The following is a 279,231-nucleotide window of genomic DNA, read 5'->3' on the forward strand; positions in this document are numbered from 1 at the left end:
GAGGTTGGTTATCTGCTGAATTTGCGGGGAAGGATTTACTCAGTCATCTGAACAAATGGCACACCAGCAAGTTCACACCAGGGAGCGGCTGTTCACCTGTTCAGTCTGTGGGAAAGGATTCACTTGGTCATCTCACCTACTGACACACCAGCGAGTTCACACTGGGAAGAAGCCATTCACCTGCTCAGAATGTGGGAAGAGATTCACTTGGTCATCCGACCTACAGAGACACCATCGAGTTCACACTGGGGAGAAGCCGTTCGCTTGCTCAGTCTGTGGGAAGAGATTCACTGAGTCATCCAACCTAATGGTACATCAGCGAGTTCACACTGGAGAGAAGCCATTCACCTGCTCAGTCTGCGGGAAGGGATTCACTCAGTCATCCAACCTACGGAGTCATCAGCGAGTTCACACTGGGGAGAAGTCGTTCACCTGCTCAGTCTGTGGGAAGGGATTCACTGAGTCATCCGCCCTGCAGAGTCATCAGCGAGTTCACACTGGGGAGAAGCCGTTCACCTGCTCAGAATGTGGGAAAAGATTCACTCAGTCTTCCCAACTACTAGCACACCAGTCAGTTCACACTGGGGAGTGGCCATTCACCTGTTCAGTCTGTGAGAAGAGATTCACTTACTCTTCCACCCTACAGAGACACCAGCGAGTCCACACTGGAGAGAAGCCGTTCACCTGCTTGGAATGTGGGAAGAGATTCACTGAGTCATCTCACCTACAGAGTCATCAGCGAGTTCACACTGGGGAGAAGCTATTCAGCTGCTCAGTCTGTGAGAAGAGATTTACTTGGTCATCCGACCTACAGATTCATCAGCGAGTTCACACTGGGGAGAAGCCATTCACCTGCTCAGAATGTGGGAACAGATTCGCTCGATCATCCACCCTACAGAGACATCAGCGAGTTCACACTGGGGAAAAGCCATTCACCTGCTCAGTCTGTGGGAAGAGATTCACTCAGTCATCCACCCTACTGAGACATCAGCGAGTTCACACTGGGGAATGGCCATTGTTATAAATCCCTAGATTTCGTTTGCTGTGGACTGTCATTTTGAGAGAGATTAAGAATGGAAATCAGTCTGACTTGCATCTTGTTTACATTGCTCGCAGCTTGATTAGTTTTAACCACGGACACAGACACTCAGAGTCAGACGGAGATGAAGGAGGAAAAATGGAAGTATCGGAACAAGGGACCAGTGGCCAAGGGTCACTGTTTCGAACTTTCCTCTGCCCACAAGGGTGGGTTAATTATCGATTCAGCATACATTGAATGTGTGGTTGTCACCTCGTTTGATCCATAGGAGTGGATCGGATTTGGGGTGTCCTGTGAAGACCACTTATGTGTTAACCCTTGCCTGGGTGTGGTGTGGAAATTCACTTGAAGACAATACCCCTTGTGAAAAGTCACTTTTGGTGATAATTTGTATGTGGATTTGGAACGATGACAGATAAAATCTACAGTGACTGTTCTCTCGTTTTACCACCATGGATGTTGTGGAAGTCAACATTATTGCCTTCTCTCTACATTTACCCTGGATTACAAATATCTCTCTCTTCTCAACTATTCTGTGGTTGAACTGAACTTTCATAGTTTACCATCTCAAGACTCCAAGCCTTGTTTCCCCTGAGCTCAATAGTTTGGGAGTTATATTTACCCACATATATACACATAACACTGTTAACTTTTGTTTATCTTGCTTAAGTTACTATATTGTTAGCAGGTACTAATAAAGATAGTGGATGTAACATCAAAAACAGACTCTAGGTGTAGTCTATTGCTGCTGACTCATTTCTAAAGTGTTACGGGGACAAAATTGGGACCTGCATCCGATATAGGAAAAGATTTGGAGGCATATTGATTAATTATCGATTTCATTGGAGAAATCCCTTTTGATTTATTTGTGTGTGGAAAATCAGCAGCAATGGATGTTGATAGATTTCTGGAAGCGCCAACCTCTGAGGCACTAAAGGACACCAGAAGGATTGAGTTGTTGAGTATTGTTAAATGGTTAAAACTTGCTAAGGTGAAATCGACAATGAGGAGGTCACAGATGCAGAGGATAATAGCTGAACATTATGTATCTGAGGGTGTGTTTAAAGTGGAGGAGTTGGAGGTGTTTCCTGAAAGTAAACCTAGTGAGCTTGGCCTCCCGTACAAGTTAGAAAAATTGAAGATGGAGGCTGTGGAAAGGCAGAGGCAGGTTGAGGCTAGAGAGGCAGGAAAACAGAGAGAAGAGGCAGAAAAACAGGGAGGAAGCAGAAAGACAGTGGCTGTTCGAGCTGGAAAAGATAGAGAGATTGCAGCAAAGGGTTATAACGTTAGACTCTGGTGATAAGTTTGAGAGCAGTCAGGAAGTTAAATTGGTACCTCCATTTGATGATGCAGAGGTTGATAAATACTTTCAGCATTTTGATAAGGTTGCTCAGAGTTTAAAGTGCCCAAAAGAGGGTTGGCCACAAAGTGTAATTAAGGGGAAGGCTCAGCAAGCCTATTCTGCTTTGACAGTTGTTGAAGCAGTTGATTATGACATAGTGAAACAGGCTGTGCCCAAGGCTTACGAGTTGGTACCAGAAGCATACAGGCAAAAGTTTAGAAATTTGAGGAAAGCTGTGAACCAGACTTATATGGAATTTGCTTATGAGAAGTTTGTGTGTTTTGACCACTGGTGCACATATAAAAATGTAAATGATGATTTTAACAGCTTGAAAGAGTTGGTTTTAATTGAAGAATTCAAAATGTGCATCCCTGATGACATAAAGATGTACTTAGATGAAAAGGATGCTGCTGCTTTGCAGGAGTCTGCTAGATTAGCAGATGAGTTTGCTTTAACCCACAAGGTTATGTTTACCCCGAGTAAGAGTTTCCAGAAGAGTAGCAGGGATAACCAGGGTAAACCAGAAATTAAAACTGGGACTAGTGACAAGAGTAAGGATGAAGGGAAGCAGTTGAAGGAGAAATATTCTGGTCTCTCTTGTTACTATTGTAAGAAAGCTGGTCATATGATGGCTAATTGTTGTGTCCTGAAGAAGAAAAAGGAAAAGGAGGCAGTCCCAAATACCTCTGATCTGTATGTTGAAGCACCTATAAACCCACAGGGTTCTGAACATTCTGTTGCGGCTCAGTTAAGGACTGAGAGGTCTGACCGAGTTAAGGGATTCGATCATTTTATGTCAAATGGGTTTGTATTAGTAATGGAAGGGTCAACCCCGGTATCAGTGAAAATTCTTCGAGATACTGGGGCTTCTCAGTCACTTATATTAGACAGCGTTCTAAAGTTTGGTGATGAGACTGAGATAGGTGAGGTAAATCTTATTAAAGGCATTGGGGGCAGCATTGTATCTGTGCCATTGTACAAGGTAACTTTACAGTCAGGGTTTGTTTCAGGACCTGTTAGGATCGGATTATGCTCCAGTTTACCTGTGGAAGATGTTACTTTGCTGTTAGGGAATGACCTGGCAGATGGTAAAGTTGTTCCTGCAGTGCAGTTGACAACTAAACCAACCACTGACGACCCACAGATGGATTTTAACATTTATCCTTCCTGTGCAGTAACTCGAAGTACAGCTAAAAATTCTCCCGATGCAGACGGTTCTGTGCAGCACGATTCTGATACCCAAGATAGCCAAAGTTGGGATTCAGGTTATGATGACTTGTCAGGGACTTTTTTGCCTTCATTGTTCCAACAGGATTCAGGTAGTAAGTCTGATGAGAAAGATTTATCCCTGTCTAGGAAGGAGTTTATAGCAGAACAGAACCGAGACCCTGAGATTGAAGCTTCATAAGAAACATCTCTCTCAGATGATGAGATTAAGAAAATGTCAGTAGGGTATTATCTCAAGGATGGAGTGTTAATGGGGAAGTGGGGGCCACCTGCTATACCTGCGAGTGAGGAATGGGCAGTTGTTCACCAAGTTGTAGTTCCTAAATTTCATAGGACAGAAATTTTAACGATTTGGCTCATTGTCTCCAATCACAGTTGTTGCGGTCTGCATCGCCGCGACGTGTGAGTTACTTTTTAGAGGAGATGCACGTCACCCTACAGCGTGGGTACGGCGTATGGCGTACACTTGACGCACAAGTATAAATGAGGCTTAAGAGAGTCGGTACAGGAATCACTGGGCTTTAGTCCATTTGAACTTGTATTTGGTCATAGAGTGAGGGGATCTTTGACCTTGTTAAAGGAACAGTGGATTGATGGGGATGTACGTGTTAACTTGTTAGACTATGTTTTGAAGTTCAAAAATAAACTACACCAAGCCTGTCGTCTAGCGAGACAAAACATAAAGATTTCTCAAAACAAAATGAAGTGTTGGTTTGATAAGCAGACCAAAACAAAAGAAAATACTAGGTGGGGGATAATGTGCTTGCCTTATCTCCAATGTTGACGAATCCACTTCAGGTGAAATTCAATGGACTGTATGAAATAGTCTCTCAAATTAATGATGTGAATTATGTTATTAAAACACATGACTGACGTAAACTAACACAGGTGGTACACATCAATGTGATAAAGCCTTATTCTGACAAGCAGGCACCATCGGTGAGTGTTGTCAAACATATCAATCTGACAACCCTGAGAATGAAACAATTGACTCGTCTGAGACTTTTCACAAGCCAAACATGGTCCCAGTTAGGCTAATGAACTCGGTTGTTCTCAAAAACATTGACAACAAGTTGGCTCATCTGCAGCCAAAGCAACAACAACAGCTGAAGTTTAAAGATTCATTTCCCGATGTTCCCAGGCAAACCAGCGTCGCAGTACATGACGTAGATATTGGTCAAGCCAAACCGATTAAACAACACCCATATCGCATGAACGTAGAGAAATGGAAATTGGCTGAGCAAGAAATTGAATATATGCTGAAAATGGTATTATTAGGTCTTCAACATCAGATTGGAACTCATCCTGTGTTATTGTGCCCAAACCTGATGGTAGTGTTAGATTTTGCACTGATTATAGGAAGGTAAATGCAGTAACAAAAACAGATGCCTATCCTATCCCTAGGGTGGATGATTGCATCAATAAGGTTGGAAAAGGTAATTTCTTACAAAGATTGATCTGTTGAAAGGGTGTGGTGTGTTCCATTGACGGACTGAGGTAGAGAAATTTCTGCATTTGTGACACCTTCTGGGTTGTATGAATACAATGTTTCGCCATTTGGAATGAAATATGCTCCAGGAACATTCCAGAGAATGATTGATTCTGTAATTCAAGGGTTAGGACACACAGATGCCTATATTGATGACTTAGTCACAGGGAGTGACACTTGGGAAGAGCATATGTCTGTAGTGGAAGAGCTGTTTGACAGGCTTTCCAGGGCCAACCTTACAGCTGACTGAGCTAAGAGTGAACTTGGCCATGCCACTGTGATCTGTCTTGGCTGTGTTGTAGGTCAAGGCAAGTTGGCTCCTGTGCAGGCAAAATCCAGGCAATTTCTGAAGTTCCTATTGCGACTGTGTGACGAAGGCCGGTCACTGATTACAGATGTTTCATGGCACACTCGGTAAAACACTCAAAGCGTCATCCACACACGTTATTTCCCTCTGTTATTGTGGTGAGTGCACACATCACAATAAATCAACAGTCACAATTTTACACTCATCCCCAGCAGTAACAGGCATGGAAAAAAGAAACACACTATGTCACAGTTTTATTATCTCAGGTCAATTTATTCATATTCATCTTTCCAGTAAGTGTTTTGCCGAAGTGTCATGGTAATCTGACGTCTCTCTCCTCCACAGTCACTGGGTCTGAAACAGAGCTGCTGCATGGAGCTGTCTTATATAGAGGCAGCAGCAACCTGCACAGGTGTGCCGATGGTGGAGGATACCATCTTTACCTGGGACAAGGGTTATGTTACCTAATTACTCATGGGGTTTATTTAAGTTATTTAACCGGGAAATGGTGAATCCTATGATGAAGTATATGTGTTTATTGTGAGAACTGGTGGTAGAGTTTCAGATTGCGTGAAATGGAAGATAATTGAGTTAATTAGCTTTTGGTTTGTCTAGGGGGATCAGCTTAGCGCTTTGGGTTCTTTTTTTGTTTAATTTGAGGGTGGCTGTTAACCAGACAGGTGACAACTGCAAGCTGTGTATATATATATATATATATATTGCATTTTTTAAAAAATTTCTTGTTTTGATGTGGACATCCAAGTTTTGATTTTCCACTATTTTTGTAAATAAAAGCACCTGAAACCATTTTTGCAACTCAAGCCATCTTGTTATTTTTCTTCGACGGTTGACCCACAGTTTTTGTGACAGACTGGTAAGAAGGCTCTTGGAAGGTTTCTGGGAATGGTTGGATATTATCGTAAGTTCTGGAAGAACTTTGCTGATATCGCTCTTCCTCTGACTAATCTCCTGAAGAAGGGTGAAAAGTTTGTTTGGACTGAGCCTTGTCAGGAAGCATTTGATCAATTGAAAGTTATTATTTAGGATTAGGCCAATCAATGTAGTGTCGTCAGCAAATTTAATTAACAGATTGGAGCTGTGGGTGGCGACACAAGTCATGGGTGCACAGAGAGTAAAGGAGGGGGCCAAGGATTCAACCCTGTGGGGCATGTGTGCTGAGGGCAAGAGAGACAGAGGTGAGGGAGCCCACTCTTACCACCTGCCGGTGATCTGACAGGAAGTCCAGGATCCAGCTACACAAGGCAGGGAGAAGGCCGAGGTCTCTGAGCTTCTTGTCGATACTTCACGCCTTCGTATGGCTAAAGCTCTGCCCATGACTGCAAGGAACTGCAGAGAACTTTGGTCTCATCTGGGAACATCATAGAAACAAGCCTCCCCTCTATGGACTCTTCCTACACTTCCCCTGCATTGGAAAAGCAGGCCATGTACTCAAAGATGCCCACAACTTTGGACATTATTGCCGCAAACCCAATCCCCCATCGCGGAAGAGATACAAAAGCCTTAAAACGCATACCACCAGGCTCATGGACGGCTTCCTGTTTGCAATTGTAAGCCAAATTAATGGTCTCCGGTCCAATAAAATAGACTCGACCTCACAATGTAACTCGACGTGACCCTGCACCATATGTCTATCTGCACTGCACTTTCTCTGCAGCCACAATGCTTTGTTACAGTTATTGTTTTGTCGTATATCAGCTCAATGTACTGTTGTAATGTATCGATCTGTGTGGATGGTAGGTCAGGCAAGATTTTCACTGTAGCTCAATACGTGATAAGAATAAACAAATTCCCCATTTTAGTTTTGTGGAAATATTAGATAGACTGAGCTTCTGCTTTGGAAGCACAGAGGGAAACTTAACACAACTGAGGAACACAAATAAATAGAAAAGGCTTCAATCTCACATTACCATCTGCAGTAACTGGGATCAGGTGACCGGTGGTGGGTCTCCCAGACCAATTATCAGAATCAGGTTTAATAGCACTGGCAGATGTCATGTAATTTGTTGTCTCTGCGGCAGCAATAGAACCTAATTCGTAACAATAGATTTTAAAAATTGATTTAAAATAAGAATATACATATTAAATAGTTAAATTATATAAGTAGTACAAAACAAAAAATTTAAAAATGTAATACTGTAAACTATTTTAATTGTGTGGAACTATTTGACTCAATGGGTTGTTGCTTTGGAAATTCTGGAGTGAAGCTGAACTAAACTGTACTAAAGTATAACTAAACTTATGAAAAGCTCAGATAAATACAAAAGGCTAAGTTCTCACATAAATGGGTCATATAGCCAGAAACATTGGCTGCTCTTCAGCAGGTAAAAACAGTGGAATGAGGCCTAATCCCAGGCCTCAGCCCAGTGGTTATGGTTTGAGGCCTAGGACGAGGTGAGATTGGCACGTGCATTTGGCACGGACTAGAAGGGCCAAGATGGCCTGTTTCTGTGCTGTAATTGTTATGTGGTTATATGGAAACATGCTGAAAATATTGCAGAATAAATCATTGTCCACCCACAACGAGAGGACGTGATAGATCCGGATCTCACTGCCTTTTCTGAACGGGCGAAAGATGAAGCTACACGGACACGTAGAGCAGTGACTGGCAGATGCTGCAGATTTGTGGAAAAACGTGAACAGGAAACAGGATCAGGTGACGGGTGGAGGGTCTCCCATCTGATCCGGTGACTCTGCTCTTCGCCCCTCACACACTGCCCGACCCATCCGCCGCATTTCCCACATTATTCCATATTTACACCAGATACATTTTTACTTCTTCCCTCCATATCTTCCCTGTCCCTTTCCCTCCACCCCAAGGTCACAGAGTCACAGGCTCGATTCCCATCCTGGTCCAACACACAATTCAGACCCAAACCGGAAATGTGCAGGTTTCATTTAAATCTGTCCATGTTTATAAACACTAATTTCTATTCACATTCCTCCAGCCTCACTGGACAGGAACACTGAAACATCAAGTGAGAAACAGAAGGAGGTGGCCATTCAGCCCCTCTAACCATCAACAAGATGATTGCTGCTCTCCCATCTCAGCCACATGTTTCTGCCCAATCCTCATTTCCTCGATCCCACCGGTCTCCACACATCTGCTGGCCTCTGTTTTATGTAAGAACGATCACTGAGTCTTCACCGGCCTCTGTGGTGGGGATTTACAGACATTCACCACCCTCGGAGTGGAAATGTTTCCCCTCATCTCAGTCCCGGACAGTCCACCCCCTTTTTCAGAGACTGGGATCCCTGGTTCAACCGGTACTGATATTGTGCATTTCAATGTGTTCACCTCTCAGTCCTCGATTCTCTAAATGAAAGGGTTATCACATTTGATCTTTCTTCATATGATGACCCCACCATTCCAGGGATCAGTCTGGTGAATCTTCATTGCACTCTCCATAACAAATACTCTCTAACCTCTTTGTTAATCCTCTATGGAATTAATTTCCATCTTCTGCAGCCCCGTGTTGCCCCAACCACTCACCTCCCACCCCGTCACTATTTCCACCTTCCCACCTCCCCCTCACCTGGATCCACCTCTCACTCCCCAGCTCTTGCCCCATCCCCACCCCTCACCTCTTTTCTCTGACTATTTCCCGTCCACTCTCAGTCCAGAGGGAGGGTCTCGGCCCGAAATGTTGACGGTCCATTTCCCTCCACAGATGCTGCCCGACCCACTGAGTTCCTCCGGCAGTTTGTTCTTTGGTCTGTGTGACCCGTGTTAGTGTGGGGAGCGGGATTTTACACCATATTCCCGGTACAGTCTCAACAAAACACAAATAATTGTCACTTTGCCCGGACCATTGGCCCCGCTTGCAGGGCAACAGTCTGCCGGTGTTTGCCCCCCAATGTGGTGAATCGCCACCACCGTGGGCTCAGACATTTCCACAGATGAGCCCCTCCTGTCCCCACCGGGACAAACATCCTGTCCGCCCCCTCTCTCACCGTCTTCATCCTCTCCCTCCCCGGGGAACCGGCATCAAACCGACGGGCCGAGCGGTCTCCTCCTACCTCTCAGCGACACATCAGACTCCGGCCGCAGGAGACGCTTCACAAACGCCCCAACTTCCCTCGGAGGGAAATGGAAATAAATCAGAAAGCGGACATTTACTTTGACGGTTGTCCCGCCGTGACGGAAAGTTCGGGAGACGGAGTCAGCGGGGGGTAACGCCCTCTCGGCTGGTCCGCCTCCGCTATTGGTTGGAAGCAGTGATTGACCTCGCTTCGCACCAATGAGAATAGAGCAACGCATGACTCCTCTGTTGACAGTGGTGGGGGAGGGGCTGGTCACGTGATCAATAGCCCAGCCGTTAAACCGACCAAGCTCGAGCTCACCAGCGCGCGGGGCACAAAAGGCCCCGGATGATCGGTTGAGGTGAGAAGGGGTCTCCGGGTTGGGGGTCTCACCGGGCGGCGTTTTCAACACCGACTTCGGGTAGTTGCTGTGACTCCGGACTCCGTGACCCGCAATCCCGGGACAGTCCTGCTCTCTTCCCTCTCTCTCAGCCCCACCATCCGTACACGGGCCCCGGGGAGCTTCCGGCTGATGAGGGAATGGGAACCGATGGGTCTCTCAGACAGAGCTGAGCTCCAGCTGTCTAAATGCAAGGATCGGGAACTCGGAGAAAGGGAACAAAATCTTTTACATCAGCTGTTGTGAAAATCACCTTTGTTCTGCCTCCAGTCACAAACAAGAGAAAATCTGCAGATGCTGGAAATCCGAGCAACACACACAAATTGCTGGAGGAACTCAGCATTAGTACTCTTTTCCATAGATGCTGCCTGGCCTGCTGAGTTCCTCCAGCATTTTGTGTCTGTTGCTGGTTCCACCCCCTCTTGTTCTGGACTTTCTACCCATGAGGTCATGTTTTTTAAAATTTTTTTTAGTTTTCTACAAACAGTGTGGAAGAAAAAAGTCAATAGTGTAAATAGAGGGATCATTGCAATACAGACAAAAATAACAATAATACATGTCTTAATAAATGAGTAAGTCACCCATATTAAAAATGAAAAATTAGAAAGGAAAGCACCCAACCCACCCACGATCCAACTCCAAGCCGACTATTATAATATAAGTATTTAAAAGGACATTTGAGATAAACTTTTATCACCCCAGATCTATATATTGTGGTAAAAAGTGAAATCACTAATAAAAAAAGCAGCCTGCTACCTAATCAAAGAATCAAAGAAAGCTGGAAATGCAGGATCTGACTATCAAGGGAAGAAAAAAATACACTTGTCAATATTCAAGAAAAGGTCCCCACACCTTTTGGATCTCTATATCTGAATTAAAAAGTGAATAGTAACCGTATACGCTTATAACAATTACAGCATGGAATCAGGCCATCTCGGCCCTTCTACTCTGTGCTGAACTCTTACTCTCACCTCGTCCCACCGACCTGAACTCAGCCCATAACCCTCCATTCCTTTCCTGTCCATATAGCTGTCCAATTTTACTTTAAATGAAAACATTGAACCTGCCTCAACCACTTCTGCTGGAAGCTCGTTCCACACAGCTACCACTCTCTGAGTAAAGAAGTTCCCCCTCATGTTACCCCTAAACGTTTGCCCTTTAACTCTCAACTCGTGTCCTCTTATTTGAATCTCCCTCACTCTCAATGGAAAAAGCCTATCCACATTAAATCTATCTATCCCCCTCATAATTTCAAATACCTCTATCAAGTCCCCCCTCAACCTTCTATGCTCCAAAGAATGAAGACCTAACTTGTTCAACCTTTCTCTGTAACTTAGGAGATGAAACCCAGGCAACATTTTAGTAAATCTCCGCTGTACTCTCCCAGTTTTATTGACATCTTTCCTGTAATTCGGTGACCAGAACTGTATACAATACTCCAAATTTGGCTTTAGCAATGCCTTATAGAATTTCAACATTACATCCCAACTCCTATACTCAATGCTCTGATTTGTAAATGCCAGCATACCAAAAGCTTCCTTCACCACCCTATCCACATGGGATTCCACTTTCAGGGAACTATGCACCATTACTCCTAGATCCCTCTGTTCTACTGCATTCTTCAGTGCCCTACCATTTACCATGTATGTCCTATTTTGATTAGTCCTACCAAAATGTAGCACCTCACATTTACCAGCATTAAACTTCATCCGCCATCTTTCAGCCCACTCTTCTAACTGGTCTAAATCTCTCTGCAAGCTTTGAGAACCTGCTTCATTATCCACAACTCCACCTATCTTAATATCATCTGCATACTTACTAATCCAATTTACCACCCCATCATCCAGATCATTAATATATATGACAAACAACATTGGACCCAGTACAGATCCCTGAGGCACATCACTAGTCACCATCCTCCTATCTGAGACACAGTTATCCACCACAACTTGCTGGCATCTCCCATCAAGTCACTGCTGAATCCATTTTACTACTTTGATATTAATGCCTAACGATTGAATCTTCTTAACTAACCTTCCGTGTGCAACGTTGTCAAAGGCCTTACTGAAGTCCATATAGACAACATCCACCGCTTTACTCTCATCAACTTTCCTAGTAACCTCATCAAAAAGTTCAATAAGATTTGTCAAACATGACCTTCCATGCACAAATCCATGTTACCTGTTCCTAATCAGACACTGTCTATCCAGATAATTATATATACCATCTCTGAGAATACTTTCCATCAATTTCCCCACCACTGACGTCAAACTCACAGGTCAATAATTGCTAGGTTTACTCTTAGAACCCTTTTTAAACAATGGAACAACATGAGCAATACGCCAATCCTCCGGCACCATCCCCGTTTCCAATGACATTTGAAATATTTCTGTCAGAGCCTCTGTTATTTCCACACTAACTTCCCTCAAGGTCCTAGGAAATATCCTGTCCGGACCCAGAGACTTACCCACTTTTATATTCCTTAAAAGCGTCAGTACTTCCTCTTCTTTAATCATTATACTTTCCATAACTACCTTTCTTGTTTCCTTTACCTTACACAATTCAATAACTTTCTCCCTGGTGAACACCGAAGAAAAGAAATTGTTCAAAATCTCCCCCATCTCTTTTGGCTCCACACATACCCATCCACTCTGATTCTCTAAGGGATCAATTTTATCCCTCACTATCCTTTTGCTATTAATATCTTTTCAAGATCTAAAGAAGACATAATATCCCTGAGCCATTGAACATGGGTACGGGGAACTTCATCTCTCCACTTAAGGAGTACTGCACGTCTAGCTAAAAGAGAGACAAAAGACAATGTTCGTCATTTAGCCGGGATCAAATGCTTGTCAGAGTCTCGTGAAATACCAAAAAAGGATCAGGTTCCAAATGACAGGGACATGTTTTGACCCACTCTCTCTGGGTACATAATGATATCAAAGACCTTTGGCTTGGGCAACAAGTAGCTTTCACATCACAAATGTGCCAGACTCCAATGAGACAGACTACTGCCCTTCCCTTCATATTCATTGGCATTGCCATCACTGAGTTCACCACCGTCAGTCACCTGGGGGAGGGTTCAGGGGAAATATTTATGTACAATACAGAAACTGGTGTCACCTGTGTGTATTGTGGTGATGCAAAAGTTGCTGGAGAATTTACAAGTGGGAAGAAGTGGAATGATATTTGGAAATCTTGACTTTTTGAAGCATAATTTAGCAAGCAAATGACATATTGATGATGTGCAAAAGCTCTGGTGAGAAAATCCTTCATTACCCGTTACAGGCCTGCTACAGAGGTTGTGTGAGAGTGCAGATGAACTCGATCAAACCCAGAGCACATCAAAGTTCTTATCGAGAGTGATTTGCTAGCTGTTAAAATGAATATCTCTCTATATAAAATTCACTGTGCACATGTTGTCACTGGGTAAAAAAATGGACAGTACAAGATTTATGTGTATACAGGTCATTACAAATTAGAGGGTACATTGGTGGGAAGGTGGGGAGACCTCCAGTGTCCCTGATGCCCTCACCTACGAGATGTGCATCCAGCTGCAGCTTGTAACCCTGCACTTTAAGGAGTTGCAGCTTGAAATGGATGAATTCTGGATCATCCAGCAGTTGGAGGGGGTGATGGATATGAAATGAAGAGAGGTGAGTTACACCCAAGGTGCAGGACACAGGAAACTGGGTCAGAGTGAGGAAGGAGAATGAGTTTAACTAGACATCGCAGAGTACTCTTGTGGCCATCCCACACAACAGCAGGTGGACCACTTTAGAAACTGTTGGGGGGCATTACCTGGCAGAGGAAAGTCAAGGGGGTGATAGGGGTTTAGTTACTTAAAAAGAGTGGGAATAAACGGGACCTTTTCAGAATGGCAGGCAGTGACTAGTGGGGAACCACAAGGCTCAGTGCTGGGACCCCAGTTGTTTACAATATATATGAATGACTTAGACGAGGGAATTAAATGCAGCATCTCCAAGTTTGTGGATGACACAAAGCTGGGCGACAGTGTTAGCTGTGAGGAGGATGCTAAGAGGATGCAGGGTGACTTGGATAGGTTAGGTGAGTGGGCAAATTCATGGCAGGTGTAATTTAATGTGGATAAATGTGAGGTTATCCACTTTGGTGGCAAAAACAGGAAAACAGATTATTATCTGAATGGTGGCCGATTAGGAAAAGGGGAGGTGCAACGAGACCTGGGTGTCATTATACACCAGTCATTGAAAGTGGGCATGCAGGTACAGCAGGCGGTGAAAAAGGCGAATGGTATGCTGGCATTCATAGCAAGAGAATTCGAGTACAGGAGCAGGGAGGTACTACTGCAGTTGTACAAGGCCTTGGTGAGACCACACCTGGAGTATTGTGTGCAGTTTTGGTCCCCTAATCTGAGGAAAGACATCCTTGCCATAGAGGGAGTACAAAGAAGGTTCACCAGATTGATTCCTGGGATGGCAGGACTTTCATATGATGAAAGACTAGATCAACTAGGCTTATACTCGTTGGAATTTAGAAGATTGAGGGGGCATCTTATTGAAAGGTATAACATCCTGAAGGGATTGGACAGGCTAGATGCTGGAAGATCGTTCCCGATGTTGGGGAAGTCCAGAACGAGGGGTCACAGTTTGAGGATAAAAGGGAAGCCTTTTAGGACTGAGATGAGAGAAAACTTCTTCACACAGAGAGTGGTGAATCTGTGGAATTCTCTGCCACAGGAAACAGTTGAGGCCAGTTCATTGGCTATATTTAAGAGGGAGTTAGATATGGCCCTTGTGGCTAAAGGGATCAGGGGGTATGGAGGGAAGCCTGGGGCGGGGTTCTGAGTTGGATGATCAGCCATGATCATACTGAATGGCGGTGCAGGCTCGAAGGGCCAAATGGCCTACTCCTGCACTTATTTTCCATGTTTCTAGTTAGGGCAAAAGAACAAGAGGGGACTAATATCCCAGTGGTAAGGCTTGGTAGTGCTAGTGTGGGGAGAGGGGTGTTGTGGTTAAAATAATTTGAAGGGGGAATGGGAGCCAGAATGACAGAACAAGTAGTGGAGAGGGTGAATTGAATTGACTTCATTACATACAGTACACCCTTAATATGCATGAGGAGGAGTAATCTTTACATTACGTCTCCCTCTAAATGTGCAATGTGTAATTTATAGTAATTTATAATAAATAGTTTGTACATAGAACAGGCAATGTAATGTGGAAATGCAATTGTATCAGCATGAATTAATCAGTCTGATGGTCTGGTGGAAGATGATGTCCCGGAGCCTGTTGGTCCTTTTGCTGTGTTACCATTTCCTGGATGGTAGCAGCAGGAACAGTTTGTGGTTGTGGTGAATTGGGTCTCCAATATCCTTTGGGCCCTTTTTACACACCTGTCTCTGTAAATGTCCTGAATAGTGGGAAGTTCACATCTACAGATGAGCTGGGCTGTCCACACCACACTCTGCAGGGTCCTGCGATTAAGGGAAGTACAGTTCCCATACCAGGCAGTGATGCAGCCAGTCAGGATGCTCTCAATTGTGTTCCAGTAGAAAGTTCTTAGGATTTGGGGCCCCATCCCAAACTTCTTCAACCATCTGAGGTGAAGGAAGTGCTGGTGTGCTCTTTTCATAACACAGCCGGTATGTAGAGACCATGTGAGATCCTTGGTGATGTTTATGCCGAGGAACTTAAAAGCTGTTCACCCTCTCAACCCCAGATCCACTGATGTCAATAGGGCTTAGCCTGTCTCCATTCCTCCTGTTGTCCACAATCTGCTCCTTTGTTTTTGTGACAATGAGGGAGAGTTTGTTTTCTTGACACCAGTCAGATGTTGTTCAGACCTCCGGTAGAGTCAGCAATCAAATGGTTGAGCATGGAGCGATGAATATGCTGAGCTGTGTATATCACAATGCAAGAGGCATCGTAGGAAATCCAGATGAGCTCAGGACAGAAAATTATGATATTGTAGTCATTATTGGGACTTGGTTGCACCCAATAGTCTGAAGGATTTAGAGGAACAAATTTCTACAGAGATCAAGGACAATGCCAAGAAACAAAGGTTGATTCAGTAAGTGATTTTAATTTTCCATATATTGACTGGGACTCCCATACTGTAAAAGGACCAGATGGGGTAGAGTTTGTCAAATGTGCTCTTATTCAGTATGCAGAATTCCTGATGTAGGAGTGTCCAATAATCTGTTAGTAAATGATCCAGGGCTGGTGACATAAATTAGTGATCATAATGCCATGAGATTCAAAGTAAAAATGGAAAAAAAGCGGTCTGGACCACGGGTTGAGATTCTAAATTGGAGAAGGGTCAATTCTGAAGGTCTCAGAAAGGATCTGACAAGTGTGGTTTGGGACAGGCTGTTTTCTGGCAAAGGAGTACTTGGTAAGTGGGAGGCCTTCAGAAGTGAAGTTTGAAGGTGTAGAGTTTGTATGTGCCTGCCAAAATAAAAGTTGAAGGGTAACTGGTGCAGGGAAACTTGGTTTTCAAGCGATATTGAGGCCCGGGATATTTTGTTCCTCTGTTGTGGTACAACCAAGGCTCAGGACTACAGTATCATAATTCCATGCCCTGAGCTCATTTGACATTTTTTTTTGTCGTCTTCTGTTGGTTTCTAAAAGCTTCCCAATAGTTTTTGTTCTGTTTTTGCCCTTTCTTTGGCTTTTATGTTGGCTGTGGCTTCTCATTTCAGCCACGGTTGTGTCCTTCTGCCTTTCCAATGCTTCCACTTCTTTGGGATGTATCGATCACTCAGCTCCCGAACTCCTCCCATTGCTGCTCCGTTGTCACTCCTACCTTTTCCCTTCCAAACATGTTTATCCAGCTTCTCTGTCATAGAAACATGGAGAGGTTCAGTACACAAACAGGCTATTTGGCCCATCTGGTCAATGCTGAAATAGCATTTAAGCTGTCTAATGCAACTACCTGCACCGGGACCATTGCCCTTGTTACGTAACTGGCAACAATGAATATCAATCGAGACAGGTTATATAAAAACAACCAAACATTTATTAAACAGAGATAAGCAATATAAAAACAAACAAAAACCTTAACTGAAAGTTAACCGCTATGCAGCCGTTCAACAAATCATCACTCAGCACTGGTTCTTAAAGCGTTAAATGCGAAAATAGTTCTTAAAACGGTAAAGTCAAATACGGTTCTTAAAATGGTAAATTCTAAAGTCCGACAGATTTATACATTCAATTGGGAGAGACTTCTCTGGAGAAGGATTTCTTCATTGACACGACTTTCCAGTTTGTTCTGACCAAAGGATTCACGATGCAGGAAATAAACGGCTTAAGACAACTGACCGTCAATTCTAGAGAGCACCTTGCATGAACTACCTTGCTCTTTTGGTATGAGTTATCTTTGATGCAGGTCGCTACTCCTTCAACGAAGACTCAATAAGGTCGATCCTTTATTAAACTGCCGAACATTCCCAACTTCTCTTAATCCTTCGTATCCTGTATTTCGATGAAGTTTTCACTCTCCAGTACTGCTGGAAAAAGGTACATCAGTGCATCTAGCAAAAATTGCCAATCCAGCTCTGTTGTACCTTGCAACAGAAAGTAACACTCCTTTTTAAAAATGAAACTGTGTCATAAAAACAAATATGCAACAGAGACGGAGACACAGACGCACGTTCTAGCTGGAAAACTAAAAACTAAAATCTAACTGCGTCAACTGAGGTCTTCCCTTATATACCCGTGGTGCACGTGTCCCCATGTGACCTCACATCAGCGGGAAAATTACATCAGGTGACCTCCAGAAGACCATTACATCATTCTCACAAAAAAAGAATCACAGATCTCCTTGAGGTATGTAACACCTTCCTCCAAAATAAACATATTGGTCTCTCAAAGAACAAAATTTTAACAATTAACAATTTATACAAAGGTATAAAACTTACAACATACACAATATATACAGTCTTATCTTTCAGCACTTTACAAACTAATATACAGTAGGAGTGTTACAAATTTTAAAATACCACTCCATAAAAACAATTTTTCATTGTACATTTAACATCTAGATAAACGATCAGTGATCACAATGTCTTTACCCTTAATATGAGTGATCAGAATATTGTACTCCTGTAACATTGAACTGTGTTACTAAATTGAAGTTTAATTTCCTTAACCCTTTTCCTTAACGGTCACAGTGGCCTGACCAAATTCACTGTTAGCTAAGTTAATAGTTAAGTTAGCTTTTGAAAGTCTGTCAAATAATTTCCCCACCGCAGTAATATGTGCTTTCCACGTATTATTTCCTGTAACTAAATCATCAATATAGGCATCTGTATCTTTTAATCCCTGAATCATGCTATTAATCATCCTCTGAAATGTACCTGGTGCATTCTTCATCCCAAATGGAAGAACATTATATTCATATAACCCAGATGGGGTTACCAATACTGAAATCTCTCTACCTCTATCTGTCAATGGAACACACCAATAAGCTCTTAACAAATCAATCTTTGTAAGGAATTTGGCTTGTCCAACTTTATCCACACAATCATCTACCCTAGGGATTGGATATGCATCAGTTTTTGTCACAGCATTCACCTTCCTGTAATCTGTACAAAACCTAATACTATTATCTAGCTTAGGCACCATAATGCACAGTGAACTCCAATTCAAATTAGAGTGTCTAATAATATCATTCTCTAACATATACTTAATTTCTTATTTGGCAAGTTCACATTTTTCCCTGTTCATTCGATACGGATGTTGTTTTATGGGTTTTGCATCTCAACATCTACATCAACTGTAGCTACAGTGGCTGTTCTAGGAACATCTGGAAATAAATCTCTGTATTTAAAAATTAACTGTTTCATCTGCTGTCTCTGCTCTGGCTGTAAATAAGCTAATTTTCCATAAATATTTTCTAGAATTTTTGAATTTGGTAACGTGGCTGAAATAATGTTGAGTTTAAAATGAGTTTCAGATGAATCATCCCTTAAGGTTTTATCAAGATCAGACTCATTATTGATCACAATAGTCATAGCAGCAGTCTCTCTCTTAATATGGTTTTATCATATTTATATGACACAGCTGTGTTGTCTTTCTCCGATCTGGGGTTTTTATCACGTAATCTACATCATTTACCTTAGACTTAATCTCATAAGGACCATGAAATTTAGCTTGTAATGGGTTCGTTTGCACTGGGAAAAGAACCAACACCTTATCTCCAGGCTTAAATGACCTCATCCTAGCTTCCTTATCATACCAAGTCTTCATCTTCTCTTGAGCTAATTTAAAATTTCCTTTGCCAAGCTACAAGCTTTATATAATCTTTCTTTAAATTAAAAAAAAACATAATCTAGCAAACTAGTGTGTACCTCTTTATTAATCCACTGTTCTTTCAACAAGGCCAAAGGTCCTCAAACTCTATGCCCAACCACAAGCTCAAAAGGACTAAAACCTAATGATTCCTGTACTGCCTCTCATACTGCAAAAAGTAGTAAATGTATACCTTCATTCCAGTCTTTTTCATTTTCCACACAATATGTCCTAATCATAGTTTTTAATGTAGAATGAAATCTCTCCAAGGCTCCTTGTGATTTTGGATGATAGGCTGATGAGATAATCTGTTTTGCTCCCAGTTTATAAACTATTTGCTGAAACAATCCAGACATACAATGACTACCTTGATCCGGTTGTATTTCCTTAGGCAACCCAAAATAAGTAAAAAAAACTATAAGGCCCTTTGTCACAGTTTTGGCTGTTATATTCCTAAGAGGTACTGCCTCTGGAAACCTAGACGCTGTGCACATAATAGTTAACAAATATTGATGTCCAGGTTTAGTTTTTGGCAAAGGACCTACACAGTCTACAATGATTTTTGAGAACGGCTCACCAAGTACTGGAATTGGTTGCAGTGGGGCCACTGGAGTAACCTGATTAGGTTTACCCACAATTTGACATGTATGGGACGTTCTGCAAAATGTCGCTACACCTTGTCTTAAACTAGGCCAATAAAAATGTTTAGAAACTTTGTTCATAGTTTTCTTTACACCTAGATGACCACCCAAAGGAATACTATGAGCCATAGTTAAAACCTCATTTCGATAAACTTTAGGAACTACTACCCGATGATTAACCTCCCATTCCTCACTAGCAGGAATTGTAGGTGCTCTCCACTTTCTCATTAATAGTCCCTTTTCAAAATAATATCCCACTGGTACTTTTTCAATTTCACTATCTGAAAGAGCTTGTTCTTCTGCTATCATCTCCTTCCGAGATAAAGACAAATCTTCCTGGTCAGACTTACCACCAAAATCCTGATCAAATAACGTAGGTAAGAAAGTTTCTGATACATCCTCAAAATTCGAATCTTGAGTTGAACTGTCATGGGTAACAACCTCATCCTGTACATCAGTCTTTTTAGCCATAGCTCTTGTTACAACACAGGAAGAATCTGTGTTAGATTCCCTCTGTGGTTCCTCAGAATTTGAATTTATTTTCAAATGCACTTCAGGAAAAACTTGTCCACATGCTAAATCATTCCATAACAAAAGAGAAACATCATTCACAGTTAAACTGGATTGTAGCCCTACTTTAACAATCCCTGTAACTAATCCTGACCTTAAATTTACTCTATGCAAATGTCCTGGCATGAGGGCACTCCCAACTCCTCTTATATAATTTACCTCACAATGTCAGACTTTAGTCAGACTTCAGACTTCAGATTTTAGCACACTGTCTAATATTAGTGATTGAGAAGCTCCAGTATCTCTAAGTATTCTTATTGGTACTGAATTAGATCCTTCTTTCAAGGATACAAATCCTTCTGTTATAAAAGTTTCATATCCCCTCTTAACTTGGTCAGACTCTGACACATCTTCATTAATGTTTTCTAAACCCTGTGAATTTAAAGGTGTTTCAATATGCTGCACACAAGCATCTGGGTCGGCTTCTTTCTCTTTCTTTTTCAATCAAAAGCAATTAGCTATTACATGTCCAGGTTTCTTACAATAATTACAAATAATACCAAAAATGTCTTTCCTTCACATGTCTCCCTTCATCCTTACTTTTCTCACTCACTTCAGGTTTAATTTCTGGTTTACATTGACTCTCTGTGCTATTTTTCCTTTTAAAAATTTTACCTGCAGAAAATTTATTCTTATGAATTAAAGCATATTCATCAGCTAATTTAGCAATCTCCTGCAATGTAGCAGTGTCCCTTTCATTTAAGTATGTTCTCACTTCAACAGGAATGCTTCTTTTAAATTCCTCCAGTAAAATCAACTCTTTTAATGTATTAAACTCCCCATTCACATTTTTAGAGGAAACCCATCTCTCAAAACACATAGATTTCTCATAGGCAAATTCTACATAAGTTTTTTCCACAGATTTCTTCAAATTTCTGTATCTTTCTCTATACGCTTCCGGAACCAACTCATATGCCTTTAATATATGCTGTTTGACAGTATCATAATCCAGTGCTTGCTCAGCATTTAAAGCTGTATAAGCTTGTTGTGCCTTGCCTTTAATTACACTTTGTAACATCACGCGGCCAGTGCTCTTTCGGCCACTTTAAACTCAGTGCAACACTTTCCAAATGCTGGAAATATTTGTCCACTTCAGCTTCATTAAATGGAGGAGCCAAAATAACCTCACGACTAGCAATAAACTGTTTCTTAGAACCAGAAGACTGATTTCCCATCCTTAATTTCTCCATCTCAAACTCAAATTTCCTCCGGTTTTCAGCTTCCCTTTCTTCAAATGCCCTTTTTTTAATTAGCCTCTCTTTTGGCCATTTCCACTTTAAATCTTTCAAACGTCAACTGTTCAAGGTGCAACTGCATTTCCAGATTAGTCATTGGAAACCTATCTAACACCTCATCATCAAAAGTTTTCAAATTAATATAATGCTCAGCGATTTTCTTTGTATTAAAGCCTTTGTGGTATTCTTTGTAATTCCTTTAATATCCAACCTCCTCGCAATCTCCAATACCTCAGGTTTTTTTGCATTCACTAAAGACACCGAGTCAGGCATGTCCATAAACTCGTTAATATTCATTGTTGCCGAATACCACTCACACACCAATCCAACTCAAAAAAATCGGGTATTTTCCTTTTCCAAATCAGAATGGCAATTATCAGCACTTAACCTCAAAATCGGAACATCTCCTGGCTGAGCCCCCACAAATTATGTTATGTAACCAGCAACAATGAATATCAATCGAGACAGGTTATAGGAAAACAACCAAACATTTATTAAACACGGATAAACAATATAAAAACAAACAAAAACCTTAACCGGAAGTTATGCAGCCGTTCAACAAATCGTCACTTGGCACTGGTTCTTAAAGCGTTAAATGTGAAAACAGTACATAAAGTGGTAAAGTCAAATACGGTTCTTAAAATGGTAAATTCGAAAGTCCAACAGATTTATACATTCAATTGGGAAAGACTTCTCTGGAGAAGGACTTCTTCATTGACACGACTTTCCTGTTTGTTCTGACCAAAGGATTCATGATGCAGGAAATAAACGGCTTAAAACAACAGACCATAAATTCTAGAGAGCACCTTGCATGAACTACCTTGCTCTTTTGGTATGAGTTATCTTCGATGCAGGTCGCTACTCCTTCAACAAAGACTCAATAAGGTCGATCATTTATTAAGCTGCCAAACATTCCTGATTTCTCTTAGTCCTTCGGGTCCTGTACTTCGAAAAAGTCTTCACTCTCCAATACTGCTGGAAAAAGGTACATCAACACATCTAGCAAAAATTTCCAGTCCAGCACTATTGTACCTTCAAACAGAACGTAACATGCCGTTTTAAAAATGAAACTGCGTCATAAAAACAAATACGCAATAGAAACGGAGACACAGACGCACGTTCTAGCTGGAAAACTAAAAACTAAAAACTAACTGCGTCATCTGAGGTCTTCCCTTATATACCCATGGTGAAAATGTCCTCACGTGACCTCACATCGGCGGGAAAATTACATCAGGTGACCTCCAAAAGAGCATTACATCGTTCTCACAAAAAAAATCACATCTCCTTGAGGTATGTAACACCCTCCATACCCCTACCATCCAGGCTCCCATCCGAACTTCTTTTAAATGGTGAAACCGAGCTCACATTCACCACTTGTGCTGGCATCTCATTCCACACTCTCACAACCATTTCAATAAAGAGATTTTCCAAATGTTCCCATTAAATTTTCACCTTCCCCACTTACCCATGACCTCTGGTCATCATCCCACCCAACCTCAGTGGAAAAAGCTGCTTGCAATTACCCTATCTATACCGTCATAATTTTGTACACTTTTAACAAATCCTCAAGGCAATGTATAATTTCCTTGTTTATGTTTAGAGCCTTTTTTAGGTGTATAAAATGATGAGGGGCATTGATCGTGTGGATCGCCAGAGGTTTTTTCCTAGGGCTGAAATGGCTAACACGAGGGGGTATAGTTTAAAGGTGCTTTGAAATAGATACCGAGGGGATGACAGGGGTAAGTTTTTTACACAGAGAGTGCTGGGTGCGTGGAATGCACTGCCAGCTATTTGTGTGAGAGTGTTTCAGTTCCTACCAGTCATCCATGCAGCTCAGTGGGAACAGGGAATAATACGAATAGACAGAGTCAAACTGAGCCAGGTCACAGATTGGAGATGGCAGAAATTCCCATTGTTATCGAGACAGGAACAGTATCAGAGAATATGTTGGTCATTCTAGATACCAGCACTGTGCCCAGTTAGAAGATGATTTCTCTCTCGAACTTGGATTGAACCTCACTGTAATAGTGTGATGCCAGATCACACCTTGACAACTCAAGTGATCTCATCTGAAATACTGTCTTACACCCATTGATGGATTTTGTAAATATTTTTACAGGTTAAAAATGACAAGGAATTTGTCTATGGGAATCTCGAACACAGCAAGCCAGTTTTGCTGTCTCTAGCCGGATATTTAAGAAGTGGAGCAAGGGATTCACTTGATCATCCTTTGTGCTCGGACTGTGACGAGGGATTCACTCGATCATCTGACAGACTGGCACGCCCGTCATTTTACACAAGGACCTACACGTTCACCTGCTCAGTCAGTGGGAATGGATTCAGTCGGTCATCTCAACTGAAGGTACATCAGCAAGTTCACACTGGGACAAGGCCATTCACCTGTTCTGTGTGTGAGAAGGGATTCAGTCGGTCATCCCACCTGTGGACACACCAGTCGGTTCACCCTGGGCAGAGGCTGGTCAGCTGCTGAATTTGTGGGGAAGAATACACTCGGTCATCTGACCTAATGGCTCACCAGCAAGTTCACACTAGGGAGAGGTTGTACACCTGCTCGGACTGTGGGAAGGGATTTACTAAATCATCTCACCTACTGAGGCACCAGTCAGTACACACTGGGGAGAGGCCATTCACCTGCTCCGACTGTGGGAAGGGATTCACTTTGTCATCCCAACTGAAGGTACATCAGCGAGTTCACACTGGGGAGAGGCCGTTCACCTGCTCCGACTGTGGGAAGGGATTCACTTTGTCATCCCAATTGAAGGTACATCAGCGAGTTCACACTGGGGAGAGGCCGTTCACCTGCCCAGACTGTGGGAAGAGATTCACTCGGTCATCTCATCTACAGAGACACCAGCGAATTCACACTGGGGAGAGGCCATTCACCTGCACAGTGTGTGGGAAGCGATTCACTCGGCCATCCCACCTACAAGCACACTGGTCTGTTCACACTGGGGAGAGGCCGTTCACCTGCTCAATGTGTGGGAATAGATTCACTTGCTCATCCCACCTGAAGGTACATCAGCGAGTTCACACCGGGGAGAGGCTGTTTATCTGCTCAGACTGCGGGAAGGGATTCACTTGCTCATACCAACTGAAGGTGCATCAGCTAGTTCATACTGGAGAGAGGCCATTCACCTGCTCAGACTGTGGGAAGGGATTCACTTGCTCATCCCAACTGAAGGTACATCAGCGAGTTCACACTGGGGAGAGGCCATTCACTTGCTCAGTGTGTGGGAAGGGATTCACTCGATCATCCCACCTGCAAGTACACTCGTCTGTTCACACTGGAGAGAGACCGTTCACCTGCTCAAACTGTGGGAAAGGATTCACTCAGTCATCTGAACTGAAGGTACATCAGCGAGTTCACACTGGAGAGCGGCCGTTCACCTGCACAGACTGTGGGAAGGGATTCACTTCGTCATCTCAACTGAAGGTACATCAGCGAGTTCACACTGGAGAGAGGCCGTTCACCTGCTCAGACTGTGGGAAAGAATTCATTTGCTCATCCAAACTGAAGGTACATCAGCGAGTTCACACTGGGGAGCGGCCATTCACCTGCTCAGTGTGTGGGAAGGGATTCACTTGCTCATCCCAACTGATGGTACATCAGCGAGTTCACACTGGGGAGAGGCCGTTCACCTGCTCAAACTGCGGGAAGGGATTCACTCAGTCATCTGAACTGAAGGTACACCAGCGAGTTCACACCGGGGAACGGCCGTTCACCTGCTCGAACTGCGGGAAGGGATTCAGTCAGTCATCTGAACTGAAGGTACACCAGCGAGTTCATACTGGAGAGCGGCCATTCACCTGCTCAGAGTGTGGGAAGGGATTCACTTGCTCATCCCAACTGAAGGCACATAGGCGAGTTCACACTGGGGAGAGGCCGTTCACCTGCTCAGACTGTGGGAAGGGATTTACTTCCTCATCCCAACTGAAGGTACATCAGCGAGTTCACACTGGGGAGAGGCCGTTCACCTGCTCAGACTGTGGGAAGGGATTCACTCAGTCATCCGCCCTAATGGCACACCAGCGAGTTCACAGTGGGGAGCGGCCGTACACCTGCTCTGTCTGTGGGAAGGGATTCACTCAGTCATGCACCCTACAGAGACACGAGCGAGTTCACAGTGGGGAGCGGCCGTTCACCTGCTCAGATTGTGGGAAAGGATTTACTCAGGCATCCGAACTACAGGCACACCGGTCAGTTCATACTGGGGAGTGGCCGTTCACCTGCTCAGTCTGTGGGAAGGGATTCACTTGGTCAACTGAACTACAGGCACACCAGTCAGTTCATACTGGGGAGAGGCCGTTCACCTGCTCAGTCTGTGGGAAGGGATTCACTAAGTCATATCAACTGAAGGTACATCAGCACGTTCACACTGGAGAGAGGCCGTTCACCTGCTCAGACTGTGGAAAAGGATTCACTTCGTCATCTCAACTACTGATGCACCAGCGAGTTCACACTGGAGAGAGGCCGTTCACCTGCCGAGACTGTGGGAAGGGATTCACTCGGTCATCTCATCTACAGAGACACCAGCGTGTTCACACAGGGGAGAGGCCATTCAGCTGCTCAGTGTGTGGGAAGGGATTCACTCGGTCATCGAATCTACAGAAACACCAGCGAGTTCACACCGAGTAGAGGTCGATCAGCTGCTCAGACTTTGGGAGGAGATTCTCTGAGCACTCTGCACCGAATGTGCATCATTGGGTTGACAGTGGGGAGAGGCCGTTCGACAGCTGTGAATGTGGGAAGCGATTCACTCAGTATTCTAACCTGATGTAACTCTCACTTTGACTGGCAGCTTAATATAGGGGGTGATAGCCCCCCCCCCAGCCCGGCCAGTCTTAAGAAATCTTGTTTGGGTGGATGCTGCTTGATGTGTTCCCTGTTACAAATCAGTACCCTGAGAAAACAAACGGTACATAATCTGTGATTAAACGTTTGGGCTTTATAGTTTCTTACTTTGACTATAGAATGAGTAAAAAAAATAATGAAGAAGAAAGGCCCAATCTCTCCATTCATGTCTTCTCATCGCTCCCCGGCAAAAGACTGCAAAAATCTCTCTTCCAGACTCCCAAGAAAGAACAACATTTCTCTCATTGGATAGCCCTGCGTTCCAAAACCCTGTTGTCTCTAGTCGTAACCTAAACATTGCTGCTACAGAGAAGCCGTTACCTCAGCAGTGATGCATTGCAGAGAGGCCATTCCATTAGCAGTGAAACCTCACAGCATGTTACACTTGTGACATAGTACTGGAATGTTTCAATAAGCTGCTTGCTGGATATTTGTCCATCACCGTTGCTGAATGCAATTTTGAGAGTGACTGTTGGTGCTGAACTCTGCAATTATTGCTGCTGCTCACCACACCCAGTCTGCACCCTGGTCACTGAGCATGGGAGGAGTTTCTTCTGCTGCATATTCACCTTTATTGGGACTGGAGTTTTATATGGACTGGAGTGGAGAGCGGCCAGTGAAGGAGTGGAGCTTTGAGGCTTTGGCTCGAGAGGTTCTGGCAGTTGGATTGTGCAATCATGTCAATCAAAATTTGAACAGCTCAGAATGCAGCTGATTGGGCAATCAAGGTCAGGGGACCAAGCAATTTGATTGGGCAATTGTAAATTGAGAAGCTCAACAAACAAGTAAAAAGAGGGGTAGCTGAAGCGGAGCGGCCAGTGAGTGAGTGGGCCAGTGAAGGAGTGGAGCTTTGAGGCTTTGGCTCGAGAGGTTTCGGCGAGAAGAGGCAGAGGACGAGCTTGCTCCCAGTAAGGTAAGGCTGGGTATGTTTCTTTAATTATTTTGATTAACTTAGGAGTTGGTAATGGAGGCAGTAGATAGGACAGTCCAGTGCTCTGATTGTAGGATGTGGGAAGTGAGGGACAGCACAATTGTCTCTGATGACTAAACCTCAGGGATCTGTACTAGGTCCAATGTTGTTTGTCATATATATTAATGATCTGGATGATGGGGTGGTAAATTGGATGAGTAAGTATTAGATGATACTGAGATAGGTGGAGTTGTGGATAATGAAGAATATTTTCAAAGCTTGCAGACAGGATTTAGACCACTTAGAAGAGTGGGCTGAAAGATGGCAGAAGGAGTTTAATGCTGATAAATGTGAGGTGCTGCATTTTGGTAGGAGTGATCAAAATAGGGCATACATGGTAAATGGTAGGGCATTGAAGAATGCAGTAGAACAGAGGGATCTAGGAGTAATGGTGCATAGTTCCCTGAAGGTGGAGTCTCGTTTGGATAGGGTGGTGAAGAAAGCTTTTGGTATGCTGGCCTTTATAAATCAGAGCATTGAGTATAGGAGTTGGGATGTAATGTTGAAATTGTACAAGGCATTGGTAAGGCCAAATTTGGAGTATTGTATACAGTTCTGATCACTGAATTATAGGAAAGATGTCAATAAAATTGAGAGAGTACAGAGGAGATTTACTAAAATGTTGCCTGGATTTCATCTCCTAAGTTACAGCAAAAGGTTGAACAAATTAGGTCTTTATTCTTTGGAGCGTAAGAATATTGGGAGTTAGGAAAAAAGTTAAAAAGCAGGATCTCAAGGGTGGTAATCTCAGGATTGCTGCCTGTGCCACGAGACAGAGAGGGTAGGAACAGGAAGTCATGGCAGTTGAATGCGTGGCTGAAGAGTTGGTGCAGGGGGCAGGGGTTCAGATTTCTGGAGCATTGGGATCTCTTCTGGGGAAGGTCTGACCTGTACAACAAGGACGGGCTGCACCTGAACTGGAAAGGAACCAATATCCTGGTGGGCAGGTTTGCTGGAGCTGTTGGGGAGGGTTTAAACTAGTTTGTCAGGGGGGTGGGAATCAGAATGTGAGTGCAGAGATGAGGGTAGAAGGACAAGGGCATGATGCTATGTGTTCTGAGTTGCTGAGGAAGGGCAGGCAGGGGACAAAACATACATGTAGCCAGTTCGAGGGGTTGAAGTGTGTCTATTTCAATGCCAGGAGTATTAGGAATAAAGGGGATGAACTTAGAAAATGGATCAGTACGTGGAACTACGATGTTGTGGCCGTTACTGAAACTTGGCTGGAGGAAGGGCAGGATTGGCTGATGCAGGTACCGGGGTTTAGGTGTTTTAAAAGGAATAGGATGGGAGGTAGAAAAGGGGGGGAGTAGCATTACTGATCAGGGATAGTATCACAGCTGTAGGAAGGGAGGTCGCTGCAGAGGGGGTGTCCACTGAGTCGGTGTGGGTGGAAGTCACAAATAGGAAGGGATCAATCACTGTGCCGGGAGTGGTCTATAGGCCCCCAAATAGCCCTCGGGACATCGAGGAGCAGATAAGCAGGCAGATTTTAGAATGGTGCAGGAAATACAGGGTTGTAGTTATGGGTGATTTCAACTTCCCTCATATTGACTGGCACCTCCTGACTGCAAGGGGGATAGATGGGGCTGAATTTGTCAGGTGTGTTCAAGAAGGATTCCTGACACAGTATGTGGACCGTTCGACGAGAGGAGAGGCCATACTGGATCTAGTTCTGGGTAATGAACCTGGTCAGGTGGCAGACATCTTGGTGGGGGAGCATTTTGGTGAGAGTGACCACAACTCCCTTAGCTTCAGCATAGCTATGGAAAAGGATAAAAACAGACAAAATGGGAAAGTGCTTAACTGGAGAAGGGCTAACTATGAATGGATGAGGCAGGAACTAGCGAGAGTAAATTGGAAACAGGTGTTGAAAGGTGAAAGCACAGAAGTAATGTGGAGGAAGTTTAGGGACCACTTGTGCTGGGTTCAGGATAGGTTTGTCCCACTGAGGCAAGGAAAAAATGGTCGGAAAAGGGAACCGTGGCTGACGAAACACGCGAGGCAACTCGTCAAGTGGAAGAAGGAAGCAGATGTTAGATATAAGAAGCAGTCAGAGCCCTGTTGGCCGCTTTTCGATTGCTCCTACCTTGTTTACTTAATTGTCTCCTACCAGTCTTTTTTTTTTTGAAACCTTATTATAAAACTTCAATACTGCTTTACTGTGGCTGGGAAAAGAACCAAAGCGTTTGCAAAAGAAAGAGAAACAGAAGATGAATCCGCAGTCACTTTGGATTCAATCAGTGACTTCCTTAAACGGCAAAAGTAGGAATTCTGTGAAGAGTTTCAACGGCTTAACAGCAAATTGGATACAATTCAGCGAACTTTATTTGAGCATGAGAACCAAATTCAGGAGAATACTGCGAAGCTAATGATACTTGAAGAGGACACTGAAGATACAATTAAACTCTGCAAAGAGTTATCTTTATCCAATGATAAAATGCTGAGAAGGATCATCAGTCTCGAAAATAAAAATAGGAGAAATAACTTGCGAATCCTGGGTCTTGAAGAATCAATTGAATGCGCTGACCCTACGAAGTTTTTTGCAAACTTTCTGAAGCAGATTTTCCCTGCTTTATTCACATCTGAGCTGAAGCTCGATCGAGCTTCTCGCTCTCTGACTTTGAAGCCATTGTCCTTGGTGGCGAAACCCAGATCGATCAGACTAGTCTTTCATGAATTTCGTATGAAGGACCTTTTAATTCACCATACCCGGAGACAAGGAATGATCGATTTCCAAAATTGCAAGGTTAGATTTGTGGAAGACTATTCACCTGAAGTTTTGGCTGATCGCATGAAATATAAAGAAGTTATGTCGGAATTTTATAATAAAGGGTATAAACCATCTCTTCAGTTCCCCGCACGTCTGAGTATTGTTTTGAAGAACGGATTGCGAAAAAGAATAAATTCAGTTGAAGATGCAAAAGAGTTTCTGAAGGATGAATTCTAAAACTGTTATACTTCTTATTTGATCAAGTTTTTTTCTTCTGTTAATATGAATTTGAAATAAGGTTACGTTTTGGCTGTTCATATATTGTCTTTTGTCATATATTTTTTGATACTACTTTATTTTATCCCTTTTTGAGGCTTTCTTTTAATACAGCTTTCTTTGAATTTGTTTAAATTGATCCTTTCACATTTTCAAATACTAAGTTGTTTTACTTTTTATGTTGTGTGTTGGTAGGGACATAATGACATCGCAGGACTGGAGTTCTTTCTGTCAACAGGATTTTTTGGGGCCGGTACTTAGTTCTTAGCTCACTGACTGTCTATTGGTCAGCTTTCTCGCTTTGGGTAGGGGAGGGGGTAGGGCCTATTTCTCTCTGGGAGCTGTGTTGGGTTGAATATATGATTGTTTGTTTCAATACCTTACTTTACGGTTTGCTTTCTAGTTTTAATAACTTATGGCCAGATCTTTTAATTACATGTTGATTGGTATTTAAAATGGTTCGAAATATTCACCTGTTTAGTTTGAATGTGAAAGGGTGAATCACCCCACCAAAAGGAACAAAGTGTTTGCTTATATTAAGAAAATGAAAGCACCCATTATTTTTTTTTACAAGAAACACACATACACAGCTGTGATACCTTACGTTTTTTTTACTGAGTGGAAGGGTAAGGAATTCTACTCTTCGTTTAACGCAAAATCCCGTGGAGTTTCGATTTTTTGTAGATACTACAGTTCCCTTTATTCAGCATAAAGTTGTTTCGGACCCTAATGGTCGTTTTGTTATTGTATCAGGGAGTTTAGACAGTAAGTTGATTGTTTTTGCTCATGTTTATGCCCCCAATGTAGATGATCCAGGATTTTTTGAGCGTCTATTTTCATATTTGCTAGATTTGTGTACTTACGCCCTTGTGATGGGAGGAGATTTTAACTGCTGGTTAGATCCAGTATTTGATCACTCATTTGTTAAACCAGCCACACTTAATAAATCAGCTTTGTTTATCCAATCTTTTCTAACTAAATGTGGTATAGTTGATGCTTGGCGATTTCTTCATCTGACGGACAGGGAGTATTCTTTTTTCTCTCATGTCTATCATTCTTATACCGGGATTGACTTTATTTTTATTGATAGTCAAATGATTCCATTAGTTCGATCAATTGAATATAAAGAGATTGCTATCTCTGACCACTCTCCTGTAATTCTATCTTTAAATCTTCCTGGTCCTATCCCCATGAGTAGATTTTGGCGATTTAATTCAACTCTGTTATCCGATGAGGATTTTTTAAAAAAATTATGGAGAATCAAATTACTCTTTATTTTTGAAGAAAATACGTTGGAAGAGGCGTCTAGCCTGATTATATGGGATACTTTTAAAGCGTACATCCGGTGTCAAATTATTTCTTATACTGCAAACATCATTAGAAAAGCTAACAAAGAAAGAAATGAATTAGCCAATCAGTTAAAGCAACTGGACCATAAATATGCTTCTGTACCTGATCCTGAAACATATAAGAGACGTATTGAAACTAAAACTAAATATGATCTTCTTTTAACATATCCAATTGAAAGCCAACTTTTAAAAGATAGAAGTCAACTTCATATTCACGGAGATAAAACTGGTAAGCTACTGGCTAATCAATTGAAGCCATTTTCAGCCAAGCGGCAAATTAAAGAAATACATAAAATTAATGGGGACGTGACAACTGACCACCTTGAAATTAATGAACTTTTAGAGAATTTTATTCTAAATTGTATAGATCTGACTCTGTTAATGATAATATTGCAATGAATAATTTTTTAGATCAATTAAATATTCCTAATCTTTCATTAGATGATCGTAGGCAATTGGATCAACCTATTTCCCAGGATGAAATTGCTCAGGCTATTTGAGAATTGCATTCTGGGAAATCCCCAGGACCCGGTGGATTCTCTGGAGAATTTTATTAGGCTTTTTCCTCCTTGCTTATACCACATTTATGTTCTACCCTTACAGGAAGGAAGACAACCAGAGTCTTTTTACGGAGCTTCCATTTTGCTCATTCTCAAAAAGAATATGAATCCTACTAAATGCTCTTCGTATAGACCTATCTCTTTACTCAATTTTGATACTAAAATTTTATCTAAAGTGTTGGCTTGAAGATATATCTTGCACATGCACCAGTCGTGCATGCAGCCTGGTACAGCCAATCCGATCTATTCCTTTTACTTTTTAATTTCCGTTATTTTTTGTATTTTTTTTCTCACGGTAACACGTCGAAGCTGCACGCTGTCTAACATGCTGGTAGAGAGAGTTTTCTTTGGGTTTTCTTTAGCACTGGAAATGGTTACATCCCAACATGCGAGACAGAAGCAAGGTCGCACTGTATATTTCACGGACCAGCAAACACCGGCCGGCTTAGCGAACAGAGCGATGGACACCCCAGCTGAAATCCGGAGGAAAACACACAGAGGGGGATCACAAAGTCGAGGAAAGAGGACCGGGTCGAGACAACAGAGACTTTTGGAGAAGAGGAGTTCGGTGGGTAATTCCATTCCGGCTGACCGGAAGTGCACTGAGAGCGGTAAGCGTGAAGGAGTTCGGTGCTTACTGATCTGGCTAACAACGGATAGTGCAATCCGGGGTATATTATGATTGAGGAATGTGTTTGCAGACTGGATATTGAACTTTTTACTGTTGGACTTCGGCCACATTCCACCGTGATACAACACTTGGCAGCACGGGAGGTCGTACCTGCCTGTGGCCATCGAACATGCAGCTCCTCCCGTGGAGGGTCAGACACCCTGAGCCGATAGACTGGTCCTGGAATTATTTTCCATCTGGCATAGTTTGCATTTTGGTGTTTGATTGTTGGGGTTTTTTGTATTGCTATATTTACGCTCTATTCTTGGTTGGTGCGGCTGTAACGAAACCAAATTTCCCTCGGGATTAATAAAGTATATCTATCTATCTATATCTATATTGATAGGATGCAAAACTGGGCTGAGAAGAGGCAAATGGAGTTCAACCCAGATAAGTGTGAGCTGGTTCATTGTATTAGGTCAAAGATGATGGCAGAATATAGCATTAATGGTAAGACTTGGCAGTGCGGAGGATCAGAGTCAAGTCAAGGCACTGTATATTGTCATTTCCACCATAACTGCTGGTACCATACACAGTAAAAACGAGACAATGTTTTTCAGGACCATGGTGCTACATGAACAATACAAAAATTACACTGAACTACGTAAAAAAACACAAAATTACACGAGACTCCAGACCTACTGAGGACTGCATAAGGTGCACAAAACAGTGCAGGCATTACAATAAATAATAAACAAGACAGTAGGTTGGTGTCAGTCCAGGCTCTGAGTATTGAGGAGTCTGAATACTTGGGGGGGAAAAAACTGTTACATAGACTGGTCGTGAGGGCCTGAAAACTTCGGTGCCTTTTGCCAGGTGGCAGGAGGGAGAAGAGTTTGTATGAGGGGTGCATGGGGTCCTTCACAATGCTGTTTGCTTTACGGATGCAGTGTGTGGTGTAAGTGTCTCCAATGGTGGGAAGAGAGACCCCGATGATCTTCTCAGCTGACCTCAGTATCCACTGCAGGGTCTTGCGATCCGAGATGGTTTCCGAACCAGACAGTGATGTAGCTGCTCAGGATGCTCTCGATACGTCCTCTGTAGAATGTGGTGAGGACGGAGGGTGGGAGATGGACCTTCCTCAGCCTTCACAGAAAGTAAGGACACTGCTGGGCTTTCTTTGCTATGGAGCTGGTGTTAGGGACCAGGTGAGATTCTCCGCCAGGAGAATCTTGGGGTCCGAGTCCATAGGACACTCAAAGCTGCTGCGTAGGTTGACTCTGTGGTTAAGAAGGCATACGGTGCATTGGCCTTAATCAACCGTGGGATTGAATTTAAAAGGCGAAGGGTAATGTAGGACTCTGGTCAGACTGCACTTGAAGTACTATGCTCAATTCTGGTCGCTTCGTTACAGGAAGGATGTGGAAACCATAGAAAGGGTGCAGAGGGGATATACAAGGATGTTGCCGGGTCTGGGGAGCATGTCTTATGAGAATAGGTTGAGTGAACTCGGCTTTTTCTTCTTGGACCGACGGAGGATGAGAGGTGACCTGATAAGGTGTATAAGATGATGAGAGGCATTGATCGTGTGGATAGTCAGAGGCTTTTTCCCAGGGCTGAAATGGTGGCCACAAGAGGACACAGGATTAAGGTGCTGGAGATTAGGTACAGAGGAGATGTCAGGGGTAAGTTTTTTTACACAGAGAGTGGTGAGTGTGTGGAATGGGACAATAGGGTCTTCGAAGAGACTCCTGGACAGGTACATGGAGCTTAGTAAAACAGAGGGCTATGGGTAACCCTGGGTAATTTCTGAGGTAAGAACATGTTCGGCACAGCATTGTGGGCCGAAGGGCCTCTATACTGCTGCAGTTTTTCTATGTTTCTACTTTCTATTCACATTCCTCCGGGCTCACTGGACAGGAACACTGAAACACCAAGTGAGAATCAGCAGGAGGTGGCCATTCAGCCCCTCGAACCATCACCAAGATGGCGGCTGCTCTCCCATCTCAGCCACATGTTTCTGCCCGATCCTCATTTCCTCGATCCCTTCAGTCTCCACACATCTGCTGGCCTCTTTTTTTTATGTGAGGACGATACTGAGTCTTCACCGGCCTCTGTGGTGGGGATTTACAGACATTCACCACCCTCAGAATGGAGACATTTCCCCTCATCTCAGTCCCGTACAGTCCACCCCCATTTTCAGAGACTGGGATCCCTGGTTCAACCGGTAATGATGTTGTGCATTTCAATGTCTTCATCTCTCAGTCCTCGATTCTCTAAATGAAAGGGTTATCACATTTGATCTTTCTTCATATGATGACCCCACCACTCCAGGGATCAGTCTGGTGAATCTTCATTGCACTCTCCATAACAAATACTCTCTAACCTCTTTGTTAATCCTCTATGGAATTAATTTCCATCTTCTGCAGCCCCGTGTTGCCCCAACCACTCACCTCCCACCCCCGTCACTATTTCCACCTTCCCACCTCCCCCTCACCTGGATCCACCTCTCACTCCCCAGCTCTTGCCCCATCCCCACCCCTCACCTCTTTTCTCGGACTATTTCCCGTCCACTCTCAGTCCAGAGGGAGGGTCTCGGCCCGAAATGTTGACGGTCCATTTCCCTCCACAGATGCTGCCCGACCCACTGAGTTCCTCCGGCAGTTTGTTCTTTGGTCTGTGTGACCCGTGTTAGTGTGGGGAGCGGGATTTTACACCATATTCCCGGTACAGTCTCAACAAAACACAAATAATTGTCACTTTGCCCGGACCATCGGCCCCGCTTGCAGGGCAACAGTCTGCCGGTGTTTGCCCCCCAATGTGGTGAATCGCCACCACCGTGGGCTCAGACATTTCCACAGATGAGCCCCTCCTGTCCCCACCGGGACAAACATCCTGTCCGCCCCCTCTCTCACCGTCTTCATCCTCTCCCTCCCCGGGGAACCGGCATCAAACCGACGGGCCGAGCGGTCTCCTCCTACCTCTCAGCGACACATCAGACTCCGGCCGCAGGAGACGCTTCACAAACGCCCCAACTTCCCTCGGAGGGAAATGGAAATAAATCAGAAAGCGGACATTCACTTTGACGGTTGTCCCGCCGTGACGGAAAGTTCGGGAGACGGTGTCGGCGGGGGTAACGCCCTCTCGGCTGGTCCGCCTCCGCTATTGGCTGGAAGCAGTGATTGACACTGCTGCACACCAATGGGAATAGCGCAGCGCGTGACTCTGTTGACAGCGGTGGGGGAGGAGCTGCTCACGTGATTAGTAGCCCGGCCGTTAAACCGACCAAGCTCGAGCTCACCAGCGCGCGGGGCACAAAAGGCCCCGGATGATCGGTTGAGGTGAGAAGGGATCTCCGGGTTGGGGGTCTCACCGGGCGGCGTTTTCAACACCGACTTCGGGTAGTTGCTGTGACTCCGGACTCCGTGACCCGCAATCCCGGGACAGTCCTGCTCTCTTCCCTCTCTCTCAGCCCCACCATCCGTACACGGGCCCCGGGGAGCTTCCGGCTGATGAGGGAATGGGAACCGATGGGTCTCTCAGACAGAGCTGAGCTCCAGCTGTCTAAATGCAAGGATCGGGAACTCGGAGAAAGGGAACAAAATCTTTTACATCAGCTGTTGTGAAAATCACCTTTGTTCTGCCTCCAGTCACAAACAAGAGAAAATCTGCAGATGCTGGAAATCCGAGCAACACACACAAATTGCTGGAGGAACTCAGCATTAGTACTCTTTTCCATAGATGCTGCCTGGCCTGCTGAGTTCCTCCAGCATTTTCTGTCTGTTGCTTGTTCCACCCCCTCTTGTTCTGGACTTTCTACCCGTGAGAACATGTTTTGTCCCACTCTCTCTGGGTACATAATGATATCAAACACCTTTGCCCTGGGCAACAAGTAGCTTTCACATCACAAATGTGCCAGACTCCAATGAGACAGACTACTGCCCTTCCCTTCATATTCATTGGCATTGCCATCACTGAGTTCACCACCGTCAGTCACCTGGGGGAGGGTTCAGGGGAAATATTTATGTACAATACAGAAACTGGTGTTACCTGTGTGTATTGTGGTGATGCAAAAGTTGCTGGAGAATTTGCAAGTGGGAAGGAGTGTTATTTAGAAATCTGACATTTTAAGTGTCATTTAGCAAGCAAACCACATATGGACGGTGTGCAAAAGCTCTGGCGAGAAAATCCTTCATTACCTGTTACAGGCCTGCAACATAGGTTGTGTGAGAGTGCAGATGAACTCGATCAAACCCAGAAGAGATCAAAGTTCTTACAGACAATGATTTGATAGCTGTTAAAATGAATACCTCTCTATATAAAATTCACTGTGCACGTGTGGGTAAAAAATGCATAATACAAGCTTTATGTGCACACTGGTCATTACAAATTTGAGGGGAGATTGGTGGGAAGGTATGGACACCTCTAGTGTCCCTGATGCCCTCATGTACAAGATGTACAAGATTGAGGAGGGATCTGATTGAAACGTATATAATCCTAAAGGGATTGGACAGGCTAGATGCAGGAAGATTGTTCCCTGTGTTGGGGAAGTCCACAACGAGGGGTCACAGTTTGAGGATAAAGGGGAAGCCTTTTAGGACTGAGATTAGGAAAAACTTCTTCACACAGAGAGTGGTGAATCTGTGGAATTCTCTGCCACAGGAAACTGTTGAGGCCAGTTCATTGGCTATATTTAAGAGGGAGTTAGATATGGCCCTTGTGGCTACGGGGATCACGGGGTATGGAGGGAAGGCTGGTGCAGGGTTCTGAGTTGGATGATCAGCCATGATCATACTGAATGGCGGTGCAGGCTCGAAGCGCCGAATGGCTACTCCTGCACCTATTTTGTATGTTTCTATGTGCATCCAGCTACAGCTTGTAACCCTGCACTTTAAGGAGTTGAAACTTGAAATGGATGAATTCTGGATCATCCAGGAGTTGGAGGGGGTGATAGATATGACATGAAGAGAGGTGAGTTACACCCAAGGTACAGGACACAGGAAACTGGGTGAGAGTCAGGAAGGGGAATGAGGTTAAATAGCCATCGCAGAGTACTCTTGTGTCCATCCCACACAACAACAGGTGGAACCACTTTAGAAACTGTTGAGATTACCTGGCAGAGAAAAGTCAAAGGGGTGATAGGGGATTTGTTAGTTAGGGGAACAAAACAAGAGAGGTCTAACATCCTAGTGGTAAGGCTTGCTCGTGCTAGTGTTGGGGGGAGGGGTGATGTGGTTAAAATAAGTTGTAGGGGAAATGGGAGCCAGAATGACAGAACATATAGTGGAGAGGGTGAATTGAATGGAATTGACTTTATTACATACATCTTTCATATACATGAGGAGTAGAAATCTTTACATCTCCATCTAAATGTGCAAAGTGTAATTCATAGTAATTTATAACAGATAGTTTATACATAGGACAGTCAATATAACATAGTTTACAATTGTATCAGCATGAATTAATCAGTCTGATGGCCTGGTGGAAGATGATGTCCCAGAGCCTGTTGGTCCTTTTGCTGTGGTACCGTTTCCTGGATGGTAACAGCAGGAACAGTTTGTGGTTGTGGTGAATTAGGTCCCCAATATCCTTTGGCCCCTTTTCACACACCTGTCTCTGTAAATGTCCTGAATAGTGGGAAGTTCCCATCTACAGATGCGCTGGGCTGTCCGCACCACTCTCTGCAGGTTCCTGTGATTAAGGGAAGTACAGTTCCCATACCAGGCAGTGATGCAGCTGGTCAGGATGCTCTCAATTGTGTGTCCCTGTAGAAGGACCTTTGGATTTTGGGCCCCATCCCCAACTTCTTCAACCATCTGAGGTGAAAGAGGTGCTGTTGTGCTCTTTTCACAACACAGCCGGTATGTACAGACCATGTACATGAAAGATGGCAAATGGAGTTTAATGCTGGTAAGTGTGAGGTGCTACATTTTGGTAGGACCAATCAAAATAGGACATACATGGTAAATGGTAGGGCATTGAAGAATGCAGTAGAACAGAGGGATCTGGGAATAATGGTGCATCATTCCCTGAAGGTGGAATCTCATGTGGATAGGGTGGTGAAGAAAGCTTTTGGTGTGCTGGCCTTTATAAATCAGAACATTGAGTATAGGAGTTGGGATGTAATGTTAAAATTGTACAAGGCATTGGTAAGGCCAGATTTGGAGTATTGTGTACAGTTCTGGTCACCGAGTTACAGGAAAGATGTCAACAAAATAGAGAGAGTACAGAGGAGATGTACTAGAATGTTACCTGGGTTTCAGCACCTCAGTTACAGAGAAAGGTTGAACAAGTCGTGTCTTTATTTTTTGGAGCGTAGAAGGTTGAGGGGGGACTTGACAGAGGCATTTAAAATTATGAGGGGGATAGATAGAGTTGACGTGTATAGCTTTTTCCATTGAGAGTAGGTGAGATTCAAACAAGACATGAGTTGAGAGTTAGGGGGCAGAAGTTTAGGGGTAACATGAGAGGAACTTCTTTACTCAGAGAGTGGTAGCTGTGTGGAATGAGCTTCCAGCAGAAGTGGTTGAGGGAGGCTCGATATTGTCATTTAAAGTAAAATTGGATAGCTATATGGACAGGAAAGGAATGGAGGGTTATGGGCTGAGTGCAGGTTGGTGGGACTAGGTGAGAGTAAGCATTCAGCACGGATTAGAAGGGCCAAGATGGCCTGTTTCCATGCTGTAATTGTTATATGGTTACATGTGAGATCCTTGGTGATGTTTATACTGAGGTACTTAAAGCTGTTCACCTTCTTAACCCCCAGATCCATTGATGTCAATAGGGGTTAGCCTGTCTCCATTCCTCCTGCCGTCCACAATCAGCTCTTTTGTTTTTGTGACAAAGAGGGAGAGTTTGTTTTCTTGACACCAGTCAGATGTTGTTCAGACCTCAGACAGAGTCAGCAATCAAATGGTTGAGCATGGGGCGATGAATGTGCTGAGCTGTGTATATCACAATGCAAGAAGTATCGTAGGAAAGCCAGATGAGCTCAGGACAGGGAATTATGAAGTTGTATCCATTGTTGGGACTTGGTTGCATCCAACAGTCTGAGGGATTTAGAAGAATAGATTTGTAGAGAGATTGCACCATGCCAGGATACAAATGTTGTTCCAGTAAGTGATTTTAACTTTCCATATATTGACTGGGACTCCCATACTGTAAAAGGACTAGATGGGGTAGAGTTTGTCAAATGTGCCCTTAATCAGTAATTAGAATTTCTGACGTAGAAGTGTGCAATAAGCTGTTAGGAAATGATCCAGGGCTGGTGACAGAAATTAGTGATCATAATGCCGTGAGATTCAAAGTAAATATGGAAAAAGAGAGGTCTGGACCACGGGTTGAGATTCTAAATTGGAGAAAGGTCAATTTTGATGGTATGAGAAAGGCTCTGACAAGTGTGGTTTGGGACAGGCTGCTTTCTGGCAAAAGAGTACTTGGTAAGTGGGAGGCCTTCAGAAGTGAAATTTTGAGGGTGTAGAGTTTGTATGTGCCTGCCAAAATAAAAGTTGTAAAGTTACAGGTGCAGGGAACCTTGCTTTTCAAGAAATATTGAGGCCCGGGATATTTTGTTCCTCTAAATGCCTCAGACTGTTGGGTACTACCAAGACCCATTAATGACTGCAATATCATGATTCCACGCCCTGAGCTCATTTGACTTTATTTTAGTTGTCTGCTGTTGGTTTCTGAAAGTTTCCCAATAGTTTTTGGGTAAGTTATTGGAATGTATGTGCAGGAACTGGATATATACTGTAAGTATTTGGATAGGTGTGGACTGATAACGGATAGACAGCATGGTTTTGTGCACGGTAGGTCATGTCTAACCAATGTTATAGAGTCTCTGGAGGAAGTTATCAGGAAAGTGGATGAAGGCAAGGCAGTGGATGTTGTCTACATGGACTTTAGCAAGGCACTTGACAAAGTCTCATATGGGAGGTTGGTCAAGAAGGTTAAGTCACTCAGCATTCAAGATGAGATAGTAAATTGGATGAGACACTGGCTTTGGGAGAAGCCAGAGTGTGGTAGTACATGGTTGCCTCTCTGACTGGAGGCCTGTGACTAGTGGTGTGTCATAGGGATCAGTGCTGGATCTGTTGTTGTTTGTCATTTATATCAGTAATCTGGATGACAGTGTGGTTAACTGGATCAGCAAATTTGTGAATGACACCTTGATTGCTGGTGTAGTGGCAGTGAGGAAGACTATCATGACTTGCAGTGCGATCTGGACCAGCTGGGAAAATGGTTTGAGAAGCGGAAAATTGAATCTAATGCAGACAAGAGTGAGTTGTTGCACTTTGGTATGACCTACCAGGGCAGGTTTTTCACAGTGACTGGTCGGGCACGGAGGAGTGTTGTAGAAGAAAGGGACCTGGGAGTAGAAGTCCTTACTTCACTGAAAGTGGTGTCACAGTAAGATAGAGACGGAAAGCAGGATTTCAGTCCATTGGCCTTCGTGAACTAAAGTAATGACAACAATAGATGGATGTTATGTTGAGTTGCATAAGACATTGGTGAGGCCTAATTTGAAGTATTGTGTGCAGTGTTGGTCACCTACTTACAGGAAAGATGTAAAAGATGTTGAAAGAGTTGTGAGAAAATTCACAAGGATGTTGCCAGGTCTGGAGGACTTGAGTTATAAGGAAAGATTGAACAGGTCAGGAATTTATTCCTTGGAATGTGGAAGACTGAGGGGAGATTTGTTTGTGATTGAGGGGCATAGACAGGGTAAAAGCAAGCTGACTTTCTCCACTGGGATTGGGTGGGACTACAACCAGAGGCCATGGGTTAAGGGTGAAAGGTGAAACGTTAAGGGGAACATGAGGGGAAACTTCTTCACACAGACGGTCATCCAGGTGTGGAATGAGCAGCCAGCACAAGTGCATCCTTTAAACAGCTGTGCGGACCAACCATTCATCTCGTCAAGAAACACAATTTGCGTGAGACTGTTTCAGTTACTGTGGGGCCAGGCACCCATGCTGCTCAGCAGGAACAGGGAATAATACCAATGGAGAGAGTCAAACTGAGCCAAGTCACAGATTGCAGACGGCAGAAATGCCCCATTCTGATAGAGACAGGAAGAGCATTAGGGAATTGATGATCATTCCAGATACCAGCACTGTGACCAGTCAGAAGATGATTTCTCTGTCGAACTTGGGTTGAACCTCACTGTAACAGTGTGATACCAGATCAAATCTTGGCAACTCAAGTAATCTCATCTGAAATGTCCTACACCCACTGATGGATTTTGATGATCTTTTCACAGGTTAAAAATAAGAAGGAATTTGTCTCAAGGAATCGCAAACACAACACGCCAGTTTTGCTGTCTCTGTCTAGATATTTAAGAAGTGGAGCAAGGGATTCATTCGACCATCCTTCCTGCTCAGACTGTGGGGAGGGATTCACTCGGTCATCTCAATTGAAGGTACATCAGCAAGTTCACACTGGGCAAGGTCACTCATCTATTCAGTGTGTGAGAAAGGATTCTGTCGGTCTTCCCACCTGTGGACACACCAGTCAGTTCACACCGGGCAGAGGCCAGTCATCTGCTGAATTTGTGGGGAAGGATTTACTCGGTCATCTGAACAAATGGCACACCAGCAAGTTCACACCAGGGAGCGGCCGTTCACCTGTTCAGTCTGTGGGAAAGGATTCACTTTGTCATCTCACCTACTGACACACCAGCAAGTTCACACTGGGAAGAAGCCATTCACCTGCTCAGAGTGTGGGAAGAGATTCACTCAGTCATCTGACCTACAGAGGCACCATCGAGTTCACACTGGGGAGAGGCCGTTCGCTTGCTCAGACTGTGGGAAGAGATTCACTGAGTCATCCAACCTACTGGTACATCAGCGAGTTCACACTGGAGAGAAGCCATTTACCTGCTCAGTCTGCGGGAAGGGATTCACTCAGTCATCCAACCTGCAGAGTCATCAGCGAGTTCACACTGGGGAGAAGCCGTTCACCTGCTCAGTCTGTGGGAAGGGATTCACACTGTCATCCACCCTGCAGAGTCATCAGCGAGTTCACACTGGGGAGAAGTCGTTCACCTGCTCAGACTGCGGGAAGGGATTCACTCGGTCATCCCACCTACAGAGTCATCAGCAAGTTCACACAGGGGAGAAGCCGTTCACTTGCTCAGTCTGTGGGAAGAGATTCACTCAGTCATCCCAACTACTGGCACACCAGTCAGTTCACACTGGGGAGTGGCCATTCACCTGCTCAGTCTGTGAGAAGAGATTCACTCACTCTTCCATCCTACAGAGACACCAGCGAGTCCACACTGGAGAGAAGCCGTTCACCTGCTCGGAATGTGGGAAGAGATTCACTGAGTCATCTCACCTACAGAGTCATCAGCGAGTTCACACTGGGGAGAAGCCGTTCACCTGCTCAGTCTGTGAGAAGAGATTCACTTGGTCTTCCGACCTACAGAGTCATCAGCGAGTTCACACTGGGGAGAAGCCATTCACCTGCTCAGAATGTGGGAAGAGATTCGCTCGATCATCCACCCTACAGAGACACCAGCGAGTTCACACTGGGGAGAAGCCGTTCACCTGCTCAGAATGTGGGAAAGGATTCACTCAGTCATCCAACCTACAGAGTCATCAGCGAGTTCACACTGGGGAGAAGCCGTTCACCTGCTCAGTCTGTGGGAAGAGATTCACTCAGTCATCCAAGCTACTAGCACACCAGTCAGTTCACAATGGGGAGTGGCCATTGTTATGAATCCCTAGGGTTTGTTTGCTGTGGACTGTCATTCTGAGAGAGAAAGAGAGAGATTAAGAAGGTGAATCAGTCTGACTTGCATCTTGTTTACATCGCTCACAGCTTGTTTAGTTTTAATCAAGGACACAGACACTCAGAGTCAGACGGAGATGAAGGAGGAAAAATGGAAGGATTGAAACAAGGGAATTAGTGGCCAAGGGTCACTGTTTAGAACTTTCCTATGCCCACAAGTGTGGGTTAATTATCAATTCAGTGTATATCGAATGTGTGGTTGTCACCTCGTTTGATCTATAGGAGTGGATCGGATTTGGGGTATCCTGTGAAGACCACTTATGTGTTAACCCTTGCCTGGGTGTGGTGTGGTAATTCACTTGAAGACGATACCCCTTGTGACAAGTCACTTTCGGTGATAATTTGTATGTGGACTTGGAACAACGACGGATAAAACCTACAGCGACTGTTCTCTCGTTTTACCACGGTGGAAACTGTGGAATTCAACGTTATTGCCTTCTCTCGACATTTACTCTGGATTACAAATATCTCTCTCTCCTCAACTATTCTGTGGTTGTACTGAACTTTCATACTTTACCATCTCAAGACTCCAAGCCTTGTTTCCCCTGAGCTCAATAGTTTGGGAGTTATATTTACCCACATGAATACACATAACACTGTTAACTTTTGTTTATCTTGCTTAAGTTACTATATTGTTAGTAGGTACTAATAAAGATAATGGATTTAACATCAAAAACAGACTCTAGGTGTAGTCTATTGCTGCTGACTCATTTCTAAAGCGTTACGGTTCATAACAAAATTGGGGCCTGCATCCGGGATAGGAACAGATTTGGAGGCATATTGATTAATTATCGATTTCATTGGGGAAATCCCTTTTGATTTATTTGTGTGTGGAAATTCAGCAGCAATGGATGTTGATAGATGTCTGGAAGCGCCAACCTCTGAGGCACTAAAGGACATCAGAAGGATTGAGTTGTTGAGTATTGCAAAAAGGTTAAAACTTGCTAAGGTGAAATTGACAATGAGAAGGGCACAGATGCAGAAGATCATAACTGAGCATTACGTATCTAAGGGTGTGTTTAACGTGGAGGAGTTGGAGGTGTTTCCTGAAAGTAAACCTAGTGAGCTTGAGCTCCAGTACAAGTTAGACAAAATAAAGATGGAGGCTGTGGAAAGGCAGAGGCAGGTTGAGGCTAGAGAGGCAGGAAAACGGAGAGAAGAGGTGGAAAAACAGAGAAGAGGCAGAAAAACAGGGAGGAAGCAGAAAGACAGTGGCTGTTCGAGCTGGAAAAGATAGAGAGATTGCAGCAAAAGGGTCTCGCGTTAGACTCTGGTGGTAAGTTTGAGGCCAGTCGTGAAGATAAATTGGTACCCCCATTTGACGAGGCAGAGGTTGATAAATACTTACAGCATTTTGAGAAGGTTGCTCAGAGTTTAAAATGGTAAAAAGAGAATTAGCTCATTATCTTACAAAGTGTAATTAAGGGAAAGGCTCAGCAAGCCTATTCTGCTTTCACAGTTGTTGAAGCAGCTGATTATGACATAGTGAAACAGGCTGTACTCAAAGCTTACGAGTTGGTCCCAGAAGCATACAGGCAAAAGTTTAGAAATTTGAGGAAACCTGTGAACCAGACCTATATGGAATTTGCTTAAGAGAAGTTTGTGTGTTTTGACCGCTGGTGCATATATAAAAATGTAAATGATAATTTTAACAGCTGGAAAAAGGTGGTTTTAATTGAAGAACTCAAAATGTTCGTCCCTGGTGACATAGAGATGTAATTAGATGAAAAGGACACTGCCACTTTGCAGGAGTCTGCTAGATTAGCAGATGAGTTTGCTTTAACCCACAAGGTTATGTTTACCCTGACTCAGGAGAGTTTCCAAAAGAGTAGCAGGGATAACCAGAAATTAAAGCTGGGACTAGTGACAAGAGTAAGGATGAAGGGAAGCAGTTGAAGGAGAAATATTCTGGTCTCTCTTGTTACTATTGTAAGAAAGCTGGTCATATGGTGGCTAATTGTTCTGTCCTGAAGAAGAAAAAAGAAAAGGAGGCAGTCCCACATGCCTGTGATCAGTATGTTGAAGCACCTATAAACCCACAGGGTTCTGAACATTCTGTTGCGGCTCAGTTAAGGACTGAGAGGTCTAACCAAGTTAAGAAGGGATTCAAGCAACACACATCAAAGTTGCTGGTGAATGCAGCAGGCCGGGCAGCATCTCTAGGAAGAGGTACTGTCGACGTTTCAGGCCGAGACCCTTCATCAGGACTAACTGAAAGAAGAGCTATTAAGAGATTTGAAAGTTGGAGGGGGAGGGGGAGATCCAAAATGATAGGAGAAGACAGGGGGGGGAGGGATGGAGCCAAGAGCTGGACAGGTGATTGGCAAAGGGGATATGAGAGGATCATGGGACAGGAGGTCCGGGGAGAAAGACAAGGGGGGGGTGTGAACCAGAGGATGGGCAAGGGGTATATAGTCAGAGGGACAGAGGGAGAAAAAGGATAGAGAGAGAAAGAATGTGTGTATATAAATAAATAACGGATGGGGTACGAGGAGGAGGTGGGGCATTAGCGGAAGTCGATGTTCATGCCATCAGGTTGGAGGCTACCCAGACGGAATATAAGGTGTTGTTCCTCCAACTTGAGTGTGGCTTCATCTTTACAGTAGAGGAGGCCATGGATAGACATGTCAGAATGGGAATGGGATGTGAAATTAAAATGTGTGGCCACTGGGAGATCCTGCTTTCTCTGGCGGACAGAGCGTAGGTGTTCAGCAAAGCGGTCTCCCAGTCTGCGTCGGGTCTCGCCAATATATAGAAGGCCACATCGGGAGCACTGGACGCAGTATATCACCCCAGCCGACTCACAGGTGAAGTGTCGCCTCACCTGGAAGGACTGTTTGGGGCCATGAATGGTGGTGAGGGAGGAAGTGTAAGGGCATGTGTAGCACTTGTTCTGCTTACACGGATAAGTGCCAGGAGGGAGATCAGTAGGGAGGGATGGGGGAGGACGACTGGACAAAGGAGTCGCTTAGGGAGTGATCCTTGCGGAAAGCGGGGGGGGCGGGTGTGGGGAAGATGTGCTTAGTGGTGGGATCCGGTTGGAGGTGGCGGAAGTTATGGAGAATATCCAATATCCGGGCCCCGGGGAGCTTCCGGCTGATGAGGGAATGGGAACCGATGGGACTCTCAGACAGAGCTGAGCTCCAGCTGTCTAAATGCAAGGATCGGGAACTCGGAGAAAGGGAACAAAATCTTTTACATCAGCTGTTGTGAAAATCACCTTTGTTCTGCCTCCAGTCACAAACAAGAGAAAATCTGCAGATGCTGGAAATCCGAGCAACACACACAAATTGCTGGAGGAACTCAGCATTAGTACTCTTTTCCATAGATGCTGCCTGGCCTGCTGAGTTCCTCCAGCATTTTGTGTCTGTTGCTTGTTCTACCTCCTCTTGTTCTGGACTTTTCTACCTGTGAGAACATGTTTTGTCCTATTCTCTCTGGGTACATAATGATATCAAACACCTTTGTCCTGGGCAACAAGTAGCTTTCACATCACAAATGTGCCAGACTCCAATGAGACAGACTACTGCCCTTCCCTTCATATCCATTGGCATTGCCATCACTGAGTTCACCACCGTCAGTCACCTGGGGGAGGGTTCAGGGGAAATATTTATGTACAATACAGAAACTGGTGTTACCTGTGTGTATTGTGGTGATGGAAAAGTTGCTGGAGAATTTGCAAGTGGGAGGAAGTGGAGTGATAATTGGAATTCTGACTTTTTAAAGTGTCATTTAGCAAGCAAATCAGGTATGGACAATGTGCAAAAGTTCTGGTGAAAAAATCCTTCATTAACTGTTTCAGGCCTGCTACATAGGTTGTGAGAGAGTGCAGATGAACTCGATCAAACCCAGAGGAGCTGAAAGTTCTTACTGACAGTGATATGCCAGCTGTTAAAATAAATACCTCTCTATATAAAATTCACTGTGCACATGTTGTCACTGGGTAAAAAAATGTACAGTACAAGATTTATGTGCACACTGGTCATGACAAATTAGAGGGGATATTGGTGGGAAGGTGGCGAGACCTCCAGTGTCCCTGATGCCCTCACATACAAGATGTGCATCCAGCTGCAGCTTGTAACCCTGCACTTTACAGAGTGGGAACTTGAAATGGATGAATTTTGGATCAGCTGGGAGTCGGAGGGGGTGATAGATATGACATGAAGAGAGGTGAGTTACACCCAAGGTGCAGGACACAGCAAACTGGGTGAGAGTCAGGAAGGGGAATGAGGTTAAATAGCCATTGCAGAGTACTCTTTTGTCCATCCCACACAACAACAGGTGGAACCACTTTAGAAACATTTTGGGGGAATTACCTGGCAGAGGAAAGTCAAACGGGTGATAGGGGATTCGTTAGTTAGAGGAACAGAACAAGAGGGGACCAATATCCTAGTGATAAGGCTCGCTAGTGCTAGAGTTGGGGGAGTGGGGTGATGTGGTTAAAATAAGTTGTAGGGGGAATGGGAGCCAGAATGACAGAACAGATAGTGGAGAGGCTGAATTGAATTGAATTGACTTAATGACATACATCCTTCATATACATGAGGAGTAGAAATCTTTACGTTACGTCTCCATCTAAATGTGCAATGTGTAATTTATAGTAAATTATAATAAATAGTTTGTACATAGGACAGTCAATATAACATAGTTATGCAATTGTATCAGCATGAATTAATCAGTCTGATGGCCAGGTAGAAGATGATGTCCTGTTGGTCCTTTTGCTGTGGTACCATTTCCTGGATGGTAGCAGCAGGAACAGTTTGGGGTTGTGGTGAATTGCATCCCTAATATCCTTTGGGCCCTTTTTACACACCTGTCTCTGTAAATGTCCTGAATAGTGGGAAGTTCACATCTACAGATGTGCTGGGCTGTCTGCACCACTCTCTGCAGGTTCCTGCGATTAAGGGAAGTACAGTTCCCATACCAGGCAGTGATGCAGCCGGTCAGGATGCTCCCAATTGTGTCCCTGTAGAAAGTTCTTAGGATTTGGCACCCCATCCCAAACTTCTTCAACCATCTGAGGTGAAAGAGGTGCTGTTGTGCTTTTTTCATGACACAGCTGGTATGTACAGACCATGTGAGATCCTCGGTGATGTTTATGCCAAGAAACTTAAAGCTGTTCACCCTCTCAACCCCAGATCCATTGATGTCAATAGGGGTTAGCCTGTCTCCATTCCTCCTGTCGTCCACAATCAGCTCCTTTGTTTTTGTGACAATGAGGGAGAGTTTGTTTTCTTGACACCAGTCAGATGTTGTTTAGACCTCAGATAGAGTCAACAATCAAATGGTTGAGCATGGTGCAATGAATGTGCTGAGCTGTGTATATCACAATGCAAGAAGCATCGTAGGATAGTCAGATGAGCTCAGGACAGGGAATTATGATATAGTAGCCATTATTGGGACTTGGTTGCACCCAACAGTCTGAGGGATTTAGAGGAACAAATTTGTAGAGAGATTGCAGACCATACCAAGAAACAAAGGTTGATTCAGTGAATGATTTTAACTTTCCATAGATTGATTAGGACTCCCATACTGTAAAAGGACTAGATGGGGTAGAATTTGTCAAATATGTCCTTAATCAGTTCGTAGAACTCCCAACATAGAAGTGTGCAATAAGCTGTTAGGAAATGATCCAGGGCTGGTGACAGAAATTAGTGATCATAATGCCATGAGATTCAAAGTAAATATGGAAAAAGAGTGGTCTGGACCGCGGGTTGAGATTCTAAATTGGAGAAAGGTCAATCTTGATGGTATCAGACAGGATCTGGCAAGTGTGGTTTGGGACAGGCGTTTTCTGACAAAGGAGTACTTGGTAAGTGGGAGGCCTTCAGACGTGAAATTTTGAGGGTGTCTAGTTTGTATGTGCCTGCCAAAATAAAAGTTGAAAGGTAACTGGTGCAGGGAACCTCAGTTTTCAAGAGATATTGAGGCCCCAGATATTTTGTTCCTCCAAATGCCTCAGACTGTTGGGTGCTACCAAGACTCATTAATGACTACAATATCATAATTCCACCCCCGAGCTCATCCAACTTTTTTTTTGTTGTCTTCTGTTGGTTTCTGAAAGCTTCCCAATAGTTTTTGCTCTTCTGTTTGCCCTCTCTTTGGCTTTTATGTTGGCTTTGGCTTCTCATTTCATCCACAGTTGTGTCCTCCTGCCTTTCCAATGCTTCCACTTCTTTGGGATGTATCTATCACTCAGCTCCCGAATTGCTCCCAGAAACTCCAGCCATTGCTGCTCCATTGTCACTCCTACCTTTTCCTTCCAAACAAGTTTGGCCAGCTTCTCTGTCACAGAAACATGGGAATGTTCAGTACAGAAACAGGCTATTTGGCCCATCTAATCAATACTGAAAAAACATCTAAGCTGTCTGATGCAACTACCTGCACCAGGACCATCGCCCTCCATACCCCTACCATCCAGTCTGCTATCAGACTTCAGTTAATTGTGAAATTGAGCTCATATTCACCACTTGTGCTGACACCTCATTCCACACTCTCACAACCATTTCAGGAAAGAGCTTTTCCAAATGTTCCTGTTAAATTTTCACCTTCCCCACTTACCCATGACATCTGGTTGTCATCCCACCCAACCTGAGTGGAAAAACATGCTTGCATTTACCCTATCTGTACCCTCATAATTTTCTATACTTCCAACAAATTCTCAAAGCAATGTATAATTTCCTTAGTTATGTTTCAAGCCCTTTTTAGGTGTATAAAATGATGAGGGGCATTGATCATGTGGGTAGCCAGAGGTTTATTCCCAGGGCTGAAATGGCTAACAAGAGGGGGCTTAGTTTTAAGATGCTTGCAAATAGATCCCAAGGGGATATCAGGGGTAAGTTTTTTAACACAGAGTGGTGGGTGCGTGGAATGCACTGCCGGCTATTTGTGTGAGAGTGTATCAGCTATTGTGGAGCCAGGAACCCATGCAGCTCATTGGGAACAGGGAATAATAACAATGGAGAGTGTCAAACTGAGCCAGGTCACAGATTGGAGATGGCAGAAATTATAGAGACAGGAACAGTATCAAAGAATATGTTGGTCATTCCAGATACTAGCATTGTGTCCAGTTAGAAGATGATTTCTCTCTCCAATTTGGGTTGAACCTCACTGTAATAGTGTGATGCCAGATCACACCTTGACAACTCAAGGGATCTCATCTGAAATACTGTCCTACACCCATTGATGGATTTCATAAATATTTTTACAGGTTAAAAATGACAAGGAATTTGTCTACGGGAATCTCGAACACAACACGCCAGTTTTGCTGTCTCTGTCTAGATACTTAAAAAGGGGAGCAAGGGATTCACTCGATCATCTGACCGGCTGGCATGCCCATCATTTTACACATGGGGGGGAGCCCATTCACCTGCTCAAACAGTGGGAATGGATTCAGTGGGTCATTTCAACTGAAGATATATCAGCAAGTTCACACTGGACAAGGCCATTCATTTGTTCTGTGCGTGAGAAGGCATTCAGTTGGTCATCCCACCTGTGGACAGACCAGTCAGTTCACCCTGGGCAGAAACTTGGTCATCTGCTGAATTTGTGGGGAAGGATTCACTCGGTCATCTGACCTAATGGCTCTCCAGCGAGTTCACACTGGGGAGCGGCCATTCACCTGCTCAGACTGTGGGAAGGGATTCACTGAATCATATAAACTACGGATACACCGGTCAGTTCACAGTGGCGAGAGGGCGTTCACGTGCTCAGACTGCGGGAAGGGATTCACTTGCTTATCCCAACTGAAGGTGCATCAGCGAGTTCACACTGGGGAGAGGCCGTTCACCTGCTCAGACTGTGGGAAGGGATTTACTTCGTCCTCTGTTCTACAGAGACACCAACGTATTCACACTGGGGAGAGGCCATTCACCTGCTCAGTGTGTGGGAAGGGATTCACTTGATCATCCCACCTACAAGCACACTGGTCTGTTCACACTGGGGAGAGGCCGTTCACCTGCTCAGACTGTGGGAAGGGATTCACTTGCTCATCCCACCTGAAGGTACATCAGCGAGTCCACACTGGTGAGAGGCCATTCATCTGCTCGGATTGTGGGAAGGGATTCACTCAGTCATCTGAACTGTTGGTACACCAGCAAGTTCACACTGGAGAGAGGCCGTTCACTTGCTCAGTGTGCGGGAAGGGATTCACTTGGTCATCGAACCTACTGACACATCAGTCAGTTCACACCGGGGAGAGGCCGTTCACCTGCTCGGACTGTGGGAAGGGATTCACTTGCTCATCCCAATTGAAGGTACATCAGCGAGTTCACACTGGGGAGAGGCCGTTCATCTGCTCAAACTGTGGGAAGGGATTCATTCAGTCATCTGAACTGAAGGTACATCAGCGAGTTCATACTGGAGAGAGGCCGTTCACCTGCTCAGACTGTGGGAAGGGATTCACTTGCTCATCTGCACTGAAGGTACATCAGCGATTTCACACTGGGGAGAGGCCGTTCACCTGCTCGGACTGTGGGAAGGGATTCACTCAGTCATCCGCTCTAATGGCACACCAGCGAGTTCACATTGGGGAGTGGCCATTCACCTGCTCAGTCTGTGGGAAGGGATTCACTCAGTTATCTCAACTGAAGGTGCATCAGGGAGTTCACACTGGAGAGAGGCCATTCACCTGTTCAGATTGTGGAAAGGGATTTACTACGTCATCTCAACTACTGAGTCACCAGCAAGTTCACACTGGAGAGAGGCTGTTCACCTGCTCAGACTGTGAGAAGGGATTCACTCGGTTGTCTCATCTTCAGAGACACCAGCGAGTTCACACTGGGTAGAGGCCGATCTGCTGCTCAGACTTTGGGAAGAGATTCTCTCAGCCATCGCCACCAAATGTCCATCATTGAGTTCACACTGGGGAGAGGCCGTTCACCTGCTGTGAATGTGTGAAGCAATTCGCTCAGTCATCTAACCATATGTAACTCTCGCTTCAACTAGCAGCTTAATATAGGGGGTGATAGCCCCCAGCCCGGCCAAACTTAAGAAATCTCGTTTGGGTGGATGCTGCAGGATGTGACCCCCATTACAAATCAGTACCCCAAAATAACAAACGGTACATAATATGCGATTAAACGATTGGACTTCGTAGTTCTTACTTTGACTATAGGGCTAGTAAAGAAAAAATAAAGGAAAAGGGCCCACTCTCTCCATTCATGTCTTCTCATCGCTCCCCAGCAAAAGACCTGCAAAAATCTCTCTTCCAGACTCACAAGAAAGAACAACATTTCTCTCATTGGATAGCCCTGCACTTCAAAACTCTGTTGTCTCTAGTCGTAACGTAAACATTGCTGCTACAGAGAAACAGTAACCTCAGCAGTGAAACATTACAGAGAGGCCATTACATTAACACTGAAACCTCACAGCATGTTACAGTTGTGACACACTACTGGGTTCACAATAGACAATAGGTGCAGGAGTAGGCCATTTGGCCCTTCGAGCCAGCACTGCCATTCACTGTAATCATGGCTGATCATCCACAATCAGTACCCCGTTCCTGCCTTACCCCCATAACCTTTGATTCTGCTATCTTTAAGAGCTCTATCCATCTCTTTCTTGAAAGCATCCAGAGACTTGGCCTCCACAGCCTTCTGGTGCAGAGCATTCCATACATCCACCACTCTCTGGGTGAAAAAATGTTTCCTCAACTCCGTTCTAAATGGCCTACCCCTTATTATTAAACTGTGGCCTCTGGTTCTGGACTCACCCATCAGCGGGAACATGCTTCCTGCCTCCTGCGTGTCCAATCCCTTAATAATCATATATGTTTCAACAAGATCCCCTCTCAGCCTTCTAAATTCCAGTGTATACAAGCTCAGTCGCTCCAATCTTTCGACACATGACAGTCCCACCATCTTGGGAATTAACCTTGTGAACCTATGCTGCACTCCCTCAATAGCAAGAATGTCCTTCCTCAAATTTGGAGACCAAAACTGCACACAGTACTCCAGGTGTGGTCTCACCAGGGCCCTGTACAACTGCAGAAGGACCTCTTTGCTCCTATACTCAATTCCCCTTGTTATGAAGGCCAGCATGCCATTAGCTTGCTTCACTGCCTGCTGTACTTGCATGCTTACTTTCAGTGACTGATGTACAAGAACACTTGGATCTCGTTGTACTTCCCCTTTTCCTAAATTGATTCCATTTAGATAATAATCTGCCTTCCTGTTCTTACCACCAGCGTGGATAACCTCACATTTATCCACATTAAACTGCATCTGCCATGCATCCGCCCACTCACCCAGCCTGTCAAAGTCACCCTGCATTCTCATAACATCCTCCTCACATTTCACACTGCCACCCAGCTTTGTGTCATCGGCAAATTTGCTAATGTTACTTTTAATCCTTTCATCTGAATCATTAATATATATTGTAAACAGCTGCGGTCCCAGCTCTGAACCCTGTGGTACCTCACTGGTCACCGCCTGCCATTCCGAAAGGGACCCGTTAATCACTACTCTTTGTTTTTTGTCAGCCAGCCAATTTTCAATCCATGTCAGTACTCTGCCCCCAATACCATGTGCCTTAATTTTGTCCACTAATCTCCTATGTGGGACTTTATCAAAGGCTTTCTGAAAGTCGAGGTGCACTACATCCACTGGCTCTCCCTCATCCATTTTCATACTTACATCCTCAAAAAATTCTAGAAGATAAGTCAAGCACGATTTCTGCACTGGGGAGAAAGTTTCAACGAGCTGCATGCTGGTTATTTGTCCATCACCGTTGCTGAATGCAATTTCGAGAGTGACTGTCGGTGCTGAACTCTGCAATTATTGCTGTTGCTCACCAGACCCAGTTCTGCACACTGGTCACTGAGCATGGGAGGAGGTTCTTCTGCTGCATATTCACCTTTATTGGGACTGGAGTTTAACGTGGACTGGAGTGGAGAGCGGCCAGTGAAGGAGTGGAGCTTTGAGGCTTTGGCTCGAGAGATTTCAGCGAGCAGAGGCAGAGGATGAGCTTGCTCCCAGTAAGGTAAGGCTGGGAAAGTTTATTTAATTAATTAACTTAGGAGTTAGTAATGGAGGCCGTAGATAGGGCAGTCCAGTGCTCCGATTGTAGGATGTGGGAAGTCAGAGACAGCACAATTGTCTCCGATATCTACACCTGCAAGAGGTGCATCCAGCTGCAGCTCCTGTGAAATCGGTTCATTCGGGGGGCAGAGGCAGTAATAGATCAGAGTTTCAGGGAGACAGTCACCCCTAAAAGTCAGGAGACAGGTAAATGGGTGACTGTCAGGAGAGGGAAGGGGAATAGACAGAAAGAGCAGAGCACCCCTGTGGCCGTTCCCATCAACAATAAGTATACTGTTTTGGACACTGTTGGTGGGGACGACCTACACCTACCAGGAACAAATTGTAGTGGTCACGTCTCTGGCACCGAGACTGGACCCTCAGCTCAGAAAGGAAGGAGTGAAAAGAGGAGAGCAGTAGTGATAGGGGATTCGATAGTTAAGGGGACAGTTAAGAGGTTCTGTGGGAAAGATATAGAATCCCAGTCTGTTCCCTCCCTGGTGCCAGGGTCCGCGATATCTCGGATGGAGTTCTCGGTATTCTCAGAAGAGAGGGTGAGCAGCCAGATGTCCTGGTCCACGTGGGGACCAATGACATAGATGGGAGTACGGATGAGGTCCTGAAGAAGGAATAAAGGGAGTTAGGGGAAAAAAGTGAAAAAGCAGGACCTCAAGGGTGCTAATTTCAGGATTGCTGCTTGTGCCGCGAGACAGAGAGGGTAGGAACAGGAAGTCATGGCAGTTGAATGTGTGGCTGAAGAGTTGGTGCAGGGGGCAGGGGTTCAGATTTCTGGATCATTGGGATCTCCTCTGGGGAAGGTCTGACCTGTACAACAAGGACGGGCTGCACCTGAACTGGAAAGGGACCAATATCCTGGTGGGCAGGTTTGTTGGAGCTGTTGGGGAGGGTTTAAACTAGTTTGGCAGGGTGGTGGGAATCAGAATGTGAGTGCAGTGATTAGGGTAGAAGAACAAGGGCACGATGCTGTGTGTTCTGAATTACTGAGGAAGGACAGGCAGGGGACAAAACATAAATGTAGCCAGTTTGAGGGGTTGAAGTGTGTCTATTTCAATGCTAGGAGTATTAGGAATAAAGGGGATGAACTTAGAGAATGGATCAGTACGTGGAACTATGACGTTGTGGCTGTTACTGAAACTTGGCTGGAGGAAGGGCAGGATTGGCTGATGCAGGTACTGGGGTTTAAGTGTTTTAAAAGGAATAGGATGGGAGGTAGAAAGGGGGGGAGTAGCATTACTGGTCAGGGATAGTATCATGGCAATAGAAAGGGAGGACGCTGCAGAGGGAGTGTCCACTGAGTGGGTGTGGGTGGAAGTCAGAAAGAGGAAGGGATCAATCACTGTGCCGGGAGTAGTCTATAGGCCCCCAAATAGCCCTCGGGACACCGAAGAGCAGATAAGCAGGCAGATTTTTGAATGGTGCAGGAAATACAGGGTTGTAGTTATGGGTGATTTCAACTTCCCTCATATTGACTGGCACCTCTTGACTGCAAGGGGGATAGATGGGGCTGAATTTGTCAGATGTGTTCAAGAAGGATTCCTGACACAGTATGTGACCGGCCGATGAGAGGAGAGGCCATACTGGATCTAGTTCTGGGTAATGAACCTGGTCAGGTGGCAGACCTCTTGGTGGGGGAGCATTTTGGTGAGAGTGGCCACAACTCCCTTAGCTTCAGCATAGCTATGGAAAAGGATAAAAACAGACAAAATGGGAAAGTGCTTAACTGGGGAAGGGCTAACTATGAAGGGATGAGGCAGGAACTAGTGAGAGTAAAGTGGAAACAGGTGTTGAAAGGTGAAAGCACAAGAGTAATGTGGAGGAAGTTTAGGGACCACTTGTGCAGGGTTCAGGATAGGTTTGGCCCACTGAGGCAAGGAAAAAATGGTAGGAAAAGGGAACCGTGGCTGTCGAAACACGTGAGGCAACTCGTCAAGCGGAAGAAGGAAGCATATGTTAGGTATAAGAAGCAGTCAGAGCCCTGTTGGTTGCTTTTCGATTGCTCCTACCCTGTTTACTTAATTGTCTCTACCAGTCATTTTTTTTTTGAAATCTTATTATAATACTTCAATACTGCTTTACTATGGCTGGGAAAAGAACCAAAGCATTTGCAAAAGAAAGAGAAACAGAAGATGAATCCCCAGTCACTTTGGATTCAATCAGTGACTTCCTTAAACGGCAAAAGTAGGAATTCTCTGAGGAGTTTCAACTGCTTAACGGCAAATTGGATACAATTCAGCGAACTTTATTTGAGCATGAGAACCAAATTCAGGAGAATACTATGAAGCTAATAACACTTGAAGAGGACGTTGAAGATACAATTAAACTCTGCAAGGAGTTATCTTTATCTAGTGATAAAATGCTGAAAAGGATCATCAGTCTCGAAAGCAAAAACAGGAGAAATAACTTGCGAATCCTGGGTCTTGAAGAATCAATTGAAGGCGCTGACCCTACGAAGTTTTTTGCAAACTTTCTGAAGCAGCTTTTCCCTGCTTTATTCACTTCGGAGCCGAAGCTTGATCGAGCTTCTCGCTCTCTGACTTTGAAGCCATTGTCCTTGGCAGCGAAACCCAGATTGGTCGGACTAGCCTTTCATGAATTTCGTATTAAGGACCTTTTAATTCGCCATACCCGGAGACAAGGAATGATCAATTTCCAAAATTACAAGGTTAGATTTGTGGAAGACTATTCACCTGAAGTTTTGGCTGATCGTATGAAATATAAAGAAGTTATGTTGGAATTTTATAATAAAGGATATAAACCATCCCTTCAGTTCCCCACACGTCTGAGTATCGTTTTGAAGAACGGATTGTGAAAAAGAATAAACTCAGTTGAAGATGCGAAAGAGTTTCTGAAGGATGAAGTCTAAAACTGTTATATTTCTTATTTGATCAAGTTTTTTCTTCTGTTAATATGAATTTGAAATAAGGTTACGTTTTGGCTGTTCATATATTGTCTTTTGTTATGTATTTTTTTGATACTACTTTATTTTATCCCTTTTTAAGGCTTTATTTTAATACAGCTTTCTTTGAATTTGTTTAAAGTCATCCTTTCATATTTTCGAATACTGAGTTATTTTGCTTTTTATGTTGTGTCTTGGTAGGGGCATAATGACCTTGCAGGACTGGAGGTTTTTTCTCTGTCAACAGGATTTTTTGGGGCCGGTACTTAGTTCTTAGCTCGCTGACTGTCTATTGGTCAGCTTTCTCGCTTTGGGTAGGGGAGGGGGGTAGGGCCTATTTCTCCCTGGGAGCTCTGTTGGGTTGAATGTATGATTGTTTGTTTGAATACCTTACTTTACGGTTTGTTTTCTAGTTTTAATAACTTATGGCTAGATTTTTTAATTACACATTGATTGGTATTTAAAATGGTTCAAAATATTAACCTATTTAGTTTGAGTGTGAAAGAGCTGTATCACCCCTTCAAAAGGAATAAAGTGTTTGCTTATATTGAAAAATTAAAAGCACCTATTTTTTTTTTACAAGAAACGCACATACGCAGCTGTGATAGCTTACATTTTTTTACTCGGTGGGAGGATATGCAATTCCACTCTTCGCTTAATGCAAAATCACGTGGATTTTCAATTTTTGTAGATAATACAGTTTCCTTTATTCAGCATAAAGTTGTTTCGGACCCTAATGGTCGATTTGTTATTGTATCAGGGAGTTTAGACAGTAAATTGATTGTTTTTGCTCATGTTTATGCCCCAGTGTAGATGATCCAGGATTTTTTGAACGTCTATTTTCCTTTTTGCCAAATTTGTGTACTTACGCCCTTGTGATGGGAGGAGATTTTAACTGCTGGTTAGATCCAGTATTAGATCGCTCATTTATTAAACCAGCCACACTTAATAAATCAGCTTTGTTTATCCAATCTTTTCTAACTAAATGTGGTATAGTTGACGCTTGGCGATTTCTTTATCTGACGGACAGGGAGTATTCTTTTTTCTCTCATGTCTATCATTCTTATACCAGGATTGACTTTTTTTTATTGATAGTCAAATGATTCCATTAGATCGATCGATTGAATATAAAGAGATTGCTATCTCTGACCACTCTCCTGTAATTCTATCTTAAAGTATTCCTGGTCCTATTCCCATGAGTAAATTTTGGCGCTTTAATTTAACTCTGTTATCCGATAAGGATTTTTAAAAAAAATTTATGGAGAATCAAATTACTCTTTATTTTTGAAGAAAATACGTTGGAAGAGCTGCCTAGCCTTATTATATGGGATACTTTTAAAGCATACATCCGGGGTCAAATTATTTCTTATACTGCAAACATCATTAAAAAAGCTAACAAAGAAAGAAATGAATTAGCCAATCCGCTAAAGCAACTGGACCATAAATGAACTTCAGTACCTGATCCTGAAACATGTAAGAGAGGTATTGAAACTAAAACTAAATATGATCTTCTTTTAACATACCCAATTGAAAGCCAACTTTTAAAAAATGCAAGTCAACTTTATATTCACGGAGATAAAACTGGTAAGCTACTGGCTAATCAATTGAAGCCATTTTCAGCCAAGCGACAAATTAAAGAAATACGTAAAATTAACGGGGACATGAGAACTGACCACCTTGAAATTAATGACACTTTTAGGTAATTTTATTCTAAATTGTATAGTTCTGACTCTGTTAATGATAATATTGCAATGAATAATTTTTTTAGATCAATTAAATATTCCTAATCTTTCATTAGATGATCGTAGGCAATTGGATCAACCTATTTCCCAGGATGAAATTGCTCAGGCTATTTGAGAATTGCATTCTGGGAAATCCCCAGGACCCGCTGGATTCTCTGGAGAGTTTTAATAGGCTTTTTCCTCCTTGATTATACCACAATTATGTTCTACCCTTACTGATTCCTTTAAGGTAGGAAGACTACAGCAGTCTTTTTACTAAGTTTTCATTTTGCTAATTCTCAAAAAGAATAAGAATCCTACTGTATGTTCTTTGTATAGACCTATCTCTTTATTCAATTTTGATACTAAAATTTTATCTGAAGTGTTGGCTTGCAGACTTGAAAATATTATATCTTCTGTAGTTTTGGATGATCAGACAGGATTTATTAAAAATTGATATTCCCATTTTAATATATGGCATTTGTTAAATGTTATATACTCTCCATCTAAGGAAATACCAGAATGTGTGATATCTTTGGATGTGGAGAAGGCTCTTGACAGAGTTGAATGGAACTTTCTATCTGCATCCTTAGAAAAATTTATTTTGGACCTAATTTTATTCATTGGATTAAACTACTTTATTTATCTCCCTCCACTCGGGTTCTTACAAATTTTCAGAATTCTAAACCCTTTAAACTCCAGCGTGGAACTAGACAAGGTTTCCCTTTGAGCCCTCTGCTTTTTGATTTGGTATTAGAACCCTTAGCAATTGCTTGTCGAGAGTCAAAATAGATCACTGGCATTTTAAGGAGAGGTACTATTCATAAAGTGTCGCTCTATTGCTGATGACTTATTCCTTTTTATATCTAATGTTACAACCTCCTTACCATTTGTGTTCTGTTTACTGACTAATTTTAGTCAAATTAAATCTACTGAAGAGTGAACTGTTTCCTTTAAACAATTTAATACCAATTGATATCAACCTTCCTTTTAAAATTTTTAGAAAACAAAACAATTTACATATTTAGGAGTAACAATTAATAAGAATTATAAAGATTTATTTAAGGAAGAATTCTTAGGTTTATTGAATTACGTTAAAAATACTAATTGGTCACCTCTCTCTTTATCACTGATTGGCCGAATCAATTCTATTAAAATGAATATCTTATCTAAATTTAAATACCTTTTTCAATCTGTGCCTGTTTTTATTCCTAAATCTTTTTTTGACTCTTTGGATTCAATTTTTTTTCTTCCTATATATGGAAGAATAAAAAAACTCGTATAAATAAAGCTCACCTTCTAAGAACCAAACAGAACGGAGGATTTGCCCTACCCAATTTTAGCTTATATTATTGGGCAGTAAATATACGTAATATTGCGTTTTGGAAGTCAACTCTGTTATAAAATTTTCCATTATTTCTTTACTTGGATCCTTGCTTCCTTTACCTTTAAATAAATTAATTGACAATGTGGTGGTTAAACATCCATTGAGGATGTGGTTACAGTTTAGAAAACATTTTGGTTTATTGATATTCTCCCTCTCAAGTCCCATATTTTCTGATTTTTTTTTAAAACCATCTTTAATTTAGACTAGATTGGATAATGAGAACACTCAGTCCTCGTTTACTGTCATTAGAAATGCATACATGCATTAAGAAATGATACAGAGTGATATCACAGAAAAAAACAGGACAAACCAAAGACTAGCACTGACAGAACCACATAATTATGACATATAGTTACAGCAGTGCAAAACAAAACCATAATTTGATAAAGAACAAACCATGGGCACGGTTAAAAAAAACCATCTCAAAGTCCCGAGTCGATCGACTCCCGAGTCCCCGATAGCAAGCGGCAAAGGGAGAAATTCCCTGCCATAAACCTCCAGGCACCGACAACTGCTGATGCATTGGAAGCACCCGACCACAGACGACACTGAGTCCATCCGTCCAAAAACTTTGAGCCTCCGACCAGCCCCTCCGATACAGCCTCCCGACTGCCATCCTCTGCCAAGCGCCTTCGACCTCGCCCGGCCGCCAAAACAAGCAAAGCCGAGGATTCGGGGCCTTCTCCGGAGATACCGGACCACACAGTAACAGCGGCAGCGAAGGGGGCATTTAGAAACCATAGAAAAACTATAGCACAGAAACAGGCCTTTTGGCCCTTCTTGGCTGTGCCGAACCATTTTCTACCTAGTCCCACTGACCTGCACACGGACCATATCCTTCCATACACCTCCCATCCATGTATCTGTCCAATTTATTTTTAAATGTTAAAAAAGAACCCGCATTTACCACCTCGTCTGGCAGCTCATTCCATACTCCCACCACTCTGTGTGTGAAGAAGCCCCCACTAATGTTCCCTTTAAACTTTCCCCCCTCACCCTTAACCCATGTCCTCTGGTTTTTTTCTCCCCTTGCCTCAGTGGACAAAGCCTGCTTGCATTCACTCTATCTATACCCATCATAATTTTATATACCTCTATCAAATCTCCCCTCATTCTTCTACGCTCCAGGGAATAAAGTCCTAACCTATTCAACCTTTCTCTGTAACTGAGTTTCTGAAGTCCCAGCAACATCCTTGTAAACCTTCTCTGCACTCTTTCAGCCTTATTAATATCCTTCCTGTAATTTGGTGACCAAAACTGTACACAATACTCCAAATTCGGCCTCACCAGTTCCTTATACAACCTCACCATAACATTCCAACTCTTGTACTCAATACTTTGATTAATAAAGGCCAATGTACCAAAAGCTCTCTTTATGACCTTATCTACCTGTGACGCGACTTTAGGGAATTTTGTATCTGTATTCCCAGATCCCTCCGTTCTACTGCACTCCTCAGTGCCTTACCCTGTATGTTCTACCTTGGTTTGTCCTTCCAAAGTGCAATACCTCACACTTGTCTGTATTAAACTCCATCTGCCATTTCTCAACCCATTTTTCCAGCTGATCCAAGTCCCTTTGCAAGCTTTGAAAACCTTCCTCACTGTCCACTACACCTCTAATCTTTGTATCATCAGCAAATTTGCTGATCCAATTTACCACATTATCATCCAGATCATTGATATAGATGACAAATAACAATGGACCCAGCACTGATCCCTGTGGCACACCACTAGTCACAGGTCTCCGCTCTGAGAAGCAATTCTCTACTACCACTCTTTGGCTTCTTCCATTGAGCCAATGTCTAATCCAATTTACCACCTCTCCATGTATACCGAGTGACTGAATTTTCCTAACTAACCTCCCATGCGGGACCTTGTCAAAGGCCTTACTGAAGTCCATGTAGACAATATCCACTGCCTTCCCTTCATCCACTTTCCTGGTAACCTCCTAGAAAAACTCCAATAGATTGGTCAAGCATGACCTACCACGCACAAAGCCATGTTGACTCTCCCTAATAAGTCCCTGTCTATCCAAATACTAGTAGATTCTGTCTCTTAGTACTCCCTCCAATAACTTACCTACTACCGACGTCAAACTTTCCGGCCTATAATTTCCCGGATTACTTTTCGATCTGGGTATTTCAGAAGTTTCTCCAGATGTTCCTCCGTACTCTCACGTCTATCTCCATCAAATCAGAATTGTGCACGGTCCCCTACTTGACAAATAACAGACAGCACCACCGAAATGGCCGCGTGTGCCATCTTCTCCTCCTCCTCCTCCTTTAGACTCATCTTCTAAAGAATGGGATAGATTCGGTATTAAACGATTTCAGGATTTGTTTAATGGAGGGAATCTCTCTTCTTTTGTGCAACTTCCAACGAAATTTAACTTTTCCAACACTCAGTTTTTTCGATACTTACAGATTGGAGATTTTTTAAGATCGCAATTACTTACATTTCTTCAAGTCCAGATAAGAATATATTAGATAGAATTTTTAATTTGAAATCCTTTGATAACAGTTCAATATCTTACAGTCTGCTGTCGGGACTGAAAATGGCCTCTTTAGATAAAATTAAGGGAGACTGCGAAAAGGATCTACAGGTTTTCATATCTGATGAGAGCTGGAAGATTATTTTAAAATTGATTAATTCTTCATCATTATGTGCTCATCATTCTTTATTACAATTCAAAGTGGTACCTAGAGTTCATGAGTCTAAAGATAAGCTTTCCCGTTTCTACGCAGATGTTTCCCCCTTACTGTGATAGATGTGGTAATGGAGTGGCCACACTAATTCGTATATTTTGGTCATGTCTGAGCCTTGAAAACTTCTGGAAAGATGTATTTCAAACGCTTTCTGCACTTTTGAATGTCAGCTTTAAGCCCAATCCTTTGACTGCCATGGTTGATTTTGTTGAGGACAGTGCTACAAAACTGAAGCCATCTAATTTGCGGGTATTGGCCTTTATGTCTCTTATGGCCAGGAGGACGATCTTGCTCAAGTGGAAGGAGGCCGCCCCGCCCACTCATGTTCAATGGCGAGCTGACGTCATGTTGTGCCTTAATCTAGAGAAGATTCGTTGTTTGGTTTCTGATTCGAAACATGATTTTTTTTTTAATGTTATGGGGACCCTTCCTGAATAATTTTCACAATCTTTGAACAGTTATTAATGCATGGATCTGTGCCATTATTATTATTATATCATATTGTAAGGTATTTTTCAATTTTCTTCTGTTTTATTTTAACCAACCAGCTCATTTTGGTAGTGGGGGTAGATTTTATAAATAAGATACAATTTTTTTTTTCTATTTCATTTTATAATTCAATCTTTTTTTATACATGATTGTTTTGGAATATGGGACACTGTGATCCTATTACTGTAATTTAAATGTAATGTAATTCAGATTATTTACTTGTATCCTTATGATTTTTGTATTTGCATTCGTGAATTTATATAATACCAATAAAAATATTGAAAAAGGAAGAAGATATAAGAAGCAGGAAGCAGGAGGGGCTCATGAGAAATATAGGGTAGCCAGGAAGGAGCTTAAGAAAGGACTTAGGAGAGCCAGAAGAGGGCATGAGAAGGCCTTGACATGTAGGATTAAGGAGAACCCCAAGGTGTTCCATGCGTATGTGAAGAACAGAAGGATGACAAGAATGAAGGTGGGGCCACTAAAGGATGAAGAGGTCAACTCATGCCTGGAGGCGGAGGAGGTTGGGGAGGTCCTAAATAAATACTTTGCTTCAGTATTCACAAGTGAAAAGGATCTTGATCAGGGTGAGGTCGAAATAGAACAGGCCTATGTGCTGGACAATGTGGAGATTAAGGAAGAAGAAGTGTTGGATCGTCTTAAAAACATCAAGATTGATAAATCCCCAGGGCCGGACGTGATATACCCAGGTTGCTGTGGTAAGTGAGAGCAGAGATTGCTGGAGCAGTACCTATGATTTTTGAATCCTCTTTGGCTGCAGGGGAGGTGCCGGAGAATTGGTAAATGGCAAATGTAGTTCCCTTGTTTCAAAAAGGTAATAGGGAGAAACCTGGGAACTATAGACCAGTGAGTCTTATGTCGGTGGTCTTCAAACTATTGGAAAGGATTCTTAAAGATAGGATCTATGAGCATTTGGAGAGGTACAGTCTACTCAAGGATAGTCAACATGGTTTTATGAAGGGAAGATCGTGCCTCACGAGTCTAATTGAGTTTTTTGAAGAGGTAACAAAAGAAATTGATGAGGGTAGGGCGGTAGATGTGGTCTACATGGATTTTAGCAAGGCATTTGACAAGGTCCCTCACGGGAGACTCATACAGAAAGTCATGAGTCTTGGGATCAGTTGAACCTTGGCTGTTTGGATAATAAAATGGCTTAAAGGAAGAAAGCAGAGGGTAGTAGCAGAAGGGAAATATTCTGCCTGGAGGTGACCAGTGGAGTGCCGCAGGGATCTGTCCTGGGACCCCTGCTATTTGTGATTTTTATAAATGACCTGGATGAAGAGGTAGAAGGATGGGTAAGTAAGTTTGTGGATTACACGAAGATTGGAGGAGTTGTGGATGGAGCTGTAGATTGTCGAAGGCTACAAGAGGATACAGACAGGATGCAGAGTTGGGGAGAAAAGTGGCAGATGGAGTTCAATCCGGATAACTGTGAGGCAATGTATTTTGGAAGGACAAACCAGAAGGTTGAGTACAGGGTTAATGGTCGGTTGCTTAAGAGTGTGGATGAGTAGAGGGACCTCGGGGGTCAAATCCATACATCCCTCAGGGTTGTTATACAGGTTGATAGGACAGTTAAGAAGGCCTATGGGATGCTAGGCTTCATTAATATGGGGTTGAGTTCAAGAGTAGAGAGGTCATGTTGCAACTCTACAAATCTCTGGTGCGACCACGCTTAGAGTATTGTGTTCAATTCTGGTCACCTCATTATAGGAAGTATGTGGAAGCTATGGAGAGGGTGCAGAGGAGATTTACCAGGACGTTGCCTGGATTGGAAAACAAGTCTTATGAGGCAAGGTTAGCAGAGCTGGGACTTTTCTCTTTGGAGCATAGAAGAATGACAGGGGACTTGATAGAGGTCTACAAGATTATGAGAGGCATAGATAAGGTGGATAGCCAATACCTGTTTCCCGGGGCACGAATAGCAAACACCAGAGGTCATATGTACAAAGTTAAGGGAGGGAAGTTTAGGGGAGACATCAGGCGTAAGTTTTTTACACAGAGGGTTGTGGGTGCCTGCAATGACTTGCCAGGTATGGTGGTGGAGGCTAAAACATTAGCGATATTTAAGAGCCTCTTGGACAGGCACATGGATGAAAGAAAAATAGAGAGTTATGGGGTAATGTGGGTTTAGTACTTTTTTAAGGGATATATGGGTCAGCACAACATCGAGGGCCGAAGGGCCTGTACTGTGCTGTGGTGTACTAATGTCTTACGTCACCCACGTGCTGGTGAGCTCGAGCTTGGTCGATTGAACAGCTACTAATCACTTATCTCACCAACCGCTATCAACAGAGGATTCAGGCGTTGCGCTATTCCCATTGGTGCGCAGCGATGTCAGTCAATTGTTACAACCAATAGCGGAGGCGGACCTGCTGAACCCGACCCCCGCTGCCGGTAGATCTCCCCGTCAAAGCGGAACAAATCCCAAAGTAAATGTCCGCTTTCTGATTTATTTCCTTTTCCCTCCGAGGGAAGTTGGGGGCGTTTGTGAAGCGTCTCCTGCGGCCGGAGTCTGATGTGTCGCTGAGAGGTAGGAGGAGACCGCTCGACCCGTCGGTTTGATGCCGGTTCCCCGGGGAGGGAGAGGATGAAGACGGTGAGAGAGGGGGCGGACAGGATGTTTGTCCCAGTGGGGACAGGAGGGGCTCATCTGTGGAAATGTCTGAGCCCACGGTGGTGGCGAGCAGAGGGATTCACCACATTGGGAGGCAAACACCGGCAGACTGTTGCCCTGCAAGTGGGGCCAATGGTCCGAGCAAAGTGGGGATGGGAGTGGTGCTGGGGCCCGGGTCTTATTCAATGACGTGACGTGCCAGAAGGGCCGAGTGGCCTGCTGCTGTTCCTGGTGTCTGTGTGTGTTAGATACAAGGAATCAATTATAAAACATGAAATTGCGACACATCTGGATAGCAGTAACAGGATTGGTCCGAGTCAGCATGGATTTACGAAGGGGAAATCATGCTTGACTAATCTTCTGGAATTTTTTGAGGATGTAACTATGAAAATGCAGAAGGGAGAGCCACTGGATGTAGTGTACCTGGACTTTCAGAAAGCCTTTGATAAAGTCCCACATAGGAGATTAGTGGGCAAAATTAGGGCACATGGTATTGGAGCCAGAGTACTGACATGGATTGAGAATTGGCTGGCTGACAGAAAACAAAGAGTGGCGATTAACGGGTCCCTTTCGGAATGGCAGGCGGTGACCAGTGGGGTACCGTAGGGTTCAGTGCTGAGACCGCAGCTATTTACAATATATATTAATGATTTAGATGAGGGAATTAAAAGTAACATTAGCAAATTTGCCGATGACACAAAGCTGGGTGGCAGTGTGAAATGTGAGGAGGATGTTATGAGAATGCAGGGTGACTTGGACAGGCTGGGTGAGTGGGCAAATGCATAGCAGATGCAGTTTAATGTGGATAAATGTGAGGTTATCCACTTTGGTGGTAAAAACGGGAAGGCAGATTATTATCTAAATGGAGTCAAGTTAGGAAAAGGGGAAGCACAACGAGATCTAGGTGTTCTTGTACATCAGTCACTGAAAGCAAGCATGCAGGTACAGCAGGCAGTGAAGAAAGCTAATGGCATGCTGGCCTTCATAACAAGGGGACTTGAGTATAAGAGCAAAGAGGTCCTTCTGCAGCTGTACAGGGCCCTGGTGAGACCACACCTGGTGTACTGTGTGCAGTTTTGGTCTCCAAATTTGAGGAAGGACATTCTTGCTGTTGAGGGAGTGCAGCGTAGGTTCACAAGGTTAATTCCCGGGATGGCGGGACTGTCGTATGTGGAAAGATTGGAGCGACTGGGCTTGTATACTCTGGAATTTAGAAGGCTGAGAGGGGATCTTATTGAAACATATAAGATTATTAAGTGATTGGACACGCTGGAGGCAGGAAGCATGTTCCCGCTGATGGGTGAGTCCAGAACCAGAGGACACAGTTTAAGAATTAGGGGTAGGCCATTTAGAACGGAGTTGAGGAAAAACTTTTTCACCCAGAGAGTGGTGGATATGTGGAATACTCTGCCCCAGAAGGCTGTGGAGACCGTCTCTGGATGCTTTCAAGAAAGAGATCGACAGAGCTCTTAAAGATAGCGGAATCAAAGGTTATGGGGATAAGGCAGGAACTGGATACTGATTGTGGATGATCAGCCATGATCACAGTGAATGGCGGTGCTGGCTCGAATGGCGGTGAATGGCCTACTGCACCTATTGTCTATTGTGTATTGAATATCCTGAAAATGACTCCAACTGTATATTAGAGCCCGAGAGTTTCGGGGGTTTGGAAAAATTAAATGAGGGTGTCTGTGCGTTTTTGTTTCCCGGGGTTTGTTTCCATGTTGATGTCGTGAAGAGGGAGTTCAGAGCCGACACAGCGGGGCCCGATACAGGTCAGAAAGGGTAAGTTACAGGTGACACTCCGCTCCGGGACAACCAGCACCGGAGCATTTAGAGTAACGTCGCAGTAATTCGGAGCGGGTCGGGGAGAATATTAAATAAAACCAACATGGGAACTTTCTGATCCGAACCCCTGACAGAGTGTGAAGGAACCACCACGAAGAGTAGCTGCGGAATTTAAAACAAGCGAGCCGAGCCGAGCCGGGCCCGTGTGGGTGGAAGCGGAGCAGGAGACCGATGCCTGTGAACGGGGGAAGTAAATCTGCAATGAGCTTTGGAAACTGTCCATGGACAAAGTCGGAGACAGCGGGGCTGAGCGGTACCGGACATTGTGAACAGATGTGACGGGATCGCAGGAATCACTATGGCTGAGAAAGTTGCCGAGGCTTTCTCGGCTTTGTACATCAGTCAGAAACCCGGTGGACAGAGATTTACACTGATTTTCCAAAGCGTTCCCGGCCTCCTTCCCGAACCCTGCCCGCCGTGCAGTCAGCGCCCCGGACCGTAACGTTTCTCCCGGCATCAGCACCTTTGAGGCGCCGGCGATCCCCGCCTTCCGCGCTTTAACCCTCCGGGAATGAGCTGCTCTCCATTTCCAGCATCTCCCTGCCCCGAGACCCACGGAGTGGACAGACAGTAATTCACTCGCTCTCTCGGTTGTTTCCCAGTGAATTTAGTGGCGATGGTGATCCTGTCCCGGGGAAAGTGCGGCCTCTCCACCCGCACCACTCGCTACCTGGTGGCCACGGCAGGGGCGGATGTACTGACCATCGTGTTTGCGGTGATATTGTGGCGTGTCGGTTAATATTATTTCCTCGGGACTTTCCTGGACATCACGCCCGTGTGCAGTGTGATCGCTGCCCTGGGAGAGGCAGCCACAGACTGTTCTGTCTGGTTCACCGTCAGCTTTACGTTTGACCTGTTTGTCGCCATTTGTTGCCAGAAGTGGAAAATAAAGTATTGCACGGGGAAAACTGCGGCTGTGGTTCTGACAACAACCGGCGTTCTGTTCTGTTTTAATAATGTGTCCTACTTCTTTATATATCGTCCTCTGAAAGTAGTCGACATTATACCCCGGGACTGTACTGAAATACCGGGCTACTATATGGATCCCGAGTGGGTGGGATATGACCGGCTTTCTACCGTCCTAACGCCGTTACTCCCATTCGTGTTAATACTCCTGTTTAACGCTCTGACAGTCAGACACATTTTAGTGACTAGTCGCGTCCGTAAGGGGCTGAGGGGTCAGAGCAAGGCGGAGAACCGCAGTGACCCGGAGATGGAGAGCAGGAGAAGGTCTGTGATCTTACTTCTCACCATCTCCGGAAGCTTCATCATCCTGTGGTCGGTGAGTGTTGCCGAATTCCTTTATAACACCATCGCCGGGTTGGATCGGAATGACTACAACGATTCTGAATACACTTTTCAACACTCCGGAGACATGCCGATGATGTTAAGCTGTTGTACAAACACATTTATTTGTGGGGTAACTCAGTCCAAGTTCAGAGAGCAGTCCATTAGCACAGCGAAATATCCGCTCACGTCAATTATTCAACAAATTAACAAACAACATATCTAATCTCTTCTCGGAGGGATTCGCAATGTTTCCGATCTTGACTCTGCAGAACCAATGATCATCGGAGAAGGTGGCAGCGGGGAGAGTAAATCTGGTTTCGAGCCCGAGAGAGAGACGCAGCACAGGAACAGACTCTCCGACACTCGCACCCCGCGACCTCCACTGCTACCAATTATTAAACTCATCCTACCTTTAATGTTTAGTTTTCCACCATATTTCCGCGCTCGCCAACGCCAGACCCTTTTCGGTCATGATAAAGTGGACAGGCTCTGGGGACATTCAAGACTAAACAGGCAAAAATGCAACTCATTAGTTACTTTGGTCTCTTGCATAAGAATGAAATGGAAAAAAAAGTCAACAGACTGCACGAACTTACAGTAAAGCTCGCACTTGTCCGTCGCATTAGACAAAGATGTTGCGGGGGTATGTTTAACACCAGAGAACTCATGCATAATTGCCAAAATTTTCACGGAAACCTCCGATGCCTAGTCTGCTTCAAAGAAAATGATGTCATCTCACTTCCTGATTTTTAATAAATTTCCATCCGATCAAATTGCGTGTTGACTCTCCTCTGCATTCACTCAGGTAGAATCGCATATTTATTATTATTTTTATTTTCTATCTCAGCTCAATCTGATAAAAATTGCGGTATGGACATGTACACGGAGAAGCCCACTGATTTCTCAATCGCTTGGAACTTTCGGCCGATTCTGATGGTGCTGCGTATTGTGGCTGTCTGGAGATTTACATAGATATTGTCGTGCGGGTCGAATTGTTTAATGCTGTTGTGTGGTGACTTTAGAATGATGCCAGTCGTGTATATTACAAATGAGACAATGTTCATGTATCATAGTCTTTCATTTTCCTATTTCAAGTCAGCATACTTCTGGTGTTTCTTACTTACTGATTTTCATGCGGTGTGTGTGTTCGGAATGACCATCCCTATTACCCTGTAATATTAGATCCGACGGGTACCAGGTATTGCCCCATCTCTAGTAATAGATTGGTCATAAGAGACTCCAAAACTCGATTAGGGTTGTATTTACTGTATAATATTGTATAGAATGTTTTGCATGTTAAAGCAAGATTTTGGTGAAAGATGTTTGCCTGTACTTGTGTAAGGTTGAATTAATCTGTTGCAAGGTACTGCAGGATATTTTCTGGTTTCACATGGCATATTCGACTTTTATCATCTTGAATTTGTTAGTTTTTTTTATTGTGCATTTTTGATGTCTTTGTCTTAAGCACCTAGTCCTGTATTGCTACAAGGAAACATTCTGTTTCTGGGAAGACGTCTACAAATTTGAGCCAGTCTTTGAACGCTTTCTCGTTGACACCTCGTCTGCTCAGATCGCAGAGATTTCATCCATGGACAGTTATGCTTATCTGTTGGCTAACTCTTTCTTCTATAGCAGTGTTTGCCAACCTTTTTAGCCCAACGCCCTCATGAAGCACCTTCATACTTACCAACGCCCTCCTAAAGCACCTTCTTACTTTCCAACGTCCTACTTAAGCACAATATACTTTCCATCGCCCCCATAGTGTAAAAACATGGCTACCATATGCTAACATGAGAAAGATATTCTGCTTTAACTTCATATTTATCATTAAACGTAGATTTTACAGCACCTGCCCGCTGCCCAGTAGCTGCGGGATGGTAACGATGAATGACACAATAGACTTGCAATTTCATTTTCATAAATTCCACGAAACCAGCATGGCAACCTGTTATATATGGTGCTCCATCCGGTGCACAAGAAATCATGTTCCTAATCAGAATCATTTTGTTATCAATTTCACTTTGAGTTCGTCGTGGACTGATTCTCCGTTGATATCTATTTTCAACTTTATACAATCGAGAATCTCTCGATCGATTTTTCCATTGTTGATGAACGGTGCATGTGCCATTATCAATGCCTCGTCGCACAGTTGGCTCCCAAATTCTGTTTTCCTTTAGCTCTGTGCATAGTGATACTCAATGTCCTCACTCGTTTCATCAATATGAGGTGCTGCAGAATTAATACTCAGAGGAGTCAATTTTAAAATACAGGTATCTGTTTTGAGAACAGTGGTGAGTACCTGATACGGCAGGCCTTATTAATCTTTCACTAATTGTATGAGATCTTGCAGACTTCTGCTATTACTTTGGAAATGTTATGAGAAGCAATGAGACGACGATCAAAGTCATTTGTTGCTTTCTTTCCAAATGACTCGAGTGTGCAACGCTTTTCAAATGCTTCTTTCATCTTCCAGAACTGAGTAAAACCATAAGTAGCTTTTTAAGTGTGTCACTTATGGAAGTATTGCTGCAATCTTGATGGTTTCGTTGTTTACAAGTAAGACACATGGGGCATATCTGATCTGACACAAAGAGAATAAAACAATATTCCAGGTTTGTTACATTCTAAAGACGCACTTTTTGTGGTGTCTAATTCTTAGCAGGATTAGAATTCAAGGCTTCACCGCCTTCAAACCATAAGATCATAAGATACAGGAGCAGAAGTAGGCCATTCGGCCAATCGAGTCTACTCCGCCATTCAATCATGGGCTGATCCAATTATTCCAGTCATCCCCACTCCCCTACTTTCACACCATACCCATTGATGCCCTGGCTAATCAAGAAACTATCTATCTCTGCCTTGAACACAACCAATGACTTAGACTCCACAGCCGCTCGTGGCAATAAATTCCACAGATTTACCACCCTCTGACTAAAGTATTGTCTCTAATCTGTGTGTCCTTTTGAGCTCCTCAATTTCCTCAAAACTTCCTGTCCCTCCAACTGACTTGGTATCATCCACACCTTTGCAACAAAGCCATCAATTCTGTCATCCAAGTCACCGTCATATAACAGACAAGAATCGGTCCCAACACAGATCCCTGTGGAACACCACTGGTCACCAGCAACCAATCAGAAAAGGTTCCCTTTATTACTATTCTTTACCTCCTGCCAATCAGCCACTGCTTCATCCATGCAAGAATCTTTCCTGTGATATCATGGGCTCATAACCTGATAAGCAGCCTCATGTGTGGCACCTTGTCAAGGACCTTCTGAAACCTCACGTGTCCAGCATCAACCGATTCTCCTTTGTCCATCTTGCTTGTTACTTCTTCAATGAATTCAAAGACTTTCAACATACTTGTCAGGCAAGATTTTCCCTTGAGGAAACCATGCTGAAAATGACCGAAAATACCCTGAAAATACATCCTCAACATCCAACTCCAATATCTTCCCAAAGAGTGAAGTGAGACTAACTGGCCTATAATTTCTGTTTATCTAGCTCCCTCCCTTCTTGAAGAGTGGAGTGATAATTCCAAATTTTCAGTTGTATGGAACCACGCCAGATTCAATTGATTATTGAAACATCATTACTAATCCCTCCACAATGTCTTCAGTCACCTCTTTGAGAACTCTGGGATGTACACTATGTGGTCCAGGTGGCGTATTTACCTTCAAACTTTTCTGTTTCCCAAGAACCTGCTCTCAAGTAATGTACTATAAATATTTCTGACCACTGACATCTGGACTTCCACCATCCTGCTGGTGTCTTCCATAGTGAAGACTGATATAAAACACCTACTCAGTTCATCCGCCAGCTCCTTGCCTCTATTACCACCCCTCCAGCAATGTTTTCCATTGGTCCGATATGTACCCTCACCTCTCCTTTACACTTCATGCATCTAAAGAAACATTTAGTATCCTCTTTATTGGCGAGCTTACCTTTGTATTCCATATTGTTCCTTCTTATTTTTTTTTTAAGTTGCCTTCTGTTGTTTTTTAAAAGCTTCCCATTCCTCTGACTTCCCACCATTTTTTGCTCTGTTATATGCCTCCACTTTGGTGTCCATGTTGGCTTTGCCTTCCTATTAGCCACAGTTGTATCATCTTGCCTTTGGAATACTTCTTCCTCTTTAGTACTTATATATCCTGTGCCTTCTGGATTACTCACCGAAATTCCAGCCATTCTGTCGTCATCCATTCCAGTGTTCTTTCCTTATCAATTTAGGCCAATTCTTCTCTCATGCCTCTGTAATTCTCTTTATTCTACAATTATACTGACACATTTCACATTAGTTTCTCCTTCTCGCATTTCAGGGCGAATTCCATTATATTAAGATCACTTCCCCTCTGGGTTCTTTTGCCTTAAGTGCTCTAAATAATTCCTATTCATTGCACAACACCCAGTCAAGAATAGCTGATCCCCAGCTGGGCTCAACCAGGAGCTGCTGTAATAAGCCATCTTGTGGGTATTCTAGGAAATCCTCCTCTTGGGATCCAGCACCTACCTGATTTTCCCAATATATCTGCATGACTATCTCCCATGAATACTGTAATATTGCTGTTTTGGCATGCATTTTCCTTCTCCTATTGTAATTTGTAGAAGATATACATACTACTGTTTGGGGGTCTCTATAAAACTCCAATCTCTGTCTTTTCACTCTTACTACTCCTTTGTTCTACCCACAATGACTCAACACCTTCTGACTCTTTCTAATGAGTTGGAGACCTCATCCTAGAAACAGAGGAGTTCCTTGCAGAAATACAGGACAAGGTTGTTAACAAAATGATTTTAAAAAATCGAAAATAAATGAAATACAAACAAACAAGGCAGAAAATGCCAAGAGAAACCAGAGACAATCCAATATATTCCAGGCTCCTGCAGCAGTTTAACTCCATCTGATTAATTACAATCAAGTGGCAAATATCATTCACCAAAATCTTGCTTCAAAATAAAAACTCATGAATTCCCTCCATCACTTCATAAAGGCACCATAAATTCGAGCCTGATCCAGTTTTAGAGTTAAAATCTTACAAACTATATGAAAATCAATACATTATTTCAGATAGGACAATCTAAAATAACCATCTGGGTATAATATTACAGGATAAACAAGCAGGAACAACTCCCTCAATAGATAAAACCATTCCCACCACACACGTGCCTCGACCAGTGCAGCACCTCACCACAGGTATTGTTTGTGTCATCAGTCAGACAACCAGATTACTTTCTCTGTCAATCAGCTTCCAAATGTTGCTACTCTGTCATTCATTGCCACGCCCCACTGCTGATTCCCTTCTCCTCATCCAACATTCTTACCCTGACAACTCCCAATGTCATTCTTCCTCAGCCCAGAGATTTGAGGGGCGAAGAACATCTCAGGCAGAACTACAGTCAGCTCAACTTCTTCAGTCTGCAGAAAAGTCAAGGGAAACATCTTCACCCACAGAGTGGTGTTACAGCATTAGCAACAATGCTGATGCTGAGGATGTTCTACGAGTCTGTGGTGGCCAGTGCTATCATGTTTGCTGTTGTGTGCTGGGGCAGCAGGCTGAGGGTAGCAGACACCAGCAGAATCAACAAACTCATTCGTAAGGCCAGTGATGTTGTGGGGATGGAACCAGACTCTCTGACGGTGGTGTCTGAAAAGAGGATGCTGTCCAAGTTGCATGCCATCTTGGACAATGTCTCCCATCCACTGCATAATTTACTGGTTGGGCATAGGAGTACATTCAGCCAGAGACTCATTCCACTGAGATGCAACACTGAGCATCATAGGAAGTCATTCCTGCCTGTGGCTATCAAACTTTAGAACTCCTCCCTTGGAGGGTGAGACACCCTGAGCCAATAGGCTGGTCCTGGACTTATTTCCATCTGGCATAACTTGCATATTATTATTTATTTATGGTTTTATATTGCTATATTTATACTCTATTCTTGGTGCAACTGTAATGAAACCCAATTTCCCTCCAGAACAATGAAGTATGTCTATCTATCTATCTGTCAATGAATTTAGAAATGAGTCAATGTTTTTTTAAACGAACATAAACATTTATTAAACTTTGCTTACGATAGTGAAAAGTAAAGAAACAACTAACTTAACTGGAAGTAAACTGCTATAAGCAACTCTGGAACAGTTCTTAAAGTGGTAAATTCTAACACAGTTCTTAAAGTGGTAAATTCTAAAGTTCAAGTGATTTACAGAGTCAATAAGGAGAGACTTCTCTGGAGATGGATTTCTTCACAGACATGACATTTCTGCTGATTCTGTCCAAAGGATTCATGACGAAGGAAATAAAATAGCTTAAAGGAACTGACCTTTTCCAGGCAAGTAACACTGCTCAAACTTCCCTGCTCTTTTGCAAGAGTTATCTCAGATGCAGGTCACTATTTCTTGACCGAAGAGTCCAATAAGGGCGATCCTTCATAACCCCGCTGAACGACTCCAACTTTATTGTGATCCTTCAGGTTCCCGTCCTTTTGATGAAGGTCTTCACTCTCCGATACTGAACTGCAAAAGTAAAACTAACAAAAACCTGGCAGATATTGGCAAAACTGCCAGCACAAAGGTTTTACCTTAAGATAGAAAGTAAAACTCCGGTTTAAAACGAAACTGCATCACAAGACAAATACGCAGCAAAACGGACTATCTGACGAACTAAAAATAACTCAACTGAAGACTAACTGCATCACACCAGGGTTCCCTGTTATATACCTGTTGCGAACATGTAATCACGTGTCCTCACATTGGAGGGAAAGTTACATCACCCCACCACCACAAGACCATTACCTCATGCTCACAAGATACTGCATTACATCATGGTCATAAGACGGTCATAAGACAGTCACAAGATACCCACAAGGTATATAAGACCTCCCACCAAAAAGGAGAAAATTTTGGTCTGTTATGAACAAAATTTTTAAAAACTAACAATTTATAAAAGAAATACAAATGTATAAAATTTACAACATACACAGTATCATACAGCACCTTACAAACTAATATACAGTAGAAGTGTTACAAATGCTAAAATATAACTCCATAAAAAATTACATTGCACATTTAATATCTAGATAGACTGTCAGCAATCACATTATCTTTGCCTTTAATATAGGTTATCAAAATATTATACTCCTGTAACATTAAACTTTGTTACTGAATTGGAGTTTGCTTCATTTCCTTAACCATTATCCTTAACCAAACCCGGACCTACAAGGTGATCAAGATAGGTCACTATGGCATGGCCAAATTCACTTTTAACTAAGTTAATAGTTAATTTAGCTTTTGAAAGTCTTTCAAATAGTTTCTCCACCGCAGTAACATGTGCTTTCCAAGTATCATTTCCTGTAACAAAATCATCAATATAGGCATCTGCCCATGAATCACAGAATTAATCGTCCGCTGCAAATTACCTGGTGCATCCTTCATCCCAAATGGAAGAACATTATATTCGTATAACCCAGATGGGGTTACAAATGCAGAAATCTCTCGACCTCTAACCATCAATGGAACATGCCAATACCCTTTTAACAAATCAATTTTTGTAAGGAACTTTGCTTTTCCCACTTCATCCACACAATCATCTACTCCAGGGATTGGATATGCATCAGTTTTTGTCACAGTATTCACCTTCCTGTAATCAGTACAAAACCAAATACTACTGTCTGGCTTAGGAACCATCACATAAGGTTAACTCGAATTCGAATTAGAAGGTCTAATAATATTATTCTCTAACATATACTTAATTTCTTGTTCACAAGTTCACATTTTGCCCTGTTCATCCTATATGGATGTTGCTTTATGGGATTTGCATCTCCAACATCTCCATCAACTGTAGCTACAGTGGTTCTTTTAGGAACGTCTGGAAATAAATCCCTATACTGTATTTAACAATTCACTGTTTCATTTGTTGTCTCTGCTCTGGCTATAAATGAGCTAATTTCTCATCAATATTTTCCAGAATTGTTGAGTTTGATGATCTGGCAGAAATAATGCTGGGTTTAAAATGAGTTTCAGATGAATCATCCATTAAGTCCCTAGTGGGATCAGCCTCTATTATTAACCATAACAGTCATAGTAGCAGACTGTTTCTCATAATATGGTTTTATCATATTTATATGACATAGCTGTGTGGGACTTCTTTGATCTGGCGTTTTTTATCATATAATCCACATAATTAACTTTGGATATAACCTCATAAGGACCATGGAATTTAGCTTGTAAAGGGTTCGTTTGCACCGGGAAAAGAACCAACACCTTATCTCCAGGCTTAAATGACCTCATTCTAGCATCCTTATCATACCACGTTTTCATTTTCTCCTGAGCCAACTTTAACTTTCCGTTGGCTAAGCTACACGCTTTAAGTAATCTTTCCTTGAACTTTAAAACATAATCCAGCAAATTCGTATGTACCTCTTTATTAATCCACTGCTCTTTCAACAAGTCCAAAGGTCCTCTAAATCTATGCCCAAACACAAGTTCAAAAGACTAAAACCTAGGGATTCCTGCACTGAATCCCAGACTGCAAAAAGTAATAAATGTACGCCCTCATCCCAGTCCTTTTCATTTTCCACACAATACATCCTAACCATGGTTTTGAGGGTAGAATGAAACCTCTCCAAGGCTCCTTGTGATTCACGATGGTATGCAGATGAGGTAATCTGTTTTGCTCCCAGTTTATAATCTCTCTGCTGAAACAATCCAGACATAAAATTACCACCTTGATCAGATTGTATTTCCTTAGGAAATCCAAAATAAGTAAAGAACTTTATAAGAGCCTTTATTACCGTTTTAGCTGTTATATTCCTGAGTGGAATGGCCTCTGCAAACCTAGATGCTGTGCACATGATAGCCAGCAAATATTGATGTCCAATCTTAGTTTTTGGCAATGGGCCTACACGATCTATAATAATTTTGGAAAATGGTTCACCAAATGCTGGAATCGGTTGCAGTGGGGCCACTGGAGTAACTTGATTAGCTTTACCCACAATTTGGCAAGTTTGACACGTTCTGCAAAATGTCGCCACATCTTTTCTTAAAGTAGGCCAGTAAAAATATTTAAAAACCTTATTTGCAGTTTTCTTTACACGTTGATGGCCACCCAAAGGCATACTATGAACCATAGTTAAAATCTCATTCCAGTAAACTTTAGGAACTACTACCTGGTGATTAACTTCCCATTCTTCACTTGCAGGACTTGTAGGTGATCTGCACTTCCTCATTAATACTCCCTTCTCAAAATAATACCCTACTGACACCTTTTCAATTTCACTATCTGGAAGAGCTTGTTCTTTTAATTTGATAATCTCAGGGTTTCTACTCTGCTCTGTTATCATCTTTTTCTGAGATAGAGATAAATCTTCATGGTCAGACTTACTACCAGAATCTTGATCAAACAATGAAGGTAAGAAAGTTTCTGACACATCCTCAAAATTTGAATCCCCAGTTGAACAGTCATGGGTAACAGACCCATCCTGCACATCAATCTTTTTAGCCTTAGCTTGGGTTACAACACAGGAAGAATCCGTTTTAGAAGAATCCATCTGTGGTTCCTCAGGTATGGGCTTTGTTGTCAAATGCACTTCTGGAAAGACTTGTCTGTTTGCTAAGTCATTCCCTAATAATAGAGAAACGCAATTCATCCTTAAACTGGGTTGTAGTCGTAACTTCACAAGTCCCGTAACTAACCCTGACCTTAAGTTTGCTCTATGCAAATGTACTGGCATAAGGGCACTCCCAACACCTCTTATAGAGTTTACCTCACCAATGTCAGACTCATCACTAAATTTGAGAACACTGTCTAATATAAGTGATTGAGAAGCTACAGTATCCCTAAGGATTTTTATTGGCACTGGATTGGGTCCCTCTTTCAAGGATACAAATCCTTCGGTTATAAAATAATCATATCCCCTCTTAACTTGGTCGAAGTCTGACAAAGCTTCATGTGTATTTATCGAACTCTGTGGATTTACAAGTGTTTCAATACGTTGCACACAAGCACCCGGGACTGCCGCCTTCTCCTTTAATCAGAAACAGTTAGCTATGATGTGTCCAGGTTTCTTACAATAATTACAAATAGGACCAAAATGTCTTTCCTTCATATGTTTCCCTTCATCCTTACCTTTCTCACTAACTTCTGACTTAATTTCTGGTTTACCTTGACTCCCTGTGCTATCTTTCCTTTTAAAAGTCCTACCCTGAGGAAATCTACTCTTATGGATTAAAGCATACTCATCAGCTAATTTAGCAGACTCCTGCAACGTAGCAGTGTCCCTCTCATTTAAGTATGTCCTTACCTCAATAGGGATGCACCTTTTAAATTCCTCCAATAAAATCAACTCTTTTAATTTACTCTACTCCCCATTCACATTTTTAGAGGAAACCCATCTCTCAAAACACACAGAATTACCGTAGGTAAAATCCACGTAATTTTTGTCCACAGCTTTCTTCAAATTTCTGAATCTTTCTCTATAAGCTTCTGGAACCAGTTCATGCGCTTTCAATATATGCCGCTTCACAGTATCATAATCAAGTGTTTGCTCAGCAGTTATTGCTGTATAAACTTTCTGTGCCTTACCTCTAATTATACTTTGTTACATCACTGGCCATTGATCTTTTGGTCACCTTGAAGTGAGAGCAACAATTTCAAAATGTTACAAATATTTGTCCACTTCTGTTTCATTAAGTGGAGGAGCCAAAATAACTTCTCGACTAGCAAGAAACTATTTCATAGAACCGGAATTCTGATTCTCAGACTTTAATTTCTCCATCGCTAGCTCAAACTGTCTCTGTTTATCTGCTTCTCTAGTTTTAAATTCCCTTAGTTTATATTCTTCTTCTAATTAACTTCATTCCAAGTCCACTTTAACTTGTTCGAACTTTATCTGTTCGTTATGGAACTGCACCTCAAGATTACTGAATGGAAACATTTCTAACGCATCCCCAGCAAAATTACCGGATGCTATATAGTGTGTCACGCTTTTTCTTTGAATTATGGGTTTGTTGTAACTTTTGCAATTCCTTTAAGGTCCAACCCTCTAGCAATCTCGGATACATCACCCTTTTTCGCCATCGCTAATAAGTCCAGGTCTGGTGATTCCATAAACTCATCAATATTCATTGCTGCTGAATACCACCCACAAACCAATCAAACAAAACAATTGGAAATTGCCTTATTCAAATCAGATTACTAATTAAACAAGCACTCAACCTCAAAATCGGAACAATCCCAAGAGCCCCCGATTGGTTACAGCATTAGCAACAATGAATATAGAAATGAGTCAGTGTTTTTTTTAAACAAACATAAACATTTATGAAACTTTGCTCCACAATAGTGAAAAGTAAACAAACAACTAACTTAACCGGAGTTAACTGCTATACACAACTCTGCAACAATTCTTAAAGTGGTAAATTCTAACACAGTTCTTAAAGTAGTAAATTCAAAAGTTCAAGTGATTTACACAGTCAATAAGGAGAGACTTCTCTGGAGACGGATTTCTTCACAGACATGACGTTTCTGCTGATTCTGTCCAAAGGATTCACGATGAAGGAAATAAAACGGCGTAAAGGAACTGACCTTTTCCAGGCAAGTAACACTGCTGAAACTTCCCTGCTCTTTTGCAGGAGTTATCTCAGATGCAGGTCACTATTTCTTGACCGAAGACTCAATAAGGTCGATCCTTCATTACCCCGCTGAACGACTCCAACCTTATTGTGATCCTTCAGGTTCCTGTCCTTTTGATGAAGGTCTTCACTCTTTGATACTGAACTGCAAAGGTAAAACTAACAAAAACCTGGCAGATATTGGCAAAACTGCCAGCACAGAGGTTTTATCTTAAAATAGAAAGTAAAACTCCGGTTTAAAATGAAACTGCATCATGAGACAAATACGCAGCATAACGGAGTATCTGACAAACTAAAAATAACTCAGCTGAAGACAAACTGCGTCACACCAGGGTTCCCCGTAATATACCTGTTGTGAACATGTCATCACGTGACCTCACATTGGCGGGAAAATTACATCACCCCACCATCACAAGACCATTACCTCATGCTCATAAGATTCTGCATTACATCATGGTCATAAGACAGTCACAAGATACCCACAAGATATGTAACAGTGGTGACTGGAACCCATCCCACAGGGAGAGCGAGAGGTGAACAATAGGGGAGGGTTTAAAAGGACTGTCTTGGAACAGATGCTCCGGCAGGGTCCAGCCGGCCTGAGTTAACTCTCTACTGTACACTAGGTGTGTTATAAATTCACCAAGTACCAGAGACTGTGTTTAAAATAGAACTGATTTATTTCTCTCAGATCCAGAATATTAAACTCCAGTCCCATTAAAGGTGAATATGCAGCAGAGGAAACTACTCCCATGCCCAGTGACCAGGGTGCAGACTGGGTGTGGTGAGCAGCAGCAATAATTGCAGAGTTCAGCACCGACAGTCACTCTCAAAATTGCATTCAGCAACGGTGATGGACAAATATCCAGCATGCAGCTTATTGAAACTTTCTCCGCAGTGTGAATCCAGTCGTGTGTCACAGGTGTCAGACACTAAGATTTCACTGCTCATGTAATGGCCTCTCTGCAATGTTTCACTGCTGAGGTAATGGCTTCTCTGCAGCAGTAATGTTTAGGTTACGACTGGAGATAACAGGGTTTCAGAGTGCGGGGCTATCCAATGACAGAAATGTTCTTTCTTGTGAGTCTGGAAGAGAGATTTTTGTGGTTTTTTGCTGGGGAGAGATGAGAAGATGAGAATGGAGAGAGTGGGCCCTTTTTCTCTTTTTTTGTTTACTTCACTAACCATATAGTCAAAGTAGGAATTATAAAGCTCAATTATTTAATCGCATATTGTGTACTGTTCGTTATTTCGGGGTACTGATTTGTAACAGGAGACACATCACACAGCATCCACGCAAACGAGATTTCTTAACGTTGGCCGGGCTGGGGGGCTGTCACAACCTATATTAAGCTGCTAGCTAAGCGAGAGTTACATAAGGTTAGATGATTGAGTGAATCACTTCCCACATTCACAGTAGGTGAACAGCCTCTCCCCTAGTGTGAACCCGGTAGTGGGTCATAAGGATAGATAACTGAGTGAATCACTTCCCACATTCGCAGCAGGGGAATGGCCTCTCCCCAATGTGAACTCAATGATGCACATCTGGTTGATTTGGCAGACAGAATCTCTTCCCAAAGTCCGACCAGGTGATCGGCCTCTACCCAGTGTGAACTTGCTGGTGCCTCTGTCGTTGAGATGACCGAGTGAATCCCTTCCCACAGTCTGAGCAAGTGAACGGCCTCTCCCCAGTGTGAACTCGCTGGTGTGCTATTAGGGTGGATGACCGAGTGAATCCCTTCCCACAGTCTAAGCAGGTGAATGGCCTCTCTCCGGTGTGAACTCGCAGGTGTCTCTGTAGGGTGGATGATCGAGTGAATCTCTTCCCACAGGCTGAGCAGGTGAACGGCCTCTCCCCAGTGTGAACCGACTGGTGTTTCAGTAGGTCGGATGACCGAGTGAATCCCTTCCCGCAGTCTGAGCAGGTGAATGGCCTCTCCCCAGTGTGAACTGACTGGTGTTTCAGTAGGTGATATGACTGAGTGAATCTCTTCCCACAGTCTGAGCAGGTGAACGGCCTCTCTCCAGTGTGAAATCGCTGATGTATCTTCAGTTGGGATGAGCAAGTGAATCCCTTCCCACAGTCTGAGCAGGTGAACGGCCTCTCTCCAGTGTGAACTCGCTGGTGTGCCATTAGGGTGGATGACCGAGTGAATCCCTTCCCACAGTCTGAGCAGGTGAATGGCCTCTCACTGGTGTGAACTGACTGGTGTCTCAGTAGGTCCGATGACCGAGTGAATCCCATCCCACAGTCTGAGCAGGTGAATGCCTTCTCCCCAGTGTGAACTCGCTGGTGAGACATTAGGGCAGATGACTGAGTGAATCCTTCCCCACAAATTCAGCAAATGACCAGCCTCTGCCCAGTGTGAACTGACTGATGTGTTCACAGTTGGGAAGACCGACTGAATCCCTTCTCACACACAGAACAGATGAATGGCCTTGTCCCAGTGTGAACTTGCTGATGTACCTTCAGTTGAGATGACAGAGTGAATCCATTCCCACTGTCTGAGCAGATGAATGCCTTTCCTCTATGTAAAATAATGGGCGTGCTTGTTGGTCAGATAGTGAATCCCTCCCCACCATCTGAGCAGGAAGGATGATCGAGTGAATCCCTTGCTCCACTTCTTAAACATCTGGACAGAGACAGCAAAACTGGCATGTTGTGTTTGAGATTCCTGTAGATAAATTCCTTATTGTTTTTACCCTGAAAAAAGATTTACAAATTCCAACAATGGGTGCAGGACAACATTTCAGATGAGATCACTTGAGTTGTCAAGGTGTGATCTGGCATCACACTGTCACAGTGAAGTTCAACCCAACTTGGAGAGAGAAATCATCTTCTAACTGGGCACAGTGATGGTATCTGGAATGACCATCAAATTCTCTGATGTTCTTTCTGTGTCTATGAGAATGGATACAGAGGAGATATCAGGGGTAAGCTTTTTTTTATGCAGAGAGTGGTGACTGCGTGGAAGGGGCTGCCGGTAACAGTGATGGAGGCGGATACAATAGGGTCTTTTAAGAGACCCCTGGACAGGTATATGGAGCTCAGAAAATTAAAGAGCTATGGCTAACCCTAGGTAATTTCTCAGGTAAGGACATGTTCGGCACAGCTTTGTGGGCCAAAGAGCCTGTATTGTGGATTAGGTTTTTTTTCTATGTTTCTGCTGTCACCAATCTGCGACTTGGCTCAGTTTGACTCTCTCCATTGGTATTATTCCCGGTTCCCACTGAGTTGCATGGGTGCCTGGCCCCACCGTAACTGAAATACTCTCACACAAATAGCCTTTGTTGACATGCAGCTGGGATTTCCTTTTATGTACTGTTAATTTAAAGCATCACAGTTTTGAAGCCATGTAAAAATTTCCTGCCCAGATGAATCATTGGTATGCACAGCTGTTAAAAGGACTTAGAGTGAATATCAATATTATTTCATGTTCTTGTCACAGAGTCATGCAAAAGTACAACACAGAAACAGGCCCTATGGGCCATCTGGTTTGTACTGAACTATTTAAACTGTCTAATCCCATATCCCTACCATCCAGATACCTATACAAACCTCTTCAATGTTGAAATTGAGCTCGCATGCACCACTTGTGCTGGCTGCTCATTCGACACACAGATGACCATCTGTGTGAAGAAGTTTCCCCTCATGTTCGCCTTAACATCTCACCTTTCAACCTTAACCCATGGCCTCCGGTTGTAGTCCCACTCAATCTCAGTGGAAGAAGCCAGCTTGCATTTACCCTATCTATAACCCTAAAAACTGTGGTATACCTCCATCAAATCTCCCCTCGATCTTCTACATTCCAAGGAATAAAGCCCTGACGTGTTCAATCTCTCCTTATAACCCAAGTCCTCCAGACCTGGCAACATCCTTCTGAATTTTCTCTGAACTCTTTCAACCTCTCTTACATCTTTCCTGTAAGTAGGTGACCAAAACTGCACACAACACTCAAAATTAGGCCTCACCAATGTATTGTAAAATGTCAACATAACATCCATCTCTTGTACTCAGTACTTTGGTTCATGAAGGCCAATATGCCAAGATCTTTCCTTCCGTCCCTATCGAACTGTGACACCACTTTCAGTGATTTATAGACCCGTATTCCCAGATCCCTTTCTTCTACAGCACCCCTCAGTGTCCGAGCATTCACTGTGCAAGACCTTGATCCTACCAAAGTGCAACACCTCGCACTTGTCTCCATTAAATTCCATTTTCCATTTCTTCGGCTGGTCCAGATCACACTGCAAGATATTATATTCTTCCTCACTGTCCACTACACCCCCAGTCTTAATGTCATACAGAAATTTGCTGCTCCAGTTAACCATGTTATCATCCAGATTACTGATATAAATGACAAACAACAGATGCAGCACTGATCCCTGTGCAACACCACCACTAGTCACAGGACTCCAGTCAGAGAGGCAACCATCTGCTACCACAGTCTGGCTTCTCCCAAAGACAGTGTCTCATCCGATTTACTATCTCATCTTGAATGCTGAGTGACTGAACATTCTTGACCAACCTCCCATATGAGACTTTGTCAAGTGCCTTGCTAAAGTCCATGTAGACAACATCCACTGCCTTGCCTTCATCCACTTTCCTGACAACTTCCTCAAGAAGAAGATTGGTTAGACATGAACTACCATGCACAAAGCCATGCTGCCTATCCTTAATCAGTCCACAACTATCTAAATACTGATATATCCGGTTCCTGCACATACGTTCCAGTAACTTTCCCATTACTGATGTCAAGCTCACCAACATATAAAATTCTAGTTTCTTTTTAAGAGTCTTTCTTACACGCGGAGCAACATTGGCTGTCCTCCAATCCTCCAGTCCCTCACGTGTCACTGAGGATGATTTAAATATCTGTGCTTGGGCCCCAACAGTTTCTGCACTTGTCTTCTGCAGGGTCCCAGGGAACAACTTGTCAGGCCCTGGGGATTTATCCATGCTAATTTGCCTTAAGACAGAAAACACCTCCACCTCTGTAATCCGTACAGGGTCCATGAAGTTGATGCTGCTTTGCCTCACTGCTATAGACTGTGTGTCCATCTCCTGTGTAAATACAGATGCAAAAAAATATTTAAAATCTCCCCCATATATTTTGTCTCCTCGTATGGATTACCATTCTGATCTTCCAGAGGAACAATTTTGTCCCTTGCAATCTTTTTGGTCTTAACATACCTGCAGAATCTCTGAGGATTCTCCTTCACCTTGTCTGCTGGGGCTACTTCACCTGAATTTCCTGTACCTCATCAGTACCCCATTTACTCCTATCTGCCTGTACCTGGTATGCACCTCCTTGTTTTTTGATCTGGGAGAGGAAAGCCAAAGGGGTAATAGAGGATTCATGAGTTTGGGGAACAAAACAAGAATGTATCTGATACCAATGGTAAGGCTTGCTAGTGCTTCACAGTGTGTGGGGTCTGTGAAACAAAAGTTGCAGGATGAATGGGAGCCTGAATAACAGAACAGATAGTGGAGGGGTTGTGGAGACAGTTGTTGTTCAGACTTCAGACAAAGTCAGGAATGAAAAAGTTGAGCATGGTGCAGTGAATATGCTGAGTCCCATATATTTCAATGCAAGGAGCAGCGTAGGAAAAGCGGGTGTGTTCAGCGCATGGATCAACACCTGGAATTATGTCACTAGGATCTGGCAACTGCAGATTGGGACAGGCTGCTTTAAGACAAAGGTGTGCTTGGTAAATGGGAGGCCTTCAAAGTGAAATTTTGAGAATACAGAGTGGGTATGTGCTTGTCAGAATAAAAGGTAAAGATAAAAACTGCAGGGAACTTTGGTTTGCAAGACATATTGAGATCCTGATGAAGCACAAAATGATGTTGCATAACAAGGATAGGCAGGTAGGTTCTTATGGAGTATAAGAAATTCAAGAGAACACATAAGAAATAAATCAGGATGGCTAAGAGAAGGCAAGAGGTTGCCCTCACAGAAAAGAGGAAAGGTAATCCTCAGGGATTCTAGAGATAGATTAAGAGCAAAAGGATTGCAAGGGACAAAGTTGGTCCTCTGGAAAACCGGAATGGGAATCCACGTGTGGAACCAAAGCAGATGGGAGAGATCTTAAGTATTTTTTTTCATCTCTATTTACTCAGGAGATGGACACAGGGTCTACGGGAGTGAGGAAAAGCAGCATAAAAATTGTGGATCCTGTACAGATTAAAGAAGAGGAGATATTTGCTATCCTGAGGCAGATTAGGGTGGAAAATCTCCAGGTCATGACAAGGTGCTCCCTCAGACCCTGTAGGAGGCAAGTGCTGAAATTGTCCTTAGTGACGGAGGAGTGTAGGATAGCCAAAGTTATTTTGCTGTTCAACATAGAACATAGAAATCTACAGCATATTCCAGGCCATTCAGCCCACAATGTTGTGCCAACCATGTAACTTACTCTAGAAACTGCCTGGAATTTCCCTAGCACATAGACCTCTATGTTTCTAAGCTCCATGTACCTACCTAAGAGGCTGTTAATAGACCCTATTGTATCTGCCTCGACCACCGCTGCTGGCAGTGCATTCCACACACCCACCACTCTCTGTGTAAAAAAACTTACCCCTGACATCCCCTCGGTATCTATTTCCAAGCACTTTAAAACTCTGCCCCTCGTGTTCGCCATTTCAGCCCTGGGAAAGAAACCTCTGGCTCAATGCCCCTCATCATCTTATACACCTAGAAAAGGTTCCTAATATAAACAAAGAAAGTATACGTTGCTTTGAGGATTTGTTTGTATACAAAATTATGAGTGTATAGATAGTGTAAACGCTAGCAGCTTTTTCCACTGAGGTTGGGTGGGATGACAACCAGAGGTCATGGGTAAGTGGGGAAGGTGAAAATTTAACTGGAACATTTGGAAAAGCTCTTTACTGAAATGGTCGTGAGAGTGTGGAATGAGATACCAGCACAAGTGGTGAATATGAGCTCAGTTTCACCATTTAAAAGAAGTTTGGATGGGAGCCTGGATGGTAGGGGTATGGAGGGCGATGGTCCCAGTGCAGATAGTTGCATTAGACAGGTTAAATGCTTTTTGGCTTTGACTGGAAGGGACAATTAGTCTGTTTCCATAATGAACTTCTCCATGTTTCTATGACAGAGAAGATGGCCAAACTTGTTTGGAAGGGAAAATGTATGAGTGACAACGGAGCAGCAATGGCTGGAGCTTCTGGGAGCAATTCGGGAGCCGAGTGATAGATACATCCCAAAGAAGTGGAAGCATTGGAAAGGCAGAAGGACACAACTGTGGCTGAAATGAGAAGCCAAGGCCAACATAAAAGCCAAAGAGAGGGCAAACAAAAGAGCAAACACTATTGGGAAGCTATTAGAAACCAACAGAAGACAACTAAAAAACAGTCCAATGAGCTCAGTGCGTGGAATTATGATACTGTCGTCATTAACGGGTCTTGGTAGCACCAAACAGTCTGAGGCATTTGGAGGAACAAAATAACCGTGGCCTCAATATCTCTGGAAAAGCAAGGTTCCCTGCACCAGTTACCTTTCAACTTTTATTTTGACAGGCACATACAAACTCTACACCCTCAAAATTTAACTTCTGAAGGCCTCCCACTTACAAGTACTCCTTTGCCAGAAAACATCTGTCCCAAACCACACTTGTCAGCTCATTTCTGATACGTTCAAAATTGACCTTTCTCCAACTTAGAATCTCAACCCGTGGTCCAGATCCATCTTTTCACATACTTACTTTGAATCTCATAGCATTATGATCACTAATTCCTGTCACCAGCCCTGGATCATTTCCTAACAGCTCGTTGCACACTTTTGCGTCAGGAGTTCTACCTACTGATCAGGGGCACATTGACAAACTCTACCCCATCTCGTCCTTTTACAGTATGGGAGTCCCTGTCAATATATGGAAAGTTAAAATCACTTACTGAATCAACCTTTCTTTCTTGGCATGGTCTGCGATCTCTCTACAAATTTATTCCTCTAAATCTCTCAGACTGTTGGGCACAACCAAGTCCCAATAATGGCTACAATATCATAATGAGGGATTGAAATTTGGTGAAAGAGGGAGAGAAATCGTGCATTCTAAAAGGTTTACTAAAATGTTGCCTGGGTTTCATCTCCTAAGTTACAGAGAAAGGTTGAAAAAGTTGGGTCTTTACTCTTTGGAGCGTAGAAGGTTGAGGGGGTCTTGATAGAGGTGTTTAAAATTATGAGGGGGATAGATAGAGTTGACGTGGATAGGCTTTTTCCACTGAGAATGGGGGAGATTCAAACAAGAGTTGAGAGTTGAAGAGCAAAAATTCAGGGGTAACACGAGGGGGAACTTCTTTACTCAGAGAGTGGTAGCTATTTCCAAGCACCTTAAAACTATGATCCTCGTGTTAGCCATTTCAACTCTGGGAGAAAAAAAACCTCTGGCTATCCACACAATAATCAGTGCCCCTCTTCATCTTATGCACCTAAAAAAGGCATAAACAAGGAAATTATATACTGCTTTGAGGATTTGTTGGAAGTAGGCAACATTATGAGGGTACAGATAGGGTAAATGCAAACAGGCTTTTTCCACTGAGGTTGGGTGGGATGACAACCAGAAGTCATGGGTAAGTGACTTCCCCATTTAACAAAAATTTAACAGGAACATGTGGAAATCCTTTTCACTGAATTAATTCTGAGAGTGTGGAATGAGATGTCAGCACAAGTGCTGCATGTGAGGTTGATTTCACCATTAAGAGAAGTTTGACAGGTACCTGGGTGGTGAGGGTATAGAGGGCTATGGTACTGGTGCAGGGCATTGCATTGGATGGCTTAAATGTTTCTAGTATTGTCTAGATGGGGCAACTGGCCTGTTTCCACACTGAACTTCTCCATGTTTCTATGACTTGACTGGAAGGGGAAACTGGTTGGAGTGACAATGGAGCAGCAGTGGCTGGAGTTTCTGGGAGCAATTCGGGAGCTGAGTGCACGGTAGATACATCCCAGTGAAGCACTCTAAAGGCAGGAGGACACAACCGTGGCTGAAATGAAAAGCCAAAGCCAACATAAAAGCCAAAGAGATGGCAAATAATAGAGCAAAAAATATTTGGAAACTTTGAAAAACCAACAGAAGATGACTGAAAACATCTCATGGCATTATGATCACTGGATACAAAGTGTTCCCATACACTAATTTCTGTCACTAATTCTGGATCATTTCCTTAATCGCTTATTCTACGTTTCTATGCTGGAAATTCTACGTACTGATTAAAGGCACATTTGACAAGCTCTACTCCATCTTGCCCTTTTATGGTGTGGGGTCCTAGTCAATATATGGAAATTTAAAACCACTTACAATCTCAACCCTTGTTTCTTGGCACAGTCTGCGATCTCTCTACAAATTTGTTCCTCTAAATCTCTCACTGTTGGGGGCAACCAACTCCCAGTAATATCATAATTCCCTGTCCTGGGCTCATCTGGCTTTCCTCCAATGCTTCTTGCATTGTGATATAGACAGCTTAGGAGAGTAAATTGCACCATGCTCAACCTTTTGATTACTGACTTTCTTTGAGATCTGAACAACATCTGTCTGGTGTCAAGAAAACAACCTCTCCCTCATGGTCACAAAAACAAAGGAGCTGGTTGTGGACGACAGGAGGAATGGAGACAGGCTAACCCTTATTGACATCAATGGATCTGGGGTTGAGAGGGTGAACAACTTTGAATTCCTCGACATAAACATCACCAAGGATCTCACCTGGTCTGTTCATACCGGCTGTGTGGTGAGAAAGGCACAACAGTGCCTCCTTCACCTCAGACTGTTGAAGAAGTTTGGTATGGTTCTACAAATCCCAAGAACTTTCTACAGGGGCACACTTGAGCTCATCCTGAGAGTCTGCATCACTGCCTGAGATGGGAACAATACTTCCCTCAGTCACAGGACTCTGCAGAGAGTGGTGCAGACAGCCCAGCCCATCTGTATATGTGAACTTCCCCCCTATCCAGGATATTAACATTATTGTGTAAAAAGGACCCGTAGGATCACTGGGGAGCTGAGTCACCCCAACCACAGACCGTTGCAGCTGCTACCATCTGGGAAACAGTACTGCAGCATAAAAGCCAGGACCAACAAGTAGAGAGTGGTGCGGACAGCCCAGCGCATTTGTAGATGTGAACTTCCCACTATTCACAGGACATTTACAGAGACAGGTGTGTAAAAAGGGCCCAAAGGATATTGGGGACCCAATTCACCACAACCCCAAACTGTTCCTGCTGCTCCCATCCAGGAAACAGTACCACAGCGAAAGGACCAACAGGCTCCGGGACATCATCTTCCACCAGGCCATCAGACTGATTAATTCATGCTGATACAATTGCATTTCTATGTTATATTGAATGTCCTGTTGTACATATTAATTATTATAAGTTACTATAAATTGCACACTCAGACAAAGACGTAATGCAAAGATTTCTACTCATGTATATGAAGGATGAAAGTAATAAAGTCAATTCAACCGCTCCACTATCTGTTCTATCATTCTGGCTCCAATCCTCCCTGTAACTTTAGTTTAACCACCCACCCCACAGGTACGCACCAGCAAGCCTTACCAGTAGGATATTTATCTCCTTCTAGTTCTGTTCCCCAACTAACAAATCCCTTATCATCCATCTGAATTTCCTCAGTCAGGTAACACCCACCAAGAGTTTCTAAAGTGGTCTACCTGCTGTTGTGGGGGATGGCAACAAGAGTCTCCCGCGATGGCTGTTTACCCTCATTCCCCTTCCTGACTCTCATCCTGTGTCCTGCACTGTGGGTGTAACTCACTTCACTTCATGTCATATCAATCACCCACCCCAAATCCTGGATGATCCGGAATTCATCCTTTTCAAGTTCCAACTCCTTAAAGTGCAGGGTTACAAGCTGCAACTGGATGCAGATCTTGTAGGTGAGGGCATCAGGGACACTGGAGGTCTCCCCTCTAATTTCTAATGACCAGTGTGCGGAAAAATCTTGTGCTGTGCAATTTTTTGCCCGGTGACAACAACATGTGGGCACTAAATTTTACATTTTGAGCTATTCATTTTAAAGCTAGCAAATCACTGTCAATAAAAACTTTGATGTCCCCTGGGTTTGATCAAGTTCATCTGCACTCTCACACAACCTGTATAGTAGGCCTGTAGTGGGTAATGAAGGATTTTCTCACCAGAGCTTTTGCACACTGTCCATATGTGATTCTCTTGCTAAATAATGCTTGAAAAAGTCAGATTTCCAAATATCACTCCACTTCTTCCCACTTGCAAATTCTCCAGCAACTTTTGCATCGCCACAATGCACACAGGTAACACCAGTTTCCATATTGGACATAAATATTTCCCCTGAACCCTCCCCCAGGTGACTGACGGTGGTGAACTCAGTGATGGCTATGCCAATGAATATGAAGGGAAGGGCAGTAGTCTGTCTCATTGGAGTCTGGCACATTTGTGATGTGAAAGCTACTTGTTGCCCAGGGCAAAGGTGTTTGATATCATTATGTACCCAGAGAGAGTGGGACAAAACATATTCTCACAGGTAGAAAGTCCAGAACAAGAGGGGGTGGAACAAGCAACAGACACAAAATGCTGGGGGAACTCAGCAGGCCAGGCAGCATCTATGGAAAAGAGTACTAATGCTGAGTTCCTCCAGCAATTTGTGTGTGTTGCTCGGATTTCCAGCATCTGCAGATTTTCTCTTGTTTGTGACTGGAGGCAGAACAAAGGTGATTTTCACAACAGCTGATGGAAAAGATTTTGTTCCCTTTCTCCGAGTTCCCGATCCTTGCATTTAGACAGCTGGAGCTCAGCTCTGTCTGAGAGACCCATCGGTTCCCATTCCCTCATCAGCCGGAAGCTCCCCGGGGCCCGTGTACGGATGGTGGGGCTGAGAGAGAGGGAAGAGAGCAGGACTGTCCCGGGATTGCGGGTCACGGAGTCCGGAGTCACAGCAACTACCCGAAGTCGGTGTTGAAAACGCCGCCCGGTGAGACCCCCAACCCGGAGATCCCTTCTCACCTCAACCGATCATCCGGGGCCTTTTGTGCCCCGCGCGCTGGTGAGCTCGAGCTTGGTCGGTTTAACGGCTGGGCTCCTAATCACGTGACCAGCCCCTCCCCCACCGCTGTGAACAGAGGAGTCACGCGCTGCGGTATTCCCAATGGTGGGAAGCGATATCAATCACTGCTTCCAACCAATAGCGGAGGCGGACCAGCCGAGAGGGCGTTACCCCCGCTGACACCGTCTCCCGAACTTTCCGTCACGGCGGGACAACCGTCAAAGTAAATGTCCGCTTTCTGATTTATTTCCATTTCCCTCCGAGGGAAGTTGGGGCGTTTGTGAAGCGTCTCCTGCGGCCGGAGTCTGATGTGTCGCTGAGAGGTAGGAGGAGACCGCTCGGCCCGTCGGTTTGATGCCGGTTCCCCGGGGAGGGAGAGGATGAAGACGGTGAGAGAGGGGGCGGACAGGATGTTTGTCCCGGTGGGGACAGGAGGGGCTCATCTGTGGAAATGTCTGAGCCCACGGTGGTGGCGATTCACCACATTGGGGGGCAAACACCGGCAGACTGTTGCCCTGCAAGCGGGGCCAATGGTCCGGGCAAAGTGACAATTATTTGTGTTTTGTTGAGACTGTACCGGGAATATGGTGTAAAATCCCGCTCCCCACACTAACACCCAGACCCTGGACTGACACCAACCTACTGTCTTGTTTATTATTTATTGTAATGCCTGCACTGTTTTGTGCACCTTATGCAGTCCTCAGTAGGTCTGGAGTCTCGTGTAATTTTGTGTTGTTTTTACGTAGTTCAGTGTAATTTTTGTATTGTTCATGTAGCACCATGGTCCTGAAAAACATTGTCTCGTTTTTACTGTGTACGGTACCAGCAGTTATGGTGGAAATGACAATATACAGTGCCTTGACTTGACTCTGATCCTCCGCACTGCCAAGTCTTACCATTAATGCTATATTCTGCCATCATCTTTGACCTAATACAATGAACCAGCTCACACTTATCTGGGTTGAACACCATTTGCCTCTTCTCAGCCCAGTTTTGCATCCTATCAATATAGATATAGATAGATAGATATACTTTATTAATCCCGAGGGAAATTTGGTTTCGTTACAGCTGCACCAACCAAGAATTGAGCGTAAATATAGCAATACAAAAAACCACAACAATCAAACACCAAAATGCAAACTGTGCCAGATGGAAAATAAGTCCAGGACCAGTTATATTGGCTCAGGGTGTCTGACCCTCCACGGGAGGAGCTGCATGTTCGATGGCCACGGGCAGGAACGACCTCCCGTGCTGCCAAGTGTTGTATCATGGTGGAATGTGGCCGAAGTCCAACAGTAAAAAGTTCGATATCCAGTCTGCAAACACATTCCTCAATCATAATATACCCCGGATTGCACTATCCGTTGTTAGCCAGATCAGTAAGCACCCAACTCCTTTACGCTTACTGCTCTCAGTGCACTTCCGGTCAGCCGGAACGGTATTACCCACCGAACTCCTCTTCTCCAAAAGTCTCTGTTGTCTCGACCCGGTCCTCTTTCCTCGGCTTTGTGATCCCCCTCTGTGTGTTTTCCTCCGGATTTCAGCAGGGGTGGCCGCCGCTCTGTTCGCTAAGCCAGCCGGTGTTTGCTGGTCCATGAAATATACAATGCGACCTTGCTTCTGTCCCGCGTATCGGTATGTAACCATTTCCAGTGCTAAAGAAAACCCAAAGAAAACTCTCTCTACCAGCATGTTAGACAGCGTGCAGCTTCGACGTGTTACCGTGAGAAAAAAAATACAAAAGATAACATAAATTAAAAAGTAAGAAGAAGAAAGTAAGAATAGATCAGATTGGCTGTACCAGGCTGCATGCACGACCGGTGCATGCACAAGATATATCTTCAAGTCTGTGAGCCAACACTATAGATAAAATTTTAGTATCAAAATTGAGTAAAGTGATAGGTCTATATGAAGAACATTTAGTAGGATTCATATTCTTTTTGAGAATGAGCGAAATGGAAGCTCCGTAAAAAGACTGCGGTAGTCTTCCTTCCTCTAATGGTAGAACATAAATGTGGTAGAAGCAAGGAGGAAAAAGCCTAATAAAATTCTCCAGAGAATCCACCGGGGCCTGGGGATTTCCCAGAATGCAATTCTCAAATAGCCTGAGCAATTTCATCCTGGGAAATAGGTTGATCCAATTGCCTACGATCATCTAACGAAAGATTAGGAATATTTAATTGATCTAAAAATTATTCATTGCAATATTATCATTAACAGAGTCAGAACTATACAATTTAGAATAAAATTCTCTAAAAGTGTCATTAATTACAAGGTGGTCAGTTGTCATGTCCCCATTAATTTTATGTATTTCTTTAATTTGCTGCTTGGCTGAAAATGGCTTCAATTGATTAGCCAGTAGCTTACCAGTTTTATCTCCATGAATGTAAAGTTGTCTTGTATCTTTTAAAAGTTGGCTTTCAATTGGATATGTTATAAGAAGATCATATTTAGTTTTAGTTTCAATACGTCTCTTATATGTTTCAGGATCAGGTACTGAAGCATATTTATGGTCCAGTTGCTTTAACTTATTGGCTAATTCATTTCTTTCTTTGTTAGCTTTTCTAATGATGTTTGCAGTATAAGAGATAATTGATCCCGGATGTATGCTTTAAAAGTATCCCATATAATAAGGCTAGACGCTTCTTCCAATGTATTTTCTTCAAAAATAAAGGGTAGTTTGATTCTCCATAATTTTTTTAAAAATCCTCATCGGATAACAGAGTTAAATTAAATCACCAAAATCTGCACATGGGGATAGTATCAGGAAGATTTAAAGATAGAATTACAGGAGAGTGGTCAGAGATAGCAATCTCTTTATATTCAATTGATCGAATTAATGGAATCATTTGACTATCAATAAAAACAAAGTCAATCCCAGTATAAGAATGATAGACATGAGAGAAAAAAGAATACTCCCTGTCCGTCAGATGCAGAAACCGCCAAGCATCAACTATACCACACTTAGTTAGAAAAGATTGGATAAACAAAGCTGATATACTAAGTGTGGCTGGTTTAATAGATGAGCGATCTAATACTGGATCTAACCAGCTGTTACAATCTCATCCCATCACAAGGGCGTAAGTACACAAATCTGGCAAAAATGAAAATAGACGTTCAGAAATCCTGGATCATCTACGCTGGGGCATAAACATGAGCAAAAACAATCAACTTACTGTCTGAACTCCCTGATACAATAACAAATCGACCATTAGGGTCCGAAACAACTTTATGCTGAATAAAGGAAACTGTATTATCTACAAAAATCGAAACTCCACGTGATTTTCCCTTAAACGAGGAGTGGAATTGCATACCCTTCCACCCAGTAAAAAAAAACGTAAGGCATCACAGCTGTGTATGTGTGTTTCTTGTAAAAAAAAAAATAATGGGTGCTTTTATTTTTTTTAATATAAGCAAACACTTTGTTCCTTTTGGTGGGGTGATTCAGCTCTTTCACATTCAAACTAAACAGGTTAATATTTTGAACCATTTTAAATACCAATCAACAAGTAATTAAAAGATCTGGCCATAAGTTATTAAAACTAGAAAGCAAACGGTAAAGTAAGGTATTCAAACGAACAATCATATATTCAACCCAACACAGCTCCCAGAGAGAAATAGGCCCTACCGCCTCCCCTACCCAAAGCGAGAAAGCTGACCAATAGACAGTCAGTGAGCTGAGAACTAAGTACCGGCCCCCAAAAATCCCGTTGACAGAAAAAAAACTCCAGTCCTGCAAGGTCATTATGTCCCTACCAAGACACAACATAAAAAGTAAAATAACTCGGTATTCAAAAATATGAAAGGATCACTTCAAACAAATTCAAAGAAAGCTATATTAAAATAAAGCCTCAAAACAGGATAAAATAAAGTAGTATCAAAAAAATATATAACAAAAGACAATATATGAACAGCCAAAACATGAGTTTAATAAAACCTTATTTCAAATTCATATTAACAGAAGAAAAAATTTGATCAAATAAGAAATATAAGTGTTAGACTTCATCCTTTAGAAACTCTTTTGCATCTTCAACTGAACTTATTCTTTTTCGCAATCCGTTCTTCAAAACAATACTCAGACGTGCGGGGAACTGAAAGGATGGTTTATATCCTTTATTATAAGATTCCAACATAACTTGTTTATATTTCATGCAATCAGCCAAAACTTCAGGCGAATAGTCTTCACAAATCTAACCTTGTAATTTTGGAAATCGATCATTCCTTCTCTCTGGGTATGGCAAATTAAAAGGTCCTTAATTTGAAATTCATGAAAGGCTAGTCCGACCGAGCTGGGTTTCGCCGCCAAGGACAATGGCTTCTAAGTCAGCTCGGAAGTGAATAAAGCAGGGAAAAGCTGATTCAGAAAGTTTGCAAAAAATAGGGTCAGCACCTTCAATTGGTTCTTCAAGACCCAGGATTCGCATGTTACTTCCCCTGTTTCTATTTTCGAGACTGATGATCCTTTTCAGCATTTTATCATTGGATAAAGATCACTCTATGGAGAGTTTAATTGTATCTTCAATGTCCTCTTCAAGTGTCATTAGCTTCGCAGTATTCTCCTGAATTCGGTTCTCATACTCAAATAAAGTTCGCTGAATTGTATCCAATTTGTCGTTGAGCCGTTCAAACTCGTCAGAGAATTCCGATTTTTGCTGTTTAAGCAAGTCACTGATTGAATCCAAAGTGACTGGGGATTCATCTTCTGTTTCTCTTTCTTTTGCAAATGCTTTGGTTCTTTTCCCAGCCATAGTAAAGCAGTATTGAAGTATTATAATAAGGTTTCAAAAAAAAAAGGAGACAATTAAGTAAACAGGGTAGGAGCAATCAAAAAGCGACCAACAGGGCTCTGACTGCTTCTTATATCTAACATATGCTTCCTTCTTCCTCTTGATGAGTTGCCTCAGGTGTTTCGTCAGCCACGGTTCACTTTTCCTACCATTTTTTCCTTGGCTCAGTGATACAAACCCATCCTGAACCCTGCACAAGTAGTCCCTAAACTTCCTCCACATTACTTCTGTGCTTTCACCTTTGAACACCTGTTTCCAATTTACTCTCGCTAGTTCCTGCCTCATCCATTCATAGTTAGCCCTTCCTCAGTTAAGCACTTTCCCATTTTGTCTGTTTTTATCCTTTTCATAGCTATGCTGAAGCTAAGGGAGTTGTGGTCACTCTCACCAAAATGCTTCCCCATCAAGAGGTCTGCCACCTGACCAGGTTCATTACCCAGAACTAGATCCAGTATGGCCTCTCCTCTCATCGGCCGGTCACATACTGTGTCAGGAATCCTTCCTGAACACACTTGACAAATTCAGCCCCCTCTATCCCCCTTGCAGTCAGGAGGTGCCAGTCAATATGAGGGAAGTTGAAATCACCCATAACTACAACCCTGTATTTCCTGCACCATTCAAAAATCTGCCTGCTTATCTGCTCCTCGGTGTCCCGAGGGCTATTTGGGGGCCTCTAGATTACTCCCAGCACAGTGATTGATCCCTTCCTATTTCTGACTTCCACCCACACCGACTCAGTGGACACCCCCTCTGCAGCGACCTCCCTTTCTACAGCCATGATACTATCCCTGATCAGTAATGCTACTCCCCCCCTTTTCCTACCTCCCATCCTAATCCTTGTAAAACACCTAAACCCCGGTACCTGCATCAGCCAATCCTGCCCTTCCTCCAGCCAAGTTTCAGTAATGGCCACAACATCGTAGTTCCACGTACTGATCCATTCTCTAAGTTCATCCCCTTTATTCCTAATACTCCTGGCATTGAAATAGACACACTTCAACCCCTCGAACTGGCTACATGTATGTTTTGTCCCCTGCCTGTTCTTCCTCAGCAACTCAGAACACACAGCATCGTGCCCTTGTCCTTCTACCCTAATCTCTGCACTCACATTCTGATTCCCACCCCCCTGACAAACTAGTTTAAACCCTCCCCAACAGCTCCAACAAACCTGCCCACCAGGATATTGGTCCCTTTCCAGTTCAGGTGCAGCCCGTCCTTGTTGTACAGGTCAAACCTTCCCCAGAAGAGATCCCAATGCTCCAGAAATCTGAACCCCTGCCCCTGCACCAACTCTTCAGCCACACTTTCAACTGCCATGACTTCCAGTTCCTACCCTCTCTGTCTTGTGGCACAGGCAGCAATCCTGAGATTACCATCCCTGAGATCCTGCTTTTTCACTTTTTTCCTAACTCCCAATATTCCTACGCTCCAAAGAATAAAGACCTAATTTGTTCAACCTTTTGCTGTAACTTAGGAGATGAAACCCAGGCAACATTTTAGTAAATCTCCTCCGTACTCTCTCAATTTTATTGACATATTTCCTATAATTTGGTTACCAGAACTGTATACAATACTCCAAATTTGGCCTTACCAATGCCTTGTACAATTTCAACATTACATCCCAACTCCTATACTCAATGCTCTGATTTATAAAGGCCAGCATACCAAAAGCTTTCTTCACCACCCTATCCAAACGAGACTCCACCTTCAGGGAACTATGCACCATTACTCCTAGATCCCTCTGTTCTACTGCATTCTTCAGTGCCCTACCATTTACCATGTATGCCCTATTTTGGTTACTCCTACCAAAATGCAGCACCTCACATTTATCAGCATTAAGCTCCTTCTGCCATCTTTCAGCCCACTCTTCTAAGTGGTCTAAATCTCTCTGCAAGCTTTGAAAACCTCCTTCATGATCCACAACTCCACCTATCTTAGTATCATCTGCATACTTACTAATCCAATTTACCACCCCATCATCCAGATAATTAATATATATGACAAACAACATTGGACCCAGTACAGATCCCTGAGGTTTAGTCATCAGGGACAATTGTGCTGTCCCTGACTTCCCACATTCTACAATCGGAGCACTGGATTGCCCTATCTACTGCCTCCATTACCAACTCCTAAGTTAATCAAAATAATTAAAGAAACATACCCAGCCTTACCTTACTGGGAGCAAGCTCGTCCTCTGCCTTTGCTCGCCGAAACTTCTCGAGCCAAAGCCTCAAAGCTCCACTCCTTCACTGGCCCACTCACTCACTGGCTTGAGCTGCCCCTCTTTTCACTTGTTTGTTGAGCTTCTCAATTTTCAATTGCCCAATCAGCTGCTTTCTGCTGGGTCTGAGCTGTTCAAATCTTGATTGACTTGATTGCACAACCCAACTGCCAAAATCTCTTGAGCCAAAGCCTCAAAGCTCCACTCCTTTACTGGCCGCTCTCCACTCCAGTCCACGTTAAACTCCAGTCCCATTAAAGGTGAATGTGCAGCAGAAGAAACTCCTCCCATGCCCAGTGACCAGGGTGCAGAACTGGGTGTGGTGAGCAGCAGTAATAATTGCAGAGTTCAGCACTGACAGTCACTCTCGAAATTGCATTCAGCAACGGTGACGGACAAATATCGAGCATGCAGCTTATTGAAACTTTCTCCCCAGTGTGAACCCGGCAGTGTGTCACAAATAACATGCTGTAAGGTTTCACAGCTAATGTAACGGCCTCTGTGCAATGTTTCACTGCTGAGGTAATGTTCTCTCTGTAACAGCAATGTTTAGGTTACGACTAGAGACAACAGGGTTTTTGAATGCAGGGCTATCTAATGACAGAAATGTTCTTTTTTGTTCGTCAGGAAGAGGAATTTTTGCGGTGTTTTACCGGGGAGAGATGAGAAGACATGAATGGAGAGAGTGGGCCCTTTTTCTTCTTTATTTTTTCTTTACTAGCCCTATAGTCAAAGAAAGAACTATAAAGCCTAATCGTTTAATCGCATATTATGTACCATTTATTATTTCGGGGTACTGATATGTAACAGGGGACACATCAAGCAGCTTCCACCCAAACAAGATTTCTTAAGTTTGGCCGGGCTGGGGGGCTATCACCCCCTATATTAAGCTGCTAGCCAAAGTGAGAATTACATAAGGTTAGAATACTGAGTGAATCGCTTCCCACATTCACAGCAGGTGAACGACCTCTCCCTGGTGTGAACTCAATGATGCACATTCGGCAGAGATGGCTGAGAGAATCTCTTACCGAAGTTTGAGCATGTGATCGGCCTCTACCCAGTGTGAACTCAATGATGCACATTCAGTGGAGATGGTTGAGAGAATCTCTTACCGAAGTCTGAGCAGGTGATCAGTCTCTACCCAGTGTGAGCTCGCTGGTGTTTCTGTAGGTTCGATGACCGAGTGAATCCCTTCCCACACACTGAGCAGGTGAACAGCCTCTCCCCAGTGTGAACCCGCTGATGTACCTTCACTTGGGATGACCAAGTGAATCCCTTCCCACAGTCTGAGCAGGAGAAGGGCCACTCTCCAGTGTGAACTCGCTGATGAACCTTCAGGTGGGATGAGCAAGTGAATGCCTTCCCGCAGTCAGAGCAGGTGAACGGCCTGTCCCCAGTGTGAATAGAGCAGTGTGATTGCAGGTGAGATGATCGAATGAATCCCTTCCCACACACTGAGCAGGTGAACGGCCTCTCCCCAGTGTGAACTCGCTGGTGTCTGAGTAGGACACATGACGAAGTGAATCCCTTCCCACAGTCTGAGCAGGTGAATGGCCTCTCTCCAGTGTGAACTCGCTGATGTACCTTCAGTTGAGATGAGCAACGGAATCTCTTCCCGCAGTCTGAGCAGGTGAACGGCCTCTCCCCAGTGTGAACTCGCTGATGTCTCTGTAGGACAAGTGACGAAGTGAATCCCTTCCCACAGTCTGAGCAGGTGAACGGCCTCTCCCCAGTGTGAACTCGCTGATGTACCTTCAGTTGAGATGACACAGTGAATCCCTCCCCACAGTCTGAGCAGGTGAACGGCCTCTCCCCAGTGTGAACTCGCTGATGTACCTTCAGTTGGGATGACGAAGTGAATCCCTTCCCACAGTCTGAGCAGGTGAACGGCCTCTCCCCAGTGTGAACTCGCTGATGAACCTTCAGGTGGGATGAGCAAGTGAATGCCTTCCCGCAGTCGGAGCAGATGAACGGCCTCTCCCCAGTGTGAAAAGACCAGTGTGCTTGTAGATCGAATGATCGAAAGAATCCCTTCCCACACACTGAGCAGGTGAACGGCCTCTCCCCAATGTGAACTCGCTGGTGTCTGTGTAGAACACATGACGAAGTGAATCCCTTCCCACAGACTGAGCAGGTGAACGGCCTCTCCCCAGTGTGAACTCGCTGATGCACCTTCAGTAGGGATGAGCAAGTGAATCCCTTCCCACAGACTGAGCAGGTGAACGGCCTCTCCCCAGTGTGAACTCGCTGATGAACCTTCAGGTGGGATGAGCAAGTGAATCTCTTCCCACAGTCCAAGCAGGTGAACAGCCGCTCCCCAGTGTGAACTGACTGGTGTCTCAGTAGGTCAGATGAGTTAATGAATCCCTTCCCACAGTCTGAGCAGGTGAACGGCCGCTCCCCGGTGTGATCTCGCTGGTGAGCCATTAGGTCAGATGACCGAGTGAATCCTTCCCCACAAATTCAGCAGATGACCAAATTTCTGCCCAGGGTGAACTGACTGGTGTGTCTACAGGTGGGATGACCAACTGAATTGCCTTCTCACCCACAGAACAAATGAATGACCTTGTCCAGTGTGAACTTGCTGATATATCTTCAGTTGAAATGACTGAGTGAATCCCTCCCCACAGTCTGAGCAGGAAGGATGATCGAGTGAATCCCTTGCTCCACTTCTCAAATATCTGGACAGATACAGCAAAACTGGTGTGTTGTGTTCGAGATTCCCGTAGACAGATTCCTTGTCATTTTTAACCTGTAAAAAGATTTACAAAATGAATCAACGGGTGTCGGACAATATTTCAGATCAGATCACTTGAGTTGTCAAAGTGTATTCTCGCATCACACTATTACAGTGAGGTTCAACCCAAGTTGGAGAGAGAAATCATCTTCTAACTGGGCACAGTGCTGGTATCTGGAATGACCATCAAATTCTCAGATGCTCTTCCTGTCTCTATAAGAATGGGGCATTTCTGCCATCTCCAATCTGTGACCTGGCTCAGTTTGACTCTCTCCATTGGTATTATTCCCTGTTCCTGCTGAGCAGCATGGGTGCCTGGCCCCACAGTAGCTGAAACAGTCTCACGCAAATAGTCTTTCTTGACGTGTAGCGAGGATTTTCTTTTATGTATTATTAACTTGAAGTGCCACAGTTTTAACGCCATATAAAAAAATTCCTGCTGAGATGAATGGTTGGTCTGCACAGCTGTTAAAAGGACTTAAAGTGAATTTTTGTATTATTTCAGGTTCTTGTCACAGTCACAGAAAATTACAACACAGAAACAGGCCCTTTGGGCCATCTGGTTTGTGCTGAACTATTTAAACCACCCACTCCCATACCCCTACCATCCAGGTACCTATAGAAACCTCTTAAATGTTGAAATTGAGCTCGCATGCACCACTTGTTCTGGCTGCTCATTCCACACCCAGATGACCATCTGTGTGAAGAAGTTACCCCTCATGTTCCCCTTAACGTTTCACTTTTCACCCTTAACCCATGGCCTCTGGTTGTAGTCCCACACCATCTCAGTGGAGAAAGCCAGCTTGCATTTACCCCATCTATGCCCGTCTATCACAATTAAATCTTTGCTCAATCTTCCACATTCCAAGGAATAAAGTCCTGATCTGTTCAATCATTCCTTATAACCCAAGTCCTCCAGACCTGGCAACATCCTTGTGAATTTTTGCAGAACTCTTTCAACCTCTTTTACATCTTTCCTGTAGGTAGGTGACCACAACTGCAAACAAGACTCCAAATTAGGCCTCACCAATATCTTCTACAAGTCAACATAACATCCATAAGACCGAAAGAAGCTGCAGAAGATCGTGAACACGGCGCAGCACATCACACAAACCAATCTTCCGTCCGTGGACTTACATTACACCGCACGCTGTCGGAGCAGTGCTGCCAGGATAATCAAGGACACAACCCACCCAGCAAACACACTTTTCGTCCCTCTTCCCTCCGGGAGAAGGTTCAGGAACTTGAAGACTGGTACGGCCAGATTTGGGAACAGCTTCTTTCCAACTGTGATAAGACTGCTGAACGGATCCTGACCCGGATCAGGGCCGTACCCTCCAAATATCCGGACCTGCCTCTCGGTTTTTTTCCACTACCTTACTTCCCATTTTTCTATTTTCTATTTATGATTTATAATTTAAATTTTTAATATTGACTAATTTTAACTACTTTTAATATTTTAATATTTAATATTTGTAATCCAGGGAGTGTGAAGTGCAGAATCAAATATCGCTGTGATGATTGTACGTTCTCGTACAAATTGTTTGGCAACAATAAAGTATGAAGTATAAAATATCTATCATTTTCAGTACTTTGGTTCATGAAGGCCAAAGGGCTGAAATCTTGCTTTCCGTCCCTATCTAACTGTGACACCACTTTCAGTGAATTAAGGACTTGTACTTCCAGGTCCCTTTCTTCTACAACACTCCACTGTGCCCGACCAGTCACGGTGAAGGACCTCCCTTGGTAGATCATACCAAAGTACAACACCTCACACTTGTCTGCATTAAATTACATTTTCCATTTCTCAAACCATTTTCCCAGTTGGTCCAGATCACACTGCAAACCTTGATACGCTTCCTCGCTGTTCACTACACGACCAATCTTGGCGTCAGCCACAAATTTGCTGATCCAGTTAACCACACTATCATCCAGATTATTGATATAGATGGCAAACAATAACAGATACAGCACTAATCCCTGTGGCACACCACTAGTCACAGGCCTCCGGTCAGAGAGGCAACCGTCTGCTACCACACACTGGCTTCTCCCAAATACAGTGACTCACCCAAATTACTGTCTCATCTTGAATTCTGAGTGACTAAACCTTCTTGACCAATCTCCCATATGAGACTTTGTCAAGTGCTTTGCAAAAGTCCACGTAGACAACATCCACTTTCCTGATAATTTCCTCGAGAGGCTCTGTAAGATTGTTAGACATGACCTACCATGCACAAAGCCATGCTGCCTATCCTTAATCAGTCCACATCTATCCGAGTACTTACAGTATATATCTAGTTCCTGCACACACGTTCCAATACCTTTCCCACAACTGATGTCAAGCTCACCAATGTACAATCTCTTAGTTTACTTTAGAGCCTTTCTTGAACAGCGGAACAACATTGTCTGTCCTCCAATCCTCCAGTACTTCACCTGTCACTAAGGGTTACTTAACTATCTGTGCTTGGGCCCCGACAATTTCTGCACTTGTCTGCCGCAGAGTCCCAGGGAACAACTTGTCAGGCCCTGGGGATTGATCCACGCTAATTTGCCTTAAGACAGCAAACACCTCCACCTCTGTAATCTGTACAGGGTCCATGAAGTTGATGGTGCTTTGCCTCACTTCTATAGACTCTGTGTCCATCTCCTGTGTAAATACAGATGCAGAAAAAAATCTCCCACATCTATTTTGTCTCCTCATACGGATTACTGTTCTGATCTTGCAGAGGATTAATTTTTTTCCCTTGCAATCTTTTCATTCTTAACATACTTGCAGAATCCCTGAGCATTCTCCTTCACCTTGTCTGCTGAGGCAACCTTATGCTTTCTTTTATTTCTTTCATAAGTGTTCACTTGAATTTCCTGTATCTCACAAGTACCCCATTTGCTCCTACCTGCCTGTACCTGGAATGCACCTCCTTTTTATTGATCTCGGAGATGAAAGCCAAAGGGGTGATGGAGCTGCATGGTGTGGGGTGGTGGTGGGGGCGGGTTAAACTAAAGTTGCAGGGGGAATGGGAGCCTGAACAACAGAACAGAGAGTGGAGAGTTTGTGGAGATAGTTGTTGTTCAGACCTCAGACAAAGTCAGGAATTAAAAACATTGAGCATGGTGCAGTGAATATGCTGAGCCCTGTATATTTCAATACAAGGAGCAGCATAGGAAAGGCGGATGTGTTCAGGGTACAGAACAACACTGGAATTATGACACTAGGATCTGGCAGCTGTGGACTGGGATGGGCTGCTTTATGGCAAAGGTGCTTGGTGAATTGAGGCCTTCAAACCAAACATTTTGAAAGTACAAAGTGGGTATGTGCTTGTCAGAATAAAAGGTAAAGATAGAAACTGCAGGGAACCTTGGTTTTCAAGAGATATTGAGACCCTGGTGAAGCACAAAATGGAGTTGCACAACAGGGATAGGCAGGCAGGTTCTTATGGAGTATAAGAAATGCAAGAGAACATGTAAGAAATAAATCAGGATGGCTAACGGAAAGCATGAGATTCCCCTCACAGAAGAGATAAAGGACAATCCTCAGGGATTCTGGAGATAGCTTAAGAACAAAAGGACTGCAAGGCACAAAGTTGAATGGCAATCCATGTGTGGAACCAAAGCAGATGGGGGAGATCTTAAATATTTTTTTCATCTCTATTTACTCAGGAGATGGACAGAGTGTCAATGAGAGTGTGGAAAAGTGACACTAAAACCGTGGACCCTGTACAGATTGAAGAAGAGGAGATGTTTGCTATCCTGAGGCAGACTAGGGTGGATAAATCTCCAGGGCATGACAAGGTGCTCCCTCGGACCCTACGGGAGGCAAGTGCAGAAATTGTCCGGGCCCTTGCGGAGATAATTATATCATCTTTAGTGACGGGGGAGTTATGAGAGGATTGTAGGATAGCCAAAGTTATTTCGCTTTTCAACATAGAACATAGAAATCTACAGCATATTCCAGGCCATTCAGCCCACAATGTTGTGCCAACCATGTAACTTACTCTAGAAACTGCCTGGAATTTCCCTAGCACATGGACCTCTATTTTACTGAGCTCCATGTACCTATCTAGGAGGCTGTTAAAAGACCCTATTGTATCTGCCTTTACCGCCACTGCTGGCAGTGCATTCCACACACCCACCACTCTCTGTGTAAAAAAACTTACCCCTGACATCCCCTCGGTACCTAGTTCCAAGCAGATTAAAGCTACGCCCCTCTTGTTAGCCATTTCAGCCCTGGGAAAAGCCTCTGGCTATCCACACAAACAATGCCCCTCATCATTTTACACAAATAATATAGGCTCTAAACATAAACAAGGAAATTATACATTGCTTTGAGGATTTGTTGGAAGTGTACACTGATGTTGGGTGGGACGACAACCAGAGGTCATGGGTAAGTGACTTCCCCATTTATACAACACAATACAATTCAGCACAATACAGGCCCTTCGGCCCACAATGCTGTGCCGAACAGTACTTACTTTAGAAATTTCCTAGAGTTCCCCGTAGCCCTCTATTTTTCTAGGCGCCATGTACCTATCCAGGAGCCTCTTAAAAGACCCTATTGTATCCGGCTTCATCACAGTCGCTGGCAGCCCATTCCACGCACTCACCACTCTGTGTAAAAAAAAAACTCACCCCTTGAGGTGATATCACGTGTCAGGACGTGACTGGACAGAGTTCTGAGCATAAGCAGAAATGAAGAATGATCGAGAAGCAGGGCAGTGTAAAACGTGGTTTTGTTGCTGTTAAATAAAAGTTCAATTTTGCCAGAATATGGTTTGTTATCAGTAACCCACGGTACGTATAAAGAAGACAACACCCCTGACATCTCCTTCGTACCTACTTCCAAGCACCTTAAAACTGTGCCCTCTCTGCAGATTTTCTCTTGGTTGTGATTGGAGGCAGATCAAAGGTGATTTTCACAACAGCTGATGGAAAAGATTTTGTTCCCTTTCTCCGAGTTCCCAATCCTTGCATTTAGACAGCTGGAGCTCAGCTCTGTCTGAGAGATCCATCGGTTCCCATTCCCTCATCAGCCGGAAGCTCCCCGGGGCCCGTGTACGGATGGTGGGGCTGAGAGAGAGGGAAGAGAGCAGGACTGTCCCGGGATTGCGGCTCACGGTGTCCGGAGTCACAGTAATAGTCCCAAAGTCGGTTTTGAACATCCCCAACCCCCCCTTCCCCCTTCCCCCTTCCCCCTTCTCCCCGCTCCCCTGCCCCCTCTCTCCCTTCTCTCTTACCCCCGGAGACTCGCTCTTACTCCCGCCGCTCTTCTAAGGCCCTGTGTACTACGCGCATGCGTGATATTCGGAAACTTCACAAAGTTGACGCCTGCGCATTTGATCGGTGCTTAGGCAACGGCGAAATTTGTAACGCAAGGATTTATGGGTAATCACGGTGCCATTAAAAGTTTCTGGAAGCACCAGTTCCATGTCCGTAGCTCAGTTTTTTTTGTGTGCATAGAAAATTCAGCAGCTGTTTTAACGCAGAAAGCGGTTCCCATAAACAATATACTCAATATCAACGTGTATCTAATGCCAAAGTACAATCCTCTTACAAGTGTAGATATAAAACACAAGAGATTCTGCAGTTGCTGGAAATACAGTACAGAGACACAGACATACAAAATGCTGGAGGAACTCTGCAGTTCAGACAGCAACTAAGCAGAGGAGTACACAGTCTAGACATGCTAAAGGGGCTCAGCATAAATGTTGTTTATTTATTCCTCTCCACATTTGCAGCCTGATCTGTTGATTTCCTCCAGTATTTTGCAGAAATTAACCACTTTTTTTCAGTCAATCAGTTTCCAAATGTTTCTGATCTTTCATTTGTAGACACATCCTGCTGGTCAGATTCCTCCTTCTCCTCATAAACTCTAGACCACATCTCTGTCTGGAGTCCTTTGACATTAGTGAAAATGACCGAAAACGTTGAAAAGAGCAGCGAAGAAGGAGTTTAGCTAAATTATTTCACAGCACTGAAGAACTTCAAATACACATCGTTTTATTCAGCCTGGAGAAAATCATGCAGGAAATTCATGCAGATGTGTAGGATGATGAGAGACATTGGTCGTGTGAATAGCCACAGGCTTGTTCCTAGCGCTTTAGATTTAGATTATGAAGACACGCAGTCCTCTTTTATTGCCATTTAGTAATGCATGCATTAAGAAATGATACAATATTTCCTCCGGTCTGACATCACAAAACACAAGACTGAAAAATCTAACAAAATCACATAATTGTAACATATAGTTACAACAGTGCAACAATACCATAACTTGATGAAGAAAAGTCCATGAGCACAGTAAAAAGTTTAAAGTCTCTCAATTGTCCCACATCTCACGCAGACGGGAGAAGGAAGAAAAACTCTCACTGCCATGCCCGACCACTGTCCCACTCCGAGTCGTCCGAAAACTTCGAACCTCCGATTAGTTCTCCGACACCGAGTACCGAGTATCATCTCTATCCGAGCGATTCGACCTCAATCTCGGTCGCCAACAGCAGGCAAAGCCAGGGATTTTGAGGCCTTCCCTCCGGAAGATTCACGATCGCGCAGTAACGACAGCAGCGAACCGGCGTTTCAGAAATGTCTCCAGGTGTTCCTCTGTACTTTCACGTCCCTCTCCATCAAATCAGAATTGTCCACGGCCTCTTTTTCACGGATACGATATCATTTTTCTCCGAAGGGCTGCGCACGCGCGGAACGCTGCACTCTCTCCTTCCGCCGAACCGGCTGAACACGAGGGGGCAACGTTTTAACTTGTTTGAAACTAGGTACAGAGCAGATGTCAGAGCTAAGTGGTGTGTGTGTTGAATGCACTGCCAGCGACAGTGGTAGAGGCGGATACAATAGGGTCTTTTCAGAGACTCTTAGATATTATATAGATGTTAGATAGTACATGGAGCCTAGAAAAATAGAGGGCGATGCGGGAGGGTAATTCATGGCAGTTTCTGGAGTAGGTTACATGGTCGGCACAACACCGCGGGCCGAAGGGCCTGTAACGTGCTGTAGATTTCTATGATTCTGTGAAATTCAAGGGAAATCTCTTCTCCCACGGTGTGGTGACCAGCTGCAACCTGTCATCACAGGGAGAATGAGAGGGGAGCGGAAGGATTGTCCGAACTCGAACTCCCAATGGGATCGCACCCCTTCTCATTCACTACCATCATCCGCACTCCCGTAGACTCCATCCCTTCCCACCCACTCTCGCCATTTGCACTCTCAATGAGATCTCTTTCCGTTCATTTCCAACGGGACTGCGACGCTGGAAACTGGACGGGTTACTGAAATCCCCATTTGCAAGAACCCAGGACACCATCAGCGACACGAAACAGCTTACCAGCAAAGTCACCGTGACCACACTCACGGTGAGATAGAGAGAGGGGATCGGGGAAAGGTTGGAGAAGGAGATGTTGGGAGGAACTCGGCCGGTAGAGTAGAGAGAGGGATAGACCGAGAGGCAGAGCGGGGGGTAGCGAGAGATCGAGAGATACAGTAGATGTGGCGAGATGGAAGGTGAGAGAGAAGGGTGAGAAGGGTGGGAGAGAATGCTGAGACAGCGGTAGAGGAAGAGGGATGGGGAGACGGAGGGAGAATGGGGTTAAAAGGGAGGAAGAAATAGAGGTGAGAGTGGAGTGTCCTATCCACTGTGTGGGCGTTATTAGTCTGTCATGTGACATCACGGGATCTGTCGATGTCGCCGACTTCTCCATCTATCGATTCGCGTTTGACCTACTAACTCTGTGCGTGTGAACATGTTTTTTTTTCTGCGTGATTACGAGTCAAGCAGACCAGGTTGGCTGCACTGGACACGATTACAGTTCTTACGTCAAACAGTGGTGACGGGGATGGGATCTGTGACACTCGCTCTCTTGGAATCTGTGTTCACATTTGAACAATGACCATCATTGGACAAGTTCAGGAATATTATGATTCACAGACCATGGGAAGGTTTACATTGAAATGTTTGGCTCGTTATTCGCGGCAAACATCACCGAGCCCAATCAAAAGGTTACTATCTTGCTCAGTTTATGCGGTCCGGAAACATACAACATCGTCCGAAGTTTGAATGATCCCGATTTGCTCTCTTTGAAATCTTAAGAGCATCTTCTGAGATTTGATCTCATTACAATCCTAAACCATTGGATATTGTGCAGCGCGTTAGATTCAGCTCTCGTTTTCAGTTAGAAAACGAACCAACAGCAACGTTTGATGCTGAATTAAGAAAACTGACTGAACTTTGTGTTTACGTTGCTGTTCGAGAAGTTATGATACGAGATCGCTCAGTCGTCGGCGTGATGTTCGCATTCAGCGTCGCTTACCGGCAGAATCAGAGTTCTCACTTCAGTCAGCTTTTGATATCGCAAATGGCATGCAAGCGGCAGATAAAAATGCAGTTTTGTCGCAAGAGTGCCAAGTACAAAGAGCGGTGACGTCTCCATCATCTACAACTGCCACAGATTGTACTGACGCTAACAAAGTGTCCCCAGCTAAGAATCAAAAGAATTATACTCCGGGTTTTCCGATGTTACCGTTGCGCTGAACTTCACCAGACGCCTCCTAACTGTTGACACCGAGACTCATTGCGTTTTACTTGCCAAAAGAAAGGACACTTGACCAGAGTTTGCCGATCTCGGTCTCCATCCAAACCAAAACGTCCCACAGCATCTGATCTCTTCTTATTGATCATGATGTGTTTGACCAAGCTACGTTCTGGTCAATGGTGACTAACGTCCACTTTCCTCGAGTGTTGACAGTAGGACACTCATCAAATCTGATGCCAAAAAGAGGTGTTGAAATTCACTGTTGATGTAGGTCACCATTCCATAAATACACAACCCGAATATTATTTGCCGAACATTCTCAAGAAGGTAAAATGGATTCTCGGACACTAGCGTATTTTGTATAGATAAAGGAGACCATGAAGACTAGGAAAGCAAGCTGAAATGGCAAATTTTCTACTCCATAAAAAAGGTATGGAAGCTCGAGCCAGGAATTCAGTTTGGTGGCCAAAAATTGATGAAGGCATCGAGCACGTTGTTCGTCCATGCGACCCCTGCCGGCAGTCTCGACCTGTAAACGCTCCCGTCCCATGGCATTGCCCAACCAGCCCCTGGAGACGTTTACACATTGACTACGCGGGTTCATTGGACGGTCACAAATCATTGGTCGTCACCGATGCGCATTTTAAATAGATTGAGGCCAAAGCGGTTAAAACTTCGACCCGCGAGACAATGATAAACACTTTACGCACACTATTTTGTACGCATGGTATCACCGATACTGTGATAATTGTCCCGCGTTTACAAGTAAGGGATTCCAACTATTTTTACAAGGCAGTGTTCGACCGCAACATTCGCCCCTTTGTCACCCATCTTCAAACGGTACGGCTGAATGAGCTGTTCGGATTGTCAAACAGGGACACAAAAGTTGAATGGGGACATACTCCACAGAATCTACCGGCTTTTGTTTTCCGGTGCCGGATAATCTCACAACCCACCACACAGAGATTTATGGACCGCAGGTTATATTCCCGATTAGATTTATTCCGACAGATCCGGAAGACCGAGTAAGAGAGACAAAAGACAATGGGCGTGCGGTCCGATTGAAACACGGTACATCGGAACTCTGAGGTGGGAGATCCGGTTTGTGTTCGCCGGAACCCTGGATGAAAAGAGAAGTTGTGGTCAAAAAGGACGGACAATTAACTTCAGCACTCGAGGATGATGCTGTATGCCGCCGACACCTGGACCAGATCAGGAGACGGCCAAGTGAATCCCTCGTTCCACAACCAGCGAGTGAACAAGCCAGGTTAGCCCCGCAAGCTATCGAAGCGAATCCCCAGTTGAAAGCACTGGATCCGGTCCATCACTCCAGCCTGGGGTTTCTGGATTGCGCCGATCAGAACGGACCAGTGAACTGGAGGAATATTATCAAGATGGTTTCGCCTAAAAGCATAGAGGGTGGAGAGATGTCCAATCCACAGAACGACTGTTTATTGGTGTGTCATGTGACTCACGGGATTGCTCGATTGATCAGTTAACGTTGGGTCCACTAATTCTGTCCGTGTGATCGTGTTCATTGTGTCCGGCTGACTACGAGTACAGGAGGCCTATTCGGCTGCAGATGACACGATAAACGTCCTTTAATTGTAACAGTGGCATAGGTACAGCTCAGACATTGTTTGTAATTTTGCTGATAACACAACTGTTGCAGGCAGAATCTCAGAGGGTGACGAGGAGCGGGACAGGAGTGAGACGGATCGGCAGGTTGAGTGACGTCACAACAACAGCCCAGCATCAGCGTCATCGGAACCAGTGAACTGATCGTGGATTCAGGAAGCAGGAGTGGGGAGAGGCGGAGAGGCTTCCGCTGTGAGATGCTGCTGGTGAAGCTCGGTGACCACTTAGCGGCGGCAAACAAAACAAAGAAAACAACTAAATACGTTATTAATAACTTTTTTTCTGGTTAACGAGCGCTGCCAACAAAAGCCTCTAACTTTCCATTCGGAGCTGAGCTATTGGACCGCCTGTATGAACTGGCATTTTTGCGGTGCGATCTGAAAGCTCGAAAGCGCTGGACAGTGCTGCCTTGAAAGCCGAATCCAGCCGTCGGGGTCCGTGTCGGAGATCCGAGAACGAGCCAATTGCCGACGCGGACTTAGAGGCGATTCGATATGGCGGAACAGAGGCGAGCGGAGATGAGGCAGAGCCCGGACCCGTGCCCGACAGCGAGGACAGAACCGAGATGTGATCGATTTTAAACTGGGGCCGAATTGGAAAATTTGGAACGAGCGGAATAGAGGCGGTGAGGCCAGGCCCGAGAGAGTAACGAAGCAGCAGGGCCCGGGTCCGAAAGCGAGGAACGACGCGATGTTTGCATGTTTTCAACGACGGGCCAGATCGAACGATGGACGGGACGCTTCGGCTCGGTGCTCCGCGACGTTTTCTCGGCACTACGTTCAACAGAGGCAGGGACATGTTCTCGAATCGGTTGTTGCAATACCTGGCTTCCTGTCCGTGGAGGGACTCAATTTTCTGAACTTCAGTTCTGAATGTTATTTGGTGAAGTTTATCGTTTGCAGATTTGGTCTTTTTGTATTTTTCTCTCTGCACATCGGGTGTTTGACGATTTTCTTTCTTAACCGGTTCTATTGGTTTTCTTTGTTTTGTGGTTATTTGTAAGGAGACGAATCTAATTGTTGAAAAAGTATGATAAATGCACTTTGAATTTTGAACTGTGAACAGGTAGTCTTCCTCGACGGGTCAGCAGAGGAAAGGCCGAGGAGCTTCTATTTCCCGTGTGTCCACAGCTCTGTAGGTGATGAGTTGGAGATGAAGAATTGATGCAATTACGAAAACGTTTGAGAAGATTAGTGATGTACCCCGGACAGTGTGCGGGCTGTTGTTTCCCGTCAGGTGTGGAGGCGCTAATGCAGAAGATCGGAAAAAGCCACAACGCGTTGTAAAGTCAGTCAGCTCCAGCAAAGGCATCAGGCTCCCATCATATTCAGAAAGCAATGTCTGAAGAAGACGGCATCCATCATTACGGACCCTCAGGATCCGGAACACTTTGCATTGCTGGCATCAGTAAGGAGGTAACTGGTCACAAGACACACCCTGTACGTTTCACTAACACATGATCGCACAGTGCATACAGCAATATGGCATCGTAGGCACTCGGTTGTGCCCATGTTTTAGTCGATTCCAAGATCAATCTGACCCTTTCCGACTACATCGCCCTCATCTTTCCCATTCATCCACCCGCCTATCTGAGAGTCTGTGGAATGTCCATAACGGAAATGACGCCACGCCGCTGATTACAGAGCGTCACACGTACACACCCCTCAGTGTGTAAAAGAAATGCTTCCGCCATCACCACAATACTTCCATGTATTCGCCATTTCCGCCTGGGAAACATACAGTATCTCTTGCTGTACAATCGACCGCTGCCTCTTATCATTGTGTACACCTTCCCAACATCACAGCTCATTTTCTGTCCTCCTAAAGTAAAACCCTAGCTCGGTCAACCGCTCTTCATAATCCTGGTGTCATCGCAGTGAAACTCCTCTGCTCCATCTCTAACGATTCGACATCCTTCCTATAATGTGACCACCGGAACGGAACAGAAGACAGGAAGTGCGGATTCAGCAGGGTTTTCTAAGGCTACAAAATTATTTCACGGCTCTTACCCTCATTCCCCCGTCTAATGAAGACCACCGCAGCCTCTGCCTTTTGCGGCCAAACCAATTCTGAATCCACACGGGCAATTTTCCCTGGAACTGGTGCCTCCCACCTTCCTGAATGAGCTTATCGTTCGGCGAACATACCATACTAAAATCCATATCCACAACCTCCAATCCTCGGTTTTAAACAATATGTCTCGCCCATTCCTCACGGTATTCAATCATCTTCGTGAGACATGTTCTGCTCTTCTGAAAGTCCTGTCGACTATCCCTAATCAGACTGTGCTTCGGCAAATCAATAGAATACAATGGAACTGTATTGTCATGGCTGAAGACAACAAAATGGCGGCGCTGCTCCAGACCGCGCTGAACAGATATTTGCAATGCGTGCGGTCCGGATTCATTCAAACAAGAAAAAAAACTGTATTTACAGAAACAAATGATTTCAGTGGCACTCAAAGGCCATTGGCAAGGCAGGGTGTTGCATTATTCAGCACAACAACGGCCCTCGGAGGAAGATATTTCCGTCTAATGGCATGGCGAAGAGGTTTCCCTATCTCCTACCAGGTGGCAGGAAATTAACCAGACAGTGTCAGGGATCGGATGGGTTTTTACTGTTGCCGTGAGCATCCGGAGTTAGATTGTCTCCCAGTCCGGTAGTTGAGACCCGGTGATGATCGGAGCCGTCCTAATCAACCCTTTGAGTGGTTTGCAATCTGTCTCGCTGCATCTGGAGCACAGCACTGCCATTCCGTGTGTCAGTCTGCTCTCTACCGCACTTAAAATGTTGACCAGCTATTTCTGAGACAGATCAGCTCTCCCTAATCACCTCATATAGTATAGTCACTGTTGTGCTTTCGTTGCTGACGAGGTTTTGCTGATGGGCCGAGAGAACTCCTCGGTGATATTCATCCCCAAAAACTTGAACCTCTGAACGCTCCCCATTACTTCACCATGCAGGGATAGGGGGCTTTCGACACTTCTTGTATTTTTGAAGTCGATTACCATTTCTATTGTCTTCTTAATGCTGGTCGAAGTTTGAGGTTCATCCTCTCTATATGCAGATTCATCAGTGTTTGTGATGAGGCCAGTCACTGCTGTGACCTCTGCCACTATGCTGACTGAGTTTGTAGCAGGAGCGGGAGTGCAGTCATGGGCGAAAAGAGAGAGTAGAGACGTGTCTCTGTACACGCCACTGCGGGGCGCCTGTGCTGGAGTTTTGGGGGTTTGATGCGCACTTGCTTAGTTTCCCCGTTTGGGTACGATGACTGAGGAAGTCTAAGTTCCAATTACAGGCTGATGTGCCGAGACTTGTGGAGCTCCTGAACGTCATCTCCAGAAATTTTCGGCAAATTTGCCCGTCTCTGAAGTAAGAGTAATTGGTCTATCATTCCCAGGGTTAATCCAGGTACCTTTCTTGAACACAATAATGATATTTGTCAGAACCTCCCACCGTCTGATGCTTCGCACCTATTCCTGTGGCCACTGAGGACGCACATGTCATCACCAAAGCCGAGGAAATCTCTTCCCACGCATCCATTAGTATCATGTGCGATATTCCTTTCGGTCTCAGGGTCTTATCTATCCTCATGCTCTTCAAATTCTCCAATGCATCTTCCTTCGAAACCTTGACATATTCCAGCATATCAGGCTGTTCACGCTGCCCCCACATTCATCAAGTTCCCTCTGGGATTCCTACTCTGTGGTCTACGGAGTCCTGGCTGAATAGTGCTGGTCCGCAGCATCTGATCTGTCAGGAAGCTCTGCACTGGTGAATACTGAAGCAAAGCGTTCATTACCGACCTCCACTACCGCCCCCGACTCCAGGTGCATGTTTCGTTCCTCTTGTATCCTTCATCGCTTCTACCCTCTCATCCTCCTGTTCTCCTCCTCGCCAATGCACACTCCTAACACTTATGTCCACAGTTTGGCTCCTTCTTGGCGACCTCGTAACTCTCCAGAACCCTCTCTGATGATCTCTGCTTCTTAAGCCTTAAGCATGCTTCTTTCTTCCTCGGGAATGGATGCTCCACATCTCGTCACAGCCGTGACCCCTTCGAGTTAGCGTCCTTTCCCCACCTCAGCGGGACAAACCTGCCCAGAACGCCAAGCAAGGGCACCCGGAACAAGCTGCACATTTCTGTTGGGCATTTCCCTGAACACATCCGTTCCTGGTTTACATCCCCAGGTTCCTGCCTCATAGCGTCATGATGGGTACTCCCGCAAATTAAACACGTCCCAATACTTTCTGCTCATATCCTTGTCCATGGCTCTGTAAAAGTTCAGGGAGTTGTCGTCAGTATCACCAAAATACTCGCTAAGCCTCGCATATCTTAGTTGAGCTTATTCTCTTCAAGCATCGGCTTTCTAAATTATTTCTAAACTTTTCTAAATTAAACAATACTACGTCACTGTTTGCATTCTTTTAGCGCTGCCTCTCTTGTTTATTTATTTATTGTTTATTTCGGTGCTTTTGGACGTATTGCACTGTACACACATTTCACGACATTTACTGGAGACAGTAAACGTGATGCTGGTTGCGATTCTGATGATGGAAATGAGGAGCCAGTGGTGATCCATAATATGCGCCGCCATTTACTGAGACCTTATTCGGAGCCGGAAAAGCCGATGCACATTCGGTATCGGGAATATTGGTCACAGATGTGATTATAGAGATTTTTAACCTTCAATGTCAAAAAGCAGGGACTACTTAAATACATTTCGTGTTGCCCTTGTCAATCATGCCCGCACAACGGGCTGCTGAGTTCACTGTGAGTGAAGAGGAATGGACAAATTTGGAGTAAGGTGATGGAATCCGTGTGGTCTACAATGACATTGGGCAAATAACGCAGACTGTGCAGGCCCGCTGTAATGTTCATATAATGTGGGGTTGGTTTCAGGATAAATTGTGAGATCGCTCAGAGCTAACATTTGCTTTGAGAGCTATGGAGCGAGATATCATACAATTAATATCAAATAAAATGAATGTGAAGGCAACAATAGAAGTAGATACGAGAAAATCTGCAGATGCTGGAAATTCAAGCAACATACATAAAATGCTGGTGGAACGCAGCGTTTTGTGTGTGTTAATATAAGCAGGTGATAGGTCATGACTGGCATTTCAATCCGGAGTGCGTGGAACAGCTTTAAAAACTTTCTGATTGTCTACTTTACTAGACGGTGTTATGGACTGAGCTTTAAGTATTCCCCGCGGTGCCGAGAGAAACGGCGCCTTGTTTGTTAACTGACTGTAACTAACTCGAGTTATTGTGCAGCCTCTGTGTTTTTTTCACCGGGGTATAGATTAATGTATAAAAGGGCAGCGAGGTCAGAACGCAGGCGAGTGGCTCTCAGTGCGAGCAGTGCGGTACATTTTGTACAACACCCGAAAATGGCTCTACCAACAATCCGGCATGTGAGGATTGTATTTTACCCTATTCTCGCAGCTTTCGGTGTTCCGGGTAAGTCGACACATCCTCTGTCTGAAATGTTAGGGTCGGACTTCTGTTAACAGTCATTTCACTGGGTGTTGTTTCCCGGCGAAACCGACCCAGCGCGGACACACGGCAGACTACCGCTGCTGAACGGTTCGTCTCCGCTCCACACGCTGATGCAGGGTCAAGTTCACTGTCACCCCGACCCCCCATCCCGCCCCCAGAGTTCATCGTAGACGATGCTGCTGAAATTCAGGGAGATCAATCCTCTCCGCTGTTCACCACTGTCAGCGTAAATCTGATACCGGCATTGTTGCAGATTGAAATGTATTTTGTGACCTAACTTTTGGTGAAGGAGCAGTAGAACAGGACGATTTGTGGGAGCGTTGCGGATTGTACCAACTGCCACCGTAGCTGAATTTTCTCTCTCTCTCTCTCTCTCATCTCTCTCTCTCTCCCTCTCGCACAATCTCTCTTGTTCTGTCTCTCTGTGTCTCTCTTTCTCTCTTCCTCTCTCTCGCTCTCTCCCTCTCTCTCTCTCTCTCTCTCTCTCTCTCGCTCGCTCACTCACTCTCTCCCTCTCCTTCCCTCCCCGCTTTGTGGATTTCCGATCAAACCTTTCATTAGATGTCTTACCCGAACCAGTTGGGAATTATAGTAAATATAGCTAGCACAAGAATGGGGTGCCCACCTGGAGATTTGAATTAATTTCTCCCTATCGCACCTTTAAGATGATAACGAATGTGATCAAAAATGGCGGATATATCCAAGTGGAAGAACTTATTTATTGATAGACGTTTCTGAAATTATTCGAGTTTAAGCTAGATTGCGTACAAGCGACACTAAACGAGTCAGTGAAGTCCAATTCTGTTCACCGGGCCCTGCGCTCATTCATTGACTAAACGGAGGGAACGAGTGCATCGGTTTCACCCTGGGGCTGATGACCGACAGCGGGCACGGCCCCACTTACTCCGGGCCAGGACCGGCTCAATAATAACGAGAGTTCCGTTGAGTGGAATCTGTCGACTGCACATCAGCCGATCCTCCTACAGCCACCGTGTTCAGCTCTATCACGGCTCTCATTCACTACGGCTGGTGTCTGAATGGGGCTTCGAGGGTAAGAGCCATTGAAATGACGATCCCACGGGTAGGGAGTGTAGGGCGCAAGGGAGGTATGGGAGAAGATGGTGATCTCCCCCATTTTTCTGGGTTGAGATGGCGAATGAGCAGCAGTGCTGCCCCCTCTCGGTTACATCGCCAAGGTGACATCGAGAGCACGTCACCAGCAACTTAACCGGGAGCAGTGCTGCCCCCTCTCGGTTACATCGCCAAGGTGACATCGAGAGCACGTCACCAGCAACTTAACCAGGAGCAGTGCTGCCCCCTCTCGGTTACATCGCCAAGGTGACATCGAGAGCACGTCACCAGCAACTTAACCAGGAGCACTGCTGCCCCCTCTCGGTTACATCGCCAAGGTGACATCGAGAGCACGTCACCAGCAACTTAACCGGGAGCAAATGCGCAGTTCGAATGCAAACTGTTTTAGTTCACTGAATGAGGAGTTTTTATTCTCTCTTGGAACATATTTACCCGGTAATTTTGCCGATCACAGTCGGAATAGTATTTTCACTTTCGATTCCGAGAACGTTTCTCCTCGCCCTGTTTGTAACTCACAATTTGTGACTCTTTCCCTAGCGAACCTATTGACAATGGTGGTCCTCTTCCGAGGGAATTGTGGCCTTTCCAAATGTATATCGCTCTACATGGCTTTCATGGCAATGGCAGATTTCCTGGTGATGATCGTCTCTGTAATTGTGTATCATATCGTCACGTACCAGTTTCCATTCTCCTTCCTGTCCTACACATCCGCCTGTAAGGTCGTCCTGTACTTCAATTCGACCTGCCTGCAAACCTCGGTCTGGTACACTGTCCTGTTCACAGCCGATCGGTTTGTAGCGATCTGTTGTCAGAAGCTTAAAACGAAATATTGCACGGCGAGGACAGCTGTTGCTGGCATTATAACCGTGCCGCTCCTGATGTATTTACAGAACGTCCCATATCTATTTGAGTATAAACCTGTGCGTGTAATTAACGGTATTCAATGGGGCTGTCAGCCGAGCTCATGGTTCATTACGTCTCTTGTGGGCGTCGCATTCTCCTTTCTGCAGACTATTTTAACGGTTATATTACCTTTTGCTCTGATAACCCTGTTTAACTGTCTGACGGTAAGGCGCATTTTATTAGCCAGTAAAGTGCGCCGCGGACTGCGCGGTCAAGGCAGTCAAACACAGAAGGATCCGGAGATGGAAGGCCGCCGGAAATCCATCATTTTACTCTTTAGTGTGTCCGGCAGTTTCATTCTGTTGTGGCTGTCGGTCACTGTGATCTTTCAGATCACCCGACTCACAGGAACCGCGCATTACGACGGCGATTACACCGACTCTGCCTATGTCGCCACTGAAGCCGGCTACATGATCATGTATCTGAGTTCCTGCACGAACGCCTGTATTTATACAGCGACCCAGGCTAAGTTTAGAGAGGAAATGCGGCTGGTGTTAAAATACCCTTGGACTTTGTTTTTAATACTAGTTAAAAAACACAGGTAAAGCAAAGCACATGTTCCTAAAGTTCGAAAGTTCATTACCCACTAATTCTGCGCATCGGAAATCTGTCATTGGGTCGCGATGTACATCTGCGTTTTATGTGTTTAACTATAATGTGTCTCGCTATTAAATTGACTTGGAATCAAATATAAATCCATTTCTTTGCAGAAGCGTCCTTGATAGCCGTGACGGCATCAACAATCCTGGTATCCGATCGCTCAGTTGATTTCATTCACTCGTTGCGTTTGACAGCTGCGTTGACACTCAGGGCTCATTTGGCCGCTGGGTAACTCGGGTAAAGGTGGAGTCATCGGAATGACTTTTACACTGGCAGTGCAGATTCGCTGCGGTCAGCGCTGTGACAGAGCTACCTTCTTGTAGATTGCAGTGCGGAATCAATATTGCATAGATGCTGCCCCAGCTCGACTATGGCGACCTATGCCAATCCCCAGAGCCATAATGCAGCCCGTATCCCTCTCCACCTTTGTTAACCAAGGGTTCTCCAGACACGTTTCCATTATTTTATTATCACCTGCATTCAGCACGTCTGCTGCAGACATAACCACGCCGCACTGGGCGAGAAAAACAATGTCTTCAGATCTGTGTATGGACGTGCCACTGCTGACATAGGAGAAGACAAAGTTGTTGGCTATCTGTACAATATACACCTCCTCATAATTGTATAAACTTTTACAAGGACCATTCATTTTATTTTTTATTTCAGACAATCAAACTTTTCCTTATAGTTTATCCCCTTCCCCACAGTCCAGGAAACAATCTGGTGAATTTTGATCTACCATAGCTCAGTTCTTACAACATCCTTCCCATGGCGTGGCAATCAGAATTGCACCCATTGCTCTCAGTCTGTTATCACCAGTGCTCCGTATAGCTGTAAGACCGAGTCGGAATTCTTCCACTCAAAGCCTCGGTGAACAATGCAAGATTAACACAATCCACTTCTGCTGTACTGTCCTCCTCCATTCAGAAAGGTATGGCCTGGCATTGCAAGGTTACAACTAAAAACGACCCTCCAAAGGTCTATATTGTCTCCCAGATTTTTATTTCACAACGTGGATCAAGTCATATTTTGTTTCACATACTCTTTTACAAACAACAAAGGATACATCAGCAAATCTACAGCTCGCCGCTTATTGCCGGCGTCCGGGAGGAGAGACAAGCTGGCACATGACCATTCACATCCATTTACCAAGCTAATCCTGTGACTAGTTTGCCAATTCATCTCCGCATCCCTGTATCTGCCATGGGTGCTTTGTTAGGAACATTACTGAAGGACATCCAAACTCTATCTACCTTCCTGCTTCATTAAATCGTATCCTGCTGTTTTGATATTACCATACATTTGTTTTATTTTACAGTTGGTGGTTAGACCAAAATCTGCACTTGTTTGTACTACTTTGTTTAGGAGGATGCGTAGGTCTTCTGCAGCACTTGCTATTAGGGTGATATCGTCTGCATATCTTATATTGTTGATGTTAACACCTCCAATTTTTATCCCATCTAGGTCTTCTATTTCTCTGAGAATCATTTCACTATAGATATTAAATAATTCCAGTGAGGCAACGCATCCTTGTCTAACTCCTCTTTGAATTTTAGTCCAACTGCTTATTTTATCATACTTTTTTTAACTGTCGCTGTTTGATTCCAATATAAATTTTGAAGCAGTTGTTGGCCCCTTCCGTCAGTGTTTAGTTCAGCTAGAGTTGAAAGAATTTTTCATGTTTCACTTTGTCGAATGCTTTAGTGAAATCAATAAAACATAAAAAGACATCACTTTGATATTCAATGGCCTTTTCTGAAAGCATTCATAGTATGAAAATTACGTTCCTAGTTCGTCTATCGTCAATAAACATATATTGCAGTTTAGAAGTTGCTAGACTTAACTTGTTTTTAATTCGACTCAGAACAAGTCTCAACAAAATCTTTATTATGTGATTCACCAGACTGATTGTTGTATAATTTTCGCAGTCAATAGTTTCAGGAATTTTTGGCAGAGTTATAAATACTGACTTCAAGAGATCGTCAGAGCATACACCAGACTCATTTATGACATTAAACAGTTCAAAAAGAATATCTATGCCCAGATCCTCCAGGACTTGTATCATGTCCACTGAAATTTCATCAGGTCCAGTGGCTTTACCATGTTTTATGCTTTTCATTGCTTTAGTTATTTCTTCTTTGGTAATAGGTGGGCCAGGATTAGGGTGTTTAATATCTGGGAGTTCCCCTCTATTATCTTCAAAAAGCTGATCTATATACTGAATCCACCTCTCACATGCTTTATTTGGGTCTGTTAGCATGCATCTGTCTGCTGATCTTATGCATCCTGTAGAGGAGGTTTTGTTAATTAGATTAGATTATGAGGACACGCAGTCCTCTTTTTTGTCATTTAGTAATGCATGCATGAAGAAATGATACAATATCCCTCCGGCGTGATATCACAGAAACATAGGACAGACCAAGACTTAAAAATTAACAAAAAACACATAATTATAATATATAGTTACAACAGTGCAACAATACCATAACTTGATGAAGAACAGGCCATGAGCACAGTAAAAAAATTCAAAGTCTCTCGAAAGTCCCACATCTCACGCAGACGGGAGAAGGAAGAAAACTCTCCCTGCCATGCCCGACCACAATCCAACTTTCAGTCGTCCAAAAACTTCGAGCTCCGATCAGCCATCCGACGCCGAGTACCGAGCGCCATATCTGCCGAATGCTTCGACCTCAGCCTCGGTCACCAGCGGCAGGCAAAGCCGGGGATTTTGGGGCCTTCCCTCCAGAGATTCTTGATACCACAGTAGCAGCGGCAGCGAACCGGGTATTTCAGAAATTTCCAGATGTTCCTCTGTGCCTTCTCACGTCTGTCTCCATCAAATCAGAATTGTGCACGGTACCCGATTTAACAAATATGATATCATTTCACTGGAGAGCTGTGTGCGCCGCATCACGTCGCCATCTTCTCCTTCTGCCTGAAACTAATTCCTCCCGAAATTAATTACAGTAATTTCCTTAATTTTCTTGTGCATTTCTTTGCTGTTGTTAATATGGCTTTCTACTTCATTGCATTTTTGAATCAGCCATTCATCCTTTGCAATATTGCACAATTGTCTGGTCTATCTGTCTAGCTCTCTGTGTTCCACTTCCTTATTCTTCACTAACCTCCTTTGTTCCATCAGATCCAGAATTTCTTGAGGTATCCTCCCCTTGTTGGTGTGTTGGATTTCTTGTACTGGGATTATCTCCTCTGCTGATTGCTGTATAGCATATTTAATTCCATCCCAAACTGTTTTGAATTGTTGCTTAGCTATGCTACCATTTTTAAGTTCTTCCAACATATACTTCTTTCTCTTTTTTCCAAGTTTGAGTTTCTTTAATTTTGTTTTAATGGTAGTTACTACTGGATGGTGATCTGAACTACAGTCTACTCCTGGGTAGGTTTTAGAATATGTGATATTATTTCTAAAGCCTTCATAAAACCTGTCGACATCTTCTTCATCTGCATCATTTGTTGGCACATTGGCTTGGATTATGCTAATATTAAAAGGGTTACCGCTAAATTTAACTAAAAGCAGCCCAATATCCCATAACACATTCTGATACTTGTTTGTTTAAAATAATTCCAACTCCATACATACGCTGTTGACCTCCAGAGTACATGATCAGAGAACTATTCTCAGTGAATTTGCCACTATTGGTCCACCTAATTTCTGACACGCCTAAGATATCAACTTCCAACCTTTACATTTCAGTTAAAGTGTTGTCCAACTTCCTTTCTGGTAAAGTATACGGATGTTCCATGTTGCTACCCTTAGCCTTTCCCTATTGCTTACAGTCTCTGGATGACGGTCTGGTGACACCTGCAGCACGTGACTACCCCGGCCGAGCGAGGTGTTGTTCTGTTCATTAACTTCAACCCCATTCACGCTGTTGTCCGGTTTCCTTCTTTTGTTTCTTTTCATGACTGAAGAGGCAGAAATTTCAACAGTGGGTTGCCGTTGCCTTCTCTTGCCGCAGTGCTCATCTAACTAGAGCATTTGACCTCTACTGGTGTTCCCGATTGGGAATCATACACTAGGCGTCGCCCTACCTTTGCTGTTGTTGTACAAAGACAATCCTCCACCACAGCTTGAAATCAATCGCCCTGCTGCCGAAGACTTCAGTGATTTTAGGTGACACCACCAGCGTCGGTCTGGTTATTTTTCTGGCGCTAAACACTCGCCATAGACAGAGCTCCTTCAGCGAGACAGGCTGCACCCGGACCTGAGCCCGACGTGAAGGCGGAGTTGTCTTGGGCGGCAGAAGCTATATAATCGCTATTGCAATTTCCTGATATTTAGTCAGGACCCAACCACCCCATACACTCCCATTGCTTAACAGGATAAAACTCAGAAGAAATACTGGCATGGATAGAGGAATGTCTGGCAGCCAAGAGGCAGTGAGTGAGAATAAAAAGAGCCTTTTCTGGCTGGCTAACAGTGACTCATGGTCTTCAGGGGTCAGTATTCGGTCCGCTATTTTTCACATTATTTGTCGATGATTTGGATAAAGGAATTGATGGCTTTGTGGGAAGGTTTGCGGATGATACAAGGATAGGTGGAGGTGTTTGTAGTGCTGAGGAAGCAATGCTGTTGCAGCAGGACACAGACAAATTTGGAGAATGGGCAACAAAGTGGCAGATGGAATACAATATTGTGAAATGTACGATAATGCATTTTGGCAAAAACAACATTAGTGAACTATTATCTGATTGGGCAAACGGTTCAAACAACAGAAGGAAATACAAGTAACACACATCAAAGTTGCTGGTGAACGCAGCAGGCCGGTCAGCATCTCTAGGAAAAGGAACAGTCAACGTTTCGGGCCGAGACCCTTCGTCAGGACGAACTGAAGGAAGAGCTAGTAAGAGATCTGAAAGTGGGAAGGGGAGGGGGAGATCCAAAATGATAGGAGAAGACAGGAGGGGGAGGAATGGAGCCAAGAGCTGGACAGTTGATTGACAAAAGGGATATGAGAGGATCATGGGACAGGAGGCTCAGGGAGAAAGAAAAGGGGGAGGGGGGAAAACCCAGAGGATGGGCAAGGAGTATATTGAGAGGGACGGAGGAAGAAAAAGGAGAGAGAGAAAAAGAATGTGTGTATATACATAAATATCAGATGGGGTACGAGAGGGAGGTGGGGCATTAGCGGAAGTTTGAGAAGTCAATGTTCATGCCATCAGGTTGGAGGCCACCCAGATGGAATAAGGTGTTGTTCCTCCAACCTGAGTGTGGCTTCATCTTTACAGTAGAGGAGGCCGTGGATAGACATATCAGAATGGGAATGAGATGTGGAATTAAAATGTGTGGCCACTGGGAGATCCTGCTTTCTCTGGCAGACAGAGCGTAGGTGTTCAGCGAAACAATCTCCCAGTCTGCGTCGGGTCTCGCCAATATATAGAAGGCCGCATCGGGAGCACCGGACACATTATATCACCCCAGCCGACTCACAGGTGAAGTGTCGCCTCACCTGGAAGGACTGTCTGGGGCCCTGAATGGTGGTGAGGGAGGAAGTGTAAAGGCACGTGTAGCACTTGTTCTGCTTACAAGGATAAGTGCCAGGAGGGAGATCAGTGGGGAGGGATGGGATCGACGAATGGACAAGGGAGTTGCGTAGGGAGCGATCCCTGCGGAAAGCAGAGGGGGGAGAGAACGATGTGCTTATTGGTGGGATCCCGTTGGAGGTGGCGGAAGTTACGGAGAATAATATGTTGGACCCAGAGGGTGGTGGGGTGGTAGGTGAGGACCAGGGGAACCCTATTCCTAGTGGGGTGGTGGGAGGATGGAGTGAGAGCAGATGTGCGTGAAATGGGGGAGATGCGTTTGAGAGCCAAGTTGGTGGTGGAGGAAGGGAAGCCCCTTTCTTAAAAAAGGAGGACATCTCCCTTGTCCTGGAATGAAAAGCCTCATCCTGAGAGCAGATGCGGCGGAGATGGAGGCATTGCGAGAAGGGGATGGCATTTTTGCAAGAGACAGGGTGAGAAGAGGAACAGTCCAAATAGCTGTGAGAGGCAGTAAGCTTATAGTAAACTTCTGAGTCCTCGGAAATATGGAATATGAGTCCTCGGGCAAGACTCCCAGAAGGTTAATTTACAGGTTGGGTTTGTGGTAAAGGAGGCAAATGCAACGCTGGCATTTATTTAAAGTGAAGTAGCATATATAAGCAAGGAGATAATGCTGGTACTTTCTAAACTCTACTTAAGAGTATTTGGGACCCATATCTCAGAAAAGGTGTGTTGTCATTGGGGAGAGTCCAGAGGATGTTCAAGATGATTCCGGGAATGAAGGGGTTAAGATATGAGGAGTGTTTGCCAGCCTTGGTCCTGTACTCCTGCACTGACCTATGTTTAATAAACGCGGGTGGGGAGGGGGTGTTAAATCTCACTGAAACCCACCGAATGTGGAAAGGTCTCGATGGGGTGGATGAGGAGAGGACTTTTCATATGGTGGGGGTAGCCATAACAGAGGGCACAGCCTCAAAACTGAGCAGCGACCTTTTAGAATAGTTAAGGAGGATTTTATTTAGTCAGAGAGCAGTGAATCCATGGAATTCACTGACACAGACGGCGATGGGGGCCAAGTCTGTTGGTACATTTCAGGCAGAAGCTAATAGTTTGCCGATCAGTCAGGGCATTACAGGACATGTCGAGGAGGCAGGTGTATGGGGCTGAGTGAGAACCGGGATCAGCCATGATAGAACGGCGGAGCAGACTTGATGGGGCTGAATGGCCTAATTCTACTCCTATGTCTTATGGTCTTTTACTGCTAGTGTCTTACACAGTGAAGATTGACACAAAATACTTACTACATTCCACCACTATTTCTTTGCTCTTTTACTAACTCGCAGCATCATCTTCCAGCGGTACAATATCAACTCTTGCCTCTCTTTTGCTCTTTATATACCTGAACAAATTTTGATACTTGATATTATTGGCTCACTTACCTTAATGTTTCATCTTGTCTCTCCTGTGTTTTTTTTTTCAGTTGTCTCCTGTTGGTTATGTACGTTTGTAAAAGCTTTCCAATCCTCTCATTCCCACTGTTTTCTTGCTATATTATATGACCCTGCTTTTGCTTTTATCAAAAACAGGAGAAACTCTGTGGATGCTGGAAATCCAACTAACACATAGACAAAATGCTGGAGGAACCTAGGAGGCCAGGCAGCGTATATGGGAAATAGTGAACAGTCGATGTTTTGGGCCGAGACCCTTCATCAGAACTGGGGGAAAAAAGATGACACGTCAGAGTCTGGGGGTGAATTGGGTGGAAGAAGTGGTAGGTGATAGGTGAAACTGGGAGAGGGGGAGTAGTGAAGGAAAAAACTTCTTCAGACATAATTTCCTTAACAATTCTCGAAAGATCATTGCTAATGCATCCACATCTCTTCAGTCACCATTTCAGATCTCTGGGGTGTACACCATCTGGTCCAGGTGATCTATTTACCTCCAGACCATCTCTGTTTCCCAAGACCCTTCTCCCGATTAATGTAACTTTACACATTCTGACCAGTGACATCTGCGAATTCCATATTCCTGCCAGTGTCTTTGAAAGATAAGAGTGATGTACAATACTTATTCAGTTCATCTGCCATCACCTTGCACCCCCACCCCATTACTACCTCTCCAGCATCATTTTCCAGTGGTTTGATATCCACTTCCGCCTCTCTTTTACACTATATGTAACTGAAGAAAAAAATTGGTATCCTCTTTAATATTACTGGCAAGCTCACCTATGTATTCCATCTTTTCCTTCTCAATTATTTTAGTTACATTCTGTTGGGTTTTAAAAGCTTCCCAGTCCTCTAACTTCCTAGTAATTTTTGCTCTGTGCCCTCTCTTATCAGCCATGGGTTTACCACCTTACTATTAGAATACTGCTTACTCTTTCTGATGTATATATCCTGTGCCTTCTGAATTGCTTCCAGAAATTACAGCCATTGCAAATGTTTTCATCGCTACCTGTGTTCTTTTCAAATCAATATTGACCAATTTTTCTCTCATGCCTCTCTAATTCTCTTTACTCCACATCTGACTTTAGCTTCTCCTTCTCCAATGTCAGGGTGAATCTGATCACATTAAGATGACTTGCCCCTGAGAGTTATTTGAACTAAAGTAACCATATTAATTCCGGTTCATTACAACACCCAATCCAGAATAGCTGAACCCAAAGTGGGATCAACCATGAGCTGCTCTAAAAAAGCATCTTGTAGGCATTCTAGGAATTCCTCCTCTTGACACCAACACCATCCTAATTTTCCTAATCACCTGCATGATAATCCTCCATGACTATTGTAACATTGCCCTTTTGGCAGGCATTTTCTATCTCCCATTGTCATTTGCGGACCACATACTACTGTTTGGGGTCTCTATACAATTCCCATCAGGGATTTTTTTTAAACATTTGCTGTTCCTTAATTCTACCCACAGATTCTACGCCTTACAACACTTGCCACGTCTAATGATTTTATTTAATATTTTACCATAAGCCACACAACCCCACTACCAGCTTGTTCTTTCAAGAAACATATAAGTATCTGGGAAACAAGAGGACCTGCCGATGCTCGAAATCTAGAGAAATACACACAACGTGCTGGAGGAGCTCAGCATGACGGGCAGCATCTATGGATGGGAATCAACATTTCGGGCCAAGACCCTTCATCGGGACTCTTGATACCCACGTATCTGGAATATCAACAAGCAAAGACAATAGAAAGTAGTGTGAAATAGGGAAAACCTTTGACAAAATTTAGTTCAAGGCAAAAAAAAACCCTGCCAAACAGAGCTCAATTGTTAACAAATACAACAACGGCAATAATCAATTTCATCAATACCGACATTGACTTTTTTTAAATAAAAAATATCACGGTCCCATTTCAATCAGTAAAATTTACAAAGATAAATAAGAACTTTAGAAAACTTTCGAAAAGACTATTTATACTCAAACCCACTTAGATTAACACTACCTTGGACAGAAGGAGGAAGAGAAATAACACACACGAAAGAGAAATCACACAACAGTCAGCTAAAACTTCTAAGTATATATTTTCATCAAAACTGAACAGGGTTCAGCACTCCATGTGTGTATAAGCAATCGTGATAAGATATACAGACCAGAAAACTTAAATGAGTGGCCAACTCAGAAAAATGAATCGTCACTATGAAAATTTTACTGATTGAAATGGGACCAAGATATTTTTATTAAAAAAGTCAATGTCAGTATTAACCAGTGGAATGAGAATGATCTTCCATGGGAGACATCTCAACGATCTGAGTAGACTAGATGTTGACAAAGAAGCATCGAGCACCTGACTGAGAGTTGGAGAGCTCGTCCCAGAAACAGAGGGGTTTCTTGCAGAAATACAGGACAAGGTGGGTAACAAAAGGAAATAAAAAAATGAAAATATATGAAATACAAACCAACAAGGCAGTAAGTGCAGAAAATGCCAAGAGAAACCAGACACAATCCAACACATTCCAGGATCCTGCAGCAGTTTAACTCAATCTGATTGCTTACACAGGTACAATCAAGTGGCAAATATCATTCACCAAAATCTTGCTTTGAAATACAAACTCATGAATGACCACCATCACTTCATTAAGGCACCATAAATTCAAGCCTGTTCCAGTTAGGGACAGAATCTCACAATTTATATGATAATCAATACATTATTACAGATAGGATAATCTAAAATAACCATCCAGATATAATATTACAGGATAAACAACAGGAACAACTCCCTCAGTAGACAAACCATTCTCAACACACACTTTTCTCGACCAGTGGAGCACCTCACCACAGGTATTGTTTGTGTCAGACAAAAGATTTTATCTGTCAATCAGCTTCCAAAGTTTCCACTCTGTCATTCGTTGCCACACCCCGCTGCTGATTCCCTTCTCATCATACGTTTTTAATCCGACCATCGTCCAGAGCCCCTAACACCGCCCTGTGCAAACCCGCCCCTGGTTTCTGACCCTACTCTGTTGAACATCCAACTAATGGTTTCCCATTCTGCTTTCAGTCTTCAGAGGACAGTGGTGTTTTCTAACAACCCTTTAGAAGCAGGGAAAATGACCCATAATGTGGAAATGAGCCCTGAATAAGGAGGTTAACTCCCAATGTCATTCTTCCTCAGCCCAGAGATTAGAGGGGCGATGAACATGTCAGACAGAACTGCAGTCAGCTCGACTTCTTCAGTCTGCAGAGAATTCAAGGGAAACCTCTTCACCCACAGAGTGGTGACTGTTTGGAACCCATCACCACAGGGACAGCGAGAGGAGAACAACAGGGGAGGATTTAAAAGGACTGTTGTGGAACTGAATGACTGGCAGGGTCCAGCAGGCCTGAGTTGACTCTCTACTGTACACTAGGTGTGTTATAAATTCACTAAGTACCACAGACAGAGTTTAAAATAGAACTGATTTATTTGTCTCAGATCCAGAATATTAAACTCCAGTCCCATTAGAGGTGAATGTGCCACAGAAAAAACTCCTCCCATGCCCAGTGACCAGGGTGCAGATCTGGGTGTGGTGAGCAGCAGCAATAATTGCAGAGTTCAGCACCAACAGTTACTCTCAAAATTGCATTCAGCAACGATGATGGACAAATATCCAGCATTCAGCTTATTGAAAGTTTCTCACAGTGTGAACCCGGCAGTGTGTCACAAGGTTAGATGACTGAGTGAATCCCTTCCCACATTCACAGCAGGTGAATGGCTTCTCCCCAGTGTGAACTCTCTGGTGACTCTGTAGGTGGGATGACTGAGTGAATGTTTTCCCACAGACTGAGCAGGTGAACGGCTTATCCCCAGTGTGAACTCGCTGATGTCTCTGTAGGTTGGATGACTGAGTGAACGTTTTCCCACAGTCTGAGCAGGTGAACGGCTTCTCCCCAGTGTGAACTCGCTGATGACTCTGTAGGTCGGATGACTGAGTGAATGTCTTCCCACAGTCCGAGCAGGTGAACGGCCTCTCTCCAGTGTGAACTCGCTGGTGACTCCGTAGGTGATATAATAAAGTGAACATTTTCCCACAGACTGAGCAAGTGAACGGCTTCTTCCCAGTGTGAAATCGCTGGTGTCTGTGAAGGTCAGATGATCCATGGAATCCCTTCCCACAGTCTGAACAGGTGAATGGTCTCTCCCCTGTGTGAACTCGTTGGTGTGCCAGCAGATCGGATGACCGAGTGAATCCCTTCCCACAGTCTGAGCAGGTGAATGGTCTCTCCTCTGTGTGAACTCGCTGGTGTGCCAGTAGTCCGGATGACTGAGTGAATCCTTTCCCACATTCTGAGCAGGTAAATGGCTTCTCCCCAGTGTGAACTCGTTGGTGACTCTGTAGGTTGGATGACTGAGTGAATCCCTTCCCACAGACTGAGCAGGTGAACGGCTTCTCCCCAGTGTGAACTCGCTGGTGTCTCCGTAGGTGGGATGACTGAGTGAATTCCTTCCCGCATTCTGAGCAGGTGAACAGCTTCTCCCCACTGTGAACTCGCTGGTGTCTCTGTAGGGTGGAAGAGTGAGGGAATCTCTTCCCACAAGCTGAGCAGGTGAAATCCCTCTCTGCAGTGTGAACTGACTGATGTAACAGTAGGTGAGATGATTTAGTGAATCCCTTCCTACACACTGAGCATGTGAACGGCCTCTCCCCAGTGTGAACTGATTGGTGTGTCAATAGGGAGGATGACAGAGTGAATCCCTTCCCACAGACTGAGCAGATGAATGGCTTCTCCCCTGTGTGAACTGACTGATGTCTCTGTAGGTGGGATGACTGAGTGAATGTCTTCCCACAGTCTAAGCAGGTGAATGGCCTCTCCCCAGTGTGAACTCGTTGGTGACTCTGTAGGTTGGATGACTGAGTGAATGTCTTTCCACAGATTGAGCAAGTGAATGGCTTCTCCCCAGTGTGAACTGACTGGTGTCTCTGTAGGTGAGATGATCTAGTGAATCCCTTCCCACAGTCTGAGCAGGTGAACGGCCTCTCCCCAGTGTGAACTCGCTGGTGAGCCATTAGGTCAGATGACCATGTGAATCCTTCCCCACAAACTCAGCAGATGACCAGCCTTTGCCCTGTGAGAACTAACTGGTGTGTCCACAGGTGGGAAGTCTGAGTGAATCCCTTCTCACACACAGAACAGGTGAATGGCCTTGCCCAGTGTGAACTTGCTGATGTACCTTCAGTTGAGATGACCGAGTGAATCCATTCCCACTGTCTGAGCAGGTGAACGGCCTTTCCCCTGTGTAAAATGACGGGCGTGCCAGTCGGCAAGATGATCAAGTGAATCCCTCCCCACAGTCTGAGCAGGAAGGATGGTTGACTGAATCCTTTGCTCCACTTCTTAAATATCTGGATAGAGACAGTGAAACTGGTGTGTTGTGCTCGAGATTCCCAGAGACCAATTCCTTCTCATTTTTAACCTGTAAAAAGATTTACAAAATCCATCAATGGGTGTAGGACAACATTTCAGATGAGATCAGTTCAGTTGCCAAGGTGTGATCTGGCATCATACTGTTACATTGAAATTCAACCCAAGTTGGAGAGAGAAATTATGTTGTAACTGGGCACAGTGCTGGTATCTGGAAATACCATCAAATTCTCTGATGCTCTTCCTGTCTTGATAAGAATGGGATATTTCTGCCATCTCCAATCTGTGACCTGGCTCAGGTTGACTCTCTCCATTGGTATTATTCCCTGTTCCCACTGAGCTGCATGGGTCCTGGCTCCACAGTAACTGAAACACTCCCAAGCAAATAGCCTTAGTTAACGTGCAGCTGGGATTTTCTTGTATGTACTGTTAGTTCAAAGTGCCACAGTTTTAACGCCATGTAAATATCTCCTACTCAGATGTATGGTTGGTCTGCACAGCTGTTAAAAGGAAGTAGAGTGAATATTAGTATTATTTCAGGTTCTTGTCACAGTCTTAGGCTATGTCCACACTACGCCAGATAATTTTGAAAATGCCAGTTTCGAGTAAAAACGATAGGCATCCACACCAAGCATATTTCAAAATATCTCTGTCCACATTAGAACGGATATTTGGGCGAATCTCCTCCCACTGGGTATGCGCAGGACACACAGAAAACAAGCGAAGAGGAAACAGTATACTTGGTGTGTGTTTGTCCAGTTACAGAGTAGAAAACTTTAAAAGGAATTGCTCTTGGCTCTTGCGCAGGAGGACTTAAAACTGAAATCAAGTACTGGAGCGTATGGAGGCAATGGACGGGGAGTTCATGGACAGCATGACCCGGCTGACGACAAACATCGAAAAACTGACTAACTCTGTTGCATTAATAAAGCACCTTGTTAAATGTATAAAACATGTCTGCATCAGTGTTATCTTGTATTTCAATACAACGTTACATTAAGCTGTTACACATCTATTTGTCAGAGAAGTACTTGCATAAATAGGTAAACCACCTTCATACAAGCAAGGACAGAGAACAGGGCAAAGTGAGTATACTTATTTATTCAGTAAGCTATGGGTCAAGGTATTTGGTGAGTACATTTCTAACTCTTCTGGCTTCAGTCTCGTTGCCGTCTGTTCTGAAATTGTTAGGTTGGTGGGGGATTGTGTTCAAGAAAACAACAAAATGCGGTGCTGCGGCGATCTGTTCCGGCACGTCATGACAGCATATTTAAATAGTCAATAAAGCTCACTTTACAATTTAACTCTCACGCTGTTCACACCGACTGCGCTTTATAACAGCCGTCCGGCAGTGCTTGCGCAGCACCAAGCAGCAGCAGAAAAAGTATTGTTGTTGTGGTGTTGTCATGACAGCGTTTTTAAATCTCTCCATTTACCCCGTACACACTACGACGGATATTAGGCGTTTTCAGATTTATTCACTGTGGAGACAGTTTCTGAAAATCTCCTTTTTCGGGGGATGAAAATGCCACTTTAGTGCGGACGGAGGGTCAAAACAAAGAGCAAAAGGTTTGTTTTCAAAATTATCCGGTGTAGTGTGGACGTAGAAAAGTACAACGCAGAAACAGGCCCTTTGGGCCATCTGGTTTGTGCTGAACTATTTAAACTGCCCAGTTCCATACCCCTACCATCCAGGTACCTATACAAACCTCTTAAATGTTGAAATTCAGCTCGCATGCACCACTTGTGCTGGCTGCTCATCCCACACACGGATGACCGTCTGTGTGAAGAAGTTTCCCCTCATGTTCCCCTCAACGTTTCACCTTTCACCTTTAACCCATGGCCTCTGGTTGTAGTCCCACCCAATCCCAGTGGAGAAAGCCAGCTTGCATTTACCGTATCTATAAACCCTCATAATAGTGGTATACCTCCATCAAACCTTCCCTCAATCTTCTACATTCCAAGGAATAAAGTCCTGACCTGTTCATTCTTTCCTTATAACCCAAGTCCTCCAGACCTGGCAACATCTTTGTGAATTTTCTCTAAACTCTTTCAACCTCTTTTACATCTTTCCTGCACGTTGGTGAGCAAAACTGCACACAATACTCCAAGTTAGGCCTCACCATTGTTTTGTACAATGTCAATATAACATCCGTCTCCTGTACTCAGTACTTTGTTTTACGAAGGCCAATTTGCCAAAACCTTTCTTTTTGTCCCCCTCGAGCTGTGACACCACTTCCAGTGAAATATAGACCTGAATTCCCAGATCCTTTTCTTCTACAGCAATCCTCAGTGCTACCTAGGTCCTATCAAAATGGAACACCTCACACTCATCTGCGTTAAATTCCATTTTCCGTTTCTCAAACCATTTTCCCAGCTGGTCCAGATCGCTCTGCAAGCCATGATAGTCTTCCTCGCTGTCCACTACACCACCAATCTTGGTGTCAGCCACAAATATGCTGATCCAGCTAACCATGTTAACATCCAGATATCTGACATAGATGACAAACAACAGATCCAGTACTGATCCCTATGACACACCACTAGTCACAGGCCTCCGGTCAGAGAGGCAACCATCTGCTACCACAGTCTGGCTTCTCCCAAAGACAGTGACTCATCCAATTTACTATCTCATCTTGAATGCTGAGTGACTGAACCTTCTTGACCAACCTCCCATATGAGACTTTGTCAAGTGCCTTGTTAAAGTCCATGTAGACAACATCCACTGCCTTGCCTTCATCCACTTTCCTGATAGCTTCCTCGAGAGACTCTATAAGATTGGTGAGACATGACCTACCGTGCACAAAGCCATGCTGCCTATCCTTAATCAGTCCACATCTATCCAAGTACTTACAGTATATATCTGGTTCCTGCACACACGTTCCAATAACTTTCCCACTACTGATGTCAAGCTCACCAATGTACAATCTCTTAGTTTAATTTAGAGCCTTCCTTGAACAGCGGAACAACATTGGCTGTCCTCCAATCCTCCAGTACCTCACCTATCACTAAGGATTATTTAACTATCTGTCCTTGAGCCCCGACAATTTCTGCACTTGTCTGCCGCAGGGTCCCAGGGAACAACTTGTCATGCCCTGGGGATTTATCCATGCTAATTTGCCTTCAGACAGCAAACACCTCCACCTCTGCAATCTGTACAGGGTCCATGAAGTTGATGGTGCTTTGCCTCACTTCTATAGACTCTGTGTCCATCTCCTGTGTAAATACGGTTGCAGAAAAAAATCTCCAACATCTATTTTGTCTCCTCATATGGATTACCATTCTGACCTTCCAGAGAATTAATTTTTCCCCTTGCCATCTTTTCGCACTTAACATATCTGCAGAATCCATGAGGATTCTCCTTCACCTTGTCTGCTGGGGCAACCTCATGCCTTCTTTTATTTCTTTCATAAGTGTTCACCTGAATTTCCTGTACTTCATAAGTACCCCATTTGTTCCTATCTGCCTGTACCTGGTATGCACCTTCTTTTTATTGATCTGGGAGATGAAGTACAAAGGGGTGATGGAGCTGCATAGTGGGAGGTGGGAGTAGAGGGAGTTAAACTAAAGTTTCAGGGGGAAATGGAAGCATGAATAACAGAACAGGTAGTGGAAGGGTTGTGGAGACAGTTGTTGTTCAGACCTCAGACAAAGTCAGGAATGAAAAAGTTGAGCATGGTGCAGTGAATATGCTGAGGCCTGTATATTTCAATGCAAGGAGCATCGTAGGAAAAGCGGATGTGTTCAGGACATGGATCAACACCCGGAATTATGACACTAGGATCTGGCAACTGTGGCCTGGGACAGGCTGCTTTGTGGCAAAGGTGTGCTTGGTAAATTGAGGCCTTCAAAGCAAAATTTTGTAAGCACAAAGTGGGTATGTGTTTGTCAGAATAAAAGGTAAAGATAGAAACTGTATCTCTTGGTTTTCAAGAGATATTGAGAACCTGGTGAAGCACAAAATAGAGTTGCAGAACAGGGATAGGCAGGTAGGTTCTTATGGAGTATAAGAAATGCAAGAGAACACATAAGAAATAAATCAGGACGGCTGAAAGAAAGCATGAGATTGCCCTCACAGAAAAGATGAAGGATAATCCTCAGGGATTCTGGAGAGAGATTAAAAGCAAAAGGATTGCAAGGCACAAAATTGGTCCTCTGGAAGACAGGAATGGCAATCCATGTGTGGAACCAAAGCAGATGGGGGAGATCTTAAATATTTTTTACATCTCATTTACTCAGGAGATGGACACAGTGTCAATGAGAGTGTGGAAAAGCGGCATTAAAATCATGGGCCCTGTACGGATTAAAGAAGAGGAGATGTTTGCTATCCTGAGGCAGATTAGGGTGGATAAATCTCCAGGGCATGACAAAGTGCTCCCTCGGACCCTACGGGAGGCAAGTGCAGAAATTGTCAGGGCCCTAGCAGAGATAATTAAATCATCCTTAGTGCTGGGGGAGTTATCCGAGGATTGTTGGATAGTCAAAGTTATTTCACTGTTCAACATAGAACATGGAAATCTACAGCATATTCCAGGCCATTCAGCCCACAATGTTGTGCCAACCATGAAACTTACTCTAGAAACTGCCTAGAATTTCCCTAGCACATGGACCTCTATGTTTCTAAGCTCCATGTACCTATCTAAGAGGCTTTTAAAAGACCCTGTTGTATCTGCCTCGACCACCGCTGCTGGAAGTGCATTCCACGCACCCACCACTCTGTGTAAAAAACTTACCCCTGCCATCCCCTCAGTACCTATTTCCAAGCAGCTTAAAACTATGCCCCTCAAGCTGGCCATTTCAGCCCTGGGAAAAGCCTCTGGCTATCCACACGATCAATTCCCCTCATCATCCTATACACCTAAAAAAGGCTCTAAGCATAAACAAGGAAATTATACATTACTTTGAGGATTTGTTGGAAGTATACAGAACTATGAGGGTATAGATAGGGTAAATGAAAGCAGCTTTTTCCACTGATGTTGGGTGGGACGACAATATTTACCTCAGAAATTCCCTAGAGTTCCCCATAGCCCTCTATTTTTCTACGCGCCATGTACCTATCCAGAAGCCTCTTAAAAGACCCTATTGTATCCGGCTTCATCACAGTCACCGGCAGCCCATTCCACGCACTCACCACTCTGCATAAAAAAACTAACCCCTTGTGGTGATGTCACGTGTCAGGACGTGACTGGACAGAGTTCCCAACATGAGCAGAAATGAAGAATGATCTAGAAGCATGGCAGTGTAAGACATGGTTTTGTTGCTGTTAAATACAAGTTCAATTCTGCAGAATATGGTTTGTTATTAGTAACCCACGGTACGTATAAAGAACACAACACCCCTGACATCTCCTTCGTACCTGCTTCCGAGCACCTTAAAACTGTGCCCTCTCTGCAGATTTTCTCTTGTTTGTGATTGGAGGCAGAACAAAGGTGATTTTCACAACAGCTGATGTAAAAGATTTTGTTCCCTTTCTCCGAGTTCCCAATCCTTGCATTTAGACAGCTGGAGCTCAGCTCTGTCTGAGAGATCCATCGGTTCCCATTCCCTCATCAGCCGGAAGCTCTCCGGGGCCCGTGTACGGATGGTGGGGCTGAGAGAGAGGGAAGAGAGCAGGACTGTCCTGGGATTGTGGGTCACGGTGTCCGGAATTAACAGCAACTGTCCCGAAGTCGGTGTTGAAACCCCCTACTAAACCCTGGAAACTCACTCTGACCTGCAGGCAACCTACTTAGGCCCACTGTACTGCGCGCATGCGTGATATTCGGCAACGTCACAACCCTGACACCTGCGCATTTGATCGGTGCTTCGGCGACGGCGAACTTTCTAATGCAGGGATTTATGGGTAATGCCGGCGCCATTACAAGTTTCTGGAAGCACCGGTTCCATGTCCATACTTAAGTATTTTTTTGTGTATATAGAAAATTCAGCAGCTGTTTTAACACAGAAAGCGGTTCGCATAAACAATATACTCAATATCAACGTGTATCAAATGCCAAAGTACAATCCTCTTACAAATGTAGATATAAAACACAAGAGATTCTGCAGTTGCTGGAAATACAGAGACATACACACACAAAATGCTGGAGGAACTCTGCAGTTCAGGCAGCGACTAAGCAGAGGAGTACACAGTGTAGGCATGCTGAAAGGGTTTGGCCTGAATGTTACCTATTTATTCCTCTACACATTTGTTGCCTGATCCGCTGATTTCTTCAGTATTTTGCAGAAATTAACCAACTTTTTTTTCAATCAATCGGTTTGCAAATGTTTCTGATCTTTCATTTGTAGACACATCCTGCTGGTCTTATTCCGCCTCCTCCTCAGAAACTCTAGACCCCATCTCTCTCCGGAGCCTCAAAGCCCTGACTCGGGCCGGCACCTCATTGGTTTCTGAATCTGCTCCATCGAAGATTCATTTGCTAGTCTGCTGTCAGACTTTAGAGGCGCATTGCAACAACCCAGCTGTCTGAGGCACAGCCCTTTGAAATTAGTGAAAGTGACCAAAAACATTGAAAAGAGCAGCGAAGAAGGAGTTTAGCTAAATTATTTCACAGCACTGAAGAACTTCAAATACACAGGGAGCTCATCGTCTTATTCAGCCTGGAGAAAATCATGCAGGGAATTCATGCAGGTGTATAAGATGATGAGAGATATTGGTCGTGTGGATAGCCAGAGGCTTTTTCCCAGGGCTGAAATGCCTAACACGAGGGGCATAGTTTTAAGGTGCTTGGAAGCAGGCGCACAGGAGATGTCAAAGAGTGGTGGGTGTGTGGAATGCACAGCCAGAGACATTGGTAGACGTGGATACAATAGGGTCTTTTAAGACACTTAGACAATCGACAATAGGTGCAGGAGTAGGCCATTCATCCCTTTGAGTCAGAACCACCTTTCACTGTGATCATGGCTGATCATCCACAATCAGTATCCAGTTCCTGCCTTATCCCCATAACCTTTGATTCCGCTATCTTTAAGAGCTCTATCCATCTCTTACTTGAGAGCATCCAGAGACTTGGCCTCCACAGCCTTCTGAGGCAGAGCATTCCACAGAACCACAACCCTCTGGGTGAAAAAGTTTTTCCTCAACTCCGTTCTAAATTGTCTATCCCTTATTCTTAAACTGTGGCCTCTGGTTCTGGACTCCCCCAACATCGGGAACATGTTTCCTGCCTCTAGCATGTCCAATCCCTTAATAACCTTATACGTTTCAATCAGATCCCCTCTCATCCTTCAAAATTCCAGTGTATATAACCCCAGTCACTCCAATCTTTCAACATATGACAGTCCCACCATCCCAGGAATTAACCTTGTGAAACTATGCTACACTCCCTCAACAGCTAGAATGTCCTTCCTCAAATTTGGAGAGCAAAACTGTACACAATATTCCAGGTGTGGTCTCACCAGGGCCCTGTACAATTGCAGAAGGACCTCTTTGCTCTTATACTCAATTCCCCTTGTTATGAAGGCCAGCATGCCATTAGCTTTCTTCACTGCCTGCTGTACCTGCACGCTTGCTTTCAGTGACTGATGAACAAGAGCACCGAGATCTCGTTGTACTTCCCCTTTTCCTAACTTAACACCATTTAGATAGTAATCTGCCTTCCTGTTCTTGCCACCAAAGTGGATAACCTCACATTTATTCACATTAAACTGCACCTGCCATGCATCTGCCCACTCACCCAACCTGTCCAAGTCACCCTGCATTCTCATAACGTCCTGCTCACATTTCACACTGCCACCCAGCTTTGTGTCATCTGCAAATTTGCTAATGTTACTTTTAATCCCTTCATCTAAATCATTAATGTATATTGTAAATAGCTGCGGTCCCAGCACCGAGCCTTGCGGTACCCCACTGGTCACTGCCTGAAAAGGACACATTAATCCCTACTCTTTATTTCCTGTCTGCCAACCAATTTTCTATCCATGTCAGTACCCTACCCCGAATACCATTTGCTCTAATTTTGCACACTAACCTCCTATGTGGGACCTTATCAAAGGCTTTCTGAAAGTCCAGGTACTCCACATCCACTGGCTTTCCCATGTCCATTTTCATAGTTACGTTCTCAAAAAATTCCAGAAGATTAGTCAAGCATCATTTTCCCATCGTAAATCCATGCTGACTGGGACCTATCCTGCCACTGCTATCCAAATGTGCCACTATTACATCTTTTACAATTGATTCCAGCATCTTCCCCACCACTGATGTCAGACTAACTGGTCAAAAATTGCCTATTTTCTCTCTCCCTCCTTTCTTCAAAAGTGGGATAACATTAGCTACCCTCCAATCCACAGGAACTGATCCTGAATCTATAGAACATTGGAAAATGATTACCAATAGACAGGTACATGGAGCTTAGGAAAATAGAGGGCAATGCGGTCGGGAAATTCCAGGCAGTTTCTGGAGTAGGTTACATGATCGGCACAACATTGTGAGCCGAGGGGCCTGTAATCTGCTCTAGATTTCTGATTCTATGAAGTTCAAGGGAAATCTCTTCTCCTGCAGAGTAGTGACGAGTTGCAACCTGTCATCATGGGGAGAGTGAGAGGTGAAGTGAACAACAGGGCTAGATTTTACAATACTGATATGGAACAGAAACATGGGCAAGGACCAGACGGACTGAGTGGCCTCTCTAGTGTACAGAGTGAGTGTGGCAGAGACAGTAAGTATCTGTGACATGAGATTTGAAACAGAACTGATTTATCTTTTACAGATCCACAATATTAAACACCAGTCTAGTTTAAGGCTAACATCAGAAGAACGTTGGATTTGATGAGGTACACCATGCAAGGCTTATTGAGAAAGTAAGGAGGCCTGGGATCCAAGGGGAGATTGCTTTGTGGATCAAGAGCTGGCTTGCCCACAGAAGGCAAAGAGTGGTTGTAGACAGGTCATATTCTGCATGGAGGTCGGTGACCAGTTGTGTGCCTCAGGGATCTGTTCTGGGACCCCTACTCTTTGTGATTTTTATAAATGACCTGGATGAGGAAGTGGACAGATGGGTTAGTAAATTTGCTGATGACACAAAGGTTTGAGGTGTTGCAGATAGTGTGGAGGGCTGTCAGAGGTTACAGCGGACATTGATAGGATGCAAAACAGGGCTGAGAAGTAGAAGATGGAATTCAACCCAGATCAGTGTGAGGTGGCTCACTTTGGTAGGTCAAATATGATGGCAGAATATAGTATTAATGGTAAGACTCTTGGCAGTGTGGAGGATCAGAGGCATCTTGTGGTCAGAGTCCATAAGTCAGTCAAAGCTGCTACGCAGGTTGACTCTGTGGTTAAGAAGGCGTACGGTGCATTGGCCTAAATCAACCCTGGGATTGAGTTTAGGAGCCAAGAGGTAGTGTTACAGCTAAATAGGACCCTGGTCAACCCCACTTGGAGTACTGTGCTCAGTTCTGTTTGCATCACTACAGGAAGGACGTGGAAACCATAGAAAGAGTGCAGAAGAGATTTACAAGGATGTTGCCTGGATTGGGGAGCATGCCTTATGAGAATAGGTTGAGTGAACATGGCCTTTTCTCCTTGGGGCGATGGAGGATGAGTGGTGACCTGATAGAGGTGTATAAGACGATGAGAGGCATTGATCTTGTGGATAGTCAGAGGCTTTTTCCCAGGGCTGAAATGGTTGCCACAAGAGGATACAGGTTTAAGGTGCTGGGGAGTAGGTGCAGAGGAGATGTCAGGGGTAAGTTCCTTGTTTGCACAGAGTGGTGAGTGCGTGGAATGGGCTGCCGGCGACGGTAGTGGAGGCGGATATGATAGGGTCTTTTAAGAGACTCCTGGATAGATACAGCGAGGTGAGAAAAATAGAGGGCTATGGGTAACCCTAGGTAATTTCTGAGGTAAGGATATATTCGGCACAGCTTTGTGGCTGAAGGGCCTATGTTCTGCTGTAGTTTTTCTATGTTTCTAATTTCTATTCACATTCCTCTGGCCTCACTGGACAGGACCACTGAAACATCAAGTGAGAAACAGCAGGAGGTCGCCATTCAGCCCCTCTAACCATCAACAAGATGACGGCTGCTCTCCCATCTCAGCCACATGTTTCTGTCCGATCCTCATTTCCTCGATCCCTTCGGTCTCCACACATCTGCTGGTCTCTGTTTTATGTGAGGATGATCACTGAGTCTTCACCGGCCTCTGTGATGGGGATTTACAGACTTTCACCCCCCTTGGAGTGGAGACATTTCCCCTCATCTCAGTCCCGGACAGTCCACCCCCTTTTTCAGAGACTGGGATCCCTGGTTCAACTGGTAATGATGTTGTGCATTTCAATGTGTTCACCTCTCAGTCCTCAATTCTCCAAATGAAAGGGTTATTGCATTTGATCTTTCTTCATATGATGACCCCACCACTCCAGGGATCAGTCTGGTGAATCTTCATTGCACTCTCTATAACAAATACTCTCTAACCTCTTTGTTAATCCTCTATGGAATTAATTTCCATCTTCTGCAGCCCCGTGTTGCCCCAAACACTCACCTCCCACCCCTGTCACTATTTCCACCTTCCCACCTCCCCCTCACCTGGATCCACCTCTCACTCCCCAGCTCTTGCCCCATCCCCACCCCACACCTCTTTTCTCGGACTATTTCCCGTCCACTCTCAGTCCAGAGGGAGGGTCTCGGCCCGAAATGTTGACGGTCCATTTCCCTCCACAGATGCTGCCCGACCCACTGAGTTCCTCCGGCAGTTTGTTCTTTGGTCTGTGTGACCCGTGTTAGTGTGGGGAGCGGGATTTTACACCATATTCCCGGTACAGTCTCAACAAAACACAAATAATTGTCACTTTGCCCGGACCATCGGCCCCGCTTGCAGGGCAACAGTCTGCCGGTGTTTGCCCCCCAATGTGGTGAATCGCCACCACCGTGGGCTCAGACATTTCCACAGATGAGCCCCTCCTGTCCCCACCGGGACAAACATCCTGTCCGCCCCCTCTCTCCCCGTCTTCATCCTCTCCCTCCCCGGGGAACCGGCATCAAACCGACGGGCCGAGCGGTCTCCTCCTACCTCTCAGCGACACATCAGACTCCGGCCGCAGGAGACGCTTCACAAACGCCCCAACTTCCCTCGGAGGGAAATGGAAATAAATCAGAAAGCGGACATTTACTTTGACGGTTGTCCCGCCGTGACGGAAAGTTCGGGAGACGGTGTCGGCGGGGGTAACGCCCTCTCGGCTGGTCCGCCTCCGCTATTGGCTGGATGCAGTGATTGACATCACTTCCGACCAATGGGAATAGCGCAGCGCCTGACTCCTCTGTTGACAGCGGTGGGGGAGGAGCTGCTCACGTGATCAGTAGCCCAGCCGTTAAACCGACCAAGCTCGAGCTCACCAGCGCGCGGGGCACAAAAGGCCCCGGATGATCGGTTGAGGTGAGAAGGGATCTCCGGGTTGGGGGTCTCACCGGGCGGCGTTTTCAACACCGACTTCGGGTAGTTGCTGTGACTCCGGACTCCGTGACCCGCAATCCCGGGACAGTCCTGCTCTCTTCCCTCTCTCTCAGCCCCACCATCCGTACACGGGCCCCGGGGAGCTTCCGGCTGATGAGGGAATGGGAACCGATGGGTCTCTCAGACAGAGCTGAGCTCCAGCTGTCTAAATGCAAGGATCGGGAACTCGGAGAAAGGGAACAAAATCTTTTACATCAGCTGTTGTGAAAATCACCTTTGTTCTGCCTCCAGTCACAAACAAGAGAAAATCTGCAGATGCTGGAAATCCGAGCAACACACACAAATTGCTGGAGGAACTCAGCATTAGTACTCTTTTCCATAGATGCTGCCTGGCCTGCTGAGTTCCCCCAGCATTTTGTGTCTGTTGCTGGTTCCACCCCCTCTTGTTCTGGACTTTCTACCCGTGAGAACATGTTTTGTCCCACTCTCTCTGGGTACATAATGATATCAAACACCTTTGCCCTGGGCAACAAGTAGCTTTCACATCACAAATGTGCCAGACTCCAATGAGACAGACTACTGCCCTTCCCTTCATATTCATTGGCATTGCCATCACTGAGTTCACCACCGTCAGTCACCTGGGGGAGGGTTCAGGGGAAATATTTATGTACAATACAGAAACTGGTGTTACCTGTGTGTATTGTGGTGATGTAAAAGTTACTGGAGAATTTGCAAGTGGGAAGAAGTGGAGTGATATTTGAAAATCTGACTTTTTTAAGTGTCATTTAGCAAGCAAATGACATATGGACGGTGTGCAAAAGCTCTGGCAAGAAAATCCATCATTACCTGTTACAGGCCTGCAACTTAGGTTGTGTGAGAGTGTAGATGAACTTAAACAAACCCAGAGGAGATCAAAGTTCTTATAGACAGTGATTTGATAGCTGTTAAAATGAATACCTCTCTATATAAAATTCACTGTGCACATGTGGAAAAATTGCATAATACAAGCTTTATGTGTACACTGGTCATTACAAATTAGAGGGGAGATTGGTGGGAAGGTGGGAAGACCTCCAGTGTCCCTGATGCCATGACGTACAAGATGTGCATCCAGCTGCAGCTTGTAACCCTGCACTTTAAGGAGTTGGAACTTGAAATGGATGAATTCTGGATCATCCAGGAGTCGGAGGGGGTGATAGATATGACATGAAGAGAGGTGAGTTACACCCAAGGTGCAGGACACAGGAAACTGGGTGAGAGTCAGGAAGGGGAATGAGGTTAAATAGCCATCGCAGAGTACTCTTGTGTCCATCCCACACAACAACAGGTGGAACCACTTTAGAAACTGTTGAGATTACCTGGCAGAGAAAAGTCAAAGGGGTGATAGGGGATTTGTTAGTCAGGGGAACAGAACAAGAGGGGTCTAACATCCTAGTGGTAAGGCTTGCTCGTGCTAGTGTTGGGGGGAGGGGTGGTGTGGTTAAAATAAGTTGTAGGGGGAATGGGAGCCAGAATGACAGAACATATAGTGGAGAGGGTGAATTGAATGGAATTGACTTTATTACATACATCCTTCAAATACATGAGGAGTAGAAATCTTTACATCTCCATCTAAATGTGCAAAGTGTAATTCATAGTAATTTATAACAGATAGTTTATACATAGGACAGTCAATATAACATAGTTTACAATTGTATCAGCATGAATTAATCAGTCTGATGGCCTGGTGGAAGATGATGTCCCGGAGCCTATTGGTCTTTTTGCTGTGGTCCTGTTTCATGGATGGGAGCAGCAGGAACAGTTTGTGGTTGTGGTGAATTGGGTCCCCAATATCCTTTGGAACCTTTTTACACACCTATCTCTGTAAATATCCTGAATAGTGGGAAGTTCACATCCACAGATGCGCTGGGCTGTCCGCACCACTCTCTGCAGGTTCCTGCGATTAAGGGAAGTACAGTTCCCATACCAGGCAGTGATGCAGCTGGTCAGGATGCTCTCAATTGTGTGTCCCTGTAGAAGGACCTTCGGATTTGGGGCCCCATCCCCAACTTCTTCAACCATCTGAGGTGAAAGAGGTGCTGTTGTGCTCTTTTCACAACACAGCCGGTATGTACAGACCATGTACATGAAAGATGGCAAATGGCGTTTAATGCTGGTAAGTGTGAGGTGCTACATTTTGGTAGGACTAATCAAAATAGGACATACATGGTAAATGGTAGGGCATTGAAGAATGCAGTAGAACAGAGGGATCTGGGAGTAATGGTGCATCATTCCCTGAAGGTGGAATCTCATGTGGATAGGGTGGTGAAGAAAGCTTTTGGTGTGCTGGCCTTTATAAATCAGAGTATTGAGTATAGGAGTTGGGATGTAATGTTAAAATTGTACAAGGCATTGGTAAGGCCAGATTTGGAGTATTGTGTACAGTTCTGGTCACCGAATAATCGGAAAGATGTAAACAAAATAGAGAGAGGACAGAGATTTACTAGAATGTTACCTGGGTTTCAGCACCTCAGTTACAGAGAAAGGTTGAACAAGTTGGGTCTTTATTTTTTGGAGCATAGAAGGTTGAGGGGGGACTTGACAGAGGCATTTAAAATTATGAGGGGGATAGATAGGGTTGACGTGTATAGCTTTTTCCATTGAGAGCAGGTGAGATTCAAACAAGACATGAGTTGAGAGTTAGGGGGCAGAAGTTTAGGGGTAACATGAGGGGAACTTCTTTACTCAGAGAGTGGTAGCTGTGTAGAATGAGCTTCCAGTAGAAGTGGTAGAGGCAGGCTCGATATTCTCATTTAAAGTAAAATTGGATAGCTATATGGACAGGAAAGGAATGGAGGGTTATGTGCTGAGTGCAGGTTGGTGGGACTAGGTGAGAGTAAGTATTCAGCATGGACTAGAAGGGCCAAGATGACTGTAATTGTTATATGGTTACATGTGAGATCCTTGGTGATGTTTATGCTGAGGAACTTAAAGCTGTTCACCTTCTTAACCCTAGATCCATTGATGTCAATAGGGGTTAGCCTGTCTCCATTCCTCCTGTAGTCCACAGTCAGCTTCTTTGTTTTTGTGACAATGAGGGAGAGTTTGTTTTCTTGACACCAGTCAGATGTTGTTCAGACCTCAGACAGAGTCAGCAATCAAATGGTTGAGCATGGTGCGATGAATGTGCTGGGCTGTGTATATCACAATGCAAGAAGCATCGTAGGAAAGCCAGATGAGCTCAGGACAGGGAATTATGATATTGTAGCCATTATTGGGACTTGTTTGCACCCAACAGTCTGAGGGATTTAGAGGAATAAATTTGTAGAGAGATTGCACCATGCCAAGATGCAAAGGTTGTTTCAGTAAATGATTTTAACTTTCCATATATTGACTGGGACTCCCATACAGCAAAAGGACTAGATGGGGTCGAGTTTGTCAAATGTGCCCTTAATCAGTAAGTAGAATTCCTGACATAGAAGTGCGCAATAAGCTGTTAGGAAATGATCCAGGGCTGGTGACAGAAATTAGTGATCATAATGCCATGAGATTCAAAGTAAATATGGAAAAAGAGAGGTCTGGACTACGGGTTGAGATTCTAAATTGGAGAAAGGTCAATTTTGATGGTCTGAGAAAGGATCTGACAAGTGTGGTTTGGGACAGGCTGCTTTCTGGCAAAGGAGTACTTGGTAAGTGGGAGGCCTTCAGAAGTGAAATTTTGAGGATGTAGAGTTTGTATGTGCCTGCCAAAATAAAAGTTGAAAAGTTACAGGTGCAGGGAACCTTGCTTTTCATTAGATATTGAGGCCCGGGATATTTTGATCCTCTAAATGCCTCAGACTGTTGGGTGCTACTAAGACGCATTAATGACTACAATATCATGACTCCATGCCTTGAGCTCATCTGACTTTTTTTTAGTTGTCTGCTGTTGGTTTCTGAAAGTTTCCCAATAGTTTTTGGGTAAGTTATTGGAATGTATGTGCAGGAACCGGATATATACTGTAAGTACTTGGATAGATGTGGACTGATTAAGGATAGGCAGCATGGCTTTGTGCACGGTAGGTCATGTCTAACCAATCTGAAAGAGTCTCTCGAGGAAGTTATCAGGAAAGTGGATGAAGGCAAGGCAGTGGATGTTGTCTACATGGACTTTAGCAAGGCACTGGACAAAGTCTCATATGGGAGGTTGGTCAAGAAGGTTCAGTCACTCAGCATTCAAGATGAGATAGTAAAGTGGATGAGTCACTGTCTTTGGGAGAAGCCAGTGTGTGGTAGCAGATGGTTGCCTCTCTGACTGGAGGCCTGTGGCTAGTGGTTCCCACAGGGATTGGTGAGGGATCTATTGTTGGTTGTCATCTATATCAGTAATCTGAATGTTAACGTGGTTAACTGGATCAACAGATTTGTGGATCACACCAAGATTGGTGGTGTAGTGAACAGTGAGGAAGACTATCATGGCTGCAGTGTGATCTGGACCAGCTGGGAAAATGGTTTGAGAAATGGAAAATGGAATTTAATGGAGACAAGTGTGAGGTGTTGCATTTTGGTTGGACCTAGGTCTTACACAGTGAATGTTAGGGCACTGAGGAGTGCTGTAGAAGAAAGGCATCTGAGAATACAGGTCTGTATTTCACTGAAAGTGGTGTCACAGTTAGATAGGGATGGAAAGAAAAATTTTGGCACATTGGCCTTTTTGAACCAAAGTACTGACAACAATAGATGGATGTTCTGTTGACTTTGTATAAGACATTGGTGAGGCCTAAATTGGAGAATTGTGTGCAGTTTTGGTCACCAACCTATAGGAAGACGTAAAAGAGGTTGAAAGAGTTCAGAGAAGATTCACAAGGATTTTGCCAGGTCTGGAGGACTTGGGTTATAAGGAAAGATTGAGCAGGTCAGGACTTTATTCCTTAGAATGTAGAAGACTGAGGGGAGATCTGATTGTGGTAGAGGGGTATAGATAGGGTAAATGCAAGCTGGCTTTCTCTACTGAGATTGGGCGGTACTACAACCAGAGGCCATGGGTTAAGGGTGAAAGGTGAAACGTTAAGGGGAACATGAGGGGAAACTTCTTCACACAGACGGTCATCCGGGTGTGGAATGAGCAGCCAGCACAAGTGGTGCATGCGAGCTCAATTTCAACATTTAAGAGGTTTGCATAGGTACCTGGATGGTAGGGGTATGGGAGTGGGCAGTTTAAATAGTTCAGCACAAACTAGATGGCCGAAAGGGCCTGTTTCTCTGTTGTAATTTTCTATGACTGTGACAAGAACCTGAAATAATATAAAAATTCACTGTAAGTCCTTTTAACAGCTGTGCAGACCAACCATTCATCTCAGCAGGAATTTTTTATATGGTGTTAAAACTGTGGCACTTTAAGTTAATAATACATAAAAGGAAATCCCAGATGCATGTCAAGAAAGACAATTTGCAAGAGGGTGTTTCAGTTACTGTGGGGCCAGGCACCCATGCCGCTCAGCGGGAACAGGGAATAATACCAATGGAGAGAGTCAAACTGAGCCAAGGAACAAATTGGAGATGGCAGAAATGCCCCATTCTTATAGAGACAGGAAGAGCATCAGGGAATTGATGGCCATTCCAGATACCAGCACTGTGCCCAGTTAGAAGATGATTTCTCTCTCCAACTTGGGTTGAACCTCACTGTAACAGTGTGATACCTGATCAAACCTTGACAACTCAAGTAATCTCACCTGAAATGTTGTCCTACACACATTGATGGATTTTGTAAATCTTTTTACAGGTTAAAAACAGGAAGGAATTTGCCTCCAGCAATCTCAAACACGGCACGCCAGATTTGCTGTCCCTGTCAAGATATTTAAGAAATGGAGCAAGGGATTGACCATCCTTCCTTTGTTCAGACTGTGGGGAGGGATTCTCTCGGTCTTCCAACCGACTGACATGCCCGTAACTTTCCAAGGGAAAGGCCGTTCACCTGCTCAGACAGTGGGAGTGGATTCACTCGGTTATCTCAATTGAAGGTATATCAGCAAGTTCACACTGGGCAAGGCCATTCACCTGTTCTATGTGTGAGAAAGGATTCAGTCGGTCTTCCCACCTGTGGACACACCAGTCAGTTCACACCGGGTTGAGGCTGGTCATCTGCTGAATTTCTGGGAAAGGATTCACTCAGTCATCTAACCTAATGGCTCACCAGTGAGTTCACACCGGGGAGAAGCCATTCACCTGCTCAGAATGTGGGAAGAGATTCACTGATTCATCCACCCTACAGAGACATCAGCGAGTTCACACTGGGGAGAAGCCATTCACCTGCTCAGAATGTGGGAAGAGATTCACTCAGTCATCCGACCTACAGAGACATCAGCGAGTTCACACTGGGGAGAAGCCGTTCACCTGCTCAGAATGTGGGAAGAGATTCACTGATTCGTCCACCCTACAGAAACACCAGCGAGTTCACTCCGGGGAGAAGCCGTTCACCTGCTCAGAATGTGGGAAGAGATTCACTGATTCATCCCACCTACAGAGTCACCAGCGAGTTCACACTGGGGAGAAGCCGTTCACCTGCTCAGTCTGTGGGAAGGGATTCACTCAGTCATTCACCCTACAGAGACATCAGCAAGTTCACACTGGGGAGAAGCCGTTCCCCTGCTTAGAATGTGGAAAGAGATTCCCTAGGTCATCCAGACTACTGGCACACCAGTCAGTTCACACGGGGGAGAGGCCGTTCACCTGCTCAGAATGTGGGAAGAGATTCACTTGGTCATCCTGCCTACAGAGTCATCAACGAGTTCACACGGGGGAGAAGCCATTCACTTGCTCAGAATGTGGGAAGAGATTCACTGATTCGTCCACCCTACAGAGACATCAGCGAGTTCACACTGGGGAGAAGCCGTTCACCTGCTCAGAATGTGGGAAGAGATTCACTCAGTCATCCGACCTACAGAGACATCAGCGAGTTCACACTGGGGAGAAGCCATTCAGCTGCTCAGAATGTGGGAAGAGATTCACTCAGTCATCCAACCTACAGAGTCATCAGCGAGTTCACATTGGAGAGAAGCTGTTCACCTGCTCCGAATGTGGGAAGAGATTCACTTACTCATCCAACCTACAGAGTCATCAGCGAATTCACACTAGGGAGAAGCCGTTCACCTGCTCGGAATGTGGTAAGAGGTTCACTAGGTCATCCGGACTGCTGGCACACCAGTCAGCTCACACGCGGGAGAGACCATTCTCCTGCTCAGTCTGTGGGAGGAGATTCACTAATTCATCCACCCTACAGAAACATCAGCGAGTTCACACTGGGGAGAGGCCATTCACCTGCTCAGAATGTGGGAAGAGATTCACTCAGTCATCCGACCTACAGAGACATCAGCGAGTTCACACTGGGGAGAAGCCGTTCACCTGCTCAGTCTGTGGGAAGAGATTCACCAATTCATCCACCCTACAGAAACACCAGCGAGTTCACACTGGGGAGAAGCCATTCACCTGAACAGAATGTGGCAAGAGATTAACCTGGTCATCCCACCTACTGGTACACCAGTCAGTTCGCACAGGGGAGAGGCCATTCACCTGCTCAGAATGTGTGAAGAGATTCACTCACTCATCCAACCTACAGAGTCATCAGCGAGTTCACATTGGAGAGAAGCTGTTCACCTGCTCAGAATGTGGGAAAGGTTTCATTCGGTCATCCAAACTATTGGCACACCAGTCAGTTCACATGGGGAGAGGCTGGTCATCTACTCAGAATGTGGTAAGGGATTCACTGATTCATCCGACCTACAGAGACATCAGCGAGTTCACACTGGGGAGAAGCCATTCAGCTGCTCAGAATGTGGGAAGAGATTCACTCAGTCATCCAAACTACAGAGTCATCAGCGAGTTCACACTGGGGAGTGGCCATTGTTATGAATCCCTAGGTTTCATTTTCTGTGGACTGTCATTTTAAGAGAGAGAGAGAGAGAGAGATTAAGAATGGAAATCAGTCTGACTTGCAGCTTGTTTACATTGCTCACTGCTTGTTTAGTTTTAACCAAGGACACAGATACTCAGTCAGACGGAGATGAAGGAGTATAAATGGAAGGATCAAAACAAGGGAACTACTGGCCAAGGGTCACTGTTTAGAACTTTCCACTGCCCACAAGGGTGGGTTAATTATCGATTCAGCGAACATTGAATGTGTGGTTGTCACCTCATTTGATCCATAGGAGTGGATCGGATTTGGGGTATCCTGTGAAGACCATTTATGTGTTAACACTTGCCTGGGTGTGGTGTGGTAATTCACTTGAAGACAATACCCCTTGTGACAAGTCACTTTCTGTGATAATTCGTAAATGGATTTGGAACGACGACGGATAACATCTACAGCGACTGTTCTCTCGTTTTACCACCATGGATACTGTGGAATTCACATTATTGCCTTCTGTCGACATTTACCCTGGATTACAAATATCTCTCTCTCATCACCTATTCTGTGGTTGAACTGAACTTTCATAGTTCACCATCTCAAGACTCCAAGCTTTGTTTCCCCCGAGCTCAATAGTTTGGGAGTTATATTTACACACACGTACACATAACACTGTTAACTTTTGTTTATCTTGCTTAAGTTACTATATTGTTAATAGATACTAATAAAGATAGTGGATTTAACATCAAAACCAGACTCCAGGTGTAGTTTATTGCTGCTGTTTCGTTTCTGGGGCCTGCATCCTGGATATGAATAGATTTGGAGGCGTATAGATTACTTATCGATTTCATTGGAGAAATCCCTTTTGATTTATTTGTGTGTGGAAAATCAGCAGCAATGGATGTTGATAGATGTCTGGAAGCGCCAACCTCTGAGGCACTGAAGGACACCAGAAGGATTGAGTTGTTGAGTATTGTTAAATGGTTAAAACTTGCTAAGGTGAAATCGACAATGAGGAGGTCTCAGATGCAGAGCATAATAGCTGAGCATTATGTATCTGAGGGTGTGTTTAAAGTGGAGGAGTTGGAGGTGTTTCCTGAAAGTAAACCAAGTGAGCTTAGGCTCCCGTACAAGTTAGAAAAAATAAAGATGGAGGCTGTAGAAAGGCAGATGCAGGTTGAGGCTAGAGAGGTAGAAAAACAGAGAGAAGAGGCAGGTAAACAGAGAAGAGGCAGAAAAACAGGGAGGAAGCAGAAAGATAGAGGCTGTTCGAGTTGGAAAAGATAGAGAGATTTCAGCAAAAGGGTCTCGCGTTAGACTCTGGGGATAAGTTTGAGGCCAGTCGGGAAGTTAAATTGGTACCTCCATTTGACGAGGCAAAGGTTGATAGATACTTCCAGCATTTTGAGAAGGTTGCTCTGAGTTTAAAGTGGCAAAAGAGGGTTGGCCCATTCTCTTACAAAGTGTAATTAAGGGGAAGGCTCAGCGAGCCTATTCTGCTTTGACAGTTGTTGAAGCAGCTGATTACGACATGGTGTAACAGGCTGTGCTCAGTGCTTATGAGTTGGTCCCAGAAGCATACAGGCAAAAGTTTAGAAATTTGAGGAAATCTGTGAAGCAGACTTATATGGAATTTGTTTATGAGAAGTTTGTGTGTTTTGACCACTGGTGCACATATAAAAATGTAAATGAACGAGTTGGTTTTAATTGAAGAATTCAAAAGATGCACCGTTGATTTAGATTTAGATGAAAAGGATGCTGCCACTTTGCAGGAGTCTGCTAGATTAGCAGATGTGTTTGCTTTAACTCATAAGGTTAAGTTTACCCAGAATAAGACCTTCCAAAAGAGTAGCAGGGATAACCAGGGTAAACCAGAAATTAAAGCTGGGACTAGTGACAAGAGTGAGGATGAAGGGAAGCAGTTGAAGGAGAAATATTCTGGTCTTGTTACTATTGTAAGAAAGCTGCTCATATGATGGCTAATTGTACTGTTCTGAAGAAGGAAAAGGAGGCAGTCCCACATGCCTGTGATCAGTATGTCGAAACACGTATAAACCCATAAGGTTCTGAACATTCTGTTGAGGCTCAGTTAAGGACTGAGAGGTATGAGTGAAGGGATTTGATCATTTTGTGTCAGATGGGTTTGTATTAGTAAAGGAAGGGTCAACCCCGGTACCAGTGAAAATTCTTCGAGATATTGGGGCTTCTCAGTCACTTATATCAGACAGCGTTCTAAAGTTTGGTGATGAGAGTAACATTGGTGAGGTAAATCTTATTAAAGGCATTGGGGGCAGCATTGTTTCCGTGCCATTGCGCAAGGTCACTTTACAGTCAGGGTTGGTTTTGGGACCTGTTAGGATTGGATTATGCTCCAGTTTACCAGTGGAAGATGTTACTTTGCTGTTAGGGAATGACCTGGAAGCTGGTAAAGATATTCTTGCAGTGCAGTCGACAACTAAGCCAACCACTGACGACCCACAGATGGATTTTAACATTTATCCTTACTGCACAGTAACTCAAAGTATGGCTAAAAAGTCTGCCGACGCAGACGGTTCTGTGCAGCATGATTCTGATACCCACGATAGCCAAAGTTGGGATTCAGGTTATGATGACTTAAAACAAATATCATTTTCCTCTTTCAAGGTCCCACACAGGAGATTAGTGTGCAAACTTAAAGCACACGGTATTGGGAGTAAGGTATTGATGTGGATAGAGAATTGGTTAGCAGACAGGAAGCAAAGAGTGGGAATAAATGGGACCTTTTCAGAATGGCAGGCAGTGACTAATTGGGTACCACAAGGCTCAGTGCTGGGACCCCAGTTGTTTACAATATATATTAATGACTTGGATGAGGGAATTAAATGCAGCACCTCCAAGTTTGCGGATGACACGAAGCTGGGTGGCAGTATTAGCTGTGAGGAGGATGCGAAGAGGATGCAGGGTGACTAGGATAGGTTGGGTGGGCAAATTCATGGCAGATGCAATTTAATGTGGATAAATGTGAAGTTATCTACTTTGGTGGCAAAAATCGGAAAACAGATTATTATCTGAATGGTGGCGGATTAGGAAAAGGAGAGGTGCAACGAGACCTGGGTGTCATTATACACCAGTCATTGAAAGTGGGCATGCAGGTACAGCAGGCGGTGAAAAAGGCGAATGGTATGCTGGCATTTATAGCGAGAGGATTCGAGTACAGGAGCAGGGAGGTACTACTGCAGTTGTACAAGGCCTTGGTGAGACCACACCTGGAGTATTGTGTGCAGTTTTAGTCCCCTAATCTGAGGAAAGACATCCTTGCCATAGAGGGAGTACAAAGAAGGTTCACCAGATTGATTCCTGGGATGGCAGGACTTTCATATGAAGAAAGACTGGATGAACTGGGTTTGTACTCGTTGGAATTTAGAAGATTGAGGGGGGATCTGATTGAAACGTACAAAATCCTAAAGGGATTGGACAGGCTAGATGCAGGAAGATTGTTCCTGATGTTGGGGAAGTCCAGAATGGGGGGTCACAGTTTGAGGATAGAGGGGAAGCCTTTTAGGACCGAGATTAGGAAAAACTTCTTCACACAGAGGGTGGTGAATCTGTGGAATTCTCTGCCACAGGAAACAGTTGAGGCCAGTTCATTGGCTATATTTAAGAGGGAGATAGATATGGCCCTTGTGGCTACGGGGATCAGGGGGTATGGAGGGAAGGCTGGGGCGGTGTTCTGAGTTGGATGATCAGCCATGATCAGAATAAATGGCGGTGCAGGCTCGAAGAGCCGAATGGCCTACTCCTGCACCTATTTTCTATGTTTCTATGTTTCCCTTCTGCTCCATGGAACCAGACCCAGTGCTAGAGACCGGATTGGCGTAGTCGTCCTGTGTCACGTCATCCCCCTCAACAGCATCCAAAACGAGATAACAATTACTGAGGGGGATGGCCACAGGGGTGCTCTCTACTATCTGAGCTCTTCCCATCCCTTCCCTGACAGTCACCCACTTATCGATCTCCTGCTCGCGTTCCATTATAAGCTGTGGATCATCAAGCCGCAGTTCCAGATCTCTAACACGTTCTCTCATCAGCTGCATCTCTGTGCACCTGGCTCAGATATGGCCGTCTGGGAGACGGGAAGATTCCCGGGATTCCCACATCTTACACCCAGAGCAAAGTACTAACGCTGCAGACAGGATCTGGTACATGTTTGTATGCTCAGTAAACATATTCACTGCTTAATCCCCTGGAGGAGGGAATGCGATGGGAAATGTCCAAATCTGCTGATAACACAGAAGCAAAGGAAGGAAATCTAATGACAATGTTCTGGTTCTGCATTAAGTAATTCAAAAGGCAGATTGTATTTTGGCCTTCACCACACAGGGAGTGGAGATTATGTAACGGGCCGGTGTAACTACCATTGTACAGGGTATTAGTGAGGGCACATCTGGAATTCTATGCATGGTTTTAATCCCCAAGCAAAGAAATCTTAGAGTAGCTATGGAGCCAGCAGTGCAGTTTGACCAATGTAATACATGGGATGCTTTACCAGCAGAGGTGAGATGATTTGGCCCTGAAATTTGGAACATATTCACAAACAATATCTCCTCGTCATTTAGAGAGTGACAGAGCGGGTTGATGAGAGATGTGTGTAAATTCCTGGAAATTTATAGTTTCTATTTAATTTTGCTTTGTGATCGATGAGGTATCTATCTATTTGAGTGTACAATCTTTGGGATTCACTGCCCTGAGGGGGTGGTCGGTTGCCTGGGTATTTTTGAGGCTGGAATAGATAATTAAGGGGAGCGAGGGGAATGGACACAGGAGCTTATACAGGTTTCCCCCGCCATCCGAAGGTAGAGCGTTCCTATGAAACGGTTCATAAACCGGAATGTCGTAAAGCAAAGAAGCAATTAACATTTATTTATATGAGAAAATTTTGTGAGCATTCGCAGACCCAAAAATAACCTGCCAAATCATGCCAAATAACACATAAAACCTAAAATAACAGTAACATACAGTAAAAGCAGGAATGATATGATAAATACACAGATTATATAAAGTAGAAATACTTTTCCACAATCATTGCCTGAAGTGTTCTCCGTAGCGAAAATCTCACGCAAGCGCCGTCGGCAAAAACATGCGCAAGGGCTCTCCAGTAACCTTTAAGCTGTGAAGCTGCCAAATCATACCAAATAACACGTAAAAATACACAGCCGATGTAAAGTAGAAATAATGTATGTACAGCGTAGTATCACTTACCAGAATTGGGAAAGTGCAGAGCACACTGATGATGGTGTGTTAGACTTGTCGGAGTTTGGGTGGTGCAGATGCATTGCCGCAAAGCATGCAGGGGTATGGCGGTAGCCGGGATGTATCCAGCACATCTTTAAGAAAAAAGTGGAAATAAACATAATAATTAATTAGGTGCCGCCCGGCACGTAATTGTCGGCCCAGATCAGTGCCGATTGCATCGCCTCTGCTCTGGGCTGACAATTACGTGTCAGGCGGCACCTAATTAATTCGCATGCTTATTTCGGCATTTTTCTTAAAGATGTGCTGTTTGTCTCCCAGCTACTGTTGCATTCTCTGTGAATCAGTATCTGTCCGCGGCCTGGGGGTTGGGGTGGTGGGACACTGGGGTGTCATCTCGTCGTCTGTTTCCATTAGAGCAGGCAGCTTCTTTTCTATGACTGCCCGCCTCGATGTCGAAGATCGAGGTTCGTCGTCTGCTGTGGCTGATGTGCAAGGCTTGCTTGACTGCTGAGCCTCGCACATTTTTAGATCATACAGTTCTTTGTAAGCACTCAAACCATCCTGCAAATATGCCCTAAACCGACGTACCCTTTCAAAATTGAAGTCATACTTTATCATTACTCATTCGGTTTGGATTGTTATCTTTCCTCTTTCAATTGCATCAGCTGTTCATCTATCAGTTCTTGGTCATGGGATGCCAAAACCTCTTCAACATCATCTTCGTCAAGCTTCCACAAGCCAAACTCACTTAGTCCTTACTTCGTTCACCATGATCAAAACGCTTAATTATGTCTAGTTTTACACTAAGTGTAACACCCTTACGAGCTCTTTTAGGCTTTTCCGATACCATAGAACTCATCTTGCTAACGGCTGCTCACAGACACGTGCTTAAGCAATGCTGGCAAGAATGCAGTTTCGAATCCGGGGGAGAGCGGCTGCTCGGGGCGCGTAGCTGCCATTTATCACGTGCTGATTTTTTTGGTAACAGTGAAAACACCTTCTGTTAGTGAAAACAGGGTACTAATGTAGGTCTTTCGTAACAGTGAGGTTTCGTAAAGTGAAGTTTGAAAAGCGGGGGACACCTGTAATAGGCTTATTTTTGGAATCGCATCTGTGCCCACACTGGCAGGAAGCTATGGAGCAGGTGCTGCAAGGCTGTCCAGACACTCAGTGTTAACTGGATGACGTAATATTTTGCTGATAAAAATGACAAAGAATATTTCCCAAATCTTAAGACAGTATTAAAAAGATTAATACTTGCAGAGAGATTTAGGCCGGTTAGAAGAGTGGGCTGTAAGATGGCAGATGGAGTTTAATGCTGATAAATGTGAGGTGTTACACTTTGGTAGGACTAATCAAAATAGGACATACATGGTAAATGGTAGGGCATTGAGGAATGCAGTAGAACAGAGGGATCTAGGAATAATGGTGCATAGTTCCCTGAAGGTGGAATCTCATGTGGATAGGGTGGTGAAGAAAGCTTTTGGTATGCTGGCCTTTATAAGTCAGAGCATTGAGTATAGGAGTTGGGATGTAATGTTGAAATTGCACAAGGCATTGGTGAGGCCAAACTTGGAGTACCGTGTACAGTTCTGGTCACGGAATTATAGGAAAAATGTCAACAAAATAGAGAGAGTACAGAGAAGATTTACTAGAATGTTACCTGGGTTTCATCACCTAAGTTACAGAGAAAGGTTGAACAAGTTGGGTCTTTATTCTTTGGAACGTAGAAGGTTGAGGGGGGACGTGATAGAGGTATTTAAAATTATGAGGGGGATACATAGAGTTGACGTGGATAGGCTTTTTCCATTGAGAGCGGAGGAGATTCAAACAAGAGGACATGAGTTGAGAGTTAATGGACAAAAGTTTAGGGGTAACATGAGGGGGAACTTCTTCACTCAGAGAGTGGTAGCTGTGTGGAACGAGCTTCCAGCAGAAGTGGTTGAGGCAGGTTCGATGTTGTTGTTTTAAGTTGAATTGGACAGCTATGTGGACAGGAAAGGAATGGAGGGTTATGGGCTGAGTGCAGGTCGGTGGGACTAGGTGAGAGTAAGCGTTCGGCACGGACTAGAAGGGCTGAGATGGCCTGTTTCCATGCTGTAATTGTAATATGGTTATATGGTTCTAAGTTTCTCCACAACAACAAGGTGACAATTCACGGAGAAAGCCATCAGGCTGGGGAGGGGGGTACTCAGACGGAATACAAGGTGCTGATCCTGGACCCTGAGGGTGGCCTCATCTTAGCACAAAAGGAGGCGATGAGTTGACACGTCCAAACGGGAATGGGAATCGGAATGAAAATGTTTGGACAGCGGGAAGTCCCGCTCGGAGCGGATAGTTCAAATGTTAATTTATTATCAAAGCAGGTATCCGTAAACAATTCTGTTTTTTTTTCTCCAGAGAGTCACAAAACAAAGAAAGAGCATGGAAGTCGATCAGAGAGAAAAATCAAACTCCCACCCCACCCCCGCATCAAAAAGAACGGCATCGCGATCATCAACCCCCAAAACCCACCCCTCCCGCACAAACGGAACAATAACATCGACCCCCCCCCCAAAAAACACAACCCTACCCCGCACAACTGTGGAGGATCTGGTGTCACCAGTGTCGAGGCGGCCGCACCGGGAGCAGCGGACACAACGGGCGACCCCGGAAGATTCACAGGTGAAGTGTCGCCTCACCTGGAAGGATGTTTGGACAACGGAGAGAGTTCGGCCATCCGGCCCTTTCACTGTGACACCCCGAACTCCACATCAAATCCGTCCACACGAATCTGGGTGAACTTTAATAACCAATAAATATAATTCCTCTCAGTGATCAGCTGTCTGAGTGATCCCCTGACTCTGAGAGGAAGGGGTGTCTATGGTCCACATTGTCAGCGTGTTGAGTTTACCAGGAGACAGAGACTGCAGGGACGAGAGGTTTTCTGTTGACTAATACACTGTGTGTGGACCCCGCTGGCAATTCTGGTGTTGTGACCCGAATCGAGACAAACACCAGGCTGCCCACTCCACAAACAACACGGCACAGTCGGACACATAACAGGGGACTTTAAAACACAACACTGGATTCAGTGGTGAAACCCGTGATTAAGACCATAACACAAACGAGCAGAAGTCGGCCATTCGGCCCATCGAGCCTGCTCTGCCATTTTATCATGAGCTGATCCATTCTCCCATTTAGACCCACTCCCCCGCCTTCTCACCATAACCTTTGATGCCCTGGCTACTCAGATACCTATCAATCTCTGCCTTAAATACACCCAACGACTTGGCCTCCGCTGCTGCGCGTGGCAACAAATTCCATAGATTCACCATTCTCTGACTAAAAAAATTTCTTCGCATTTCTGTTCTGAATGGGTGCCCTTCAATCCTTAAGTCATGCCCTCTCGTACTAGACTCCCACATCATGGGAAACAACCTTGCCACATCCACTCTATGCTTTTCAACATTCAAAATGTTTCTGTGAGATCTCTCCTCATTCTTCTAAACTCCAAGGAATACAGTCCAAGAGCGGGCAAATGTTCCTCATATATTAATCCTCTCATTCCTGGAATCATTCCAGTGAATCTTCTCTGTACCCTCTCCAACGTCAGCACATCCTTTCTTAAATAGGGAGACCAAAACTGCCCACAGTACTCCAAGTGAGGTCTCACCAGCGCCTTATAGAGCCTCAACATCACATCCCTGCTCCTACATTCTATTCCTCTAGAAATGAATGCCAACATTACATTCTCCTTCTTCACCACCGACTCAACCTGGAGATTAACCTTAAGGGTATCCTGTATGAGGACTCCCAAGTCCCGTTGCATCTCAGAACTTTGAATTCTTTCCCTATTTAAATAATAGTCTGCCCGTTTATTAATGTTGTCCCACTGAAATCATAAAGGGGAATGATGTTTGCCTTTCTCCAATCCAAGGAAAGGTCACCTGAGTCGAGCGACTGCTGGAAAATAAAATGTAGAACAGGAGCCAGTTCTTCAGCTGGAATAGTCAGACGCATCATGCAACTGTGAATGCAACAGGACTCCTAATTTTTTTTGAGATGAAATTTTCATCATTGTTTAGCTTCAGTTAAGGAGTAGTTGTACCTCCCCATTGTTAGGCCACATTTGGAATATGCAGTTGCTGCATGGGACCCATACAGAAACAAAAAACTCTACTTCCACCGAGCGAGTCGAAAGACAGGCAGCCCGATTTGTCACAAATACCTATGAGAGAGAAGCCAGCGTTACCCAACTTTTAAATTCATTAAAGTTGAACTCTCTCCAAGACAGACGTGAAGCACATTGCCTGACCTGTTTTTACAAAATGTTAAATGGTGGATTTAACGTAGACTACCAATCCCACATCAAACGTAAACCTATTAGGAGCAGAAGAGGGCACTCAACTCAATTTGAAATACTAACTAGCAAGTCAGATATGTACAGCAGTCATTTTCCCCCGCACAATACTCTTAATCCTCACAGTCACACAACTGAACCCAATTAAATTTAAGGCAGCTTTTCTTCGTCAAAAACCTCCTTCTTAAGCCCACCATCTGCCTCCTCCAGTTTGAATTCCATGCGGAATATTTTGGAGGATCAAGAACCAAACGTCCATTCGGGTGTTTTTAAATACAAGCGCTCCCCCACAGGTGACGTCACAAGGCGCACCCACGCGCCTGACGTCACACATGGGTTCCCCACACTGGGATCTGCCCTCACGTGCACTGTGTCTTACGTCACCCACGCGCTGATCAACTCGAGCTTTATCGGTTTAACGGCTGGGCTACTAACGCGTGACTAGTCCCTCCCCCACCGCTGTCAACAGAGGATTCAGGAGCTGTGCTATTCCCATTGGTGCGAAGAGATGTCAATCACTGGTTACAACCAGTCGCAGAATCGGAGCAGACGAGAGGGCGTTACCCCCGCTGTATCCGTACTCGCGCGAGGACGAGCTCCCCGTCAGAGCGGAACAAATCCCAAAGTAAATGTCCGCTTTCTGATTTATTTCCATTTCCCTCCGAGGGAAGTTGGGGCGTTTGTGAAGCGTCTCCTGCGGCCGGAGTCTGATGTGTCGCTGAGAGGTAGGAGGAGACCGCTCGGCCCGTCGGTTTGATGCCGGTTCCCCGGGGAGGGAGAGGATGAAGACGGGGAGAGAGGGGGCGGACAGGATGTTTGTCCCGGTGGGGACAGGAGGGGCTCATCTGTGGAAATGTCTGAGCCCACGGTGGTGGCGATTCACCACATTGGGGGGCAAACACCGGCAGACTGTTGCCCTGCAAGCGGGGCCGATGGTCCGGGCAAAGTGACAATTATTTGTGTTTTGTTGAGACTGTACCGGGAATATGGTGTAAAATCCCGCTCCCCACACTAACACGGGTCACACAGACCAAAGAACAAACTGCCGGAGGAACTCAGTGGGTCGGGCAGCATCTGTGGAGGGAAATGGACCGTCAACATTTCGGGCCGAGACCCTCCCTCTGGACTGAGAGTGGACGGGAAATAGTCCGAGAAAAGAGGTGAGGGGTGGGGATGGGGCAAGAGCTGGGGAGTGAGAGGTGGATCCAGGTGAGGGGGAGGTGGGAAGGTGGAAATAGTGACGGGGGTGGGAGGTGAGTGGTTGGGGCAACACGGGGCTGCAGAAGATGGAAATTAATTCCATAGAGGATTAACAAAGAGGTTAGAGAGTATTTGTTATAGAGAGTGCAATGAAGATTCACTAGACTAATCCCTGGAGTGGTGGGGTCATCATATGAAGAAAGATCAAATGCAATAACCCTTTCATTTATAGAATTGAGGACTGAGAGGTGAACACATTGAAATGCACAACATCATTACCGGCTGAACCAGGGATCCCAGTCTCTGAAAAAGGGGGTGGACTGTCCAGGACTGAGATGAGGGGAAATGTCTCCACACCGAGGGTGGTGAATGTCTGTAAATCCCCACCACAGAGGCCGGTGAAGACTTGGTGATCATCCTCACATAAAACAGAGGCCGGCAGATGTGTGGAGACCGAAGGGATCAAGGAAATGAGGATCGTGCAGAAACATGTGGCTGAGATGGGAGAGCAGCTGTCATCTTGTTGATGGTTAGAGGGGCTGAATGGCCACTTCCTACTGTTTCTCACTTGATGTTTCAGTGTTCCTGTCCAGTGAGGCTGGAGGAATGTGAATAGAAATTAGTGTTTATACACATAGAACTGATTTAAATGAAACCTGCAGATTTCCGGTTTGGGTCTAGATTGTGTGTTGGACCAGGATGGGAATCGAGCCCGTGACTCTGTGACCTGGGGCCGGAGGGAAAGGGACAGAGAAGATATGGAGGGAAAAGGTAAATACGTATCGGGTGTAAATATGGAATAATGTGGGAAATGCGGCGGATGGTTCGGGCAGCGTGTGAGGGGCGAGGAGCAGAGTCACCGGTTCAGATGGGAGACCTTCCACCCGTCACCTGATCCCATGTCCTGTTCACGTTTTTCCACAAATCTGCAGCATCTGTAGTTCACTGCTCTACGTGTCTGTGTAGCTTCATCTTTCACCCGTTCAGACAAGTCAGTGAGATCCGGATCTGTCACGTCCTCTCGTTGTGGGTGGACAATGATTTTTTCTGCAATAATTTCAGTATGTTTCGATATAACCACATTACAATTACAGCATGGAAACAGCCCATCTTGGCCCTTCTTGTCCGTGCCGAATGCTTACTCTTACCTTGTCTCAGGCCTCAGACCAATAACAACTGGGCTGAGGCCTGGGACTAGGCCTCATTCCAGTGTTTTTACCTGCTGAAGTGCAGCCAATGTTTCCAAATGTCTGACCCATTTATGTGAGAATTAGCCTTTTCTATTTATCTGAGTATCTCATAAACGTGTAGTTTAGTTCAGCTTCACTCCAGAATTTCCAAAGCAACAACCCAGTCAGTCAAATAGTTCCACACAATAAAAGTAGTTTACAGTATTACATTCTTAAAATGTTTATGTTGTACTACTTATATAATTTAACTATTTAATATGTATATTCTTATTTTAAATCACAATGGTTAAAATCTATTGTTATGAATAGACAGAGACAACAAATTACATGATATCTGCCGGTGCTGTTAAACCTGATTCTGATAATTGGTCTGGGAGACCCACCACCGGTCACCTGATCCCAGTTACTGCAGATGGTAATGCGAGATTGAAGCCTTTTCTATTTATTTGTGTTCCTCAGTTGTGTTAAGTTTCCCTCTGTGGTTCCAAAGCAGAAGCTCAGTCTGTCTAATATTTCCACAAAATTAAAATGGGGAATTTGTTTATTCTCATCACGTACTGAGCTACAGTGAAAATCTTGCCTGACCTACCATCCACACAGATCAATACATTACAACAGTACTTTGAGCTAATATATGACAAAACAATAACTGTAACAAAGCATTATGGCCGCAGAGGAAGTGCAGTGCAGATAGACATTTGGGGCAGGGTCACGTTGAGTTACATTGTGAGGTCCAGTCCATTTTATTGGACTGGAGACCATTAATTTGGTTTACAACCACAGACAGGAAGCTGTCCATGAGCCTGGTGGTATGCTCTTTAAGGCTTTTGTATCTCTTCCCTGATGGGGTATTGGGTTTGCAGCAATAATGTCCAAAGTTGTGGGCATCTTTGAGTACACGGCCTGCTTTCCCAAGGCAGGGAAAGTGTAGGAAGAGTCCATAGAGGGGAGGCTTGTTTCTATGATGTTCCCAGATGAGACCAAAGTTCTCTGCAGTTCCTTGCAGTCATGGACAGAGCTTTAGCCATACGAAGGCGTGAAGTATCGACAAGAAGCTCAGAGACCTCGGCCTTCACCCTGACTTGTGTAGCTGGATCCTGGACTTCCTGTCAGATCTCCGGCAGGTGGTAAGAGTGGGCTTCCTCACCTCTGTCTCTCTGACTTTCAGCACACATGCCCCACAGGGTTGTCTCCTTGGCCCCCTCCTTTACTCTCTGTGCACCCATGACTTGTGTCGCCACCCACAGCACCAATCTGTTAATTAAATTTGCTGACGACACTACATTGATTGGCCTAATCCCAAATAATAACTTTCAATCGATCAAATGCTTCCTGAGAAGGCTCGGTCCAAACAAACTTTTCACCCTTCTTCAGGAGATTAGTCAGAGGAAGAGCGATATCAGCAAAGTTCTTACACAACTTACGATAATATCCAACCATTCCCAGAAACCTTCCAAGAGCCTTCTTACCAGTCTGTCACAAAAACTGTGGGTCAACTGTCTAAGAAAAATAACAAGATGGCTTGAGTGGCAAAAATAGATTGTGGTGCTTTTATTTACAAAAATAGTGGAAAAACAAAACTTGGATGTCCACATCAAAACAAGAAATTAAAAAAAAAACTATATATGTATACACAGCTTGCAATTGTCACCTGTCTGGTTAACAGCCACCCTCAGACTAGACAAAAAAACAACCCAAAGCCTTGGTAACCTGAGGCTTACAACAGCTAAGCCAATCCCCCTAGACCAACCTGAAGCTAATTAACTCAATTATCTTCCATTTCACACAATCTGAAACTCTACCACCAGTTCTCACAATAAACACATAGATTTCATCACAGGATTCACCATTTCCCGGTTAAGTAACTTGTATAAACCCCAAAACTTTACCACAAGATGAGTAATTAGGTAACATAACCCTTGTCCCAGGTAAAGATGGTATCCTCCACCATCGGCACACCTGTGCAGGTTGCTGCTGCCTCTATATAAGACAGCTCTATGCAGCAGCTCTGTTTCAGACCCAGTGACTGTGGAGGAGAGAGACGACAGATTATCATGACACTTCGGCAAAACACTTATTGGAAAGATGAATATGAATAAATTGACCTGAGATAATAAAACTGTGACATAGTGTGTTTCTTTTTTTCATACCTATTACTGCTGGGGATGAGTGTAAAATTGTGACTGTTGATTTATTGTGACGCCTGCACTCACCACAATAACAGAGGGGAATAATGTATGTGGATGACCCTTTGAGTGTTTTACCGAGTGTGCCATGAGACATCTGTAATCAGTGACGGGCCTTCGTCACACAGTCGGAATAGGAACTTCAGAAATGGCCTGGATTTTGCCTGCACAGGAGCCAACTTGCCTTGACCTACAACACAGCCAAGATAGATCACAGTGGCGTGGCCAAATTCACTCTTAGCTAAGTCAACTGTAAGGTTGGCCCTGGAAAGCCTGTCAAACAGCTTTTCTACTACAGAGATATGCTCTTCCCAAATGTCACTCCCTGTGACTAAGTCATCAATATAGGCATCTGTGTGTCCTAACCCTTGAATTACAGAATCAATCATTCTCTGGAATGTTCCTGGAGCATATTTCATTCCAAACAGCAAAACATTGTATTCATACAACCCAGAAGGTGTCACAAATGCAGAAATTTCTCTACCTCAGTCCGTCAATGGAACACACCAATACCCTTCCAACAGATCAATCTTTGTAAGAAATTACCTTTTCCAACCTTATCGATGCAATCATCCACCCTAGGGATAGGATAGGCATCTGTTTTTGTTACTGCATTTACCTTCCTATAATCAGTGCAAAATCTAACACTATCATCAGGTTTGAGCACAATAACGCAGGGTGAGCTCCAATCTGATGTTGAAGACCTAATAATACTATTTTCCAGCATATATTCAATTTCTCGCTCAGCCACTTTACACTTTTCTACGTTCATGTGATATGGGTGTTGTTTAATCGGTTTGGCTTGACCAATATCTACGTCATGTACTGCGACCGTGGTTTGCTTGGGAACATTGGGAAATAAATCTTTAAAATTCAGAATTAATTCCTTCAGCTGTTGTTGTTGCTTTGGCTGCAGATGAGCCAACTTGTTGTCAATGTTTTCGAGAACAACCGAGTTCGTTAGCCTAACTGGGACCATGTTTGGCTTGTGAAAAGTCTCAGACGAGTCAATTGTTTCATTCTCAGGGTTGTCAGATTGATATGTTTGACAACACTCACCAATGGTGCCTGCTTGTCAGAATAAGGCTTTATCATATTGATGTGTACTACCTGTGTTAGTTTACGTCGGTCGTGTGTTTTAATAACATAATTCACATCATTAATTTGAGAGACTATTTCATACAGTCCATTGAATTTCGCCTGAAGTGGATTCGTCAACATTGGAGATAAGGCAAGCACATTATCCCTCACCTTGTATTTTCTTTTGTTTTGGTCCGCTTATCAAACCAACACTTCATTTTGTTTTGAGAAATCTTCAAGTTTTGTCTTGCCAGATGACAGGCTTGGTATAGTTTATTTTTGAACTTCAAAACATAGTCTAACAAGTTAACATGTACATCCCCATCAATCCACTGTTCCTTTAAAAAGGTCAAAGGTCCCCTCACTCTATGACCAAATACAAGTTCAAATGGACTAAAGCCCAGTGACTCCTGTACCAACTCTCTTAAGCCTGATTTATACTTGTGCGTAAAGTGTACGCCATAGGCACCACGTACCCTACGCCGTACCCTCGCTGTACCCTACGCTATTGGGTGACGTGCACCTGCTCTAAAAAGTAACTCACGCGTCGCAGCGACGCAGACCACAACAACTGTGATTGGTCCGCTTGGTAGCATCGCATTTCTGGTTGCTTTACTCCGCCATGTCTGTACACTGATGCGAAATAAATGGTTGGAGACAATGAACCAAATCGTCAAATCTACCTGCCGACATGGGAAAATATTTGAAATGCATTTCCTCGTCCATGTCTCTCACGAAGAAGCTCAACAGTGTCAGAGAAACCCCACCGTCAACTTGCGTTTTGGTGGTGAAGTGCATAGCGATGCAGACACAACTACACATGCTCGCTACGGCGTAGGGCTACACAAAAATTAAATCAGGCCTATGGTGTAGGATACGGCGTATCCCGAATGCACAAGTATAAATCAGCCTTTACCGTGAACAAAAGCAAATGTATTCCTTCATCCCAGTCTTTTCCATTTTCAACACAGTATGTCTTAATCATTGTTTTGACAGTAGAATTAAATCTTTCTAAAGCCCCTTGTGATTCCAGATGGTACACAGACGATGTAATTTGTGTCGCTCCCAGTTCATAAACTAGCTGCTGGAATAATCCAGATGTAAAATTACTTCCTTGATCAGACTGGATTTCTTAAGGCAAACCAAATAAAGTAAAAAACTTGTTAGAGCCTTCGCCAGTTTTAGCTTTAATATTTCTGAGAGGTATTGCCTCTGAGAATCTGGATGCAGTACACATAATAGCAAATACTGATGGACAGCTTTAGTCTTTGGCAATGGGCCAACACAATCCACTATAACTTTGGAACAGGGTTCTCCGAATGCAGGTATAGGCCGGAGTGCGGCCACTGGGGTAACCTGATTAGGTTTACCCACAACTTGACAAGTGTGACAGGTTCTGCAAAAGGTCACAACATCTTTCCTCAAATTAGGCCAGTAAAATTCCTTTATAATCCTGTTTACAGTTTTATTCACTCCATAATGGCCACCTAAGGGCAGACTGTGGGCCAAAGTTAAAATTTCAGTCCTATGAACTTTAGGAACTACAATTTGGTGAACAATTGCCCATTCCTCACTCGCAGGTATAGCAGGTGGCCTCCACTTCCTCATTAACACTCCATCCTTGAGATAATACCCTACTGACATTTTCTTAATCTCATCATCTGAGAGAAATGTTTCTTATAAAGCTTCAATCTCAGGGTCTCGGTTCTGTTCAGCTATAAATTCCTTCCTAGACAGGGATAAATCTTTCCCATCAGACTTACTACCTGAATCCTGTTGAAACAATGAAGGCTGAAAGGTCCCTGACAAGTCATCATAACCTGAATCCTGGTCAACCTGATTTTGGCTATCATGGGTATCAGAATCATGCTGCACAGAACCGTCTGCATTGGCAGACTTTTTAGCCATACTTCGAATTACTGCGATAAATGTTAAAATCCATCTGTGGGTCATCAGTGGTTGGCTTAGTTGTCAACTGCACTGCAGGAACAACTTTACCATCTGCCAGGTCATTCCCTGACAGCAAAGTAACATCTTCCACTGGTAAACTGGAGCATAATCCAATCTTAACAGGTCCTGAAACAAACCCTGACTGTAAAGTTACCTTGTGCAATGGCACAGAAACAATGCTGCCCCCAATGCCTTTAATAAGATTTACCTCACCAGTGTCAGTCTCATCACCGAACTAATATAAGTGACTGAGAAGTCCCAGTATCTCGAAGAATTTTCACTGGTACCGGTGTTGACCCTTCCATTACTAATACAAACCCATCTGACATAAAATGACCAAATCCTTTCTTGATTCAGTCAGACCTCTCAGTCCTTAACTGAGCCTCAGCAGAAAGTTCAGAACCCTGTGGGTTTATAGGTGCTTCAACATACTGATCACAGGCATGTGGGACTGCCTCCTTTTCCTTTTTCTTCTTCAGGACAGAACAATTAGCCATCATATGACCAGCTTTCTTACAATAGTAACAAGGAAGACCAGAATATTTCTCCTTCAACTGCTTCCCTTCATCCTCACTCTTGTTACGAGTCCCAGCTTTAATTTCTGGTTTACCCTGGTTATCCCTGCTACTCTTTTGGAAGCTCTTATTCTGGGTGAACTTAACCTTTTGAGTTAAAGCAAACTTATCTGCTAATCTAGCAGACTCCTGCAAAGTGGCAGCATCCTTTTCATTTAATTACATCTTTATGTCATCAGGGACGCACATTTTGAATTCTTCAATTAAAACCAACTCTTTCAAGCTGTTAAAATCATCATTTACATTTTTATAAGTGCACCAGCGGTCAAAACACACAAACTTCTCATAAGCAAATTCCATATTAGTCCGGTTCACAGATTTCCTCAAATTTCTAAACTTTTGCCTGTATGCTTCTGGGACCAACTCGTAAGCTTTGAGCACAGCCTGTTTCACCATGTCATAATCAGCTGCTTCATCAACTGTCAAAGCAGAATAGGCTTGCTGAGCATTCCCCTTAATTACTCTTTGTAAGAGAATAGGTCAACCCTCTTTTGGCCATTTTAAACCCTGAGCAACCTTCTCAAAATGCTGAAAGTATTTATCAACCTCTGCCTCGTCAAATGGAGGCACCAATTTAACTTCCCGACTGGCCTCAAACTTATCACCAGAGTCTAACGCTAGACCCCTTTGCTGCAATCTCTCTATCTTTTCCAGTTCAAACAGCCTCTGTCTTTCTGCTTCCTTCCAGTTTTTCTGCCTCTTCTCTCTGTTTTCCTGCCTCTCCAGTCTCAACCTGCCTCTGCCTTTCCACAGCCTCCATCTTTAATTTTGCTAACTTGTACGGGAGCCCAAGCTCACCAGGTTTACTTTCAGGAAACACCTCCAACTCCTCCACTTTAAACACACCCTCAGATACATAATGTTCAGCTATTATCCTCTGCATCTGAGACCTCCTCATTGTTGATTTCACCTTAGCAAGTTTTAATCTTTTAGCAATACTCAACAACTCAATCCTTCTGGTGTCCTTTAATGCCTCAGAGGTTGGCGCTTCCAGACATCTATCAACATCCATTGCTGCTGATTTTCCACACACAAATAAATCAAAAGGGATTTCTCCAATGAAATCGGTAATTAATCAATAGGCCTCCAAATCTTTTCCTATATCGGATGCAGGCCCCAATTTTGTCCCTGTAACGCTTTAGAAATGAGTCCTAAACAAAAGTTAACAGTGTTATGTGTATATATGTGGGTAAATATAACTCCCAAACTATTGAGCTCAGGGGAAACAAGGCTTGGAGTCTTGAGATGGTAAACTATGAAAGTTCAGTTCAACCACAGAATAGTTGAGGAGAGAGAGATATTTGTAATCCAGGGTAAATGCCGAGAGAAGGCAATAACGTTGAATTCCACAGCATCCATGGTGGTAAAACGAGAGAACAGTCGCTGTAGATTTTATCTGTCGTCGTTCCAAATCCACATACAAATTATCACCAAAAGTGACTTTTCACAAGGGGTATCGTCTTCAAGTGAATTTCCACACCACACCCAGGCAAGGGTTAACACATAAGTGGTCTTCACAGGATACCCCAAATTCGATCCACTCCTGTGGATCAAATGAGGTGACAACCACACATTCGATGTATGCTGAATCGATGATTAACCCAGCCTTGTGGGCAGAGGAAAGTTCGAAACAGTGACCCTTGGCCACTAGTTCCCTTGTTTCGATCTTTCCATTTATCCTCCTTCATCTCCGTCTGACTCTGAGTGTCTGTGTCCTCGGATAAAACTAAACAAGCTGTGAGCGATGTAAACAAGCTGAAAGTCAGACTGATTCACCTTCTTAATCTCTCTCTCTCTCTCAAAATGACAGTCCACAGAAAATGAAACCTAGGGATTCATAACAACGGCCACTCCCCATTGTGAACTGACTGGTGTGCCAGTAGTTGGGATGACTGAATGAATCCTTTCCCACATTCTGAGCAGGTGAACGGCTTCGCCCCAGTGTGATCTTGCTGATGTCTCTGCAGGTTGGATGACTGAGTGAATCCCTTCCCACAGACTGAGCAGGTGAATGGCCTCTCTCCTGTGTGAACTCGCTGATGTACCAGTAGGGTGGATGATCAAGTGAATCCTTTCTCACATTCTGAGCAGTTGAACGGCTTCTCCCTAGTGTGAACTCGTTGATGTCTCTGTAGGTTGGATGACTGAGTGAATCCTTTCCCACATTTGCAGCAGGTGAACGGCTTCTCCCCAGTGTGAACTCGCTGATGACTCTGTAGGGAGGATAACTGAGTGAATCTCTTCCCACAGACTGAGCAGTTGAACGGCTTCTCCCTAGTGTGAACTCGTTGATGTCTCTGTAGGTTGGATGACTGAGTGAATCCTTTCCCACAGACTGAGCAGGTGAATGGCTTTTCCCCAGTGTGAACTTGCTGGTGGCTCTGTAGGGAGGATAACTGAGTGAATCTCTTCCCACAGACAGAGCAGGTGAACGGCTTCTCCCCGGTGTGAACTTGCTGATGACTCTGTAGGTTGGATGACTGAGTGAATCCTTTCCCACATTTGGAGCAGGTGAATGGCTTCTCCCCAGTGTGAACTCGCTGATGACTCTGTAGGTGAGATGACCGAGTGAACTTCTTCCCACAGTCTGAGCAGGTGAACAGCCTCTCCCCAGTGTGAACTCGCTGATGTCTCTGTAGGTTGGATGACCGAGTGAATCTGTTCCCACATTCTGAACAAGAGAATGGCTTCTCCCCAGTGTGAACTTGTTGATGTCTCTGTAGTTCGGATGAATGAGTGAATCCCTTCCCACAGTCTGAGCAGGTGAATGGCCAATCTCCTGTGTGAACTGACTGGTGTGCCAGTAGGTGGGATGACTGAGTGAATTCTTTCCCACATTCGGAGCAGGTGAATGGCTTCTCCCCAGTGTGAACTCGCTGATGACTCTGTAGGTGCGATGACCGAGTGAATCTCTTCCCACAGACTGAGCAGGTGAACGGTTTCTCCCCAGTGTGAACTCGCTGATGTGCCAGTAGGGTGGAAGAGTGAGTGAATCTCTTCTCACAGACTGAGCAGGTAAACGACTTCTTCCCAGTGTGAATTTGCTGGTGTCTCCGTAGGTTGGATGACTGAGTGAATCCCTTCCCAGAGTCTGAGCAGGTGAACGGCTTCTCCCCAGTGTGAACTGACTGGTGTGCCAGTAGGTGGGATGACTGACTGAATCCTTTCCCACATTCTGAGCAGCTGAATGGCCACTCCCCAGTGTGAATTGACTGGTGTGCCAGTAGGTGGGATGACTGAGTGAATCCTTTCCCACATACTGAGCAGGTGAACGGCTTCGCCCCAGTGTGATCTTGCTGATGTCTCTGCAGGTGGGATAGCTGAGTGAATCCCTTCCCACAGACTGAGCAGGTGAATGGCCTCTCTCCTGTGTGAACTCGCTGATGTACCAGTAGGGTGGATGACTGAGTGAATCCTTTCCCACATACTGAGCAGGTGAACGGCTTCGCCCCAGTGTGATCTTGCTGATGTCTCTGTAGGTGGGATAACTGAGTGAATCTCTTCCCACAGACAGAGCAGGTGAACGGCTTCTCCCTGGTGTGAACTCGCTGATGACTCTGTAGGTGGGATGACTGAGTGAATCCTTTCCCACATTCGGAGCAGGTGAATGGCCTCTCCCCAGTGTGAACTCGCTGATGACTCTGTTGGTGAGATGACGGAGTGAACCTCTTCCCACAGACTGAGCAGGTGAACGGTTTCTCCCCGGTGTGAACTCGCTGATGTCTCTGTAGGTTGGATGACTGAGTGAGTCTGTTCCCACATTCTGAACAAGAGAACGGCTTCTCCCCAGTGTGAACTTGTTGATGTCTCTGTAGTTTGGATGAGTGAGTGAATCCCTTCCCACAGTCTGAGCAGGTGAATGGCCAATCTCCTGTGTGAACTGACTGGTGTGCCAGTAGGTGGGATGACTGAGTGAATCCTTTCCCACATTCAGAGCAGGTGAATGGCTTCTCCCCAGTGTGAACTCGCTGATGACTCCGTAGGTGCGATGACCGAGCGAATCTCTTCCCACATTCTGAGCAGGTAAACGGCTTCTTCCCAGTGTGAACTTGCTGGTGTCTCCATAGGTGGGATGACTGAGTGAATCCCTTCCCAGAGTCTGAGCAGGTGAACGTCCACTCCCCGGTGTGAACTCGCTGGTGAGACATTAGGTTAGATGACTAAGTGAATCCTTACCCAGAAATTCAGCAGATGACCAGCCCCTGCCCAGTGTGAACTGACTGGTATGTCCACAGGTGAGACGACTGACTGAATCCTTTCTCACACACAGAACAGGTGAAAGGCCTTGCCCAGTGTGAACTTGCTGATGTACTTTCAATTGAGATGACCGAGTGAATCCATTCCCACTGTTTGAACAGGTGAACAGCCTTTTTCCTGTATAAAATGACGGTGTGCCAGTCTGTCAGATGATCAAGTGAATCCCTCCCCACTGTCTGAGCAGGAAGGATGGTCGATTGAATCCCTTGCTCCACTTCTTAAATGTCTAGACAGAGACAGCAAAACTGGCGTGTCGTGTTTGAGATTCCTGGAGACAAATTCCTTCTCGTTTTTAACCTGTAAAAAGATTTACAAAATCCATCAGTGGGTGTAGGACATTTCAGATGAGATTGCTTGAGTTGCCAAGGTTTGATCTGGTATCACACTGTTACACTGAGGTTCAACCCAAGTTGGACAGAGAAATCATCTTCTGACTGGTCACAGTGCTGGTATCTGGAATGACCATCAATTCCCTGATGCTCTTCCTGTCTCTATCAGAATGGGGCATTTCTGCCGTCTCCAATTTGTTCCTTGGCTCAGTTTGACTCGCTCCATTGGTATTACTCCCTGTTCCTGCTGAGCAGCATGGGTGCCTGGCCCCACAGTAACTGAAACAGTATCAGGCAAATTGTCTTTCTTGACGTGCATCTGGGATTTTCTTTTATGTATTATTAACTTAAAATGCCACAGTTTTAACGCCATATAAAAAATTCCTGCTGAGATGAATGGTTGGTCTGCACAGCTGTTAAAAGAACTTAGAGTGAATTTTTGTATTATTTCAGGTTCTTGTCACAGTCATCGAAAATTACAACACAGAAACAGGCCCTTTGGGCCATCTGGGTTGTGCTGAACTATTTAAACCACCCACTCCCATACCCCTACCATCCAGGTACCTGTGCAAACCTCTACAAACCTCTAAAATGTTGAAATTGAGCTCGCATGCACCACTTGTGCTGGCTGCTCATTCCACACCCAGATGACTGTCTGTGTGAAGAAGTTTCCCCTCATGTTCCCCTTAACGTTTCACCTTTCACCCTTAACCCATGGCCACACTCATGGTGTGATTGTCGTCCCACCCCATCTCAGTAGTAAAAGCCAGCTTGCATTTACCCTATCTATACCCCTCATAATAGTGGTACTCCTCTATCAAATCTTCCCTCAATCTTCTATGTTCCAAGGAATAAAGTCCTGACCTGTTCAATCCTTCCTTATAACCCAAGTCCTCCAGACCTGGCAACATCCTTGTGAATTTTCTCTGAACTCTCTTAATCTCTTTTACATCTTTCCTGTATGTTGGTGACCAAAACTGCACACAATACTCCAAATTAGACCTCACCAATGTCTTGTGCAGTGTGAACATAACATCCATCTCCTGTACTCAGTACTTTGGTTCATGAAGGCCAATATGACAAAATCTTTCTTTCCGTCCCTATTTAACTGTGACACCACTTTCAGTGAATTATGGACATGTATTCCCAGATCCCTTTCTTCTACAGCACCCCTCAGTGCCCGACCATTCCCTGTGTAAGACCCAGGTCCTATCAAAATGCAACACCTCACACTTGTCTCCATTAAATTCCATTTTGCATTTCTTAACCCATTATTCTAGCTGATCCAGATTGCACTGCAAGCCATGACAGTCTTCCTCGCTGACCACTACACCCCAATCTTGGTGTCATCCACAAATTTGCTGATCCAGCTAACCATGTTAACATTCAGATTACTGATACAGACGACAAAGAACAACAGATCCAGCTCTGATCCCTGTGGCACACCACTAGTCACAGGCCTCCGGTCAGAGAGGCAACCATCTACTGCCACACACTGGCTTCTCCCAAAGACAGTGACTCATCCAATTTACTATCTCATCTTGAATGCTGAGTGACTAAACCTTCTTGACCAGCCTCCCATATGAGACTTTGTCAAGTGCTTTTGCTAAAGTCCATGTAGACAACATCCACTGCCTTGCCTTCATCCACTTTCCTGATAACTCCCTCGAGAGACTCTATAAGATTGGTGAGACATGACCTACCGTGCACAAAGCCATGCTGCCTATCCTTAATCAGTCCACATCAATCCAAATACTTCTATATCTGGCTCCTGCACACACATTCCAATAACTTTCCCACTACTGATGGGCTCACCAACGTATAATTTCTAGTTTATTTTTAGAGCCTTTCTTGAACAGCGGAACAACATTGGCTGTTCTCCAATCCTCCAGTACCTCACCTGTCACAAACGATTATTTAAATATCTGTGCTTGGGCCCCGACAATTTCTGCACCTGTCTGCCACAGAGTCCCAGGGAACAACTTGTCAGGCCCTGGGTATTTATCCACGCTAATTTGCATTAAGACAGCCAACACCTCCACCTCTGTAATCTGTACAGGGTCCATGAAGTTGATGCTGCTTTGCCTCACTTCTATAGACTCTGTGTCCATCTCCTGAGTAAATTCTGATGCAGAAAAAAATCTCCCACATCTATTTAGTCTCCTCATATGGATTACCATTCTGATCTTCCAGAGGATTAATTTATTCCTTTGCAATCTTTCTGCTCTGAACATATCTGCAGAATCCCCGAGGATTCTCCTTCACCTTGTCCGTTGGGGCAACCTCATGCCTTCTTTTATTTCCTTCATAAGTGTTCACTTGAATTTCCTGTATCTCATAAGTATCCCATTTGTTCCTATCTGCCTGTACCTGGTATGCACCTCTTTTTTATTGATCTGGGAGATGAAGCACAAAGGGCTGATAGAGCTGCATGGTGGGAGGTGGGGGTAAGGGGGGTTAAACTAAAGTTGCAGGGGGAATGGGAGCCTGAATAACAGAACAGATAGTGGAAGGATTGTGGAGACAGTTGTTGTTCAGACCTCAGACAAAGTCAGGAATGAAAAAGTTGAGCATGGTGCAGTGAATATGCTGAGCCCTGTATATTTCAATACAAGGAGCAGCGTAGGAAAGGCGGATGTGTTCAGGGCATGGATCAACACCTGGAATTTAGATACTAGGATCTGGCAACTGTGGACTGGGACAGGCTGCTTTATGGAAAAGGTGTGCTTATTAAATGGGAGGCCTTCAAAGCAAAATTTTGAAAGTACAAGGCGGGTATGTGCCTGTCAGAATAAAAGGTAAAGATAGAAACTGTAGAGAATCTTGGTTTTCAAGAGATATTGAGACCTTGGTGAAGCACAAAATGGAGTTGCAGAACAGGGATAGGCAGGTAGGTTCTTATGGAGTATAAGAAATGCAAGAGAACACATAAGAAGTAAATCAGGACGGCTAAAAGAAAGCATGAGATTCCCCTCACAGAAAAGATGAAGGATCATCCTCAGGGATTCTGGAAATAGCTTAAGAGCAAAAGGATTGCAAGGCATAAAGTTGGTCCTCTGGAAGACCAGAATTGCAATCCACGTGTGGAAGCAAAGCAGATGGGGGAGATCTCAAATATATTTTTCATCCCATTTACTCAGGAGATGGACACAGGGTCTGTGGGAGTGTGGAAAAGCGGCATTAAAACCGTGGACCCTGTACGGATTAAAGAATAGGAGATGTTTGCCATCCTGAGGCAGATTAGGCTGGAGAAATCTCCGGGGCATGATAAGGTGCTCCCTCAAACCCTATGGGAGGCAAGTGCAAAAATTGTCGGGGCCCTAGCAGAGATAATTAAATCATCCTTAGTGACAGGGGATTATCAGAGGATTGTAGGATAGCCAAAGTTATTTCGCTGTTCAACATAGAACATAGAAATCTACAGCATATTCTAGGCCATTCAGCCCACAATATTCTGCCAACCATGTAACTTACTCTGGAAACTGCCTAGATTTCCCCAGTACATAGACCTCTATTTTGCTAAGCTCCATGTACCTATCAAAGAGGCTGTTAATAGACCATCTTGTATCTGCCTCGACCACCACTGCTGGCAGTGCATTCCACGCACCCACCACTCTCTGTGTAATAAAACTTACCCCTGACATCTCCCAGTATCTATTTCCAAGCACCTTAAAACTATGCTCCCTCATGTTAGCCATTTCAACCCTGGGGAAAAGCCTCTGGCTATCTACGTGATCAATGCCCCTCATCATCTTATACACCTCAAAAAGGCTCTAATCATGAACTAGGGAATTATACATTGCTTTTAGGATTTGTTGGAAGTATACAAAATTATAAGGGTATAGATAGGGTAAGTGCAAGCAGCTTTTTCCACTGAGGTTGGGTGGGATGACAACCAGAGGTCATGGGTACGTAGGGAAGGTGAAAATTTAATGGGAACATGTGGAAAAGCTCGTGAGAGTATGGAATGAGATGTCAGCACAAGTGGTGAATATGAGCTCTTTTTCACAAATAAGAGAAGTTTGGATGGGAGCCTGGATGACAGGGGTATGGAGGGCGATGGTCCCGGTGCAGATAGTTGCGTTACAGATTAAATGTTTTTTCGGCATTAACTAGATGGGCCAAATAGCCTGTTTCTGTACGGAAGTCCTCCATGTTTCTATGACAGAGAAGCTGGCCAAACTTGGTTGGAAGGGAAAAGGTAGGAGTGACAATGGAGCAGCAATGGCTGGAGTTTCTGGGAGCAATTCGGGAGCTGAGTGATCGATACATCCCAAAGAAGTGGAAGCATTGGAAAGGCAGGAGGACACAACTGTGGATGAAATGAGAAGCCAAAGCCAACATAAAAGCCAAAGAGAGGGCAAACAAAGGAGCAAAAACTATTAGGAAGCTTTTAGAAACCAACAGAAGATGAGTAAAAAAAAGTCAGCTGAGCATAGGGTGTGGAATTATGACATTGTAGTCATTAATGAGTCTTGGTGGCACCCAACAGTCTCAGGCATTTAGGGGAACAAAATATCCGGGGCCTCAATATCTCTTGAAAACCAAGGTTCCCTGCATCAGTTACCTTTCAACTTTTATTTTGGCAGGCATATACAAACTAGGCACCCTCAAAACTTCACTTCTGAAGGCCTCCCACTTACCAAGTACTCCTTTGCCAGAAAACAGCCTGTCCCAAACCACACTTGTCAGATCCTTTCTGATACCATCAAAATTGACCTTTCTCCAATTTAGAACCTCAACCCATGGTCCAGACCTCTCTTTTCCCATACTTACTTTGAATCTCATGGGATTATGATCACTAATTTCTGTCACCAGCCCTGGATCATTTCCTAACAGCTTATTGCACACTTCTACATCAGGAATTCTAATTACTGATTAAGGGCACATTTGACAAACTCTACCCCATCTAGTCCTTTTACAGTATGGGAGTCCCAGTCAATATATGGAAAGATAAAATCACTTACTGAATCAACCTTTGTTTCTTGGCATGGTCTGCCATCTCTCTACAAATTGGTTCCTCTGAATCCCTCAGACTGTTCGGTGCAACCAAGTCCCAATAATGGCTACAATATCATAATTCCCTGTCCTGCGCTCATCTGGCTTTCCTGCGATGCTTCTTGCATTGTGATATACACAGCTCACCACATTCATCACACCATGCTCAACCATTTGATTGCTGAATCTATCTGAGGTCTGAACAAAATCTAACTAGTGTCAAGAAAACAAACTCTCCCTCATTGTCACAAAAATAAAGGGGCTGATTGTGGATGACAGGAAGAATGGAGACCGGCTAACCCCTATTGACATCAATGGATCTGGGGTTGAGAGGGTGAACAGCTTTAAGTTCCTCGGCAAAAACATCACCAAGGATCTTACGTGGTCTGTACATACCGGCTGTGTTGTGAAACGAGCACAACAGCACCTCTTTCACCTCAGACGGTTGAAGAAGTTTGGGATAAGGCCCCAAATCCTAAGAACTTTCTACAGGGACACAATTGAGAGCATCCTGACTGGCTGCATCACTGCCTGGTATGGGAACTGTACTTCCTTTAATCACAGGAACCTGCAGAGAGTGGTGCAGATAGCCCAGCACATCTGTAGATGTGAACTTCCCACTATTCAGGACATTTACAGAGACAGGTGTGTAAAAAGGGCCCGAAGGATATTGGGGACGCAATTCACCACAACCACAAACTGTTCCTGCTGCTACCATCCAGGAAACGGTACCACAGCAAAAGGACCAGCAGGCTCCGGGACATCATCTTCCACCAGGCCATCAGACTGATTAATTCATGCTGATACAATTGCATTTCTACGTTATATTGACTGTCCTATGTACAAACTATTTATTATATATTACTATAAATTACACATTGCACATTTAGACATAAAAGTAACAAAGATTTCTACTCCTCATGTATAGGAAGAATGTATGTAATAAAGTCAATTCAATTCAATCTCTCCACTATCTGTTCTGTCATTCTGGTTCCCATTCCCCCTACAACTTATTTTAACCTCATCACCCCTCACCCCACACTAGAAGCATTACCACTAGGATATCAGTCCCCTCTTGTTCTGTTCCGCTAAATACCGAATCCCCTATCAGCCCTTTGACTTTCCTCTGCCAGGTAATCCCCCCAACAGTTTCTAAAGTGGTCCACCTGCTGTTGCGTGGGATGGCAGCAAGAGTACTCTGTGATGGCTATTTAACCTCATTCCCCTTCCTGACTCTCACCCAGTTTCCTGTGTCCTGCACCTTGGGTGTAACTCACCTCTCTTCATGTCATATCTATCACCCCCTCCGACTCCTGGATGATCCGGAATTCATCCATTTCAAGTTCCAACTCCGTAAAGTGCAGGGTTACAAGCTGCAGCTGGATGCACATCTGGTAGGTGAGGGCATCAGGGACACTGGAGGTCTCCCCACCTTCCCACCAATGTCCCCTCTAATTTGTAATGACCAGTGTGCACATAAAGCTTATACTGTGCATTCTTTTAACCAGTGACATGTGCATAATGAATTTTATATAGCGAGGTATTTATTTCAACAGCCAGCAAATCACTGTCAGTAAGAACTTTGATCTCCTCTGGGTTCGATCGAGTTCATCTACACTCTCACACAATTTATGTAGCAGGCCTGTAACGGGTAATAAAGGATTTTCCCACCAGAGCTTTTGCACATTGTCCATATGTGTTTCTCTTGCTAAATGACACTTTAAAAAGTCAGAATTCCAAATATCACACCACTTCGTCCCACTTGCAAATTCTCCAGCAACTTTTGCATCACCACAATACACACAGGTAACACCAGTTTCTGTGTTGTATATAAATATTTCCCCTGAACCCTCCCCCAGGTGACTGACGGTGGTGAACTCAGTGATGGCAATGCCAATGCATATGAAGGGAAGGGCAGTAGTCTGTCTCATTGGAGTCTGGCACATTTGTGATGTGAAAGCTACTTGTTGCCCTGGACAAAGGTGTTTGATATCATTATGTACCCAGAGAGAGTGGGACAAAACATGTTCTCACGGGTAGAAAAGTCCAGAACAAGAGGGGGTGGAACAAGCAACAGACACAAAATGCTGGGGGAACTCAGCAGGCCAGGCAGCATCTATGGAAAAGAGTACTAATGCTGAGTTCCTCCAGCAATTTGTGTGTGTTGCTCGGATTTCCAGCATCTGCAGATTTTCTCTGGTTTGTGACTGGAGGCAGAACAAAGGTGATTTTCACAACAGCTGATGTAAAAGATTTTGTTCCCTTTCTCCGAGTTCCCGATCCTTGCATTTAGACAGCTGGAGCTCAGCTCTGTCTGAGAGACCCATCGGTTCCCATTCCCTCATCAGCCGGAAGCTCCCCGGGGCCCGTGTACGGATGGTGGGGCTGAGAGAGAGGGAAGAGAGCAGGACTGTCCCGGGATTGCGGGTCACGGAGTCCGGAGTCACAGCATCGCCCCGAGATTCTCGCTTACCTGCGCCCGATCCTGGAGCCGTGATCCCGAGGCCTTTGTGTACTACGCGCATGCGTGATATTCACCAACGTCATCAACCTTGACGCCTGCGCATTTGATCAATGCTTCAGCGCCGGCGAAATTTTTAACGCAGGCCCTTATGGGTCATCCCGGTGCCATTAATAGTTTCTGCAAGCACTAGTTCCTTGTCCACCTCAGTTTTTTTTGTGTATATAGAATACTCAGCAACTGTTTTAACGCAGAAAGCGGCTCCCGTAAACAATATACTCAATATCAACATGTATCTAATGCCAAAGTACAATCCTCTTAAAAATATAGATATAAAACACAAGGGGTTCTGCTGTTACTGGAAATGCAGAGACGCACACACACAAAATGCTGAAGCAACTCTGCAGTTCAGGCAGCAACTAAGCAGAGGAGCACACAGTCTAGGCATTCTGAAGGAGCTCGGCCTAATCGTTGTCTATTTATTCCTCTCCACATTTGCTGTCTGATCTGTTGATTTCCACCAGTAATTTGCAGAATTTACCCACACTTTTTTCAGTTAACCAGTTTCCAGATGTTTCTGATCCTTCATTTGTAGCCACATGCTGCCGGTCTGATTCACTTCCTCCTCGTCCTTGTAAATGATAGGCCCCATTTCCTTTTGGAGCCCCAAAGCCCTGACTCAGGATGCCAACTCTAGTTTCTGACTCTGCTCCATCGAACATTCACTCGCTAGTCTGCTGTCGGACTTCACAGGCGCATTGCAACAACCCAACTGTCTTTGTAATTACTGAAAATGACACGAAATGTTGAAAAGAGCAGCGGAGAAGGAATTTAACCCCCTTAGTCCAGAGTCCTGAGGAATGTCAAAGCTACAGTGAGCTCATCATCTGATTCAAACTGGAGAAAATCATGCAGGGAATTCGTACAGGTGTATAAAATCATGAGAGGCATTGGTCGTGGAATAGCCAGTTGCTTTTTCCCTGGACTGAAATGGCGAACACTCGGGGGCAGAGCGTTAAGGTGTTTGAAAGTATTTGCAAGACAGAAGTCAGAGCGGTGGGCGTATGGAATGCACTGCCGGTGATGGTGGTGGAGGCGGATGCAATTGAGTCTTTAAAGAGAATAGATAGGTACGTGGAGCTTAGAAAAATAGAGGGCTATGTGCGACGGTAATTCTAGGCTGTTTGGAGAGTAGGTTACATGGTCGGCACAACACTGTGGGCCGAACAGCCTGTACTGTGCTATTGATTTCTATGATTCTATGAAATTCAAGGGAAGTCTGCTATCGCACGGTGTGGTGACTAGCTGCAACCTGTCATCACAGGGAGAGTGAGAGGGGAACGGCAGGGATGGATTTTAAAATACTGATATGGAACAGAAACATGGGCAGGGACCAGATGGGCCGAGTGGCCTCTCTCGTGTACATTGTGAGTGTGGTAGAGACAGTAAGTACCTGAGACACGGGATTTGATACAGAACCGATTTATCTTTCACAGATCCACAACATTAAACATCAGTCTACTTTCAGGCTAATTATCAGCAGAACAAACTCCTCCAATGCTCAGTGACCAGGGTTCAGTCCTGGGTGCGATGAGCAGCCGCAAGAACTGCAGATTCTGACAGTAACAGTCCCTCATGAACCTGCAGCTGCCTTCAGTCACCGTGATGGTTAAACATTTAACACGGAGCTAATTTGAACTTCCTCCCTGATGTGAAGTTTCTGGTGTTGCAGCAGCTGTGAAGATTGAGTAAAACTCTTTGCTCACTCTCGACAGAAATGTGGCCTCTATTTATTGTGAACTCACTAGAGACAGTAAGTACCTGTTGTGGCTGTGATTCCCATACACAAATCCTTTGACTTTTCTACACTGCTAAAAGTTTACAAAGCACGTCAGTGGGTGAAGGACATTTCAACTGAGATAATTTTAGTCTCCATGGTGCCTTCTGGTAAAACACTGTCACAACTCAAAACAATTTGGAGGAACAAGATTTCATCTTCTAACTAGCTACAGTTCTGGCATCAGGCACAATAAGAAACGTTCTGCTTCCCTCTCGGTATCAAAATGGATCATTCCTCCCCTTCCTCAGTCTGTGACTTGGCTCAGTTTGTCTGTCTCCTTCGCATTCTGAGCATGTGCCACACACCTACTAAGATCACATTTTATTTACACGGCTGTGACTGGAGACTTTCTGATTATTATGTCCCTCCTGGCATTTGATGGTGGTAAACTAGGAGCCAGCAATGGTATTGATCCTCAGGAGTACCTGATTAGGTTTTCTTCTTTGGAGACCGATAAACTGCCGGTTGTGTGTGGTCGGATGAGTGGGTCGTTTTCAGACCGGAAGGAGGTATCGTTTGGAGTACCCCAGAGATCAGTCCCTGACCACAGTTCTTCACAGTTTAATGGCCTGGCGGAGGCAGCGAGACGTGAGATGTCCCAGTCTGCCGGTGACGCAGAAAGAGCGGAGTGGGGGAGGGGAGGCTATTCACATACAATTTCGTAGCTTTGCAATCTGTACACAGTGCACTGTGGGGCTGCAGTGGCGGGTTTCATTGCTGGGATCAGTGCACAGTCACTGTGGGCTATGAGGATTTTGTGAATAAAGTGCCGTTCTTCTGTTTAGTATCTCAAGCCGCAGAGCAAGCCCATCGTTGGTATACTTAAGTTGTATTTATGGCGTTGTGATAACTAGATGACAGCCCTCCACGACCTCTCTGTCCTTTCCTTTCAATATTCGACTTCACTCGTAAATCTGTCATCCGATGCATTGACATAGAACTCGCTAATACAAAAGTTAAATTTTTTCACCAACAACCCTATGGCTTCTAAGCAAACAACGTTACTTTATTTGCTAATTATATTTTGTGATAATTAGTGAGTGCAACCGTGTCATATTATTAAATTAAGTATTATATGTTTTATTGTACCAGTTACACACTGAAATGCAGTGATAGGCTATAATCTTGTTAATGTCTTAACTATCACTACATTTCTGTGGAGCTCTGGAATTCATAAATTTCTTTCATCTTGGTTTAGTGCTTGACATTGTAAGAAGCCCTATTCATATATATATTCACAGATTCACAGGTGAAGTGTCGCCTCACCTGGAAAGATGTTTGGACAACGGAGAGAGTTCGGCCGTCCGGCCCTTTCACTGTGACACCCCGAACTCCACATCAAATCCATCCAAACCAATCTGGGTGAACTTTAATGACCAATAAATATAATTCCTCTCAGTGATCAGCTGTCTGAGTGATCCCCTGACTCTGAGAGGAAAGGGTGTCTATGGTCCACATTGTCGGGGTGTTGAGTTTACCAGGAGACAGAGACTGCAGGGACGAGAGGTTTTCTGTTGACTAATACACTGTGTGTGGACCCCGCTGGCAATTCTGGTGTTGTGACCCGAATCGAGACAAACACCAGGCTGCCCACTCCACCAACAACACGGCACAGCCGGACACATAACAGGGGACTTTACATCTCACAACACTGGATTCAGTGATGAAACCCGTGATTAATGTTGTTGTCCCACCGAAATCATCAGAAACGTCCATTCAGGTGTTTTTAAATACGAGCCCTCCCCCACAGGTGACGTCACACAGGCGCATCCACGCTCCTGACGTCACACATGGGCTCCCCACAGCGGGATCTGTCAGCACGTGCGCGGTGTCTCACGTCCCCGCGCGCTGGTGAGCTCGAGCTTTATCGGTTTAACGGCTGGGCTACTAATCACGTGACCAGCCCCTCCCCCACCGCTGTCAACAGAGGAGTAGGCGCTGCGGTATTCCCATTGGTGGGAAGCGATGTCAATCACTGCTTCCAGCCAATAGCGGAGGCGGACCAGCCGAGAGAGTGTTACCCCCGCTGACTCCGTCTCCCGAACTTTCCGTCACGGCGGGACAACCGTCAAAGTAAATGTCCGCTTTCTGATTTATTTCCATTTCCCTCCGAGGGAAGTTGGGGCGTTTGTGAAGCGTCTCCTGCGGCCGGAGTCTGATGTGTCGCTGAGAGGTAGGAGGAGACCGCTCGGCCCGTCGGTTTGATGCCGGTTCCCCGGGGAGGGAGAGGATGAAGACGGTGAGAGAGGGGGCGGACAGGATGTTTGTCCCGGTGGGGACAGGAGGGGCTCATCTGTGGAAATGTCTGAGCCCACGGTGGTGGCGATTCACCACATTGGGGGGCAAACACCGGCAGACTGTTGCCCTGCAAGCGGGGCCAATGGTCCGGGCAAAGTGACAATTATTTGTGTTTTGTTGAGACTGTACCGGGAATATGGTGTAAAATCCCGCTCCCCACACTAACACGGGTCACACAGACCAAAGAACAAACTGCCGGAGGAACTCAGTGGGTCGGGCAGCATCTGTGGAGGGAAATGGACCGTCAACATTTCGGGCCGAGACCCTCCCTCTGGACTGAGAGTGGACGGGAAATAGTCCGAGAAAAGAGGTGAGGGGTGGGGATGGGGCAAGAGCTGGGGAGTGAGAGGTGGATCCAGGTGAGGGGGAGGTGGGAAGGTGGAAATAGTGACGGGGTGGGAGGTGAGTGGTTGGGGCAACACGGGGCTGCAGAAGATGGAAATTAATTCCATAGAGGATTAACAAAGAGGTTAGAGAGTATTTGTTATAGAGAGTGCAATGAAGATTCACCAGACTGATCCCTGGAGTGGTGGGGTCATCATATGAAGAAAGATCAAATGTGATAACCCTTTCATTTAGAGAATCGTGGACTGAGAGGTGAACACATTGAAATGCACAACATCATTACCGGCTGAACCAGGGATCCCAGTCTCTGAAAAAGGGGATGGACTGTCCGGGACTGAGATGAGGGGAAATGTCTCCACTCCGAGGGTGGTGAATGTCTGTAAATCCCCACCACAGAGGCCGGTGAAGACTCGGTGATCGTCCTGACATAAAACAGCGGCCGGCAGATGTGTGGAGACCGAAGGGATCGAGGAAATGAGGATCGGGCAGAAACATGTGGCTGAGATGGGAGAGCAGCCTTCATCTTGTTGATGGTTAGAGGGGCTGAATGGCCACCTCCTGCTGTTTCTCACTTGATGTTTCAGTGTTCCTGTCCAGTGAGGCTGGAGGAATGTGAATAGAAATGAGTGTTTATAAACATGGACAGATTTAAATGAAAACTGCACATTTCCGTTTTGGGTCTGAATTGTGTGTTGGACCGGGATGGGAATCAAGCCCGTCACTCTGTGACCTGGGGGTGGAGGGTAAGGGACAGGGAAGATCTGGAGGGAAAAAGTAAAAATAGATCTGGTGTAAATATGGAATAATGTGGGAAATGTAGCGGATGGTTCGGGCAGCGTGTGAGGGGCGAGGAGCAGAGTCACCGGTTCAGGTGGGAGACCCTCCACCAGTCATGTGATCCCATTTCCTGTTCACGTTTTTCCACAGACCTGCATCATCTGTAGTTCACTGCTCTACGTGTACGTGTAGCTTCATCTTTTGCCTGTTCAGACAAGTCAGTGAGATCCGGATCTGTCACGTCCTCTCGTTGTGGGTGGACAATGATTTTTCTGCAATATTTTCAGCATGTTTCCATATTACCACATAACAGTTACAGCACGGAAACAGGCCATCTCGGCCCTTCTAGTCCATGCCGAATGCTTTCTCTCACCAAGTCCCAGACCTCAGACCATAACCACTGTGCTGAGGCCTGGGACTAGGCCTCATTCCACTGTTTTTACCTACTGAAGTGCAGCCAATGTTTCTGAATGTCTGACCCATTTATGTGAGAATTTAGCCTTTTCTATTTATCTGAGCTTCTCATAAATGTGTATGGTTTACTTCAGCTTCACTCCAGAATTTCCAAAGCAACAACCCAGTCAGTCAAATAGTTCCACACAATTAAAATAGTTTACAGTATTACATTTAAAAAATATTTATGTTGTACTACTTATATAATTTAACTATTTAATATGTATATTCTTATTTTAAATCACAATGATTAAAATCTATTGTTATGAATTAGGTTCTATTGCTGCTGCAGAGACAACAAATTACATGACATCTGCCAGTGCTATTAAACCTGATTCTGATAATTGGTCTGGGAGACCCACCACCGGTCGCCTAATCCCAGTTACCGCAGATCGTAATGTGAGATTGAAGCCTTTTCTATTTATTTGTGTTCCTCAGTTGAGTTAAGTTTCCCGCTGTGCTTCCAAAGCAGAAGCTCAGCCTGTCTAATATTTCCACACAATTAAAATGGGGAATTTGTTTATTCTTATCACGTACTGAGCTACAGTGAAAATCTTGCCTGACCTACCATCCACACAGATCGATACATTACTATGGTACATTGAGCTGATATACGACAAAACAATAACTGTAACAAAGCATTATGGCTGCAGAGAAATTGCATATTCATACAACACAGGTGTCACAAATGCAGAAATTTCTCTACCTCAGTCCATCAATGGAACACACCAATACCCTTTCAACAGATCAATCTTTGTAAGAAATTAACTTTTCCAACCTTATCGATGCAATCATCCACCCTAGGGATAGGATAGGCATCTGATTTTGTTACTGCATTTACCTTCCTATAGTCAGTGCAAAATCTAACACTACCATCAGGTTTGGGCACAATAACGCAGGGTGAGCTCCAATCTGATGTTGAAGGCCTAATAATACCACTTTCAGCATATATTCAATTTCTTGCTCAGCCAATTTACACTTTTCTACGTTCATGCGATATGGGTGTTGTTTAATCGGTTTGGCTTGACCAATATCTACGTCATGTACTGCGACCGTGGTTTGCTTGGGAACATTGGGAAATAAATCCTTAAATTTCAAAATTAATTCCTTCAGCTGTTGTTGCTTTGGCTGCAGATGAGCCAACTTGTTGTCAATATTTTCGAGAACAACCAAGTTCATTAGCCTAACCAGAACCATATTTGGCTTGTGTAAAGTTTCAGACGAGTCAATTGTTTCATTCTCAGGGTTGTCAGATTTATATGTTTGACAACATTCACTGATGGTGCCTGCTCGTCAGAATAAGGCTTTATCATATTGATGTGTACCACCCGTGTTAGCTTACGTCAGTCGTGTGTTTTAATAACATTATTCACATCATTAATTTGAGAGACTATTTCATACAGTCCATTGAATTTCGCCTGAAGACGATTTGTCAACATTATCCCCCACCATGTATTTTCTTTTGTTTTGGTCCGCTTATCAAACCAACACTTCATTTTGTTTTGAGAAATCTTTAAGTTTTGTCTCGCTAGACGACAGGCTTGGTGTAGTTTATTTTTGAACTTGAAAACATAGTCTAACAAATTAACATATACCTCCCCATCAATCCACTGTTTCTTTAACAAGGTCAAAGGTCCCTTCACTCTATGACCAAATACGTTCAAATGGACTAAAGCCCAGTGATTCCTGTAACGACTCTCTTCAGCCTGATTTATACTTGTGCATCAAATGTACACCGTAGGCACCATGTACCCTGCGCCGTAGGGTGATGTGTACCTCCTCAAAAAAGTAACTCGCGTCGCGGTGACGCAGACTGCAACAACTGTGATTGGTCCGCTTGGTAGCATCGCATTTCTGGTTGCTTTTCTCCACCTTGTCAGTACACTGATGCGAAATAAATGGTTGGAGACAATGAACCAAATCGTCAAGTCTACCTGCCGACATGGGAAAATATTTGAAATGCATTTCCTCGTCCATGTCTTTCATGAAGAAGCTCAACAGTGTTAGAGAAACACCACCGCCAACTTGCGTTTTGGTGGTGAAGTGCAGAGCGATGCAGTCACAACTACGCATGCTCCCTACGGCGGAGGGCTACGCAAAAATTAAATTGGGCCTATGGTGTAGGATACGGCGTATCCCGAACGCACAAGTATAAATCAGCCTTTACTGTGAACAAAAGCAAATGTATTCCTTCATCCCAGTCTTTTCCATTTTCAACACAGTACGTCTTAATCATTGTTTTGAGGGTAGAATGAAATCTTTCTAAAGGCCCTTTTGATTCCGGATGGTACGCAGACGATGTAATTTGTTTAGCTCCCAGTTCATAAACTACCTGCTGGAATAATCCAGATGTAAAATTACTTCCTTGATCACATTGGATTTCTTCAGGCAAACCAAATAAAGTAAAAAACTTGTTAAGAGCCTTCGTCACAGTTTTAGCTTTAATATTTCTGAGAGGTATTGCCTCTGAGAATCTGGATGCAGTACACATAATAGTTACCAAATACTGATGGACAGCTTTAGTCTTTGGCAACGGGCCAACACAATCCACTATAACTTTGGAACAGGGTTCTCCGAATGCAGGTATAGGCCGGAGTGGGGCCACTGGGGTAACCTGATTAGGTTTACCCACAACTTGACAAGTGTGACAGGTTCTGCAAAAGGTCACAATATCTTTCCTCAAATTCGGCCGGTAAACTTCTTTCATAATCCTTTTTACAGTTTTATTCACTCCAAAATGGCCACCGAAGGGCATACTGTGGGCCAAAGTTAAAATTTCAGTCCTATGAACTTTAGGAACTACAACTTGGTGAACAATTGCCCATTCCTCACTCGCAGGTATAGCAGGTGGCCTCCACTTCCTCATTAACACTCCATCCTTGAGATAATACCCTACTGACATTTTCTTAATCCAATCATCTGAGAGAGATGTTTCTTATAAAGCTTCAATCTCAGGGTCTCAGTTCTGTTCTGCTATAAACTCCTTCCTAGACAGGGATAAATCTTTCTCATCAGACTTACTACCTGAATCCTGTTGGAACAATGAAGGCTGAAAGGTCCCTGACAAGTCATCATAACCTGAATCCTGGTCAACCTGATTTTGGCTATCATGGGTATCAGAATCATGCTGCACAGAACCGTCTGCATTGGCAGACATTTTAGCCATACTTCGAATTACTGCGATAAATGTTAAAATCCATCTGTGGGTTGTCAGTGGTTGGCTTAGCTGTCAACTGCACTGTAGGAACAACTATACCATCTGCCAGGTCATTCCCTGACAGCAAAGTAACATCTTCCACTGGTAAACTGGAGCATAATCCAATCTTAACAGGTCCCGAAACAAACCCTGACTGTAAAGTTACCTTGTGCAATGGCACAGAAACAATGCTGCCCCCAATGCCTTTAATAAGATTTACCTCATCATTGTACATCTCATCACCAAACTTTAGAACGCTGTCTCATGGAAGTGACTGAAAAGCCACAATATCTCAAAGAATTTTCACTGGTACCGGGGTTGACCCTTCCATTACTAATACAAACCCATCTGACATAAAATGATGGAATCCCTTCTTAACTCAGTCAGACCTCTCAGTCCTTAACTGAGCCTCAACAGAATGTTCAGAACCCTGTGGGTTTATAGGTGCTTCAACATACTGATCACAGGCATGTGGGACTGCCTCCTTTTCCTTTTTCTTCTTCAGGACAGAACAAATAGCCACCATATGACCAGCTTTCTTACAATAGTAACAAGTAAGACCAGAATATTTCTCCTTCAACTGCTTCCCTTCATCCTCACTCTTGTTACGAGTCCCAGCTTTAATTTCTGGTTTACCCTGGTTATCCTTGCTATTCTTTTGGAAGCTCTTATTCTGGGTAAACTTAACGTGATGAGTTAAAACAAACTCATCTGCTAATCTAGCAGACTCCTGCAAAGTGGCAGCGTCCTTTTCATCTAAATCTAAATCAAGGATGCACCTTTTGAATTCTTCAATTAAAACCAACTCTTTCAAGCTGTTAAAATCACCACTTAACATTTTTATATGTGCACCAGCGGTCAAAGCACACAAACTTCTCATTAGCAAATTCCATATAAATCTGGTTCACAGATTTCCTCAAATTTCTAAACTTTTGCCTGTATGCTTCTGGGACCAACTCATAAGCTTTGAGCACAGCCTGTTTCACTATGTCATAATCAGCTGCTTCAACAACTGTCAAAGCAGAATAGGCTTGCTGAGCCTTCCCCTTAATTACACTTTGTAAGAGAATGGGCCAACCCTCTTTTGGCCACTTTAAACTCTGAGCAACTGTCTCAAATTGCTGGAAGTATTTATCAACCTCTGCCTTTTCAAATGGGGGTACCAATTTAACTTCCTGACTGCCCTCAAACTTATCACCAGAGTTTAACGCTAGACCTCTTTGCTGCAATTGCTCTATCTTTTTCAGTTTGAACATCCTCTACCTTTCTGCTTCCTCTCTGTTTTTCTGCCTCTCTAGCCTCAATCAGCATCTGCCTGTCCACAGCCTCCGCCTGTCCACGGCCTCCATCTTTATTTTTTCTAACTTGTATGGGAGCTCAAGCTCACTAGGTTTACTTTCAGGAAACACCTCCAACTCCTCCACTTTAAACACACCCTCAGATACATAATACTCAGCTATTATCCTCTGCATCTGTGACCTCCTCATTGTCAATTTCATCTTAGCAAGTTTTAACCTTCCAGCAATACTCAATAACTCAATCCTTCTGGCATCCTCTAATGCCTCAGAGGTTGGCGCTTCCAGACATCTATCAACATGCATTGCTTCTGATTTCCTACACACAAATAAATCAAAAGGGATTTCACCAATGAAGTCGAGAAGTAATCTATATGCCCCCAAATCTGTTCATATCCAGGACGCAGGCCCCAATTTTTTTACGAACCGTAATGCTTTAGAAATGAACCAGCAGCAATATACTACACCTGGAGTCTGGTTTTGATGTTAAAACCACTATCTTTATTAGTATCTACTTCTAATATAATAACTTAAGCAAGATAAACAATAGTTAACAGAGGTATGTGTACATATGTGTGTAAATATAACTCCCAGCCTACTGAGCTCGGGGGAAACAAGGCTTGGAGTCTTGAGACGGTAAAGTATGAAAGTTCAGTTCAATCACAGAATAGGTGATGAGAGAGAGATATTTGTAATCCAGGGTAAATGTTGAGAGAAGGCAATTATGTCAAATTCCACAGTATCCATGGTGGTAAAACGAGAGAACAGTTGCTGTAGATTTTATCCATCATTGTTCCAAATCCACATACGAATTATCACCAAAAGTAACTTGTCACAAGGGGTATCGTCTTCAAGTGAATTACCACACCACACCCAGGCAAGGGTTAACACATAAGTGGTCTTCACAGGATACCCCAAATCAGATCCACTCCAATGGATCAAACGAGGTGACAACCACACATTCAATGTATGCTGAATCGATAATTAACCCACCCTTGTGGGCATAGGAAAGTTCTAAACAGTGACCCATGGCCACTCGTTCCCTTGTTTTGAACCTTCCATTTTTCCTCCTTTATCTCCACCTGACTCTGAGTGTCAGTGTCCTCGGTTAAAACTAAACAAGCTGCGAGTGATGTGAACAAGATGTAAGTCAGACTGATCCGCCTTAATCTCTCCCTCTCTTAGAATGACAGCCCACAGCAAATGAAACCTAGGGATTCATAACAACGGTCACTCCCCATTGTGAACTGACTGGTGTGCCAGTAGTTGGGATGACTGAGTGAATCCCTTCCCACATTCTTTGCAGGTGAACGGCTTCTCCCCAGTGTGAACTCGCTGATGACTCTGTAGGGTGAATGATCGAGTGAATCTCTTCCCACATTCTGAGCAGGTAAACGGCTTCTCCCCGGTGTGAACTCGCTGATGTACCAGTAGGGCGGAAGAGTGAGTGAATCTCTTCTCACAGACTGAGCAGGTGAATGGCTTCTCTCCAGTGTGAACTCGCTGATGACTCTGTAGGTTGGATGACTGAGTGAATCCCTTCCCACAGACTGAGCAGGTGAACGGCTTCTCCCCAGTGTGAACCCGCTGATGACTCTGTAGATCGGATGACCGAGTGAATCTCTTCCCACAGACTGAGCAGGTGAATGGCTTCTCCCCAGTCTGATCTCGTTGATGACTCTGTAGGTCGGATAACCGAGTGAATCCCTTCCCACAGACTGAGCAGGTGAATGGCTTCTCCCCAGTGTGAACTCGATGATGACTCTGTAGGTTGGATAACTGAGTAAATCTCTTCCCACATTCTGAGCAGGTGAATGGCTTCTCCCCAGTGTGAACTCGCTGATGACTCTGTAGGTGGGATGACTCAGAGAATCTCTTCCCACATTCTGAGCAGGTGAACGGCTTCTCCCCAGTGTGAACTCGCTGATGACTTTGTAGGTGGGTTGACCGACTGAATCTCTTCGGACAAACTGAGCAGGTGAACAGCTTCTCCCCAGTGTGAACTCGCTGATGTACCAGTAGGCTGGAAGAGTGGGTGAATCTCTTCCCGCAGACTGAGCAGGTGAATGGCTTATCCCCAGTGTGAACTCGCTGATGACTCTGTAGGTTGGATAACTGAACGAATCCCTTCCCACATTCTGAGCAGGTGAACAGCTTCTCCCCGGTGTGAAGTCGCTGATGATTCTGTAGGTGGGATGACTGAGTGAATCCCTTCCCACATTCTGAGCAGGTGAACGGCTTCTCTCCAGTGTGAACTCGCTGATGACTCTGTAAGTGGGATGACCGAGTGAATCTCTTCCCACAGACTGAGCAGGTGAACGGCTTATCCCCAGTGTGAACTCGCTGATGACTCTGTAGGTTGGATGAATGAGCGAATGTCTTCCCACATTCTGAGCAGGTGAATGGCTTCTCCCCAGTGTGAACTCGCTGATGACTCTGTAGGTGGGACGACTGAGTGAATTCCTTCCCACATTCTGAGCAGGTGAACGGCTTCTCCCCAGTGTGAACTCGCTGATGATTCTGTAGGTGGGATAACCGAGTGAATCTCTTCCCACATTCTGAGCAGGTGAACAGCTTCTCCCCAGTGTGAACTCGCTGATGACTCTGTAGGTGGGACGACTGAGTGAATCTCTTCCCACATTCTGAGCAGGTGAACGGCTTCTCCCCAGTGTGAACTCGCTGGTGTACCAGTAGGGCGGAAGAGTGAGTGAATCTTTTCCCACATTCTGAGCAGCTGAATGGCTTCTCCCCAGTGTGAACTCGCTGGTGAGCCATTAGGTTAGATGACTCAGTGAATCCTTTCCCAGAAATTCAGCAGATGACCAGCCTCTACCCAGTGTGAACTGACTGGTGTGTCCGCAGGTGGGAAGACCGACTGTATCCTTTCTCACACAAAGAACAGATGAATGGCCTTGCCCAGTGTGAACTTGCTGATGTACCTTCAATTGAGATAACCGAGTGAATCCATTCCCATTGTCTGAGTAGGAGAACGGCCTTTCTCCTGTGTAAGATGACGGGTGTGTCAGTTGGTCAGATGACTGAGAGAATCCCTCCCCACAGTCTGAACAGGAAGGATGGTCGATCCCTTGCTCCACTTCTTAGGTATCTCGACAGAGTCAGCAAAACTGGTGTGCCGTGTTTGAGATTGCTGGAAGCAAATTCCTCCTCGTTTTTAACCTGTAAAAAGATTTACAAAATCCATCAATGGGTGTAGGACAACATTTCAGATGAGATTGCTTGAGTTGCCAAGGTTTGATCTGGTATCACACTGTTACAGTGAGGTTCAACCCAAGTTGGAGAGATAAATCATCTTCTGACTGGTCACAGTGCTGGTATCTGGAATGACCATCAAACTCTCTGATGCTCTTCCTGTCTCTATCAGAATGGGGCATTTCTGCCATCTCCAATTTGTGACTTGGCTCAGTCTGACTCTCTCCATTGGTATTATTTCCTGTTCCTGCTGAGCAGCATGGGTGCCTGGCCCCATCATATCTGAAACACTTTCACACAAATAGTCTTTCTTGACGTGCAGCGAGGATTTTCTTTTATGTATTATTAACTTAAAGTGCCACAGTTTTAAGTTTTAATGCCATATAAAAAATTCCTGCTGAGATGAATGGTTGGTCCACACAGCTGTGAAAAGGACTTAGAGTGAATTTTTGTATTATTTCAGGTTCTTTTCACTGTCACAGAAAAGGACAACACAGAAACAGGCCCTTTTGTTTGTGCTGAACTATCATACTGTTACAGTGAGGTTCAACCCAAGTTGGACAGAGAAATCATCTTCTAACTGGGCACAGTGCTGGTATCTGGAATGGCCATCAATTCCCTGATGCTCTTCCTGTCTCTATAAGAATGGGACATTTCTGCCGTCTCCAATCTGTGACTTGGCTCAGTTTGACTCTCTCCATTGGTATTATTCCCTGTTCCTGCTGAGCAGCATGGGTGCCTGGCCCCACAGTAACTGAAACACTCTCGCGCAAATAGTTTTTCTTGACATGCATTTGGGATTTTCTTTTACGTATGATTAACTTAAAGTGCCACAGTGTTAACGCCATATAAAAAAATTCCTGCTGAGATGAATGGTTGGTCTGCACAGCTGTTAAAAGGACTTGGAATGAATTTTTGTATTATTTCAGGTTCTTGTCACAGTCATAGAAAATTACAACACAGAAACAGGCCCTTTGGACCATCTAGTTTGTGCTGAACTATTTAAACTGCCCACTCCCATACCCCTACCATCCAGGTACGTATATAAACCTCTTAAATGTTGAAATTGAGCTCGCATTCAGCACTTGTGCTGGCTGCTCATTCCACACCCGGATGACTGTCTATGTGAAGAAGTTTCCCCTCATGTTCCCCTTAACGTTTCACCTTTCACCCTTAACCCATGGCCTCCAGTTGTAGTCCCACACCATCTCAGTGGTAAAAGCCAGCTTGCATTTACCCTATCTATAACCCTCATAATTGTCATATACTCCATCAAATCTCCACTCAATCTTCTACGTTCCAAGGAATAAAGTCCTGACCGTTTAATCTTTCCCTATAACCCAAGTCCTTCAGACCTGGCAACACCTTTGTGAATTTTCTCTGAACTCTTTCAACCTCTTTTACATCTTCCTGTAGGTTGCTGACCAAAACTGCACACAATTCTCCAAATTAGACCTCACCATCGTCTTGTACAATGTCAACAAAACATCCATCTCCTGTACTCAGTACTTTGGTTCATGAAGGCCAATTTGCCAAAATCTTTCTTTCTGTCCCTATCTAACTGTGACACCACTTTCAGTGAATTATAGACCTGTATTCCCAGATCCCTTCCTTCTACAGCACTCCTCAGTGCCTGACCATTCCCTGTGTAAGACCAAAATGCAACACCTCACACTTGTCTCCATTAAATTCTATTTTGCATTTCTTCACCCATTTTTCCATCTGGTCCAGATCGCACTGCAAGCCATGATAGTCTTCCTCGCTGTCCACTACACCCCATTCTTGGTGCCATCGACAAATTTGCTGATCCAGCTAACCATGTTAGCATTCAGATTACTGATATAGGTTACAAACAACAGATCCAGCTCTAATCCCTGTGGCACACCACTAGTTACAGGCCTCCGGTCAGAGAGGCAACCATCTGCTGCCACACACTGGCTTCTCCCAAAGACAGTGACTCATCCAAATTACTATCTCATCTTGAATGCTGAGTGACTAAACCTTCGTGACCAACCTCCCATATGAGAACTTGTGGAGTGCTTTTGCTAAAGTCCATGTAGACAACACCCACTGCCTTGCCTTCATCCACTTTCCTGATAACTTCCTCGAGAGACTCTATAAGATTGGTTAGACATGACCTACCATGCACAAAGCCATACTGTCTATCCTTAATCAGTCCACATCAATCCAAATACTTGTACATCCGTCTCCAATAACTTTCTCACTACTGACGTCGGGCTCACCAACGTATAATTTCTAGTTTATTTTTAGAGCCTTTCTTGAACAGCAGAACAACATTGGCTGTCCTCCAATCCTCCAGTGCCTCACCAGTCTCTAAGGATCATTTAAATATCTGTGCTTGAGCCCCGACAATTTCTGCACTTGTCTTCTGCAGAGTCCCAGGGAACAACTTGTCAGGCCCTGGGGATTGATCCACGCTAATTTGCCCTAAGACAGCAAACACCTCCACCTCTGTAATCTGTGCAGGGTCCAGGAAGTTGATGCTGCTTTGCCTCATTTCTATAGACCCTGTGACCATCTCCTGAGTAAATACGGATGCAGAAAAGATCTCCCCCATCTGTTTTGTCTCCTCATATGGATTACCATTCTGATCTTCCACAGGATTAATTTTTTCCCTTGCAATCTTTTACCTCTGAACATATCTGCAGAATCCATGAGAATTTTCCTTCACCTTGTCTGCAGGGGCAATCTCATGCCTTCTTTTATTTCTTTCATAAGTGTTCACTTGAATTTCCTGTACTTCATAAGTACCCCAACTGTTCCTGTCTTCCTGTACCTGGTGTGCACCTCCTTGTTTTTATTGATTTGGGCGAGGAAAGCCAAAGGAGTGATAGAGCTGTATGGTGGGAGGTGGGGTAAGAGGTGGGAGGTGGGGTAAGACTAAAGTTGAAGGGGGAATGGGAACCTGTGGAAAGCGGCCAGTGAGTGAGCATGCCAGTGAAGGAGTGGAGCTTTGAGGCTTTGACTCGAGAGATTCTGGCAGTTTTGGGCAGTTGGGCTGTGCAGTCAAGTCAATCAAGATTTAAATTGATCAGCAGAAAGCCGTTGATTAGACAGTCAAGATTTGAATAGCTCAGACTCAGCAGAAAGCAGCTGATTGGGCAGTTGAGGACAGGTGACCAAGTATTTTGAAAAGCTTAACCAGATAAATAGACGGGTAGCTCAAGCAAAGCGGACAGTGAGTGAGTGGGCCAGTGAAGGAGTGGAGCTTTGAGGCTTTGACTCGAGTGGCTTCGACGAGAAGAGGCGGAGGACCAGCTTGCTCGCAGTTAGTCTTTTCAATGTCTCCTGAGATGGTAATGTGCCTCCCATGTGAGATGTGGCAGCCTTGGGGGAACGCCCCTCTCCCGGAGAGTCACATCTGCCAGAAGTGCATATGGCTGAGTGATCTGGAAGACCGTGTAAGGAATCTGGAGCAACAGCTGGATGACGTTCTACACATAGGAGAGAATGAGGCAGTCATAGATGAGAGCTACATGGAGGTAGTCACACCTAGGCTGTCAGAAGCAGGTCGTTGGGTGACAGTCAGAGGGGGGAAAGCGAAGGTGAGCAGACAGGTAGTGCAGAGCACCCCTGTAGCCATTCCCCTGAATAATAAGTTTACTGTCCTGGATACTGTTGTCGGGGACAACCGACCAGGTGTGAGCCACGGTGGCAGGGCCTCTGGCACTGAGTCTGACCCGGTGGTGCAAAGCGTGGGATGGAGAAGAGGAGAGCTGTCGTCATTGGAGACTCTATAGTCAGGGGAGCAGACAGGAGATATTGTGGACATGAAAAGGAGACCCGCATGGTTTGTTGCCTCCCGGGTGCCAGGGTCCGGGATGTCTCTGACCAGGTGCACGACATCCTGGTACGAGAGGGAAAGCAACCAGAAGTCGTGATACATGTTGGGACCAACGACATAGGCAGGAAGAGGGATGAGGTCCTGAAATGTGAGTTTCGGGAACCATGCAGAAGGCTGAAGAACAGGACCTCAAGGATGACATTCTCAGGATTGCTGCCACTGCTACGTGACAGAGATGGTAAGAATTGGAGGAGATGGCAGTTGAATGTGTGGCAGAGGAGTTGGTGCAGGGAGCAGGGTTTTAGATTTTTGGATCATTGGGATCTCTTCTGGGGAAGGTGGGACCTGTACAGATTGGATGGGTTGCACCTGAACTCGTGGGGGAGCAATATCCTTGCAGGTAGGTTTGCTAGCATGGTTCGGGAGAGTTTAAACTAATTTGCGAGGGGGATGGGACCCGGAGTGATAGAGCAGTGAAAGAAGTGCATGGAGTAAAGCCAGATCTAACATATAGAGAGGCTTTGAGGAAAGAGAAGCAGAATAAACGGTGTAAAGACAGTAAGGTAGAAGGGCTGAAATGTGTGTACCTCAATGCAGGAAGCATCAGGAACAAAGGCGATGAACTGAGAGCTTGGATACATACATGGAATTATGATGTAGTGGCCATTACAGAGACTTGGCTGGCACCAGGGCAGGAATGGATTCTCAATATTCCTGGATTTCAGTGCTTTAAAAGGGATAGAGAGGGTGGAAAAAGGGGAGGAGGGGTGGTATTACTGGTCAGGCATAGTATTACTGCTACAGAAAGGGTGGGTAATGTAGCAGGATCCTCTTTTGAGTCAGTATGGGTGGAAGTCAGGAACAGGAAGGGATCAGTTACTCTACTGGGGGTATTCTATAGGCCCCCTGATAGCAGCAGAGATACAGAGGAGCAGACTGGGAGGCAGATTTTGGAAAGGTGCAAAAATAACAGGGTTGAGATCATGGGTGACTTTAACTTCCCTAATATTGATTGGCACCTGAGTAGTTCCAAGGGTTTAGATGGGGCAGAGTTTGTTAAGTGTGTCCAGGACGGATTCCTGTCACAGTTTGTGGATAGGCCGACTAAGGGGAATGCCATACTAGATCTAGTACTAGTTAATGAACCGGGTCAGGTCACAGATCTCTCAATGGGTGAGCATCTGGGGGACAGTGACCACTGCTCCCTGGCCTTTAGTATTATCATGGAAAAGGATAGAATCTGAGAGGGCAGGAAAATTTTTAATTGGGGAAGAGCAAATTATGAGGCTATAAGGCTAGAACTTGCAGGTGTGAATTGGGTTGATGTTTTTACAGGGAAATTTACTATGGACATGTGGTCGATGTTTAGAGATCTCTTGCGGGATGTTAGGGATAAATTTGTCCCGGTGAGGAAGATAAAGAATGGTAGGGTGAAGGAACCATGGGTGACAAGTGAGGTGGAACATCTAGTCAGGTGGAAGAAGGCAGCATACATGAGGTTTAGATGGGTCTATTGAGGAATATAGGGAAGCAAGAAGGGAGCTTAAGAAGGGGCTGAGAAGAGCAAGAAGGGGGCAGGAGAAGGCCTTGGGTTGTAGGGCAAAGGAAACCCCCAAGGCATTTTTCAACTATATGAAGGAAAAAAGGATGACAGGAGTGAAGGTAGGACCGATTAGAGATAAAGTTGGGAAGATGTGCCTGGAGGCTGTGGAAGTGAGCGAGGTCCTCAATGAATACTTCTCTTCGGTATTCACCAATGAGAGGGAACTTGATGATGCTGAGGACAATATGAGTGAGGTTAATGTTCTGGAGCATGTTGATATTAAGGGAGAGAAGGTGTTGGAGTTGTTAAAATACATTAGGATGTATAAGTCCCCGGGGCCTGATGGAATATTCCCCAGGCTGCTTCACGAGGTGAGGGAAGAGATTGCTAAGCCTCTGGCTAGGATCTTTATGTCTTCGTTGTCCACGGGAATGGTACCGGAGGATTGGAGGGAGGCGAATGTTATCTCCTTGTTCAAAAAAGGTAGTAGGGATAGTCCGGGTAATTATAGACCAGTGAGCCTTACGTCTGTGGTGGGAAAGCTGCTGGAAAAGATTCTTAGAGATAGGATCTCTGGGCATTTAGAGAATCATGGTCTGATCAGGGACAGTCAGAATGGCTTTGTGAAGGGCAGATCGTGTCTAACAAGCCTGATAGAGTTCTTTGAGGAGGTGACCAGGCATATAGATGAGTGTATTGCAGTGGATGTGATCTATATGTATTTTAGTAAGGCATTTGATAAGGTTCCACACTGTAGGCTTATTCAGAAAGTCTGAAGGCATGGGATCCAGGGAAGTTTGGCCTGGTGGATTCAGAATTGGCTTGGTTGCAGAAGGCAGAGGGTCGTGGTGGAGGGAGTACATTCAGATTGGAGGATTGTGACTAGTGCTGTCCCACAAGGATCTGTTCTGGGACCTCTACTTTTCGTGATTTTTATTAATGACCTGGATGTGGGGGTAGAAGGGTGGGTTGGCAAGTTTGCAGATGACACAAAGTTCGTGGTATTGTAGATAGTGTAGACGATTGTCAAAGATTGCAGAGAGACATTGATAAGATGCAGAAATGGGCTGTGAAGTTGCAGATGAAGTTCAACCCGGAGGAGTGTGAGGTGGTAGACTTTGGAAGGACAAGCTCCAAGGCAGGGTACAAAGTAAATGGCAGGATACTTGGTAGTGTGGAGGAGCAAAGGGATCTGGGGGTACATGTCCACAGATCCCTGAAAGTTGCCTCACAGGTGGATGGGGTAGTTAAGAAAGCTTAAGGGGTGTTAGCTTTCATAAATCGAGGGATAGAGTTTAAGAGTTGCGTTGTAATGATACAGCTCTACAAAACTCTGGTTAGGCCACACTTGGAGTACTGTGTCCAGTTCTGGTCGCCTCACTACAGGAAGTATGTGGAAGCATTGGAAAGGGTACAGCGGAGATTTACCAGGATGCTGCCTGGTTTAGCGAGTATGAATTATGATCAGAGATTAAGGGAGCTAGGGCTTTACTCTTTGGAGAGAGGGAGGATGAGGGGAGACATGATAGAGGTGTACAAGATAATAAGAGGAATAGATAGAGTGGATAGCCAGCGCCTCTTCCCCAGGGCACCACTGCTCAATACAAGAGGACATGGCTTTAAGGTAAGGGCTGGGAAGTTCAAGGGTGATATTAGAGGAAGGTTTTTTACTCAGAGAGTGGTTGGTGCGTGGAATGCACTGCCTGAGTCAGTGGTGGAGGCAGATACACTAGTGAAGTTTAAGAGGCTACTAGACAGGTATATGGAGGAATTTAAGGTGGGGGTTTGTATGGGAGGCAGAGTTTGAGGGTCGGCACAACATCGTGGGCCGAAGGGCCTGTACTGTGCTGTACTATTCTATGTTTTATGTTCTAATAACAGAACAGAGAGTGCAGGTGTTGTGGAGATAGTGCTGTTCAGTCCTCAGACAAAGTCAGGAATGTAAAAGTTGAGCATGGTGCAGTGAATATGCTGAGGCCTGTATATTTCAATACAAGGAGCAGTGTAGGAAAGGCGGATGGGTTCAGGGCATAGATCAACACCTGGAATTATGGCACTAGAATCTGGCAACGGTGGCCTGGGACAGGCTACTTTATGGCAAAGGTGTGCTTGGTAAATGGGAGGCTTTCAAAGCAAAACTTTGAAAGTACAAAGCGGGTATGTGCTTGTTAGAATAAAAGGTAAAGATAGAAACTGTGGGGATCCTTGGTTTTCAAGAGATATTGAGACCCTGGTGAAGCGCAAAATGGAGTTGCATAACAGGGATAGGCAGGTAGGTTCTTATGGAGTATAAGAAATGCAAGAGAACACATAAGAAATAAATCAGGATGGCTGGCCTTGCAGAAAAGATGAAGGACAATTCTAAGGGATTCTAGAGATAGATTAAGAGCAAAAGGATTACAAGGGACAAAGTTGGCGATGCATGTTTGGAACCAAAGCAGATGGGAAATATTTTTTTTCACCTCTATTTACTCAGGAGAGACACGGTTGGTGGCGTAGTGGCATCAGTGACGGACTTTGGGATGAAAGGTCCCGAGTTCGAATCCAGCCGGCTCCCCTGCACGCTTTCCATCCGTGCTGGGTTACGAGCTGGTGATCTCTTTGGAAACTCACCCAGCAGAAGGCAATGGCAAACCACCGCTGTAACTTGCCTCGTACGCGGTTCCCCACTACGTCAGAGAGGCGTAGAGGGAATCGCCCGCTAACCGGAGAAACTCCGGATGCAATGTACCTTTCCTTTTCCTTTACCCAGGAGATGGACACAGAGCCTGTGGAAGTGTGGAAAAGCGGCATTAACATCATGGACCCTGTACAGATTAAAAAAGAGGAGATGTTTGCTATCCTGAGGCAGATCAGCATGGATAAATCGCCAGGGCATGGCAAGGTGCTCCCTCGGACCCTACGGTAGGCAACTGCAGAAATTGTCAGGGCCCTAGCGGAGATAATTAAATCATCCTTAGTGACAGGGGTGTTATCAGAGGATTGTAGGATAGCCAAGGTTATTTCGCTGTTCAACATAGAACATGGAAATCTACAGCATATTCCAGGCCATTCAGCCCACAATGTTGTGCCAACCATGAAATTTACTCTAGAAACTGCCTAGAATTTCCCTAGCACATGGACCTCTATTTTACTGAGCTCCATGTACCTATCTAAGAGGCTATTAAAAGACCCTATTGTATCTGCCTCGACCACCACTGCTGGCAGTGCATTCCACACACCCACCACTCTCTGTGTAAAAAAACTTACCCCTGCCTTCCCTTCGGTACCTATTTCCAAGCAGCTTAAAACTATGCCCCTCACGTTAGCCATTTCAGCCCTGGGAAAAGCCTCTGGCTATCCACACGATCAATACCCCTCATCATCTTATACACCTAAAAAAGGCTCTAAACATAAACAAGGAAATTATACATTGCTTTGAGGATTTGTTAGAAGTATACAATATTATGAGGGTATAGATAGTGTAAATGCAAGCAGCTTCTTCCACTGAGATTGGGTGGGATGACAACCAGAGGACATGGGTAAGAGGGGAAGGTGAAAATTTCACAGGAACATTTGGAAAAGCTGTTCGCTGAAATGGTCCTGAGAGTGTGGAATGAGATGTCAGCACAAGTGGTGCACGTGAGGTCGATTTCACCATTAAGAGAAGTTTGATAGGTACCTGGATGGTAGGGTGTGGAAGGCGATGGTGCTGGTGCAGGTAGTTGCTTTAGACGGCTTAAATATTTTCAGCATTGTCTAGATGGGACAAGTGGCCTGTTTCTGCACTGAACTTCTCCAAACTTCTTTGACAGAGAAGCTGTCCAAACTTGACTGGAAGGGGAAACTGGTAGGAGTGACAATGGAGCAGCAGTGGCTGGAGTTTCTGGCAGCAATTCGGGAGCTGAGTGCACGGCAGATACATCCCAGTGAAGCACTCTAAAGGCAGGAGGACACAACCGTGGCTGAAGTGAGAAGTCAAAACCAACATAAAAGCCAAAGAGAGGGCAGAAAGAACAAAAAATATTGGGAAACTTTTAAAAACCAACAGAAGACAGCTAAAAAAAAATCTCATGGCATTATGATCACTGGATACAAAGTGTTCCCATACAGTAATTTCTGTCACTCTCTCTGGATCATTTCCTAATAGCTTATTCCACATTTCTACATTGGAAATTCTACGTACTGATTAAGGGCACATTTGACAAGCTCTACTCCATTTTGTCCTTTTATGGTGTGGGGTCCTAGTCAATATATGGAAATTTTAAATTGCTTACAATCTCAACCCTTGTTTCTTGGCATAGTCTGCGATCTCTCTACAAATTTGTTCCTCTAAATCCCTCACTGTTGGGTGCAAACAACTCCCAGTAACGGCTACAATATCATAATTCCCTGTCCTGGGCTCATCTGGCTTCTGCTACGATGCTTCTTGCATTGTGATATAGACAGCTTAGGAGAGTCACTGCGCCATGCTCAACCTTTTGATTACTGACTTTCCCTGAGGTCTGAACAACATCTGTCTGGTGTCAAGAAAACAACCTCTCCCTCAATCTTGCAAAAAACAAAGGAGCTGGTTGTGGACTACAGAGAAATGGAGACATCAATGGATCTGCTGTTGAAAGGGTGAACAACTTCAAATTCCTTAACATAAACATCACCAAGGATCTCACCTGGTCTGTTCATACTGGCTGTGTGGTGAGAAAGGCACAACAGTGCCTCCTTCATCTCAGACTGTTGAAGAAGTTTGGTATGGCTCCTCAAATCCCAAGAACTTTCTACAGGGGCACAATTGAGCGCATCCTGAGAGTCTGCATCACTGCCTGGTATGGGAACAATACTTCCCTCAGTCGCAGGACTCTGCAGAGAGTGGTGCAGACAGCCCAGCCCAACTGTATATGTGAACTTTCCCCTATCCAGGATATTAACATTATTGTGTAAAAAGGTCCCATTGGATCATTGGGGAGCTGAGTCACCCCAACCACAGAATGTTGCAGCTGCTACCATCCGGGAAACACTACCACAGCATAAAAGCCAGGACCAGCAGGCTCCAGGACAGCTTCTTTCGCCAGGCCATCAGACTGATTCATTCATGCTGGTACAATTGTATTTCTATGTTACACTGAATGCCCTGTTGTACATATTAATTATTATAAGTTACTATAAATTGCACATTTAGATGAAGACGTTATGCAAAGATTTCTACTCCTCATGTATATGAAGGATGAAAATAATAAAGTCAATTCAATTCAATTCACCCTCTTCACTATCTGTTCTATCATTCTGGCTCCAATACTCCCTGTAACTTCAGTTTAACCACCCACCCCACAGGTATGCACTAGCAAGCCTTACCATTAGGATATTCATTCCCTTTTAGTTCTGTTCCCCAACTAACAAATCCCCTATCATCCCTTTGACTTTGGTCAGTCAGGTAATCCCCACCAAGAGTTTCTAAAGTGGTCTACCTGTTGTTGTGGGGGATGGCAACAAGAGTCTCCTGCAATGGCTGTTTACCCTCATTCCCCTTCCTGACTCTCACCCAGTTTCCTGTGTCCTGCACGTTGGGTGTAACTCACCTCCCTTCATGTCATATCAATCACCCCCTCCGACTCCTAGATGATCCAGAATTCATCCATTTCAAGTTCCAACTATTTAAAGTGCAGGGTTACAAGCTGCAGCTGGGTGCACATCTTGTAGGTGAGGGCATCGGGGACACTGGAGGTCTCCCCTCTAATTTGTAATGACTAGTGTGCGGAAAAATCTTGTGCTGTGCAATTTTTTGCCTGGTGACAATGTGTGGGCACTAAATTTTATATTTTGAGCTATTCATTTTAACAGCTAGCAATCACTGTCAATAAAAACTTTGATGTCCTCTAGGTTTGATCAAGTTCATCTGCACTCTCACATAACCTATGTAGCGGGCCTGTAGTGGGTAATGAAGGATTTTCTCACCACAGCTTTTGCACACTGTCCATATGTGATTTGCTTGCTAAATGATGCTATAAAAAGGCAGATTTCAAATATCACTCCATTTCTTCCCACTTGCAAATTCTCCAGTAACTTTTGCGTCACCACAATACACACAGGTAACACCAGTTTCTGTATTGTACATAAATATTTCCCCTGAACCCTCCCCCAGGTGACTGATGGTGGTGAAGTCAGTGATGGCAATGCCAATGAATATGAAGGGAAGGGCAGTAGTCTGTCTCATTGGAGTCTGGCACATTTGTGATGTGAAAGCTACTTGTTGCCCAGGACAAAGGTGTTTGATATCATAATGTACCCAGAGAGAGTGGGACAAAACATGTTCTCACGGGTAGAAAAGTCCAGAACAAGAGGGGGTGGAACAAGCAACAGACACAAAATGCTGGGGGAACTCAGCAGGCCAGGCAGCATCTATGGAAAAGAGTACTAATGCTGAGTTCCTCCAGCAATTTGTGTGTGTTGCTCGGATTTCCAGCATCTGCAGATTTTCTCTTGTTTGTGACTGGAGGCAGAACAAAGGTGATTTTCACAACAGCTGATGTAAAAGATTTTGTTCCCTTTCTCCGAGTTCCCGATCCTTGCATTTAGACAGCTGGAGCTCAGCTCTGTCTGAGAGACCCATCGGTTCCCATTCCCTCATCAGCCGGAAGCTCCCCGGGGCCCGTGTACGGATGGTGGGGCTGAGAGAGAGGGAAGAGAGCAGGACTGTCCCGGGATTGCGGGTCACGGAGTCCGGAGTCACAGCAACTACCCGAAGTCGGTGTTGAAAACGCCGCCCGGTGAGACCCCCAACCCGGAGATCCCTTCTCACCTCAACCGATCATCCGGGGCCTTTTGTGCCCCGCGCGCTGGTGAGCTCGAGCTTGGTCGGTTTAACGGCTGGGAAACTAATCACGTGACCAGCCCCTCCCCCACCGCTGTCAACAGAGGAGTCAGGCGCTGCGCTATTCCCATTGGTACGAAGTGATGTCAATCACTGCTTCCAACCAATAGCGGAGGCGGACCAGCCGAGAGGGCGTTACCCCCGCTGACACCGTCTCCCGAACTTCCCGTCACGGCGGGACAACCGTCAAAGTAAATGTCCGCTTTCTGATTTATTTCCATTTCCCTCCGAGGGAAGTTGGGGCGTTTGTGAAGCGTCTCCTGCGGCCGGAGTCTGATGTGTCGCTGAGAGGTAGGAGGAGACCGCTCGGCCCGTCGGTTTGATGCCGGTTCCCCGGGGAGGGAGAGGATGAAGACGGTGAGAGAGGGGGCGGACAGGATGTTTGTCCCGGTGGGGACAGGAGGGGCTCATCTGTGGAAATGTCTGAGCCCACGGTGGTGGCGATTCACCACATTGGGGGGCAAACACCGGCAGACTGTTGCCCTGCAAGCGGGGCCAATGGTCCGGGCAAAGTGACAATTATTTGTGTTTTGTTGAGACTGTACCGGGAATATGGTGTAAAATCCCGCTCCCCACACTAACACGGGTCACACAGACCAAAGAACAAACTGCCGGAGGAACTCAGTGGGTCGGGCAGCATCTGTGGAGGGAAATGGACCGTCAACATTTCGGGCCGAGACCCTCCCTCTGGACTGAGAGTGGACGGGAAATAGTCCGAGAAAAGAGGTGAGGGGTGGGGATGGGGCAAGAGCTGGGGAGTGAGAGGTGGATCCAGGTGAGGGGGAGGTGGGAAGGTGGAAATAGTGACGGGGTGGGAGGTGAGTGGTTGGGGCAACACGGGGCTGCAGAAGATGGAAATTAATTCCATAGAGGATTAACAAAGAGGTTAGAGAGTATTTGTTATAGAGAGTGCAATGAAGATTCACCAGACTGATCCCTGGAGTGGTGGGGTCATCATATGAAGAAAGATCAAATGCAATAACCCTTTCATTTGGAGAATTGAGGACTGAGAGGTGAACACATTGAAATGCACAACATCATTACCGGCTGAACCAGGGATCCCAGTCTCTGAAAAAGGGGGTGGACTGTCCAGGACTGAGATGAGGGGAAATGTCTCCACTCCGAGGGTGGTGAATGTCTGTAAATCCCCACCACAGAGGGCGGTGAAGACTCAGTGATCGTCCTCACATAAAACAAAGGCCGACAGATGTGTGGAGACCAGAGGGATCGAAGAAATAATGATCGTGCAGAAACATGTGGCTGAGATGGGAGAGCAGCCATCATCTTGTTGATGGTTGGAGGGGCTGAATGGCCACCTCCTGCTGTTTCTCACTTGATGTTTCAGTGTTCCTGTCCAGTGAGGCTGGAGGAATGTGAATAGAAATGAGTGTTTACAAACATGGACGGATTTAAATGAAACCTGCACATTTCCGTTTTGGGTCTGAATTGTGTGTTGGACCAGGATGGGAATCGAGCCCGTGACTCTGTGACCTTGGGGTGGAGGGAAAGGGACAGGGAAGATATGGAGGGAAGAAGTAAAAATGTATCTGGTGTAAATATGGAATAATGTGGGAAATGCGGCAGATGGGTCGGGCAGCGTGTGAGGGGCGAGGAGCAGAGTCACCGGATCAGATGGGAGACCCTCCACCCATCACGTGATCCTGTTTCCTGTTCATGTTTTTCCACAAATCTGCAGCATCTGCCAGTCACTGCTGGAGTGTACGTGTAGCTTCATCTTTCGCCCGTTCAGAAAAGGCAGTGAGATCCGGATCTATCACGTCCTCTCGTTGTGGGTGGACAATGATTTATTCTGCAATATTTTCAGCATGTTTCCATATAACCACATAACAATTACAGCACAGAAACAGGCCATCTTGGCCCTTCTAGTCCGTGCCAAATGCTTTCTCTCACCTCGTCCTAGGCCTCAAACCATAACCACTGGACTGAGGCCTGGGATTAGGCCTCATTCCACTGTTTTTACCTGCTGAAGAGCAGCCAATGTTTCTGGCTATATGACCCATTTATGTGAGAACTTAGCCTTTTGTATTTATCTGAGCTTTTCATAAGTTTAGTTATACTTTAGTACAGTTTAGTTCAGCTTCACTCCAGAATTTCCAAAGCAACAACCCATTCAGTCAAATAGTTCCACACAATTAAAATAGTTTACAGTATTACATTTTTAAATTTTTTGTTTTGTACTACTTATATAATTTAACTATTTAATATGTATATTCGTATTTTAAATCACAATTTTTAAAATCTATTGTTATGAATTAGGTTCTATTGCTGCCGCTGCGACAACAAATTACATGACATCTGCCGCTGCTATTAAACCTGATTCTGATAATTGGTCTGGGAGACACATCACCGGTCACCTGATCCCGGTTACCGCAGATCGTAATGCGAGATTGAAGCCTTTTCTATTTATTTGTGTTCCTCAGTTGTGTTAAGTTTCCCTTTGTGGTTCCAAAGCAGAAGCTCAGTCTATCTAATATTTCCACAAAATTAAAAGGGGGAATTTGTTTATTCTTATCACGTACTGAGCTACAGTGAAAATCTTGCCTGACCTACCATCCACACAGATCGATACATTACAACAGTACATTGAGCTGATATACGACAAAACAATAACTGTAACAAAGCATTATGGCTGCAGAGAAAGTGCAGTGCAGATAGACATATGGGGCAGGGTCACGTCGAGTTACATTGTGAGGTTGAGTCCATTTTATTGGACCGGAGACCATTAATTTGGCTTACAATCGCAAACAGGAAGCTATCCATGAGCCTGGTGGTACGCGTTTTAAGGCTTTTGTATCTATTCCGCGATGGGGGATTGGGTTTGCAGCATCTTTGAGTACACAGCCTGCTTTTCCAATGCAGGGGACGTGTAGAAAGAGTCCATAGAGGGGAGGCTTGTTTCTATGATGTTCCCAGATGAGACCAAAGTTCTCTGCAGTTCCTTGCAGTCATGGGCAGAGCTTTAGCCATATGAAAGCGTGAAGTATTGACAAGAAGCTCAGAGACCTCGGCCTTCACCCTGCCTTGTGTAGCTGGATCCTGGACTTGCTGTCAGATCACCGGCAGGTGGTAAGAGTGGGCTCCCTCACCTCTGTCTCTCTTACCCTCAGAACACATGCCCCACAGGGTTGTCTCCTTGGCCCCCTCCTTTACTCTCTGTGCACCCATGACTTGTGTCGCCACCCACAGCACCAATCTGTTCATTAAATTTCCTGACGACACTACATTGATTGGCCTAATCCTAAATAATAACTTTCAATCGATCAAATGCTTCCTGACAAGGCTCGGTCTAAACAAACTTTTCACCCTTCTTCAGGAGATTAGTCAGAGGAAGAGCGATATCAGCAAAGTTCTTACAGAACTTACGATAATATCCAACCATTCCCAGAAACCTTTCAAGAGCCTTCTTACCAGTCTGTCACAAAAACTGTGGGTCAACTGTCTAAGAAAAATAACAAGATGGTTTGAGTGGCAAAAATAGATTGTGGTGCTTTTATTTACAAAAAGAGTGGAAAAACAAAAACTTGGATGTCCACATGAAAACAAGAAATTTAAAAAAAAAACTATATATATATACAGCTTGCAATTGTCACCTGTCCAGTTAACAGCCACCCTCAGACTAAACAAAAAAAGAACCCAAAGCCTTGGTAACCCAAGGCTTACAACAGCTAAGCCAATCCCCCTAGACCAACCTGAAGCTAATTGACTCAATTATCTTCCATTTCACACAATCTGAAACTCTACCACCAGTTCTCACAATAAACACATATACTTCATCATAGGATTCACCATTTCCCGGTTAAATAACTTAAATAAACCCCAAAACTTTACCACAAGATGAGTAATTAGGTAACATAACCCTTGTCCCAGGTAAAGATGGTATCCTCCACCATCGGCACACCTGTGCAGGTTGCTGCTGCCTCTATATAAGACAGCTCTATGCAGCAGCTCTGTTTCAGACCCAGTGACTGTGGAGGAGAGAGACGTCAGATTATCATGACACTTCAGCAAAACACTTACTGGAAAGATGACTATGAATAAATTCACCTGAGATAATAAAACTGTGACATAGTGTGTTTCTTTTTTTCATACCTATTACTGCTGGCGATGAGTGTAAAATTGTGACTGTTGATTTATTGTGACGCGTGCACTCACCACAATAACAGAGGGGAATAATGTGTGTGGATGACCCTTTGAGTGTTTTACCGAGTGTGCCATGAGACGTCTGTAATCAGTGACGGGCCTTCATCACACAGTCGGAATAGGAACTTCAGAAATTGCCTGGATTTTGCTCGCACAGGAGCCAACTTGCCTTGACCTACAACACAGCCAAGACAGATCACAGTGGCATGGCCAAATTCACTCTTAGCTAAGTCAACTGTAAGATTGGCCCTGGAAAGCCTGTCAAACAGCTTTTCAGCAGAGATATGCTCTTCCCAAGTGTCACTCCCTGTGACTAAGTCATCAATATTGGCATCTGTGTGTCCTAACCCTTGAATTACAGAATCAATCATTCTCTGGAATGTTCCTGGAGCATATTTCATTCCAAATGGTGAAACATTGTATTCATACAACCCAGAAGGTGTCACAAATGCAGAAATTTCTCTACCTCAGTCCATCAATGGAACACACCAATACCCTTTTAACAGATCAATCTTTGTAAGAAATTACCTTTTCCAACCTTATCGATGCAATCATCCACCCTAGGGATAGGATAGGCATCTGTTTTTGTTACTGCATTTACCTTCCTATAATCAGTGCAAAATCTAACACTACCATCAGGTTTGAGCACAATAACGCAGGGTAAGCTCCAATCTGATGTTGAAGGCCTAATAATACCATTTTCAGCATATATTCAATTTCTTGCTCAGCCACTTTACACTTTTCTACGTTCATGTGATATGGGTGTTGCTTAATCAGTTTGGCTTGACCTATATCTACATCATGTACTGCGACCATGGTTTGCTTGGGAGCACCAGGAAATAAACCTTTAAACTTCAGAATTAATTCCTTCAGCTGTTGTTGTTGCTTTGGCTGCAGATGAGCCAACTTGTTGTCAGTGTTTTCGAGAACAACCGAGTTCATTAGCCTAACTGGGACCATGTTTGGCTTGTGAAAACTCTCACGCGAGTCAATTGTTTCATTCTCAGGGTTGTCAGATTTATATGTTTGACAACACTCACCGATGGTGCCTGCTTGCCAGAATAAGGCTTTATCATATTGATGTGTACCACCTGTGTTAGTTTACGTCAGTCATGTGTTTTAATAACATAATTCACATCATTAATTTGAGAGACTATTTCATACAGTCCATTGAATTTTGCTTGAAGTGGACTTGTCAACATTGGAGATAAGGCAAGCACATTATCCCCCACCTAGTATTTTCTTTTGTTTTGGTCCGCTTATCAAACCAACACTTCATTTTGTTTTGAGAAATCTTTAAGTTTTGTCTCGCTAGACGACAGGCTTGGTATAGTTTATTTTTGAACTTCAAAACATAGTCTAACAAGTTAACATGTACATCCCCATCAATTCACTGTTCCTTTAACAAGGTCAAAGGTCCCTTCACTCTATGACCAAATACAAGTTCAAATGGACTAAAGCCCAATGATTCTTGTACCGACTCTCTTAAGCCTGATTTATACTTGTGCGTCAAGTGTACGCCATAGGCACCACGTACCCTACGCCATACCCACGCTGCACCCTACGCTGCAGGGTAACGTGCAACTCCTCAAAAAAGTAACTCACGCGTCGCGGCGATGCAGACCGCAACAACTGTGATTGGTCTGCTTGGTAGCATTGCATTTCTAGTTGCTTTTCTCTGCCATGTCTGTACACTGATGCAAAATAAATGGTTGGAGACAATGAACCAGATCATCAAATCTACCTGCCAACATGGGAAAATATTTGAAATGCATCTCGTCGTCCATGTCTCTCACAAAGAAGCTCAACAGTGTCAGAGAAACCCCACCGCCAACTTGCGTTTTGGTGGTGAAGTGCAGAGCAATGCAGACACAACTATGCATGCTCGCTACGCAAAAATTAAATCAGGCCTATGGTGTAGGATATGGCGTATCTCGAACGCACAAGTATAAATCAGCCTTTACGGTGAACAAAAGCAAATGTATTCCTTCATCCCAATTTTTTCTATTTTCAACACAGTATGCCTTAATCATTTTTTGACAGTAGAATGAAATCTTTCTAAAGCCCCTTGTGATTCCAGATGCTACACAGACGATGCAATTTGTTTAGCTCCCAGTTCATAAAATACCTGCTGGAATAATCCAGATGTAAAATTACTTCCTTGATCAGACTGGATTTCTTTAGGCAAACCAAATAAAGTAAAAAAAAACTTAAGAGCCTTCGTCACAGTTTTAGCTTTAATATTTCTGAGAGGTATTGCCTCTGGGAATCTGGATGCAGTACACATAATAGTTAGTAAATACTGATGGACAGCTTTAGTCTTTGGCAATGGGCCAACACAATCCACTATAAATTTGGAAAAGGGTTCACCAAATGCAGGTATAGGCCGGAGTGGGGCCACTGGGGTGACCTGATTAGGTTTACCCACAACTTGACAAGTGTGACAGGTTCTGCAAAAGGTCACAATATCTTTCCTCAAATTCGGCCAGTAAACTTCTTTCATAATCCTGTTTACAGTTTTATTCTCTCCAAAATGGCCACCGAAGGGCATACTGTGAGCCAAAGTTTAAATTTCAGTCCTATGAACTTTAGGAACTACAACTTGGTGAACAATTGCCCATTTCTCACTCGCAGGTATAGCAGGTGGCCTCCACTTCCTCATTAACACTCCCTCCTGAAGATAATACCCTACTGACATTTTCTTAATCTCATCATCTGAGAGAGATGTTTCTTATAAAGCTTCAATCTCAGGGTCTTGGTTCTGTTCTGTTATAAACTCCTTCCTAGACAGGGATAAATTTTTCTCATCAGACTTACTACCTGAATCCTGTTGAAACAATGAAGGCTGAAAGGTCCCTGACAAGTCATCATAACCTGAATCCTGGTCAACCTGATTTTGGCTATCATGGGTATCAGAATCATGCTGCACAGAACCGTCTGCATTGGCAGACATTTTAGCCATACTTCGAGTTACTGTGATAAATATTAAAATCCATCTGTGGGTCGTCAGTGGTTGGCTTAGTTGTCAACTGCACTGCAGGAACAACTTTACCATCTGCCAGGTCATTCCCTGACAGCAAAGTAACAGCTTCCACCGGTAAACTGGAGCATAATCCGATCCTAACAGGTCCTGAAACAAACCCTGACTGTAAAGTTACCTTGTGCAATGGCACAGAAACAATGCTGCCCCCAATGCCTTTAATAAGATTTACCTCACCAATGTTAGTCTCACCACTAAACTTTAGAAGGCTGTCTAATATAAGTGACTGAGAAGCCCCAGTATCTCGAAAAATGTTCACTGGTACCGGGGTTGACCCTTCCATTACTAATACAAACCCATCTGACATAAAATGATGGAATCCCTACTTAACTCAGTCAGACCTCTCAGTCCTTAACTGAGCCTCAGCAGAATGTTCAGAACCCTGTGGGTTTATAGGTGCTTCAACATACTGATCACAGGCATGTGGGACTGCCTCCTTTTCCTTTTTCTTCTTCAGGACAGAATAATTAGCCACCATATGACCAGCTTTCTTACAATAGTAACAAGGCAGACCAGAATATTTCTCCTTCAACTGCTTCCCTTCATCCTTAGTCTCGTCACTAGTCCCAGCTTTAATTTCTGGTTTACCCTGGTTATCCCTGCTACTCTTTTGGAAGCTCTTATTCTGGGTACACTTAACCTTATGAGTTAAAGCAAACTTAACTGCTAATCTAGCAGACTCCTGCAAAGTGGCAGCATCCTTTTCACTTAAATACATCTTTATGTCATCAGGGACACACATTTTGAATTCTTCAATTAAAACCAACTCTTTCAAGCTGTTAAAATCATCATTTACATTGTTATGTCTGCACCAGCGGTCAAAACACACAAACTTCTCATAAGCACATTCCATATAAGTCCGGTTCATAGATTTCCTCAAATTTCTAAACTTTTGCCTGTATGCTTCTGGGACCAACTCATAAGCTTTGAGCACAGCCTGTTTCACTATGTCATAATCAGCTGCTTCATCAACTGTCAAAGCAGAATAGGCTAGCTGAGCCTTCCCCTTAATTACACTTTGTAAGAGAATAGGGCAAACCTCTTTTGGCCATTTTAAACCCTGAGCAAACTTCTCAAGATGCTGAAAGTATTTATCAACCTCTGCCTCGTCAAATGGAGGCACTAATTTAACTTCCCGACTGGCCTCAAACTTATCACCAGAGTCTAACACTAGACCCCTTTGCTGCAATCTCTCTACCTTTTCCAGCTCGAACAGCCTCTGTCTTTCTGCTTCCTCTCTGTTTTTCTGCGTCTTTAGTCTCAACCTGTCTCTGCCTTTCCACAGCCTCTATCTTTATTTTTTCTAACTTGTGCGGGAGCTCTAGCTCACTAGGTTTACTTTCAGGAAACACCTCCAACTCCTGCACTTTAAACACACCCTCAGATACATAATACTCAGCTATTTTCCTCTGCATCTGTGACCTCCTCATTGTCGATTTCACCTTCACAGTTTTAACCTTTCAGCAATACTCAGCAACTCAATCCTTCTGGTGTCCTCTAACGCCTCAGAGGTTGGCACTTCCAGACATCAATCAACATCCATTGCTGCTGATTTTCCATACACAAATAAATCAAAAGGGATTACTCCAATGAAACCGATAACTAATTAATACACCTCCAAATCTTTTCCTATATCGGATGCAGGCCCCAATTTTGACCCTGTAACACTATAGAAATGAGTCAGCAGCAATAGACTACACCTAGAGTCTGTTTTTGATGTTAAATCCACTATCTTTATTAGTACCTACTAACAATATCGTAACTTAAGCAAGATAAACAAAAGTTAACAGTGTTATATGTATATATGTGGGTAAATATAACTCCCAAACTATTGAGCTCAGGGGAAACAGGGCTTGGAGTCTTGAGATGGTAAACTATGAAAGTTCAGTACAACCACAGAATAGTTGAGGAGAGAGAGATATTTGTAATCCAGGGTAAATGTCGAAAGAAGGCAATAACGTTGAATTCCACAGCATCCATGGTGGTAAAACGAGGGAACAGTCGCTGTAGATTTTATCCGTCATTGTTCCAAATCCACATACAAATTATCACCAAAAGTGACTTGTCACAAGAGGTATCGTCTTCAAGTGAATTTCCACACCACACCCAGGCAAGGGTTAACACATAAGTGGTCTTCACAGGATACCCCAAATCAGATCCACTCCTATGGATCAAACGAGATGACAATCACACATTCAATGTATGCTGAATCGATAATTAACCCACCCTTATGGGCAGAGGAAAGTTCGAAACAGTGACCCTTGGCCAGTAGTTCCCTTGTTTCGAACCTTCCATTTTTCCTCCTTCATCTCTGTCTGACTGAGTATCTGTGTCCTTGGTTAAAACTAAACAAGCTGTGAGCGATGTAAACAAGTTGCAAGTCAGACTGATTACCATTCTTAATCTCTCTCTCTCTCTCAAAATGACAATCCACAACAAACGAAATCTACAGATTCACAACAACAGCCACTCCTCATTGTGAACTGACTGGTGTGCCAGTAGGTGGGATGACTGAGTGAATCCTTTCCCACATTCTGAGCTGGTGAATGGCTTCTCCCCAGTGTGAACTCGCTGATGACTCTGTAGGTTGGATGACTGAGTGAATCTCTTCCCACAGACTGAGCAGGTGAATGGCCTCTCCCCAGTGTGAACTCGCTGATGATTCTGTAGGGTGGATGACTGAGTGAATCTTTTCCCACAGACTAAGCAGGTGAATGGCTTCTCCCCAGTGTGAACTCGCTGATGATTCTGTAGGGTGGATGAGTGAGTGAATTTCTTCCCACAGACTGAGCAGGTGAATGGCCTCTCCCCAGTGTGAACTCGCTGATGACTCTGCAGGAGGGATGACTGAGTGAATCTCTTCCCACAGACTGAGCAGGTGAACGGCTTCTCCCCAGTGTGAACTCGCTGATGTGCCACTAGGTTGGATGACTCAGTGAATCTCTTCTCAGAGACTGAGCAGGTGAACAGCATCTCTCCAGTGTGAACTCGCTGGTGAGCCATTAGCTTAGATGAGCAAGTGAATCTCTTCCCACAGACTGAGCAGGTGAGTGGCTTCTCCACAGTGTGGACTCGCTGATGTCTCTGTAGGCTGGATGACTCAGTGAATCTCTTCCCACATTCTGAGCAGGTGAATGGCTTCTCCCCAGTGTGAACTCGCTGATGACTCTGTAGGTTGGATGACTGAGTGAATCTCTTCCCACAGACTGAGCAGGTGAATGGCCTCTCCCCAGTGTGAACTCGCTGATGATTCTGTAGGGTGGATGACTGAGTGAATCTTTTCCCACAGACTAAGCAGGTGAATGGCTTCTCCCCAGTGTGAACTCGCTGATGATTCTGTAGGGTGGATGAGTGAGTGAATCTCTTCCCACAGACTGAGCAGGTGAATGGCCTCTCCCCAGTGTGAACTCGCTGATGACTCTGCAGGAGGGATGACTGAGTGAATCTCTTCCCACAGACTGAGCAGGTGAACGGCTTCTCCCCAGTGTGAACTCGCTGATGTGCCACTAGGTTGGATGACTCAGTGAATCTCTTCTCAGAGACTGAGCAGGTGAACAGCATCTCTCCAGTGTGAACTCGCTGGTGAGCCATTAGCTTAGATGAGCAAGTGAATCTCTTCCCACAGACTGAGCAGGTGAATGGCTTCTCCACAGTGTGGACTCGCTGATGTCTCTGTAGGCTGGATGACTCAGTGAATCTCTTCCCACATTCTGAGCAGGTGAATGGCTTCTCCCCAGTGTGAACTCGCTGATGTTTCTGTAGGGTGGATTGATCAGCGAATCTCTTCCCACAGACTGAGCAGGTGAAGGGCTTCTCGCCAGTGTGAACTCGCTGATGTCTCTGTAGGGTGGATGAATTAGTGAATCTCTTCCCACAGACTGAGCAGGTGAACGGCTTCTCCCCAGTGTGAACTCGCTGATGTGCCAGTAGGTTGGATGACTCAGTGAATCTCTTCCCACATACTGAGCAGGTGAATGGCTTCTCCCCAGTGTGGACTCGCTGATGTCTCTGTAGGCTGGATGACTGAGTGAATCTCTTCCCACAGACTGAGCAGGTGAATGGCCTCTCCCCAGTGTGAACTCGCTGATGATTCTGTAGGGTGGATGACTGAGTGAATCCTTTCTCACATTCTGAGCTGGTGAACGGCTTCTCCCCAGTGTGAACTCGCTGATGAATCTGTAGGTTGGATGACTGAGTGAATCTCTTCCCACAGACTGAGCAGGTGAATGGCCTCTCCCCAGTGTGAACTCGCTGATGATTCTGTAGGGTGGATGACTGAGTGAATCTTTTCCCACAGACTAAGCAGGTGAATGGCTTCTCCCCAGTGTGAACTCGCTGATGATTCTGTAGGGTGGATGAGTGAGTGAATCTCTTCCCACAGACTGAGCAGGTGAACGGCTTCTCTCCAGTGTGAACTCGCTGATGACTCTGTAGGGTGGATGACTGAGTGAATCTCTTCCCACAGACTGAGCAGGTGAACGGCTTCTCCCCAGTGTGAACTCGCTGATGTGCCACTAGGTTGGATGACTCAGTGAATCTCTTCTCAGAGACTGAGCAGGTGAACAGCATCTCTCCAGTGTGAACTCGCTGGTGAGCCATTAGCTTAGATGAGCAAGTGAATCCCTTCCCACAGTCTGAGCAGGTGAACGGCCACTCCCCACTGTGAACTGACTGGTGTGCCAGCAGTTTGGATGACTGACTGAACCCTTTCCCACATTCTAAGCAGGTGAACGGCTTCTCTCCAGTGTGAACTCGCTGATGACTCAGTAGGCTGGATGACTGAGTGAATCTCTTCCCACAGACTGAGCAGGTGAACGGCTTCTCCCCAGTGTGAACTCGCTGATGATTCTGTAGGCTGGATGAATTAGTGAATCCCTTCCTACAGAATGAGCAGGTGAACGGCTTCTCCCCAGTGTGAACTCGCTGATGACTCTGTAGGTTGGATGACTGAGTGAATCCCTTCCCACATTCTGAGCAGGTGAACGGCTTCTCCCCAGTGTGAATTCGCTGATGATTCTGTCGGCTGGATGAATTAGTGAATCTCTTCCCACAGACTGAGCAGGTGAACGGCTTCTCCCCAGTGTGGACTCGCTGATGTCTCTGTAGGCTGGATGACTCAGTGAATCTCTTCCCACATTCTGAGCATGTGAATGGCTTCTCCCCAGTGTGAACTCGCTGATGTTTCTGTAGGGTGGATTTATCAGTGAATCTCTTCCCACAGACTGAACAGGTGAATGGCTTCTCGCCAGTGTGAACTCGCTGATGTCTCTGTAGGGTGGATGAATTAGTGAATCTCTTCCCACAGACTGAGCAGGTGAATGGCTTCTCCCCAGTGTGAACTCGCTGGTGACTCCGTAGGTTGGATGACTCAGTGAATCTCTTCCCACAGACTGAGCAGGTGAATGGCTTCTCCCCAGTGTGGACTCGCTGATGTCTCTGTACGCTGGATGACTCAGTGAATCTCTTCCCACATTCTGAGCAGGTGAACGGCTTCTCCCCAGTGTGAACTCGCTGATGTTTCTGTCGGGTGGATTGATCAGCGAATCTCTTCCCACAGACTGAGCAGGTCAATGGCTTCTCGCCAGTGTGAACTCGCTGATGTCTCTGTAGGGTGGATGAATTAGTGAATCTCTTCCCACAGACTGAGCAGGTGAACGGCTTCTCCCCAGTGTGAACTCGCTGATGTGCCAGTAGGTTGGATGACTGAGTGAATCTCTTCCCACAGACTGAGCAGTTGAACGGCTTCTCCCCAGTGTGAACTCGCTGATGTGCCAGTAGGTTGGATGACTGAGTGAATCTCTTCCCACAGACTGAGCAGGTGAATGGCTTCTCCCCGGTGTGAACTCGCTGGTGAGCCATTAGGTCAGATGACCGAGTGAATCCTTCCCCACAAGTTCAGCAGATGACCAGCCTCTGCCCAGTGTGAATTGCCTGGTGTGTCCACAGGTGGGATGACCGACTGAATCCCTTCTCGCACACAGATCAGATGAATGGCCTTGTCCAGTGTGAACTTGCTGATGTACCTTCAATTGAGATAACCGAGTGAATCCACTCCCACTGTCTGAGCAGGTGAACGGCCTTTCCCCTGTGTAAAATGACGGTCGAGCCAGTCGGTCAGATGACCAAGTGAATCCCTCCCCACAGTCTGAGCTGGAAGGATGGTTGATTGAAATCCTTGCTCCACTTCTCAAACATCTGGACAGAGACAGCAAAACTGGCGTACTGGGTTTAAAATCCTAGGAGCTAAATTCCATCTCGTTTTTAACCTGTAAAAAGATTTACAAAATCCATCATTGGGTTAGGACCAAATTTCAGATGAGATTACTTGAGTTCTCAAGGTTTGATCTGGTATCACACTGTTGCAATGAGGTTCAACCCAAGTTGGAGAGAGAAATCATCTTCTGACTGGGCACAGTGCTGGTATCTGGAATGGCCATCAATTCCTTGATGCTCTTCCTGTCTCTCTAAGAATGGGGCATTTCTGCCATCTCCAATCTGTGACCTGGCTCAGTTTGCCTCTCTCCATTTGTATTATTCCCTGTTCCTGCTGAGCAGCATGGGTGCCTGGCCCCACAGTAACTGAAAGAGTATCAGACAAATTGTCTTTCTTGTCATGCACCTGGGATTTTCTTTTATGCATTATTAACTTAAAAGTGCCACAGTTTTAACACCATATACAAAATTCCTGCTGAGATGAATGGTTGGTCTGCACAGCTGTTAAAAGAACTTAGAGGGAATTTTTGTATTATTTCAGGTTCTTGTCACAGTCATCGAAAATTACAATACAGAAACAGGCCCTTTGGGCCATCTGGTTTGTGCTGAACTATTTAATCTGCCCACTCCCATACCCCTACCATCCAGGTACCTATGCAAACCTCTTAAATGTTGAAATTGAGCTCGCATGCACCACTTGTGCTGGCTGCTCATTCCACACCTGGATGACCATCTGTGTGAAGAAGTTTCCCCTCATGTTCCCCTTAACGTTTCACCTTCTACCCTTAACCCATGGCCTCTGATTGTCGTCCCACCCCATCTCAGTGGTAAAAGCCAGCTTGCATTTACCCTATCTATACCCCTCATAATAGTGGTATACCTCCATCAAATCTCCCCTCAATCTTTTATGTTCCAAGGAATAAAGTCCGGACTTGTTCAATCTTTCCTAATAACCCAAGTCCTCCAGACCTGGCAACATCCTTGTGAATTTTCTCTGAACTCTTTCAACCTCTTTTACAACCTTCATGTAGGTAGGTGACCAAAACTGTACACAATACTCCAAATTAGGCCTCACCAATGTCTTCCACAAGTCAAGATAACATCTATCTATTGTTGTCAGTACTTTGGTTCATGAAGGCCAATGGGCCAAAATCTTTCTTTCCATCACATCTATGACACCATTTTCAATAGACAATCGGTGCAGGAGTAGGCCATTTGGCCCTTCGAGCTGGTACTGCCATTCACTGTGATCATGGCTGATCATCCACAATCAGTACCCCTTTCCTGCCTTCTCCCCATATCCCTTCACTCTGCTATCATTAAGAGATCTCTCCAACTCCTTCTTAAAAGCATTCAGAGAATTGGCCTCCACTGCCTTCTGAGGCAGAATATTCCACAGATTCACAACTCTCTGGGTGAAAAAGTTTTTCCTCAACTCCATTCGAAATGACCTACCCCTTATTCTCAAATTGTGGCCTCTGGTTCTGGACTCCCCCAACATCAGTGAATTGAGGACTTGTATTCCCACATCCCTTTCTTCTACAACACTCCTCAGTGCTCTACCAGTCACGGTGAAAGACCTCCCTTGGTAGGTCATACCAAAGTGCAACACCTCACACTTGTCTGCATTAAATTCCATTTTCCATTTCTCAAACCATTTTCCCAGTTGGTCCAGATCGCACAGCAGCCATGATAGTCTTCCTCATTGTTCACTACACCACCAATCTTGGTGTCAGCTACAAATTTGCTGATCCAGTTAACCACACTATCATCCAGATTACTGATATAGATGACAAACAATAACAGATCCAGCAGTGATCCCTGTGGCACACCACTAGTCACAGGCCTCCAGTCAGAGAGGCAACCATCTGCTACCACACAGTGGCTTCTCCCAAAGACAGTGTCTCATCCAATTTACTATCTCATCTTGAATGCTGAGTGACTGAACCTTCTTGATCCACCTCTCATATTCCACCTCTGTAATCTGTACAGGGTCTAGGAATTTGATGCTGCTTTGCCTCACTTCTATAGACTCTGCGTTCATCTCCTGAGCAAAAAATATCTCTCACATCTATTTTGTCTCCTCATATGGATTACCATTCTGATCTTGCAGAGGATTAATTTTTTCCCTTGCAATCTTTTCACACTGAACATATCTGCAGAATCCATGAGGATTCTCCTTGACCTTGTCTGCTGGGGCAACCTCATGCCTTCTTTGTCTTTCATAAGTGTTCACTTGAATTCCCTGTATTTCATAATTACCCATTTGTTCCAATCTGCCTGTACCTGGTATGCACCTCCTTTTTATTGATCTGGGAGATGAAAGCCAAAGGGGTGATAGAGCTGCATGGTGTGGGGTGGGGTTGGGGGGGGGGGTTAAACTAAAGTTGCAGGGGGAATGGGAGCCTGAATAACAGAACAGATAGTGCAGGGTTTGCAGTGACATTTGTTGTTCAGACCTCAGACAAAGTCAGGAATGAAAAAGTTGAGCATGGTGCAGTGAATAGGCTGAGCCCTGTATATTTCAATACAAGGAGCAGTGTAGGAAAGGCGGATGTGTTCAGGGCATGGATCAACACCTGGAATTATGACACTAGGATCTGGCAACTGTGGCCTGGGACAGGCTGCTTTATGGCAAAGGCGTGCTTGGTAAATTGAGGCCTTCAAAGCAAAATTTTGAAAGTACAAAGCGGGTATGTGCTTCTCAGAATAAAAGGTAAGGATAGAAACTGTATGGAACCTTGGTTTTCAAGAGATATCGAGACCCTGGTGAAGCACAAAATGGAGTTGCAGAACAGGGATAGGCAGGTAGGTTCTTGTGGAGTAGAAGAAATGCAAGAGAACACATAAGAAGTAAATCAGGACGGCTAAAAGAAGGCATGAGATTGCCCTCACAGAAAAGATGAAAGATAATCCTCAGGGATTCTGGAGATAGATTAAAAGCAAAAGGATTGCAAGGCACTAAGTTGGTCCTCTGAAAGACCGGAATGGCAATCCATGTCTGGAACCAAAGCAGATGGTGGAGATCTTAAATATTCTTTTCATCCCTATTTACTCAGATGGAGACAGTGTCAATGAGAGTGTGGAAAAGCGGCATTAAAATCATGGACCCTGCACAGATTAAAGAAGAGGGTGGATAAATCTCCAGGGCATGACAAGGTGCTCCCTCGGACCCCATGGGAGGCAAGTGCAGAAATCGTTGGGCCCCAGCAGAGATAATTAAATCATCCTTAGTGAAGGGAGAGTTATCAGAGGATTGTAGGATAGGCAAAGTTATTTCGCCGTTCAACATAGAACATGGAAATCTACAGCATATTCCAGGCCATTCAGCCCACAATGTTGTGCCAACCATGAAATTTACTCTAGAAACTGCCTAGAATTTCCCTAGCACATAGACCTCTATGTTTCTAAGCTCCATGTACCTATCTAAGAGGCTGTTAACAGACCCTATTGTATCTGCCTCGACCACCACTGCTGGCAGTGCATTCCACACACCCACCACTCTCTGTGTAAAAAAACTTACCCCTGACATCCCCTCGGTATCTATTTCCAAGCAGCTTAAAACTATGCCCCTCACGTTAGCCATTTCAGCCCTGGGAAAAGCCTCTGGCTATCCACACGATCAATACCCCTCATCATCTTATCCACCTAAAAAAGGCTTTGTTGGAAGTAGGCAAAATTATGAGGGTATCGATGGGGTAAATGCAAGCAGCTTTTACCACTGATGTTGGGTGGGATGACAACCAGAGGTCATGGGTAAGTGACTTCCCCATTTATACAGCACAATACAGGCCCTTCGGCCCACAATGCTGTGCTGAACATTACTTACTTTAGAAATTCCCTAGAGTTCCCCATAGCCCTGTATTTTTCTACGCGCCATGTACCTATCAAGGAGCCTCTTAAAAGACCGTATTGTATCCAGCTTAATCACTGTGGCCGGCAGCCCATTCCACGCACTCACCACTCTGTGTAAAAAACTTACCCCTTGTGGTGATATCACGTGTCAGGACGTGACTGGACAGAGTTCCCAACATGAGCAGAAATGAAGAATGATCGAGAAGCATGACAGTGTAAAACATGGTTTTGCTGCTGTTAAATACAAGTTCAATTCTGCAGAATATGGTTTGTTATTAGTAACCCACGGTACGTATAAAGAACACAACACCCCGACATCTCCTTCGTACCTGCTTCCAAGCACCTTAAAACTGTGCCCTCTCTGCAGATTTTCTCTTGTTTGTGACTGGAGGCAGAACAAAGGTGATTTTCACAACAGCTGATGTAAAAGATTTTGTTCCCTTTCTCCGAGTTCCCGATCCTTGCATTTAGACAGCTGGAGCTCAGCTCTGTCTGAGAGACCCATCGGTTCCCATTCCCTCATCAGCCGGAAGCTCCCCGGGACCCGTGTACGGATGGTGGGGCTGAGAGAGAGGGAAGAGAGCAGGACTGTCCCGGGATTGCGGGTCATGGTGTCCGGAGTCACAACAATTGTCCCTCCCCCTCCGCTCTCCCCTTTCCATGTCTCCCCCCGCACCCCAACCCTCACCTTTCCCCAGCACCCTGGAGACTCGTTCTTACCTGCTGTCGGTCTGCTGAGGCCTTTCGTGTACTGCGCGCATGCGTGATATTCGGCAACGTCACAATACTGACGCCTGCGCATTTGATCTGTGCTTCGACGACGGCGAAGTTTTGGGCGCAGGGAGTTATGGGGAAGTACGGCGCCATGAAAGGTTTCGCAAGCATCAGTTCCATTTCCTTTCTTTCCTTTTCAATCTTTTTATTAGTTTCATAAAAATAAACATAACATAATAGTAGTACAAAGTTATTGGGAATATATTGTTATAATTATCATGTGATTATAAAGCCAGATAATACTTAAATAATAAAACTCCCAATCGTATAGGATACAAATGAATCATATAAAACAAAGAAAAAATCTAAAAAAACATGAAAAAAGGAAAAAAAAACCCAAAAAAACTAATCTAAACAGAATTAATCAACTAAACTAAAAAAAAAAAATGCACACACGAGGAAATCTGCAGATGCTGGAAATTCAAGGAACACACATCAAAGTTGCTGGTAAACGCAGCAGGCCAGGCAGAATCTCTAGGAAGAGGTACAGTCGACGTTTCGGGCCGAGACCCTTCGTCAGGACTAACTGAAGGAAGAGTGAGTAATGGATTTGAGAGGGGGAGGGGGAGATCCAAAATGTTAGGAGAAGACAGCGGGGGGGTGAGGGATGGAGCCAAGAGCTGGACAGGTGATTGGCAAAGGGGATATGAGAGGATCATGGGACAGGAGATCTGGGGAGAAAGACAATCGGGGGGGAAGGGATGGGCAAGGGGTATAGTCAGAGGGACAGAGGAAGAAAAAGGAGAGAGAGAGAAAGAATGTGTGTATAAAAATAAAAAAACGGATAGGGTACGAGGGGGAGGTGGGGCATTAGCGGAAGTTAGAGAAGTTGGTGTTCATGCCCTCAGGTTGGAGGCTGCCCAGACGGAATATAAGGTGTTGTTCCTCCAACCTGAGTGTGGCTTCATCTTTACAGTAGAGGAGGCCGTGGATGGACATGTCAGAATGGGAATGGAATGTGGAATTAAAATGGGTGGCCACTGGGAGATCCTGCTTTCTCTGACGGACAGAGAGTAGGTGTTCAGCAAAGCCGTCTCCCAGTCTGCATCGGGTCTCGCCAATATATAAAAGGCCACACCGGGAGCACCGGACGCAGTATATCACCCCAGCCGACTCACAGGTGAAGTGTCGCCTCACCTGGAAGGACTGTCTGGTGCCCTGAATAGTGGTAAGGGAGGAAGTGTAAGGGCATGTGTAGCACTTGTTCTGCTTACACGGATTAGTGCCAGGAGGGAGATCAGTGGGGAGGGATGGGGGGGGACGAATGAACAAGGGAGTCGTGTAGGGAGCGATCCCTGTGGAAAGCAGAGAGGGGGGGGAGGGAAAGATGTGCTTAGTGGTGGGATCCCGTTGGAGGTGGCGGAAGTTACGGATTATAATATGCTGGACCCGGAGGCTGGTGGGGTGGTAGGTGAGGACCAGGGGAACCCTATTCCTAGTGGGGCGGTGGGAGGATGGAGTGAGAGGGGCTACCCTTCCTCCACTAGCAACTCTGCTCTCAAATGCATCTCCCCCATTTCAAGCACATCTGCTCTCACATGTCTTACGTCACCCAGGCGCTGGAGACCTCGAGCTTTATCCGTTTAACGGCTGGGCTACTAATCACGTGACCAGACCCTACCCCACCGCTGTCAACAGAGGATTCAGGACCTGTGCTATTCCCATTGGTGGGTTTTTGTTCTACCATATATATGAGGAAATTTTTGAATGAATATTATCAAAGAAAGATTTTGGAATAAAAATTGGTACCAATTGAAATACATATAAAAATTTAGGCAAAATAATCATCTTGATAGCATTGATCCGACTGATCAGTGACAAAGACATTGTTGATCAGTTAGTAAACAAAAGTTTAATCTGATTAATTAAAGGTAAAAAAAACTTTAAATAAATCTTCATGCCTTTTTGTGATTTTAACCCCTAAATATATAAAAGAGTCAATAACCAATTTAAATGGCAAACATCCATAAATAGGAACCTGCTTACTTAGGGGAAATAGTTCACTCTTATTAAGGTTCAATTTATAACCAGAAAAGTTACTAAATTGAGCCAACAAAGATAAAATAACAGGAATTGATTTCTCCGGATTAGAGATATATAATAACAACTCATCTCCATATAATGATAATTTATGTATTTCATTTTCGCGGGTAATACCAAAAATGTTGGGCGAGTCTCGGATACCAATTGCTAAAGGTTCAAGGGCAATATTAAATCATAATGGACTAGAGGGCATCCTTGCCTAGTACCCCGAGATAGACGATGAAAGGGAGATCTTTGATTATTAGTACAAACCGAAGCTACAGGGGTATAATATAACAATTTAATCAACGATATAAATATCGGATAAAAATTAAAATTAAAATTTCAAATAATAAAATTTAAATTTTCCACTATTCTCTCTCCTTGGTTGTCTAGAATATTCAAAGAATCAATCAGATTAGGTAAATTACCACAATCGTTTTATGAAGCTTCTATTTCTATAATTCTTAAAAAGAATAAAGATCCTACTGACACTCACAACATGCTGGAGGAACTCAGCAGGTTGGGCAGCATCCGTTGAAACGATGAATCGACGTCTTGGGCCGGAACCCTTTATCAGGACTGACGAGGGAAGGGACAGAGGCCCTATAAAGAAGGTGGGGGAGGGTTGGAAGTAGAAGGCTGGTAGGTTCAGTTGAAAAACCAGTAATTTGAAAGACAAAGGGGTGGGGGAGGGGAAGCAGGGAGGTGATGGGCAGGAAAACAATGGGTAGTAGAAGGAGACGGAACCATGACGGAGGTGATAGGCAGCTGGGGGAGAGGCAGAGTTACATAGGGATAGAGGAAGGGAGGGGGAGGGAATTACCGGAAGTTGGAGAATTCTATGTTCATACCAAGGGGCTGGAGACTACCTAGACGGTATATGAGGTGCTGCTCCTCCAACCTGAGTTTAGCCTCATTGTAGCAGTAGAGGAGGCCGTGTATGGACATATCTGAATGGGAATGGAAGCAGAGTTGAAGTGGGTGACTACCGGGAGATCCTGTCTGTTGTGGCGGACGGAGCGGAGGTACTCGATGAAGCGGTCCCCCAATCTGCGTCGGGTTTCATCGATGTAGAGGAGGCCTCACCGGGAGCACCGGATTCAATAGATGACCCCAACAGACTCAAAAGTGAAGTGTTGCCTCACCAGGAAGGACTGTTTGGGGCCCTGAAAGGTGGTCACAAGTGATGTGTTCCGTCCGCCGAAGGGCCTGTACTGTGCTGTACTATTCTATGTATATATAGGAAACAGGAAGTAAATAAGGTGCTTGTGGAGTATAAAAAGTGCAAGAAAATACTTAAAAAGGAAATCAAGAGGGCTAAAAGAAGACATGAGGTTGCCTTGGCAATCAAAGTGAAGGATAATCCGAAGAGTTTTTACAGGTATATTCAAAGTAAAAGGATTGTAAGGGATAAAATTGGTCCTCTTGAATATCAGAGTGGTCGGCTATGTGCGGAACCAAAAGAAATGGGGGAGATCTTAAATGTATTTTTTTGCATCTGTATTTACTAAGGAAACTGGCATGAAGTCTATGGAATTCAGGGAAATCAGTAGTGAGATCATGGAAACTGTACAGATTGAAAAGGAGGAAGTGCTTGCTATCTTGAGGCAAATTAAAGTGGATAAATCCCCAGGACCTGACAGGGTGTTCCCTCGGACCTTGAAGGAGACTAGTGTTGAAATTGCAGGGGCCCTGGCAGATATATTTAAAATGTCGGTGTCTACGGGTGAGGTGCCAGAGGATTGGAGAATGGCTTATTTTTTTCCGTTGTTTAAAAAAAGATCGAAAAGTAATCCGGGAAATTATAGGCCGGTAAGTAGGTAAGTTATTGGAGGGAGTACTAAGAGACAGAATCGACAAGCATTTAGTTAAACAGGGACTTATTAGGTAGAGTCACCGTGGCTTTGAGTGTGGTAGGTCATGTTTGACCAATCTATTGGAGTTTTTCAAGGAGGCTACCAGGAAAGTGGATGAAGGGAAGGCAGTGGATGCTGTCTACAAGGACTTCAGTAAGGCCGTTGACAAGGTCCCACATGGGAGGTTAGTTAGGAAAATTCAGTCGCTCGGTATACATGGAGAGGTGGTAATTTGGATTAGACATTGGCTCAACGGAAGAAGCCAAAGAGTCGTAGTAGAGGATTGTTTCTCTGAGTGGAGGCCTGTGACTAGTGATGTGCCACAGGGATCAGTGCTGGGTCCATTGTTATTTGTCATCTATATCAATGACCTGGATGATAATGTGGTAAATTGGATCAGCAAATTTGTTGATGATACAAGGATTGGAAGTGTAGTGGACAGTGAGGAAGGTTTTCAAAGCTTGCAGAGGGATTTGGACCAGCTGGAAAAATGGGCTGAAAAATGGCAGATGGAGTTTAATGCAGATAAGTGTGAGGTATTGCACTTTGGAAGGACTAACCAAGGTAGAACATGCAAGGTAAGTGGTAGGGCACTGAGGAGTGCAGTAGAACAGAAGGATCTGGGAATACAGATAGAAATTCCCTAAAAGTGGTGTCACAGGTAGATAGGGTCGTAAAGAGAGTTTTTGCTACATTCGCCCTTGTATATCAAAGTATTGAGTTTAAGACTTGGAATGTTATGATGAGGTTGTATAAGGCATTGGTGAGGCCGAATTTGGAGTATTGTGTACAGTTTTGGTTACCAAATCACAGGAAGGATATTAATAAAGTTGAGAGAGTGCAGAGAAGGTTTACAAGCATGTTGCCTGGACTTGAGAAACTGAGTTACAGAGAAAGATTGAATAGGTGAGGACTTTATTCCCTGGAGCATAGAAGAATGAGGGGAGATTTGATAGAGGTATATAAAATTATGGTGGGTATAGATAGAGTGAATTCAAGCAGGCTTTTTCCACTGAGGCTGGAGGAGGGAAAAAAAACCCAGAGAACATGGGTTAAGGGTGAAGGGGGAAAAGTTTAAAAAGTTTAAATGTGGTTCCATTGTTTAAAAAGGGTTACCATAGAAAACCATAGAACCATAGAAACTACAGTACAGAAACAGGCCATTTGGCCCTTCTTGGCTGTGCCGAACTATTTTCTGCCTAGTCCCACTGACCTGCACACGGACCATACCCCTCCATACACCTCCCATCCATGTATCTCTCCAATTTATTCTTAAATGTTAAAAAAGAACCCGCATTTACCACCTCGTCTGGCAGCTCATTCCATACTCCCACCACTCTCTGTGTGAAGAAGCCTCCCCTAATGTTCCCATTAAACTTTTCCCCCCTCACCCTTAACCCATGTCCTCTGGTTGTTTTCTCCCCTTGCCTCGGTGGAAAAAGCCTGCTTGCATTCACTCTATCTATACCCATCATAATTTTATATACCTCTATCAAATCTCCCCTCATTCTTCTACGCTCCAGGGAATAAAGTCCTAACCTATTCAACCTTTCTCTGTAACTGAGTTTCTCAAGTTCTAAGAGTAAACCTGGCAATTATCGGCCTGTGAGTTTGACGTCAGTGGTGGGTAAATTGATGGAAAGTATTCTTAGAGATGGTATATATAATTATCTGGATAGACAGTCTGATTAGGAACAGTTAATATGGATTTGTGCGTGGAAGGTCATGTTTGACAAACCTTATTGAATTTTTTGATGAGGTTACTAAGAAAATTGACAAGGGTAAAATGGTGGATGTTGTCTATATGGACTTCAGTAAGGCCTTTGACAAAGTTCCACATGGAAGGTTAGCTAGGAAGGTTCAATTGTTAGGCATTAATATGGAAGTAGTAAAATGGATTCAGCAGTGGCTGGATGGGAGACGCCAGAGAGTATTGGTGGATAACTGTTTGTCAGGTTGGAGGCCCGTGACTGGTGGTGTGCCTCAGGGATCTGTGCTGGGTCCAATGTTGTTTGTCACATATATTAATGATCTGGATGGTGGGGTGGTAAATTGGATTAGTAAGTATGCAGATGATACTAAGATAGGTGGAGTTGTGGATGATGAGGTATGTTTTCAATGCTTGCAGATAGATTTAGGACAGTTAGAAGAGTGGGCTGAAAGATGGCAGATGGAGTTTAATGCAGAAAAATGTGAGGTACTACATTTTGGTAGAACTAATCAAAACAGGACATACATGGTAAATGGTAGGGCATTGAAGAATGCTGTAGAACAGAGGAATCCAGGAATATTGGTGCGTAGTTCCCTGAAGATGGAATGTCATGTGGATAGGGTGGTGAAGAAAGCTTTTGGTTTGCTGGCCTTTATTAATCAGAGCATTGAGTATAGGAGTTGGGATGTGATGTTCAATTTGTATAAGGCATTGGTAAGGCCAAATCTGGAGTATTGTGTACAGTTCTGGTCACCGAATTATAGGAAAGATGTCAATAAAATTGAGAGAGTACAGAGGAGGTTTACTAAAATTTTGCCTGGTTTTCATGTCCTAAGTTACAGAGAAAGGTTGAACAAGTTGGGTCTTTATTCTTCGGAGCGTAGAAGGTTGAGGGGGTCTTGATAGAGGTGTTTAAAATTATGAGGGGGATTGATAGAGTTGACGTGGTTAGACTTTTTTCATTGAGAGTGGGGAAGATTCAAACAAGAGGACATGGGTTGAGAGCTAGAGGACAAAAGTTTAGGGGTAAGACGAGGGGGAACTTCTTTACTCAGAGAGTGGTAGCTGTGTGGAACGAGCTTCCAGCAGAAGAGGTCGAGGCAGGTTCGATGTTGTCGTTTAAAGTTAAATTGGATAGATATATGGACAGGAAAGGAATGGAGGGTTATAGGCTGAGTGCAGGTCGGTGGGACTAGGATAGGTTAAGAGTTTGGCACGGACTAGAAGGGCCGAGATAACCTGTTTCCGTGCTGTAATTGTTATATGGTTATATATGGAACATTTTGGGGGGGGGGTGAGAGGCTTCTTCACACAGAGAGTGTTGGGAGGCAGATGACGTGGTAAATGTGGGCTCACTTTTAACATTTAAGAAAAACTTGGACAGGTACATGGGTGGGAGGTGTATGGAGGGATATGGTCGGGGTGCAGGTCAGTGGGACTAGGCAGAAAATGGTTCGGCGGAGCCAAGAAGGGCCAAATGGCCTGTTTCTGTGCTGTAGTTTTCTATGGTTCTACCGACCACGAGACGCTGCACTATAGTCATTGGCCCAAGGCAATGTCAATCACTGTTTACGCCCAATAGTGGAGGCGGACCAGCCGAGGGGGCGTTACCCCGCAGACCTGACTCCTTGCCGAAGTGACCTCCCAGTAAAAGCGGAACAAATCCCAAAGTAAATGTCCGCTTTCTGATTCATTTCCTCTTTCCTCCGAGCGAAGGTGGGGGCGTTTGTGAAGCGTCTCCTGCGGCCGGAGTCTGATGTATCGCTGAGAGGTAGGAGGAGACCGCTCGGCCCGTCGGTTTGATGCCGGTTCCCCGGGGAGGGAGGGGGCGGGCTATTGAAAGGATGAAGATGGTGAGAGAGGGGGCGGACAGGATGTTTGTCCCGGTGGGGACAGGAGGGGCTCATCTGTGGAAATGTCTGAGCCCACGGTGGTGGCGAGCAGAGGGATTCACCACATTGGGGGGCAAACACCGGCAGACTGTTGCCCTGCAAGCGGGGCCGATGGTCCGGGCAAAGTGGGGAAGGGAGTGGTGTTTGGGGCCCTGATCTTATTGAATGACAGGACGTGCTAGAGTGGCCGAGTGAACTGATGCTGTTCCTGGTGTCTGTGTGTGTTAGATACAAGGAATAATCAGACTCTTCTTGGGCCTGCAGGATGTCCCAGTCGGTATTATAGGAACCAGTGCTCGGAGCCCCGTTGTTCCCAAACTGTGTCAACAATTTGGTTGAGGGACCAAATCAACATTCCGGAGTCTTTTATTGACAAAAAATGTATATTTATATCCTGAAAATGACACCAACTGTATATTAGAACCCGAGAGTTACGGGGGTTTGGAAAAATTAAATGAGAGTGGCTGTGCGTTTTTGTTTCCCGGGGTTTGTTTCCATATCGATGTGGTGAAGAGGGAGTTCAGAGCCGACACAGCGGGGTCCGATACACGTCAGACGGGGTAAGTTAGCGGCGACACTCCGCTCCGGGACAACCAGCACCGGAGCATTTAGAGTAACGTCGCAGTAATTCGGAGCTGGTCAGGGAGAATATTAAATAAAACCAACATGGGAACTTTCTGATCCGAACCCCTGACAGAGTGTGAAGGAACCGGGACGAAGAGTAGCTGCGGATTTTAAAATAAGCGAGCCGAGCCGAGCCGGGCCCGTGTGGGCGGAGGCCAAGGAGGAGATCGATGCCTGCGAACGGGGGAAGTAAATCTGCAACGAGCTTTAGAAACTATCCATGGACAAAGTCGGAGACAGCGGGGCTGAGCGGCACCGGACATTGTAAACAGATGTGACGGGACCGCGGGAATCACTGTGGCTGAGAAAGTTGCCGAGGCTTTCTCGGCTTTGCACATCAGTCGGAAACCTGATGGACAGAGATTTACACTGATTTTCCAAAGCGTTCCGGGCCTCCTTCCCGAACCCTGCCCGCCGTGCAGTCAGCGCCCCGGACCGTAACGTTTCTCCCGGTATTGGCACCTTTGAGGCGCCGGCGATCGCCGCCTTCCCCGTTTTAACCCTCCGGGAATGAGCTGCTCTCCATTTCCAGCATCTCCCTGTCCCGAGACCCACGGAGTGGACAGACAGTAATTCACTCGCGCTCTCGGTTGTTTCCCAGTGAATTTAGTGGCGATGGTGATCCTGTCCCAGGGAAAGTGCGGCCTCTCCACCCGCACCACTCGCTACCTGGTGGCCACGGCAGGGGCGGATCTACTGACCATCGTCTTTGCCGTGATATTGTGGCGTGTCGGTTAATATTATTTCCTCGGGACTTTCCTGGACATCACGCCCGTGTGCAGTGTGATCGCTGCCCTGGGAGAGGCAGCCACAGACTGTTCTGTCTGGTTCACCGTCAGCTTCACGTTTGACCTGTTTGTCGCCATTTGTTGCCAGAAGTGGAAAATAAAGTATTGCACCGGGAAAACTGCGGCTGTGGTTCTGACAACAACCGGCGTTCTGTTCTGTTTTAATAATGTGCCCTTCTTTATATATCGTCCTCTGAAAGTAGTCGACATTATACCCCGGGACTGTATTGAAATACCGGGCTACTGTACGGATCCCGAGTGGGTGGGATATGACCGGCTTTCTACCGACCTAACGCCGTTACTCCCGTTCGTGTTAATACTCCTGTTTAACGCTCTGACAGTCAGACACATTTTAGTGACTAGTCGCGTCCGTAAGGGGCTGAGGGGTCAGAGCAAGGCGGAGAACCGCAGTGACCCGGAGATGGAGAGCAGGAGGAGGTCTGTGATCTTACTTCTCACCATCTCCGGAAGCTTCATCATCCTGTGGTCGGTGAGTGTTGCCGAATTCCTTTATTACACCATCGCCGGGTTGGATCGGAATGACTACAACGATTCTGAATACACTTTTCAACACTCCGGAGAGATGCCGATGATGTTAAGCTGTTGTACAAACACATTTATTTGTGGGGTAACTCAGTCCAAGTTCAGAGATTAGTTCATCAGCGCAGCGAAATATCCGCTCACGTCAATTATTCAACTAATTTACAAACAACATATCTAAGCTCTTCTCGGAGGCATTCGCAATGTTTCTGATCTCGACTCTGCAGAACCAATGGTCATTGGAGAAGGTGGCAGCGGGGAGGGTAAATCTGGTTTCGAGCCCGAGAGAGAGACGCAGCACAGGAACAGACTCTCCGACACCCGCACCCCGCGACCTCCACTGCTACCAATTATTAAACTCATCCTACCTTTAATATTTAGTTTTCCACCATATTTCCGCGCTCGCCACCGCCAGACCCTTTTCGGTCATGATAAAGTGGACAGGCTCTGGGGACATTCAAGACTAAACAGGCAAAAATGCAACTCATTAGTTACTTCGGTCTCTTGCATAAGAATGAAATGGAAAAAAATGTCAACAGACTGCACGAACTTACAGTAAAGCTCGCACTTGTCCGTCGCATTAGACAAAGATGTTGCGGGGGTATGTTTAACACCAGAGAACTCTTGCATAATTGCCAAAATTTTCACGGAAACCTCCGGTGCCTAGTCTGCTTCAAAGAAAATGATATCATCTCACTTCCTGATTTTTAATAAATTTCCATCCGATCAAATTGCGTGTTGACTCTCCTCTGCATTCACTCAGGTAGAATCGCATATTTATTATTATTTTTATTTTCTATCTCAGCTCAAACTGATAAAAATTGCGGTATGGACATGGACACGGAGAAGCCCACTGATTTCTCAATCGCTTGGAACTTTCGGCCGATTCTGATGGTGTTGCGTATTGTGGCTGTCTGGAGATTTACATAGATATTGTCGTGCGGGTCGAATTGTTTAATGCTGTTGTGTGGTGACTTTGGACTGATGCCAGTCGTGTAAATCACAAATGGGACAATGTTCATGTACCACTGTCTTTCATTTTCCTCATTCAAGTCAGCATACTTCTGGTGTTTCTGGCTTATTGATTTTAATGCGTTGTGTGTGTTCGGAATGACCATCCCTATTACCTTGTAATATTAGATCCGGACAGGTACCAGGTATTGCCCCAGCTCTAGTAATAGATTGGTCATAAGAGACTCCAAAACTCGATTAGGATTGTATTTACTGTATAATAATGTATAGAATGTTTTGTATGTTAAAGCAAGATTTTGGTGAAAGATGTTTGTCACCTGATTGTACCTGTGTAAGATTGAATTAAACTGTTGCAGGATACTGCAGGATATTTTCTGGTTTCACATGGCATATTCTACTTTTATCATCTTGAATTTGTTAGTTTTTTTTTGATTGTGCATTTTTGATGTCTTTGTCTTAACCACCTGGTCCTGTATTGCCTGTTTCTGGGAAGACGTCTCCAACTTTGAGCCAGTTTTGGCACACTTTCTCGATGACACTGAGTCTGCTCAGATTGCGGGGATTTCACCCATGGACGGTGAAGCTCATCCATTGGCTAACTCTTTCTTCTATAGCAGTGTTTGCCAACTTTTTAGCCCAACATCCACATACTTACCAACACCCTTCTGAAGCACCTTCATACTTACCAACGCCCCTCTTAAGCCCAATATACTTTCCATCGCCTCCATAGTGTAAAACATGGCTACCATATGCTAACATGAAAAAATATTCTGCTTTAATTTCATATTTATCTTTAAACATAGATTTGACAGCACCTGCCTGCTGAACAGTAGTTGCGGGATGTTAACGATAAATGACACAATAGACACAATTTCATTTTCATAAATTCCACTGAACCAGCATGGCAACCTGTCACATATGGTGCTCCATCCGTTGCACAAGAAATCATGTTCCTAATCAGAATAATTTTGTTATCAATTTCACTTTGAGCTCGTCGTGGACTGATTCTCTGTTGATATCTACTTTCAACTTTTTGCAATTGAGAATCTCTTGATCGATTTTTCCATTTTTGATGAACTGTACATATGCCATTATCAATGCCTTGATGTCTCGCGGAGTTGACTCATACAGTTGGTTCCCAAATTCTGTTTTTCTTTAGCTCTGTGCATACTGATACTCAATGTCTTCACTCATTTCATCAATCTGAGGTGCTACAGAGTTAATACTCAGAGGAATCGATTTTAAAATACTGGTATCTACTTTGAGAACAGTGGTGTGTACCTGATACGGCAGGCCTTATTAATCTCTCACTAACTGTATGAGACCTTGCAGACTTTTGCTATCATTGTGGAAATGTTATGAGAAGCGATGAGACCACGATCAAAGTCATTTGTAGCTTTCTTTCCGAATGCCTCCAGTGTGCAACGCTTTTCAAATGCTTCTTTCATCTTCCGGAACTGAGTAAAACCACAAGCATCTTTTTCAGTGTGTCATTTATGGAAGTGTTTCTGCAAACTTGATGCTTTCGTTGTTTACAAGTAAGACACATGGGGCATCGCTGATCTGACACAAAGGGAATAAAGCAATACTCCAGGTATGTTACATTCTAAAGACGCACTTCTTGTGTGTCCATTTCTTAGCAGGATTAGAATTCAAGGCTTCACCACTTTCAAACCATAAGATCATAAGATACAGGAGCAGAAGTAGGCTATTCGGCCCATCGAGTCTGCTCCGCCATTCAATCATGGGCTGATCCAGTTCTTCCAGTCATCTCCACTCCCCTACTTTCATCCCATACCCTTTGAATACCTGGCTAATCAAGAAACTAACTATCTCTGCCTCAAACACAACCAATGACTGAGACTCCACAGCCTCTCATGGCAACAAATTCCACAGATTTACCACCCTCTGACTAAAGTATTTTTCATAATCTGGCTGTCCTTTTGAGCCTCTCAATTTCCTCAAAACGTCCTGTCCCTCCAACTGACTTGGTATCATCCGCATCTTTGAAACAAAGCCATCAATTCTGTCATCCAAGTCACTGTCATATAATATACAAGAATCGGTCCCAACACAGATCCCTGTGGAACACCACTGGTCACCAGCAACCAATCAGAAAAGGTTCCCTTTATTACTATTCTTCACCTCCTGCCAATCAGCCACTGCTTCATCCATGCAAGGGTCTTTCCTGTGATATCATGGGCTCATAACTTGATAAGCAGCCCCATGTGTGGCACCTTGTCAAGGACCTTCTGAAACTTCACGTGCACAGCATCAACCGATTCTCCTTTGTCCATCTTGCTTGTTACTTCTTCAATGAATTCAGAGACTTTCAACATACTTGTCAGGCAAGATTTTCCCTTGAGGAAACCATGCTGAAAGTGACCGAAAATACCCTGAAAATACATCCTCAACATCCGACTCCAATATCTTCCCAAAGAGTGAAGTGAGACTAACTGGTCTATAAGTTCTGTTCATCTAGCTCCCTCCCTTCTTGAAGAGTGGAGTGATATTTCCAAATTTTCAGTCGTACAGAACCATGCCAGATTCAATTGATTATTGAAACATCATTACTAATCCCTCCACAACCTCTTCAGTCACCTCTTTGAGAACTCTGGGATGTACACTATGTGGTCCAGGTGGCCTATTTACCTTCAGACTTCCCAAGAACCTGCTCCCGAGTAATGTCCTGTAAATATTTCTGACCACTGACATCTGGACTTCCAGCATCCTGCTGGTGTCTTCCATAGTGAAGACTGATATAAAACACTTACTCAGTTCATCCGCCAGCTCCTTGCCTCTATTACCACCTCTCCAGCATCGTTTTCCGATATGCACTCTCACCTCTCCTTTACACTTTATGCATCTAAAGAAACATTTAGTATCCTCTTTATTGGCGAGCTTACCTTTGTATTCCTGGCCAAGGTGATGCTTCAGAGACTCATCAGCAACATCACCGAGTCAATGCTGCCTGAATCGCAGTGTGGATTTAGGAAGAACAGGAGCACAATCGACATGATCTTCACAGCCCGGCAACTTCAGGAATAGTGCCGGGAGCAACATCAGGAGCTGTTTATGGCCTTTGTCGACCTCTCCAAAGCATTTGACACTGTGCAAAGAGAGCTCTTATGGGATGTTCTCCTCAGGTTTGGCTATCCCAATAAATTTGTTAACATCCTCTGCCAGTTCCACGATGGGATGACTGCTCGGGTGACCATAGGAGGAGAAGAGTCGAAGCCCTTCCTTGTATATACAGGGGTGAGGCAGGGGTGTGTGCTAGCACCAATGCACTTTAGCATCTTCCTCTTGTGTGTTACCAAGCTTATTGAAGACAGCAGCGGTGTGGCAGTGGACATCAGATTAGATGGCAACCTCTTTGACATCAGGAGGCTCCGCGCAACACCTACCACCAAATCACTAACTGAATCAAGAGACGACTGTGCTCTTTTGGCCCATACTCCAGAGGATCTCCAGACTGTCCTTACTGTGGCAGTGAGAGCGTACAGCAGGATGGGGCTGACTGTCAATACCACCAAGATGGAAGTGGTTTGCCACTGGAGTACCAGTGTTCCACCCACTCTACCTACCTTCACTGTTGGTTTTGAAAAGCTGTCAGTAGTGCCATCTTTCAAACATCTGAGGACATTCTCTCTGAGGATAGCAGCATTGACAACGACATCCAGAGCCGCATTAAACAGGCATCAGCGGCCTTTAGGAGACTTCGGCGTAGAGTCTTTCAGCACAGGAGCCTTCGTCCCTCCACAAAGGTCGCCGTATACCAAGCGGTCTGTGTCACCACCCTCCTTTATAGCCGTGAAGCTTGGGTAACCTACAGCCGTCACATCAAGTCCTTGGAGCGCTTCCACATAAGCTGTCTCCAGCACATTCTGGGGATTACCTGGCGTGTGCGGGTGCCTCACACTGAAATACTTGTAAAGACCAACTGCAGGAGTATAGAGGCCATGATCACCCAGCGTCAGCTGCAGTGGCTGGGGTACGTGATAAGGATGCCCCCATGTTGGCTATGTCCATATGTCCATGGTATAACAAATACAACAAAGGCAATAAACTCTCTTACTATTCCCATTTTAACATATTTCTCGGCAAAATATCTTGGTTCCATTCCGATCTGGAAACTTTACAAAGAAAAATAAGAACTGAAATGATGAATTTAGAAAAGACTATTTACACTCAAACACACTTAGATTACACTACTGAGGACAGAAGGTGGAAGAGCTATAACAGACATAAAAAAAAAATCACCTAACAGTCTGATAAGATTTCTAAAGTATATATTTTCATCAAAAATAAACAGGATTCAGCACTCCATGCGAGTATATATAATTCTGATAAGAAATACAGACCAGAAAACTGAAATGAGAGGCCACTCAAAAAAATGAATCATCACTATGGAAGAAACCGTTAATCAGTGGAATGAGTCTGAGCCTCCATGGGAGACATCCTAATGATTTGAGCAGACGAGCTGGTGACAGGGAAGCTTCGAGAGCCCAACTCAGAGTTGGAGGCCTCTTCCCAGAAACAGGGGTTACTTGGGGAAATACAGGACAAGGTGGGTAACATTTCAAAATATCTAAAATACATAAAAGGCAAACAAACCAGGCAATAAATGCAGAAAATGCCAAGACAAACCAGACACAATCCAACACATTCTGGGATCCTGCAGCAGTTTAACTCAATCTGATTACTTACAAAGGTATGATCGGGTGGCAAATATCATTCACCAAAATCTTGCTTTAAAATACAAACTCATGAACGACCACTGTAACTTCATCAAGGCACAATAAATTCAAGCCTGATTCAGTTTTAGAGTCAAAATCTTACAAATTATATGATAATCAATACATAACTACTAATAAGAAAATCCATAATAACCATCTAGATATAATATTACAGAATAAACAAGAAGGAACAACTCCTTCAATAGATAAAACCATTCCCAACACACACATGTTCCTCGACCAGTGGAGCACCTCACCACAGGCATTGTTTGTGTCAGCAGTCAGACAACCAAATTATTTTCTCTGTCAATTGGCTTCCAAATCTTGCTACTCTGTCATCGTTGCCACGCCTGGCTGCTGATTCCCTTCTCCTCATCATTTGTTCTTATCCCGACCATCGTTCAGAGCCCCAAACTCTGCCCTGTGCAGACCCGCCTCTGGTTTCTGACCCTGCTTCGTTGAAAATCCAACTGATAGTTTTCCATTCTGCTTTCAGTCTTCACAGGACAGTAATGTTTTCTAACAAACCTTTAGAAAAAGGGAAAATGACCCATAATGTGGAAATGAGTCATGATTAAGGAGGTTAACTAACGATGTTATTCTTCCTCAGCCCAGAGACTAGAGGGGCAAAGAACATCTCAGACAGAACTGCAGTCAGCTCCACTTCTTCATTCTGCAGAAAATTCAACGGAAACTTCTTCACACACAGTGGTGACTGTTTGGAACAACAGGGGAAGATTTAAAAAGGACTGTCGTGGAACTGAATCACTGGCATGGTCCAGCCTGCCTGAGTTGACTCTTTGCTGTACACTATGTATGTTATAAATTCACGAAGTACCAGAGACAGTTTAAAATAAACTGATTTATTTGTCTCAGGTCCAGAATATTAAACTCCTGTCCCATTAAAGGTGAATATGCAGCAGAAGAAACTCCTCCCATGTCCAGTGACCAGGGTGCAGAACTGGGTGTGGTAAGCAGCAGCAATAATTGCAGAGTTCAGCACCGACAATCACTCTCGAAATTGCATTCAGCAGTGGCGATGAACAAATATCCAGCATGAGGCTTATTGAAACTTTCTCTCCAGTGTGAACCCGGTAGTATGTCACAAGTATAACATGCTGTAATGTTTCACTGCTGAGGTAATGGTTTCTCTGCAGCAGTAATGTTTAGGTTACGACTAGAGATAACAGGGTTTTGGAGTGTGGGGCTATCCAATGACAGAAATGGTCTTCCATGTGAGTCTGGAAGAGAGATTTTTGCGGTCTTTTGCCGGGGAGAAATGAGAAGATGCGAATGGAGAGAGTGGACCCTTTTTCTTTTATTTGTTTACTTCACTAACCCAATAGTTAAAGTAAAAATTATGAACCTCAATTGTTTAATCGCATATTATGTACTGTTTCTTATTTCGGGGTACTTATTTGTAACAGGGGACGCATCGCGCAGCATCCACCCAAACGAGATTTCTTCAGTCTGGCCGGGCTGGGGTGCTATCACCAGCTATATTAAGATGCTAGCTGAGGCAAGAGTTATATGAGGTTAGATGACTGAGTGAATCGCTTCCCACATTCAGAGCAGGTGAACACCCTCTCAACAGTGTGAACCTGGTAGTGTGTCATAAGGATAGATAACTGAATGAATCTGTTACGTACACACAATGGTCTAAATGAACCAGCAACAACAGAGCACACCTGGAGTCTGGTTTTGATATTAAAAACCACTATTTATTAGTAACTACTCAATATAGTAACTTAAACCAGGTAAATCAAAAGTTAGCCATGTTATGCATATATTTGTGTGTAAATACAATTCCCAAACTGGTTAAAGCTCGGGTGGCAAGAGTTAAAGTCTTACGATGGTAATGCAAGGAAGTTCAGTTCAATCCACGGAATTGGTGTGAGTGTGTGTGTGTGTGTGTGTGTGTGAGAGAGAGAGAGAGAGAGATAGATATTTGTGATCCAAGGTGAAAACCACACTTGGAGAAGAACGAGTAAACAGGTCCCATTGATCTTCCGTCGTCAGGCTCAGAATCCACTCTCGAGTTAGCCAGACGCAGCTTATCACTAAGGGGACCGTCTTCGAGGGTGAGCTACCACCCAGGCGAGGGTAGACACACCGGTAGCCTCCACAGGGTCAGCCCTTCCACACACCGTGATAGCCACTGATCAATTCCCCTGATCGATCCTCAACCCACGCTTGTGGGCACTCGGAAGTTCCACCCAGTGACTCCTCTGTCACTGGCCTCCTTTCACTGACCGGTCGCTGTAACCGGTGTCCCACTGTGTGTCTCTGGGAGAGTCATCTGACCTTGATTAAATAAACACGCTACAAAGCAACTGTGAACATCGAACTGTCCATCACATAACCCCGCCTCTCTCACCATGGCAACCAAGAAGCAACTGTGAACAGCGAACTGTCCATCACATAACTCTGCCTCTCTCTCACCATGGCAACCAAGAAGCAACTGTGAACATTGAACTGTCCATCACATAACTCCGCCTCTCTCTCACCATGGCAACCAAGAAGCAACTGTGAACATCGAACTGTCCATCACATAACCCCGCCTCTCTCTCACCATGGCAACCAAGAAGCAACTGTGAACATCGAACTGTCCATCACATAACTCCGCCTCTCTCTCACCATGGCAACCAAGAAGCAACTGTGAACATTGAACTGTCCATCACATAACTCCGCCTCTCTCTCACCATGGCAACCAAGAAGCAACTGTGAACATCGAACTGTCCATCACATAACCCCGCCTCTCTCTCACCATGGCAACCAAGAAGCAACTGTGAACATCGAACTGTCCATCACATAACTCCGCCTCTCTCTCACCATGGCAACCAAGAAGCAACTAGCAGTACTGTAGACAGTTTTTCTCTCTCTCTTATTTAAAGGCACAGTCCATGTCCACCACGAGTACTTCACCACATTCACAGTAGGTGATCGGCCTCTCCCCGGTGTGAACAAAATGATACACAATTGGTTGATTTGGCTGAGAGAATTTCTTCCCACAGTCTGAGTGGGTGATCGGCCTCTCCCCAGTGTGGACTCGCTGATGTTCCTTCAGTTGAGATGACGTAATGAATCCCTTCCCACGGACAGAGCGGGTGAACGGCCATTTCCTTGTGTGTCAGTATGTGAAATGACCAACTGAATCCCTTCCCACAGACTGAGCAAGTGAATAGTCACTCCCTAGTGTGAACTGACCGGTGTCTCAGTAGATGAGGTGAGCAAGTGAAGCCCTTCCCACAGACTGAGCAGGTGAATGGTCTCTCCCCGGTGTGAACTCGCTGATGTACCTTCAGTTCAAATGACTCTACGAATCCCCTCCCACACACTGAGCAGGTGAATGGCCTCTCCCCAGTGTGAACTGACTGGTGTCTCAGTACAGCAGATGACTTTGTGAAATCCTCTCCACAGACTGAGCAGGTGAATGGCCTCACCCCAGAGTGAACTCGTTGATGTACCTTCAGTTGAGATGACTGAGTAAATCCCTTCCCACAGTCTGAGCAGGTGAACGGCCTCTCTCCAGTGTGAATTCGCCGATGTACCATCAGTTGAGATGACTGAGTGAATTCCTTCCCACAGTCTGAGCAGGTGAACGGCCTCTCCCCAGTGTGAACTCGCTGATGTACCTTCAGATTAAATGAGCAAGTGAATCCCTTCCCACAGACTGAACAGGTGAATGGCCTCTTTCCAGTGTGAACTCTCTGATGTACCTTCAGGTTACACGACTGAGTGAATCCCTTCCCACAGTCTGAGCAGGTGAACGGCCGCTCCCCGGTGTGAACTCGTTGGTGAACCATTAGGTCAGATAACCGAGTGAATCCTTCCCAACAAATCCAGCAGATGATCAGCCTCTGTTCGAAGTGAACTGACCAGTTTGTCCACAGGTGGGAAGACCGACTGAATCCCTTCTCACACACAGAACAGGTGAATGGCCTTGTCCCAGTGTGAACTTGCTGATGTCCCTTCAGTTGAGATGACCGACTGAATCCATTCCCACTGTCTGAGCAGATGAATGGGTTTCCCCTTTGTTGACGTACAGCTGGGATTTTCTTTTATCTACTGTCAATTTAAAGTGCCACAGTTTTAAAGCCATGAAAACATCTTCTGCCCAGATGAATGGTTGGTCCGCACAGCTGTTAAAATGAATTAGATGAATATTAGTATTATTTCATGTTCTTGTCACAGAGTCATAGAAAAGTACAACACAGAAACAGGCCCTTTGGCCCATCTAGTTTGTGTTGAACTATGTAAACTATCTACCCCTGTACCCCTACCATCCAGGTACCCATACAAACCTCTTACATGTTGAAATTGAGCTCGCACGCACCAGTTGGGCTGTCTGCTCATTCCACACCTGGATGACCGTCTGTGTGAAAAAGATTCCCCTCATGTTCCCCTTCATGTTTCACTGTTCACCCTTAATCCATGGCCTCTGGTTGGAGTCCCACCCCATCTCAGTGGAAAAAGCCAGCTTGCATTTACCCCATCTATAACCCTCATAATTTTGGCACACCTCCATCAAATCTCCCCTCGATCTTCTACGTTCCAAGGAATAAAGCCCTGACCTGTTCAATCTTTCCTTATAACCCAAGTCCTCCAGACCTGGCAACATCCTTGTGAATTTTCTCACAACTCTTTCAACCTCTTTTACATCTTTCCTGTAGGTAGGTGATAAAACTGCACACAATACTCCAAATTAGGCCTCACCAATGTCTTGTAAAAAGTCAACAAAGTCATCTCCTGCACTCAGTACTTTGGTTCATGAAGGCCAATATGCCAAAATCTTTCTTTCCGTCCCTATTTAACTGTGATACCACCTTCAGTGAATTATGGACATGTATTCCCAGATCCCTTTCTTCTACAGCACTCCTCAGTGCCCGACCGTTCACTGTGTAAGACCCAGGTCCTATCAAAATGCAACACCTCGCACTTGTCTCCATTAAATTCCATTTTGCATTTCTCCAGCTGGTCCAGATCACACTGCAAGCCATTATACCCTTCCTCACTGTCCACTACACCCCCAATCTTAGTGTCATCCAGAAATCTGCTGATCCAGTTAACCACACTATCATCCAGATTACTGATCTAGATGACAAACAACAACAGATCCAGCACCGATCCCTGTGGCAAACCACTAGTCACAGGCCTCCGGTCACAGAGGCAACCATCGGCTTCTCCCAAAACCAGTGTCTCATGCAATTTACTATCTTATCTTGAATGCTGAGTGACTGAACCTTCTTGACCAACCTCCCATATCAGACTTTGTCAAGTGCCTTGCTAAAGTCCATGTAGACAACATCCACTGCCTTGCCTTCATCCACTTTCCTGACAACTTCCTCGAGAGACTCTATTAGATTGGATAGACATGACCTACCGTGCACAAAGCCGCGCTGCCTATCCTTATCTATCTATCCAAATACTTACATATCTGGTTCCTGCACATACGTTCCAATGACTTTCCCACTACTGATGTCAAGCTCATTGACGTATAATTTCCTACTTTATTTTTAGAGCCTTTCTTGAACAGCGGAACAACATTGGCTGTCCTCCAATCCTCCAGTACCACACCAGTCACTAAGGATTATTTAAATATATGTGCTTGTGCCCCAACAATTTCTGCACTTGTTTTCCGCAGAGTCCCAGGGAACAACTTGTCAGGCCCTGGGGATTTATCCACACTAATTTGCCTTCAGACAGCAAACACCTCCACCCCTGCAATCTGTACAGGGTCCATGAAGTTGATGCCATTTTGCCTCACTTCTATAGACTCTGTGTCCATCTCCTGAGTAAATGTGGATGCAAAAAATAATATTTAAAATCTCCCCCATATATTTTGTCTCCTCATACAGATTACCATTCTGATCGTCCAGAGTGGGCATGTTTCTGTACTGAACTGGCCAAACGTGATTGGGAGGGGAAGCTGGTAAGAATGATGATGGAGCAGCAATGGCTGGAGTTTCTGGGAGCAATTCGGGAGCTGAGTGATCGATACATCCCAAAGAAGTGGAAGCATTAGAAAGGCAGGGGGACACAACCGTGGATGAAATGAGAAGCCAAAGCCAACATAAAAAGCAAAGAGAGGGCAAACAAAAGAGCAAAATCTATTGGGAAGCTTTTAGAAAGCAACAGAAGATGACTAAAAAAGATGTGAGATGAGTTCAGGGTGTGGAATTATGATATTGTAGTCACTAATGAGTCTTTGTAGCACCCAACAGTCTGAGGCATTTGGAGGAACAAAATATCTGGGGCCTCAATATCTCTTGAAAACCGAGGTTCCCTGCACCAGTTACCTTCCAACTTTTATTTTGGCAGGCACATACAAACTAGACACCCTCAAAATTTCACTTCTGAAGGCCTCCCACTTACCAAGTACTCCTTTGTCAGAAAACGCCTGCCCAAACCACACTTGCCAGATCCTGTCTGATACCATCAAAATTGACCTTTCTCCAATTTAGAATCTCAACCCGTGGTTCAGACCATTCTTTTTCCATATTTACTTTGAATCTCATGGCATTATGATCACTAATTTCTGTCACCAGCCCTGGATCATTTCCTAACAGCTTATTGCACACTTCTATGTTGGGAATTCTACGAACTGATTAAGGCCACATTTGACAAATTCTACCCCATCTAGTCCTTTTACAGTATGGGAGTCCTAATCAATATATGGAAAGTTAAAATCATTCACCGAATCAACCTTTGTTTCTTGGCATGGTCTGCAATCTCTCTACAAATTTGTTCCTCTAAATCCCTCAGACTGTTGGGTGCAACCAAGTCCCAATAATGGCTACTATATCATAATTCCCTGTCCTGAGCTCATCTGACTATCCTACGATGCTCCTTGCATTGTGATATACACAGCTCAGCACATTCATCGCACCATGCTCAACCATTTGATTGCTGACTCTATCTGAGATCCGAACAACATCTGACTGGTGTCAAGAAAACAACCTCTCGCTCATTGTCACAAAGACAAAGGAGCTGATTGTGGATGACAGGAGGAATGGAGACAGGCTAACCCCTATTGACAACGGATCTGGGGTTGAGAGGGTGAACAGCTTTAAGTTTCTTGGCATAAACATCACCAAGGATCTCACATGGTCTGTACATACCGGCTGTGTTGTGAAAAAAGCACATCAGCACCCCTTTCACCTCAGATGGTTGAAGAAGTTTGGGATGGGGCGCCAAATCCTAAGAACTTTCTACAGGGACACAATTGAGAGCATCCTGACTGGCTGCATCACTGCCTGGTATGGGAACTGTACTTCCCTTAATCGCAGGAACCTGCAGAGAGTGGTGCAGACAGCCCAGCACATCTGTAGATGTGAACTTCCCACTATTCAGGACATTTACAGAGACAGGTGTGTAAAAAGGGCCCAAAGGATATTGGGGATGCAATTCACCACAACCCCAAACTGTTCCTGCTGCTACCATCCAGGAAACGGTACCACAGCAAAAAGACCAACAGGCTCCGGGACATCATCTTCTATCTGGCCATCAGACTGATTAATTCATGCTGATACAATTGCATAACTATGTTATATTGACTGTCCTATGTACAAACTATTTATTATAATTCACTATAAATTACACATTGCACATTTAGATGGAGATGTAACGTAAAGATTTCTACTCCTCATGTATATGAAGGATGTATGTCATTAAGTCAATTCAATTCAATTCAGCCTCTCCACTATCTGTTCTGTCATTCTGGCTCCCATTCCCCCTACAACTTATTTTAACCACATCACCCCACTCCCCCAACTCTAGCACTAGCGAGCCTTATCACTAGGATATTGGTTCCCTCTTGTTCTGTTCCTCTAACTAACGAATCCCCTATCACCCGTTTGACTTTCCTCTGCCAGGTAATTCCTCCAAAATGTTTCTAAAGTGGTTCCACCTGTTGTTGTGTGGGATGGACACAAGAGTACTCTGCGATGGCTATTTAACCTCATTCCCCTTCCTGACTCTCACCCAGTTTCCTGTGTCCTGCACCTTGGGTGTAATTCACCTCTCTTCATGTCATATCTATCACCCCCTCCAACTCCCAGCTGATCCAAAATTCATCCATTTCAAGTTCCCACTCTGTAAAGTGCAGGGTTACAAGCTGCAGCTGGATGCACATCTTGTAGGTGAGGGCATCAGGGACACTGGAGGTCTCCCCACCTTCTCACCAATGTCCCCTCTAATTTGTAATGATGGGTGTGCACATAAATCTTGTACTGTACATTTTTTTACCCAGTGACAACATGTGCACTGTGAATTTTATATAGAGAGGTATTCCTTTCAACAGCTAGCAAATCACTGTCAGTAAGAACTTTGATCTCCTCTGGGTTTGATTGAGTTCATCTGCACTCTCACACAACCTATGCAGCAGGCCTGTAACGGGTAATGAAGGATTTTCTCACTGGAGCAATTGCACACTGTCCATATCTGATTTGCTTGCTAAATAATGCTATAAAAAGTCAGATTTTCAAATATCACTCCACTTCTTACCACTTTCAAATTCTCCAGCAACTTTTGCATCACCACAATACACACAGGTAACACCAGTTTCTGTATTGTACATAAATATTTCCCCTGAACCCTCCCCCAGGTGACTGACGGTGGTGAACTCAGTGATGGCAATGCCAATGAATATGAAGGGAAGGGCAGTAGTCTGTCTCATTGGAGTCTGGCACATTTGTGATGTGAAAGCTACTTGTTGCCCAGGGCAAAGGTGTTTGATATCATTATTTACCCAGAGAGAGTGGGACAAAACATGTTCTCACGGGTAGAAAGTCCAGAACAAGAGGGGGTGGAACAAGCAACAGACACAAAATGCTGGAGGAACTCAGCAGGCCAGGCAGCATCTATGGAAAAGAGTACTAATGCTGAGTTCCTCCAGCAATTTGTGTGTGTTGCTCGGATTTCCAGCATCTGCAGATTTTCTCTGGTTTGTGACTGGAGGCAGAACAAAGGTGATTTTCACAACAGCTGATGTAAAAGATTTTGTTCCCTTTCTCCGAGTTCCCGATCCTTGCATTTAGACAGCTGGAGCTCAGCTCTGTCTGAGAGACCCATCGGTTCCCATTCCCTCATCAGCCGGAAGCTCCCCGGGGCCCGTGTACGGATGGTGGGGCTGAGAGAGAGGGAAGAGAGCAGGACTGTCCCGGGATTGCGGGTCACGGAGTCCGGAGTCACAGCAACTACCCGAAGTCGGTGTTGAAAACGCCGCCCGGTGAGACCCCCAACCCGGAGATCCCTTCTCACCTCAACCGATCATCCGGGGCCTTTTGTGCCCCGCGCGCTGGTGAGCTCGAGCTTGGTCGGTTTAACGGCCGGGCTACTGATCACGTGACCAGCCCCTCCCCCACCGCTGTCAACAGAGGAGTCACGCGCTGCGCTATTCCCATTGGTACGAAGCGATGTCAATCACTGCTTCCAGCCAATAGCGGAGGCGGACCAGCCGGGAGGGCGTTACCCCCGCTGACTCCGTCTCCCGAACTTTCCGTCACGGCGGGACAACCGTCAAAGTAAATGTCCGCTTTCTGATTTATTTCCATTTCCCTCCGAGGGAAGTTGGGGCGTTTGTGAAGCGTCTCCTGCGGCCGGAGTCTGATGTGTCGCTGAGAGGTAGGAGGAGACCGCTCGGCCCGTCGGTTTGATGCCGGTTCCCCGGGGAGGGAGAGGATGAAGACGGTGAGAGAGGGGGCGGACAGGATGTTTGTCCCGGTGGGGACAGGAGGGGCTCATCTGTGGAAATGTCTGAGCCCACGGTGGTGGCGATTCACCACATTGGGGGGCAAACACCGGCAGACTGTTGCCCTGCAAGCGGGGCCGATGGTCCGAGCAAAGTGACAATTATTTGTGTTTTGTTGAGACTGTACCGGGAATATGGTGTAAAATCCCGCTCCCCACACTAACACGGGTCACACAGACCAAAGAACAAACTGCCGGAGGAACTCAGTGGGTCGGGCAGCATCTGTGGAGGGAAATGGACCGTCAACATTTCGGGCCGAGACCCTCCCTCTGGACTGAGAGTGGACGGGAAATAGTCCGAGAAAAGAGGTGAGGGGTGGGGATGGGGCAAGAGCTGGGGAGTGAGAGGTGGATCCAGGTGAGGGGGAGGTGGGAAGGTGGAAATAGTGACGGGAGTGGGAGGTGAGTGGTTGGGGCAACACGGGGCTGCAGAAGATGGAAATTAATTCCATAGAGGATTAACAAAGAGGTTAGAGAGTATTTGTTATAGAGAGTGCAATGAAGATTCACCAGACTGATCCCCGGAGTGGTGGGGTCATCATATGAAGAAAGATCAAATGTGATAACCCTTTCATTTAGAGAATCGAGGACTGAGAGGTGAACACATTGAAATGCACAACATCATTACCGGCTGAACCAGGGATCCCAGTCTCTGAAAATGGGGGTGGACTGTACGGGACTGAGATGAGGGGAAATGTCTCCATTCTGAGGGTGGTGAATGTCTGTAAATCCCCACCACAGAGGCCGGTGAAGACTCAGTATCGTCCTCACATAAAAAAAAGAGGCCAGCAGATGTGTGGAGACTGAAGGGATCGAGGAAATGAGGATCAGGCAGAAACATGTGGCTGAGATGGGAGAGCAGCCGCCATCTTGGTGATGGTTCGAGGGGCTGAATGGCCACCTCCTGCTGATTCTCACTTGGTGTTTCAGTGTTCCTGTCCAGTGAGCCCGGAGGAATGTGAATAGAAAGTAGAAACATAGAAAAACTGCAGCAGTATAGAGGCCCTTCGGCCCACAATGCTGTGCCGAACATGTTCTTACCTCAGAAATTACCCAGGGTTACCCATAGCCCTCTGTTTTTCTAAGCTCCATGTACCTGTCCAGGAGTCTCTTCGAAGACCCTATTGTCCCATTCCACACACTCACCACTCTCTGTGTAAAAAAACTTACCCCTGACATCTCCTCTGTACCTAATCTCCAGCACCTTAATCCTGTGTCCTCTTGTGGCCACCATTTCAGCCCTGGGAAAAAGCCTCTGACTATCCACACGATCAATGCCTCTCATCATCTTATACACCTTATCAGGTCACCTCTCATCCTCCGTCGGTCCAAGAAGAAAAAGCCGAGTTCACTCAACCTATTCTCATAAGACATGCTCCCCAGACCCGGCAACATCCTTGTATATCCCCTCTGCACCCTTTCTATGGTTTCCACATCCTTCCTGTAACGAAGCGACCAGAATTGAGCATAGTACTTCAAGTGCAGTCTGACCAGAGTCCTACATTACCCTTCGCCTTTTAAATTCAATCCCACGGTTGATTAAGGCCAATGCACCGTATGCCTTCTTAACCACAGAGTCAACCTACGCAGCAGCTTTGAGTGTCCTATGGACTCGGACCCCAAGATTCTCCTGGCGGAGAATCTCACCTGGTCCCTAACACCAGCTCCATAGCAAAGAAAGCCCAGCAGTGTCCTTACTTTCTGTGAAGGCTGAGGAAGGTCCATCTCCCACCCTCCGTCCTCACCACATTCTACAGAGGACGTATCGAGAGCATCCTGAGCAGCTACATCACTGTCTGGTTCGGAAACCATCTCGGATCGCAAGACCCTGCAGTGGATACTGAGGTCAGCTGAGAAGATCATCGGGGTCTCTCTTCCCACCATTGGAGACACTTACACCACACACTGCATCCGTAAAGCAAACAGCATTGTGAAGGACCCCATGCACCCCTCATACAAACTCTTCTCCCTCCTGCCACCTGGCAAAAGGCACCGAAGTTTTCAGGCCCTCACGACCAGTCTATGTAACAGTTTTTTCCCCCCCAAGTATTCAGACTCCTCAATACTCAGAGCCTGGACTGACACCAACCTACTGTCTTGTTTATTATTTATTGTAATGCCTGCACTGTTTTGTGCACCTTATGCAGTCCTCAGTAGGTCTGGAGTCTCGTGTAATTTTGTGTTTTTTTACGTAGTTCAGTGTAATTTTTGTATTGTTCATGTAGCACCATGGTCCTGAAAAACATTGTCTCGTTTTTACTGTGTATGGTACCAGCAGTTATGGTGGAAATGACAATATACAGTGCCTTGACTTGACTCTGATCCTCCGCACTGCCAAGTCTTACCATTAATGCTATATTCTGCCATCATCTTTGACCTAATACAATGAACCAGCTCACACTTATCTGGGTTGAACTCCATTTGCCTCTTCTCAGCCCAGTTTTGCATCCTATCAATATAGATATAGATAGATAGATATACTTTATTAATCCCGAGGGAAATTTGGTTTCGTTACAGCCGCACCAACCAAGAATAGAGCGTAAATATAGCAATACAAAAAACCCCAACAATCAAACACCAAAATGCAAACTATGCCAGATGGAAAATAATTCCAGGACCAGTCTATCGGCTCAGGGTGTCTGACCCTCCACGGGAGGAGCTGCATGTTCGATGGCCACAGGCAGGTACGACCTCCCGTGCTGCCAAGTGTTGTATCACGGTGGAATGTGGCCGAAGTCCAACAGTAAAAAGTTCAATATCCAGTCTGCAAACACATTCCTCAATCATAATATACCCCGGATTGCACTATCCGTTGTTAGCCAGATCAGTAAGCACCGAACTCCTTCACACTTACCGCTCTCAGTGCACTTCCGGTCAGCCGGAATGGAATTACCCACCGAACTCCTCTTCTCCAAAAGTCTCTGTTGTCTCGACCCGGTCCTCTTTCCTCGACTTTGTGATCCCCCTCTGTGTGTTTTCCTCCGGATTTCAGCTGGGGTGTCCATCGCTCTGTTCGCTAAGCCGGCCGGTGTTTGCTGGTCCGTGAAATATACAATGCGACCTTGCTTCTGTCTCGCATGTTGGGATGTAACCATTTCCAGTGCTAAAGAAAACCCAAAGAAAACTCTCTCTACCAGCATGTTAGACAGCGTGCAGCTTCGACGTGTTACCGTGAGAAAAAAAATACAAAAAATAACGGAAATTAAAAAGTAAAAGGAATAGATCGGATTGGCTGTACCAGGCTGCATGCACGACTGGTGCATGTGCAAGATATATCTTCAAGCCAACACTTTAGATAAAATTTTAGTATCAAAATTGAGTAAAGAGATAGGTCTATACGAAGAGCATTTAGTAGGATTCATATTCTTTTTGAGAATGAGCAAAATGGAAGCTCCGTAAAAAGACTCTGGTTGTCTTCCTTCCTGTAAGGGTAGAACATAAATGTGGTATAAGCAAGGAGGAAAAAGCCTAATAAAATTCTCCAGAGAATCCACCGGGTCCTGGGGATTTCCCAGAATGCAATTCTCAAATAGCCTGAGCAATTTCATCCTGGGAAATAGGTTGATCCAATTGCCTACGATCATCTAATGAAAGATTAGGAATATTTAATCGATCTAAAAAATTATTCATTGCAATATTATCATTAACAGAGTCAGATCTATACAATTTAGAATAAAATTCTCTAAAAGTTCATTAATTTCAAGGTGGTCAGTTGTCACGTCCCCATTAATTTTATGTATTTCTTTAATTTGCCGCTTGGCTGAAAATGGCTTCAATTGATTAGCCAGTAGCTTACCAGTTTTATCTCCGTGAATATGAAGTTGACTTCTATCTTTTAAAAGTTGGCTTTCAATTGGATATGTTAAAAGAAGATCATATTTAGTTTTAGTTTCAATACGTCTCTTATATGTTTCAGGATCAGGTACAGAAGCATATTTATGGTCCAGTTGCTTTAACTGATTGGCTAATTCATTTCTTTCTTTGTTAGCTTTTCTAATGATGTTTGCAGTATAAGAAATAATTTGACACCGGATGTATGCTTTAAAAGTATCCCATATAATCAGGCTAGACGCCTCTTCCAACGTATTTTCTTCAAAAATAAAGAGTAATTTGATTCTCCATAATTTTTTTAAAAAATCCTCATCGGATAACAGAGTTGAATTAAATCGCCAAAATCTACTCATGGGGATAGGACCAGGAAGATTTAAAGATAGAATTACAGGAGAGTGGTCAGAGATAGCAATCTCTTTATATTCAATTGATCGAACTAATGGAATCATTTGACTATCAATAAAAATAAAGTCAATCCCGGTATAAGAATGATAGACATGAGAGAAAAAAGAATACTCCCTGTCCGTCAGATGAAGAAATCGCCAAGCATCAACTATACCACATTTAGTTAGAAAAGATTGGATAAACAAAGCTGATTTATTAAGTGTGGCTGGTTTAACAAATGAGTGATCAAATACTGGATCTAACCAGCAGTTAAAATCTCCTCCCATCACAAGGGCGTAAGTACACAAATCTAGCAAATATGAAAATAGACGCTCAAAAAATCCTGGATCATCTACATTGGGGGCATAAACATGAGCAAAAACAATCAACTTACTGTCTAAACTCCCTGATACAATAACAAAACGACCATTAGGGTCCGAAACAACTTTATGCTGAATAAAGGGAACTGTAGTATCTACAAAAAATCGAAACTCCACGGGATTTTGCGTTAAACGAAGAGTAGAATTCCTTACCCTTCCACTCAGTAAAAAAAACGTAAGGTATCACAGCTGTGTATGTGTGTTTCTTGTAAAAAAAAAATAATGGGTGCTTTCATTTTTTTAATATAAGCAAACACTTTGTTCCTTTTGGTGGGGTGATTCACCCTTTCACATTCAAACTAAACAGGTGAATATTTCGAACCATTTTAAATACCAATCAACATGTAATTAAAAGATCTGGCCATAAGTTATTAAAACTAGAAAGCAAACCGTAAAGTAAGGTATTGAAACAAACAATCATATATTCAACCCAACACAGCTCCCAGAGAGAAATAGGCCCTACCCCCTCCCCTACCCAAAGTGAGAAAGCTGACCAATAGACAGTCAGTGAGCTAAGAACTAAGTACCGGCCCCAAAAAATCCTGTTGACAGAAAGAACTCCAGTCCTGCGATGTCATTATGTCCCTACCAACACACAACATAAAAAGTAAAACAACTTAGTATTTGAAAATGTGAAAGGATCAATTTAAACAAATTCAAAGAAAGCTGTATTAAAAGAAAGCCTCAAAAAGGGATAAAATAAAGTAGTATCAAAAAATATATAACAAAAGACAATATATGAACAGCCAAAACGTAACCTTATTTCAAATTCATATTAACAGAAGAAAAAAACTTGATCAAATAAGAAGTATAACAGTTTTAGAATTCATCCTTCAGAAACTCTTTTGCATCTTCAACTGAATTTATTCTTTTTCGCAATCCGTTCTTCAAAACAATACTCAGACGTGCGGGGAACTGAAGAGATGGTTTATACCCTTTATTATAAAATTCCGACATAACTTCTTTATATTTCATGCGATCAGCCAAAACTTCAGGTGAATAGTCTTCGACAAATCTAACCTTGCAATTTTGGAAATCGATCATTCCTTGTCTCCGGGTATGGTGAATTAAAAGGTCCTTCATACGAAATTCATGAAAGACTAGTCTGATCGATCTGGGTTTCGCCACCAAGGACAATGGCTTCAAAGTCAGAGAGCGAGAAGCTCGATCGAGCTTCAGCTCAGATGTGAATAAAGCAGGGAAAATCTGCTTCAGAAAGTTTGCAAAAAACTTCGAAGGGTCAGCGCATTCAATTGATTCTTCAAGACCCAGGATTCGCAAGTTATTTCTCCTATTTTTATTTTCGAGACTGATGATCCTTCTCAGCATTTTATCATTGGATAAAGATAACTCTTTGCAGAGTTTAATTGTATCTTCAGTGTCCTCTTCAAGTAACATTAGCTTCGCAGTATTCTCCTGAATTTGGTTCTCATGCTCAAATAAAGTTCGCTGAATTGTATCCAATTTGCTGTTAAGCCGTTGAAACTCTTCACAGAATTCCTACTTTTGCCGTTTAAGGAAGTCACTGATTGAATCCAAAGTGACTGCGGATTCATCTTCTGTTTCTCTTTCTTTTGCAAACGCTTTGGTTCTTTTCCCAGCCACAGTAAAGCAGTATTGAAGTTTTATAATAAGGTTTCAAAAAAAAAAAGACTGGTAGGAGACAATTAAGTAAACAGGGTAGGAGCAATCGAAAAGCGGCCAACAGGGCTCTGACTGCTTCTTATATCTAACATCTGCTTCCTTCTTCCACTTGACGAGTTGCCTCGCGTGTTTCGTCAGCCACGGTTCCCTTTTCCGACCATTTTTTCCTTGCCTCAGTGGGACAAACCTATCCTGAACCCAGCACAAGTGGTCCCTAAACTTCCTCCACATTACTTCTGTGCTTTCACCTTTCAACACCTGTTTCCAATTTACTCTCGCTAGTTCCTGCCTCATCCATTCATAGTTAGCCCTTCTCCAGTTAAGCACTTTCCCATTTTGTCTGTTTTTATCCTTTTCCATAGCTATGCTGAAGCTAAGGGAGTTGTGGTCACTCTCACCAAAATGCTCCCCCACCAAGATGTCTGCCACCTGACCAGGTTCATTACCCAGAACTAGATCCAGTATGGCCTCTCCTCTCGTCGAACGGTCCACATACTGTGTCAGGAATCCTTCTTGAACACACCTGACAAATTCAGCCCCATCTATCCCCCTTGCAGTCAGGAGGTGCCAGTCAATATGAGGGAAGTTGAAATCACCCATAACTACAACCCTGTATTTCCTGCACCATTCTAAAATCTGCCTGCTTATCTGCTCCTCGATGTCCCGAGGGCTATTTGGGGGCCTATAGACCACTCCCGGCACAGTGATTGATCCCTTCCTATTTGTGACTTCCACCCACACCGACTCAGTGGACACCCCCTCTGCAGCGACCTCCCTTCCTACAGCTGTGATACTATCCCTGATCAGTAATGCTACTCCCCCCCTTTTCTACCTCCCATCCTATTCCTTTTAAAACACCTAAACCCCGGTACCTGCATCAGCCAATCCTGCCCTTCCTCCAGCCAAGTTTCAGTAACGGCCACAACATCGTAGTTCCACGTACTGATCCATTTTCTAAGTCCAGCCCCTTTATTCCTAATACTCCTGGCATTGAAATAGACACACTTCAACCCCTCGAACTGGCTACATGTATGTTTTGTCCCCTGCCTGCCCTTCCTCAGCAACTCAGAACACATAGCATCATGCCCTTGTCCTTCTACCCTCATCTCTGCACTCACATTCTGATTCCCACCCCCCTGACAAACTAGTTTAAACCCTCCCCAACAGCTCCAGCAAACCTGCCCACCAGGATATTGGTTCCTTTCCAGTTCAGGTGCAGCCCGTCCTTGTTGTACAGGTCAGACCTTCCCCAGAAGAGATCCCAATGCTCCAGAAATCTGAACCCCTGCCCCCTGCACCAACTCTTCAGCCACGCATTCAACTGCCATGACTTCCTGTTCCTACCCTCTCTGTCTCGTGGCACAGGCAGCAATCCTGAGATTACCACCCTTGAGGTCCTGCTTTTTAACTTTTTTCCTAACTCCCAATATTCTTACGCTCCAAAGAATAAAGACCTAATTTGTTCAACCTTTTGCTGTAACTTAGGAGATGAAATCCAGGCAACATTTTAGTAAATCTCCTCTGTACTCTCTCAATTTTATTGACATCTTTCCTATAATTCAGTGATCAGAACTGTATACAATACTCCAAATTTGGCCTTACCAATGCCTTGTACAATTTCAACATTACATCCCAACTCCTATACTCAATGCTCTGATTTATAAAGGCCAGCATACCAAAAGCTTTCTTCACCACCCTATCCAAACGAGACTCCACCTTCAGGGAACTATGCACCATTACTCCTAGATCCCTCTGTTCTACTGCATTCTTCAATGCCCTACCATTTACCATGTATGCCCTATTTTGATCACTCCTACCAAAATGCAGCACCTCACATTTATCAGCATTAAACTCCTTCTGCCATCTTTCAGCCCACTCTTCTAAGTGGTCTAAATCCTGTCTGCAAGCTTTGAAAATATTCTTCATTATCCACAACTCCACCTATCTCAGTATCATCTAATACTTACTCATCCAATTTACCACCCCATCATCCAGATCATTAATATATATGACAAACAACATTGGACCTAGTACAGATCCCTGAGGTTTAGTCATCAGAGACAATTGTGCTGTCCCTCACTTCCCACATCCTACAATCAGAGCACTGGACTGTCCTATCTACTGCCTCCATTACCAACTCCTAAGTTAATCAAAATAATTAAAGAAACATACCCAGCCTTACCTTACTGGGAGCAAGCTCGTCCTCTGCCTCTTCTCGCCGAAACCTCTCGAGCCAAAGCCTCAAAGCTCCACTCCTTCACTGGCCCACTCACTCACTGGCCGCTCCGCTTCAGCTACCCCTCTTTTTACTTGTTTGTTGAGCTTCTCAATTTACAATTGCCCAATCAAATTGCTTGGTCCCCTGACCTTGATTGCCCAATCAGCTGCATTCTGAGCTGTTCAAATTTTGATTGACATGATTGCACAATCCAACTGCCAGAACCTCTCGAGCCAAAGCCTCAAAGCTCCACTCCTTCACTGGCCGCTCTCCACTCCAGTCCATATAAAACTCCAGTCCCAATAAAGGTGAATATGCAGCAGAAGAAACTCCTCCCATGCTCAGTGACCAGGGTGCAGACTGGGTGTGGTGAGCAGCAGCAATAATTGCAGAGTTCAGCACCAACAGTCACTCTCAAAATTGCATTCAGCAACGGTGATGGACAAATATCCAGCAAGCAGCTTATTGAAACATTCCAGTACCATGTCACAAGTGTAACATGCTGTGAGGTTTCACTGCTAATGGAATGGCCTCTCTGCAATGCATCACTGCTGAGGTAACGGTTTCTCTGTAGCAGCAATGTTTAGGTTACGACTAGAGACAACAGGGTTTTGGAACGCAGGGCTATCCAATGAGAGAAATGTTGTTCTTTCTTGGGAGTCTGGAAGAGAGATTTTTGCAGTCTTTTGCCGGGGAGCGATGAGAAGACATGAATGGAGAGATTGGGCCTTTCTTCTTCATTATTTTTTTTACTCGTTCTATAGTCAAAGTAAGAAACTATAAAGCCCAAACGTTTAATCACAGATTATGTACCGTTTGTTTTCTCAGGGTACTGATTTGTAACAGGGAACACATCAAGCAGCATCCACCCAAACAAGATTTCTTAAGACTGGCCGGGCTGGGGGGGGGCTATCACCCCCTATATTAAGCTGCCAGTCAAAGTGAGAGTTACATCAGGTTAGAATACTGAGTGAATCGCTTCCCACATTCACAGCTGTCGAACGGCCTCTCCCCACTGTCAACCCAATGATGCACATTCGGTGCAGAGTGCTCAGAGAATCTCCTCCCAAAGTCTGAGCAGCTGATCGGCCTCTACTCGGTGTGAACTCGCTGGTGTTTCTGTAGATTCGATGACCGAGTGAATCCCTTCCCACACACTGAGCAGCTGAATGGCCTCTCCCCTGTGTGAACACGCTGGTGTCTCTGTAGATGAGATGACCGAGTGAATCCCTTCCCACAGTCTCGGCAGGTGAACGGCCTCTCTCCAGTGTGAACTCGCTGGTGCGTCAGTAGTTGAGATGACGAAGTGAATCCTTTTCCACAGTCTGAGCAGGTGAACGGCCTCTCTCCAGTGTGAACGTGCTGATGTACCTTCAGTTGATATGACTTTGTGAATCCCTTCCCACAGACTGAGCAGGTGAACGGCCTCTCCCCAGTATGAACTGACTGGTGTGCCTGTAGTTCAGTTGACCAAGTGAATCCCTTCCCACAGACTGAGCAGGTGAACGGCCACTCCCCAGTATGAACTGACCAGTGTGCCTGTAGTTCGGATGCCTGAGTAAATCCTTTCCCACAATCTGAGCAGGTGAACGGCCGCTCCCCACTGTGAACTCGCTCGTGTCTCTGTAGGGTGCATGACTGAGTGAATCCCTTCCCACAGACAGAGCAGGTGTACGGCCGCTCCCCACTGTGAACTCGCTGGTGTGCCATTAGGGCGGATGACTGAGTGAATCCCTTCCCACAGACTGAGCAAGTGAATGGCCTCTCCCCAGTGTGAACTCGCTGATGTACCTTCAGTTGGGATGAGGAAGTAAATCCCTTCCCACAGTGCAAGCAGGTGAACGGCCTCTCCCCAGTGTGAACTCGCCTATGTGCCTTCAGTTGGGATGAGCAAGTGAATCCCTTCCCACACTCTGAGCAGGTGAATGGCCGCTCTCCAGTATGAACTCGCTGGTGTACCTTCAGTTCAGATGACTGACTGAATCCCTTCCCGCAGTTCGAGCAGGTGAACGGCCGTTCCCCGGTGTGAACTCGCTGGTGTACCTTCAGTTCAGATGACTGAGTGAATCCCTTCCCGCAGTTTGAGCAGGTGAACGGCCTCTCCCCAGTGTGAACTCGCTGATGTACCATCAGTTGGGATGAGCAAGTGAATCCCTTCCCACACACTGAGCAGGTGAATGGCCTCTCCCCAGTGTGAACTCGCTGATGTACCTTCAGTTTGGATGAGCAAATGAATTCTTTCCCACAGTCTGAGCAGGTGAACGGCCTCTCTCCAGTGTGAACTCGCTGATGTACCTTCAGTTGAGATGACGAAATGAATCCCTTCCCACAGTCTGAGCAGGTGAACGGCCGCTCTCCAGTGTGAACTCGCTGATGTACCTTCAGTTCAGATGACTGAGTGAATCCTTTCCCACAGTTTGAGCAGGTGAACGGTCTCTCTCCAGTGTGAACAGACGAGTGTACTTGCAGGTGGGATGATCGAGTGAATCCCTTCCCACACACTGAGCAAGTGAATGGCCTCTCCCCAGTGTGAACTCGCTGATGTACCTTCAGTTGGGATGAGCAAGTGAATCCCTTCCCACAGTCTGAGCAGGTGAATGGCCTCTCTCCAGTATGAACTAGCTGATGCACCTTCAGTTGGTATGAGCAAGTGAATCCCTTCCCGCAGTCTGAGCAGATAAACGGCCTCTCCCCGGTGTGAACTCGCTGATGTACCTTCAGGTGGGATGAGCAAGTGAATCTATTCCCACACATTGAGCAGGTGAACGGCCTCTCCCCAGTGTGAACAGACCAGTGTGCTTGTAGGTGGGATGGCCGAGTGAATCGCTTCCCACACACTGTGCAGGTGAATGGCCTCTCCCCAGTGTGAATTCGCTGGTGTCTCTGTAGGTGAGATGACCGAGTGAATCTCTTCCCACAGTCGGAGCAGGTGAACGGCCTCTCCCCAGTGTGAATTCGCTGATGTACCTTCAATTGGGATGACAAAGTGAATCCCTTCCCACAGTCGGAGCAGGTGAACGGCCTCTCCCCAGTGTGAACTCGCTGATGTACCTTCAGTTGGGATGACAAAGTGAATCCCTTCCCACAGTCGGAGCAGGTGAATGGCCTCTCCCCAGTGTGTACTGACTGGTGCCTCAGTAGGTGAGATGATTTAGTAAATCCCTTCCCACAGTCCGAGCAGGTGTACAACCTCTCCCTAGTGTGAACTTGCTGGTGAGCCATTAGGTCAGATGACCGAGTGTATTCTTCCCCACAAATTCAGCAGCTGACCAGCCTCTGCCCAGGGTGAACCGACTGGTGTGTCCACAGGTGGGATGACCGACTGAATCCCTTCTCACACACAGAACAGGTGAATGGCCTTGTCCCAGTGTGAACTTGCTGATGTACCTTCAGTTGAGATGACCGACTGAATCCATTCCCACTGACTGAGCAGGTGAACGTGTAGGTCCTTGTGTAAAATGACGGGCGTGCCAGTCTGTCAGATGATCGAGTGAATCCCTCGTCACAGTCCGAGCACAAAGGATGATCAAGTGAATCCCTTGCTCCACTTCTTAAATATCCGGCTAGAGACAGCAAAACTGGCTTGCTGTGTTCGAGATTCCCATAGACAAATTCCTTGTCATTTTTAACCTGTAAAAATATTTACAAAATCCATCAATGGGTGTAAGACAGTATTTCAGATGAGATCACTTGAGTTGTCAAGGTGTGATCTGGCATCACACTATTACAGTGAGGTTCAATCCAAGTTCGAGAGAGAAATCATCTTCTAACTGGGCACAGTGCTGGTATCTAGAATGACCAACATATTCTCTGATACTGTTCCTGTCTCGATAACAATGGGAATTTCTGCCATCTCCAATCTGTGACCTGGCTCAGTTTGACTCTGTCTATTCGTATTATTCCCTGTTCCCACTGAGCTGCATGGGTGACTGGTAGGAACTGAAACACTCTCACACAAATAGCTGGCAGTGCATTCCACGCACCCAGCACTCTCTGTGTAAAAAACTTACCCCTGTCATCCCCTCGGTATCTATTTCAAAGCACCTTAAAACTATACCCCCTCGTGTTAGCCATTTCAGCCCTAGGAAAAAACCTCTGGCGATCCACACGATCAATGCCCCTCATCATTTTATACACCTAAAAAAGGCTCTAAACATAAACAAGGAAATTATACATTGCCTTGAGGATTTGTTAAAAGTGTACAAAATTATGACGGTATAGATAGGGTAATTGCAAGCAGCTTTTTCCACTGAGGTTGGGTGGGATGATGACCAGAGGTCATGGGTAAGGTGAAAATTTAATGGGAACATTTGGAAAATCTCTTTATTGAAATGGTTGTGAGAGTGTGGAATGAGATGCCAGCACAAGTGGTGAATGTGAGCTCGGTTTCACCATTTAAAAGAAGTTCGGATGGGAGCCTGGATGGTAGGGGTATGGAGGGTGTTACATACCTCAAGGAGATGTGATTTTTTTTGTGAGAACGATGTAATGCTCTTTTGGAGGTCACCTGATGTAATTTTCCCGCCGATGTGAGGTCACGTGAGGACATTTTCACCATGGGTATATAAGGGAAGACCTCAGATGACGCAGTTAGTTTTTAGTTTTTAGTTTTCCAGCTAGAACGTGCGTCTGTGTCTCCGTTTCTATTGCGTATTTGTTTTTATGACGCAGTTTCATTTTTAAAACGGCATGTTACGTTCTGTTTGAAGGTACAATAGTGCTGGACTGGAAATTTTTGCTAGATGTGTTGATGTACCTTTTTCCAGCAGTATTGGAGAGTGAAGACTTTTTCGAAGTACAGGACCCGAAGGACTAAGAGAAATCAGGAATGTTTGGCAGCTTAATAAATGATCGACCTTATTGAGTCTTTGTTGAAGGAGTAGTGACCTGCATCGAAGATAACTCATACCAAAAGAGCAAGGTAGTTCATGCAAGGTGCTCTCTAGAATTTATGGTCTGTTGTTTTAAGCCGTTTATTTCCTGCATCATGAATCCTTTGGTCAGAACAAACAGGAAAGTCGTGTCAATGAAGAAATCCTTCTCCAGAGAAGTCTCTCCCAATTGAATGTATAAATCTGTTGGACTTTCGAATTTACCATTTTAAGAACCGTATTTGACTTTACCACTTTATGTACTGTTTTCACATTTAACGCTTTAAGAACCAGTGCCAAGTGACGATTTGTTGAACGGCTGCATAACTTCCGGTTAAGGTTTTTGTTTGTTTTTATATTGTTTATCCGTGTTTAATAAATGTTTGGTTGTTTTCCTATAACCTGTCTCGATTGATATTCATTGTTGCTGGTTACATAACATAATTTTTTTGGGGGCTCAGCCAGGAGATGTTCCGATTTTGAGGTTAAGTGCTGATAATTGCCATTCTGATTTGGAAAAGGAAAATACCCGATTTTTTTGAGTTGGATTGGTGTGTGAGTGGTATTCGGCAACAATGAATATTAACGAGTTTATGGACATGCCTGACTCGGTGTCTTTAGTGAATGCAAAAAAACCTGAGGTATTGGAGATTGCGAGGAGGTTGGATATTAAAGGAATTACAAAGAATACCACAAAGGCTTTAATACAAAGAAAATCGCTGAGCATTATATTAATTTGAAAACTTTTGATGATGAGGTGTTAGATAGGTTTCCAATGACTAATCTGGAAATGCAGTTGCACCTTGAACAGTTGACGTTTGAAAGATTTAAAGTGGAAATGGCCAAAAGAGAGGCTAATTAAAAAAAGGGCATTTGAAGAAAGGGAAGCTGAAAACCGGAGGAAATTTGAGTTTGAGATGGAGAAATTAAGGATGGGAAATCAGTCTTCTGGTTCTAAGAAACAGTTTATTGCTAGTTGTGAGGTTATTTTGGCTCCTCCATTTAATGAAGCTGAAGTGGACAAATATTTCCAGCATTTCGAAACCGATGCACTGAGTTTAAAGTGGCCGAAAGAGCAATGGCCGCGTGATGTTACAAAGTGTAATTAAAGGCAAGGCACAACAAGCTTATACAGCTTTAAATGCTGAGCAAGCACTGGATTATGATACTGTTAAACAGCATACATTAAAGGCATATGAGTTGGTTCCGGAAGCGTATAGAGAAAGATACAGAAATTTGAAGAAATCTGTGGAAAAAACTTATGTAGAATTTGCCTATGAGAAATCTATGTGTTTTGAGAGATGGGTTTCCTCTAAAAATGTGAATGGGGAGTTTAATACATTAAAAGAGTTGATTTTACTGGAGGAATTTAAAAGAAGCATTCCTGTTGAAGTGAGAACATACTTAAATGAAAGGGACACTGCTACATTGCAGGAGATTGCTAAATTAGCTGATGAATATGCTTTAATTCATAAGAATAAATTTTCTGCAGGTAAAATTTTTAAAAGGAAAAATAGCACAGAGAGTCAATGTAAACCAGAAATTAAACCTGAAGTGAGTGAGAAAAGTAAGGATGAAGGGAGACATGTGAAGGAAAGACATTTTTGGTATTATTTGTAATTATTGTAAGAAACCTGGACATGTAATAGCTAATTGCTTTTGATTGAAAAAGAAAGAGAAAGAAGCCGACCCAGATGCTTGTGTGCAGCATATTGAAACACCTTTAAATTCACAGGGTTTAGAAAACATTAATGAAGATGTGTCAGAGTCTGACCAAGTTAAGAGGGGATATGAAACTTTTATAACAGAAGGATTTGTATCCTTGAAAGAAGGATCTAATTCAGTACCAATAAGAATACTTAGAGATACTGGAGCTTCTCAATCACTAATATTAGACAGTGTGCTAAAATCTGAAGTCTGAAGTCTGACTAAAGTCTGACATTGTGAGGTAAATTATATAAGAGGAGTTGGGAGTGCCCTCATGCCAGGACATTTGCATAGAGTAAATTTAAGGTCAGGATTAGTTACAGGGATTGTTAAAGTAGGGCTACAATCCAGTTTAACTGTGAATGATGTTTCTCTTTTGTTATGGAATGATTTAGCATGTGGACAAGTTTTTCCTGAAGTGCATTTGAAAATAAATTCAAATTCTGAGGAACCACAGAGGGAATCTAACACAGATTCTTCCTGTGTTGTAACAAGAGCTATGGCTAAAAAGACTGATGTACAGGATGAGGTTGTTACCCATGACAGTTCAACTCAAGATTCGAATTTTGAGGATGTATCAGAAACTTTCTTACCTACGTTATTTGATCAGGATTTTGGTGGTAAGTCTGACCAGGAAGATTTGTCTTTATCTCGGAAGGAGATGATAGCAGAAGAACAAGCTCTTTCAGATAGTGAAATTGAAAAAGTACCAGTGGGATATTATTTTGAAAAGGGACTATTAATGAGAAAGTGGAGAGCACCTACAATTCCTGCTAGTGAGGAATGGGAGGTTAATCATCGGGTAGTAGTTCCTAAAGTTTATCGAAATGAGGTTTTAACTATGGCTCATAGTATTCCTTTGGGTGGTCATCTAGGTGTAAAGAAAACTATGAACAAAGTTTCTAAACATTTTTATTGGCCTAGTTTAAGACAAGGTGTAGCGACATTTTGCAGAACGTCCCATACATGTCAAATTGTGGGTAAACCTAATCAGGTTACTCCAGTGGCCCCACTGCAACCAATTCCAGTACTTGGTGAGCCGTTCTCAAAAATCATTGTAGACTGTGTAGGTCCTTTGCCAAAAACTAAACCTGGACATCAATATTTGTTAACTATTATGTGCACAGCGTCTAGGTTTCCAGAGGCAGTACCTCTTAGGAATATAACAGCCAAAACTGTGACAAAGGGTCTTATAGTTTTTTTTACTTATTTTGGGTTGCCTAAGGAAATACAACCGGATCAAGGTAGTCATTGTATGTCTGGATTGTTTCAGCAAATAGTTTATAAACTGGGAGCAAAACAGATTATCTCATCAGCCTATCATCCAAAATCACAAGGAGCCTTGGAGAGATTTCATTCTACATTAAAAACTATGATTAGGACATATTGTGTGGAAAATGAAAAAGACTGGAATGAAGGTATACATTTACTACTTTTTGCAGTATGAGAGGCAGTACAGGAATCATTAGGTTTTAGTCCTTTTGAACTTGTGGTTGGGCATAGAGTTTGAGGACCTTTGGCCTTGTTGAAAGAACAGTGGATTAATAAAGAGGTACACACTAGTTTGCTAGATTATGTTTTTTTTTAATTTAAAGAAAGATTATATAAAGCTTGTAGCTTGGCAAAGGAAATTTTAAATTAGCTCAAGAGAAGATGAAGACTTGGTATGATAAGGAAGCTAGGATGAGGTCATTTAAGCCTGGAGATAAGGTGTTGGTTCTTTTCCCAGTGCAAACGAACCCATTACAAGCTAAATTTCATGGTCCTTATGAGATTAAATCTAAGGTAAATGATGTAGATTACGTGATAAAAACCCCAGATCGGAGAAAGACAACACAGCTGTGTCATATAAATATGATAAAACCATATTAAGAGAGAGACTGCTGCTATGACTATTGTGATCAATAATGAGTCTGATCTTGATAAAACCTTAAGGGATGATTCATCTGAAACTCATTTTAAACTCAACATTATTTCAGCCACGTTACCAAATTCAAAAATTCTAGAAAATATTTATGGAAAATTAGCTTATTTACAGCCAGAGCAGAGACAGCAGATGAAACAGTTAATTTTTAAATACAGAGATTTATTTCCAGATGTTCCTAGAACAGCCACTGTAGCTACAGTTGATGTAGATGTTGAGATGCAAAACCCATAAAACAACATCCGTATCGAATGAACAGGGAAAAATGTGAACTTGCCAAATAAGAAATTAAGTATATGTTAGAGAATGATATTATTAGACACTCTAATTTGAATTGGAGTTCACTGTGCATTATGGTGCCTAAGCCAGATAATAGTATTAGGTTTTGTACAGATTACAGGAAGGTGAATGCTGTGACAAAAACTGATGCATATCCAATCCCTAGGGTAGATGATTGTGTGGATAAAGTTGGACAAGCCAAATTCCTTACAAAGATTGATTTGTTAAGAGCTTATTGGTGTGTTCCATTGACAGATAGAGGTAGAGAGATTTCAGTATTGGTAACCCCATCTGGGTTATATGAATATAATGTTCTTCCATTTGGGATGAAGAATGCACCAGGTACATTTCAGAGGATGATTAATAGCATGATTCAGGGATTAAAAGATACAGATGCCTATATTGATGATTTAGTTACAGGAAATAATACGTGGAAAGCACATATTACTGCGGTGGGGAAATTATTTGACAGACTTTCAAAAGCTAACTTAACTATTAACTTAGCTAACAGTGAATTTGGTCAGGCCACTGTGACCGTTAAGGAAAAGGGTTAAGGAAATTAAACTTCAATTTAGTAACACAGTTCAATGTTACAGGAGTACAATATTCTGATCACTCATATTAAGGGTAAAGACATTGTGATCACTGATCGTTTATCTAGATGTTAAATGTACAATGAAAAATTGTTTTTATGGAGTGGTATTTTAAAATTTGTAACACTCCTACTGTATATTAGTTTGTAAAGTGCTGAAAGATAAGACTGTATATATTGTGTATGTTGTAAGTTTTATACCTTTGTATAAATTGTTAATTGTTAAAATTTTGTTCTTTGAGAGACCAATATGTTTATTTTGGAGGAAGGTGTTACATACCTCAAGGAGATCTGTGATTCTTTTTTTGTGAGAATGATGTAATGGTCTTCTGGAGGTCACCTGATGTAATTTTCCAGCTGATGTGAGGTCACATGGGGACACGTGCACCACGGGTATATAAGGGAAGACCTCAGTTGACGCAGTTAGATTTTAGTTTTTAGTTTTCCAGCTAGAACGTGCGTCTGTGTCTCCGTCTCTGTTGCATATTTGTTTTTATGACACAGTTTCATTTTTAAAAAGGAGTGTTACTTTCTGTTGCAAGGTACAACAGAGCTGGATTGGCAATTTTTGCTAGATGCACTGATGTACCTTTTTCCAGCAGTACTGGAGAGTGAAAACTTCATCGAAATACAGGATACGAAGGATTAAGAGAAGTTGGGAATGTTCGGCAGTTTAATAAAGGATCGACCTTATTGAGTCTTCGTTGAAGGAGTAGCAACCTGCATCAAAGATAACTCATACCAAAAGAGCAAGGTAGTTCATGCAAGGTGCTCTCTAGAATTGACGGTCAGTTGTCTTAAGCCGTTTATTTCCTGCATCGTGAATCCTTTGGTCAGAACAAACTGGAAAGTCGTGTCAATGAAGAAATCCTTCTCCAGAGAAGTCTCTCCCAATTGAATGTATAAATCTGTCGGACTTTAGAATTTACCATTTTAAGAACCGTATTTGACTTTACCGTTTTAAGAACTATTTTCGCATTTAACGCTTTAAGAACCAGTGCTGAGTGATGATTTGTTGAACGGCTGCATAGCGGTTAACTTTCAGTTAAGGTTTTTGTTTGTTTTTATATTGCTTATCTCTGTTTAATAAATGTTTGGTTGTTTTTATATAACCTGTCTCGATTGATATTCATTGTTGCCAGTTACGTAACAAGGGCAATGGTCCCGGTGCAGGTAGTTGCATTAGACAGCTTAAATGCTATTTCAGCATTGACCAGATGGGCCAAATAGCCTGTTTGTGTACTGAACCTCTCCATGTTTCTATGACAGAGAAGCTGGATAAACATGTTTGGAAGGGAAAAGGTAGGAGTGACAACGGAGCAGCAATGGGAGGAGTTCGGGAGCTGAGTGATCGATACATCCCAAAGAAGTGGAAGCATTGGAAAGGCAGAAGGACACAACCGTGGCTGAAATGAGAAGCCACAGCCAACATAAAAGCCAAAGAAAGGGCAAAAACAGAACAAAAACTATTGGGAAGCTTTTAGAAACCAACAGAAGACGACAAAAAAAAATGTCAAATGAGCTCAGGGCGTGGAATTATGATACTGTAGTCCTGAGCCTTGGTTGTACCACAACAGAGGAACAAAATATCCCGGGCCTCAATATCGCTTGAAAACCAAGTTTCCCTGCACCAGTTACCCTTCAACTTTTATTTTGGCAGGCACATACAAACTCTACACCTTCAAACTTCACTTCTGAAGGCCTCCCACTTACCAAGTACTCCTTTGCCAGAAAACAGCCTGTCCCAAACCACACTTGTCAGATCCTTTCTGAGACCTTCAGAATTGACCCTTCTCCAATTTAGAATCTCAACCCGTGGTCCAGACCGCTTTTTTTCCATTTTTACTTTGAATCTCATGGCATTATGATCACTAATTTATGTCACCAGCCCTGGATCATTTACTAACAGATTATTGGACACTCCTACATCAGGAATTCTGCATACCGAATAAGAGCACATTTGACAAACTCTACCCCATCTAGTCCTTTTACAGTATGGGAGTCCCAGTCAATATATGGAAAATTAAAATCACTTACTGAATCAACCTTTGTTTCTTGGCATTGTCCTTGATCTCTGTAGAAATTTGTTCCTCTAAATCCTTCAGACTATTGGGTGCAACCAAGTCCCAATAATGACTACAATATCATAATTTTCTGTCCTGAGCTCATCTGGATTTCCTACGATGCCTCTTGCATTGTGATATACACAGCTCAGCATATTCATCGCTCCATGCTCAACCATTTGATTGCTGACTCTACCTGAGGTCTGAACAACATCTGACTGGTGTCAAGAAAACAAACTCTCCCTCATTGTCACAAAAACAAAGGAGCAGATTGTGGACAACAGGAGGAATGGAGACAGGCTAAGCCCTATTGACATCAGTGGATCTGGGGTTGAGAGGGTGAACAGCTTTTAAGTTCCTCGGCATAAACATCACCAAGGATCTCACATGGTCTCTACATACCGGCTGTGTTATGAAAAGAGCACACCAGCACTTCCTTCACCTCAGATGGTTGAAGAAGTTTGGGATGGGGCCCCAAATCCTAAGAACTTTCTACTGGAACACAATTGAGAGCATCCTGACTGGCTGCATCACTGCCTGGTATGGGAACTGTACTTCCCTTAATCGCAGGACCCTGCAGAGTGTGGTGTGGACAGCCCAGCTCATCTGTAGATGTGAACTTCCCACTATTCAGGACATTTACAGAGACAGGTGTGTAAAAAGGGCCCAAAGGATATTGGAGACCCAATTCACCACAACCACAAACTGTTCCTGCTGCTACCATCCAGGAAATGGTAACACAGCAAAAGGACCAACAGGCTCCGGGACATCATCTTCCACCAGACCATCAGACTGATTAATTCATGCTGATACAATTGCATTTCCACATTACATTGCCTGTTCTATGTACAAACTATTTATTATAAATTACTATAAATTACACATTGCACATTTAGAGGGAGACGTAATGTAAAGATTACTCCTCCTCATGCATATTAAGGGTGTACTGTATGTAATGAAGTCAATTCAATTCACCCTCTCCACTACTTGTTCTGTCATTCTGGCTCCCATTCCCCCTTCAAATTATTTTAACCACAACACCCCTCTCCCCACACTAGCACTACCAAGCCTTACCACTGGGATATTAGTCCCCTCTTGTTCTTTTGCCCTAACTAGAAACATGGAAAATAAGTGCAGGAGTAGGCCATTTGGCCCTTCGAGCCTGCACCGCCATTCAGTATGATCATGGCTGATCATCCAACTCAGAACCCCGCCCCAGGCTTCCCTCCATACCCCCTGATCCCTTTAGCCACAAGGGCCATATCTAACTCCCTCTTAAATATAGCCAATGAACTGGCCTCAACTGTTTCCTGTGGCAGAGAATTCCACAGATTCACCACTCTCTGTGTGAAGAAGTTTTCTCTCATCTCAGTCCTAAAAGGCTTCCCTTTTATCCTCAAACTGTGACCCCTCGTTCTGGACTTCCCCAACATCGGGAACGATCTTCCAGCATCTAGCCTGTCCAATCCCTTCAGGATGTTATACCTTTCAATAAGATGCCCCCTCAATCTTCTAAATTCCAACGAGTATAAGCCTAGTTGATCTAGTCTTTCATCATATGAAAGTCCTGCCATCCCAGGAATCAATCTGGTGAACCTTCTTTGTACTCCCTCTATGGCAAGGATGTCTTTCCTCAGATTAGGGGACCAAAACTGCACACAATACTCCAGGTGTGGTCTCACCAAGGCCTTGTACAACTGCAGTAGTACCTCCCTGCTCCTGTACTCGAATTCTCTTGCTATGAATGCCAGCATACCATTCGCCTTTTTCACCGCCTGCTGTACCTGCATGCCCACTTTCAATGACTGGTGTATAATGACACCCAGGTCTCGTTGCACCTCCCCTTTTCCTAATCGGCCACCATTCAGATAATAATCTGTTTTCCTGTTTTTGCCACCAAAGTGGATAACCTCACATTTATCCACATTAAATTACACCTGCCATGAATTTGCCCACTCACCTAACCTATCCAAGTCACCCTGCATCCTCTTAGCATCCTCCTCACAGCTAACACTGTCGCCCAGCTTTGTGTCATCCACAAACTTGGAGATGCTGCATTTAATTCCCTCGTCTAAGTCATTCATATATATTGTAAACAACTGGGGTCCCAGCACTGAGCCTTGTGGTTCCCCACTAGTCACTGCCTGCCATTCTGAAAAGGTCCCGTTTATTCCCACTCTTTTTAAGTAACTAAACCCCTATCACCCCCTTGACTTTCCTCTGCCAGGTAATGCCCCCCAACAGTTTCTAAAGTGGTCCACCTGCTGTTGTGTGGGATGGCCACAAGAGTACTCTGCGATGTCTAGTTAAACTCATTCTCCTTCCTCACTCTGACCCAGTTTCCTGTGTCCTGCACCTTGGGTGTAACTCACCTCTCTTCATTTCATATCCATCACCCCCTCCAACTGCTGGATGATCCAGAATTCATCCATTTCAAGCTGCAACTCCTTAAAGTGCAGGGTTACAAGCTGCAGCTGGATGCACATCTCGTAGGTGAGGGCATCAGGGACACTGGAGGTCTCCCCACCTTCCCACCAATGTACCCTCTAATTTGTAATGACCTGTATACACATAAATCTTGTACTGTCCATTTTTTTACCCAGTGACAACATGTGCACAGTGAATTTTATATAGAGAGATATTCATTTTAACAGCTAGCAAATCACTCTCGATAAGAACTTTGATGTGCTCTGGGTTTGATCGAGTTCATCTGCACTCTCACACAACCTCTGTAGCAGGCCTGTAACGGGTAATGAAGGATTTTCTCACCAGAGCTTTTGCACATCATCAATATGTCATTTGCTTGCTAAATTATGCTTCAAAAAGTCAAGATTTCCAAATATCATTCCACTTCTTCCCACTTGTAAATTCTCCAGCAACTTTTGCATCACCACAATACACACAGGTGACACCAGTTTCTGTATTGTACATAAATATTTCCCCTGAACCCTCCCCCAGGTGACTGACGGTGGTGAACTCAGTGATGGCAATGCCAATGAATATGAAGGGAAGGGCAGTAGTCTGTCTCATTGGAGTCTGGCACATTCGTGATGTGAAAGCTACTTGTTGCCCAAGCCAAAGGTCTTTGATATCATTATGTACCCAGAGAGAGTGGGTCAAAACATGTCCCTGTCATTTGGAACCTGATCCTTTTTTGGTATTTCACGAGACTCTGACAAGCATTTGATCCCGGCTAAATGACGAACATTGTCTTTTGTCTCTCTTTTAGCTAGACGTGCAGTACTCCTTAAGTGGAGAGATGAAGTTCCCCGTACCCATGTTCAATGGCTCAGGGATATTATGTCTTCTTTAGATCTTGAAAAGATATTAATAGCAAAAGGATAGTGAGGGATAAAATTGATCCCTTAGAGAATCAGAGTGGATGGGTATGTGTGGAGCCAAAAGAGATGGGGGAGATTTTGAACAATTTCTTTTCTTCGGTGTTCACCAGGGAGAAAGTTATTGAATTGTGTAAGGTAAAGGAAACAAGAAAGGTAGTTATGGAAAGTATAATGATTAAAGAAGAGGAAGTACTGACGCTTTTAAGGAATATAAAAGTGGGTAAGTCTCTGGGTCCGGACAGGATATTTCCTAGGACCTTGAGGGAAGTTAGTGTGGAAATAACAGAGGCTCTGACAGAAATATTTCAAATGTCATTGGAAACGGGGATGGTGCCGGAGGATTGGCGTATTGCTCATGTTGTTCCATTGTTTAAAAAGGGTTCTAAGAGTAAACCTAGCAATTATTGACCTGTGAGTTTGACGTCAGTGGTGGGGAAATTGATGGAAAGTATTCTCAGAGATGGTATATATAATTATCTGGATAGACAGGGTCTGATTAGGAACAGGTAACATGGATTTGTGCATGGAAGGTCATGTTTGACAAATCTTATTGAACTTTTTGATGAGGTTACTAGGAAAGTTGATGAGAGTAAAGCGGTGGATGTTGTCTATATGGACTTCAGTAAGGCCTTTGACAACGTTGCACACGGAAGGTTAGTTAAGAAGATTCAATCGTTAGGCATTAATATCAAAGTAGTAAAATGGATTCAGCAGTGACTTGATGGGAGATGCCAGCAAGTTGTGGTGGATAACTGTGTCTCAGATAGGAGGATGGTGACTAGTGATGTGCCTCAGGGATCTGTACTGGGTCCAATGTTGTTTGTCATATATATTAATGATCTGGATGATGGGGTGGTAAATTGGATTAGTAAGTATGCAGATGATATTAAGATAGGTGGAGTTGTGGATAATGAAGCAGGTTCTCAAAGCTTGCAGAGAGATTTAGACCAGTTAGAAGAGTGGGCTGAAAGATGGCGGATGAAGTTTAATGCTGGTAAATGTGAGGTGCTACATTTTGGTAGGACTAATCAAAATAGGACATACATGGTAAATGGTAGGGCACTGAAGAATGCAGTAGAACAGAGGGATCTAGGAGTAATGGTGCATAGTTCCCTGAAAGTGGAATCCCATGTGGATAGGGTGGTGAAGGAAGCTTTTGGTATGCTGGCATTTACAAATCAGAGCATTGAGTATAGGAGTTGGGATGTAATGTTGAAATTCTATAAGGCATTGCTAAAGCCAAATTTGGAGTATTGTATACAGTTCTGGTCACCGAATTACAGGAAAGATGTCAATAAAACTGGGAGAGTACAGCGGAGATTTACTAAAATGTTGCCTGGGTTTCATCTCCTAAGTTACAGAGAAAGGTTGAACAAGTTAGGTCTTCATTCTTTGGAGCATAGAAGGTTGAGGGGGGACTTGATAGAGGTATTTGAAATTATGAGGGGGATAGATAGATTTAATGTGGATAGGCTTTTTCCATTGAGAGTGAGGGAGATTCAAATAAGAGGACACGAGTTGAGAGTTAAAGGGCAAACGTTTAGGGGTAACATGAGGGGGAACTTCTTTACTCAGAGAGTGGTAGCTGTGTGGAACGAGCTTCCAGCAGAAGTGGTTGAGGCAGGTTCAATGTTTTCATTTAAAGTAAAATTGGACAGCTATATGGACAGGAAAGGAATGGAGGGTTATGGGCTGAGTTCAGGTCGGTGGGACGAGGTGAGAGTAAGAGTTCAGCACAGAGTAGAAGGGCCGAGATGGCCTGATTCCGTGCTGTAATTGTTATAAGCGTATACGGTTACTATTCACTTTTTAATTCAGATATAGAGATCCAAAAGGTGTGGGGACCTTTTCTTGAATATTGACAAGTGTATTTTTTTCTTCCCTTGATAGTCAGATCCTGCATTTCCAGCTTTCTTTGATTCTTTGATTAGGTAGCAGGCTGCTTTTTTTATTAGTGATTTCACTTTTTACCACAATATATAGATCTGGGGTGATAAAAGTTTATCTCAAATGTCCTTTTAAATACTTATATTATAATAGTCGGCTTGGAGTTGGATCGTGGGTGGGTTGGGTGCTTTCCTTTCTAATTTTTCATTTTTAATATGGGTGACTTACTCATTTATTAAGACATGTATTATTGTTATTTTTGTCTGTATTGCAATGATCCCTCTATTTACACTATTGACTTTTTTCTTCCACACTGTTTGTAGAAAACTAAAAAAAATTTTAAAAAACATGACCTCATGGGTAGAAAGTCCAGAACAAGAGGGGGTAGAACCAGCAACAGACACAAAATGCTGGGGGAACTCAGCAGGCCAGGCAGCATCTATGGAAAAGAGTACTAATGCTGAGTTCCTCCAGCAATTTGTGTGTGTTGCTCGGATTTCCAGCATCTGCAGATTTTCTCTTGTTTGTGACTGGAGGCAGAACAAAGGTGATTTTCACAACAGCTGATGTAAAAGATTTTGTTCCCTTTCTCCGAGTTCCCGATCCTTGCATTTAGACAGCTGGAGCTCAGCTCTGTCTGAGAGACCCATCGGTTCCCATTCCCTCATCAGCCGGAAGCTCCCCGGGGCCCGTGTACGGATGGTGGGGCTGAGAGAGAGGGAAGAGAGCAGGACTGTCCCGGGATTGCGGGTCACGGAGTCCGGAGTCACAGCAACTACCCGAAGTCGGTGTTGAAAACGCCGCCCGGTGAGACCCCCAACCCGGAGACCCCTTCTCACCTCAACCGATCATCCGGGGCCTTTTGTGCCCCGCGCGCTGGTGAGCTCGAGCTTGGTCGGTTTAACGGCCGCGATACTAATCACGTGACCATCCCCTCCCCCACCGCTGTCAACAGAGGAGTCACGCGCTGCGCTATTCCCATTGGTACGAAGCAGTGTCAATCACTGCTTCCAGCCAATAGCAGAGGCGGACCAGCCGAGAGGGCGTTACCTCCGCCGACACCGTCTCCCGAACTTTCCGTCACGGCGGGACAACCGTCAAAGTAAATGTCCGCTTTCTGATTTATTTCCATTTCCCTCCGAGGGAAGTTGGGGCGTTTGTGAAGCGTCTCCTGCGGCCGGAGTCTGATGTGTCGCTGAGAGGTAGGAGGAGACCGCTCGGCCCGTCGGTTTGATGCCGGTTCCCCGGGGAGGGAGAGGATGAAGACGGTGAGAGAGGGGGCGGACAGGATGTTTGTCCCGGTGGGGACAGGAGGGGCTCATCTGTGGAAATGTCTGAGCCCACGGTGGTGGCGATTCACCACATTGGGGGGCAAACACCGGCAGACTGTTGCCCTGCAAGCGGGGCCGATGGTCCGGGCAAAGTGACAATTATTTGTGTTTTGTTGAGACTGTACCGGGAATATGGTGTAAAATCCCGCTCCCCACACTAACACGGGTCACACAGACCAAAGAACAAACTGCCGGAGGAACTCAGTGGGTCGGGCAGCATCTGTGGAGGGAAATGGACCGTCAACATTTCGGGCCGAGACCCTCCCTCTGGACTGAGAGTGGACGGGAAATAGTCCGAGAAAAGAGGTGAGGGGTGGGGATGGGGCAAGAGCTGGGGAGTGAGAGGTGGATCCAGGTGAGGGGGAGGTGGGAAGGTGGAAATAGTGACGGGGTGGGAGGTGAGTGGTTGGGGCAACATGGGGCTGCAGAAGATGGAAATTAATTCCATAGAGGATTAACAAAGAGGTTAGAGAGTATTTGTTATAGAGAGTGCAATGAAGATTCACCAGACTGATCCCTGGAGTGGTGGGGTCACCATATGAAGAAAGATCAAATGTGATAACCCTTTCAATCGAGGACTGAGGGGTGAACACATTGAAATGCACAACATCATTACCGGCTGAACCAGGGATCCCAGTCTCTGAAAAAGGGGGTGGACTGTTCGGGACTGAGATGAGGGGAAATGTCTCCATTCCGAGGGTGGTGAATGTCTGTAAATCCCCACCACAGAGGCCAGTGAAGACTCAGTGATCATCCTCACATAAAACAGAGGCCGGCAGATGTGTGGAGACTAAAGGGATCGAGGAAATGAGGATCGGGCAGAGACATGTGGCTGAGATGGGAGAGCAGCCGTCATCTTGTTGATGGTTAGAGGGCTGAATGGCCACCTCCTGCTGTTTCTCTTTCTATTCAAATATTTTTATTGTTACTATCCAAAATTAATAAGAGTACATCGAAGTAACCAATTGTTTCAATTCTCCTGCTGTTTCTCACTTGATGTTTCAGTGTTCCTGTCCAGTGAGGCCGGAGTAAAGCGAATAGAAATTGTCTTCAACATAGAACTGATGTAAATGAAACCTGCACAATTCCTGTGTGGGTCTGATTGTGTGTCTGAGCGGGATGGGAATTGAACTCAAACTCTGAGAACTCTGTGACCCGGGGGGGGGGCGTGAAGGGAAAGGGACAAGGACGATATGGAGGGAAAAGTTAAAAATGTTGCTGAAATAATACGGGAAATAATGAAATAAAGTGGGAAACGCGTCGGGCAGCGTGTGAGGGGCGAGGAGACGTCACCGGGTCACGTGATCCCGTTTTGCCGCAGAGATGCGGCATCTGCAAACACCAGGAATTCTGCAGATGCTGGAAATTCAAGCAACACACATTAAAGTTGCTGCTGGATACAGCAGGCCAGGCAGCAA

General features: G+C 44.5%; 6 protein-coding genes and 1 long non-coding RNA gene across 10 annotated transcripts in view; 3 read left to right on the forward strand and 4 right to left on the reverse strand.

Annotated features, from left to right (window-relative positions):
- LOC140208444 (uncharacterized) overlaps positions 1-1,259 on the forward strand; it is a 7,960-nt gene extending 6,701 nt beyond the window's left edge. For both annotated transcript variants that reach the window (XM_072277129.1, XM_072277128.1), the window contains exon 3: positions 1-1,259. This exon is cut by the window's left edge and continues 268 nt beyond it. In XM_072277129.1, the coding sequence (XP_072133230.1) occupies positions 56-1,024 (969 nt within the window). In that variant the 5' untranslated portion in view covers positions 1-55 and the 3' untranslated portion in view covers positions 1,025-1,259.
- A 15,269-nt stretch (positions 1,260-16,528) lies between these two features.
- Positions 16,529-153,569, forward strand: LOC140208454 (uncharacterized). The gene is given in 4 exon segments (XM_072277142.1): positions 16,529-17,656; positions 23,686-25,524; positions 42,842-43,525; positions 151,393-153,569. Coding segments are annotated over 3 exon segments (3,780 nt in total). The 5' UTR covers positions 16,529-17,656; positions 23,686-24,093; the 3' UTR covers positions 153,058-153,569.
- Positions 97,315-144,696, reverse strand: LOC140208453 (uncharacterized). Its single transcript, XM_072277140.1, has 3 exons — positions 144,342-144,696; positions 132,209-133,823; positions 97,315-102,378 (listed from the first exon to the last, which is right to left on the reverse strand). Exons 2-3 carry the CDS (start codon positions 133,414-133,416, stop codon positions 101,541-101,543), a joined length of 2,046 nt encoding a protein of 681 aa, XP_072133241.1. The 5' UTR covers positions 133,417-133,823; positions 144,342-144,696; the 3' UTR covers positions 97,315-101,540.
- A 17,379-nt stretch (positions 153,570-170,948) lies between the features above and the next one.
- On the reverse strand, positions 170,949-182,867 carry LOC140208429 (uncharacterized). Its single transcript, XM_072277106.1, has 2 exons — positions 182,828-182,867; positions 170,949-175,324 (listed from the first exon to the last, which is right to left on the reverse strand). Exon 2 carries the CDS (start codon positions 174,916-174,918, stop codon positions 172,831-172,833), a length of 2,088 nt encoding a protein of 695 aa, XP_072133207.1. The 5' UTR covers positions 174,919-175,324; positions 182,828-182,867; the 3' UTR covers positions 170,949-172,830.
- Positions 182,868-193,531: 10,664 nt separating this feature from the next.
- LOC140207824 (uncharacterized) lies at positions 193,532-226,427 on the reverse strand. The gene is made up of 4 exons (XM_072276385.1): positions 226,411-226,427; positions 220,174-221,888; positions 218,791-219,882; positions 193,532-195,830 (listed from the first exon to the last, which is right to left on the reverse strand). The coding sequence occupies exons 2-4, from the start codon at positions 221,479-221,481 to the stop codon at positions 194,250-194,252; spliced, it is 3,981 nt and encodes a 1,326-aa protein (XP_072132486.1). The 5' UTR covers positions 221,482-221,888; positions 226,411-226,427; the 3' UTR covers positions 193,532-194,249.
- On the forward strand, positions 204,192-206,806 carry LOC140208463 (uncharacterized). The gene is made up of 2 exons (XR_011888791.1): positions 204,192-204,481; positions 205,372-206,806. It is a non-coding gene; the product is annotated as an uncharacterized lncRNA (long non-coding RNA).
- A 27,377-nt stretch (positions 226,428-253,804) lies between the features above and the next one.
- Positions 253,805-269,537, reverse strand: LOC140208427 (uncharacterized). Of its 3 annotated transcripts, none has more exons than XR_011888772.1 (3): positions 269,472-269,537; positions 259,783-263,448; positions 253,805-254,464 (listed from the first exon to the last, which is right to left on the reverse strand). XR_011888772.1 is itself a non-coding variant. In XM_072277104.1 (2 exons), the coding sequence occupies exon 2, from the start codon at positions 263,038-263,040 to the stop codon at positions 260,911-260,913; it is 2,130 nt and encodes a 709-aa protein (XP_072133205.1). In that variant the 5' UTR covers positions 263,041-263,448; positions 269,472-269,537; the 3' UTR covers positions 254,996-260,910. The 3 variants fall into 3 exon arrangements, 1 of the variants encoding a protein (XP_072133205.1); XR_011888771.1 differs by having other exon boundaries at positions 253,805-254,783; XM_072277104.1 differs by lacking the exon at positions 253,805-254,464 and having other exon boundaries at positions 254,996-263,448.
- Positions 269,538-279,231: the final 9,694 nt, after the last annotated feature.

Source organism: Mobula birostris, chromosome 13, assembly GCF_030028105.1.
Source record: "Mobula birostris isolate sMobBir1 chromosome 13, sMobBir1.hap1, whole genome shotgun sequence".
NCBI classification, from domain to species: Eukaryota; Metazoa; Chordata; class Chondrichthyes; order Myliobatiformes; family Myliobatidae; genus Mobula; species Mobula birostris.

Bases quoted from the DNA above. Each gene is read 5' to 3' on its own strand.
- LOC140208453 (XM_072277140.1), bottom strand. From the start codon at position 133,416: ATGGCTCACCAGCGAGTTCACACTGGGGAGAGGCCGTTCACCTGCTCA. The intron at 102,379-132,208 runs GCCGTTCACCTG...CACTGGGGAGAG, and splicing joins CGAGTTCACACTGGGGATAA to GCCGTTCATCTGCTCCGACT.
- LOC140208429 (XM_072277106.1), bottom strand. From the start codon at position 174,918: ATGTCTCACCAGCGAGTTCACACCGGGGAGTGGACGTTCACCTGCTCA.
- LOC140207824 (XM_072276385.1), bottom strand. From the start codon at position 221,481: ATGGCTCACCAGCGAGTTCACACCGGGGAGAAGCCATTCACCTGCTCA. The intron at 219,883-220,173 runs GTCTCTGAGAAG...TCCACCCTACAG, and splicing joins AGATGCTGTTCACCTGCTCA to AATCATCAGCGAGTTCACAC. The intron at 195,831-218,790 runs AGTCATCAGCGA...GTCATCTGCTGA, and splicing joins CTCAGTCATCCAACCTACAG to ATTTCTGGGAAAGGATTCAC.
- LOC140208427 (XM_072277104.1), bottom strand. From the start codon at position 263,040: ATGGCTCACCAGCAAGTTCACACTAGGGAGAGGTTGTACACCTGCTCG.